Source organism: Falco cherrug, chromosome 2, assembly GCF_023634085.1.
Source record: "Falco cherrug isolate bFalChe1 chromosome 2, bFalChe1.pri, whole genome shotgun sequence".
Classification (NCBI taxonomy): domain Eukaryota; kingdom Metazoa; phylum Chordata; class Aves; order Falconiformes; family Falconidae; genus Falco; species Falco cherrug.
Genome location: NC_073698.1, coordinates 72,829,539 through 73,103,393, shown reverse-complemented (window position 1 = coordinate 73,103,393; position 273,855 = coordinate 72,829,539). Strand labels below are relative to the sequence as shown.

The 273,855-nt window shown below is 41.9% G+C and overlaps 5 protein-coding genes and 1 long non-coding RNA gene across 16 annotated transcripts; 3 read left to right on the top strand and 3 right to left on the bottom strand.

The window, feature by feature from the left end:
- Window positions 1–6,783: 6,783 nt before the first annotated feature.
- JADE3 (jade family PHD finger 3) lies at window positions 6,784–75,319 on the bottom strand. Of its 5 annotated transcripts, none has more exons than XM_055701964.1 (12): window positions 75,058–75,319; window positions 56,982–57,034; window positions 41,871–41,930; window positions 40,584–40,666; window positions 28,938–29,095; window positions 26,826–27,016; window positions 24,355–24,566; window positions 21,584–21,751; window positions 16,014–16,130; window positions 15,089–15,562; window positions 11,747–11,864; window positions 6,784–10,223 (listed from the first exon to the last, which is right to left on the bottom strand). In XM_055701964.1, the coding sequence occupies exons 3-12, from the start codon at window positions 41,917–41,919 to the stop codon at window positions 9,331–9,333; spliced, it is 2,463 nt and encodes an 820-aa protein (XP_055557939.1). In that variant the 5' UTR covers window positions 41,920–41,930; window positions 56,982–57,034; window positions 75,058–75,319; the 3' UTR covers window positions 6,784–9,330. The 5 variants fall into 5 exon arrangements, with proteins under 5 accessions (XP_055557939.1, XP_055557940.1, XP_027660172.1 ...); XM_055701965.1 differs by lacking the exon at window positions 75,058–75,319 and adding an exon at window positions 74,858–74,891; XM_027804371.2 differs by lacking the exon at window positions 75,058–75,319 and adding an exon at window positions 74,385–74,490.
- Window positions 75,320–82,290: 6,971 nt separating this feature from the next.
- RP2 (RP2 activator of ARL3 GTPase) lies at window positions 82,291–100,775 on the bottom strand. Its single transcript, XM_055702568.1, has 5 exons — window positions 100,557–100,775; window positions 91,546–92,211; window positions 89,824–89,938; window positions 88,555–88,640; window positions 82,291–85,321 (listed from the first exon to the last, which is right to left on the bottom strand). Exons 1-5 carry the CDS (start codon window positions 100,689–100,691, stop codon window positions 85,238–85,240), a joined length of 1,086 nt encoding a protein of 361 aa, XP_055558543.1. The 5' UTR covers window positions 100,692–100,775; the 3' UTR covers window positions 82,291–85,237.
- An 18,864-nt stretch (window positions 100,776–119,639) lies between these two features.
- Window positions 119,640–201,324, top strand: SLC9A7 (solute carrier family 9 member A7). 2 transcript variants are annotated; one of them, XM_055702866.1, is made up of 17 exons: window positions 119,640–120,567; window positions 153,691–153,890; window positions 155,210–155,287; window positions 155,987–156,063; window positions 157,061–157,173; window positions 158,533–158,638; window positions 158,928–159,069; window positions 162,927–163,032; window positions 163,389–163,477; window positions 163,589–163,702; window positions 166,333–166,444; window positions 167,775–167,928; window positions 174,888–174,947; window positions 179,837–179,900; window positions 182,434–182,516; window positions 185,911–186,016; window positions 191,062–201,324. In XM_055702866.1, exons 1-17 carry the CDS (start codon window positions 120,303–120,305, stop codon window positions 191,308–191,310), a joined length of 2,118 nt encoding a protein of 705 aa, XP_055558841.1. In that variant the 5' UTR covers window positions 119,640–120,302; the 3' UTR covers window positions 191,311–201,324. The 2 variants fall into 2 exon arrangements, with proteins under 2 accessions (XP_055558841.1, XP_055558842.1); XM_055702867.1 differs by lacking the exon at window positions 174,888–174,947.
- On the top strand, window positions 133,900–138,130 carry LOC129735418 (uncharacterized). The gene is made up of 2 exons (XR_008731033.1): window positions 133,900–136,562; window positions 136,969–138,130. It is a non-coding gene; the product is annotated as an uncharacterized LOC129735418 (long non-coding RNA).
- Window positions 201,325–201,814: 490 nt separating the features above from the next.
- On the bottom strand, window positions 201,815–215,177 carry CHST7 (carbohydrate sulfotransferase 7). The gene has a single exon (XM_055702865.1). The coding sequence runs from the start codon at window positions 215,005–215,007 to the stop codon at window positions 213,616–213,618; it is 1,392 nt and encodes a 463-aa protein (XP_055558840.1). The 5' UTR covers window positions 215,008–215,177; the 3' UTR covers window positions 201,815–213,615.
- Window positions 215,178–243,562: 28,385 nt separating this feature from the next.
- On the top strand, window positions 243,563–268,287 carry TUBGCP5 (tubulin gamma complex associated protein 5). Of its 6 annotated transcripts, XM_055702228.1 has the most exons (25): window positions 243,563–243,821; window positions 246,851–246,904; window positions 246,983–247,091; window positions 249,143–249,239; window positions 249,855–249,965; window positions 250,518–250,597; window positions 251,083–251,218; window positions 252,252–252,369; window positions 253,805–253,894; window positions 254,413–254,506; window positions 254,816–255,062; window positions 255,266–255,468; window positions 256,210–256,325; window positions 257,666–257,934; window positions 258,813–259,011; window positions 260,432–260,620; window positions 261,561–261,743; window positions 262,024–262,108; window positions 262,213–262,333; window positions 263,346–263,524; window positions 264,283–264,408; window positions 265,001–265,089; window positions 266,126–266,226; window positions 267,239–267,353; window positions 267,649–268,287. In XM_055702228.1, exons 1-24 carry the CDS (start codon window positions 243,658–243,660, stop codon window positions 267,283–267,285), a joined length of 3,207 nt encoding a protein of 1,068 aa, XP_055558203.1. In that variant the 5' UTR covers window positions 243,563–243,657; the 3' UTR covers window positions 267,286–267,353; window positions 267,649–268,287. The 6 variants fall into 6 exon arrangements, with proteins under 6 accessions (XP_055558203.1, XP_055558204.1, XP_055558206.1 ...); XM_055702229.1 differs by having other exon boundaries at window positions 250,518–250,585; window positions 267,239–268,287; XM_055702231.1 differs by lacking the exon at window positions 249,855–249,965 and having other exon boundaries at window positions 250,518–250,585; window positions 267,239–268,287.
- Window positions 268,288–273,855: the final 5,568 nt, after the last annotated feature.

The following is a 273,855-nucleotide window of genomic DNA, read 5'->3' as shown; positions in this document are numbered from 1 at the left end:
CTCACTGCTGTGTCCCTGCAAACCAGGATTCATTTGGCTGCTCCAACGCCCACCTTCCAGCCAGAGTCTCGTTTCCAGCTGGCACTTGTAGCAGCCCCTTTATTCGAGGGGCAGGTCCCAGTACTGCACACCAGCAACGCTACAGCACCCGCTGGGGTCTTTTACCAGGCAGCCCCCTCACAGCTCCCGTTACAGATTTTATCTGTTCCTTATCATACACCTTCCTATTGGCAACTGCCTCCCTCTCAAGCATTCTTACTGGGTTACCTTTATTCATACAGCAGGTGCTCACACCCCAGGCTTCATTTGGTGATTTTTTTTCTTTTAGCAGTGTATTTGAAAAGTTCATGGGCTACATGACCTTACCAACATGTATGTCATGCAGGCTTTCCTCAGTTAACTGCTCAGGTAAGGTGGCAATAGGTTAATAAATATCACATTGGTAGTCAAGCTTTCATTTTACAGGCTTGCATAGCTTTACTTCAGTGCTTGAATTTTCTCTTTCTGTCCCCACTGTGGTGTCATACAACAAACAGCAGGATTTAATCTCAGACCTGAGGCAAGCAAATTACTAGTGACTGCCAACACAGAAAACAAACATCCAGAAAAGTGCCACAGCTCGCTCTTTTTTCCCATACAGTTTACAGCAAGGAAAGAAGATCCGAAGGTTTAAAAAAAAAACAACAAACGTATGTGAAGAATTCATTAAGTAAGTACAGTAAAGTACAAGTATTGCTTTTTACAAAGCTCAGCCACATTTGCTGCTCTCCCATTGCCCTGGCACACTACGAGGCCATTTGGGATACATGGCCAGCGCAAGGGCTTACTGAATTCAGCAGCAGGAGATAACTCACACCCTCAACCCACCCGGCCAGTCTCTCTGCTCCTTGCTGACTTAGCATGGTTTGGAGGCATCAAAACAAGCTGTGCGTTGGCACACACCTTGGGAGAAAATTGACAGCTTCTGCGAGTGCCAGGTTACAACACAAAAAATCCGGCCATCTTCTGAAGTGCCAAATATTTTGAACTTGGATCTCCAGTTACACAGGACAATAACAGCTAACCCAGACTTGCTGAGTAGAACAGCGTGGAATTTGTGGAGGGGTAGCTTCACAGAGAGCATCAGCTGAGGTCTTCTGCCAGTATGAGTTCACCATGGGAAAGAAGAGCACAGAAGAGATGGCTGCTGAAGGTGGTGCTGCCACATGGCTTCCCCATAGGGAACTTCCTGCTGTTGCATCGCAGCTGCATCATCTACTTTGTGGCCTCCAAATCTGAGCAATAGGGAGCACACACAGCACCTCCGTGGCTTCCAAAGGGGGCAGTTGGTGGTTCAGCATTTACGCCACATGGTAGGGCATGTTGCACACTTACCTCTCCTGCTTTGCAGGGAGCAGGGGACAAGGAATCTTACTGTCACAACCATGAAGAGCAGAAAGAATAAATATGTGATGCAGGAGGTCCCGTAAGGTGAAGTCACAGCCCTCCCCCAGCCTGTAGGTTCCCTGAGCCTGCCAAAAGCCATTACTCTTCTCGCCAGTCAAGGAATATTCAGCAGTTCTGGAGAACGGCTCAGTGTGCCACAGAGCTGGAAAAATCTCCCACTGCTAAGGGCTGCAGGCAAGAAAGAGTGCCGGATGATTTCAGGAGTTAAGAAAAGAAACCAGGTTTTGCTTATGCCGGTTCCAGGAAGGTCACAGTTGTTCTCTCCTTTTATGAGCCCGATCCTGTCTCTTCTTCATCTTTAGAGCCATCTTCTTTTTTCCTTTCACCTTTAGTCCTCACGTTTTACTTCTCTGTTAGTCCTCCTCCCTGTTTGTAGGTGGGAGGGCTGCAGACCTTATCCATGCCTGGTACAAAGTGCGAATGACATATTGGATGCCCATATCTTATAGCTGCCTCCAAGCACCACACCGCATAAAGGGAGTCTGTCGGGCCTCCTCCACAGCAGGGCAAGGTGCGGCTGAGAGCAGGGACTATGCCAAGGGCGCTGGAGCCCAAAGAGCCACTACCTCGGCGTAACCCTGCCCTGCTGTTACATCCATTAGGGCAACCATAGTGTGCATGTGGGAATTTACCACTAGCAGGTAGTACTGCATTTTAGCAAGGTGGGAGGGGGAACAACAAACCAAAACAAAAAAAACCCTGACACCAAGCAAAGGCAGAGGTAGAAACATGAGATCAATCACTGCCATCAGTTGGCTGGAAAGCAAGAGTTGGTACTGCCATGCACTTGTTTTCATCCAAGTATAGTTCTTGGAATTGACCTGTGTGTCTGCATCATGCTTTTATGTGTTAGTAAGCAAGAAGTAGGTCCAGGAGAGATCAAACTGCTGAGAAGTCTCAGCTGTTTTCTAGTCTGGATGATCACAGTCACGTATTTAAATACTCATACAGTTTGAACGTTGGCCAAAGTACACCATTTCCCTACTTTGCAAATGCCTCCTTGGGAAAAAGTGGCACGAGGGTGCTAAACAGCAGACTCATGCCCATCGACTGATTTACGTGTTACATCAAGTCTAACACCCACTGCTGTCACACTGTCACAGAAGTTAATGCAGAATGAACTAAGAATCTCAAACAAGGAATATTTTCTAAAAAGGATTGCACCAAATTACCATGAAGTCATATTGAAGCATTTAGCCTTAAAAGTCCAGTTTTTCTCACAGAACCAGCAATGGTACTCTCCACTTATCACGGTTTATTATGCAGACTTTTTTCAGTACCATTTCTTATATACTGGCCACAGTCTCATGAAAAAGCATCTCACACCTAAGAATGCAGTGCTACAAGCAAACGTGTGACCCTTCCTAATGCAGCCAGCTTCTCAAGTGTTTCACAAACACCCCTCAAATGGTCACACTTGCACCTCCAACTTCTTTGTCAGGAAGCACCTGCAAGTCCTAGTTCCTGCCTCCTTAAGCCTCACAAAGCTCGAGTGCCCAGCCTGTGCCTTTCCAGCCCTTTGCTCTGCGCTTGGAGCAGCAGGGCAACAGGGCACTTCAGAAAGTGTTCTTCAGTGGAGCCTGGCCAGGACATTTTTCATTAATGCCTTACTTTTCTGCTCTTTGTACCCCACGTGACCCGGATTTGCACTTTGCTTGCCTCAGGATTTAAAAAAAAAAACAAAACAAAAAACCCCAAAAAAGCATTGATATGTGCTACGGCAGCTGCAAAATCATAGCCACAACGGAGGCTGTGCAAGGGAGCCAGGACTTCACGGAAAGGCAGCATCTTTCATTCAAGGAGTTGATTTAGCAACAGTGCTTTCAGTGTTTGGAGTTTTCAGGCACACAAGCCCTCCTTCAGGCCCAAATCAGAAGAAAACTTCAAATTAACTGCAGATTTGGGGTGACTGCTCTGAGCTTAATTTAGCACTCTCAACCAGACAATTTGAGAGAAGTCTGTTTTCTGTATAAGCCATTCATAACGAGTGCAAACTACAACTTGCTTATGGATATTTGCACCACCTGACTCATCCTGCTTTTGGCCTCTGTGCTTCCTCAAGCCAGTACAGACAGTTGGCTTCTTGTAGGAGTGATGAGAAGGAAGAGGGTAAGACAATGCTTTTACTCCATTTTAAAGGAGATAACAGAACAATGACTGAGCCATCGTTTGTAAGGAGCGGAAGTACTTTGGTCAGGCTCCATTCAACCAGATGCAAATGGAGCCAAACATACCAGTGATGCCAGGCCAGGGGCTCCCAAACTACTCAGCACCACCCTTCAGAGATAAGAGAGATGGAACTACAAAGGAATGCAACCAGATACTGTGGTTTCAGGTGAAGTGAGTGGGCTAGTTTAACGATTTCCACCCCATACACCTCCCCCCTCCCGCGCAGATGTCTCATTCCCTCACTAGGGCCTGCACTTCCAAAGGTATAACCAGAGCCATTTTCCCAAGTGTCATGTAACACTTTATATATATATATATATATATATATATATAGTTACTACTCCAGCAGACTCCCTGTGGTTGCTGAGACCACAGAAAATAAGAGCGCCATATCCTGATGTTAGTCAGAAAGGCTTCCACATGACCAGGAAATTTCTTGAAGGCATCTCCCTTTATACATCGCTGTTGCGCTAGGTTTAAAATTCTTCCTCAGGACACTGGCATACCAATTTGGTCAGCGGAGCATCTCTAGAGCTGTTACGGAACTCTCAAAATATACCTTGTGTCCCTGCCTTGCCCAGTGCTCTTCCCCACGGTGAGGGTGGGTGGGGCAGCAACTGGGGAAAAATTGTCTTGAGGAGAGTTAAGCCAAAAGAAACCATAAAGGTGTCATTACAGAGACTACTCAAGATTTAAAACAATGTCTCAGATAAGGCAGCCTAGGCAAGGCAGGTGCCCAGCTTCAGGGCTGCTGAGAAAGCAATGGGAAGGCAGGGAGGGTCTGCCCAGCCTGAAACAAAAGAAGAGTCCCAGAGAAAGGGCAGGGCAAGGTGGATCCAGGAGATCTTCCCAGCCAGAAGCAGCCTATTTGAGAAAGATTATCTGGAAGCTGTACACAAGAGGCAGGAAAACTAATGGGCAAATACTCGGGGCTGCTTCTCCTTACACAAGGTAGTCACGCAAACTTATCCAAACTATCTGCAGAGGGCCTAACCTGAGGAACAGAAATAGGCATGCACATCTGCTGTCTTCAAACAGCTTATCCAACTGCCGTGTAACATTTTGTTTCAGAAGGCTGTGCTTGCAGCCACTTCCATCCACTTCTGCCACATCCCTCCGGAAGAGTCCAGTGGTTGCTAGATGCACCAGCTGGGTTAGGAGTGGAGCCCAGGAGCAGTTATCCCAGGATGGTCTCTGCAGGAGGGGTATGTTGCAGAATTGCACCCCAGGAGGGGCAAAAGCCTGTTCAGCTGTGAAGCTGGCAGAAAGGAAGATTCAGAAGCAGCAGCAGCAGGGCATCTCTCATGAAACCAGAAGTCCATGAGTCTTCATTTCTTCCTAAAGCGGCTGCATTGAGGCACTCTATTGTTTTCCATCTCTGCCCTTCCCCAGTATTTTTCCCTTGCATGCCAAGCTTCCAGGTTGTGCAAGCAGCTTAATTTTGCTCATTAATTCACATCAAAAGCATATTTTCCTAATAGATGTGTCAATTCCCTGCAGTGCTAAACCTTCGCAAGTACTGGGATCATCAAAATTCACAACGATCAAAACGACTGGTTTCGCTGGATTATCTTTGCAGCTCACAGAGGCAGGCTTTGAACACTTGGTAACGCTCAGTCCCTCCCTGGTAGCAGGTACACACGGGGTGGCTGCAGTACAGCCTGTATGCCTCGGCCTAGTCACCCACGAGGTATCGCATCAAAACCAAGTGAATGTTTCAGGCTTCTATTTAATAGTTTAACAGTTGTAATTTCTCATTCTGTGGCTTGGGATTCACGGTGATGAGAAAATACTCTACAAATGGCACACACAAGTTACAGCTGAGAAACGTTTCTTTGGACAGGGACGTAAATGTGGAAATGATGGTCCTGGGAACCACCATGCAAGGCCCTACTAGTGCTTGTGAGAGCTTGGCCCAAGTTACCACCAACAAGTAACAACACGTACTTATTTTTAAAGGCTCTACAAACCAATAGCAGCTGTTTCCAAAATGGACATACCAATTTCCTCGGCCCTGTCTTTCCCATATCCCAGCCACCAGCAGACTGTACTTACAAAGGGAATAGGAGGCCACCAGTTAGAAAGTCACAGAAAGGAAGTCTGTTGCTGAAATCTGTTGCAAGAATGCCTTTAGGGAAAGAGAAATCCTGGTCCTGAAAAACAGCTGACAATCCAACACTTACTGCTTCTTCCTAATGCTGGTTTTCACTCTCTTCTGTATACACCTTATCTTTACAGCTTTTTTACTTCCTCCCCCCCCCCCCTCCAGTTTCCTTTTCAGCTGAGGGACTGGCTGCTCCATTTCACGCAGCCCACCTCCAGCTCCATTCCTGCCCTGCCGGGGCCAACTGCCTGTAAGCCAGGCTGCAAAGCACGTTAGCTGCTCAGCTCACACCTCACCCTGCCCACCGCAGGCAGGAGTATCACAGCTGCCTCCAACACACAGACTGCAAATCCCCCATCTCTCTTGAACGCTGCCAGCTACCCAAGCCGGTCGGAGCAGGAAGGATGCTATCAGATTGGTTGTGCAGCTACACCTGCTCCTTTCTTTTCATCTTCCTCCTCAAGTTTTGCCTTCTTCCCTGCTCTGGCAGAGGGAGCAGCTCCTCTCTGGCAGCAAGGTGTATCACAGCACCGGCCTGTGGGAGTCGGGGGAACTACAGCAAAAGGTCACGCAAAACCGACACCGAACATCCACCCCGGCACTTGCTTGCACCGATTTTGCACACACACGGCAATAGCTGGCTGTTAAGTATTTACTCGTGCGTGTGTGTGAGTGTACAAGAGGGACGAGACAGAAGGCCCGGCTACGGCTCCTCCTTTATAACTTAATTTGTCCAACCAGGGAAAAACAGTCATACTACGGCATAAGCGAATACATTAAAAAGTGAGGCCAGGGTAGCAAATGGTCTGTTGCATTTGCTCAGCCAGGCAGAAACAAAAGCCAAGCTTGGACTATTTGCTATACACAGCAAATTAGTGTTCAGCAACTGCTTTTTGGGAGGCTGAAGGGGAAAGGTTTTTCTTGATACTTAACTTGTTGAAGTATTGCCAACTCTGCAGAAATAATTTACTCCTGATGGACATAGTACTGCTGTTAGACTGATGAGTTTAACAGCCCACCAGACACAGAGGATAAAGCCCTGAATAAATCACAACAAATGAAAATTCTGTTAGCAGTTTCATAATTTAATGAAAAAGTACTTGTAAAAAGGGGACATCTGAAAAAGACCGAGTCCATCTTGGAAAATTGAATATATATATATATTTATATATATAAAACAAAATGCAAAAACACAAAAAAATTTGACAAATAAGGTTAAGAGGTAATACTTCAAACAGTTAGCCACCGAACACACAATAAAAACTAGCAAATGCACTTTGGGAACAATACTTGAGAACTACATAACCAAGGGCTCCTTCATATTATATATTAAAATCATGTAAAAATTAGCAAAACCATTGCCCAGACTGGAAACAACTGAATTTATAACCCCAGAAGAGCAGAAACACTGAGTTTTGCTGAAGCACCATTTTCCCTCCCTTCTGTCATACACTTCTGGCCACAAAATAATACGAACACTTTGCTGACCTCCCAGATAAGTGTTCCCAATACAAGCTTCATAAGATTTCATGACCAGTGAGAGAGGATTACTAATAAATATTGAAGGAGAACTAAGAGAATCAGAACTGGAATACAAATGAACAGACATTTGTTTACTTATTCTGAATGACCCATGGCTTAGAACACAAAGCATTTCCCGTTAAAATAAAATATGTGGAAACCTAAAATGCTACTGCATATTTACACCAGAAGAAATAATTTTGAAGATACAGCTCTAGAAAGATCAATTACACAAATATACATAAAATCAAGAAGTGAAAAAAAATATTAAAATTAAGATGCATGAAGCAAACAGAGCAGAATTGCCAAGTATACTTTTTTTTTTATTATTATTTTTTCACTACTGAAAAGTCCTCCAGACCCTGCTGACCTGCTAGTCCTGTTGCAACTAGGAAGATTTTGAAGTTTAAAACAAATCTGAAAATGTCATTGCCATTTCCCAAGCTAAAAGCAATAAATTAAAGGTTATGAAGAAACAGGTGATTGTTTGGATTCTGCATAGTCATCTTCACGCTGGGTGGGGAACACTACATAGAAACGACATGTCGTATGACATGCCCTATACAACCTACAGCCCATTTCAGCCAGTGACGTGGGGACAGAGGATGTTGCGTATTTACGAAATGTACAGCATTTCAGAGAAAAACAGTGCAGTTATTTTGCTGATCAACAGAAAACCACCTGGAAAACAAGAACTTTGTTTGCATTCAAACAAAAATCCTGTCATTGAAACAAACCGACAAGGATTCCCTTTCCTTTTTGCTTCTTCAGTACTGGCTGAAATGTAATCACTACTTAACAACTGCTAATTTTAAAGGACATACAAAAAAGTGTTAGTTTGGGAAACAGCAACTGATCCAGAGGTTGACAAGCAGCTTAATAAAATAATAGACTTTCAGCAATTAAAAAAAACCAAACAAAACATACTCCAAATGATGACCAGCTAAAATTTTACAGACCTAGATGCCAGAAGTAAGGGTCCTACACCTGTATTCAGGCAACTAGGGTTGAAAATTTGTGCCTGCATAAAAAGTTCAGACAAAATTATTTCTAATTCAGCTTATTTTAAAAATACCAGGTACAAACACCTCTGGACATGATATCTCAGTTTCAAGAGGAACCTGGCATCACCGGTGATTGCCTAAATGTAAGTGTCAAATAGCATTTTTCTTTGAAGTAGTACATCTACTTTTGTAAACACTATCCACAAAATTAGCCATCTGTACTTGTTAGCTGGGTAAAATATTTACAAGTGCATCCCACAACAAGCAACTATGTACAGAGATTAAAAAAACTGAAGTACTAGAAGTTGTATATTTACAAAATAAGCAAATTATTGTGAAGAGAAACAACCTTCAGCACGAGCAGGGAACGGGGGGCACGTCTAGAGGTCAGCGAGTTTGGCAGCGCCAGTGATGCCTGCTTCCACCCTCCGCAAGGAGCCTGCAAACGCCACTGCAGTTCAAAGCCTCCTGTAGGAGAGGATCGTCACTTAGTAGTCACTTTGGGCCTGATCCAGCAGAACACACTGGCATGTGCCGGGAGATCTGAGCACAAATGTTCCCGGGGGAAACCAGCAGGACTTTTTACATGCTTAACTTCCTAACACATCTACGAGTGCGTTGCTGGATCAAAGCCATACGGCAGGTGCCCTAAGAATGCAGTTTCAGTGTCTCCGCTTGCAGTCTCTTGCAACGCCATAGAGCAATGCAAGAATTTCTTTAATACCTGTCCACCACCACAAGATTGACGTAACATGAACACATTGCCGCGCATGTAAGCTGGCAAGGGGGAAGCAGTTTCCTGAATTTATGCAAAGATTAACCGCTTCGTGCTCTCCCAGATGTTACCCTCTAATAAAACACATCAATTTACACATGACTTTGCAGTAACTGAGTTAACCTTGCGAAGACAGCAAGCCAATTCACAGTTGAACAAAACTACTCCGCTTTCTCTCCCCTCCCCCCATCCCCTACTGCAACTCTTCCTAACACAGGTCCTGGACTGTTTTTCTGGAACCTTTTGATGCTGAGCTTTGCACTGGTACACTGGAATACATAAAGGCTGAATTACCCCGTGGGGGCTTCTAATCACCTTTGTACCGAACTGTGAGAAATCATGTTCTTTTTGTTTCTATTGTGGCAATCTCTTCCAAAGTCCTTACTTGGGCTTTCTCTCTCTGAGCTACTGCGTCTTAACCTCACTTGCTCTTTGTTTTCATCGCTTTCTGCTTCAGAGTCACTCAGCTCTAAGTCAGGACAGTACCCATCGTTGTCCTGGTACGGAGCACCTTCAAGTGTCTGCTTGCTCCACAAGCGATCTTTTGTCGCAAGTCTTCTCGTTGGCTTTTCACAGCATCGGAGATCTTCCGTGGTCCTCACCAGACTGTTGGTAGCCTCTTTAAAGGACCGGCTAAAATGTTCTATGGTGGATTTTCTGAAACCGCTCTGGCTGGCCAAGTGAGCCGTGAGCACGGACTCTTGTTCGTAGGACGTCTGGCTGGAGCTGTCTCTCTGGCTCACATCTCCAGCCCTGCCCATGAGACCGTTGGATTTGGCCGCTAGCCTCGAGTTCTCCTGCTGCACCCGCCCATTCCCAATGGAAGACTGTCCATGCAAAGCAGCCTGGAGTGCTAAGGGCTTCCCGGATGGCTGGCCCCGGTGAAACTCCAGCATCTGTGTGGGGACAGAATCCTTCACCTCACTTCGAGGCTTGCCGATCCCTGCCAGCGACCCGTTACTTCTGCTATCATGCTGATACCTGGCGTAAGATTTTGCTTTAATTTCAAACGATTCCTTTGACATTGGCATGCTCCGTTTGCTGTAAACAGTGCTGTTGTTGTCAGGAGAAAGCGGTCTGTTTCCAGGCTTCAGTGAGTTATTTTTGCAATCTCCTAGTGCCGATTTGGGCATTTTTAACTTCAGGGTGATCCTGGGAGGTGGGTAGAACAGTGTGTTCTCTAGTGCACTTGTCAGGGTATGGCCTACAGGAGGAAGAGATGAGAGGGTAGGAGGAAAAAAAAAAGAAGCTTTTTTAAAAGAGGGTAATAGTTTTGTTATCTGTAACAAGTTTTATAGTCCATTAGAAGGTCATTCAACAGTAAGAAGCATTTACAAACAATTAGCATGAAATTATTTTAGGACATTAGAGAAGTTGGGATAATGAAAACTGTTCCAAATGATCCACCGTTTCAGAATTTAGGTAAGCATTTTAACATTTCCATTAAAAACAACAATGTGCCCTTTTTACAGGGCTTTAAGCCAGTGAATTGAACGAGTTTTGAGATATGACTGAAGTAGTTCCAACAAAGCTAAAAAAAGTTCATATTCAGTATTGGATAAAGAAAAAACAATGCTTCAAACTGAGTTTCAATTTGGACTTAGTTCAACCCTCTGCTTTGTATTATAAAATCCTCTACACTTTAAAAGTCTTTTCAGCCCAATATATTAGTCTTTATGGTATTATACGCATACAGCACCCATTGCAAAGTAGCTATCAAGCTTGTCTAATAAGCATTTAAAAAGCACTTTTATGTGTAAAGATATAAAATGAGTTTAGTAGACATTTCTAATAAAATGCACTTACACAAAACCAAAGTGCTTTATTAGAGTCCTGCTGCTTCCACGAAGTACTAGTATGATCTATAGCAGTTTATAACCCCCACCCTGTCAGTACTAATGAAACCTACCCTTGTTTCAGGGGTAGAGCAAAAAAAGCACAAAGACTTCACTCTAAATTGGTCATTAAAAACATAGCATGTATCTTGAAGGAACAGAGAGATCTTAATTTCACACTAAAGAAACAGCTGACTTCCCGATTAAAAAGCCCCACAACACGTAATTGCACTGTAATGTATACCCTTCCTCTTTCCAAATGTTGTATTCCTTATTACAAAATGGTCGCTATAAAAATTAAGGGCAGAGTGGGTTTTGGTATATCAACATTCCTACCTAGTTACTGTTCATTATTAAAACCCAGAGTACTTAAACTCTTTTTGAAGGAAGAAGAGTAACTGTGGATGGTGAGCTAAGAAATGCCTCTTTGCACTACTCATCAATCATGCAAGGCAACATAAGGACAGCAGCAATTCCTATCAAGTCCCTCTTCCCTTTTGCCTGAAGGAACAAACTACTGACAGCAAGTGAAAAACCTTCTCGGCTCGAGTGCCACAGAGCTTGCTGTGAGGAAACAGCACCATGAACTAGCAGCCTAAGAAAGCAAAATCCTAGAGATCACCACTAGCTCATTTCTGCTATCTGGATGCCGTAGCGATTGATAAGTAATAGGCACATGCCAGAAACAGCCATAAAATAAAGAAATATCCAAGTAAATATTTTAAGGGATTAAAAGAGGTTTGTGCGTGTTGCTACTTTCGTTGACCGTGTACTTGAAGAAAGTTTTTAAAGATTTACAGTGTTAGAAACACTAAGCAGGAACATAAAGAGAACACATTTTTTATTTTAAATACAGACAGAATTTGTAAATATTGTACATTTATATTGTTACCTGCAGCAATTTCCTGATTAATGAGCTGGACTTGCAAATTGAAGACCTGTTCATGTACTTTACTGTGAGATAACTTCAGTTTCTCTCTCCTGCTTACCATGTAGCAGAGATTTCTTACCTATGGAGGAACAGCAGGAGACTTAATAAGCAATAAGAAAGTAAATCCTGAAATAGTTTAAAAAGTGCATCAAAACCAGAATTAAACAACATTATGTGCAAAATCCCTTGGCAATGTTCTTGTGAATATTACTAAACACATGTAACTATGAATTTAAAAAAATCCTGGATTTTTTTTTTAATTGCCAATCTTGTGAATGCCTTGACTATACTCTGCTGTATATTTTCGTCTAAGAAGAGTGAATAACCAAAAAATTCCAGTCAAAAGTAATTTCTAAGACTTGCTCGTCTGTAAGCCTGCTTCCACTGTGTACAATGCCAAGGATGCTACTACTGCAGGCAATACGGGATTCTCCCAGAACTTCCCTGCAAAGTGTTTCATAGAATAATTTTTAACAGCTAAACTATGTTTCCCCTAAAATTATTGCAACATTTTGAAATAAAACTTTTTACAAAGCTACCCAAGAGAGGCAGCCTGTTTAGACTAAAACTAACATGCATATCACCTCTAAAAGAACACTATGGCTTCCTGTGCAATGTACACATTTTGGCTGACTCCATGGCATTGACTCTCATGAGGTTCAACAAGGTGAAATACAAGGTCCTACCATGGGTCGGGGCAGTCCCCAGTATCAGTACTGGCTGGGGGATGAAGGGATTGAGAGCAGCCCTGTGGAGAAGGACTTGGGGGTACTGGTGGGTGAGAAACTGGACATGAGCAGGCAACGTGTGCTCACAGCCCAGAAAGCCAACCACATCCAGGGGTGCATCAAAAGCAGTGTGGCCAACAGACAGAGGGAGGCAATTCTGGGCCCCTACTATGCTCTGGTTAGACCCTCCCTGGAGTACTGCATCCAGCTCTGGGGGCCTCAGCACCAGACAGACACGGACACGTTCGAATGGGTCCAGAGCAGGGACTCAAACATGGTCAGAGTGCTGGAAACCCTCTCCTCTGAAGAAAGGCTGAGAGTTAGGATTGTTAAGCCTGGAGAAGAGAAGGTTCTGGGGAGACCTCATTGTGGTGTTTCATTATATGAAAGGGGATTATAAGAAAGACAGAGACAGACCAGGGCCTGTAGTGACAGGACAAGGGGCAATGGTTTTAAACTTAAGGAGGGTAGGTTTAGATTGGACCCGAGGAAAACATTTTTTACAGTGAGGGTGGTGAGAGACTGGAACAGGCTGCCCAGAGAAGCTGTAGATGCCCATCCCTGGAAGAGTTCAAGGTGAGGTTGGACAGAGCTTCGAGCAACCTGATCTAGTAGTGAAAGACGTCCCTGTCCATGTCTTTAAAGGTCCCTTCCAGCCCAAACCATCCCGTGATTCAGTTCCATATAATTCACTATTAGAGTTGATAGCAAAATTTCTACCTCATGTAATGAGAACAGGAAGAGGAACTGAAAGTTCTTGATAAACACTTCAAAGAGCTTTCAGAACACAAAACCAGCATAGGGGCTGGTTGAAAGATATTTGCTGAACATAATTCACTCCACACTCTACCATGTCTGTTCAGAACTGGAACCTCTCTCCCCAGAAAAGAAATTCAAAGATTCCCAAATCTATATTCATCCCAAGATATAACAGTAGAAAGTCTTCGGGCACAAGAAGTTCAGAAACTTTGAGAGAAAATGTTTTAAACTATGAATTACCTCCTCTCAGAATAAGTACATAAATTTCAACAAAATTTCATGCAAACCAACCACCTTGTCAAAAATCTCAAAATAGTTTCCTGAAAGAAAAAAAACATCCCAAAATTCAAACCCTACATTTGAAGCATGTTATGAGTGATTTTGTTTTTCATTTTTAATACGGATCTATATCCAAAGTAGTCCTGAAAAGGGGATCCAAGATGGATTATGACTAGATTCAAGACAACAGTTACACTGACAAGTGATCTTGGCTCCAACACTTATCTCCCTGTATTTCCATGTCCTTCTCCCTCCGCTACCGTTTTCCCTTTTCATACAACACTACTTTCTCTCTTCTGCTTTTCCTTCCCCATTCCTCTGCAATGTCTCTGAAACACATTTAGCACATCCACTTTACTTTTTTTTACATTCGCTATCTATCTCTAAACACTTGAAAACTGCAGGCAATCACTAGCCAACAGGCCAATTTAACGGGCAAAGCCTGGCTTCCTCCCTCATCAGCTGCCAAAAGGCAGCACCCTGTATGCCTTCCTAATAAATTCCTGCTCTGAATTTTGCTGATGGATTCCGTATTTTCAAAATAGCAGCTAGCTGGCAATCTGATAAGAGCTGATAAAATGGTAATTTCCTTTTCCTCCTTCTCAGTAAAGCCACACAAGTAGTGGTAGACTCAGTGAGTTCTTTTCAGACCGCTAACCAACCGTAGCACCTAAGGCAGCTACGTGCAGTGAAAGCATCTAGGTCAAGACAGTGATGAGTGATTCAGCCTGCCCACTACCTGGGACTAGCTGACACCAGCAAAGAAGAGAGGTGAGTAATACTCCTGAATCAGATGCCATGGGAAGTGGTAGGAGTACAGGCCAGCATTAGGGTTCTCTGTGTGTGGAGCCAAAGCGTCACTGTGGAAGTTAACCATCTGGGTCTCCACCTACTTGTCTTCAAACCATGAGGGTAAGAAGCTCTGCTTTAATGCATTTTTAAGATTCTCCAAAAGCTTAATGCATACCCAACCAAAGAATACTTACTGCTTTACCCAAATCCAGAATTGGCTATTTACCATTCTATTATAAACATTACAAAATGCCTTTTTAATTACAAATCAAGAGTCCCTCCATACCAAGACAGAAGGTGGAAGGATAAGAATTTGTTAAGCCTGTCCCATTCCTTTGCTGTTTGCACTTTTGTTTAATAAAAGTCATATTTTTTGGTATTGAATCTGTATCACTAGCAAGTACTACAGCTGGGTCAAAGTAATTTACTCAATTTTTTTTAAACATTTACTCAGTTGAAGTTGAAATCAAAGAGTCAATTAGGAAATGTGTCCACTGTGTATAGAAACATGCATCTTAAAATACGTAAGGAATAACCTGTAAGCAAGTCAGGAAGCACTTCTTTCACACTGGATCTCTCACTGGACTGAGAAGGGAACAGGCAGTGCAGCATATCAAAAGCCTGGAGTTGAAGGCCTTACTTTTTTTTTTTTTTAAATATTATTTTAAAAATCACTTCCCTGTGCTTCCCACATTCCCACTTCTGTTCGTCAACAAAGAAAAACTTTTACCAGTTAAATTCTTACCCTCTCTAGGTCCTGCCTCAAATGCATGAACATCCTCATGCGAGTATGAATACTATCTTCTTTTGGCTGCACCAAGCCATTTTCTTCATCCTCCTTGGGAGGAAACAACGGTTTGTTAAAGTTACTTTTTCGCTTTAATTTCCAGTAATTGTAGATGAAGTCTACAGCAAGTTTAGGAAGGCCAAGTTCTGCTGCAACATCCTCCACTTTAACTAGTGAGTAAAACTCCTCTTCCAGCTCTCGGAGTTTTTGGGCTCGCAAACTGGTTTTCTCGCTCTCCGTTTGCTTCTGGTCTGATACACTCTTGGGGTGCTCATCAACATCAGGCAGAGCATTCTGTTTGTTCTTGCTGTGCTTTAGACAATACGACTTGAACTTAACCTCATCCCCATCATCCAGGATAGTCTTCATCTCTAAACTATGCTCAAAGGCACAGGTGACATGAAAGGCAGTGATGCAGCTTTTCACGGAGCACTACAGACGAAATAAAACAAAAAACCTCAATCACTAACAGCAGCAACAAAGCAGAAAAAAAGGACTGAATCATTTTAATTATATGAAAGTCTATCCCTACAAAAATCTGTTTCCTAAGCACTCTTAAAAATAGCCGTTGATCTCTTGAAGCCGGTGGTACCTGATTTAGTACTTTGTTTGTGAACAGTGTTCAACAGAAGGACATTTCTATCCATCTCTGGCCCACACAGTAGCAGTCCTTATACATCTCAGCCTTATTCAAAAGAAGGCAACTCAGACTAACTCCTAAATCTCTGTGCTAGTGAACTAATTTGATAGTAAACAGGTGTAAAGAAGTAGGCATCTACCCAATGGTCACCTGCATTGTGAAGCATCTCTGAACACAGGAAGAGCAAAATTCAGAACTGAAACTGCCCTTCTCACATAGGCTCACCACAGGACAAGTACATACCTGAATGCAAGCACCAGTTTTCAGTTTGCATAAACTACATACTAGAGCCCATCGACTTGGTGGAATGTGAGACACCTTTGTGATCGGCTCCATCCTTTCTGGGCAAGCAATACTGACCTGTAAACAAAAAAACAGCATTGAAAGCAGTTATCAAGGCAATAAAAACAAGCTCTCCATTAATATCAGAAGAGGAAATACGACCACACGTTCATCTCACTGTGAGAGTTCCATGTGCTTATACTTCTCAGCAAGGGACCCTAAAAGATCCCACATGAAAACAATGGTGTGGAATACTACTAGTTTAACCTGGTGGCTAAAAAGTTGCAATTCTTCAAAACATCTGAGGCATTTACAACATGCCTTGTTACGAACAAGTTGAGAGACTACAGTAAGTGATGCTTATTTCAGTTCCATTCTGGGGTTTGTGTTTTTTTCTGATTGCTGTTTTTCCCTCTGCTGCTTTCACAGGTCTAACTTAAAAAGTACCAATTTACAAGCTACTTGGACCAAACCAGGAACACATACTTACCCAGAAAGTTACTTCTTTAAGATCCACAGATCTGCTACAACAGCTACTTCTGCCAGCTCACCATTCGGGACAGAACCAGATCTATCAGTCAGCAGCCAGGGAAAGCCTCACTTCCAAGCTCTGCCTCTCCACCGAGTGCTCCCAATGCAAGATGTGATTCTAATACACTTTCCTAACTACAGATTGTATCGAGTATAATTTGAGAAAGAATACAACAAACTTCTCTTACTGCAAAGCATGGTATATTCTCTTGTGCCAGTTTTCACATACTTAGTCTGGATGATCCATTTGTCTCTGGTAGACCAGATTATGGATATTAATACTAAAAGAAAGAAAAAAATTCACATAAGCGCAGGATACCTTTTCCTATTCTTTGTTATACTAACATCCACATATCCATTGTGATAGAAATTTCTCAGCTGCCTGTTGTCCATACTCAGAAACAAGGACTGTCCTCCAAAATTTGGACACCAAAACAGACATAAATTAACTCCATAGGCTTCCCTGAGATACTCCTGACAGACAAATTTTATCCAAGGGCAGAAACAAAAAGCTGGCCAGCTCTGAATGACCAACATGCAGAACTGGGCCAGTATGAGAATGGCACATAGCAGAAGATTTCAGTGAGATAAGTGCTCTGTCCCAAGAACGCCAGTCTCCAAAAGCTTGGATTTTGATGCTTACAGAGCACTTTTGGAATTTAGCAGTTGTGTGCTTTGGAGGTCTACCTGCCTGAAGCAGAAATACAATGCTGATTCTCACTAGGAAGAACTCCACACTTTCTATGAACAATCCACCTGTACAGAGCAGACCTGTATTTCCAATGCTGGGATAGAGGCCTACTTCTCAGAAGGGTCAGATCTAAGAATTCAAAGAAAGGAGGTTCCTAGGTCATGCTCTGTGGCACTGTGAGGCCAGAATAAAGCTGATTGCTTAAGAAAGCATTAAGGCTGAGATTTGAACAGCAATTTTTTTTTCCTAGAAAACTTTAAGAGCATTATGCTACAGTAATTTTCATAGATTAACTCCATAATAAGACTCTCCTAGGGAAATCCAGGTTATATGAATTAGTTTAACATGTAATAATTAAACCACTGACTTTACAAGAGCCAGTAGTCCAAGCTGAATTTCCTAGCTTCCCTTTGGGAGTACATCAACAATCACTTGGTGCAAGTGTTCATTTTAAAATCTTCTTAATCTCCGAGGAGGGAAGGCTTTGCTTCAGCAGACCTCCTCTGTAAAGCAGACTTATCCAAAGATACCAGTGCTAAGTTAATCAAGTCTGAGAGTCATAGTTGCTATGCTCAGGCTGACTAATTTTGCTACTCTCTCCTTATCATTGCTCTAAGGATCATTTTAAGTAGGTGGAAAAGATAGCTTTGCAAAAGTTGATCAACAGTTCATGAATGACATAAATTGACTGAATTAAGAGTTGTATTTGTTACAGTACTTCACCCTCTGATCCCCCAAACTGCAGTCCACATCTTGCGGAATATACTGAGGTCAACCTGCTGCATGCCATTTCCAGAAGTCCTCATTAGGAAGATCATGTGATGCTTCAGAGAGGGTCCAGGTTTTACCAGACAAGAAGGAGAATAGGCAGACAATATGCGATGCCCTCATCAGGTAGAGATGACCAATAATTTAATCCATTGTGGCCTTCCTATAAATTGATGGGAAAGCGACAAAGCTGTCCTTGAAATTCTTGAATGGTTCCACAAAATCACGTCCAGCACTCTTAAACATCATCAAATATAGCTTTTTTCCTTCCAAAACGAAAGAGCCTTTCATCAACCTAACTTGACCTTGCTCATAACACAGCTGGTTACAAATCACACAGGTATTTCTGAAACAATATTGTACAAAGATTGACCACAATTCTCATCCCATTTACCACTACACTAAGAGGCAAGACTTCCTCTGGGAATTAAGGGATTGTAGCAACTTGTCAGGTTGTCTATATTCCTCTCAAAAAGATGCAAGAATCTTTGGTGAATTTTTTTGGAGACTGAGTAACACCAGCTTTCCACTGTGCCTCCCAGCAGGAGCTGGGAATTGACATAGATCTTCTCCTTGTCCCTCTCTGTCCCTTTTAATGCTCTCCCTGCTCCTTCCCCAGAGGGAACTCATAAAGGTCAGGAAACATTTATGTTGGAAACACTGTCTATTCAGCTTGTAATGCTGCCTGTTTATATTACGCCACTTGTAAAAGCACAAAGAGGAGCTTACAGAGTCAGGTGTGATTTATTTATACTGGCCTCACGCCACCTGCATGTTTCTGATATTCAAAGAGAGGAGTCAAGGCAAAGTCTGTTTGAACTTCACTGCTCACAAGGGATCCAGAGAGTGGAGAGGCCAACCTTTTCATTCCCAAAACCTCCCACCCCACGGCAGAAATGATCCATCTGCTATAACATGTGGCTGTTTTCTCTGTTATTTCTTCACCTTGTATCAGGTTACATTTTGACTGCTGTACTCTGAAGAACCAGTTTTAAGAGTGGGATAGAGTGAAGAATAGGCTGTTGAAGCATCTTCTCTGTGACTGTTACACACATGAGCTGCCATCTTGATTGTCACCCTGCTGTCCTCTGCGCCCCTGCTAACCAGACAGCCGCAGCTGCAGGAGTGCACAATGATCTGCATCAGTGGCTGGGAAGGGCAGCCCAGTGGCTGGAGCACAGCCACTCACAACGGCAGCTAAGGGTAGTCAGTTTGATACCCTTCCAGCTGTAGCAATGAAAAATAACTTTCTGCTTCAGCTAACACCACATTGATTGAGGGAAGACATAACTGTAATGGGTTATCTAAGGCAGAGAGGGACCTTGAATTTCAAAACACCTGGTCCAAGTTTTCTGGTCTCAATGTTTTCTTTATTTAATTATTTTTTTAACAGAACTCCTTCTAAGAAAACATGAAATAGACTATGCATTTACACTAAAAGACAATAAAGGCAGAAGATATAAACCAATGAGTACACTGTGGAAAGTAAAACCTGTCAAACGTCCCAATCAGTCAAGAGAGGGTCAAGAAAGCCTTGACAGCATAAGATCACAAGGGAGGGAAGAAAAAACATTTTAAGACGGTGCTGAATGAGTTAATGAAGGAAAACACCTGGTGCAATTGCCTGCAACAATGCTAGCCTAGAAGTGGTGACCGAACAAGTCCCTCTGAACCTTTTATCACAAGGCACAGACATGTTTATGGCCCATTCCTCTCTTCATTCTGCCTTGCTCCATTTTGTTGGTTCCACAAGAGGAAACGGCAGTACACTTTGTAATTAATCTGTTTCTTTTTGGGGACTTCCAGCACTACTATCTTGGGGAGAAGAATAATAGGTATATAAGAATACGCTTTCCCCCCTAAAATTTCCATCCTCAGGTCTTGAGACTCTGCGTCTTTCTTGTCCCAATAGCACATAAGGCCATAGTGACCCTCCAGCCAGGAGCTGACCTGCCATTTTAGCACAGATTCCCAAAGGTTTCTTTGGCCTCTCTGGCAACTAGGCTGTTTTACAATGCAGGAGGCAGAGAGAAAATGGATCCAAGAGGCATTTCCCACCCCTACTGGCAGGTGCGACCTCCTCAGTATGCCTGACACACTTGGCATTGGGTGTGGAGGAGACACGGTGCCCAAGGCCTGGAGAGACTTTCAGCCATCAAATGGGCTGTAGGAGCAGACAGATCCAAGGTCTCCCACCTGGGTGCTCCCCTGGCAGCTTCTCCCCCTCAGCTGGAGGGAGGTGGGCAGGCAGGAAGGCAACGTGTGTGTGCTCCATGCCCTGCTGCTGCCCACTTCCCAAACTTGCCACTTCCTTTTTTGCTAGAAAGAGAATCAAGGCAACCACATGCAGAAAGGACCTCTTAGGAAAACCAATCTGCTCAGAGCCAGGAGAGCTTCCAGTCAAGACACTCTGTAAGTACAGGAGAAATCGGGAGTTTTGGGTGTTTGTTTGTTTTTTAATTTTAAAATAAATATTTTGGTTTTCTCTCAACTCCTCTCTCCTTAAAGGTAGAAGAAACTGGGAAGTACAGGCAGCCCTTGAAAGGAAAAGTGCAACTGCAAAGATAAAAGACATCTCCTTGAAAAGCAGATATATGCCTGAGACAGAGCTAGGAATTACACACTGCATCTAGCTGCTACGTTAAAAAATTACTCAATCTTAACATCTCCCTCAAAGTTTTGCAAATGTGAGGCCTGGCTGCACTTAGGAGCAGAAGGTTCAAAAAATAAGGCATCCACCTCCCTTGATGTCACAGTGCTGACAGGTCAGGCTACTGCCTTGCCTTAAACTACCCACTGTAATGGATTTGTGTATCTTAACAGAAAGCAAACAGAAATATTCCAAGTATAAAATGAAACACAAACCCTACCTATACATGAGTTAACATTCCAGTTTACAGAATTATACTGTGATGCTAAACTTGATTCAAATGGAGAAAAAGAGTAAAGCTTCATTATGAAACTCTCCATATACACACGCAGGTGTACCAAAAAAGCCTCTACTTATAAGGCATAACAAAGAAGATAAAAAGCCTCATCTCCCCACTGCTCAGAAAAAGTTTAGTTAATAAAAACCCTAACTACGAGTCTTAGAATCCATCCTATACAAATATGCCATGTTTTGTCTTTTTTTTTTTTTAAAAAAAAAAAGGAAAGAAAAAGACAGTGAATGTATTCATATAAATTATAGACCTAACTGAGCACACAGATTCTTCAGAAAGTAAGAGAGACTATGAAGCTGCATAACTGGTGTAAGCTAGTGTTCACTGTACCCTTTCTAGCAGGTCACTCAGATACCATAATGGCACCAAGAAGTGACTGCTGAGTAAATGGAGAGGACAAAGTGATTAATTAATGGAACATAAGCTGGACTCTCTCCCAGCCTTCACAGACTGTGCAGACTCATCAGAATAAAGCCCGGTATTAAGCCAGACAGACACCTTAAATCATGAGAACATAAAAAGGCAGAGGAGGGAATAAGGAAGGGGAGCACAGAGAGGAGTTTATGATACAAAAGAAAGAGGCAGAAATTAGGTTTTACCTCTGGAATCCAGAGAGCACAGCTCACATGTGCCCACTTGGTCCCTGTCCTGGTAGCTTTCATGGCACCTCCTCTTTTGGGACACAGGAGGCACTGAGGATGTATTCCCAGGACACAGGTGCGACACAGCCAGCTCCCTTCGGGTACTTTTAAGATTCCATAGCACGCCTTGGAAGAAAGAGGTATTGAAATCATTGTGCTGAAACATTTCACACATAAGCATTAATATTCATCCAGAGCAAAGCTTTCAAATAGTAAAGGCACAGTTTGGCCTTCATTTAATACTTCTCTGATTTCTTAAACTTAAAATGAGTCAAGTGATTAAAGAGATAAACAGCTTCTAAAGCAGTCTTTTTATGTTGGTTCCTTTTTAAAATATGTGCTGATATTATTTGTTTGTAGTGTAAAACACACCCACTGTGACTGCACAACACCACTGGTGTTAACCTCTGACTTTGCTTTTAGTGACTTTTAAATTTTTGAAATAAACCCAGAGATGTTTCTTTAAATTTGCTTCTGTATCTAATACTTTTTAAAATCACAATTACATACTGCTAATAACTTTACAGTCTAACATAATTCTATTTAGATGTGAAGGGATGTTAGCTGTTTGACTGAAGACCGCTTCCTGCAACATTAAACCACCTTTGTGGTTACAATTCTGTGAATTGTTTGTTACGTAAAAAAAAATATTTATATAACATTGCAACAAAAACTACAGTATATACTGAAATCATCAGGTGCTGGGGTTTATGCCTATTTCCTGAGTACTGCATTTAACCCCTTCAAAAATGAGAAATTTCTTAAGTTTTGCTAGGTCTGAGAATTAAAAGCAAAAGGAAAAAAGAAAAAAATAATCTGCTTTCTGATTCAAATTTCTAGCAGTTTTTAATGGTTAACTACACATGTATCTAGATACATCCTGCTGTATGGGCATACACACATATTAAGCTAAGTGTATCTGAAAACATGGGCTGCCACCAAGGTGTAATTCCACTCAGCTGCTCCAAATAAAAGGTTTATCAGAAGGGTGGCTTTCAGAGGAAATCCCACCATTCCTAACACTGTCTCTGGGATCAATAACATTGAAAGACTCAACAGAACACGATCATTAGATGTAACCACTCTTCCAGATTCAAATCTAGTATAAAATCCACACACTTGCCTTCCCAGCCTTCTGTTTGTAAGATCTCAGTATTTAATATGAAGTGGTAACATAAAACATTGCACATTTATGTCAGGCTTGTAGAGTAGGGGACTTTCCTGAATTAAACTCTGCAAGGCTGACTAACCTAAATGCAATTTTGATATGACAACTGTTGTAAAACCCAACAGGGGGAGCTGTAATCTAAATTTTACAAGTGATTTTTTTCCTCCTATGTGGCACATAGCCACAAGCATTCTGTCTATTACTAAAGCAGAAGTGACATTACACCTAAAATCACACTTAGGGGCTTGGAAATGGACTGAAACTATTTTCTAATTTAATCCAACTAGTAAGTGGAGGAGGCCTAGACTACTAAACCCAATAATTTCACATGTTTGAGCTTGCACAAGAGGACACGGTGAAGGAGGAAATTTCTCACACTCATTTTTCCCCCAATCTCCAAACCGTGTGATGACAAACAGACTTGAAGCTACTTGGTGAACCAGAGCCGAGCCAGATTAAAAATCAAATTGATTGGTTGTTGTTGTTAGGATTAGCTCTAGCCCAGATACGGTCCCCAGTTCATTTTGGGCAGATCCGGCACGGGGAAGGTCAGGAGCAAGGAGGCAGCAGGCCACCAGCTCAGCCTCAGCTGTCAGGAGGCAACCACAAGCCTCCAACTGCAAATGTATCATTACCTTTGAAGAGGCACAAGCAGGGGCTGAAGCAGACAGCCCAGCTGCCAGCCGTATTCCTGTCACTGGCTGCGTTACTGTGGCACTCCAGCTCACGCGGCTGCTTCACATGGTGAATCAGATCAGGAAAACGGCCGGGCTAGAAGCCAGCCCACCGTGAGCAGGGAGATGACAGGTCCTTTTTCAGCCAGATGTTTTCCAAGTATTACTTGCAGTCGTTACAAAAATACATTTAAAAAAAACCACCTTCTTAGTCTCTTCTCAATTTATAGCAAAAACTCCTTCCAGAACAGAACGCACAGAAACCACAGGATTCATATCCCTTTTTTGATTATAAGGATACCTCTGCCTGACTATGTTGAGCTCAGTCAGTGTAAAGTCTTGGCTACATGTGAAACTCATAAACATGAGCAACATTCAGACTGAGAACACCATTACTGCAGGTGCTTATGCCTGCTAAAAAAGATCAGTCTGTTAAAGTGCCTACATGTTGTTTCAGACGGCTAAATTTGGACAGCTCGTGTCTGGCCAATTAACTAGTAAGTCACAGAGGAAAAACCCCAGCTCTGAAACAAATGATCTTTAAATTCTTCACAAATAGGCAAGCCATCATTTCCTGCCCTGTTCATCTACAAAAGCAGGTTTAATAATAGGGGGAAAATTGTTTACAGTCACAGAGGAAGTACTTGCAAGTCCCAAGAACACATTTTGTGTTCCTATTAGACTGCAGATGTCCACATATTTACCATGCTACGCCACTTACTCTACTGTAGCTGTCAGGGTACAGAAATTCAATTTAGTATTACATCACCCTTCCTACCCAGAAAATCACAAAGCCCTCCTATTAACATTTAATACCAGTTCAAAGCCACACTTGCCAAGGTAAACTAAGACCACAGGACAGTGTCAACATTTGTGCAGGCACTAACCTGATGGACACAAATATTACATTTGTCACAAAACACCATGTCATTCCCATCTTCACTGTCAGGGGACCGGCACACATCGCAGATGACGTCTTCATCATATTCAATACCCAATCCTTCTTCAGTCTCAATAGCGTGATTCATGTTCTCATGACAGTGCCGTTCCAGCACTTCAATTGTTTTTTCCATTGTGTTTTCATCCAGGGGCCCGCATCCTGTGACACAGAATAGGGAAGGGGAATTAGAGGACAGTCAGGTGTCTCTGACAGAGTCTGAGATGCAAGAAGAGAAGACAACTTCTAGCAACTAAAGCAGCAGACACAGCGTCTTCTCTCCCATCACACATGGAAAAAATAATAATAATAATAAAAAAAAAAAAACCAAAAAAAGAAAACCTTTTTCACTCACTGGCTAGTTGTAGCATTATTCTATAAATACAACTAGAACTAGAATAGAAGTTTAAGTTGTACGTAGAACACTAGACTGCCTGTTCAAGAGAACACTACAGCCTAAAACAGACAGCAGTTGCTGTAACTACTAGCAGCTCTCATATAATCATTCCTCCATCTCCCTGACTTTAAGAAACAATAATGACATCCAAAATCACATACAATGTTCTTCTGAAGACTAACTCCCCAGGAAATAAAACTTACCAAAACACTTTAGATCTTATAAAGATAACAGAAGTTACCACCACCCAGTACTACCCAGTACACTACTTGACTGATCAGCATGACAGTTATGAAAAATGCTTCTTTTGTTTTGTTGTGGGCCTTTAAAAATAAATTAGTAAATAAATATACTGTTGACAATCCATACTATCTGTTCACTTGAACACTACACATGCCATGTATATACACTTACAACTAATCAAACTTAGTGGAAGCAGAACCACTTAAAAAGGATTTGCTGTGACACTGGTCCTCAGCTTGCAGCCTCAAGACATATGCTACAAAAGAAACCCTACAATGTTCACAGCTACAAGAAACCTCCAAACTGCATCCTTTTCAAAATCCTCAGTCAAAAACCATGCTGCTGCCCATAGTTTACTATTTACTCAGACCTTCAAAGGCCTCCAAAGGATATTCATGTAACATTAATGTCAGAGATTAACATTTTAACTGCTTGACTATGCACAAGAACATGGCTATCAATTTTGATTCCTTGTTGCAAACCATAAACAGGGAGATGGAAAAGATAAATGACTGCTGATACAAAGTGCCTTCTGCTATTAAACTGTTCTCTCCCATGCCCAGATATTTTCTCACTCCCTGAATGAACTAAGTTACAGGATCATCCAGGTGTGAAGAGGACCTTCAGAGGGGCTCCAGCCCAGTCCCTGGCTCCAAGCAAAGCCAACAGTGAATCTCCAAGGCAAGACTGTTGCTCAAGTATGTCTAGTCAGATCTTGAAAATCTCCATGAATGGAAATCTGCCCCACAGAAAAGCTAACAGCATCTCTGCATGCCTGGGAAGCTTGTCCTTGCTTCTGCCTCTTACATACATCCTTTAGCACTGGAGCTCAGTTGTGAGCTCTCCTTCACCAAACCAGTTTCCTGACGCATCTACTTGGTCTCCTGGATGTCTGCATGGATCTTTCTTGTGCTTGGAGGAGACTGTTCTTGAAATCCTGCTAGCTCTCTTAATAGCAGTTCCATTCTTTGAAGCTGCCTGCCAGATCCCACCTACCAATTACCCAAATAAGTAGAAACCTGCTCTCCCAAAGCCCACGACCAGAAGGCTACTTCCTTTCCTCGCTACCCTCAGGATCTCAGTCACCACTACTTCCTATTATCACAGCCCTACAGATTTTTCCTTGTTTGTCAACAGCAAATCCAGGTGATGCCAGATATCTCCCTCTCTTGCCCACCTGTCCTTCCTAAAGGACCTGCAATCATCCATGGAAGAATGCCAGCCACCCAGGCTATTCCACCACAACTCAGTTATTCCAGTGATAATTCCAAGATTATTTTCCATAGCTCACTCCCCCTTATGGCCCTCTGTATCCACAACTTGCATGGAAAAAAGAAAGTTTATTTAGCTACAAGCTAACATGTGTGAAACTTAATTACTTTGTTAAGAACCCAGCATGCAAGCTCCTCAGAACTCCAAATTTGTAGCAACAGTATGTTCGAGTTTAAGAAATGGAAACATCTGCTTTTCCTACATAAAATTTTTAACTTTGGAAGTCCTAAAATTAATTCCACCTGGTGTGGGCTTTTTCTCTCCTGCCTCACTCTGCAAAAGTTGCACATGGTTTTGGATGTGCAGAACTTCTTAGGCACAACAGGTAAAACACAAAACATTAACAGATTGAGCAAGTAATTATTTTAAGCATTTTTACCTCCTGTTTTTCTTAGCATTTCCATTCAATTCTCATTCAGCAATTTTTAAGATATCTCACAGACCAGACTATAACTCAAACAGCAGAAATTAACTGCTGCTTTTAAAATTAGAACATGTTGTGAAATTACCCATTTCTGTAAGCTCTTCATTTAGCTCTTGAAGCCAAAAGATGTCCATGTCATCCAAGTCATAGCGACACACAGATTCTGCCAGTTCCAAAATGTTGATGTAACCCGGTTCTGTAGGCTCTTGGCTGGAACAGTGGATGTATTTCCTGGGTCGCGTATACAGTACTTCTTTCACCTTTTCTGCTACAACCCTAAAGTAAAAAAAGAAATAGAGAGTTACAGCTTTTTAAGACTCATCCTCGCAAGACATGAAATATTTGCTGTAAGTGTGAAGAAATCAGCGTTTCACAGATCTTAAACTCGCCAGCAAGTGTAGCCAGGCTAGGGAGACAGGATTCTGTAAATGTCATTTCTTCACACAAAATGTGCTAAGGTTTGCTACGTATACAGAATCCTTTTTAAAATGTAAGCCTGTGCATATGATTTTCAATTTCACAAATGCTACTAGTGTGATGATGCAAATGTTTTTGAAACTCACAGAAAGTACTATGCACAAAAGCCCCTACAATCTTTGTTCTATATTCTTCTTAAATGATAGAAGGAAATCTTGCCAACTGATTTCTTGAAAATACCAGCTTTTTCATGAAAGCTTAGTTTATTCTACTGCAGCATGTCCATGTGTGTGAAGAAATGCTTGCTCCTCATTTGGGATAAACAAGCTACCCATATTTTGTAAATGACGCTTTATCCATGCTAAAAATGAATATTTTTGTTATGTAAGAACTATTCTGATGCCAAGCAAAAATGTAAAGGGGAAAAAACAGCTAAAAATCAACCAGAAAGCAAGGGAGAAAAATACTGGTGTTCTCAATCTTCCAATTATTTTAAGAGATAAAACTCAGTGTTTGAGTAGTAAACTAGACTATGGGAAAGGAAAGACTGGCCTTAGCTAGATAAAGTCAATCTTTTTCTGAATTCAATACATGAGGCCCTGCATGTGAAAGGAAGACGGGGAGATACTGAATGGAATGGTGCCATGTGTGAGCAGCTCTGCATGCTTTCTGGAGCTAAACCCTCCACAGGACAAGGATAAAAGAAAAGCTGAGGGAAACAAGGCAAGAGAAGTAAGGAATGAGCAGGCAGCAGTCAAGCAGTATCCCACGTAATTCTTATTGGACAATGTGGGTTATCAGTATTAGCACAAACAATGTTCTTCTGCCGTTCTTCTTTCCCCTTCACCTTGCTCATTTTCCCCTCTTGTTCCCTTGTGAGCTTTTCTTTTCTCCAGTCCAGCCAAATCTATAGCAATTTTTTCCTCTAATGTAATACTGCTGGTATGAGATGCAATATATTTATTTTTAATAACTTGGTACTGACAATAGCCCCAGTGGAAATTAAATTATGCTGGCATCAGCACTTTCACTGGACAATTCATTTGTCTTTGTCTCAAAGACCATGTTGGCAATAACATTTCTACATTGAAACATACTCTGTTTCCACCAGGAAGAGCTGCAGGACTACAGTGTTGCGTTTTCCTAGTCTAAGCACAGTGTGAGAGAACAAAAGATTATTTATCTATTTCCTGAAACAGAGATCACTGAACTTCTATAAAGTTAAGCAGCTGTGGTGAGAGAAGGCAGAAAGGGTTAAAGCTTTAGCAACAATAACCAAAATTAAACTATATGAACAAGTGAGTAACTTCATCAGGTATCATTAAATACTGCATGCCTACTGCTCTGTATCATCATGCTTCACAGGGAAGCCTTTCAAGTAACATGTGTAAGATTTGTGTTTATTTTTAATTTATTAAACTCACCATATTCAAATGAGAAAAGTTTTTAACTCATAGCACCATGTGACTCAGGAAGAGATCTCCTTTTCAAAACTTGCAATGTAGATACACTAACAGTGTACAGATAGAACCAGATCTGGACTGAAGTGTGTCCTGGTTTCAGCTGGCATAGAGTTGATTTTCTTCACATAAAAAATATTCACAGAAATGTTTTAAAAATTGGTACTTGTTTGGTTTAAGAACATGCCTGAAGGCTGCTGCATTGGAGATTTATCCGTAATAACACAGGAAAGGTGACTGCATTCAGACAACCTACTTTGAGAGACCACCTTCTCCAAATTGATGTTTCTTGCATGTGACCTGTTTCTGATCGCCATTACCTGAGAGAAGGCTGTGGAATAGTTTCTGGGCTGGCTGGAACCTGAACCCCTTTCTCCCATTCTTGTTTCCACGTGTCCGCAAAGATATAATATTCATCAGGGTTGACATGGTGAGAATCTGGTAGTTTCATGGCACTAATGAGATCCTTGCGGAACACCTGCAAGAAACACCAGGGAAAAGAGTGGCTTGAGAAAGAGTGTTGTGTCAAAGGAAGCAGTAGGTGTTTTTCTTAATTCACACTGAAACAATGCATATACCTTGATAATTTTTTAAAAAGAGTATCATCATATAAACTAGTAAACTTGAGATTACCTACATTATTAACTCTCAGTGTTATCAGGTGCGGTATGACAAGTTTGTGCTAATTCAAAAGCACACTGTTGCCCGAACGCTAATCAGAAGGAAGAAGGCCGTTACAGGTGACCAGGGAGAGAGGAAAGGAGGCCTGGGTCTGATTTAAGACTCCTCACCCTATCACTTTCAAATGACTTATTTTACTTGTCACTCTGTAGGCTTTTACCCCAACTTAGACACAAGGTAGCATATCCTTTTCTTTCGCTCAATTTAGCTACTTTAAACTGTCATATTCATCATGGGCTACGAACAGTTGCCATGGCGAAATTGATGTATAGGCACTTCTTCGTTTATTAAAACCACTTGAAGTTTTACTGGTCAGGATCTCTGGGATCAAAGATGAACAGCTGCCTTTGCTGAAACACAAGACCTGTGTGGCTCTGTGCCTGAACCCCAGCGATGCAGGCACAATCCAGCCTCAGCATCCTTTAGCAAACCTACGCAATGAAACGCGCCATCATGAAACAAAGCAAACTCACGACTGACAGTCCTCCAGCCATAACATTCAACTCTTGGCTCAAGAGGATTTTGTTTTTACAAGCATACAAACACAATTATCAGTCATGTCAAAGCTTACTTAATGTCAATGTCTGTCAAATACAGATGCAAGCAATTTAAATAAAAGGCATCTGCATCTTTTGTAATTTTTTTTTCCTCTGCTGCTACAATGCACCAGTTTAACATTCATAAAAGCAAAAGAGTGACTATGGCTTAGTGTTAGGGAGACATCACAACTAATTAACTGTATTATCATAACGAGAAATCAAATCCTCAAAGGGCAATAAAATGAAACGGAAAATATCCCTGTAATAAAGCTGTGGCAGGTTGAACTCTCTTCTTACTATTTCAGTTTTATAGCCAGAAGAGTGATAAAATATCTCAGAGCCAAATATCTTCATGTACCCTTTTCAATTTGACAGCACCAGACCGGTTATGCTTACTGCAAAAATTCTCAGCTGTTCTTGGAAAACATCAAGTAAACATTATTAAAAAAGGCTCTATGCTAAAAACAGGTATTGAAATAGGCTGCGGGTGACCTGGAACATCGGTGTTACTTCATTATGTCCTACAACCACATCTCACATGGGCTGCCAGGAGAGCAAGCTGACTGAGGGAACTCAACACCCAGACTCAAGGCTCTCTTGCTGCTGCTGTGTTATCTGCTCTGGGTCAGACCAGACTGTTCACTGTTGTCTTCTGTGTAAAACTCCGCAGGTACCTAACCAGCCTGATTAACATCTGAATGACAACAGTGAAAGCATTAAGACTGCAAGCATCCACTTTTTCCCAAGCAGTATGTGAACACACAAAAAAAGTAAAATTATTTGTGCCACTTAAAAGGTATTTTCATTTTCTGTGTTACAGATACAGAACCAGGATTATGAGAAACACTAACATGGGACAATTCCAAAAGGACTCCAGAAGGAAAAAACAATCCAATAAATAAGTAGTGCAATGACTGGTTTAATTATCAGAAAAGATATTCCTTAAAATTTATCTAAGTGTTTTACAAACTACCTTTTAAGCCACTGACGGAATATAGAAGTAGAGTGCCTCATATCAAACCCACTATTTTTTAAGCATTAGATCAAAAATGCTATTAAAGGCATCAGTATTATAACTACATTGCTTAGCAGCAAAGTCATCTTCTGATCATCCATTATGTATGTGAACTGTATCATTGCTATTTTTAGAGCACAAATCCCCTGGATTTTTGTTGTTTTTCTGACTGCTGTACAGTACTGACCACATCATCACCATGCCACAATATTAAGTTTTCTAAAATTTACAGTAGAGCTACCACCGAAGGTCAGAGATTTAACCAATATAAAGGTAACTGCTGAAATCTGAAGGAACCCCAAAACTTGACCAAGAGACCAGTTCCTAAGAACTGCCTATTCATACCTGTGATAATAGTGCAAGTGAGTATTTATTTCCTGCAGATGCTTGGAATCATTGGAATAATCTCTAGTCCTCATCATTCTTTATTTCTTCATGTCTGGCCAAGCAGGGTCTTCCAACAGTAAAATACTCTCAGAGGACAGTGTATGAGAACACTCACTCTGTATTTCCTTTGTTGTGGAAGTAAACCAAAACACCCAGGGGTCCCAAAGAGAGTTTTCTGACAAATCAAGTCAATTTTACCTCAGCAGTCAGCCTCAAGGCTATGAACTAAGCCAACTCAATGAAGAGCAGACACACACCTTCAGGATTTAGATACCCAGCTTTTCCTCATGGTTGTTTCTTTTTGAACACTTGTTTCAAAACCAGTGCAGCTCCTTTACTAACTATCCAACTGGCAACAGCTAGTCCGCTCCACAGCACATACTCTCCTCTTGGCAAGGACCAACTTCACTTCCAGTTACCCCACAAAGTGCAGTGGTCATCCTTCGGTTACCCAAAAGCAGTTCTATTTCTTACCATACATAAAACATAACCCTTCAATTTTATTTTAATATAATCTGTAGTATCACACATCTTGAGAAGACCCATGCCATGTCTAGGCTAATAAAGCATTCTCATTTGGACACATCATTCCTCAAGAGCAGACTCAGCTAGCTCTGCATGTCTTTACCATGATAGAGAAGGGCCTTGCACAGCTGAGCTACAATTGACCACAGCTAGCGGAGCCAGGTCACACACACAAAAATGGGAAATTCCCCAGCACTGTAAGTACTTGCTAAAGTTACTTTGTGACAGTGGGATTTAAAAAAAAAAAAAAGAAAAAAGAAAAAAGAAAAAGCAGCAATTGAAAGCATGAAAGAAGAGATGAGTTTTAGCCCTGCTTACCATGCAAGACTGCTTGGTCTGAACTTGTCATTTGATTTTGCTACCAGGAATTTTTAGTTTCAGCTGAAAACGGTGCAGTACTTTCAGCTAATGACGTCAATGAAAAATGTGTTTGCTTATGTAGTAATAATAGTCATCATCACTTTGTTGAGAGACTAATAATTATTTTACGCTTTAGAGCTGGGGCTTAAATCTAGAAGAGACCTTGTTCTTTGGTCAAGATTAGCTTTTTGCTCTGCAGTAGAAGTCTGCCTTGTTTTGCTAAGGCAATAAGAACGTCCTAGTCACCTCCTACAGAGATGCACCACAACTCTAAAGCCTTCAAAAGCTAAATTCTACAAAAATTCTCCAGAAATAAGGATGCTCTGCTCCCCCATGGCACTAATGCACCAAGCAACAACAATATCACAGAGCTGTGGAAGGAGAGATATGGTTCATACATTTTATTTGTTTTTCAGACTTACGAGTCTTATTTGGAAATTATGTTAGAAGAGTATGTAAAAAAAAATTAACTTCTTAGAACCTGTTTGTAAATGCTTCATCAAAAGCTGTCTGTGACTTCAACCCAAATTCCTTCTGGAAGCACTCTATGAAAATCCATTACATAATCTTTCTCAAAGGACTCTCCTGTGCTTACTCTGTGAATAAATCAAGCCTGTGAAACAAAGAACACGATTTTGTGTGGAATATTTTTATACACTAAAGATACCAGGGATGATACAAGTAATGCTACAGAGAATTACACTGAAGTATTAACACTGAAGACAGAGAATGGGTCTTGACTATACAACAGCCTTCTACAAACCCTATCTTCATTGAACAAGTCAAACATCAGATCTGCACAGACTGCAGCCACCTTTTGTTCAAGACCACTGCAAACCTACCACATTTAGAAGAGTCAAATACCTTTTCCAATACCCCTCTGCAAGATACTACTGAAGCTGACCGATGCTATTGCTCATTCACCCTATCTTGCCCAAATGCATGTGTGAGGGAAAACAAATAGATTGTGCTACCTCTTAAAATGGAAAGAAAACCAGTATTTCTTCCTGTGACACACTCTGAGCTTTCCAGTACTTTGACCATTTGCTTACAAACCCCCAAAACAAAGGTAAGCCACTTGTCACAGGCACCTAGGCCACCACTGGGAACCACACCTCAAAGGTTGAAGTAAATTATGGGTTAACTGCTGTGTTGTTAAAATCAAAGCAGGATTTCTGCTGGATTGTATGTAATCGCTTCAGTCCTAAGGCTTCCCCTGCTCCCAGCAGAGCCCCAAGTGAGTCAGCAACACACACTGCTCATGCTAGGTGCCCACTGCTTAGGGCCCCCCCAGAAGACCCACTGTGTTAGAAACAGAGCACCATGATTTTTAAAAACACAGGAAGAAATTACTACGTCCTGTCCTGTACTCCCACAAGAGTATACTCTCAGAAATCTTTTACAGAAAACCATGTGGAATGAGGGCCAATACCCTCTCCAACCAGAGAAAGCTAAAACAGCTAGTATTTTCCTGGATTTTTGGTCTCCTTCGCAACCCACCTTGAAGGCCAGCTTTGAAATTCCAGGTGCCAAATGTTCAAACCACAGTGGGCACTTTCTGTAAAGTGTAAAGTAAATTACACCAGGGTTTTTCATCGTGTTTGGGGTCCAGTAGTCTCTTTTTTATTCACCTTTGAAAGGATCTAGTAACTTTTATTCCCACAAGCACCCATAAAGCTTAAAGCTTACTCTGCTATTGTAGCTCTCACGAAGAACACCCTCACCAAAATCTAATACTTCAGAAGCAGCAGTTTACACCTAAAATCACCTTGTAAATAATCAAACAAAAGTCAAATTATAATATGACCAACTACAAGTATAATATAGCCACATAGTATCTAAGCATAGATTAATTATATCTATACAAATACCTTTATATAGATGTTCTACAGTATGTGCAAAAGACTGCCCATTTATGGAGGATGAAGCTCCAAGGACAAAATATGGTGGGCTCATCACAGAAAGGTTGAATTTTTCTCGTTAATACGTTGCAATATGGGCATGCGGTTTCTGAATCAAGGTACTTTATTTTAGAGCACTCTGGAGACTCAAAACAGGGCAGTTTTCTGTTTGGCTGGGGTTTTTGTGCTAGGAAAGTAAATAAAAAGCAACATAATTTTAAAACAGAAATGAAGCTACAGTTCCAGGCATGTATACTGACTGGATTGAAAAACTTAAGATGTTAAAAAAGCTGGGACAGACAGTAATCAAGTGTAGCATTAAATCTGTAGTTCTCAAGCATCCACACAATTTGGACATGCACTGCAGTGAATACTAATGTTTGAACCTCTACTCCCTAAAACTGCTTTTATGAATTATCCAGGACGCAAGTGAATGAAATACTGTACTTTTCTTTTAAATAACCGTGAATTTTCTTAGCCTCCTTTACAAGGATGTATAGGAACAGCCAGGAAATCAGATACTAAATCAACCCCACCTAACATCACATCTCAGACAGCATCTCATGAGCCAGAAGAATGTGCAAGAACACATCAAGTTTCCTTCTGGTTGCTAATCAGATATAAGCTTCGGATTTGGGGATTAATCCTAACAATCAATTTTTAAAATGGTATTAATTTATACAGATATTTAGAAAAATCTGTACTCGTTATCATCTGTCCAATTCCTTTTTTAATCTTGTTTAATACTCAGTCTCAACAACTTCCTGTAGCAGATGAGCTCCTCAGTCTAATTACATGATGCACGGAAAGGATATCCTTTTAATTGCTACAGATTTCCTAACTTTTGGCCTCACTCACCAGCCCCTGCTTCTACCTTTTCTGCCCATTTCTTCCATCACAAAGACAGGCTGGACTGAAGTTCTAGCTCTGCCGTTTCCAGACCACTCATACTTTACTGTTACACCTGCTCATTTACTTCCAAATGGAAAATAGCTCAGCCTTTTCACCCCAGCCTTTTCACAAGCAAGCTCTTCCTTCCAGACCACTCATACTTTACTGTTACACCTGCTCATTTACTTCCAAATGGAAAATAGCTCAGCCTTTTCACCCCAGCCTTTTCACAAGCAAGCTCTTCCATGCCCTTACGCATTTGGGTCACCGCTTGCTAAAGAGTTCAAATAGCCTGAGATGGTATCTCAAAGCAAAAAAAGATCATAAAAATAACCAGCAAGGTTGTACCTCTAACTTACATAAAAGTATTGTAAAATTTTGTTCTTTTAATCAACTAACTGAAGCAGGCTAAAAAGCAGCTCATTGAAATGCATAAGGCACATTTGCCATAGGTCTTGAGAAGCCTGTACAGATGTCCAAGTTAATTCAGAATTTTTTTTAAGGTAAGCATGTGCATAAAGGTAATGGTCTCCTATTCTATTACACACGGTACATGCGAAGCAGTATGATTTAACCACATTGCCCATTCCTTCACAGAATAAACCCAACTACTTTCAAACTGCACAAGAATCCATTTTCTGCCAGGAATCTAGCCTTGCAGGGTGCTCCTCAGGATCAAGACCTATGATTTATGTGGCAGTTAAATGCCTAAAAAAAGTTTCACATACTCAAGTAATGAAAGCAGACCATTTACTTGTAGAAGACAAGCTACACTTCACATGATAACACAGCTGTCGCTATCAGCAATGAGGGATTAAAAACTACTATTGCTACGAGATTCAAACACCTACTTGCAAAGAGAAGTAGAATACTGCCATCTTATATGGGAAGCGTTATAAAAAAGGAAAATGCTAACTTAATTCCTTTACAGTTTCAAGAGGGACAGAAGATTAAAAAAACCCCACAAAACATGTACATGCTTGAGCATCACAAAAGATCTCTCAGGCTTTTTTGTGACTCCACTAGCCTAAAAGAAAAGAAATGGTCAGTCATTCAGGATGGTCCAAGCTAATAAGTTTTCCCTGCGAAAACAATTCCAACTCTCTGCCATCATTTTCTGCTGCAGCTTCCATGGAGACAGGAAACTGCGAAGTACAGGCTTCATGCTAAGCCAGACATCCAAATGCCTCCCACCCTGCTACTCCCACACAGCCTACTGCTTAGGCCTGCGAGCCCCTCCTGTCTACGTTTAAATCCGTAAGGGGCAACACCACAAATGGCATGTGGCCAACAAAATCATACAGGTCTGAAAAACTCATGATTTATACTACTGGTGTGCCTGAAACCTTAACACAATTGACTTATTTGAAGTCAATGCTAAAGCTAACCTAATAGCAGAATTTTTTAAGTCACCGTTTCAGTAGTTTGTGATAAGATCGTAATCCAGAAAGGGAGCACCAAGAGCCACAGTCTTGCTTTTGAAATTATGTAGAGAAACATCACACTCTGCAAATGTACTGTTACAGGCTTGCCTTCTCACCTTCTTCCCCGAGAAGGATAATGGGATAATGTCCTGGTTTCAGCTGGGATGGAGTTTATTATCTTCTTAGGAGCTAGCACAGAGATGTGTTTTGGCTTTGATGTGAGACTTTTCAGTTCCTCAGGCTTGTTAGTGAAGGCTGGAGGGGCACAGGGAACTGGGAGGGGACACAGCCAGGGCAGCTGACCCGAACTAGCCAAAGAGGTGTTCCATACCATGGGATGCCATGCCTGGTATGTATACCTGGGGGGTTGGCCAGGGCGGGCAGATCATTGCTCAGGGACTGGCTGGGCACCAGTCGGCAGGTGGTGAGCAGTTGCACTGTGCACCACGTGTTTCTTTCCTCCTTTCCCTCTGGATTTTATTCTTTCCCTTCCTCTTTTCATTATAACTGTTATTGTCATCATTGTTATTGCTGTTCTTTCATTTTTATTCTATTTCAATTATTAAACTGTTCCTATTTCAACCCTCGAGTTTTACCTTCCTTTCCAGCTCTCCTCCCCATTCATCTGGGGTGAGGGGGGAGTCAGCAAGCGACTGCGTGGTACTCGATTACTAGCTAGGGTTAAAGCACAACAGATAAGCAGAGCCCAGATCCAACCCAGTAATACCCCTTCTGCATTGATGTAAACCCCAGGGGTAAATAAATCAGGCTCTGAGAACAGGCTTTGACATTTGCCCTCTAACACTGCACCCCTTTGCCCTGCAGTAACACCAGATGACCTTACTCCACTGAGGCCATCCCCACACCCACCTCAATTCTGAAGCACCTGGGAAACAATTCAAGGCAGAGCAGTCCAACTGTAGCCACTCGTCATTTTTTATGGGTGGCCACAGAGGACCAAGACCCATACAGACAAGTCCTGTGAAGCAACTGACAGATACGCTAACTTGCTCGTTGGTCACAGTACCAAGACCCAGCTTTTATTTGGAAAGAGAACCCAGGTACTTGGGTTGGCTGGAGATGATTGAGGAAGTGGAAAAAAGCCTATGTATTCATGTGCAATTTAATTGAGAAAGCTGGGCTTACTGGCATAAAAGAAAAATTAATGTATAAAGACCACGAGCAAAAATATTCTCAAACAGCTATTTATAGCTTTGACCTTTTAGATTTTCTGCATCACTAACTCAAGAAACAGCCTGCTGCCTGGCAAGCAGAGGTGAATGAAAGGAGAGCAATGCCGACTTGTTAAAGAGTCCTTGCTAAAGGGATGCTGTCAGCCTGAAATTTTAAATTTCTATCTAACAGATATTAGACAACTATTACTACAAAAACCTTGTGGAATTACAACACGATTTTTGGAAGCGTGTGCAGTGGGGTCTCTTTTCAGTCTTCGCTTTACACTCTTGTCACCACTTGGTGCATAAATAATCAATTTCAATGCTCTGCTGACAACAGCATTTCATGTAATACACTCTCTGGCATATGCTTTCCAAGGGTGAGAAGGAGTGCTTGCTTCTAGCAGAAGGAAAGGAAAAACCGGAGGGACAGCCAAGAGCCTTACATACAAGCAGTAGTAAGCATTACTGCCACCTTTCCTTCCATTCCCCTTCTGTCCTGGTTTCAGCTGGGATGGAGTTAACTTTCTTCTTAGTAGCTAGCACAGTGCTGGGTTTTGGCTTTGATGCAAGAACAATGTTGATAACACACTGATGGTTTTAGTTGTTGCTGGGTAATGTTTATACTAAATCAAGGACTTTTCGGTTTCTCAGACTCTGCCAGCCAGAGGGCTGGAGGGGCACAAGAGACTGGGAGGGGACACAGCCAGGACAGCTGACCTGAACCAGCCAAAGAGATACCCACACCATGGGACGTCATGCTTGGTGTATAAACCTGGCAGGTTAGCTGGGGCAGGGGGGTTGTTGCTCTGGGACTGGCTGGGCATCGGTCAGCGGGTGGTGAGCAGTTGTGCTGTGCACCACTTGTTTTCCTTTCTCCCTTTTCCTTTGGATTTTATCCTTTTCCCCACCTTTCCATTATAATTGTTATAATTATTATTATTGTTGTTGTTCTTACCTTTTTATTCTGTTTAAATTATTAAATTGTTCTTATCTCAACCATTAAGTTTTACATTCCTTTCCGATTCTCTTCCCCACCCCTCTGGGTGGGAGGGAGTGAGCAAGTGGCTGCGTGGTGCTTGGTTGCCAGCTGGGGTTAAACCACAACACTTTTTCCCAGGGGACTTTATTTTTTTGTCAGTTGTTTTAAATATTATACTTGGTACACTCCTGCAGAAGAGGACGTATTCTAAGGTCTGAGATTTCTTTCTTTCTTCCCTACCCCTTCCTTTTTCTTTCTTTCTAGGAGGGTGATCTTAAAGGAAGGATGACAAAAAGATGCCAGTATTACTGTAAGGATGATGCTATGAAACACAGTGTTAATTCCAAGTGTATATTCCGGATTTTGTTCCTCAAAGTTTTATATTTCCAAGTATTAAAGGGCTCAAGATTTTGTCTTGGAACAGGTAGAAAGCAGCAAAGAAGATCTCAAGAAGAAGAACCGAAAATACTGCTCATTTTAATTCCTAGAAATTACCAAACAGAACACTTGCATGCTATATACATGGACCACATCTTCATAATTATTGTTAATAATGTAAACATGCACATAAAGACAGCAAATGCAAAGCAAAGAGTAATATGACAATCCATAAGAGGAAGAGATACAAGAAAGCTGGATGGTGGGCAGAAAGAAAAAGAATGGATTGGTAAGACACTAGCACTGAAGTGTATTTAAAACAGCAACAAGACTGACAGCATATGTGTTTCAGTTCCCATTTTCCCAGATAGGCTAGTAACAAAGCTAATGCATAGGCAAACTTGAGCAACAATTACAAGACCTTAGTAGCTGCAAGCTGTTTTAAGATTGAAATTCTTATAGAACCGTAATCCTCAGACGAACATTTTAAAGGTAAAAAGCATAGTAGGCTTTTCTTAACCTTTTTGGTGGCTGTAAATAAAACACTGTGTAGCTAGTTCTGGCCAATTTTGCTTTTATTGAAACACTCATGGCAAAATTCTCTTTTAGAAATGCATCAGTGAGTTTTCTTCAATTAACTTGTGATAAAAATTAAGCTTCCAAAGAAAGAACACGTTCTGTAACATTTACCTTGTTCTTACCAAACCAAACTCATCTAGTTAGCAGCATTTAGAAAAGAAGCATGAAGTATGTTTGCCAAACAGCTTTTGCTATATGAGCACAATCTATATAGTTTATGCAATCTCTCACAGTAGTATCTAAGCAGGTAAAAAACTGCTGGTATAGTACACAAAATTGCTTCTGGGACATTACTCACAGCTTTAAATTCTAGAAATGCAAAGTCAGTTTTGTCAGCCTTTCAGTAACCTCGGGCATCAACAGCCATACTACACGCTAAAGGACTCATTCAGAGGGAATGTGATAGCAAGCAAGCGGAATTAGCCACAAGATACATTTCTCCCATTTGCAGTTATTATTTAACTTCAGCCCTTAAGAAAGAAAACATCAGATCTGGAGAAGGCAGCCAACAAATCCTCCCCAAATAGGGCTACCAGTGGAATAGCTGATAGGATGGATTTGATCACTAGATTGTGCATAAATGCCATTATCTCAATTGGTGAAATACAGAACCAGTGACAGTGGCGATAGGTGGAGAGGTCCTAACATCCTAGGGGATGGCAAAGTAAAAAAGCTTTACTGAAGGTAAGAAGCCAAGAGTGACAAACCGGCAGAAGATGAGTAAGCACTATTTATACATACTCTGCCCACTTAAGTGTCCCACTGGTTTATCCTAATGCAGAAAGGAAGTATCTTTCCCAGACACATACACACGAACCACTTCTTTCTGTGGCACACGCTCATATGGTAAGGCCATCCCAGCTTTTCAATTTCAAAATGAGACTAAATTTCAGGGGAAGAAAGATCTACATGTTACTGTCTGCAAATGCCAGAAGTCATTTTGGGACATCAAACACCAGAGCTCCTGTAATACTTGCACACTGGGGAAAACACAGTTTCACAGAGAATTTGACAGGTGACAAAAGGACTCACTGGCACTAGTTCAAAGCTCATGATTTCAAGGCTTAAAAACATAAAAACTATGTAACAAAAAACCTACCAATGACCAATCTTTAACCCTGATTCTTACCTCAGCAGGTTTCTTTTGTTCATTTGCTGGTGTTTTTGACTTGCTCCTGTATTTAGAACAAGAAGAAAAGGAAGTGGAAGGACCTGTTTAAAAAAAAAAAAAAAAAAGGAAAGAAAAAAAAAAGAGAGAGAGAGATAAAAAGGACCATTCTAGCCCATTTCAGTTATTTTAATATTTCAGTAAAACACAAGGCACTCCAGTCTCCTGAATTATCGTAATTTTTGACAAGATGTGGGCAGAAAACTCCTAGGCAGCCTGTAGGCTTGAGTACAGCTCCTCCTGTTCCACTCATTCTTTGTAAAACCACAGCACACTGAGTTTATGGGTACATTCTACTCTGCCCAGTACAAGCATGAGCAAACAGAAACAAGCAGGCAGACCACTTTCCTTCATTTCCTTTCTAACAAAGTGGAAAGAGGAGCAAACTCAAGGACAGAGTTTGCAAGTGCTAAAAAATACCAAACAAAAAAGCAATGATACTAAGGCATGCTGATGAGAGATGCAAAAAAACCCTGTCGTGTGATGTCTAGACATTTCTGGGCAAAATGTTATTTCAGTACAGGGTACGTTGATGACTTACAACGAATATGAGAATTAATCATCATTATGTACAGAATTACTAGATAGCTACAGGTTTACAAGAAACAAAACAAGACCCTGCCATACAGGGTGTGGTTTTTTTGCAGATAAAAAGGGAAGATGCAACCTCAGGCAGATTGTGTGCCAAGGAACATTTACAATGTAACTATTAAATTGTATAACAGACTAAAGTGGAATAGATCACGAACCAGTATAAGATAACATAACAATCAATATACCGGTTATAACTTTACCTTATCTATAACTCTAACATATCAATGCTCAAATAAGCTTGCCACCACCAATAATTTCAAAGTTGAAGCTCTGCACAACAAGAGACAACACAACTCCTTTTAAAAAAAAAATAATTACAAAATAGGACCCTGGACAGCAAAACTTATATGTAATTACAGATTTCTTTTTCCCAACTCTGAAACGGAAAGGCATACGAGTTTCTCTTTGAATTCTACGTAGACTCAAAACTCCTCCCAGGTTTACAGGATCCTTCACCTCCTTTTCCTCCTGTAACAGGATTCAGAATACCAAAGACCACAGAGCGGGGGAAAAAAAAAAAAAAAAGGAAAAGAAAAATCAAGCAAGAAACATTTTTTTTTGTAATGATAAGAGGTGAAACAGTTTGCCCTCAAACCACAGAAGGAAACCACAAGGGGGTGATAGACCGAAATAAAACTAGTAGGTATTACTTACTCTCATTGTCTGAACTGTCACTGGTGCTTAGATGCCTGTGGCGTTTCATCCTGACGCATCCTAAAGAGAAAAAAAAAGTTGATGGCAACCATTCTACCAGAAAATCACCTGCTGCTGGCTGACGCCAAGCTCTTTGCACTAGAGGCGAAGCTCCTCTGAAGAGCTTTCAGGCACAGAAATAAACCCAGTTCAGCCACTATGTTTTATTTCTACAAGTAACTATTAGACCACAGTATTATTTATGAAACCGAGCACCCTCAAAACCAGCATGCCTCTGCCGGGCAGAGCTTGCTTTACATTTTGCAGAGAGGAGTGCAACCTGCTAGCTGATTCCCAGCAGGGCGCTCTGCTCTCAGAGGAGACTCAATGTCCCATCTGTTCAGCCAGAGAAAGAGTTGCCATGGTGGCAGTCGCTAGCTGAGAGACGGGTGGAGGCCAGGAAATAAGGTGGATACACAGCAAGGCAAGGATTTAGAAACCCAACTTACCTTAAAAAAGCGGGGTGGGGGTGGGGGGTGCCAAAAAAGCCAAAGGCATCCATTGAAAACAAAAACCAGATTTTAGATAGGGACAATCACAGAAAACGGTGACTGATGCCATTTAATTTAAATCATCTGATCATTCCTTAGTTTCACAAGAAGTGTGGTTTTCAGAAGTTTGAGAAGTGATCATGGGTATTGCTGAGAAATTCTTCCATGGTGTGGCACCAGTTCCATTAAAAATAAAGGTATAGAGCTTTCTGAAATCAATTTTTGAACATGTAACACACACAGAGAACAGGGAAGAAGAAAATTCTGCACCTCAATGTAAGATCAAAATAGTGATCAGCTATATACGCTATGTGCCAACAGGAATACATAAACATTCTCCTAAGTCCTGTCATTCTATAATACTCAATGTTACATTTGTTAAATAAGAACCAATACATTTACAATTAATAATAGTAAATGAAAATCACTCTGATCTTTTTAATGGATTGAATGAGCAAATCGTTAGAGAAAAGAAGTGAAAAACAATTCTGCAAGAATAGACAACTTTTTGGGGGGAGTGGTAGTGGTGTGTGTTTTGTTTTGTTAAAGCAGTAGATAGGATGAAGTAGGTTACAGAAAGCTGAACCTGAAATGCCTGCAGTATTAGAAATGCCAGCTTGGCCACACCTGAAACATAAGCAGCTTCATTTCTTAAGCAAACCCACATACCATTGGGAAAAAAAAAAAAAAAAAAAGGCAACAGAGCTGAACAGTCCATCTGATAAACCCTCCACATTAGTTACTGTACAACGGGTCTTGAGATTATCCAAAGACCATAGGATAAACAAGATTTCCAGATAAGACAAGTCTGCCTGAAGGCTTGAAGAGATTGCAATTGAGTTGTTTGCAGCACAAATGTTTAATTTACTGGAAATTTTAAGCAGCCTTTATATTTAAGAGAGTGAGTTTACTGAATCAAAATGCAATGATCACTCAAAGTTTAAAACAATCCTTCTGACCTATCTGTTACAAGAAGACATTGCCCATGCTCACGGAAGTTGAAACAGGAAGCAATGCCTGCAGTTTTTGATACGCAGATACAGAATTTACAAGCCAGGTATTTAACCTGGGGGGAGGACAGACAGACACAGTGGTCAACAGGATGGGACATCAAAAGGTATCATTCGTTATCACTTAAGCAAGCTATAAACTCCAGTTATGTAACAATTACTTTCATATTAATTCACCTTCTTACAGCTCAAGCAACCTTGGGGGAGGCAAGGCAGCCACGCTATATACAAAGACCAGTGTCCAACAGAAGAGCAACATCAAAACCAAAACAGCCAAAACACCACGAGACTTCTCTTCCACCTAGCAACATAAGGTAGCTTGTTCAGGCACTGTTCTGATGAAGAAACTTCCATGAATCTCTTAGGCAAAAGCTGTTCGACAAGCAGAAGGCACTTGGGCCTGAAGGGCTTGTCTTTGTGCATGTTTGGGGGGCACCAGACTTGAAGTTAACTGCTGTGTAGTGAGGGGAGGACTAAAAGACTTTCATCTTGCAAACTCATGAAATTTAAAAGGCATTAACTTTAATCAAGAGCAAATAAAATGGTACTGCCTATTCGAGAGCTTGCACTCCAGCAGCCAAACCCAGCCCCCCAGAGCATACAACCCTCCCTAAAAAGGAGCAGGTTCTGCCCCTGGCAACAGCTTCTCTGCTGGCAGTCTTCAGTTCCAAACAACCCAGGCTTATGGACCACTGGGCATGTTACAGGAGTTTGGGAGATGATGAAAAGATGCATCTAGGTATGCCGAGTAGTATTCCTTGCTTTCATGTCTTAGCAAGAAATGCAAGTGCTTGCTGCTTGCTTTGTTTTTATGTTCAGATGAATTTTTGAGCAGTTGTTAAAAGGTGCTGAAAGCTTATGGCAGGCAATTCTCATCGCTTACAGTCTATATAAACATGCAGCAATAAAACCTTTCCACTCTGTACTAAAGACAGAAGAGCACAACATGAGCATTCAATTAAAGCAGGGTCAAACACGAGGTTGAGAGACACAACTGCAGGAGAGAACACCCAGGAAGCCTGGACTTCTGCCTGGGCGACTAGGAAAGCAGAGAGGAGATGGCTACTTCAAAGTCAGCTTACACAGGAAGGGCAAGCGTAACAAGAACTTCGGAACCAAAGGCACATCTCTGCCAACAACTACTTAGGCAGAAAAAACCCCAAACAAACCAAAACTAAACAAAATTAAAAAGTTGTATTTGAGAACTGGATTTGCAGCAGCTCAGGCAAGAGATTTACACCTCCATCACAGCAGACAGAAACAGAAAAAGCAGTCACTCAGAGTAAAAGCCCCAAACAGTAATAACAGTGGATTCCTGCCTGATTTTTTGCAGTAGTATTAACCACAACAGTGAGTTAGAGCCCACAGAGCTACAACAAATCACAGGTGTGCTGCGTTCAGTAAGACAGGTTATTAAAGTTACCAACATGCTATGAGTTCAATGTATGCCCCCACGTGATGCAGGAGTAACAGCCTCAGCATCATTCGCCAGGACCACCTCTCAAGGGGGTTTCACTTTTGTTTTTAATAGGAGACTCCTTTGCTATGTCCTTGTGTACACTGGGACTGCCACAAAACTTCCAGATCACTTCTACCCCAAAGCAGAAGGCTCATCAGAAAGGCTCACTAAAGGATGTTTCCACTCCCTAGCTATTACAGAGGGAGCCCAAAATAACACCCGTTTTGTGGTAAAGCTCCCATCTCACTCCTTCACCTGCCTTTGCAGGATGTGGAAGAATCAGCAGCTGTTCAGCTCAGAAAAGACAGGAGTTGCAAAGCCAGACCCCACAGTACAGAAACAGATATCAACCTTTCTGAACTTCCGTCCAATTCTCCCAAAGCAGCCCACCAAGCCTTCAGTTTGTCCCTCAGCTTCACACGACAATAACTGGGTGATACGCTCCAGAGCAAGGCTGCAAACAACCCTGTGCCTCAATTCCTGCTTCTTCCATCATTTTAACGTTTTAGCACTTGCAAAGCACTGTGAAGGAGTTAAAAAAATAAATATATGAACACACACACATATATCCCTAAGAGGGCTAAACGTAGAAAGGACAATCTATACATATCAAAAACCCAAATTAAACAAGCATAATCAAAAATCCCACAAAAATGTGTACAGTCTCTCATATATCCTAGCTTTTCCCCTTTTTGAACTTCACCTCTGAGAACTATGATGACAATAAAGCCTAGAATGAAGGACCACAATTAATTTTTTTCAATGTGTGCAAGACAGTCAAAAAGCAAGAAATAAAGTAATGAGATTGACAGTGCCCATTTCCTACTTCAGAGTATCAGTGATAATGAACGGTATGTGACAACACTAGAAGAGAATCAAGTAAACAGTATTATTTTTACACACAAAATGACATATCTAGTAAATTTTTGTAACAGTTAAGAAATACTTTTTTCCACAGAACAGTTCAAAAAGAGATTTAAAATACAGCCTCATATAGACGGTACTTATAAAGAAAAAAAGAGCCATCAGGAACATAATGGAAATGGGACAGTGAGCAGCTAGAACCATCAGCCTCCTTTCACCTCTGTTATCCTCACCCAGGCATTTTGCAAATGTGCATGTTGAACTTTTTGTTTGAATTCTGAGAATTAAGAAAATGCTTAAGTTTTAGCATTTCAACTTTCTAGCAGTTCCAATGTACAAGCTAAGAAAAACAAGGAGTGTAAAGCAACTCAACACTAAAATGTTGCAGAGCAGAAGAGGTATGTAGCCTCATGCCCTCAAAAAGCCCCAAGAAAATCCTTACTTCCCAGTCACTGAGTAATGATTCTCACTACCTTAAAAAGTAAGTAAGTAGGCATGCTTTCTTTGTGGGTTCAAAATGTGCTCAAGCCTTATGGTCAAGCACGGATGACCTTAAAAATTATCATTAAAAATAAGAACATAACATGTCTTGATCTGAAGCTTTTTTTGCCCTCTTTTTTAAAAAAAAAAAATCCACAGAAGGACTAACAGCTGATCAATCACTTGTATGACAACATATACTAATTCCAAAGATGCTCACCTTCAGGGATCTTATAAATGAAAATTAAAATACAGAAACGACACTAAGAAATCACCATGTTGCAAGCAAAAAGATACTCAACTCTCCAGGCAATTATTGCAATGGAACATATCCTGGCATCATTTTTAATATCAATTACCAGAGCAGCTCCTAAAGTTGAACTGTATTCCACACCTGTTGCATTTCTGACTTGACACAACCATAGTTGTGTGCACATCCCTGACCTGCTCACAACAGCTTAAGACAAGAACCACAACGTAAAAAAGGAGGGGGGGGGTGTGTGGAAATTGGCTTCATTCCCTGCTGTCACCTAACTACACAAACGCAGGCCAAGATGCCCTGAACCCTCCAGGTGTTCAACCAAAAATAACCCCAGGAAACACAGTCTCCTCGAAACAGTCTCCTCAGCCACAGGCAGCAGCGTCATGCTGCCAGCACTTCCCTGGCTTCCAACAGGCTGCTGTCTATATTGGGAATTTTGCCCTAGAGCCAAAACCAATGCTGGATCCAACAGATCACTGCACTTTCAAGGAAAGCCAGAAAAAGCCACCCTGCGTTCACCTGGCTGAAATTAAACATAGATCCCAAGGTAAGAGTAATCAAGATACCAGCCAGCATGTGCAAGAATCTGAATAAAAAAGTAACACTGATATTTCCAAAAATCTAGCGGAGATGTTCAGTAATTAATGATTTCTAAATTATGGTTGTTCCCTTTTGCTTATTCACAAATACCTGCACTGCTGAAGTGAAGAAGAAACAGCCACTTGCCTCTACCACCATTCTTTCATCTCTCTGAGGAAAAAAAATCAATGTTGCGCTGACTTAAGAGACTTCCTATTTCTGAAAAGCTAGTTAACATGCATTACTCAAAAAAATCAGTCAAGCAGCATATGTAAACAGCACACAGTTAACAAAATTTCAGAGCTTTATTCAAAGCAAAACTCCATTTCAAATACCTGCAGAAACAGCAGCAACAAACATTTTTCCCGTTTCAGTTTGTGTCCAACTAAACAACTAAATTTACCAAATTAACTATTAAGTCTACCCTATTGTTCTGACACATTTCTCAGCATAGTTCATCAGTAATAAGAGTTAGCAGAAAGAAGGATGAGGTATCTCATGGAGTCTGAATTCACACAGCATATTAGGCAAGACATCAGTGACAAGCGTACAAAATGAATCCTTAGATCCAGCCAAGATTTCTGAACAAAACAGCATCTCTAAGGAGTAGCAGTCCTTCCTTCCTGGCTTCAGTTTGTTGCAGAGAAAGGTTAAACATACCCATACGCTACTCAGTACCTGTTAAGACCTATATACAGAAGAAAAATGCAATCAAGAAATTCAAGGAACTGTAATGCAAATATATCCTAGACCTGTGAGATTTTATTTCTTCATGTTTTAAAATAGACTGACAAAAATGGAATTGGCCACAGCACTAAGGAAACTTTCAAGTGGGACAAAAAATAACCTACTTTCTTAATCTTATTAAAAACTGCTTCTATGTATGAAAACCAAACAACAAGCTACATGCAATCTCAGATTAAAATTCTGTATTTACATTTTTACAATATGGCTTGTCTGGGTGGGGGGGGGGGGGGGGGAAGGCAAAAAAAAAAGGCAGAGGCAGTAAGTAGAAATTTCCAAGTCTCCAAAATGTGGTTTATGTAACTGTTAAATTTAGATTAGGAAGCAAATTATCTTGAAAGGTCTCCAGGAAATGTAGTACAGTGAAACCATTTAAATAGGTCAAATTTCATAGTCAACTGCCAGGGAAATTACGAAATATGAGTAGAGTTAATACAACCTTTCAAATAACTAGAGAAAGAGAGATCACTTGTGTTTGGGTTTATTATTATTATTTTTTAATATCATATCCAATCTCACAAAAAGGCTATATAAACTGGAAAAAACACCCACTTGGAACTTGCACTGAAAAGGTTTGAAAGGTTAAACAATTCACAGAAAAGGAAGTTCAGCAAAAAAACCTTAAGGTTGTTTCTTTATTTCACTGTAACCAGATGTTTTTTTTTTTAATTAGTAATATACCCCTACTCTACTTAAGAACCCTGTAACAGTGACCACATCTAGCCTATCCTCCCCTCACCCCAAAATAAAACCTTGAATTATTTTCTGTACTGGGCCTACCACAAAATAAAACTTTTCTTGCCACTACTTCATTCTAAGTCTTGGTTAACAAAATAATCTGTAATTCAATAAAGGAGGAATGTGCCAGTTTTTAGAAGCAGCACTACCAGCAACAGCAGATTCCTCTGTCATTAGGTATATAATTTCAGCAGGTAAGGAACAGCATGTTACAGAAATCTGGCTAAGAACATGGGTCTGTATGAAGTGCAAAAGCAACTAGACATAGTCTGGAGCCCTGTTTTCCTTATACATTACCTTTTTATATAAGGCAAGTTGGCAGCTGCCACAAGGATACCGTGAGTTTAAAAATAAGGGCGGGGCGGAGGGGGGGGGGGGAAGTCCAAAATATAATCTTCCACAGCATGACTTATCCCCTGAAATAGTTAAATTCTGGACTGAAGATAGCTGATAGATCATAAAACTAGGATGAAGAACCCCCAAATATAATTGCTCCCCTGCATACATTTGTGGATTATAGGCCAAAAGGGAACCCTGACATCCTTTCATGTGCCCTTCTACGATGATGATTCATCATTTGGTCTAGTGCAAAGCACTTAAATGCCCATCATTTTGCTTTGCAAGTACAGAAAGAGGGTAAGTGATACTACTTCACATTTATAACATGCTTTGATGACACAGTAAAACACTGCACACCCCCAAGTACAACTGCCTTTCCTACCTTGAAAACAGAAGTACAACTTTTAATTTCCAGTGCTGCATCCGTGTGTTGACCCACCGCGAGTGCAGGAGGATGGCATGACAGATTTCTACTACTGGCCTTCAGCTAAATCGCTTCATATCAAGCAGCTTGTTAAAAATCAGAAATCCTTCTCAGAAAAGCAAGTCACCAGCAACATGCACAGCGTCACCATTACCTCAACAGAAACTTTCCAAGAGGCTAGAACGAAATTAAATCGCGCTCTCTTCCCTGTGCTTCCTCAACACCCAGCAGTGACTGAGCAGCCCGATTTTTCTCTCTGAAGCAAGCTGCACACGTTGGGCCTGTACACAGAGCAGCCAGGTGGCCAGGCTGACATGGAAATATTTCTGCCCATTAAACGCTGCAGCTTTAGCATTAGCATCCTAAAGACGATAACGATCTGGGCAGAATCAATTTAAAAAAATAAACAACGTCAGACTGTCATTAATTCAAGCAAATACACCAATACGTACATGTTTCTGCTCCTCTCTTGTTTCTGTCCTTGTAATTACTTTCTGCTCCTGAGCACAACACTGTTTTTACACCAGTTGTTTACTAACAGAACTACTGTTTTCTTAAAACAGCAGCAGAGATTTGGACACACACAAAAAAATATTTCCTTCAAAATACCATACTGAGTTTGAACAAAATTGTGCTTTTAAAATAGAATTAAAAAAGCACTTTCCTGAAACCACAACCAGCCCAGTGCTGCTCGGCACTGCTGTGCCCAACCACCTGAGGTACGTCTGCCCAGTGCAGCCTGGTGAACACTCCTCACCCACCTCCCGCCATCACTCCCAGTCAGGGGAAATGCCAAAATGAGCCACGGCCCTCACGAGAGGGAACCATGGCCCTCAGCAGCGTACCATGCTTGGTATTGCTGCCGGCAGGTGGCTGAGGGGGTACAACACCCCACCAGTGCTCCTGTTCTGCCTGCCCCAGCCAGGCCTGCCTCATGGCTGGGGTGCCCTCCCTGAGGGAGCGACAAAGCCCCCAGTGGGATGAAACAAGGAAGAAGTTCCCAGCAGGAAAGCGACAGCGGTGGTAAACACACAGGCAACCTGAGAGGAAGAAGTTCCCAGCAGGAAAGCAACAGCGGTATTAAACACACAGGCAACCTGCAGAGTACCATCATCCCGGCGCCCCCCCCGCGCCCCCCCAAACCGCAGGTCAGTGCTGGAGGCTGAGGTGGCTGCCAGGGCAGGCAGGCCCTCAGGGCACAGAGGAGCACCATGTTGCCAGAGGGAAGCCATCACAGCTCTCGCTTCCTCAGGCCACAGTCACACAAACAAACTACCTCTTGCGTTAGGCTGTGGGAAACTCTACGGTAGCTAATTGATCCCTGAAGGAAACTCCCAGCAGGCAGGGGTTAGCTCACATACAGACCTCTAACCAGGCAAGTGCACCAAGCGTCATGGAGAAGTGCCTGGGGAGTTTGTCTGCACCAAAGAGGCCTCAGCAGGGGCAGTGCAGTTACTGGCTGTTATGTCGTCTGTTTCACAAGACTCTCTCAGAAGAAAACTCATACCTGACATTAACACCGAGACATCTAGTAACCAGGGAGCAAAAGAAGAAAGAAAACCCCACAAGCCCACGTGTACTTACTCAACAAAGATGAAGCTAAGGACAACGTCTGCTTTGATGAAAGACTGCCGTGGAGGTACTGCTACTAAAAATGGACCAGTATCCGGTCATCACACCCAGTGCTAAGATGGGTAAACAAAGAGCTGGCTGCCCAGGAGCTCCCTGTGCCCAGGGGGTTTGACACCCGAAGAGGGCCACATGCACTGCATCTGCAAGGAGACTGCAGTCACAAGCGCGCCAAGAAACAGGAGCAGCATGCACATGCTTCACCAATATGACTGAGCAGAAAAACCTCAGAGAGCATTTAGCTGGGCTTTCTATTTTAAGAACTGGTATGATTCACGTTACCTTGGCTGTAAGTGTTTTGCAGTCTTTACTGTATCTACCCTCACGATAAGCTCATGTTAAGCAAGCACTGAAAGCCCTGACATTTCAGAGCAGTGGCGCAGAGCAGCCATACATCACACAGGGAGCCCCCGGCAAAGCAGGCAGCTGCATCCAGGTCTCCCAAGCACATATCCCACGACCTTGCCACTCGCTGCCCTTCCTGCAGATGCACACATGGAGTCAAACAGAAGAAAAAATCCCTGTGATGCACTATGTCACTAAGTATTGTCCTGCTGTCATACAGTGATGAAATTGCACTGCACCAAGCGGGGGGTGGTATAAAACAAACAACCCCCCCCCCCCCAAAATCCCCCAACACAGAAGCATCACTACTTAATTGAAAATTAGACAATAATCAGTATTACAGTAGTTCAAGTGAAGCTGCCACTTTGCCCTATCTCGCCTGGTGCTGCCAGCAGTTGCCTGCTTTTATCTTCTCTGCTCTCCAGCTGTACCAACGCATACAATCATGACAAAACACAGGTAAGGACCTCGTATCACAGCTAGGAATGCAGGCAGGAAATACTATCAAAGAACGAAGGATCTAGAAACGCATGTACTACTTGGATTACGAAAAACAACTTTTCTTGATAAGATAGGCAAAATTTCTCATATCCTGCAAGACACTTGCTTAAAATAATCAGTTAATTTGTTGGTACTTGCTAATAAACAAAGTAGGTTTCCCTGTTCTTGTTTTGTGTTTCCTAAATCGTAAATAATAAAAGACTTAACAGCAGCAGCCTGCATTAAATATTTTACCTGTTTTGACTCATTTATTTCTTGCTTGTAATGCTTCGAAGAGGCTAACTGCTTTGCTGCAACATTCTGCATCACTAACAAAACCTGAAGGACTGCAAAAAGCAGAAAACATCAAGTTATGTCTTTATATTCTACTCAAAGGATAAGAAAAAAGCAGAACACAAATATTTTCCTATAGGAAATATTAAACTGATAATTTCTTTCCTCATGTGACAAGAAATGTTTTTCATTTACAAGGTGAAAATAAACCACCTGGATGCTAAAGTTTTCCTCAAGTAAAAAAAGGGTACTGAGGGGACCATTGGATAGGAACAATTAAAGGGAATGTACTGTCACAGCCAGAACTCAAAATAATATTTGGAATATTCCAAATCATTGGTTGCATACTGACATCCCACTATATTTTCTAGCATTTCACACATGACACATTTATATGAGGTTGCACTATTATTTTAGTTCTCCATGTCAAAAATTCAAAACATGAAAATTTTCTAGTCAAGTTGTTAAAGCACTTTTTTAGTTTAAAAAACTTTTTAAAAAGACAAATTTGTCTTAACTAATGAATTTTAATTAATTTTAATGGCTAGTCAATTAATTTAATGTTATGTGCTACAATCTGTAATATACAATACACCAAAGATACTGAGGGGTCTTTTAGTCAGACAGATATAGAGTAGATTTATAAAAACAAATACCACTCCAGATTTCTCTAAATCACCTCCATCCAGGTGCAAGAAGACACTGTGAAAAAGATAGTGTGACCCACTGATGTTTGTCCATGTTTATGTACAGACCAGAGGCAGAAAGAAAAAAATACTATCTTTTCCTGTTACAACACAAGGTGCAGCAATGACAAAATAAATAGCAAACTTGCCCACTGTGGCTGACACCGCCCTAGAAAGGAGAACCAAAGACTGACTGTACTTGGCCAAGGTTTCTAAAATACCACATCTTGTTTGAGGAAGCAATCAAGAAATGCATCCTAAAGACCACATAAGGTTCAATTTCTCATCAAACAGCCAACATCCAACTTGAAGTCAAAGTACTTCTATATTTTTTGAATAAGGGGACACACTGATAAGGACTGACCACTAACGCTCCTCTAAACTCCTCTTTCCTCTTCCTTCCCATTGACTAAACAAACAAGATTAAAATGAGTAAGAGTAGACTACCACCCTTTCATTGTTCCTAATGGAAAGCACAGCCTACTCGAGCTAAAGCTAAGTGGATGGAGGTCAGTTTTCTCGGCACAGGAAAAGAGGTGCCAGCTCACAGGGTGGATCACAATCAGCACTGGCACTAAAATAGGTGGGGTCAGAAAATACAGGAAAATATCCTTCCCACCCTATGAGGATAAGGAACTATCACAGCTGACCTTCCAAAGCTGCAAGGGGATGAGATAATGAATCTAACTCCAAAGCAAGTCCCTCTGTCCACTCTCCTCTCCTGTACTGGGAGGAATGGAAATGCCTAGAAACAACGGCAGTAGGAGGTATTTCACCCGGTCTATTCATAGCTAAGAGCCCCCAACATGCTGCAGCTGCTGCATCTGAATCCCATGCTATCAAAACCAGTAATAAAATTTCTGCTGAGAAATAGGGAGAGAAAACAAGGTTACAACTAAAAGTGCAACTATAGAATTGAACGAATCAAACAAAACCACCTTTACAGCACAGTTGCTCCGTGACACAACACGAAACCTGCGCAGTCAGTATGTTTTGTACATGGAATTCCAGTTGGTCAGTGAGGTTTTCAGAAACCTGTAAAGAAGTCTCCTTCTCAACAGTCTCTTACCCTGTGCAGCTGCTATCAGGGGCTCTGCAACTGAAAGAAGGCACAAGCGCTTGGGCCGCAACAGAATAAAGCCACGCAAGTGACTTCTTCCACCATCCACCTCCCCAGCTCCACAACAGCAAAAGTGACCCATTGTTTACACTGAAGCTGTAACCCAGGAGCAGCTCAGGCACGGTCCATCTGCTCCCTCGGACACCCTTGCCAGGGAGGCTGAGCGCTGCTGCCTACCCCAACACCAACTATGGGTACCAGTTAATACAAGCACAGCCATGCCACAGCACCTGCGGGAGGCTTCTGAAAGGTCTGAAGATGAAAACACACACATCAACTGAATGCCTTTAGAGATGGGGTCCTTGGACATTCCCAAATCAGCCTGTAGCAGAAGATATTACAGGAGAACAGCACGGAGAGCAGCACATTGAAGGGCAAAAGGCATTCTTCTGACAAGGCCCAAGCACAACGGTGACAAGTACCAAATCAAGCCTGTCTGGTTTAATTTGCTACACCTGCCGAGCCACATGGAGAAAGCTTTATGAATGAGCAACGCTAGTAGATCACTCATTTGGGCTAAGAGCAAAGGAGTATTTCCTAGCTCCCCTGCACCGCTGAAGAAAAAGCATTTGCAGGACATGAAACTCCAACTACAGCTGTAAGGGAAGCATGCCATGACGTTAGGGTAAGAGTTTAAACAGACTGAGACTACCCAGCTGAGAAAGGAGGATGCAGAATAGGAGAGATCTGCCCTAAGTGGTATAATGAAGCAAACAGGATGAAGAGACTACTCACCAGTTATCATGGCCCAGAAGACATGGGACACAAAGTTACAGAACAAACTTCAAAGAAAAGTCATTAGAAGGAGAAAAAAAGAAGTAATTTTGTGCAAAATTACTTAGAATTTTAATGCTATGGGATGTTGAAGAGGTTGAAAAGTAAACAGATAGGAGAGAATTAAGCGATTGGAGGACAAGGGCTATTAAACACAGTATGTCATATTCAATCTGCTGGAAATCCCAAAGTCAAAATTGTACAAGAAGGAGTCTAGATGAGCTTTATAATGCTTTCTTTCCCTAGGTGTCCACTGTTGACCATTACCAGAGAGAGTACGTGGCCTGAGTAAGGGAGCTCGTTTGGAACCAGATTTACTCATAACAATTCAACATTGTGATGGATTTTATCAGTTCCCAACATGAACTCTGTGGACTACAGATCAGACAGGTTGTCTACAGGGCCATGGTAAATACTGAAATGAATATGTTTACCAGCCAAGATTCTGATTATGATAAACACAACCACCAGAGATTTTGACAGCCAACATATTGTTGCCCTGAAGAGTTTGTTAGTCACTGTTCAATGTAAACAGCTATTTTGGTCAAAATTATGTAAAAGATTAGATCATTCCCAGTGTGTTAGAACTGTTGCTTTTTTTTTTTTTTTTTTTAAAGAGAAATTAAATAAGCACGCTACGCAAATATAGACTACATACACTTTAGGGCACTACCCATTCAGGATTTTCTTTTGGATTCTCTCCTACTCAGCAGAGATTCAATCCCTTTAATAACTAGATTGTCAGCTTCATGGCTGAAGTTTAAGAATCCACTGTACTTCCATTTCCCTCCATTTTTCCAAATCTGGATAACTAGACCAGTGTTCTCATTTGAATTCTTACAGGTTTATTATCTCAAATCTTTCCAAGATACACATCTGAAGTTATTCTGTCTCCTCCCTCACAGGGAAATAACCCAAAGCCTGCAGCCAGCATTGTGCTGCCGCATGCTTGAATTTTGTAAACTAAACTCTTAAAAACATACTTAAACGACTTAGAAAAAAAAAGTAACTGTGCTTAAACTTTCGCCTGTGAAGCCCAAACATGATACCGATCCATTAATTTTATTAGTCAAACCTGTCCGAGGTCGTATTTTCCAAATGCAACAGCAAAGCACATTGCATTATAGCGCTGCTAACAGTACAGAATCAGGTGGGAGGAGAGGCTGATGCTGGTTTTGTGTAGGAAAAAATTGCTAAGCCCTGACCCCATGAAAACAAAGTGATGGTGCAGGAGTAATCAAGGCCAAAGCTCTATCTGAAGAAAATCAATGGGTTATGCACAATAGCAACTACATTCAGATGTTCAGAGCTCAGCTGGATTCTGTAGATCTGCTCTCTAAATTCAGAGTATCTGACACTGAAAGCTAGAAAACACCACCACCTCCTCCTTTTTTTTTTTTATTTAAACAGTCAAAGCAGAAGCAAGCTTTGAACTAGAAGTCTTGAAATTGAGATGACTGCATCCCTTCTCTTTGCCACTCCTTATGATCTTTGGTAGCCAACCAAATGGCTCAGCTTAGCTTCACTTTCCAAATCAGTCCAAAAGTTAAGTAAGTAATAAAACTAGCATCAGGAGAGGGCTTTATAATCACATTAGAGACATGCAACACAGACCAGCTACCTCGGTTCACTGGACAGCTTCAACAAGGCCTCATAATGAGGTACAGGTGTTGGCACTAATTAGGAATACCCAGCTCACTGCTGACATCACCTCTCAAAGCAATGACTGCACTTTAATCCTTTAAGCCACATAAAAGCAGAGAGAGGGCGGACAAAAAAAAAAAAATTTCTCTGAAAACGCCTCTGCAGAGGAGTGAAATATTTTTGCTTACTTAAGGGAAAAAAATAGAACTGTCACAAAACTGCAGGAAGTTTACTGTGAAATATCTGGGTACATAAAAGAATCTAAACCTTGCACATAACTAGAGTTTTTAATTTTAGGAAGGGTATCACCATGTACAGCATGTATTCATCACAACTATAAAATTGATATCCAGCAAAGAAGCACAGAATAAAGAGGAGTAAAAGCAGCACATGTAAATATTGTGGTAAGTTAAAATTATTCCTGTCTATGCCTACCAGCCTTCCAAGCATTATGGAATACATCAAGATAGATTTTAACCAAAATTATTACAAGGGACTTCTGCAGGCTGGAAGTTCATTGTTAACAGCTTCTTTTATAACTTCCTCTCATTTAAAAGACTTTATATTCCTTTAAAATGCACAAAGCTTTCATTTAAAAGGTGATACCTGAATGTTGAAGGTATATAGGTTCAATTTACACACTGTAAACACCAACACACACATTTTTTTTATTTAATTTTTTTTTTCGCATCAGTTCCTCCTTCACTTACATGCCAGGTCATGAGGTAGATGTTTTCGCTTCAGCTGATGACATCACAAGCTCCTAAAAAAATGAAAGGAGTGCTATTTAGGTAGTAGGAGTGACATCAGGCATTTCATGTTTGAGCTACAATTTAATTTTTGGCAAGTAAGTGAAGGGTATATTACATTTTCATTGCTATTTTCCCAAGCAAATGATATATCCATAATATAAAGCCTTAAATTCCACAATTCTCACTTAATATATGGAAAAATGAAATGCATCAGCTATATGTACACATACTACGACATAAATACATTAAGATTAAAAGTAAATTCATCAGAATAATCTCCAAGTCAATTTCACCATCCTCTTAACATGAATGGGAAACAACTTCAACAATACCAACAAAACAAAACTTTAATTAGTATTTTCTCTACCCTGTTTCAGGATTAAAAAAAAAAAAGTTCTGGTAGCTGCACATTCATTCAGCTGACTTAAGGGGTTAGTTTCTCCAAATACACTGATGCTTTCTTCCTTCTAGAGGGCCTTACATGAACTGAGCATGCTTATAAATTCATATGAGGGCAAATAAAAAAAAAAAAAAAGTATAGAGGAAAAGCTTCATGTGGCTCCTGCCTTAATTCCTCAAGACATTCCTTTAGACCTCCTCCTGACAATCCTGGATAGCTCAGCTGCCCTGGCAGGGATTCTGCTTACTCGCCCTTTTTAATCTAGTCCTGAGCCTTGAGCAATATTAAGTATGGGAATAGAAGGAATTTTTCCCTCCACCAACTGCCTGCATTCCCCTCCTGCAGGATCATGAACATGTATGTTTTGTGTCCTATTGTAATGGACATGGCAAAAGCATTAAAGTCATTACACCCAACAGATTAGTTGCAGCACTCCTTGGAGACGTCAGCAGTTAGACCAGGGTTTCTCCTGGCAGGCAGTCCACCCCATGCCTTTTGAGTATAAAGCTAACAAAAACGGGACCGCTACGAGCTTGGAAACACAGTATTAGAGAGCAGAAATTCAAGTAAAAACCAAGGAACTGATAACTGCATACCCTGCCAGAAGAAGAAAAATAAAAAGGGGGAGAGGGGAACGCAGTGCCTTTCTAACTGAAATAAGGCAGTTTCTGGCCGAAGTGTCAGCACCGTACTGTAACATTTCTGCTCCTCCACCCATCTGCAGTACAAGAAAAGGATACCACCACCCATCCACTGAGGAGTGGCACAGATCCTATTACTTAAGAACTATTGTTGCTCAACTTAGGCTGTGCCATCAAAGGAAAATATTTCCCTACAGCTGGGGGTGGGGGGAGAGAAGGGGAATGCACAATATATTGTAGTTCCTATATGCTGACCTTAAAAAATTGTAAAGTTTTGTCTATGTTGATTTTCTTTGGTTTAAGGTTTTGTCTTTGGGGGTTTTGTGTTTGTGTGTTTTGCAGTATTTTTAGGGGTTGGTGTTTTGTTTTGGGGTTTTTTTTTAATTGTCCCAGTTTCCTCTTCCTCCTTGACAGTGTCTGGCTATACCCCACATTAAGCAATTAATTTTTGAGCAATGCGAAGAGATCTGTAGATCAAAGCAGTACCAGAGCCAAGGTTGCCAAAATATAAAACACGCTACGTGGGTTGGGTTTTTAACTTCAGATAAGCAGATACACTCTGCAGCCACCACCACACACATGGCTTGAAGCAATCCACAGAGTCCATGAGCAGGAGACTAAGTGCACTTGGCATCAGCATCAGTGGGAGCCTCCAGTCTCCACCCAGAGGGACGCAGCTCGTGCACAGCAGAAACACAGTGTGCCAAGCCAACACACAGCAAGTGGGGGTTACCAGAGAGACTTGCTTTAAAGCCAACTGCTGCTCTGCTGCAAAACCCTGGTACTAATGCCGCCTCTGCCCTCCAGCTAAGAAATGCTGAGAGCCTCACCCACAAAATGCACTGGAGGAGTGAGGGCAAGGGAAGAGATAAAGTAAAAAATTAATAAAACGGTTGGATCAATTTTTCAAACAAAACTGTCTTATGAGATGTTTCATTATGGAATAATGCTTTAGTGTCCTGACTGAACCCCTTTAATGTAAGTTTTCCATAGGAACACAAGCAAAGCTCTGGTTGTAGCAGCTCAAATGGCATCTTTAAAATGCAACACAGCCTACAACTTTTAAGTGTGAACAGAACCACAGCTTTTGCCTCCCAGCTGAACCACAAAACCAATATATTTTTGAACTCTTCATTAAAAACACATTTGTTTGCTCAGTTAAATGCCAAGATGAACTCTGAAATACCAAAAGATTCAACTAAAAACCTTTTCTTTCTCTAACCCTTACACTACAGTCATAATCTTCAGTCCCAGCTTTACTTATTTCACAACAATATAAAATATACAAAATAGCATGAAACATGTAGCTGACCCCAAAAATACCACTCCTCTGTTGGTTATTTCTGGGGGGAAATCCAGCCTTAACATATTGATTTGATGTGAATTAATTTAATGTTTCTGAATCAATGAGCAGGGGGCTCTTCACCAGCAGGTAAAAAAACAGAAGAGTGCTCCCCAGCCTGGAAAGGTGCTAACTCCCCAGCCTCCCCATAAGCAACAAGTTCAGGAGCAGAGTAATGAACACACAGAAGATCCTCACCCTCCTCTCCAGACACACTGTACCAACAGACTCTGCATTTCTATCCCTGGGAGCATTTGAAAAAGCAACAGGGCAGCAACAGAAACTGGCACAGAGAAACAGAAAAGCAAAAAACCAAATAAAAATAATGTTGTAGGAACTAAAGGACAACATAGACACAGAAAACAAAACTTAGAAATGCACAGTAGCTTTTCATAAATACTGCCTGGAAACTAAGCGTCGCCAGGGGGAAAAAGCATCAGGAAGATTTATTTCTTAAAATACAACTTTTAACAACAGAAAGCCATTTGGAACAAAGACCTACTTTTGCAGTTATCGCTACTGTTATACAATCATTCCTTCTGTAATTTACCATAGTACCTACCAACAGCCAAGCCTCAAAAAACAAGAATTGTGATGGTTGAAAACACTGTGTCATGCTTCTCTCTCTCCTTAACCATCCTACATGCTGCACTGCCATTTAAAATGAAAAAAGTAGAGAGACAGATGCAGAAAATAAGGATTTGCCAGGGTCCAGGAAAAGAGCACCAAGATAGGACCAAAAGCACAGACTGTGCATTACAGAGGCTCCACAGCCTCTCCAGGTGAGCCCCTTCTACTCTGCACAGCCCTTACTGCCAGAAAGCTTGCCCTGGTGCTTAAACCACACATCTCTGCTGACGTGGCTCAAGTGGTCTCTCCTAGGTCCAGTATTAATTAATATTTGCCTCTTAATGATGTGGGTGGACCTGGCCCTTTACCAGGTCTCTCTCTGCACTGGACCCTGAAAAGGTCATCCCTTTCTTCTTCACACGGTTAACTTCATGTCTGAACACTATGCTTAACTCTTCAGTTTGTATGTTCTAGTCTTTTCTCCAGACTAAATAAAACCCATTTTTTTTCACCCTCTGCTCACAGGCTGCATTTTCTACTTTTCTGATCCTTCTAGTGGCTGCTCTCCATTATCCTTTTAGGGCTGGTGCACAAAACCACTACAAGGTTGTGTTGCCCAAATCTGGGCAAAGCCTTCCAGCTGAACCCTTCCCTACATGGAAAATACTCTTTTCTTGTTACAGAAAAACATCCTTTACTGTCATGTGAGTCACAGGTAATAATTCTATATACAAACTCCAGTGTGTTTGCTTTTGCAACAGCATGACTCCACTGCCTCACGTCCTGGCTGTGAGCAGTTATTGCTGCTGGGTCCACTGCTCCCAGCCTGCAGGTGTGCAGCAAAACCCCCTGCCCCAGAGCTGCTCCTCAGCCCCAGAGCTGCTCCTCAGCCCCAGAGCTGCTCCTCAGCCCCAGAGCTGCTCCTCAGCCCCAGAGCTGCTCCTCAGCCCCAGAGCTGCTCCTCAGCCCCAGAGCTGCTCCTCAGCCCCCTGCGCAGCCTCATCCATCCCCTCCTTTCAGACTTCTTCAATCTGTCAAAATAACTTTAAGTTCAAAGCATCTTCTCAAACAGACACACAGCTCCACCCAGCTTTATCTGGTATTTGACGAGCACAGTCCTCATTCCTTCACCCACATTATTAAAAGGCAAATATTAATTAACACTGGACCTAGAAGAGACCACTTAAATCACACCAAATTCACCTGTCTTGTTTGAAACTAACTACTAACTATCCTCCAGTTTTCTAAGCAGCTGCAAACATTCTCGTGACCATTTCACCTAGTCCATGTTTCCTCAGCTTGCTTCTGATAACGTGTTGTCTGATAACTTGCATCATACACTGTGCAATCCCCACCTCACAAATGACTTTCAAGACTGAATTAGAAAACTGGTCTTGTGACACTTTGCATCTCCTTCACAATAAGTAATGCCATAGGTATAACAACTGATTACGTGGGAGAAGTCTTAGAAAATCATTTTATTATTTCCAGTTTTTTAGAGATTGTTTCAGATATCTAACAATTGTAGCCAGTTCCCCAAGGACTCCCAGTAACCTGACACAGATTTCTTATGTAAGGCAGATAAAGACTTCAATATTACCAAGACAGCACGGTAAATAAAGCCAGTAGTTTTTGAGATTATAAATAAATTACAGTATGAAGCAGGAAGGTAATGGCACTCTTCCCCTTACAGTTCTGGAAAAATCATAATAGGAACAAGTATCGAAATACCAGAAGAGTATCCATTGTATTTAACTGAAGAGATACTTCAGGCAATACTTAGCCTATGGGGACTAGAAGTAGAAAAGAAAAAGTTACTAAGCTTTAAGAAAATTCTTCTAAAATCCTTATTAAGTATTTGTGAACAGGGATGGATTTTTGCTTGTAATAAACTGATCTGGTGCTTCTTCTTCACAAGGTTCCAACAGTGCTAACTACAGTGAGTATTCAGCAGCTTCTTGACTTTTATTCTCTCTTCCACATTGGCTTAAGCCAAAAAGGTAATTCAGTATAAATTCACAATCTCATTGTAAAAGTCAAAAAATAGTCCATCTCACCTTAAGGTAGGTCACAGACACAGAAAACTTCTAGCAAAGGCTGCAACTCTCTAGCGCCTTCACTTTCTTTCACCGTCCCAAAAATATTTCATTACACCTTTATGTAGCAACAAGCCTATTCTTAATAATAGTCAGTGACTTAGTAATTCCCAGCAACCAATTAAGATTTGCTGGGAAAATAATTTCCCACAGTGGCTTATCCCATTTTCAGACAAACAATGCAGGAGGATGTCTAGAAGGATAGGTTTCATAAGGCAACTATTAACAAGTAACATCAAGCCATTTTATGAAACGCTCTGAAGTCCTGGGTCCCTAGGCACTTGCATGGTGACCCAACACAGCAGTTATTTAGCGTGTGTGTAGTGCCAGCCATTCTGCAAAACACTCAAAACTTCTTATTTGTTGCTTGCAATTACTTGTTACACAATATGATTAACATACACATGCAAAAAAGCGAGTCGGGGCCTGAAACAGCTGCCCTTACAGAGACTAACATGCACGCAGGATTCAACTTCAACACCTAACCTAAGGTGCACACAAAGTTGTTTATATGCTTCATATACCAGTAGCATATTAACATTAGTGAAACAAAGGCATGAGTCTGTAAGAGATCAGATGCATTGGGATAAATACAAGGGGAAAAAAAAAAGTTTAGGCTTGGCATTAAGGAAACGGTCCTGACAGTCAGAACTGCTGGTCCATGTCCCCAGGGGAAGGATCGGAGGCTGCAGCTCTTAACGTTTAAACAAAGATTGGACAAGAGTCCTGGTAGCTGCGCTGCCAAGACAGCATGCTCCAGCTCAGCGTTTCTCAAATCAGCCTGAGGGCAAGGCAACAACAAATGGGACCCAAGTATAAAGAGGACTGCACAAAGTGGTGTGTTTGGCCTGCCTGCACTGAGGACCGTATCTAGCCACACAGACACACTGCTGGAAGCATCAGATACGCCACAGCACATGCACATATTGCTGTGTGCTGGTAAGAGCAAAGCAATCCCATTATTCCTATTCCACCCTTAACTTCTCTCCTCCCTACATCTGAGACCGAGGGATATATATATATATGCGCCAAGGGATGCTACAGTGTACAGCTGCATGCAAGGACAGTTACCGCACACCAGCTCAGGTATGTACATGCTCCTCTCTTTCAGGACTAAATGTTAAGGAGATGCATTACTTCAGCCTGGTGCAGAATGCATCTCTCTCCAAAGAGCAGGCATTCCCTGCAGCAGGTCACACTGCAATATAGAGAAGCGTATCAGAAAGAGACCACAAATGCACATGGCAGAAGGCTGCAGTAGAAGACCTAAATTGGGATAAAAGTACCAGGAATGTGCAGAATTCTTCCTGAATCCACAGAGCCTGGAATGGGGTACAGGCAGAAGTAACATTTTGGTGCTACCTACTATCAGGAGCTGGAGAACAGGGCTGTGAGCCACAGACCAGCAAAACCAGGCCATTTATGAGGATATGGAGCCACAAAAATGCCTCTTGATCTTGAGTAATGGGAACACTGCATGTCTTGCCATTAGCCACTGCCACATGTCAGCCAGTTGGATTTTAAATGACAACCCACCTCATTCAACTTACACATCTATGCTAAACAGATGTGCTTGCATGTATTTCCTAAAGCTGAGTGATGGCAGAACTATTTCATGCTATGTTCTGAAGGGAGGTTCAAGTGAATATTTCAGAAGCAATAACCTAGATGACCTAGAAGCATCTTTTCCCATAGCTAATTTCCATTATTTAATGCAACTATATTTGTGCACGGTTATGGGTAGCTTTAGTGGAGATCTTAAAATAAAATTATTCACTAAGTGTGAGAACTTTTAAAGTATGGTAACAGATGTTATGTTTCTGCTGGCAAGAGCCATGCCATTCTCATATGCTCTGCAGCAAGTCCCATGACCCCACCACACACACAAGAGAGTCACAAATGCTATAAGCAGCATCACTGTTTCTTGCTGGATGCTCCACACCCCGACAATATAAAAGATTAAGGGCCAGATTTAGACTTCAGACTGAAGTAATACCAAACTGTGCACTTCAATGCCTTCAAGTTAGATCTCTAACAAGAAGAAACAACAAACCCCGTAAGGCTTTAAGTCCCCATGTTGCAAACAAAAAGGTCTTTACAGTAGGACTCACAGAGCCCAGCACGTTCAGGCCACTCTACACACCAAAGAGGGCATGTCACCAGAAATCTCTCCACTCGCAGATTCAGCTGCTGATTTGCAGCCCTGTAAACGGATACCTTTAGGAATCTGATCACTGCTTGGCCCCTTCTTCCTCCTTCTCCTCACCTCACATGCACTCTTCAGGCATCCAATTCAGCATCATATAAGGCCTTAGCAGCTGTCACACCTGCAAAGGCTACCCCTTGTTCTGTGCCTCACCTTCCCTGCTCTCCTCTCCATCCACCAAGATTCAGGCCCAATACCTCCTTCACCCCAACCCCAGCTACCAGACGCTGGCTCCTTTCCCTTGCAGGACTCTGGCTGCTGCCAGAGCACATGCTGGAGCACACGAGCACCCATGGTCATCCCCACTGAACTGCTGGAAGACCAGGCTGTGCAAGCTCTTCTGTTAGTTTAAAGAAAAGATGAAGAATAATTTAGGTCTGAATTACAGGAGGAAAGCTATCTCACAGTTGGATGACAGTAGTCAAGAAAAGGCCATGTCTCCTCTTCTGGATACATTAAGTAATAATGCTCTCCAGTGTACAACACAGGGTTCATACAGGACACGGAACACACGCTTTCGAGTTTCTTCATCTGCTCTGGCTACAAGGAATTTGAGCACTTAAAAGTAGCATGGACATACTGCGTATTCCTGGCCTTGAAGGTGGTCTCAGTGGCCGCAGAAAAATCACCTTCACAAACAGCTCATCTCATATCAAAATATTTAGTCAGTATTTAACTGAATGACAGTCAATTCCCAGAGAAAAAAAAAGAAGGGCAAGTGAAAAGTAACAGACTGTTAACTTCACTTGCTCATCACAGTGATTTAAAGTACTTCTGACATCCTTCATCAAACTCCGGACGCTAGTATTTGTGAGATTTCATAAGGAAAGACCCTCTGTTCTCTCTTTGTCAGACATCTGATCATCACACCAGCACTCAAACTGTCACCTCCCCCTGCAAAGAAACTCCATAAATAAATAAAGCACCCAAGCTTTGCTCTTAGACCACAAAACACAAGACTTGGAGCACAATCAAATGACAATTAATGAAGCAGCAGACATGAAAACACAGTAAATAGGACTTCATCAACTTCATCCTTTGTGGCAGCAAATTCCACAGCAGCATCCAAAAATTACTTCTTCCTTGAATGTGATCTTAAATGGTCAGAAAGGGTTGGGGTTTTTTTTACTGCTATGAAAGAGAAACCTGTATAAACGAAGTAATCCTTTTCCAAAGCCACTCCTGCTCAGTCAGACAAAACACATGACAAGCTCTGAGAAACAAGCAGGGAAATTTTGGCCTCTGTGGAGTCAATAGTAATTAAAGTCAGTGCCAAAACAAAGCCAGAAATTCACAAAGCACTGATCTGATTAATTTGTGTGCGAGCACAACTCATACGCAACAAAACTGAATTTATTTCTTCTCAAAATTTCCTGATGCAAATATGTTGGGGAAGGGTGGGGGATTGCAAGATCAAGTTGTAACACAAGAGAACTATTCCTTTAAAGCACTCACTGCCAGAACAGCTTACTGTCAAAAGGAAAAATGTGACCTTTAATAAAATTGTCTATAAATATACAGACCTTTATGATTTCTTGTAATTTATTAAAGTACAAGTTCCACTATATAAAACTGTTGCATTTACAGAGGCAAAGCCTTTGACATTGTTTAGCAAGGGGTTAAACTAGACCTACAGAGACTGACACTCGCATAGGTATGGAGGAGCTTCCACCAGTTCCGAGGAGGAAAGCAGGTGACACTGCCCCTCACTATATGCTGGTATTTCTGTGCTTCAGGCACACAAACAGCACCAAGGTCCCCTGTGCTACATTTGCCAAACCCCATCAATGACCCAAAGTGGGGTGGGGGTGGGGTGGGAAGAAACTGAAAAAAACACCCCAACTTGTTTTAATAGGTTTGGTCCCTCAGAGTTTTACCTCACTTCTGCTTACCTGAAGCACAAAACCTTTCTTAATGGTCTCAGTCCTGGAAAGCTCAACAGAGAAAGTAAACACAGGAGCTGAGCTGCTTCTCCTTTGCAAATTGCCATCATGCAGTTAAACCCACAATTCTGACTGATTAAATCTCTAGGAGCCTGTTAAGAGCCCATGAACAGGGAGAGGTGCTACAGAGTAGCCTAATGTGGCACTAAAACCTCTAGAAGATAGACCTAAAGATGTGTTATTATGGCCAAAGAAGTCTGGTACAGGAGCAAAGCAGGCTCAGCTTCTATAGTCCTCATACAAGGGCTGACACTAACATCACTGCTTCAGAATTAAGCATATATGGCCACTCTGATCATTATAATGTAGCTACACTAGTGCAACACCTTCAAAGTGTTAGAAAAGCCGGCTTCGTTGACAGAATGAGCTTAATACAGATCCCCTAAAATTACTACAAGGAGGAAAGAAAAAAAAAGCATTTTTGATAAAAAAAATTATCATAGGGTAGGAAACCATTAGAAAACTATTTGGGAACAAGTGCAACCTGGTTACTTTTAAGTGTTTTGAAAGATACTCCACTAAACCAATACTTTGCCACTGCCTTGTTTTTTCAGCAGTTCCTCTTGGTACATAAAAGTAAGTTTATTCTTGAAACATACTCAATCTGTACAAAACACATAAAAGCAATTGTATTTACTTTAAGTCAAACACAGATTCAACTTCATTAACCAAGCACAACTTACATAGGTACAGGCATTAAGAGCACAGAAGCTTTTGTTAAATACAAGCAAAATACTCATCACACCAATACAAGTGTTCACTGGAAAAAAAAGCGCATTATATCACAAATGCTTTCTTTTCTATGAATATTGGAAAACACAACTTGATTTTTCAGTGGATGGTGCTTTTATATAAACATATGTAAACCCACACAAATGTAGCAGCCACAAAAAAAAGTAGCACCTCACATAAAGACGAGGCTTTTCCCTCACCAGTGTTTTTATTAGACCTAGCAAACCTACACAAATCTTCTAAAAAAAAGAAACCCAAAAGGTCTGCCAAAATATTTTTAGGCCAATTACAAATAATTTGGAAGTCCGCAATGTCTGAAGTCTGGTAGAGAAGGCAAATTTAATTTTGACCGAGATGATTTATAGGGTCCTAAGAAGACTGTAAGACACTCACTAGAAATGCTGTTTTCTCCAATAACAAGGAAAAAGTTGGGAAGTCAAGGCAAAAAGAAGAGGGGACAGCCAATGGGAGACAACAAAGGCATGAAACACATGGCTGGGAGAGATAAGTAGGAACTATAAATCACATTCAAGTTGTCATGGGCACTTGAGGCTTTTTTTTTTTGTTCCCCTTTTGATTTAATTTAGACTTTTAGACTTTTTTTCCAATTCTTAACCCACTCATACCTCAAAAGTGAACTGGCTGAAATGCAAAAGTCAAACATGCAGCAGCAAACACACAGAAAACAAATTTATTTCAATGATCTTAAAAAGAGAATGAAATGGCACCTGCAAAAGCTATTAGACTTCAGCAACCTAAATTAATGCATATCCCTGTTTGCTCTTACATATAGAGACTTCTGAAAATCCAGAACAAGTACACAGAAGATGCCAAACACGGGATCTAAGACAGCACTTAAGCCAGATCAATCCACATAATGGGAGTCACGGGGCTCTGACTGATACTAAGGTGACTGTCAGGAGCACAAGCTTCCTAATAACTTACATCCCACCTTCTGAAGTTTTGTGACATATATAGAGGAAGAAGAATGAAAACACCACATGTCAGACCTAGCAAAGAACCATATATTCAGTTTTAAGCAATAGAGGAAAGACAGAATACACTAAGTACTGAAACAAAGTAATTTTTAACCTGCTCCTCTTTTCACTTAGCTCAGGCCAGAGTCTTTGTATTTGACAACAGTTCCACCACAGCTATTTCACCTCTGTATAGGCATATAGATTCAACCAGAGCAAGTCAAATCTCTGTCAAAATTGCAGTAGCATACATGGATGTAACTTGCTAGATTAGGCAAAATCACATTCAATTGCCACAGTAAGTAAACTCTTTGTACACCAGTTGTATAAAAATTATTTTGATAAACTTCAACATGCCTAAATATCTGAAAAATACCTGAATAAAGAAAAACTTTTAAAATGTTCACAAAATGGCACTGGGAAACTACAGTATGAGATCTTAAAAAAATGCAAAACCAACGGAAACAAAACCAAACCACCTAAATTGATGGGTACCTGTTGCAAAGAGCACACAAAACCACCTTTCTTTATTTTCAGGTTTTTCCACCTTTTTCTTTTCTTTTTTGGCCCAAAATAGTGAAGAAGCACTAACCAAAGAAAGCATGGAAAATTAATCTCTCTGTAACATGGACAAAATATTTTGCAAAAAATAATTTCCGCAGAAGAATCAATACCATTAAGCAGGAGTGAACTTTACCTGCTATGTATGCCAACAGCCATCACAATATTGTTGCTCGTAAACAAGCACCTTGTATTAAGATCAACCTTTTAGTTCCTCCCTCAGTCTTACACATTCTGTTGCAGAGCTGCAAGTTCAAATTTGTCAGGCAAAATGCTTCACTTACTTCTTAAGATTGCTCATTTCATGCTACGCTGGAAATGATTATGTTGTTAACATAAGGAAGACTGCAACTTCATTATCAGGTTTAAGTATCTGCCTTTCAGTTGCTTAAATGACAGCCAATTTGATTTTTATAAAAGAACACAACTGCTCTCAAATTAGGCTGAAGTTGAAGAGTTGATAGAACTCCCCCAAACAAGGTTAATGCTACCGAAGTGTATCGAAGTGTAGCAACACTGACAACCAGTAACTTTTCCCTTGTCAGACCATTGGTCAGCAGTTCTTGAAAAAGCACAAAAACCTATTTTCTGTGCTTGAAATGAGCATTTCTCCTCCTTCCTATCAAACAACATTTAACAAGGTTTACATTGCACTGCAGAGTAATCACCTGTCATGACTATTTCAGTCAGTTACCTGCTGGGAAAAGAGCCTATTTGCATGAAAGCAGGAGCAGGCGTACAAGTTTGTTACTCTTCTTCCCTTGCAAGTACTAATAAAAGTGGGAGGTATTATACTCCTACCTCTTCTTCTGCTGAGGCTCCTCGTCACCAGGTAATTGCTGAGCCTACCATTTTCTTGTGCTTCTCCATAACTTGCTCACATACTGAGTACTTTAGCTCCACAAGGGTTTTGTTTGTTTGGGGTTTTTTTCCCCTCTTTAAACCAAAAACCTGGGTAGGACACAGCACTATTTCAAACGGTGAAAAAGTCCTCTCTCTACAGCCACTTTGCTATCAAAGCCTGCAAATTAACACTGGAAAAATATTAAAGAAATACAAGCATTTAACAGCAGAACTATAAAGATAATTAAAAACTGAAAGTAATCCCATAAGGGAAATATTTTTCCTCCTCTGACAGAATACGCATTTCCCCTATACATTTTTATATCCTTCAAGATGTAAGATTTTTTTATGCAGCATCAGAAAGAAAATACTGCCATTTTAGTCTGCTATACTTACTATGTAGCGAAGTTTTAAGTATTTGTGCATTAAAAATAATAATGTTCTCAGTATCTTCATGCTCTTTAAAGCAAGCATTATTTAAAACTTGTCTGGTTTGTTAAACCAATACTCACAATTTTGAAGTAGCATGAATAAAATCTCCAAGTTTAGCTATGATTTTCAAGTGCTCGTGAACATTCACATTTCTGCCTAAACATAGCAGTGTAAACTAATAACCAAAATATCTTTAGCAAAAAACTTCTAGCATTTGTAGCAGATATGTCATTTATTTGCACATTTAAAGAATTTCAGTAATCCAGTATTACACGATAAACTATATATCACAATGAAAAGCTATTTAGCACACAGGCATGTCCTATGGAGGCATTTTTCTCCCGCTACCTGGTCACCTACCCAAAAGCATATTCCAAGACAAGAACCTGGGAATTTAAAACACTGCTTAGAAAACACTTCATAACACAGTTGCACAGAATTAACTACTTGCAATAAATGCTCCTGGTCAGTTTTCATTTGCACAGCCGGATAAGCAGGGTACCACCTCTCCCTTTGGAGGATCCCAGGCATCCCAGCATCTACTCACCCACTCCACAGCCCTAATCCTTGGAAGCTGTTGGACTTGCTGTGCATCAAACCACTTGTGCAGGCGTGAAATTGCTCTCTAGGACACGAACAAGAGCCTGAGACTTTCACCAGCAAAGGCTACCACATAGTCAAGAGCTTTTAGCAGGTATGACAGACCCCTAGAAAACGTTCAAGTAAGAATTTTTCAGAGCAAGCTGGGGAAAAGGGAAAAAGAAAAAGGGGCAGAGAGGAAGCCCTGGACAGTAGATTAGTGAAATAATACATAATTCCCTCAAGACCAGGTGACAAGCAGATTCATTTTAGCAACCAGCAAGGCAAGTGTATAAACCTGTTTTTTAACATCTCCCCACAGCCCTAATTAAAACACAAGGAGGCATTAACGACACGATACGTTATGTTCAGCATTCAGTTCAATAAGCAAGAAACACAGCTCCGTAATCTAATGCTGTAACAGGTGTACTTTAATGAAGGAAAGCACTCCAAAGTTTTCAAAGTTTAACAAGCTAAGGCAAGCATCCCAGTATTTAATCCAGGAGAAAGTTACAACAAATAGCATCAGCAGTCACGAGCTTATACTCCCACCTTCTCCTGCTCCTCTGAACAGAGCGACTTAACAAGTGCCAGCGGAGCCTCCACAGCCATGCTTGCAGCTCAGGGTCCCATCCATTTCTTTAAAGCCAAGTAAAGCTTGTATTATAGCTCTACAAATGCAGGAGCTTTCATTAGGCCCAAGATCACACGTCTCAGACTGCTCTAATCCCCAAATTCTTGGTCTCCTACACACTGAAATAAGATCTTAAATGCTGGAAAAGTTCAAATGCCACCTAGGGAAGTGACTTGGAAGTAAATAAATATGAAGGAGCCAACAGCCCAGGGAAACATGGAGGTGGTTGGATATTGCACAGACACCTCTCCACAGAAGTCAATAGCTGGGCTCGCACGTCACACTTAGAAAACTTCTTTGCCAGATACCATCTTACAGGTGAAGTAAGTCAAAGTATCACTACAAATAGTACCTATAGATACACTTTTTAGGAGTTCTGAACATCAGATGTGCAGCTGTAGAAGATTGTACAAAGAAAACTAATTTTAAAGTGACAGTGTAATTGATTGTTTAACATGGATAAATATAAATCACCTCTCCTGCTCTTTTTATTTTAAATAGCAGCATTAAGTTAAAATCAGCTGTGTGCTAAGATACAAAATTTCATATCATTATCCCACTTTTCAGAGGTGCCATGAAGTCCTACAGATCTCCCACTCCTACCTGACCCAGCCTCTGCCAGCAAAAAACCTTCTAAGGCCCTGACATAACATTTTATTCATCAGCACTTCAAGATGCAAATAGCATCTGTTGGCTTCCATTACATAAATATCCCCAATAAGAGCTATTAACAACTTGTAAGTTTCCATTTTAAGTAAAGTATGTCAAAATTGCATTTATGTCTCCAATTACATGAAGCCTCAAGTGTTACAAGCACTTCAAATCTTCAGAAAAGAGAAATGCCACATAACTTCAGTGGAAGGGTTCCCCTCTCCAGAAATTCCAAAGCCTCTGAGTCCCCTCAGCTGTAGCTCCTGCAAAAACTGTGGTAGTGGGGAGAGATTAAGCTGGCACGATCAAATGGCAAACTTTCCCTAAGTCCATTTCTGTCTATAATGCCAGAAGTAATGCCAACCAAAAAGCAACACCACCACTGACCTAGACAAAACAGCAAGTTTTTGGTTATAAAATGCATCTAGACAGTAATACCCATGCTTAACAAAATACGAAGTTATAAATTTCAGTTGAATACAATGTTCTTTGTTATTAAATTGTCCTGTATTTTCTGAAGAGTGGGCATGTGCTACACTGTCAAACCCATTCAGTCAAGAGCCTACAAAACCACACGCCAATGTCTAAGGGAGACTTCTAGGAACTAAAGGAGAAAGACATATCACAGAAAGAGCAGTTTATATAACATTTTCATCCATGGATCATAGAAGACTCACTACAAAAACATGTACACATTCCTACTCTGGATATATCACAGGTCTCGCAGAACTAACCAAAAATGTACAGACACCACAGCATACTCCTTACCCTCTATGGCACAATAGTCAGAAACTGATTTCGAAAATTGAAATAAGCTACCTAAAGAGATCATAGGGAAAGATCATAAGGTTATCAACTTCAAACTCAAGGCAGATTATACAGGGTTTAACTTTACTTCTCACCCGCAGGTCTAACACATCCAGCTGTTTTCACCACAGCCTTGGACACCTGCTGTCACACCAGCCAAGAGTTCAGGTCAAGACACCTCACAGGCCAGCTGCAGCAAGCTCTTCAGGATAAACACTCTACAGCACTCAGCACGTGGTAGCTACTACAGTGACCATATGCATGTGTGCCTGCCTATGTGTACATATATAAAACTGTACAGGTAAAATTAATACTCAATTGTAGCCAAACAGTCTTTGTAAACTCTCCTCCATAAGCAAACCAGCCAGCTCTATGAAAACTACCTGTATTTTAAAAACAAAACCAAAAAGCCTACAACAATCTCAGGTATCCCAATAAATCCCTGATGCAAATTTCCTTATTCTTCTCCCATGGGGAAGAAGTCCACAAAACCACAGAGGAGGAAAAAGCTGAGTTTATTCTAACACTACACTGAGATCCTCTAGCCCAGGCTTTTACATTCACAGCGTATTTTCATGATTTTAACGAGATCCCAAATGAACATGCATCGTTGCCAATAAATGCCACTGCTTACGTTCCTGCATCAGCTCTCTAGCAAACCTTTGTAGGTACCTGGTACACGTACATAACACAAATAAAATAAACAACAAAACCCCCACAGTTGTGCTGACTGACCCAGCTCAGGGGAATTTTTCCTGCTGACAGAGGGAGGGAGGCTAGTTCTGTAAAAGGAACCTAGAAAGAGGAAACAGCACGTGAAGGACAGGTAATAGAGACAGCTCTTGTTATTTTGATGACTTTTACTGCATCTAAAGACCAGCTTTTGCAGCAGAGAGCTTTCTCCTGCTCCAGTTTGGCACCAAAAAAAGGGCATGTCATGTCTAGTCTGGAAAGAGGTCAGAAGTTCTGTTTAAAAAAACACCAACAAAACTTCAGATCCTGAAAGCACTAACTTGCTTTTAATTTGAAAAGGCACTTTCTTCACTAAAGTGACTTCAAATTACATTTTGTCCCTTCAGTAATGCAGGTGAAAGATTTTCTGACATCCTGCTAAGAACTCTGGTGGCAGGCTTGAAAGTTACGCTAACGTGCCTTCAACCAGGTTGCCCTTTCCTCTCTGAACCCACCAGTCTCTTGCATTTTCAGGTTAGCTCTAACCACTGCTAAGACATGGTCTCACTTTGCAGAGATTAGCAGGTGTGCTCGAGATGCTCTATACAACAGCCCACAAGCACCAACATGACGTAAAAAGCTGGCTGCAGACAAAACATTTTGCATGCACCAAGACAACATAGTTCTCTTAAATCATTCAGTTGTACTGCAAAGGCTCTTTCACGTTATCAGAGAGGCAAAATAGCTTTCAAGTTTCTAGTGTATTAATCACAACTGGATGCAGACTCCTGCATCCCCCTCTCCTGAACATGGAAAAAAAATCGGCTTTAAAGTACAGCGCTAATTTAGTGATGTTTTAATTAAAGTATGTAGCCACTCGTTATAACAATTTGTGAACAATAGCTGAACTCTTCAACTATAAATGCTCTTTGTAAAAGAGTTGTATTTACAAACCAGGAGAAAAAGCAGAATTTATTCTTCTCATCAGGATGTATTTTAAGGTGTCCCATACCCAATCCTCCTGCGAATCGCCACAGAATTATTTGCAACTGCTACTTTTGCTACATCCCTGGCCGTTAATCGCAGCAGTCGCCGGCCGGCCGGCCGGCCGTGAAACGAAGCCATGCCATTGCAGAAGGATGAGCGGCATTCCAGCAAACCCCGTGCGAGGGAGGAAGGTTTGATTTGGAGAACCGAAGTCGGGAGCTTCCCACCCCTGCCGGCACCGGGGACTCCGGGGCACCATCCGCGCCCGCTGCCCAGCGTAAAACTTACCGTGGCGCCGCGGCGGCCCGGCTGCGCTAGCGCTTCATTGTCAAACTCAGTTCTAGCAAGTTCCTCGACATACTGGCGGAGCGGTGCTCGGCGGCGGACGAGCGCCCGGCTGGCTGCCTGTCTGCCCGCCCGCCGCCCGGCCGCCACGCCCAGCCGCGCTCCGCAGGGCCCCGCCGGCTCGGGCACCGGCGGGTCGCCGCCTCTCCGGGCTGCGGCGAACAAAAGGGCGCAGCGCCGGGGGCCGCCGCCGCCGCCCAGCCCCTGCCGCCCCCCGCGGGCACAGCCCGGCCAGCGCGGGGGTGGAGCGGCGGAACCGCCGCAACTTTTCCCTCCGGACGCGGCCGGAGCCGCAGCGCCCACGCCGGACGAGCGGCCCGCCGCGCCGCCCGGGGGACGCTGCCCGCCCGGCACAGCACGGCTCGGCCGCCACCCCCGACCCGGCTCCGCGACCCCCTCCCCGGCGCCCCACGTACCCGCAGGACCCGCCGCCTCCCCCCCGCTCGCCGCCGCTTCCTCCGCCCTCCTGCCCGGCCTTGGCGCCAAACACCGCCGCCGCCTCCCGCCCGCCGCAGGCCCGGCGCCTCCCCCGCGCACAGGCCCGAAGCGGCGGCCCCGGCGGCCCGGCGCCCGCCCCCCGCCCCGCCTCCATGCGGGCAGCCCGGGCCGCGCTCACCTCCCGCCGCCGGCGCCGCACGGCACGGCGCGCCGCCGCCTCCTCCCCTGCTCGCCGGCGTGGGCGGCTGCGGCCGTCAGGGCTGGCGCTGGTGCTCCCGCCGCGGCGGCGGCTGCTGGTGCTGCTGCTGCTGCGGCTGCTGCTGCCGTCCCGCGCCGGCGCGCATCGCCTCCGCCCGCCCGGGCCCGTGGCCGGCGGCGGCTCCCGCCCTGCGTGCCGGCTGCTCGGCGCGCCCGCAGCCAGGCCCCGGCCCCGCGCCCGCCCCGCTCCTCCTCCTCCTCCGGCGGCGGCGGCCGCACAAGAGCCCTATTGTATTATTGACACTGCTGGGCTCCAGGCCCCGCCTCTTCCCCTTCCCTTCCCTCCCTGCCCGCGCCGCGCCGGGCCTTCCTGCCAGCTGCGCCGGCGGAGCCCGCCCCCGCCCCGGCCGGCGGGCGGGAAAGGGCCTGGGGCGAAGGCCCCACTCCCAGCCCCTCAAGCGGGCGTCAGGGCTGAGGGGAGCGAACCGCGCCTGGAACCGGCTGGGAGCCGGCTCCCGCCGCACTCAAGCGTTACTTCTCCCTTCGAGGCGCCAAGCACAGACGCTGAGGCCGTGGCAGTGCCTGGCCCGCCTCCGCGGAGCCATCAGCTACCGAGACCCAGCTCTGGGCTGGGCAACGGGCAACAGGAGCAGAGGGGGCTGAGCACCTCGCCACATCCTACCTGCCTTCCAGCAGCTTCCAAGGGTGCCATGTGCCCATCCCCACCTGGTCCAGCCCTAAACCGAGAACATTTTGTGCAAGTGGCCCAACTTGTAAAATGATGATCATAAAGTCTACCATAGGGTGGCTTTAGCCAGCCATTTTTATAGCCACTCAGCCTGTAATGGAGTTCCTCATCCAAACATTTGACAGAAAGCACAGTAGACAGCAAAAATTTGGCAAACCTCCTTCATTATTAGGCCCCACACCCACACACGTTTCCCATACTGCTATTAGCAAGTATCACTTGCATCAAATGCACTGCAAACCCCTTTTGCCTTCCTTACCAGAAGAACTGCTGCAGAGATTTATCTGGAGAATGCCCTTCGGCCACTGCAGCCCTGTTCTCCGTGCACACAGTAAGTGACGCAAGGGACGCACAGAAACTCGGCAGGGAAGGAAAACAAACCTGGGGTCTCAAATCTGGGATACAGCCCTTGTCTCTAGGCCAGGCACAGAGGAGAAACAGCAAGAATGTAATAAGCAGGAGTGACAAGGAAAAGAGCAGCAGCAAACATGGCAGTGATAGTTCAGCATGCCTCAGCTGCACTTCTACAGGGCTTCCGGACAACAGCCAAAAAATGAGGTGAAATGGATGGTAAGAAAGGAGGTACTGTTTCAGGCCAAATGTTCCGTCTAGCTCAACAGCCTCCCACCTGCTCTACCAAATCACAGGCCCCCCGCATCAAACTTCCTCCTGGCCCAAGTGGCCATACACAGTAAGATACTTCCCCCATGTGCTCCGCAAGCCTCCAACTGCTTCTTACTCAGATTTCCCAAGCAGGATGTGGCACGTCTGTTTAGTAACCCTCAACAGATCACTCCTCCAAGTACTTGTCCAAGTCAGCTTTCACTGAATCCATGTAGGCTTCTGGCTGTAAATCACTGCTGGCAAGGACTTCCACAGATCTACTACCTGCTGAAAAAAAAACCCAAAAAACCAACACACCCAAACAATCTCTTTTCTTTTGAATACCTGGTTAATATTCCTGCATGTAAGAAGTGTAGCTTTCTACAAATGCAGTTAGATGGCAACCAAACTGTGACGCTGACAAGTATAACTTCCTTCATGCACCAATGATCACCTTATTTGCCTTCTGTTCATTAATGTATACTTGCCAGGAAAACACTCTGGGTAGCTTCAGAAAACCACAGTATCAAGTAAAATACCAAGAATGCTCCCACCACCACTTGTGGAATCCTCTGTATCAAACCGGGTGGAGTCCAGGCAGCAGGGCAGGCAATATCAATTTAAGACAAGAGACCTGAAGTCCAAAATTAAGAGAATTCGGAGTGATAAAGCCAAGTCCATGCGCTATAGAAAAAGATCTGCTTTCTAGTCATAAAAAGAATTTAAAGTCCAATTCAGTTAAACAGAAACTATTTTCAAGTATCAATGTCTTCATTCAGGTTTTAAAACAACTTCTGTCTTTTCTGTGTCCATGAAACCTGCTTAGTTCTAGAGTGTGTGTATAATATAGTGTTTAAGGTATCTGTCATTCTGAAGGACAACGAAGAACGTATATTCACATCAGTGAAGGAAACATTCCTATGAGAAGTTTTCTGCCAGATTATGTATGCATTACTTCATCAGGAGCAGATGCAGCCCAACCTGGGAAAGGTGTTGTGCAGCTATTTCCCATGCCAGGAACCACATGCCCTCCCCCCTCCCCCACACTGGCTGTCCCATGTCAGGAGCAGACGATATCCAAACCTCTAGTTCTACAGTAAATGCACAGCTATACATGGTGAGCTCAGGGCCAAAAGATGACATAGGAAAACTGGTGGCAGAAAGTCCATGGGGCTGCTAATTTCAATAAATGCTTTTATGTGCAAATACATTTTTTGTTATCTCATCCTGTGTAACTTTGAGCAAACTATTTACCGTTTGATAAAGAACTTACACAGCATTTACATTTGCTATGCATTTCTGAGCAAGATGAATAAATAGGAAGCAGATTGTACACTGTTTTCTTCTTGAAGACATATGCAACAGTTTTCACATTTTCTCCAGAATGGATGAACTACAGATGCTCTTATGCACCTAGAGAATATAAGGAATTTACAAAGCCAGATGTTAACATGCTGATAAAATAAGAGCACAAACATGAAGTTCTCCCAAGGGAGGAATGCTCCGGAAACTAGAAGTATAAGAGATATGGTCAAGGTAAGATAATGTATACATGTATACCATACCCAAGTTGAACAAAGTCATTATTCAGCCTTAAAAAGGCTGCCTATAGTATATTAGGGTATTAAGAAAGTTACACTGAAGTAAAGTTTAACATCTGAGAAGTGGGGTCACGCAGAGTTTACATGGATTGGAGCCACAAAAGAAGCATCTCTAGTTGAAATACCTAGAAGTATTTAAGTGAATTTCAATAGAAAAGCATTTTTTCGACAAAATCTGCTACCTCTGATTTTGCCAGAGAATCAGATGCCAGAGAAGTAAAAAACAACAAACGCCGGAGTATCATGGAGGAGTAGTGGAGGGAAATAAGAAGTGGAAAGGCCTAAGAGGTTAATTCGTACTCCTTGCCTCCAAGCCTTTGCAGTGTTCCCAGCATGCATGTAGAAGCCTCCATGGGCAGCAATTCTAGTTGACTGATAGAAGCAATACACAGATACCCGAAGCCTTTCTTTGAAACTTGTAGATGCTGCATAAAACATACTTCATCAGCAGATCAGATACCATTGATGAAACCTTGATACAACATCCTTGAAGCCAGAGCAAGCATTGGCAGCTACTAGCAAGACAGAGAGAAAAGCTTAACTCCATTATTTTCCTTTCACAATGAACAAAATCTTTGAAGTGTTACCATAAAGCACAAACACCCACCTGCAAAGAGAACACTAATTATCACGGTGGAGTAACTTTCATTCTTCTGTGGGGAACAAAAATGCAAAGCGGAATCTCATCTAAGGATGGCTAGCTGTCTTTAAACCCTCTTGTGACTGAAATGTTTCTGATACTATTAGATATAGCAGCAAAGAGCACTCAGAGCTTCAAAAGATTTGTCTTTAACACTGAATCCAACTCTTCAGCACCTGTTGGGGCAGCTATCAAAAGATGCCCTCAGGTCATAGTACAGCCCTTCCATTTCTTCTCCAGAACCCTTAAAAAAAAAAAGCCCCTGAAGTGTTTTTTTGGTGGGACTTCAGAAATGGGGGGGGAAGGTCTCGCCTCATAAAAAGATCAGCACGTTCAGACAAAAAAAAAAAAAAGTAGTACTTCCACAATCATGAAGCATTTACTCTCTTTAGAGCAAAATGTGCCAACTTCACTTCCCAGGATCTGACAAGTTCAAAGTTTTGTGCTTAGGGAGATCTTTGATTCATCTTTCTCCTCCTAAGACAGTAACACAGAACGGAGAGGACTGCCAGCAGCTTTCAAAACCTATCAGTATTACGGCTCTGTGCCTTAAATGCATGCAAGTAAGTACCTAACAAAAAAGAATCAAAGAATACATCTTACACTTATATTAGTGAGGAAACAAATTGTGTATCTTGCCTAAGAGTTTGAAAGTTACCTGCCTCTATAGTGCTGTACATGCAGTTTGGGGGAAATCTCACCTACAGCAGTCGCCATCCATACAAGTAGGGGGAAGGCTGCTGCTCCCTTCAGTGCTCAGAAATCACACGGCAATGGTCACACCACCCTTCCCCACACCTCCAAAACTTTGTTTCGGTTTTTTTGGACACACAAATTTAATGGATCAAACCGCAAAAAAAACTTTTCAATTTTTCTTCACTATGACAAGGACAAAAGGTAACTAAAAATGAAACTGGAGATTCTCACATGACTATGAACTAGGACTTCATCACCATGATACTTGTGATAAAATGAAGTTGGACAAGCAAAGAGATACATACCACTATCATCGAGACACAGAGTCCTTTGAGCTCCCAGTACTGGCAGAGGTGCCTACCCTTCAATGTATCCTCATCATTTGGGTAGAATCTATAATAGCACATTGCTTTTAGCCTTTGCAGTTTGGAAACCTAAGACAAACACTCATTTAAACATTGTTCAAGAGCCTCTTAACCTCACCATAATTTCATCTCTATCAACTTTACCTGATGCTTTTAAGGACAAACTTTCCATAGCAGTTTTAACAGAAGGATATAAGGGAAATCCACATGTATTTGGAAGGTCTCTTAGACCCTTGACAACACTGGCAATTTTAAAGCCTTGTGCAACTATGAAGAGGATGACTTGTACTTGACAGAAGCTAGTCACATTGCTTAATACATTCTGGGAAGGTATTCAGATACTCCAGCCATGAAATTGTACATAGCTAAGGATTATCACTAGATACATGAAAAAGTAAAGGGTTGAGCAGTTGCACATTTTCCTCTGTGTACTCAGAGATCTTTAGAGCTTTTTTAAAAGCTTCTCTCACTTCCCCCTCCTTTTCTTCTCTCTTATTCAGAACCACTGATAACTACATATGCATCAGGAAGACTGCATGACCACAAACATTACCAACAAGAATTCTACGGCAACGAGACATTCCAAAGAGATGAATGCAGTAAAAAGGCATTCTTCTATCAAACTGGACAAGACGTCTGGCCTGTTAATACACTGTGACTCCTAACCATCCAGTGAAACCTTCCGTACATCCTGCTTTTACCAGGTTTGAAGCTCACAAAGTTTTCCTGTAAGTAGCTGGTTGTGTGAGAGACAGAGCTCAGACAGACAGCTTTAAGAGAAACTTCCAGGCTGGCAATACAGCAAGTTATTATTTTTCAGAAATTGTTATCCTCAGCAAATGGATATAGCTTGTACTGTGAGCTCTGCAATGTTCAGGGAATGGGGTGGACCACCACAGAGCTGCCTTCCAGCATGTACTGCAGCAAGAATGCAGTACTACAGCACACAATAAAGTGCTGCAGCCCACTTGCACCATCCCACTCAAATCCATGCGTGCTAGAGACAATACTTGTGAACCGCACTTATTCATAGGTTTTTAATGCTATTGGACTTGAATTTATATGTTTTAGATTGGGTTTAAACATGCCTTGGGAGAGCTGTTTCTGTAGACCTCTAAAGACTTGTGTCACCCTTACGGATTAAGGCAGCTTACTTATTAATTCAAAAAAGAAATGGCACAAAGGTCCAAAGGAGTCAACAAGGAACTTGATAGCAAAAATCCTACAGTTTAGGAACTACTCAGACAGGCACCTGGGCTGCTGTGAGGTCTTAAAAGATTCATGTCATAGTGGCTTTTACTAAATCTTTAAGAAAAAAGCCTGGGGAATCAACACCTAGAAGATATTATCAGCAATACTAATTTAAATATGCACCAAATGCTGAATGCTTTATAAATAAAGCCTAAATTTTTAAAAGCCAGCATTTAAGAGAAGATATACAGCTACGGAGTTCTCGCTCACACTTGAGTCATTAAAACTCATTTTTGCCCCTATTAGAATGACTGAAGCACATATTCTCTAATAAAAAGCTTCAGGTTGCTTTTCAGAATTAAAAAAAATAACAAAATCTGTCCCGGTTATGTAAATGCAGCCTGGTATGTGGATTACTTTTAAATCCATGCATTTTATGCATGACTATTAGATACAAAAAAAGAAAGTGGGTAAGTTCCTAGCAATTGGGGCACAGATACAAAGCTTCTGCATGTTAGTATTTGAGGATGCGACTGGTGAAAATTGTGGAAATACTTAAGGGCAGCTTTGCTGTGACTTAGATACTACAAAAAAAAAAAAAGATTACTAGGCTACTCAGATCCAACTAGGGTACAAGATTTCTTTTTTAAACAGTAAAATTGTACAATAATAGCTAACTGTAAACCAAAAGCTTTAGTTCTTTAAGGCTTCAAAGTTAACTCAAAAGAAAATTATATGGATACAGTACGTCATGTCCTTAGCAAACATTTACACTTCATGAAAGTTACCCCCTACACCATGTTTAGTTGGAAGATTTTCATTTCTGGCCAGTTTAAAGCTGAGTTTGGAAATTTATTAAATATATACCTGTTTTCAGGAGGTTTTGCCTGTTTTCAGATGTTTAACGGGATATACAAATAAATTGCTTTCTAAATGAACAATTTATTAGTATAACCACCACAATCTTGTTTTTGCTGTAAGCACATCACTAGCATGCATCTAGTACCTAAAGAGGTAAGCACAGTTAAAAGGCACAAAACTTTTCCAAGATAAAATACAAAACAAAAAAACAACCACAGGCACCCATACATCAGGGAGAAGTACTTTGTCTCCATCCTGGAACCTCTGTACAACTTGATACATGAATAACTTCTTCCATATTTTACTAGGAAAACTGCAGTACAGAGTTAATCATATTCTCAGTGACTCTGGGGAAAAATCCCTGCTGTCAAAAATTCACCTTTCTTCAGTTAGATGTAAGTATCTAAAGTCCCCGTTTAAACACTGAGTTCAGTTTTTATACTTAATATAACATAATCATGTTTTGCAATATTTGATAATTTTAAAAAGTCTTCCAGAATCCAGAGTGTAGATTTTCAATGTTTATTATGAATCACATTCACAGTGCAATACAAATTACATAAAAAGCTATACAACAAACATACAAAGACTACATGAAGCACGTACCATTCTGTAATGCATACAGTACCTGATGCTTAGGCTGGAAGTGTTCTTAACACCTGTTAGCAACAAATGGAAGTCAAAAGATAAATAACCAGACTGAGAAACTCCTTCATTATTTAGGGTTTTTTTTAAGTAAAAAACTCTTCATTGATAGCCTGCTTACTAACATTTAAAAAAAAAGCAACACACTGCTCTTTCCCCTAGCATGTAGAAAAGTTCTTCCACTGTTTCAAGACTACATTAATTTTCAATTAATCATCCTGTCCTCCAGTAAAACTAGTCACAAAAAAATCAATTTAGCACTTTGTTTCCAGAGCAGGTTGGTCATGCGAAAAATAAACTATTAAACATACATATAATCATATGTCAGCACATAAGTTTGGAAATATATAGAAGTTTAGAGACCAAGATGGTCCAATATATGCACTGCTTAGATAAATTACACAATGACAGTTCTGAAGTACATTACAAAATTTTAATGTATTTTTGTGGTATGGACAGTACATTTACTGTATGTGTTTGGAATAATTTCATTGACGAGTTGCACTAGTACTTTGGAGACTGATCTAAGGTTTCATAGCCTCTCCTCACACATATATAAAAAAAAAAAATGCTGGCTGGCTAAGTGCAGATAAGTGGCAATTTCCACTACCAGTCAGATTCTGGTGGCAGTTTGATTTCATTTCACTTTGTCAAATAAAAACATTTCACAGAAGTGACATTTTTCTTACTTTCTATACACCAGTGGCTGAGTAACTTCAGGAGATATTTTTCTTATTTTAACTATGCATAACCTTAACAAGAGGTCCTAAGGATGTATTCTTGATACATAGTTTAAACTAAGGGCAAGCATTTGCCTAGTAGCAACAAAATGACAGCTCAGAATATCTTTTGGGCATGACAGAATTCTGAATTTCAGGAGAACGGATTCTTTCATGTGCTAATTCTAAAAAATTAGGAAAAGATGTGTTTTTAGCCACCCACTTTGGGAGCTCCAGAGCTATGAAACTGATGACTCATTTTCAGTTAAGGTGCACAAAATCTTCCCTTTTGACAGATGACCATAATGGGGAAATTACTGCTTTAGCCCCTCAACACAGCCCCAGTACATTCAATGGATTGTAAATGCTAAACTGGCATGCCACAATTTTAATTAAGAAATTTGGTTTTCTGTGTCTGCATGCACAGCCTGTTCAAGTATTACAGAGGGCTTGTAAACCTGGACATAAGTTTAAGTTCACGTAGAAAAATCATTAAGTATGCAATATGCAAAAATAAATCAATAATGTATTTAATATCCATCCATATATATTCGCATTTTACCATGCACTATATAGCAATAAGCATCCTTACTGATCACTATTCAAATGCATCTCCCAAAATGCTAGTAGCACTTCTTCAGTCTGTTTTTAGAATTAATCCAAAATAAACCCTATAGCAGTATAGTACTTTACAGATTAATTTTCACTACTACTACTGAGTGTAAAACCCTTCTCCTGGGGTCTAGTAAAGAACAGGGTTTTTCCATGCCATCAGAGACCTTCTCTGACTCCTGCCTGGTTGCTGTACAGCCCTTCTAGCAAACAACAAAGGTGCCAGAGACCTATTGCTCCAAATCCAAGGGAACTTAATGTATATCCCATCCATGACTTGGGAATACCAGAGACAGCTGCATCACCGCAGACCCTGAAAGAACCTTAAAGCATCTTCAGCAGAGCACTCATGCTCAGAATTCACCTCAAAGCAGAAGAGCCTGGCGAGTACTCACTTACCAGAATGGTGTTACAATTAGCATAACAGCAGTTATGCTTGCTGCTGCAAACAACTCTGTTCAAAAAGATGCTGAAGCAGAATAAGCCAGATGTGCATTTTAGAAGTCATGCATTATTGCTGAAAGCATGCTATAAGAATTCATTTCAGACTAGGCTTTTGAAACAGAACAAGGTCTTAAAAGAAAAAGATTAGTTAGGATGAGTTTGGTACAGTTCTCTGGATGATGCTCTGTTTGTGTTGAGAATGTACTCTGAATAATTAGAAAAGATAAGGTGGGCACCTGAAGGAGATAAGGAGACCATCGAGTCAGGAAATTGTTGAACAAAGAAAATTGAAAGGTCTACTCCACTTAGATCCCACCTATTGTGAATGGAATGATTAGGTGTCAAAATCAAATGAGTACATATGTAAAGACATTGTGTAACCTCTCATGAAAACTGTATAAAATACCTAACACTTCACTGAAAACTTGGGAGCTAGTTGTCCCATGCAAATCGGCTAGCTCCCCAGCGTTGCACAAAAATGCCTTTGCTGCTTAAAGACAAAATTAGTCTCTGAGCAGTTACTCTGTGCTGTTTTGGCATCACTTTCAGAAAAAGTCAACGACTACAGCTTCCTCTCTGGCCCCCAATGAAGACATATTTGCATGTGGGAAAGTTTTGAACAGCAAGTTTCGCATAAATGCACTTTCTAAACAATGTGTCTGAGTTAAAGATAACAATTGCTACTGCAGCAAATTTGAATCAGCATTGCACTTTTCAAATATGTATTACCATGAGATGTCGACAAGAAACATTCAAGTATCAACAGAAGTATAGAAATCACTGGAAAAAGTTAGTAGAAAACCTCCATTGTTTCTGGAATTGAAATACAAGTTTTAAACACAACATATGTGGGGATCTATGCCATTTACCCCAGTTCAGGTAATATGGTATTAAAACCACCAATAGCTTTACAAAAGGGATATATGAGGAATACAAAACCAAATGACAAAACTTCTCACATACTACAGCCATATTCAAGCCAAGTGTCATCCAAGCGCCAAGATAAACTGTGTGTGAACACCTTCATATTAAACTTCACATTCCCATCTGCATGTCAGCGAAGTTGTAGAAATTGTCTACATCTTGAGATGCTGATGCCTTGCTCTCCGATACAAAAACCTGTTTTATTAAACAAGGAAATAGTTATGCATCACTAGTAAAGAAATTCAAGTAGTCTTTGTTCATTTGGAGCCAGTAATGGTTATTTTTATTTTTGGATTTCATGAGAGGCACATCTCTGTTAGTTTCCACTGTGTGACAGATTAGTCCTAGAATTCTCTCGGCTCTGATGCACCCTTTGTTACCATCATCTGTCCTTATCAGACCTGCTTGCTTCAGTAACCCTTCCAGAAATGGGAAATAAAAGTCCTGGGCTCAATTATACAGGGGTCACACCTTAAGCTAGTGTCCATTTAGATGTGTTTTGCTTGGTATCATAAAGCCCTGTCCAGGGGAGGGGAGGAAAACAAACATGCAAAAACCTTAGACTACCATTTAAGTTTTCCTTTAGCAGAAAGGCAGAATTTGTAAAAATTACTCCCTTGCACTATATTGCCCTCAAAAAAATTAGTTGCTTCTTCAGCAGATGATTTTTTTAAAAAAAACCCTTCAATTACATTTGCATTTTGCAAAATGGATCAACACATGTGAAAGTCCAAGCTCTAGGACAGTCAACTTTGAAAGCTTTCACAAGTCAACTATTAATGCCCTAGGCAATGCCCCAATAATTCAGTAACAGACGGTGTTGTGGCTGTTCATCAGTCTCAACATGCAAGTGATAGTCTCAAAAGCTTAGAGTTCTTACTATCTTACATTTTCTATACCTCAAGAGGATACCATCATTATCTCAGCACATGTGTTGGCACAGCCAACTGAGCTATTCTAGGACTGTAGGAATGGGTTATTCCAGATGACTGTGCTCTTACAGTCACCACTTTTCTGCTTCAGCTCAGAATACCACATGGATGTAAACTATCACAGTTCCTTGAATTGGTTTACTTAAGCTATGTATTAAGATTAGTACCCTGTTATCCAGTAAATTTCCAATTAAAAAAAATAATTATATCATCACTTTGTAGTTTCCTAGACTGCTGTTTGGATGCATGGTAGACTTCTGTTTGAAGGGACTTAAGACCATCTACTAATTATTTGGCAGTTGTTTGGTGCAACAGCAATAGGTACCACAGCCACAACAGCTGAATCTTCTTTCAGCATCCTTCCCTACCAAGATATTACCATTTAAATTTTGCACAGTATTTTATGAATAAGTGATGATACAGAAGAACAACACTAGAAAGCATCCAAAAAAAAAAAGTGCAGAAGGTCACACCAGAAAGAATGTCAGAGGTAAAGAGTGCAGATGTACCTAGTCCACACAAATAGGGAGTCTAACTTAAGTGCACAGCATAGAGCTCTCCTTGTAACATGCTGTTTCTACCAAACAGCTCAAAAAACTCTGGTGGTACTGTTGCTGAAGAGCTTTTCTACCCTTACTATAGTATCCAGAGTTGTTTATCAGATTTATATCAGAAACAAAAACTTGGTGAAATTATGGCTGTTAACAGACAAATTTCATAATTTTTAACTCTGGTTTTCAAACACAAATGTAGCTAGCTGCTTAAAAGCAGATTAATCTTCTGCAAAGTCTTACAGGATACATGTTTTCCTAAGAGCTTTGCTTACTGTTTCTTGATCAGGGATACCTATAATTCTTTCTGAGCACTATAACAACTCTCAAACATGATAAGGGTAGCCAACAACGAAGCAAAAACATTTTACAGAGCATTCCTGAACCTTCTGGAGTAATAAGTATGAAGTTTGTTACTCCCTAAATTGCTTCTAAACTATGACCAAAGAAACACATTTTCTAAAAAAAGAATATGCATGATATTCAATCATCTAGGGATCTATGCACAAAGCCAGTGTTTATCAGAATTCTGGAGTTACATTTTATCTGAATAAAGATATATACTTCTCAGGAAGCCCAAAGTTCTGCTTCCTACTTCAGAGCAGCAAGTATTTAGTAAGCGATGTAGATTTTACTATGGAACCAGGCTGTAAACAGAAGTTTAAAATCCAGATGCAGTAAGTAATTCCGTATTCGGAACTGAACCCAAACCCTACAGATTCTCTCCAAGAGCAATGCTTACTTCACAGCATGGAGTGCACAGTCTGAAGTTTCTGGATACATCTCAGATCAGGGCATTCATAGAATTATAGTAACAGACATCAGTCATTTTAGTGAGGAAAACAAAATTTTATTTGTTCTTATATTTAATATCACTTCAGTCTTTGAATAGAGAAAAAGATCTAGAAGAACCAGTGAATTACTACCCAGTATCAGCTTTGTTCTGTGTGGAAAAAAAAGTAATATGCTAACCACACTAAAAAAAGCCACTGTAAGCTCCTGGTTTTTTACATTTTTCTGGTGAAACTGGTGGTGATGACTATTGGGTCACAAGAAGAATCAGTAATATCACAACACTGCCCAGACTGTAGTTGTAGTATTCTTCAGAATGAGAGCCAAATTAAAGCCTGCTACATATCAGGTTTTCGCTGGTGCAATAAGCAAACATTAGCTGCATTTGAGATGACTTATTACAAGATAACTGTTTCTCAGAAACTGGGCAGTCTGGTTCTGAGTCAGTCTTTTGAAAGGAACTGAAAGACAGCAAGCAACTGTATGGACACTATGTCTCAAAGCCATTCTAGTCTTCATTGAGGAGCTGCTTGAAAGCAAAGGGTTTGTCATTTCCTTGTTATCAGGAGTGCTCTAATTGTTTCCAGAAAGTTTCTCAAAACCAATGTCATTCAGAGAAATGGGGACAGCAAGCAAAGAGGAAATGTGGTGTAAAGAAGCTACAGTAAAACAAACTGACAGAAGAAGGAGGAAAAAAATGCCTTTCAGGAAGACACCTGTAGTATCTTACACAGCAAAAGTAAACCTTGAAAAAAGTTGAAATCCGATCATATTACATTTATCAAGGTTTAATAGACTAGAACATGACACAGCAGAGTTTAGTATAAGACTTGAGCAGAGCTTTTCCCTACTACATTTATGGAATTTGTTTTTACTATTATATGAAATAAGAGTTTTAAGTGGAAATCTTCTACTCTTCAATGGATATGGGGATTTAGTACTCTTTCCTAGGGCAATTTTTCTTGTCTCTGACAGGCATCTTGAGTTTTTGGGTACAAAAGAAACTAAAACAACAGCAAGAAAATAGCATATCCAGATTTTACTATTCAGAAACTTTAAAAGGTTGTCTAGTACATCAATGCCACAGCTTGAGCATCAAGTATCACAGACATCCTGTATGATTTTCTGCCAATAAAGCAATACACCAGCTTACCTTGGTCCCGCTAAAAACATCATTTACAGTGCTTTGACATCCTTCCACAGCACCATCTCCACTGAACTCCAAAGCAACCACTGGACCTAGAAGAGAGTTTCATCTAGAATCAACACCACTTTCAAACTTGAAACAGTAGATTTCTCAACCCATAGAGAACTGTGAAGCTTGCAAGAAGTGTTTCATGGTTTTTGCTTGAGCAGCCATAACACTGGATAAAGAATTAAAAACACCTAACCATAGCTTCAAAGTACAGTGTTATCTGAGAAGAAAATATCTGCAATTCCATGCTCATTTTTGCAGAGATTCTGGCAGGATTCCAGTTTTACTTCTTGAAAGGCAGCAATGGCACAAAACCACTACGGAGCGCAGGGCATCATGGAAGTGAGTCAGACTACTGCTCAAATAGTGAGCCATTTCACAGACATCTGGAGCAGGACTGAGTCATTCAGGCATTTTTGCCTCAGTCCCAAGATAGAAAACGGCCTGATTTCTAGACTCGTTCTCACCCACTGTTTGCAGATCCCCTTTCTCTGGTTTCATTCTGAACACATTATTTCTTCCCACATGGGTGCAAGATAGCCCTTAAACTAGATTGTCATCTAATAGCTATAATAACTTTTGTCCTATTCTTGCAATGAGTATCACAGACCTCTTACATTACTATCAAACAAACTGCATGTTGCTACTAAGTTTGGGAGCGTGTATTGAGCTTTAGCATGTAACAGATGGCAAGACGTCAGTACTTCTGCAGGAAGAGGCAAAACCCAATTACAGTCAGATCAATAAAAAGGCTTTTGAAATACTCTGACAGTACACCAGTTATAAACAGGAATTTAACACTTGCCTGCTTTATACACATCTATACTGGATTTGCTTAAATATGTATACAGGAACACTGAACATCCAGGTGGCTGAGCAGCAATGGTGCTAAGTTAGAAACAGCCTAAAAGCTTCTTCTGACCATGCCAGACAGATCTGCATCTGCCATTGCTCCTGAGCTTTGCAGCTGGACCACTAGAGGGGGGGCAGAGCCACAAAATACGCATGGAATGGCTCATTTATGATGCCTTCAGGAGTTTCAGCTGGTTTAGGGCCTGGTTTAGGCTTTGGAAGCCTTTGGATGAGGCTTCCAAAACTCATCTCAACTGGCTTTACATTATGCCCTTCAAACACAGTCTTCTCCTTCAGTCCTCTTTGTTCTCCAGGGCTCTCAAGTGATAGCTAGGTTTCTATAGCAAGAAGAGAAAGAAAACAACACAAACTCACCTTTTTCAAGCAGTGGAATGAATTCTGATGCACGCTGCTGGAAAACTCTGTGAGCATCCTCTGCCTTCATTAAGACTTCTTTAGTCTGTACCAGCTGAAAGCCTTTACCAGTCATCTTTTAACAGAGAAAGAATTCATGTTAAAAATGCTTCCCAGGCAGAAAGTTCAACTCAAGTATCCATTTTCCCCACACACATTAAGTCACAGAGCAAAGGGACCCTTTCTGCTTTTTTCAAAGACCGTTTGCTTTTTCTACATTTCTGTTTATTTTCATTCCATTCATCCAGATTTTCTTCTCTGCCCTAGTGCACCTAGACGAGTAAACGTGAATATTTTTGTTTTATATTATGGCCCTGGGTTGTGATTTTTTTCCCCACAATCCCTCACAAGCTGAAACTAATGGGAGTTAAAAGCATTCAGCATCTGGAGTCAAGCAGTTAGTTCTCATTAGTCTGCAATAGCTCAGTCAAGGGTTAGCTCAAACTTCATCTATCCGCTGCTGAAGTTTTCCATTTTGGAAAAATAGTTACAAACTTTCAAACACACACAACTTTTTACTTCAAATCTAATGCAAAACAAAAAGCATATGAAGAAGGAGCAACAATGTATTTCCAAAGCATCGATTAATCCACAGAGCCTTAAGATTTCTACAGAATCTCACTAACTAGTCTTTTAGCATCTTCTTAACTGTAATTTCTAAGGAACTACTAACACAGGAGAACAATCCATTATCCTTTTGACTGTAGCTATTCCTTCTTCATAAAAGAACCACCCATAAGTATCATCTCCCTTCATTCCAGTAGCTGTTCCTAACTCAGTTCCACAAAAACCCAACTGGGCAGTGGGGAAGCATGGAAACACCCTATAACTTTCTTTCCTTGCAGTTAAAAACCCAAGGGAAAAAGCTCCATTAGTTCTTTTCTTGATCCTACAGCACTGGGATCAGCAGCTTTTGCAGATACCTCTCTCAGAAGCCACAGCTCATGCTTACTGGCTCTGTCATCCCTGGCACTCCAGGGTGCTAAAAGCAGCCAGCGACTCCCAGATTTTAGCTCCAGGAAAGCCCAAACTCAGCCAAGCTTAGGAGCTGCTGCCTCACCAGGGGTAGGTGGGGGTTGGGGGAGGAAAAAAACCCCACACACCACAAAACAGCTCCAGCTATTTAAGTAATCCAAGACAGCTGACCAGCCATGACCATGACAAACAAACACTGCCCCTTCCAGAAAAAGTTCCAGTACTGGGTGGCAGGGAGGATATAACGTAACAAGGTATTTTTTAAAAGTCTTTCTTAGTACTGGATAATCTTTCAGGACTGACAGTTTTGTTAGACATCACTTTTAGGGCAGTAAGCTAACAAGTTAATTGGCTATACCCCTTTCACAAGCAATTGCTTTTGCTAATCACTTACTCCACATTTGGCCAAGTTCATCCAATCAACTATGCATTTTCTTCGGAATGTAGCTTTGGTGTGCCATGATGGAAAAGCACACTGGAACCTATTAGAGGATAGACATGCCAGTCACAGGATGTCAGCTATAAACCAACTGTCTGATCAGATGATCTCCAGTCTCTCACTTTGCTTTAAGGTTTTAAACAGTGCAGTTGATCAGTATGGTTAGTAGACAAGCAGAGCCTCTGCATTTTCCTTTCAGGGAGCACCAGAGGCTGTCCAGGGGAAATTTCAATTAGAAAATCAAAAAGCTGAACACGAAGGCCACTTACCTCATCAATTAACTTCCTGGCATTTGCAGTTGTGTAGTCACCAGCAAAAAACACAGCCAAACACGATTCATCACTGCTTTTCTGTCTCCGCCCTCGAGTTACTGGTACTATGCTCCTCATAGCATCAGTAGAAATTCTGACAGCTTTCAGCTCCTCAGAAGCGGGCAAAGGAACATGATCTTGGACTACAGCATTCTCAGGCAAAAGGGCCCAATTATTTTCTCCTGACACAGGGGTAAAGTCATGGATGTTGCTCCATGTGTTATTGAAGATACTCAGTCCAGCATCTTTAAATTGTAAAGCAAGCTCAGGATAATAGTACTGGAAACATCCGAATTTCATACTTGTGGAGGACTCTATAATAGGCTGGGTGGCACAGCACAAGAATACCTCCAGCTTTCTGCAGTCCCGAGTGCGAAACTGTTGGCAGGCCACTATGCATTTACAGTCTTTGCAGTCACGGAAAAACACACTGCCTTTTACTGGTCCTAAAAAGATTCGGCAGTTTACACAGTCATCAATAGTGATTGTAGCAGAATGGTCAAATATGTAGATACTACAATTCTCACAGTCCTGAATGACAAATTGTTGCCCTGCTACTTTTCCAGGCAGTCGACCCACAGTTTCATCTTTAAGTCCGGAAAAAGTGTAATCTTTGGGGTCAATCTGAAAAAAGAAGGACGAAAAAAATAAAAAAGTTAACATCTTCACATACAGAGAATATTACAATGCTAAATGTCAACTTACATGCATTAATTGAGGTAGCACTGAACTGTACAGGATAATTTGCCAGAAAACTCTTCAGAGTGCTAAGAAATCAGAAGCAACTCTTCTAGCTAAACAACTAAACAACTCAATGCACAGTGTTGAGGTACAACAAAGAATTGAATCTACACTTCTGAGATGCTCCAGTGGAAAAAAAAGCTAACTCAGTTAGTCCTCTAATAAAGAAAGGGGGCATGAGGAGCTAGTTTTCTCTGTGGACTGTAAACAGTTCCAGCAAGGATGATGGTCCTGACTATTATCATAATAACCATAATAAATGGATTGGCCAACATACTTACAGATCCATAAAGCTACAGATACACAGTATTTCCTTTTCAAGTAGCTTCCTTGGTCATATTTTACCACAGCTCAACATGTTGTAAGGAAACCCTGCTGCTTTCAGGCAGTATCTCCTTTATTGTGTTTACAAACTACAAAGATTACTGTGATACTTATCTGCATCACAGCATTATCTTGTGCTAACAGCAGCTATGGGATTGTTTTAGCTACAACGGCAGCAGTGGTGCAGGGGGCTCTTCTCCAGCATCCCATCGCTTCTACCCCCCACCGGGGAGGGACACTTCAGAGAGACTGTGGCTTTCCCTGGGACTCTCCACTGGGGAGCAGCGACACCCAGGACAGTATGAGATACAGCTGTACAGCATGAATAATACAGCCCATGCTGTCATAACACCAAAGGAATCCGAGCTGGCTCATTTCTAGATATGTGTAAGTCTCAAAATAACTGCAATTCCCCAAGCAAATTCTACTCTGCCCTCTTGTGAAAGCTTATTAAAACAGCACTTAGAAATATACAAGTACCTGAACTAGCCTAACACAAGACCACTTCACAAACCTGGTATTTGATTATCAGCCTGAGGTCCGTAAAGTTTGCTGCACCATAATCAGTGTTAATGCATTACAACAATTTCTGTATAGTCCAGTTTGTAATAAACTCCTCCTGCCCAGCACTGCATGTTTGCATGAGATTTAGAGACCCGAGAAAGGCACAACCCAGGATGGGTTAGTGCCAGACACTCACTAAACCAGCTCAGCCTAGGTAGCTTTTGTCCAGAGCAGCTAATGAAAACCGAAAGTCTCTACCAACCAATAAAAGGTACTCCTTTATATACAACATAGCTGACCTCCGGACAGGAGAGGAGGTTTGCAGCTGATGAATTTCCCACAAAATTCAAGTTGCAACAATGAAGATTGGCTTCCTAGAAATCTCCCCTCAGTCATACTTAACAGCACTAGTACACATCCAGGAAAGTTAGCTGGAAGAATTACAAATAAAACTGGGAGGCTCGAATAATAATGAACATGGAGACACAGCCACACGGTACGATTAGGATTCAAACTTCTAAGGTCTTAAGTCTCATGTAACCTTACATATTTGATCCACATATATTTATACTTATATTCTCTCAAGTTTAAGAACAGAAGTATCAAAATTGTTTTTGGACATGTTCTTCCCAGGCATCTCCTAGAATGCTTATGTGTAATATATATATAACATTTGTTTGCTTGCTTTTTAAATAACCTTGGGAGACAAGCTTACTGCCTTCACAACAGGGTATAGAAGAACAGTTACTTCTCTTCGGGAGGAGGAATTCCTAGCTTCTGGAACTTACAGCTTTTTTGAAAATAGGCACCTAAGCATGTCCTTCTAAATTGCCCTGCTCTAAAAAAGCCTCTCCAACAGCACTAGCTCATCCTACACAACAGCCTTTACAGAAAGATATGTGAAACTTCAACTTCATCTTGCAATTTCATTTAGGCCTAGGTAAAAAACATTGGTTAATCAGCTAACCCACAGCTTACAGACAATTTTAAATGAGTACACTTGAAAAAAATAGTAGTTGAATTTAAATGATTAAAAAAAATGTCAACTTATTACTAGATTCAGGAGCTCAATTTTATTTCCCTGATGTGAATCAAGAGTTCTGCCCTGACACAACTCTTACTTCTTAGTTTGTTCACCACACTAGGGAGTTGGCCAATTTCCTCTAATTTTGCTTTGCAGTTTTCCTTTTAAAGACCAAGAATATTTATTGACTAACACTTCTGTCCACACTGGAGGGACTCAACAAAATAGATTTAACACTCTCTCCTCCCACTGGGTTATTGCTCCTGTGAGGAGGGGGTAATCTAAGAGACTGTGGTAGATCTGAATGTTCTACTTCCCCTGGGTAAAAGAAGCATGCCAGAAAAAGGAGTGTGAAAGCAGAACTACAGTTTTGAGGATGCATCCAACAACTGTTAATATGCTTATCACAGAGTTCCATGCTCACCATCTCTGAAGTCTGCAGTTATCATCAACAGGTTAGTATTAAATCACTGCATCCACCTTCCTTCCCCTGACAGTCAACACTAAGTGCTGCTTAAGCTTTGTCTCAGCAAGGTAGCAAAAAATCAGGCTAGGAAAACAAAAAACAACAGAAGAAGATAACCGTACAGCCACATACAACCATTACCAGGGCTATGTAGATTTTGCTGCCTGTTCATCTGGTGCAACTTTTGCTGTAAAATCCTAAACATGTGATAGGTCAACAAAAATCAGCTGTTCAAAAGCTCATGTATTTGCATTTGGATAAAGCTTGAAAGAACTTTGTCCAAAGCCACCTATCTCACCCGGACAGATGCTCTACTCTCCATCTCTTAATACATTTTGAAATGTCTTTTTTTTCCCCCCAGACTGGTGTAAGTCCAAATGATGACAGTACAGAGACAACTTCTAATGTTTTCAGCTGAATTTGGAGTTTTTGGACCAGGTATGAGTTCTACATTAATAGATATGCATGCAGTTCAAGAGTTGAAACCTTCTAACAGAAGTGCTATGTGCAGGTTCAGGAATTACTCCATAGACAGACTGAAAATAACCAGATAGGATGAAGAAGTAATCCCTGCTTACACAATATTGTTCCTCCTCAGAGGTACAGAAGTCTCAACTTTGGTTATCAGCGATGACCAAGTCTCTTAAAAAGGACCGGAGGACAAATTGTAAGGAGCAGAGATTTTAAAGAACAAAGAAAAGAGAGAAGTGAAGGCAAACAAAAGCCTGTCATGGTTGCTTTGAACTCTAGGAAGTTCTGCTGCAACAAGTGCAAGGTGTATTAAGCAGCTTTCCTTCCTGCAAACACTTGTCTTGCAAGAAGGTCAGAGAGCAGACGTGAAGGCTGCAGATGACGTACATCTCTTCAACTACCATTATCCAGTTTACTGGCACCAAGACAAGGCAGCTCCCATCTGGAAGACGACTTAGAAGTATTAAGCCCTCACAGCTTTTAGCGGTGACCATGCCTCAAATCACCAAGGATCCCAACAGCTTCTTGAACTCTTTCTGCTATGAGTTCATATCTTAACAAGACTTTTCCCTGGGTCCATCCGGAAAAGAGTTTTTGTCAGCCACAATATCCCACCACAAATACAAGACGACACTGCTGTTCTTCATGGATCACAATTCTTCCCACGTTACCTGGGTCTAGCCTGCTGAGAAAAAAAGTAATTTATAAAGTCTTTCTAAACCACTTACACCAAGGTCTTCTCTTCTAATATAATTCTCAAAACAATCATTCCCTCTCTCTCTAAATCATAACTGATGGCAGTTCAGCTATGGGCTTAAATACAGTTGATGACATACAAGAGTCAGCTTCTGACCCAGTGACATTAAAAGCTGCAGCTATAGGGTAGGCACACAAACTTAAGAAGCTTTATGTGCTATTTCTGTCGGTAGGGAATTAACAGAAAGGAAATAAGTAAGAAAATTGCACTCCCAGGCCTAGACACTTCTGCATATTCACACTTGCATGGGTTCAGTACCCTTAAATACTGAGCTGCAACAACCACTGGAGACTTTTGAAGCTACCTCTGGCAGATGTCTAGATTCTCGGGCAACAAGAAAGTGTTGAAAGAGGGACAGTATATGCCAGTTCCAGTCACTAGCATACAGTTTTTCCCATCTTGGAGTATCTCCTGCATACCTTTACTTCAGATGTGGCCAATAAAACAGTCTGAATGCACATTTTATTCTATTCTTCGTAATCTTCCCTCTCTCCCACATACCCCCAATAGCATAAAATGGTCATTCTCACACTTTTCTGAGCAGCAAACTATTGCCAAATACTGCAGATGGAAGAGGAAGAAGAAAGGAAATTACTACATGCCTACATCTGACTTAATTGGAAATATTGTTTAGTAAGTACCTGCTGACTATCAACTATCGGTTGATAGACTACTTTTTGAGACATACAGCAGTAGTTCTGGTGTACTGGGAAGCGTAAGAGAGATGCATTGGATTTAAGGGCAAAATATTTCATTGTTTAGTTAGAGGGAAAAGTGATTTTATTTATATTCCAAACCAAAATATAAAATGACTACCTAAATGAGATCTAGATAGTTAAAGATGCCCACATCAGCTCAGACCATTCTAGCAGAATCCTCAAATCTAAGGTAACTAACGAAAGACTACGTATGATTTATGTAGAAAGCTAAACTTCGGAGGTTTTTTTTTTTTTAACTGTTTGAATACAGCCATCACTGTCTGATATATTGACGATAGGATAGCTGCATGCTGGCTATCAACTAAAACAATTAAGCTGCAAGTCTACTGACGTAAAACAAAACCCTACTTGTTCCTTTTAAAAGGAAAAAATCATCAGGGGGGGAAGGGAAGTCCCTCTTAACTTTAAATGCCATTGCGATCACAATTAATCCAATCCTACTTCTATGAAGATTAGACAATGGCAAAAAAGATAATGCAGCTTTTTATGCTTCTTTTCCTGCAGAGGTCACAGCACGTGGGTATGTCTGCTGTCACAAGACACAAAACCCCAGTTCCTGTCTATAGGGACCCATACTCAAGTTACTGCTGTGGTTATGGCTCTGGTCATGCATGTAAACAACATTAGTCACAGAAGACAGTAAGGTAAGAAAGGAAAAGGGAAACTGGGAGCAGTAATACAATCTTAAATTCCAGGTGGAAACCTGCTGAAGAAGGCCAAGGAGGACTAAGCACCACCAAGTTCCTCTCCCACACTTGGTCAGAAGGGGACTCTTATGACAGCCCAATGACATCAACACATAACAAGTCCTTAGGAGGCAGTGCAGAAATAACAGACTCAATCTGCTTACTCTCTTCGACTAAGAATCCCAAAGCAGCAAGAAACTGAATACTCATCCTTCTCCCTGTTGTTTTCAAGATAAGCTGATCCTTTGGTTCTTTTGCTGCACCGTGAGTAATCTTCACACAGTTCTCGGAAACCAAGGGTCAGCAAGCATTACAGAGATCTCAGCAGACTTACAACGCAATCTGAATTTGATTAATTTTTGCATACCTTAAAAACGCAAACTTCTGTCGTCACCTAAGTGAGGTCATGTAGGAAGTTGACAAGATCCCCAAAATTCATATACTTCCCTTATTTTTAATTCAACTATCAGTACCTTATAGTATTTTGCATTTAAAGTTTTCTACAACATGGTGCATTTTCAGGGCTATTATACAAGAGTTAGATGGCCACTAGGATACTGTCCTGTTACTCTGGCTAGGTCTACACTGGCAGACAGTACCAATACTCATCATCTGTTGCCACCAGAACATAATTAAAATAGACTACACTACTGATGCTTTCCTTCAGAAGCAGAAGAAAGTTTCACTGGAGGAACTCTTCAGGTTCAGAGCTTCTTCCAGCATGGCTGTCAGCTAGCAGTCACTTCACATCCCTAATCAGACAAGCACACACACATTTGTGTGCCCACACTTCTCTGCCTACAATGAGAGTATCAGCATGGTATTAGTTTACAGGAAGACAGCTGGAGTGTCTGAGCAGCAAGACTTACCCACCCATAACAACATACAAGGGATAGCTTACAAGAACTGCAGGCAATTGCCAAACCTGCTTGCAGAACCACACTATAACCAGAACTGCATCACCGAGTAGGAGAGCCTAACGTTAGAAACAATCCCCCAACAGAAATGGTGCATCAACACATTATTAGAAGTAACAGGAAATGAACATCAAAAGACCACCAGCCTATCTGTTGACAGAGTTGAGGTTTTCTGGGTTCAGAATACAATTCAATGCACCTGATGCACAAAAGGGAGTATTGATTTTGCAAGTTTTCCCACTGACTTCAGTCTGTGTGTGAACAAAAACTGTGAAATGGGCAAGTGTAATATACGTGATGCATCAGAAATGAGAAAGCAATAGGCAACTGGATAATATATCAGGGACAACACTTAAGGCTGCTACATTAACACTGATCTAGTACTGCTTATACAAACTGAGTTCAACCAGTTTAGCACACTAAGTGCTCAGTATTCCTTTACCTATGGCCAGGTGCCTCAATACTGCTTTCCTGGATATAATGTACTAAGCATACACCCAAAAGCCCCACGAAAGGTAAGGCTGCAAAGAGCAAGAGAAATGAGCTTAAACATTAAGTAGCTGTTCTTGAGCTGGACAGTACAAAATTATGCAGCTAAGTTGACGGCTTCTGTGGCTCAGTAGCACAGCACAAACTCACTGATTCTTCTAGTTTCTAAGAGGCTTTTATAGAAAAGGAGGAAGTTGTTGTACGTGCAATACATTACACGCTTTTTTTTCCTCCAGAGATAGATTGTTGGTGCTGCAATAGCCTCATCTGTTAGCTTGAATATACTTCCAGCACGTCAACAACAGTCATCTCCTTAGCAACAAGGCTGGCTGTTCTCTGAATCAAGTATTTCTATGTCCTGACCTTCCTCCTTTTAGTTTTAGAAGTTAGTGCCACATAAGCACTATGTAAAAAGTGCTCGTATCTGTTGAGCTTTAGCTGACGAATTTGCTCTAAAACTAAATAACATGGTTTCAAATGCTCATTTAGTAATTTACTTTTGCACAGAGCTAAGACTTGTTCTGCTACTCTAAAATGTGGTTTCAGTACAGCCCCTCTCCCTGCGAGAACAGTCTCCAAACCAGTAACAGGCTGCCACCCTCCCCTTCTCTCTCCAACGTGGCACTACAAATATCCACTAGCAAGTCAAAGCAACAAGCCCAACACAGATCAACCATCTTTATCCTCAAGGAACAGATTCCTCCAGGCCATGCACACACTCTCTCCATTTCAGCTTGTTTTAATCTACTTGGAAGACTTAAGGGACACCCTAGAGCACACAGCCAAGTTTAAAAAACAAGCAAGTTAAGCATTTAAATAAGTTCACACATTTTCTTTTCTATACTTGTAAAACATGGCCTAAAGGTTTGGGAATGTTGTTTGTTAAAACCACATCAATTGTTTACTGCCTGTCCTGTTTTCTCCTTCCCCACCCAAAGGCAGCTGGAGCGGAGGGGAGGCCTGGCAGGGCTTCAGTGTCACGACATTTTGGAAGTGAAACTTGAAATTAAGGTGGGAATAAATACATTTAATCCAACACTTCAGTGCTTTCCTGCTTGAGGCTTCATGATTGCCTTCAGCAGGTCAGGAAACAGCACTGGGAAGGATTTGTCTTCATCTGTCACTTCAGGGACTGGCAAGCTAGTTCTAGTTCCATTAGCTTTAGGAAAAAAAAAAAAGAAAAAGAAAATCCCCAAACCAAACATCTAAAAAACCGCGACTCAAAAACCCAGCAGCCAAGCGGGAAGAGCAGATACTCCTGACAGCCCGGACAGCAGCCCCAAGCGTTACCCTCCCCGCACGGCGGGTGCGGAGACCCGGGCTCAGCCCGGCACACGCCGCCAGCGGCCGCCATCCCCGGGCCGGGCCCCGGCGCGCACCCGCGGGGCTCTCAGCCGCCCCGCAAGCCCCGACGGCGGGCGGGCACACACCGCCCGCGGTGGCGGCCACGGCCAAGCCGAGGGCCACCACCTGCCTGGGCAGCGGGGGGGCGGCCCGAGGGCGCTGCCCCACCGTGAGCAGCCGCCGCCGCGGGCAGGGCACAGCCCGACCGGGCGCTGGTGCTGGCACAGGCGGCAGCCACAGGACGCGGCGTGCCGGCCCCTCCGCTGGCAGCTGCGGGCGCCTGGTAACCCCCTCGGGCCAAATACTTTTTGTTTTTTGTTAAACAAAGGCACTTCCCCGCGCGGGCCGAGCCGTCACCGCGGCACCGGAGGAAGCGGGCTCCCTGCCGGGGCGCTGCCCCCGCCCCCGCGCCGAGCCCCGCCACGGCGGCAGCCCCGCGACCGCCGGGCGGCGAAGCTGGGCAAGGCGCTGCCCCCCGCCAAGGCAGCCGAACCCCCGCCCGAGCCCCGCGGCCGCCGGGACGGTACCTTGGGTCGCTGGTCCCAGCTGTACTGCGGCGCCTTCTCCTCGCCGGCCGCCGAGTCCTGCCCGGCCGCCGCCGCCTGCTGCTGCTGCTGGCCGCCCTGGGCCGGCTTCCTACGGCGGGAGAAGAAGCAGCCCATGGCGCCGCCGCCGCCCGCCCGGCCCGCGGGGAGAGGCTGGGAGCACGGGAGCGCGCGCCAGCGCAGCGCCTCGCCGCCCCGCCCCGCCCGCTTCCGGTTTCCCCCGTCTCCCGTAACGACGGCGACACTTCCCCCCGCCCCGTCCCGCTCCAGCCCTCGCAGAGCGGCCGCCCGGCAGGGGAAGAGGCCCAGGCGGCGGCGGGAAGGGCAGGCGGCGCACCCCCGGGGCCGCGGGGAAGCGCAGAAATGCGTCTGTCGGCGACCGCCATCGCCCCCCGCCCCGAGGGTGCCCCCACGGCCGGCCCGCGGGAGCGGCCCCGGCCCCGGCCCGACTTCTCCGCCGCGGGTCGGGGGGCGGTAACTGCCCGTGAGCCGGCACCCGAGAGCGGCCCGCGGCCCCTGAACCGTGCGCGGGTTCGGCTGTGGAAGGCGCCGTCAAAATGCCAAGTGCGGCGTGCAACTGCGGACCGGCTGCACCGAGCCGGTCCCCGTAGGTGCAGCCCGCGGTGCCCTGGGCGTGCGGCACCCCCGGCACTGTCGCCTCGCTCGGCTCCGGAGGGGACCGCACCGGCAGGCGCGGCCGCCCTGGCTTCTCGCACGTGTTTCAGGGCACCGGCAGCGAGTGGCGGCACAAGAACCCACCGCGTCCTGCTGCTTTGTGCCGCCCTTCGCAAAGAGTCGGGCTTTCCGTGGGGGTTGTGTCTGGGGGTTTTGGGGGGTTTTCTTTTGGGATTTTTTTCGCCCCAGAGTTCAGGGGTTTTTGGGTATTTCCGCCCCGCGCCAGAGGAAAAAAAGAAAACACAATTTTTAGTAGACTGTCCAACCATTCAAAGCCATTTCCCCCAAGGTTTTACAGATTCTGTTCCCGGGGGTGCGGGGGAAAGGCTTCAGAATTGTCTCCGAGGTTTTGTTACCCAGTGGTGGGCTGGCCTTGGCCAGCTGCCAGCTGCTCCTCACTGCCCCTCCTGAACAGGACAGCGGGGGAAAACATGGAAAAGCTCGTGGGTCAAGATAAAGACAGGGAGATCACTTACCGGTTACTGTCACAGGCAAAACACTTGACTTGGTAAAACTAACTTTTTTTCCCCAATTAAAAAAAAGGTTGGATGATGAGAAACAGACTAAATGAAAACAACACCTTTCCACACCCTGCCACTTTCCCTGGACCAACTTCACCCCTCCATTTCCAGCGCTCCCACTACTCCCACCGCTACTCCCAAGCAGTGCAGAGGAGCTGGGGAATGGGAGCTGCAGTCAGCCCATAACAGTTCTTCTTCGCTGCTCCTTCCTCTTCACTTTGATCCAGTGTGGGTCCTTCCGTGTGCTGCAGCCCTTCAAGAACTACTCCAGCATGGGCTCTCCAGGGACCGCAGTTCCTTCGGAAAATATCCGCCTGCTCCATTGCGGGGTCCTCCATGGGCTGCAGTGTGGGTATCTGCTCCACTGTGGTCCTCTCCATGAGCCGCAGGGAAACCCCTGCTCCAGCACCTGCAGCACTTCTACCCCCTCCTTCTTCTCTGACCTTGGTGGTCACACTGCTGTTTCTCACTTCTTCCCCTTACTCCTCTCTGTCACCCTGCTACAGAGTGGTTTTGCCCTTCCTTAAATGTGTTTTCCCAGAGGTGCCGCCGATCTGGCTGAGGGGCTCAGCCATGCCCGGTGGTGGGCCTGCTGCAGCTGTCTGGAAGTGGCTGTGTGTGGCCCTGGGCAGCCCCCGGCCTCTCCTCACAGAGGCCACCCTGGCAGCCCCCCGCTGCCAGCACCTGGCCACGTACACCCAGTATATACTCACTTACTTCAGAGCCATTTTGTGTAGAATAAAGGACAGTATTCCTGCTGTAGGAGCTGAAGAGGAAGAAAAGAGGAGAAGCCCTGGAGAAGTAGCAGGGAACTGCTCTGCCAGCTGAGCAGGCTGAAAGGCTTGCCCGGATCAGGGCCCCAGGGACAGCAGAAAGGAGGAAGCAAGACCAGTTGGCCAGAAATGGTCGCTAGGGAAGGGGGTGACACCTTTTCTGGCACCAGCTGTACTGTGAAACCTTATGCCTGGGCAGGTGTGAAGCTTGCTCTGTGGTTTTGATGCTACAGTCCAAGTGAACAGCTCAGCCAGCGCTACACACAACAACACGGAGTACAGTTTTACATCTCAGCTACAATTTATGAGTCACTCATCTGGGTTTCGTGGGCACCAGCTGGCTGGATCCTGGTCTTTCACCAAGTCTTCTCTGCACCAGCTCTTTCCATGGTGTGTCCAGCTAGGCCGGTTGGAGACAGTTTGCAACCGCAGGCAGTCTAATACACCCTCACCTCCGCTAGCTCACTCTCTTGAATTCTTAACAGTCCTGCAAGACTCCTGTGTAATTTATACAGACTAGCAAAATTCTGAGTTCTTTTGCTAACCAGGCTCCTCTTTCTGTACATCCATTAAAAAAACCTAAAACTTTTTGATAGAAAGAATAAAAATAACGTTTGACACATTTTTGTTAAAGGCTAAAATACCATTTAATTAATCTATGCAAAACTTAAAACTACATTGCCAAAACACTGTTACCTCACGTTAATGGATTATCTGTCGTAACAGAGGACTTCACAGTCCATGTGTGTACAGAGGACTTCTCGCCTCTGCTCGGATGCAGCTGGCTCTACAATGGAAATACCTCATCACTGATGTTAGTAAAGCTTCACAAAGGTATTTAAATGCAAGAAAAGAAAGCAACTTTTACATTTCTAATGAGCAGATGCAAGGCAAGTGCAAGTTTCTGAGTTGGGATTTTTCCACGCTGCCATGATCAACAGACTTGTCTTGCAAAATTATCAGTCCCACAAAAATACAGAATTTTTATATGGCTGCAGCTGATCAGGACGGGCTGTAGGTTTTATCTCTCTGTCACAACAGAACCTCTCAAGCTCCAGGGTGTTTCCCTACACCAAAGCACCAGAATATTTATTCCAGACCAAATTAATATGACTTGTGATTTATGAGCACATGACTTAAGAAATTGCAAATGCCTAGTTCAGTTCTTCATTCCCTATTCATATGCCAGCCATACCCAACCCTCTTGGCTTCTAAGATTTGATACAATCATGGCCTGAAGTGTAGTAATACAAGACTGCAATAATATTATAGTCACTACCAACCATTATTATACTTGCTTTAATTTCAACAAACTGCTGTAATTAGTGATTTCCCTCGTGGGGCTGTTGTGAAATATATCTAATTACAGTCTAACACAAAGCTTTGTGATCCCCAGACAGTAGTTTCTAGGTAACTGAAAAATAAAACATTCTCATTGTAAAGGTTATATTCTACACTTGCCATATCCACACCTTCTGGGCTCGCAAGGAGCCTTTCAGACCTCAGCTGTCCTTCTCAGGAGGGCAGTGAGTCTGTTTCAGCAAGACAGAAGTCCCTCTCAGGCAGATGGGCCAAGTGTGTGCACGGGCTGTGTCTCAGTATGGGCTGGCTGTTATCCCTGCACAGCCTTGTAGCGCCTGCTTACCTGCAGGTAAGAAGATCCTAACTCCCTTTCCTCCTTCTCTCCTTTGACACTCTTGTGCATCACCCCAAAGGCATTGGGAGGGAGCTGCTCTCGGTAAACATGGGGACCTGGAAGTCTGCCCAGGTCTTGAACAGGGAGCACAAGGAAGTGAGAACTCACTGTATGCACATCTGCACTTCTCCTAACAGCAGGCAGAATCAGGCTCACTCTGTGCTGTTGGAAGCTTGCCAAAATGCACAAAGCCAAATTTTCACAATCTTCTTCTTAATTAGATTCATTGTATTCTCTGTGCGTGTCTCTTAGAGCTCTTGAAATCATATCTTTCTGACAAAATCTGAAGGGTGTCCTGTTTAAAGTGGATTTTTAATCCTGTTGGTTATGGAGAAGGCCTTGAAAATATCACCTCTAAGACATGAAAATCAAGAAGACAAAACAAAAGAACTTAACTCCTACTACTTTCTAAAAGCTCATTTCATGTTTTCTATCAGGAAAGGTTCTAAATCCTGTACTTCAGACCATGGCAAGTTATCTAGAATTGGTATAAAGCTTTGAAAGGGATTCCTAGGTTAATATTAGATTCATCTCTGCTCATATGAAATTGGGAATTACAGATGAGACAAATTACATCTGACAGTGGCAATTCCTTACATAGCATTCAACAGAAAGGAAGAGAAGGATACTTTACTGCTGGGTTCACTCTCTGAGGCTATGTTCTGGTGCATGTTTAAGACAGAAGTGTTACAGAAAGCATGCCTTGCCTCCAGCTGCTTATTTAAATCCCCAGCCACCTATGCAGTGGGACAGCACAGATGTTTGTACAGACATGTGGCAAACTGTGTTGGGGAACCAATGAATGTGAAAAACAACCATTTCAATTAGACGTCTGTGCATTTGAGTCTCATACAGACACTCTTTTTTTTTTTGCAGAAACAGATGACAAATATACTGAATAGTATTTTCACACAGCAGTCATCACATACTCTGAGATCATGCTGGCCTTTTTTTTTTTTTTGGTCTCTAGCAGATTCTCTACTGCTGGAGACTCTTGCCAGACTCACCACCAACAGGAGCTAGTCTGGAAATTGAGACCAGGCAGAACAAATAATATGGCTAATTTTGCAATATAATGTACTAGAATCTATTTTCAATTGATATTGGTGATTTTGGACTAGTGCCCTCCTGTTTTTCAAGCAATATATGGCTTTCCAGCACCTCCTTGCATATAGAACTTAGCCCTGGCCACCAGTAACTTTGCTGAACCACACTACTACCAGTCAACAAGAGAATTCATTTTTTTGTAGCTGTCTCCAGCATGAAGTCTGTTAACTGTGATATACAGCTTTAATGCTGGGGTTAGTTAAGTGGGAACAATGGACAGGTGTGCCTGTGTCCCAGGTTACTGTGAACTTATATGCTAGGACAAGGAAAAGCACAATCAGCAAAACTGAATAGTTCACAGTTGCTAACTTGTTTGTTCAGAGCTGACCTTCCACGTGTTCCCAATGTAAATTACCTTCCCTATAAGAAATTACATCGTGTCCACACATCTTTTTCTGGCACTGGTGTTTGTCACAAAGATGAGAAGGGTTCTATGTGGTGCATGAGACACAGAGAGCATGCTATTTAAAATGGTTCTTAAAAGGCACTACACGGAACTACAAGTCATTTCAGAAATGTTTTACTAGAGATCTAAATAGCCAATAATTTTAAAAAGGCAAATTAAATATTATTGGCCAAATGAAAGAAAGAATCATTTGAAAGTAGATCATAATATATTTTATCCTATATAGTTGAAGTATGTATCCTAGTATTAGCATAATGGACAGCACAATGTATGATACAAAACCCCACATTAACTCTGAACTTTGCCACAAGCCATCTCTGTGCCAGAAATTCTGTAGCTGAGAGGGTCACAATCTGATTAAGGGCTGCTAATGTAGTGAGCGCACTTACTCAAACAGAGCACAATTAAGTTTTTGGCTACAAAGCATATTCTTGTTTAGCAATTACAGGTTCATAGAATTTACACAAGAGTCTAGATCCCAGATGCTTTTTCGTGATATGAAGAGAGCTGCCATAACCAGAATGTTGCCCCACATTCAGTTTGCCCAAAAAGCTTGTGTTCTACCTGAGCCTCTAGCTGAGGCAGACAGACTCTTCAGTTTAATGTTAAATGAAAATGTAATGACAATAAAGTTTATGGAGTGCACCTTTTCTGGTTTATGTTTAATAGGGCAGCAGTTCAGATAACAAGCTACAGTGCTGATTCAGCAAGGCATGTATGCACGTGCTAAAACCTACATGTTTCAGTGGGATTTAAGCAGGAGCAAAGAGTTAGGCACACAGCTGAAATTAAGATGAGCTTTAGGCTTGCTGCATCGTAGCCAGCAGCCCTTACTTTCTTCCCTAAGCTTACAGGGCTTTTTTAGTTCTAAAGAGTGTCTCCAGTTCCCTTTGTATCCTAGGTAAAATTGACATCATCTGCCAGTATCTGCCTCCAGTTACTTCTCTTCGTCCTCTATCCAGGTCTCTAGCAACCTAGTGTTGGGGTCCTCAGTGAAGCACTGTTCCAAAGGTGGCCTCTTAGAAAGTTGTGCTCAGTCACAGCCCTAATGTGGAAAAGGAAAGCCAAGGACACACTGAGTAAAGGTTGCTTGATCTCGTCACTTAATACCTTGCCATTTTTAGAGACTAGGTAACTTTTTTACTGTAGAAGAATACAGATTGTTTGGGGTTTTTTCTTGCTTAGTGTCTGCCATAGTATCAACCCTCTCACTTCTCTCACTGTTGATTTGAGCTGCTGCTGTGGCATGGGGGAGGGATAACGGAGGCCTGAGGCAGACACTGTCCTTGTAATTCTGGTACAGCAAACCATCACAGATGGGTAGTTGGAGGTAGCAACATGTTAATTTGCTTTTGCACAATTCATCAGAACTTTTCTATCTGAATCTATTGCTGCACAGTCTATTGATGCTCTTCCAATGTCAAACCCTTAACATTAATTTTGTGGGGTGGCTTTATCTATGGTGCCAACCTGCCATGCACATTGTCCTTGTGTGTGAGAACAGTGGCTGCCTGATGCTTCCAAGGAGACTGGCAAAAAGTGAGAAAAGTGGGATCTCCAACAAAAATGTAGGAGACATCACTTACCTGGACTTCGGTGGAATCCTGGCAAAATATACTGAAAGGCTGCAGCAGTGCTGGACTCTGCCTGCATTAACTTTAGGAAATTACACAGGAATCTGTAGCCCTGGATAATCCCCACACAGGTCAAGATTTTTATCAGACTTCATCAGCATCATAATGAACTGGTGAATCAGATCTAAACTACACTTTTAAATATTCAGTGTAACTGTAAATAAGTCCTGCTGTAAAAGTAAGAAAACACGGGATTCCATTTATTTTGCCTTTTCTTCCCTTTCTGTCTTTCAGCAGAACATGCAATAAACATTCTAGACACTGGTTTTGGAAATATTGCTACATCACTGTAAGACTCTGAGGAATAAATTAGTTAAACTGTTGATAACACAAAATAGCAAGGAATTCTGCAGAGACAGCAGATGGAAAGAAAATACAGAAGTAATTATTTGGAAGAGTGTGGTGGTTTGACCCTGGCTAAATGCCAGACACCCACCAAAACTGCTCTATCGCTCCCCTCCTCAACCATACAGGGGAGGAAAAATATAATGAAAGACTCGGGTGTTGAGATAAGGACAGGGAGATCCCTCAGCAATTATCATCACAGGCAAAACAGACTTGGCTTGGGGAAATTAGTTTAATTCATTACCATTCAAATCAGAAAGAAAACCCCACACCTTCCTCCACCCCTCCCTTCTTCCCAGGCTTAACTTCATTCCCGATTTCTCCATCTCCTCCCCCAAGTGCACAGGGGAACAGGGGATGGGGGTTGTGGTCAGTTCATCACAGGCTGCTTCTGCTGCTTCTTGCTCCTCACACTCTTTTCCTGCTCCAGCCTGGGGTCTCTCCTACAGGAGGCAGTTCTCCATGAACTTTTCCAACAGGAGTACTTCCCATGGGCTGCAATTCTTCACACATTGCTCCAGCATGGATCCCCCATGGGGTCACAAGTTCTGCCCACAAATCTGCTCCTGCGTGGACTCCTCTCTCCACAGGTCCTGCCAGGAAATTTACTTCAGCACAGGCTTCCCACAGGGTCACAGCCCCCTTTGGGCATCCACCTACTCTGGCATGGTGTCCCTCATGGGCTGCATGTGCATATTTGCTCCACTGTTAACCTCCATGGGGTGCAGGGGGACAGCCAGCCTCACCACGGGCTTCACCATGAGCTGCAAGGGCATCTCTGCTCTGGCACGTGGAGCACCTCCTCCCCTCCTTCATTGGCCTTAGTGTCTGCAGAGTTGTTGCTCTCACACAGTCTCACTGCTCTCTTCTGCTAGTGCAGATTTCCTCCCCCCCGCCCCTGCTTTCTTAACACACTATCCCAGTGGTGCTACCACTGTCACTGATGGGCTTGGCCTTGGCCAATGGCGGGTCCATCTCGGGCCCAGCTGGCATTGTCTCCATTGAACATGGGGGAAGCTTCTGGCATCTTCTCACAGAAGCCACCCCTGTAGCCCCCCTACTACCAAAACCTTGCCATGTGAACTGACTACAAAGAGTTTGAACTCTAAAGCTTGCTTGCATGTTAGGAAGACTTATTGCACTAAGACTGGCTTTCAAATAATATAATTTGCCCTGAAGGAGCCAAAATGTCCAGTACAGAAACTAGTAAACCAAATGGTCAGACAGAGGAACTGGGGTGGAATGAAAGATATGTTCTCTTGCAAAATAGACCCATTCACCACAGGGAGGTATGAATTAGACAACTCTGACATGTGGAAAGACCTTCCTCTAAGTCCAGACATATAGAAATACAGATTTGAATATGGTAAGGTGAAATCCCAAGGAAAGTCTGTGATCATATGTAGAAGTACGTATACTCCATGTAACCTGCATATAGTTTAGGCAAATTGATCTTGACTTAATGTCCTGGTTTCAGCTGGGATAGAGTTAATTTTCTTCTTAGTAGCTGGTGCAGTGCCATGGTTTGGATTTGGTGTGAGAACAATGTTGATAGCACATGGATGGTTTTGGTTGTTGCTGGGTGATGTTTATACTAAATCAAGGACTTTTCGGTTCCTTGGGCCCTGCCGGTGAGAAGGCTGGAGGGGCACGGGAAACTGGGAGGGGACACAGCCAGGACAGCTGACCTGAACCAGGCAAAGGGATGTTCCATACCATACGGCATCATGCTGAGTATATAAACTGGGGGAAGAAGAAGGAAGGGGGGGACGTTTGGCATTATGGTGTCTGTCTTTCTGGGTAATTGTTACGTGTGATGGAGCCCGGCTTTCCTGGGGATGGCCAAACAGCTGCCTGCCCCTGGGAAGTGGGGAATTAATTCCTTGTTTTGCTTTGCCTGTGTGTGTGTGGCTTTTGCTTTACCTATTCAATTGCTCTTATCTCAACCCTTGAATTTTACACTCCTTTCTGATCTTCCTCCCCATCCCTCTGGGTGAGGGGGAGTGAGTGAGCGGCTGCATGGTTCTGGGTTGCCGGCCGGGATTAAACCATACACTTAAAAATCTAAAGAAGGGAAGCACAGCCATATCATGTGAACCTGGTACACAGCTGGCCAATTAGCAATGGGAAAACAGGAAATGTCTTAGAGTTAAGGCAAACATTCAATCCTGTGCTGTTTTGATGCATTTCAGTCCTTCTCTTTCCAGGAACTCAGGAGTTATTCAAACTGCAGTAACCTCTCAAAAAAATTTTCAGCAAGGGAGGCATCAGGACAAGGCCAAATCCAAAACCAGAAGAACCAAAGTCTAATATCAATGGCTCACTTTGGGACTCAGACTTTGCTCTGTTTCAGACCTATTCAGCAGGATCTATGTCCCCAGAAAAACAGTCTATTAGTTGTCTCTGGTTTTAATCAGTTATGAAAAAAATTGTCTCTCCTCTACTTCTATAAGTGACTGCACATCTTCAGTACAAACTATCAAAAAGTGCCGGTTTTGTGTGTGTTCGCAGTACTCACTGGACTCCACTGCTGCCAAACAAATGAGATTTTTGGGTACGTTTCCTTAACCCTACTATAGGAGGTCTACTTAGATAGGTAACTCTGAGTTTGTCACCCAAAGCAATCTCTTTGTAGGCAGTGGAAAAAACCTTTGGGGTGGCAATTCATCTTAGATAAGCACTTTTGGATGGTAGCTAACCCAATCTACCTCAACTGTCCCTTTGTTTTTTGTTAACTATAAAGTCAATGAATGGTGATGAACACAGACTTACACATCAAAACTTCAGCTGTCTAAAGCTGTTTTAGGTAAATCACACTTTTTATGTAGAACTGTTTATTCTGGATTATTTCCAGCAGTTCTCTTTCAGTTATAGGTGCTATACATAAATGAACACACAGTCCATGCCAGAAAGGGCTTACATCTGGAAAACAGCTAAGCCGAATCAGCTCTCATGCACATTAAAGAGGTGTCTGCCAGAACAACTCAGCTTCAAACTGCTGGTTAAATCATAGTCACTTGTTAATTATGAAGGTGATGTATCTATTTAGATAAATATACTGAGTAAGTAGCTCTGGATCATACCCTGAAACAAATCCATTAAAAATCTTATACAGGCACATGAAAAGAGGTTCCAATATAAAGTTTTGTAAAATAAGGCAAACACAATGTTAATTTTCTGGATTAAATTGGTTTGTGGTCATTTTTTTCTATCACCCATTTAAAATCATTTCCTTTTAAAATAATTTCCTTTGTAGTTCCTCTATTTCACAGCTATTTACACACCAAAGGATTAAAGAGCAAATAACAGAAGCCCAAAAGCAAATAATTAGAAAACATCAAAAGTACAGCCAGGTGCCATGAATGTAAAAGAACTGCACTGGAGAAAGGCCTCAAACCCCAGGATGTGAGCGAAACTGAACTTAAGTGCAAACAAAACAAAATATGTCTTCCATAATGAGCAGTTGCAGTTTGTCAAAATGTCTGTGCCTCTCTCCCAGTTGCGGCAGAGCACTGGAATACTCTCCACAGATGAGCTGCTGGGAACTGACTCATTGCACACTCAGCATGCCTCAGAGGCCACAGAATAGGATGGATGAGAAGGAAACCATGGGAACAGGCCCCATAACTCTAAAGAACCTAACTCATCTGTCTCGGTGTCCTGCAACCTGCTGGCTGTCCTGCCGAGAGGCTGCACCAGCACCTCCCCTGTGAGAACGCTGGTCTCCTCCTAGCTAAACCCTGTGGGAAAGCCTCGTTTCCAAATCACATAGTCACATTCAGTGTTTTCTGTTGCTACGTTCGTTGCCATTTCCACCTCATCTGTGTGCCAGTAGCTTCTTTCTGACAGCCCTGGTCCTACCTCTCCCTGCTACCAAAGTCAGTGTCCCAGGCAGTGGGGTCATTCCTAGCCTCCTTCTCTTGTTGTGGAGACCCTGGACCTTCTAAGGGGATATAGGCAATGACAGCGTCACCTCTTCAAGGGACTAGGACCCACAAAAGCAGGGAAACAGAACATTATTCTTCTTCTGATGTTAAAAGAAAGTGTTACTCCTCCTTGACTTTCTGAGTTGCTGCAGGGAAGACATTGCCAAATTTACCTGCTGGTTCTCATTGCCATTCTGGCTTGCACTTGGTTCCTTATTATGTGTTGGTTTTGGCTGGGATAGAGTTAATTTTCTTCATAGTAGCTAGTATGAGGCTGTGTTTTGGATTTGTGCCAAAAACCAGTGATGATAACACCGGGATGATTTTGTTGTTGCTGAGTAGCACTTACACAGAGTCAATGTCTTTTCTGCTTCTCATCCCACCCCAGCAGCCAGGAGGCTGGGGGTGCACAAGGAGATGGGAGGGGGCACAGCTGGGACAGCTGACCCCAGCTGACCACAAGGATATTCCATACCATATGGGGCCATGCTCAGCAATAAAAGCTGGGGGAAAGAAAAGGGTGTGTGTGTGTCTGTGTGTACGTTTGGACTGATGGCTTTTGTCTTCCCACGTAACTGTTATGTGTGATGGAGCCCGGCTTCCCTGGGGACGGCTGAACACCTGCCTGCCCATGGGAAGCAGTGAATGAATTCCTTGTTTTGCTTTGCTTGGATGCATGGCTTTTGCTTTACCTGTTAAGCTGTCTTTATCTCAATCCATGAGTTTTCTTACTCTTCTGCAACAATTCTCTCCCCCGTCCTACTGTGTGGGGAGTGAGTGAGAGGCTGGGTGGGGCTTAGTTGCTGGCTGGGGTTAAAGCACGACAGCAGGAAAGATTAATGACCATGTGTGATTAGTTGATGATGAAAGCATTGCTGCAAGACATTAGCTCTGCTCGGTGTTCGCAATTTCTGCTGAACTAAAAACTTTTCTCAATCTTATCTTGGCAGTGAGACAAAATTTGGGCCAGCATAAAGCCGGCAATAAGGGGGGGTAACAGTAGCATAAGACTAGCATGTATGTGATAGTTCCTCTGTAACCTCAGCTCTTCCCCAACCGCATCAGACCACGGGTGTCTTTGACGGTGCCTTGGGCTTAATACCACTAGAGGTCATGCAATGTACTTATTATCTAAGCTGCTTTTGAAAAAATGCTTTAGTACTTCACACCTAATAGAGGTATTTGTATTGACTGCATTTGCAGACACTGCTTTGGTGTCTACATGTCCCTGCTTTGTACACCTGTAATAACCATGCCACAATAAATACCCCGTTTATTCTGTTACCCAACTTGAAACTTACCTCAAATAGCACATAACTGGAGAAGGATGAGGAACTGGGAATATGCAAATAGTATTATCATGAAAAGCCTTCTCTATAGAATGAAATATCCTATCCACTAAAATAAGGAATAAGCAGGGAAGACATTGCAGTGTAACATCAAATCCTTTATTACAATAGCGCAAGAGGTGGCTTGTGTCTGACCCAACTACTGTGACGCTGATTCTGCTAACGCATCTGCCTTGGACTTTTCCTATCTTGCGGGTACAGCTTCAGATAATATTGATTGCATCTTGAAGCAGCTGACAACTGCTCTCTGTCTTTTGATTTCAAACCTTTTGCTGTCTTTCTCCTCTTTGCCTTTGGCCAGCAGCCTAGCAGTCAACCAAGTAACAAACACCCCTATCTGTATCATCCATATCCAGCTCCACCTCAAATAGGCACGCTTTTAGGGAGCTGCCAGACTTCACATTCTGTCACAACTTGGCCCAGCCCTACTATCACAATTTTTCCAGTAGATGCAGATCTGTTGTGAGAGGGCTCAGCTGTTGCAGCCAGCATGTTTTCCCTTAGAGATTGCCATCGATATTAGCCAGGGTCCATCAGAAGCTAAAACTTGCCCTGTGGCACTGCCCTTACCAGTCCAAGTTTGCTTATTCTTGGAAAAGAACAACCAGCTCTCAGGCATCATCTGTTCCTGTTCTGCACTTATGTTTGATCCTCATCCTTCAGCTACGCAGCCCCTTCTCCCTCCTGACTCAGGGTTCTCCCAGGTTGTAGAGAACTGGCTGCTTGCATAACCTTTTGAGAAACATGTCTCCAAATTTCCTACATGATTTAGCAGACCCTATAAAAAGAGAGCAGTAATAGCCTATCAGTTGTTTCGTTTCTACAGTAATAAAAATTCACAATTAAATTGTTCTCATCCTTTCACAGCACCATTTTCTTCCGCCAGTCTGGAAAACTCTGGAGGTAAGTATTGTTACTAAACTAGGTATTACATTCATAATCTCATCATTGATGATCTAATCTCATTTTATCATACATTGATAATCTCATCAATGTGTATAAATACCGAAAGGGAGGATCTAAAGAGGATGGAGCCAGACTCTTTTCAGTGGTGCCCAGTGGCAGGCAATGGGCATAAACTGAAACACAAGACGTTCCCTCTGAACATCAGGAAACACTTTTTCACTGTGAGGGTGACTGAGCACTGACACTGGTTGCCCAGAGAGTTTATGGAGTCTCCATCCATGAAGATGTTTAAAAGCCATGCAGGCATGGTCCTGGGCAACTGGCTTTAGGTGGCCCTGCTTGAGCAGGGGGGTTGGACCAGATGACCTGCAGAGGTGACTTCCAACCTCAGCCATCCTGTGATTACTGGCCAGTTATCTGACATTGTCACTCTCTTAGTACGTTTTTTATTATCTGTGTAGGAGGTTGCTTAGATTATACAAACTGACTGTATTAGTATGTTTTTAATAATTCAGCCCTTTCAACGAAGACCCTATGAAAAGATGGCAGGCAAAGTTAGACCTTCTTACCAAACCACTATGATTCTTCCAAAATGCACAGCACAGTATCCAACATGATGGGAGCCATGTATCACTCAAGCCCGCTTCTCTGCGGATGTTTTAGGATCTAATATTTATAAGAGTTTGTTCTCCTATAGAAGAAACTAGAAGTTTCCTGATTTTTTCCAGAATAAAAGCAAAAATAAGTACCTTCAGACATAACTTCCCAAGATAGATCTAATCTTTTTCTTTCATATGTCTAGCCATGCCTCTGGGCTGCCTAATTCAGATGAAGCCAAGAGACTCAACATAACTTTACTTGCAAAGATTTACTTTCTAGCCTACGCAGTGCCTACGGGCACAGCATATTGAGCACAATCAAGATCTAATCAAATGTAATTTTGACTTTCTGTTTCTCTATCAAGAACAGAACAGTGGGCTTTTCCAGGAGATCTTTGTCAAAAGGTTTGGTATAATTGTACAAGTATAGAATAGAAATATTTTATAACCAATTCGAATGCCACAACACTGTACCTGTATTTTTTTCTCCTTTGCACTTTATAACTACATTTGAGGAAACCTTCCACAGGCCACTGTTTCTCGTAGTGGCCAACTGACAGCTGACAGTAACAGGGCATCCATGTGCATGCCTGCAGTTTCAAATGATGTCCACATAACTCCTCATGGGGCTAGACAAGATTAATTTTGTGCAGGTCAAATTGTAATTCACATGCCTCAATCAAGGCTCACTTGCTCTTCTCCAGAACTTTTTCAGACTCTTCTGGCACAAGTTGAGCTGTGGCACCAGGATATTCACTTGTTTAAATATTTATGGACAATGTGGTGGGGAGTGATGAGTGATGTGTATCACTTAGCTACTTTTTTGAGCAATTATAACATTGAAAGCCATAACTATGATTTGCACCTGCAAAGGGTAATGAACTGCTGCCTTCTGAGGAGTAAGAGAAAACCTCCTTTGTCCCTAGTAGAATGACACTTCCTAGTATCACATACAGCTAGAAGGGCAAAGCAATCCATTTGGGTATGAGGGAGATGGCAGAGCACCCTTCCATAGATAAAATTTCAAGTCATATCCCTCTCTGACACTCTGAAAGTTTACCATGGCACAAAAGCTGCAAGGTGTGGCTGCACAGTGAGTGACTCTTGTACCTTCCAAATAGCACAGAACAACTTTTACACTAGCTAGACTTCTGTCTACTGGAAAGGCTAATGTTGATTTCTGCATTTGCACTGATGGAAAATGGCAGTTCTGACATGTTCTTGGATATATGACTCCTCTGCAGAACTGGTACCAACAGAGACACGTGTCACAATTGTTAGCGCTTCAAACAAACTGGGGATTCAAACAAATTTGTTTTTCAGTAAAACCTTGACATGTTCTTCAGAATTTAATTGCAGAACACTTGGTTTTCTTTAATTCATGTCTGCAGTAGGGCATGCTTTATGGGGTCCTGGGGTGTGGGGATACCTTACACACACAGGAAGGTAGCTCACAAGGTGATCCCACTATTGCCAGAAGTTGGCTGTAGGTTCAAAATGGGTTGCCATTTTAAAGCACTGTGATGGGAGGTTTTGGCTTAAAGAGGAAGAAGGGGAGGTGGTGAGGAGAGTGGGTGATGTGCTAGCTGCTCTGCAAGACTGACCTGCTTGCTAATCACTTAATACTGCATCCTGGATTAATGTGCTAGAAAATTTGAGCGTGCAAGGGAAGTTGCATAAACATGCCACATATTAGGACAAAGATTTGTTTGGTTTTCCAGTTTGTTAAAAGCAGAAGCAACCGTGAGGCCTTTTTCTATCAGAGGCAGTCCAACATCATGTTACATCAGTGAAAATCTCAAAACTGCTGCTTTTGTCAGCAAAAAGGGTCAGCCTCAACAGACTTGCATAATACAGAAAAGGTCTCAATAGAGTGCAAGCTCTTCAGTGCTGCTGACAGAGAGTGGACAATGTTACTGCCAACAGCTTACAGAGAGAGCAGGGCTTGAAAATAGGGCTTTGCATTTGCCTCACACAACTTTCAAACTCTGGGAATAAGAATAAACCTGAAGTGCGTATCAGTTCATGTGATAACAATGACTTTCCTAACAAAGGAATTTATAAAAATGCTGAATGGCTATTTGATGGTGATTCTGGCATGGTGAACTTTTTAGTAAGAGAAGACTGTAGGCCAAAGGTAATGGGGTGAGCTGATCCATATCTATCTCAACAGTGTTTTGGTCAGACTCATGTGAATCAATCCTACAAGTCAATCAACAGCTACGTGCAAATGCACACATTTATTAGCATTTAATATCAAAATCCTTCTGCATCCCTCCAGGTATGACTGAACTCTGTTGAATGGCTAGATTTTGTCCTTTGCTCTATTTCAGTGTGAACTCATAGCTTTAGTTTTAAGTCTTTGATACCTCTGTTGTGATCCCACTTGGCTATTGCCTTCCATCTCCCGAAGCACACATCACTGTTTCTGCCTGAAGCGTGGCCTCTCAAACAGCAAGCAGATCAAAGACCTCTACCTGGGACCAGAGAGAAAATAACAAATGGAAAGAAAGTGGGTACAGAACAAAATGATAGTTTTGCTAAGCAGGCAGGCTGACTTCTGCAACATACACGGTGGCCTGGTGGCAGAGGTAACATTCAGGTCCCACCTGTAGAGAACATGAAGGAGGTTTAGAGCAGAACAGCTTGGGAAGGCAAGTGGAGGCCTGCCAGAAAAAGTTTGGTACACAAACCATACCCGCAGCATTATTACAGTGATGGAGCTACACCTTGACATGAGATTACTGATGTTCCTAATGGACTGAAAACACCACAGCAATCTGCTAGCTACACCATTGTAAGGAATTGATGTGTGTGAATACAGCTCTCTTAGAAGGATGCAGCCTGGTTTATAGTGCTGTATAGACAAGCTTGACTTGATACCTTTTTTCATATTTGATGTTATATGCTCCAGATGATCCTGTTTAAATCAGTCAACCTATTCATGCACCATGATACCGATCCACGAGTGTAAAGAGACAGCAAACTTTGGCCTCTGTGAACCAAATATACTGTACATATCAAATTCTCTGGCAACCACATCTTGGACAGACACTGAGTTGAGGAGAACTTATTACATCACTATTAAACTTTCACACCCTAAACAGACAGAAACAATCATACTCCCATCTCCAGTTTGTGTATGGGATTTAGTAACATCCATATAGTCCAGAGTAAGGATGAGATGTGTCTGATTGTGGTGAACACACTTTTTTAAACTCAGTAAAAGTATTTTGGGACAGTACCTACCGATGTATTGATTTCAGTGGAGGTGTTCCTAGGATAAGGTGGCACCTGTGCAGAGGCTATAGGGCAAAGCAGCAGTGAAAACACTCGTAAATGTGAATGTGGTGGTTTAAAGCTTGTGCTGATGGTAGCACTGACATGTCAAACTATGGATGAATGCTTTCCTCCACAAACAACATAGTTCAGCTGGGGGGGTGGGGGTCGGGGGGAAAGGTAACACTGAGCTATTATGCTTAACTATTAAAAGAACTGCCTGGATATTTCTCATTGTTGCCTGGAGAGCAAGAGGCGTAGTGCATAGTGACCTGTGTGAATGTTGAAGGGTAAACCCCAGGTTATTGGTGGAACACTTTGCAGAAAGTAACTTAAGACCCTGACTGCAGCTCAGCTGAGAGGTAGATGAAATTACAATATACATGGAAATTGTCTTCTTCAAAAGAGCCACCATACACTTAGTGACAGACTTTACTCAGCACTATGCAGCACACAATAAAAAATCAGAAACAGTAGAGAGCCTGTTACCGCCATTCAGCCTTTTATTTTACAACTTTATCAGCATTACACATACTTAGCACTGCTTCGCATACCTGTAGTCTGCTCTGAGGCCTTTAGGTTGTTATATCCTAAAGATACATATTATGTTCCATGTAGATTGTATATCCTAAAGATACACAATAAACATTTAGCAGCATAATGCTTTCATTACACCAGAAATGTTAATTTTGAATGTGAGATTTAATGTAAGGCAGTCTTGAGGCAATAATTTTTAATGGTTCATGTAGGTTTAAGAGCTAGGTCTTCAGGGCAAATTAATGCTTTTCATCTCTAAGAGGTTTACAAATGATGGCACTATCAATGCAAACTTTCAACCCTGCACAGTCAAATATTTAAAAGTAATTGCACATAATTATACCGGATTCTGAGGGCTGTTGAGAAGTCTGCATAAATACTATACTTAATATTGAGAAGTCTGCATAAATACTATATTTAAAAGGACAACATATAAACAAAAATGTGGATTTACATAGCTGTCATGTTGAAGTGTTTCTAAAAAGGAGTGTCCTAAACAAAAGCGTATGTGACAAGAGACAATTCCTGATCCACTGGCCAGAGGCTAGAAAGTTTGGAAGAGAGACTCTTGTAACTAGAGCACACCAATAAATACCATCTGAAACGGCCAGGCAGCAACGTTAAGAAAGAGGACAGCACTAAAAAAGATAGGATCTGCCGTATAACTAATTAAACATGTGGCCAAAGGTATTCTGCTTTCTTTTTATGCAAAACAATGTCTAAAATACCTGTTAGAAGTTGTATTTGAAAATAATTCTGGGAGAAATGTTACAGGAGTAGAAATGTCAGCGCTGCTCACAGCACCACTGGGAACTGGGAGGGAATTCCTCTGGTAGACAAAGCACACTCCTGCTGAAACTGATAAAAACAAACAAAAAAACCCTCACGAAGACGAGTTTTACAGTGTTCCATATTTCTTTAAACCCAAACATTTTCACTACTCAGAATTCCTTGGTTTTTCTTTATTTCTCTCTTTTTTGAAAGGTCTGCAATTCATTAAAGAAAAAAGCTAAAGGAGAAAGTTCTGATGTTGCTTTGTTTGCAAAAAGCAGAAGTGACTTTTCTTTCCCTCCCCCGATTCGAGATGATTTTAAAACAGTAAGCATATGCTTTGGTTTTTGGTTGTTTTTTTCAATTTCAAATGAAAAATACTAACTAGCTGTATTAATTTCCTACAATTGTCTTGCTTCCTAGAAGCAAATCTTCAGTAGGATGTATTTGGATGGAAACCCCCAAGTTAGCAATTTGTGTTCAGTAAGTTTTCCTGTATCTGAGGAAGGAAAAAAATAATAAATAAAATAATACAAAAATAATAAAGAAAAAGACAAGAAGAAACCCCGCGTGGGAAAACACTAGAGTGAGTATATTCTCACTCTTTTGGGAGGACTTTTGCAAGTTCAGGGACCCCGAGCGACCAGTGCCTGCGTTTGTTCCTTACTAGGTCCAAGGGAGACCACCAGCCGCTGGCCCGGCTCGGTCCCGGACAGGGTCAGAGCGGGCTCCAGGACCGTGATTTTCAACACAGCACTGTGTAACAGCTGCTCACCGGCTCACGGTGCAACGGTCCGGCACCGGGACCGGCACCGACCCCACAGCGCTGCCGGCGCTGCTGGCGCCGCCGGGGCGTCACCCGGGGCTCCCGCAGCAAAACCGGCCCCGCGGCGGGATGGGGCGGGCCGGCTCCCACCCCCTCGTCGCTTCACCCCCGCCGGGCAGGGACGGCCGGGCCGGGCCCGGGGCAGGGAGGACATTGAGCCCTCAGGGCGGGCGAGCCCACGCTGCCCAGCCGAGGCCGCCGCCGGCGAGGCTGCGCCTTTAAGGGGCCGGGGGAGGCGACGGCGGGCGGGTTCCTGTGCACCGGGGCCGCTCCCTCCCGCCGTCCCTCCTCCCTCCCCCGCCGGCCGGGCGGTGGGCAGTGCCCGCGGGCCGTCGCCGCGGGTGTGGGACGGGGAGCCGCGGCAGCCCGCCCGCCGCCATGGCTCTGTCCCTGCGCCGCCGGCTGCCGCTGCTCGCCCTTCTGCTGGCAGCCGGCGGGCTGCGGGCGGCGGAGCGGAGCAGCGGCAGCAGCAGCGCCATGGAGGAGCTCGCCACCGAGAAGGAGGCGGAGGAGAGCCACCGGCAGGACAGCGTGAGCCTGCTCACCTTCATCCTGCTCCTCACCCTCACCATCCTCACCATCTGGCTTTTCAAGCATCGTCGCGTCCGCTTCCTCCACGAGACCGGCCTGGCCATGATCTACGGTGAGTCCCGCCGGGGCCCCGGCACCGCGCCTCGGCCAGCGCCGCCCGCCCGCGCCTCAGCCCCGCTACACCCCTCCTCCCCGGGCGGGCGGCCCTTTCTGAGGGCCGCTGAAGAGGCCGCTGTCACCGCGGCAGGTGCCCGGAGGAGCCGGCGGCGGCGGCCCGGAGGCGGCGGCGGGCCCGGGTGCTCGGCCGCGCCCCGCCGTGTCGCCGCGCCCCCGCTGCCTGAGGCGAGGCGAGGTGCGGTGGCGCTGCGGCCTCGCGGCCCCCTCACGGCTGGCGGGCGGCAGCGCAGGGGTAGGCCGCGCCCCGCGGGGAGGGGGAGCCCCGCCGCGCCACAGCCCGCCCGTGCCGGCGCCCCTGCAGCCCCCGCCCTCGCCGGCGCCTTTCCTCGGGCCGGGGGCGTGGAGGGGGGGTGGGTACGGCCCGCTGCCTCCCGTGCGGCGGCGGAGTGGTGTCCTGCGCCAAGGTGCGCCCTGCCGCCGTGCGCCGGGGCTGGAGCGGCCGCGCTGGCAGGGCACGGCGGCTGGGCAGCCCCCCGCCGCGGAAAGCCGCCGTGCTGGGGCGCTGCCAGCGAGCGGCGTACCGGGCCGCGCGGGTGTCGCAGCGGTGCCTTTGGGAAGCGCTATCTGGACGCCCTCGCCGTGCTGTGACACACCGTGTGAAACGTAGCGTGTTTAAACTTTCATGCTCTGGGGCTGGCTGCTGGCGTGCGGCTGTCACCGGTGCCCTGAGCCTGCTGGTTACCGGCTGGCCGCAGTGACACCCGGCGCCCTGGGCAGCGCCTACCGCTCAGCCTATGCTCACCTGGCGGAGCAAGGGCTGTACCGAGCTGGGTTTGTCCTCTGCGGCCCCTCTCCCCCCGGTGGATGCGGGTGAAGGGACAGCGAACCGCGCGGCAGAAGCCGTGCTGTCCCCGCGTTGGCGGGGCGGGTGGCGCGGAGGAGCCGGGCTGTGTCGGTGCCGCTCACGGAGCCGGGGCCGGGCTCCGCTGCCAAGTCGCGCAGTTGCATTTCGTGCGCGCTTTGCCAGGCAGACGATAAGCACTTGCGGTGAGGAGCGGCCATCCATTTTAAAAAACGATTTGTCTGCCGGCGATTGGCTGCTGCTGCGGCGCCGGGGGCGCTTTGTCTCCTCCGTGAGTTGAATCGGTTCCTGCTGAAACACCTACCCCGTGTCGGTCAGCATCAGCACATTGAGGGTAACCACGGATAAGAAACTCGGCCCTGAAGGGGAGGGGGGGAAAAGCGAACAGTTTCCTCCCTGATGAGTACTACAGCGCTTGAGAGCTATGTGATTGCTTGCAGAACACTGGAATTTTCCTCTGCTGATGCTTCTGCTAAACCATCCCGATTTGCTCTTAGTCACCGATCTCTTTGCTGCATTGCTGTGTGTTTCACATATGCTTGTTGCTGAAAACGGACAGATTAACAGTTGGGCATGTATGTTAGTTATGCACTAGTGTGGTGATGCTTAGCAGCTGAATAGTGCTCAGGAGGTCGTAGATTAACTGTATATGTGCTGGTTGGAAGAGACAGGGTAAGGTGGTATTGAAAGTGTTGTTTAGGTATTACCCTGGTGTTGTCACCTTCAGAAAGTTCATTTGTGTGGTGACCATTTCAGTGATTTAGGTGGCTTAGTTTATGGTGGAAATCTTGTGTATGTGGGAGTGCTACTGTATGCAATACAAGTACCAGAGCATCAAGGGCATTTGGGTATGCATTTTGATAAGCTGTGTGGGAAACAAGAATTTGTTCAACGGCACAACTTCTGCCGCCTCTCATTAAACTCAAGTTAGTTGACTCTAATATCCAGTTCCTGATCCATGAAATGGATGCTATGTTCTCAATTTGACATAAAAGTGCTAAAATTGTGTATTAGGAAAAGCACTATACCATATCCCTTTCCACCCCACAGGCAGCACTGCCAAAAGAATGATTGGCTCAAGCCATTGCATGTTCTTGGTGTGCTCTTGCTTAAATAATTTTGTTTTCATAAATCATTCCTCAATACACTCACCTTCTAAATTAACCCCTTTAGTATACCAAAAATGTGCTCTTCTCCCTCCCGAACAAACTGACTCTTGCTGTGTCATGTTGAACATCTGAGGAAACATGTTTAGTGAGTTCAGTTTCTTTCTAGCCTGGTTAGCCTTCATGCTAGTAAAGCTCTGCTGAGACCTGGCTTCACTTAGGCATTTTGCAGACTTTCTTTAGAGCAAAGAAAACAACATAGCAAGTGTCATGGTAACTGTCTGCTATACTTCTGATAGCCAGGCTTTATTCTTCAAATAGGGAGTTTCTCCTCTTCCTTCTTTGTCACTTAAAGGATAACAGTTAAATGGAGAGATGGCTTTCTATTTTGCTGATAACTTGGTATCTAGGAAATGCACTTTTTTCAAACTAGGTATGTGTTTGATCAGTCTGACTTAAACACAAAATCATAGCGCAATATTTCAACCAAAGAGTTTGTGGTCTTAAAAACATAAGTGTCTAGCATGAAACAGTTCTGAGTATCTAGGTGCTGTCTTAAAGATTTAATAACATGCTCTTGGTGTAGGCTCCAAACTCTGCATGCTAGGTAAATTTCACATGGTTTTATGGTCAAGTCTACAGCACTTCCACTATTTACACTCGGTTTTTCTAATGGAAGAATCAAAGTGTTTCTATCACAGCAGTTTTCAATGCTACCTGAGGAGGTGGCTTTTATTTACAGGAGAAATAAGCTAGCACTTCAGTGATGATTATTTTTTATCATGGAGACAGTGACCTGGGAAAAACTGGTTTGTTGCACCTAAAACCCCTCCAAAACCATTGGTTTCAAAGTGATGAATCTTTAGATGATTGCATTTGATCAAATACATATTTGACCTGAGCTGGTTAGAACTGTGGGTCTTGATGTCTGCTTGCTGCTTTTGCTCTTTAAGAAGAGGTAGTGGAGCTGGGTTTCTCTCTGGTTTGGTTTGGTGGTTGTTGTTTTTTTTTTTTTTAATCTAGCCATGCTAATTTACAGTAATGTATGATGGGACCTCTTTCCTTGGGTTGTGGTGGGCATTGGGTGGCATGACAGTGGCTTGAAATGGTGAGCAGAGAAGCTGCCTCCAGGCAGAGCTTTAACCAGCATCCAGGTTTACTGTGTTTTATATAACCATCATGCTAGCTGCTTTGATTGAAGTTAAAAAGTAATTGAAATCATTGTGGAGTCTTCCTGTGTTTATTATTTCCTGTGTTGTCACTGTCTCTTCAACAGAGTCACTGCTCGTCTGTCTGTATTATTCTGGTGTGTTAAATGTCTTTCTCTGGAAACATCTGTTAACATGTGAAATAATGTGGAGTTTACATGAGTGTTTAATGACTTTCAGTGCTGCTTTTTTTTGTTTTTTGTGGTGTGCAACTTAAAATCATGCTTTTAATGAATCAGTATGAAAGTCACAGACTTCAGCAGTACATACTACTGGCAGCTGCGTACATGAAAGTGGAAGCAACCTAACTTCTTTGAGTGTCTTAAAGTACCTTGTGCCTAAAGCCTCAGGTTCAGGCGCAATGCTGATTTGAATTGATGATTCACTGTGCCATAGCACTGTGATTATCCACCCGCCATTCCACAAAGTGCATTTGGCTTGCCAAGTGCTAAACACAATTGAATTTTGGTGTTGAAACTTAAACAAGGGTGTTGCTCCGTGAAAGATGAATACCTGCAGAGGTTCTGCAGCTCCTCTGAGGGGAAAAGAAAAATCTAAAAAAAAATCTAAAAAAAAGAAAAATCTAAAAACAACAAAACCGACAACCAAACTTTGGTGGCACACATATTCCAACTTGTGATAGCGATCATGATGCTCTCTTTTCTTTGTGCTGGTCTGAATCCCAAATGTTACATGTTGAGATGTTTTTTCCTGAGGAGGTTTAACTGTGTTTGGCAGGTTTCTCCACTCTCTGTTGGGGAGCATCCCCATGCGTTAGGGAGCCACAGGACATGGACCGTTCACCTTGAGAGTTTAAGGATGGCAAATGACAGTGGCTCCCTAGCACTCTGCTTTTTAGGAAGCAGCTATTTGGATGTGTGGATATGTCCCAGCAGCTCCAGTGGTATCACTCCCGTTAGGCAGTTAGTCCCCATGAGTGATAATTTGGGTAACTGGCAACCCACACATCAGCACAGGTGTCTGTCCTACCAGGTACCTTCTTAACTGTAGAGTTGTTCCAGAGCTGTCTGGAGGGCACACATGGTAGCACGGCAGGTAAAAGTAAGAGCAGAACTGGACTTGGGTAGAGAGAAAGAATAACAATGTATGAAAAGGCATATAAAACCTCTTTTACTTTTTGTGGATCAGAAATCCAAGGTGAGAGGTAAATGTTCAGGATAAAACAATCAAATTTGTTCTGAAGTACTCTGTATCAGACTAAGTTTCTGAATCCGTGGAGCAGATACAGAAAAGGCTTATTTTTAGCTTATCTGGCTGCAGTACTCTCTTACGGTTCTAGTCTCCACATATGCTAGAGATGATATAAATAATGGCAGTGTTGGTATTTAGTAAGCCACTTTCACATAAGCATTCTAATACTAGATTTTGGAGTATAACTCTAAGTATCCAGTTTTGAGAACATTATTCTTTCTCTGGCAACCTGCTTGTTCTTCCTGGATATTTTTTTTAAGTAGCTTGGTTACAGGCTTTCAAAGTGAATCTTTCTCAGTTTGTTGGCATTCAGGACATTTTAATTATATTGAAAATCTTGTCTGTAAACTTGCTTTGTGGCCTGCAACTGGATGGAACTTATAATTTTATCTTGTGAGAGATTTTGGAAGACATGCTACATCTTTGTAATTAACCTACCCGTATTTCAGATTTGCTCTTCGGGGTGGGGGGGTGTAGCTGGATGGTTTATAAATTGTTAATGGTTCTGAAGTGTCTTTGGAGTACAATTTGGCTGTAGTTCTCAGAGCAGTGATTTTGTGTAGGGCTTCTTTTGGTGGTTGGGTTTTTGATGTGGTGGTTTTTTGTTTGGTTTTTTTTTTTTTTTTTGAGGGAGGGCAGTGGTTTTAGTAGCAATAAAGATAAATTAGTTCATTTTTATTTAACTTCAGCTTCATGAGATATTCTATCAAATGGGCACCAGAATACCCTTCTGATCACCAGAATGAGCCAAAGAAGAGAGAAATGTCAGTCCCGGACTTCCTCTATGTGAGGAAGCCTTTGGTGACATAACTGGCTGTTAAAGCTGGTACTGCTCTACAACACTACGTGGTTGTAGGAACCGGGCAGAGGCTGAAGGGGAAGGTGTTCCTTTGCATGTACTATAATTCTCATCTGAATTAGAAAGTTATCACAAACAGATGCCAGTTCTGTAATAACGAACAGTTTGCACACGCGCTTGCCTTCTGCTCCTGTGTGCGTGCTCGGTGACTGTTTGTGTTGATAGGAGAATGCTGAACTGAGGGTAGGTAACCTATCTGGTGTGCAAGCTGGTGGTCAGACAGTGAGGTGGTCCTGCAGTGTATGACAGATTAGCGTTGCTCTTGTCTGGGCCCTGTAGGAGCTTGAGATTTTCCTTTTCATTTCAGAAGGTTTGTTTTGCAACCATTTCCAATTTTTCTTTGCTACCTTACAATAGAAATATGACTTTAAACAGGTCCTTCAATGAATCTTCCTAAAACAACACAAGGACTGAGCTCCTCTGTAGATGCAGAGTGTCTGCAGCTACTCCAGTAGCTTCTGCTTTTGATGCAGGTAAGAAAACAGAAGGGGATGCTGAGGGAGTGTATAAAAGCTTTCAAGTCCTATAGGATGCCAGAGCTGCTTCCCAGGTACTGATGGTGTTCCCATCTCAGTGCTGCTCTACTTAGTCATTGGAGCTCTGTGTAGTTTTGGGAGGAGGTAGATGGGACAAATCAGGTCTGGGTTTTCAGCTGTCTCCTTTCCGTTTGGTAAGTTAGGCCTTTGTTTTATGGATGATCATGGAAGGGTAATAGGGAGCACTTCCTTGGCTATGGTGACAACTGGCATGTGATCTTATCTCTTGAGTTTCACAATACTGCATTGGCTTATACCTTATGCAAAACAGAATGAACAATTCAGATAGTGTTCTTTCCAATACTTAATTAAAAAAAGTTATGCTGGACTGAAATGATTCTAGCTGTGCCTTCTATTGCAGTATGTCTTTTATAGACCTTTATCACTTTCTGTGCTAATAGAAAGATTAGAGCATCTTAACACTGAAATCACCTTCACCCAAAGCAATTACCCACACAGCAGTAAGTGCCTCTGGTTCATCTAGACAACTGGTCCTGAGCAGCATTTAGGTGCAGGAGTGCAACCTGTGAAATGTATTTCTAAACTACTGCATGTCCTGGGCTCACTAACAGACGTGAAACTCTAAACTTCTGCTGCGTAGGCTCCCAGCACAACTGGAAAAAAGTATAAGCATTACCTCTGATGTGGTGGGGCCCAAACTCTCCCTTGTCAGGGCACTGGCCTTGCCTCCAAACTGGGATGGTGTTCTGTAGCACACACAAATAGCTCTGGAAGCAGGGATGGGAAAGCACGATTCCCTGTGTCAGAAGTGTCACAGTTCAGCTAGTTGTGCTCCTCTTGTGTCCTCTGTCCCCACAAACCTCAATTTGTGGGTGCATAACAGCCCTTTTCCCCCATCCTTCCTTCTGGAAGTCCCTTTACTGACCTATTCTGTAGAGCAGCTCAAGATGACATCTTGAGGAGCTGGTTGAAAACTTTCCCTTGCGTCTGGTAGGGAGATGTTTTCAACACCATGCCCTGCTATCTGAACCACCATTCTCTCCATTAGGTAGAGGTGGCAATATCTACCCCCCACTGATCTAGAAACCAGAAATCTGAAGCAGGGGCCACAGGTCAACCATGAGTAGGGAAAAAAAAAAAAAAAAAAAGAAAAAAAGATAATCCTCAGAACTATGGTGTGCTATAGGACACTTGCTGCAGTCCAGAACTATGTATCTTGGCCTGTTAGGGGCTAGAAGCAAAAAATAGATTGCAGTTCCTGTCTAGCCCTTTAACAGGTGTTGGGTACCATGGATGCTCTTTCCTTACTCATTTGCTGACTGCTGTGAGTCCAGCATCCGGCACTGCGCTGTTGAACTGTCCCTGTGTGTTCAGGAGACAGCCTCAGTATTTAATTCAAGCCTATTGTTTCTACTCTGACAAGCCAGAAATACCACCTTGTAGGCTTAGTTTTTTCATTATTTTTTTTCAACAGTCCTTATTTGTGACTCAGGATTACTGCTTTATTCCCATTTGATACTGAATATAGCCTTTCTCCCCCTGCTTTAGACTAAATGATGCCTATACTGAAAGAATGCGATACAATTTTTTTTTCAGGATATTTCTCTTGAAGAGGTTTTCATGTTGTAAAAAATACACAGTTGTTCTCAGCAGATCAAATCTTTTCTGTGTCTACAGAGATGGGTAGTTTATCTCAAATCCACTGTAGTACCTGCCATTAAAAAGCACTTCAGCCTGCAATTAACCGAATGGAAAGGGAGAAAAGAGAAATGGTATGAAATGGCCTTCGAAAGCTGTGGTGGAAGAAGCTGGTTTGCGTTGGGTTGGTTTTTTTTTTTGGTGTTTTTGGTTTTTTTTTTTTAATCAAGGAGAAATAGTTGAAGTCTCCCTCTCAATTAGAGTAGAGGAGATGGACTGTTCTTAGCCAATGGAGGTGTGTGGTTTCTGTGCTTGCTTCCTGGCTTCAGTATTTTATGTTCATTTTCAAAGGCTGGCTTTAAGCTCTGCATTTCTCTTGATACAGCTGTGTGTGTGAGCAATGCATGGAAAAAGATTGTACCTGGTAGGTCTATCCTGGCAAAGCTCTTGTAGGTGCAGCACTGCTGCCAGGAGGTGTCTGTGGGCTTGCCTACACCACTATGCAGGATGGTCCAGCAATGGGGTAGCTGTCCTGCCCCTAATGCCATGCTTGCAGTTCTGCTGTAGTCTGGGCTACTTCTCCATAGCTGTCATTTTCTCTGCTTGTAGGTTGTTGTGGCTTTTTTCTAAGAAGAAAATTAATTCTACGCCAGCTGAAATCAGGATGTAAGTGTGGGGTTGGTTTGGTTTTTGTGTTGTTTTTTTTTTTTTTATTTTATTCTAAAATGCCCCTGTCCTGTTGAAATAGGTCTGTAGCAAATGGTTTTAAAGGCAGCTGGATGTCACTGAAATACCTGGTGCAAGCTCTAAGTGCACATAATGAATGTATTATTAGTTCCTCCTCTGTTACCTTGTAAGCCCCTTGGAAGGGGCACTTTGAACAGCAGAGCTGTGAGTCTGATGGACACCTGGGTTTGCTGGCTTTGTGAAAATGTTTAAGTAAATTATGCTTATTCTGAATGCCATGCTTCTCCATAGTTGTTTTCACTTCTCACTTATGCTTAAAAAATATAATTAGTACTGAGGAGGTTTGTGGGTTTTTTTAAAAGTAGCTGCTCTCTGACTTGTTCTGCTTTTTTGTTATGAAGTTGGGGGACTATTCTTAACAAAAAAACCACAAGGGTGGAAACAAAGGAGCATGTATAAATGTATTCTAAAATGCAATTAACATGTCTGTATAAGATGACAGTCTTCAATGTGCTGTGTGTGGATGTGCAGTGTATGCACCTGCAACTCTTACCGTCGGTAGCTAGCTGAAGAGAAAGCTGGCTTGGTGTCCCCTGTGTGTGATACTTGTTCCTGTGTCAGCTCTGCAGCAGGGCAGGCTGCGGCCATGATTAGTGCCAACGCAATGGGAGGGTAGTCATTGCTTCTGAGGCTTGGATGCTATGCCATTAGTTCAAGAATTGGAATAAGTATGAAAACTGATGTTAACCTTTTGCCATTGCTTTGAATATGAGATACTAATAGAAAGATGTTGTAACTGATGATAGTTTAAAAATATCAAGTATCCCACACGGATATGACTAGCTTCTGATTTGTTGTCTTTGAGTCCATTAGAATGGATACTCTGTTTCCACACTAATTTTGAGAAATTATTTTTTCCCCACTTAATGCTTGATATCAAGTCCTTCAGTAGTGAAAGCGGACCTGCATTTAAAGTGTCATATACCTCTCTGCTATTGTTTTTACTGCTGCACAATCCTTCCTATTTGCTCTTTCCTTCATGTCAGATTTCATTGTGCTGACTGATTGTGTAATAAGCTTTCTCCTGGGAATAGTTTCCTTATCCATGAGACAGCTTGACTGTTCTTCCTGAAATTGCTGCCTTAGTGAGTGAATCGTTAGTGTTTAGCTGCAGAATTTGCCCTTTCTTGCACCTGAGGAGCTTGCTTTATAGCCTTTGCTGAACATGCAAGTCACCTGCTATGGAGTTGGACACTTGCCCCATCCAAAAATCTGCTGAGGCTGGAGATCACATTTACATTCCCTGTATATCCAGTACTGTTATTTGCAGTCTTAGGATCTGGCTGTTTTTGTAGTTGAGTTACAAATTGTACTTCTATATACTGTGAAGTACTAAAAAAAAATAAAAAAAATTACATTTGGAGAAGTAGAGGCTTCTTCTGGGCATGTTTGAAAGTGATCGGGTTGGCTTTTTCATATAAAGACAATCATGAAAGACCTAGCTAGATTCTACCTAATTGGTACTGTATTTGCTTGTTTGTGTATAAGCAGTGAAGTTGATAACCTAAAGTATTTGAGAGAGAATACAATTCATGCTTTGTGTTTATTGGGAGATACCATATTTAAACTTGTTATTCTTGGCCTAAAATACCAACTTATTTCAGCTGGCTTTTAGCTTTGCTGTGTAATTGACTCTTTCTAAGCAGCCTTTAGAAGCTGGACTCAATAGAGGAGTTTGAACTGGCAAACAGAGAGCTCCTTGGCTAGTTGGGAGGGATGTACCACCTGCGGTGGAAGAGGGGCATTCATGGGAGATGTGAGGCAGCGCATGGAGTTGGCATCACCTGCTACACTGCAGTTCTGTAGCTGCTGGAAAATACAGGAATAAGCACGGAGGAAGAAAACTAGTGTAAAGGCTTATTCCTGTTGTGCAAGTGCCACCTGATTGATTCCTCCTGGGTTATCTTTTGATATTCTAGTTGAATATTATGTAATGTTATATATTAAGAGCAGAGGAGGGTGACTGTATGTGACCTTCTACAGACATGTCTGACAAGGTTGTCTGTAGCATCCTTTCCTGGCTCACAGAATTGAAGTGGGCACTTCTGCTTGTTTAGCTTGTCTTGAAGCTTTATACTTTAGGAGTTGTGGCTGCTGCGCAGCATAAGAGGTATGGTTTTGTCATACCTATCTGCAATACTGGTGTCTTGCAGGGAGCATATTCCCACCAGACACTGTTTACAGTGTCATTCTTGGGAAGAGGTGAGTATTTTGAAGGTGTGATGATGTGAGTGAAGTAGCCTTAATGCTGGAATAGACTTTCATATGGGCAACTGAGTGTCACTACGGTGTTTCAGCCTAACCGCTATTGCTTTCCATCTCTCTGTGGCAGTATATCTAATTTGGCAAATTTTGTTTATGAAGCTTTTTATCTCTAGAAAATATTAACCTTTTTTCAACCTTGTTCACAATGTGTTTACCTGCTCAGCCCCAGACGCGTTCTTCAGACTTCAGGAGCTTGAATGGAAACGTCGTGTTTCTCTACCAGATTTAATATTTCTCTGAAGTTCTGACTTACCAAGTTCTCAGGGAGTTTGCTACTCCCAAGTCTGTCCTTTTGGGAAGAAGGAGCCTCCTTAGAACACAGACTTCTTTGGCTTCCAAAAAATCAAGTGGGTGATCATCCTCCTAATGAACTCTTACAGAGATTCATGGACATAAAATCTTCTCCTCAGCTCTCCATGGCTGAAGAGTTAGTGAGTGATTTTCTAATGGCGACCTGCTTGTTAAGCTGCAGTGACTAAATATAATTGCAGCATACTCAGTTTTTACGTTTGCCTGTATGAAACAGAAATGTCAACATAGATACCTTGGTGACACCTAGTACTTGATTATGTCCCCCTTCCCCTCAGGGAACCATAAAAAGAGTTTGTTGTTCTTGTTTGAAAGTGCTTGAGTGCATTTATTTCAACATTTTCAGTTTTGGACCCTCATGGTTTTGGGATCTCTTCCAAAATGTAAAACATGGGACAGTTACACTTCTCATTCTTTGTACTTCAGACATAAACACTTAATCTCTTTGCATCAGGTGCTTATGATGTCGGAAGTGTTTTGTCAACAATTATCAGGGATAGGGGAAACTTTGCATTACATTTTGTGTGTACATATGACAGAGCCCCTCTCCCCTCTCCTAGAGACTGGAAGGTAGGGGCAGGAGGTGTGAGCACAATCTACTTTGTTTTTATGAACATTTTTTTTTAGCCTGTTGAAGCTAAGGTCCCGTCTGCCCATCAGGACCTCAATCTTTTAGGTACTGCTTAAACTTACAGTTATGTCCTTAAAAGCAAAACCAGACAAACAAATTAAAAAACTGCCTCTGAAGCATTTGGGTTGCTACCCTCACTGGGCAAAGTCATAAGTTGTCTCTTCTTCTCTGTTACCAGACCACATGCTGTTTTTCTGTTAGATGCTACCTGTTCCACAGCTCCGAGAGAAACTAGACTTCCCCAGAAATTTGGAGGATGGAAAGGAGGTTACCAGAATTCATATAGATACCCTCTTACATGGGGGTGAGGGAGGGGTCCCCCTTACTTCATATGTGAGGTGTTGATACAGATAAATCTTGCGCTCCAGTGGTTCCTGTGGCTTTGAGTATTCTTTTCTGGTTTTGTCTTTTAGCTCTCCTGAAAGAAGTACTTTACTTTTTCTGTGAGAATCACCTAAAATTCCTTCCTTGTTTTTTCTCTGCTTCTCTCCAAGGTGCATCCAATAGCTTATCTTAGCACTGACAACCTGGATTCCTTTCTATGTATCAGACCTACCGTTCTTTTTCTTTCCCCAGTCTAAACTAAAAATCTTTGCTTGCTTCTCTACCTCTTGGGAACATGTCGGAATGGGCTTAAGCTCAGAATGGTTGAAATAACTTGTCGTATTTGTCTTCCTGCTACTGCAGTCTTCTCCATTATTTAGGCAGGTTCCCTGAGCACTGTTGAAATTACCTGTACCTTGTCTTCACCTGTGAGCTATTTAAGCTGTGCAGGTTCTTTCTAGGTAACATATATGGAAGATATGAATTCCTATCTCTTTTTACACACCCACAGTCCAGGCTTTCATTGCAACATTGATTCCTTTGACATTCTGCTTCTCAAGGCATGTGAGAAGTATTGCATTCAGATTAAACTTTTGCTGTTTGTTATAAGTAACTCTTCCCTCAACCCTCTCCTGCTTTGTTGCTGTGTTCTCAGCTGTCCTCCTCATTCTGTGGGTATTGGTTTAGATTTTTTTTTTTAATTAATGCTATATGAATTGGTGGTTTTGTGAAGTGAAAGGTAAAGATGCCACTGTCTCTAGGAATACTTAATTATAAAAAGAATTAAAGTAACATTGTTTAAATTGCTAATAGGCTCTGTCAAAAGCAAGATTTACTTTTCAGTCCCTGGGCTTCCAAAGAAGGCTTAAAGTTTTACTCATGGGCAAAGTACAGATTGCTCGGCTATAAGAAGAAAGTTTGGACCACTGATGACTATTTACTACCAGGACTATGTTACAGCATTTTCTTGAAATGGTAACTGAGGAAATTTGAGTTAATCTGTAACACTGATATAATGAGTTTGTAAAAAATAGTCTTTTAGTGAATCTAATCTTCTGAGATTTTCAGAACCCTTAATTACAGAAAATGGCAATACTTAAGAACAAAAGTTGGCAGCTTTTGTAATGATGGCAAAGTGCCAGAACCCAAATGATGCAATATCTGCATGGTGTTTTCTGAATGCTGGGATCCTTGAACTGGTCACATTTCTGTGCACGTGTGTGCACCCACATACAACATGCACGCCTCAGAGCTGAAATACTGGCTTTCCAGAATAGCCTGTTCTTGTGTAATACTCTGTATCTGAGCATGGGAACAGTTTTCTGATGCTTCACTTGATTTGAAACAGTATTTCCTTGCATTCCATTTAGTATAGAAAATGCACCATTTCACATATGGAAATGGTAATTTTTTTCTAATGACATCACAGAAACTTGTGAACTAAAGACATTTAGGTGCCCTCTTTCTATTGTCCTGAAATATGACCTGACATGAAATATGTTTTATGGAGAACATAAAAGGTCTGTGGATCATATGTCGAAATAAATACATGGTCAATGGCAATCTGATGCATCTTAAGTAATTATTAAGTGTACTTTTAAATTTGACAATTCTCACTATAGGTGTTTACCGTTACATTGTATTTGCCTTACTGGCTGAGAAACTCAAAACAGCTGCTCATTGACAAATACAGATTTGTGAGACGTTTCTTAGCAGGAAGGGGTTTTGCGTGGTTCAGAGGCACTGGGCTAGTGTGAGCAGGGGGTGTTCTGGGGCTGTTAAAAGGGGTTGGGAAGTCCTTACTGATTCCTGTTAATAGCTGTTTGCCAGAGGTCCATTCCATAACGCTGGGCTTCAAAGTTAAGGAGAATTCAATTGAAATCAATATCCTATTTATAAAATATCTTGGAAAAAAGCTCACTATCATGCTGTAATGTGAACTGACCAAGTTCAATGGGCTTGTGGTTACAGCTGGGATGTCACATTTGCAGGACACATTCTGCTACAAGTGGCTGTATTGACCAGGAAAATCTACCTATGACTTGGGGTTTGATGTGCTTGACTATCAAGTGATTTTGTTGTAAGCTTCAGTGAAGAAATCAGCCAGTACTGAAGAAGTTGCAGAACAAATGGCTGGGGTAACAGGTATCCCAAGGAGAAATGCTTGGCTGAATTGTGTCTGTGGAGAGAGATTTAGCCAAGGAGAAAGACAGCGGATTCAGTCAAGCTTATTGAAATGGGCTGAGAGGCTGACTGTGGATGTAATAATGACTAAAATACTATGACAGAAGTATTCTGGAGGGATAATTTTTTTTTTTTTTTCGGGGGTGACAACAATATCTGAAAACAGAAGCTTTCCTGCAAGGAATAAAAAGATTCTGATTACTGGTCTGAGCTTTTCATTGCTATTTGGCAGACCTTTCTACATAGTCTGTGGGTCACAGTCCAGTAACCTCAAGTCTCTGAGGTGATAAATAGGAAATCCTGAAAAAGAACACTTTCCCTCAGGAACTTAACTGGGGAGGGTGTTTCTTGCTGCAGCTGGGGTTAGTCTGTTGTTGTGGCATACATTCTCAGAAGTCGATGTCAGCTGCACCATCTCTGAACTGCTAAAACTATATTGCTGAGCCCATAAAAGTGTTTTTAGTTATGCATTTACACTGCTGCTTTTTTCTTTGTACTCCTACTTGTTCAGCACTTGTGAAGGGATGGTATGATAGCAGGGAGCAGGGGAGCGTTTGGGCCAGTGCTCCTTGTCAGACTATCATCAGTTAGGATGCAGTTTCTCTCAATACCTGTGTATATGGATGGATAAAGAAAGTGTATGTATATACAGCTCCATGAAATACCATGTTAGCATCCAAGCATTGTAAAGCCATATTTTTTGCCACTTGAAGATGGAAAATTAGTACTGCATCTGAAGCACCCAACAGAAAAGGCTTGCTCAAGGCTGCTCAGGAAACTCACTGTGGAACTTGGATTGTAAGCTGTGATTCTGTCCTTAGTGATTTCCACCAGTGTCATCTCCTCTCTCTGTGGGAGGAAAGCAGAACCCTCTGCTCTGAAGCAGTTGGTGCTGTGCATGCTCTTTGCTCCTGTAATGATTGTATAGGGCCCAAACTAAACATGATCTGACTTTGCATATCTCAGCTGTGCCTGTAACATGTCCGCTATTTTTGCTTATAGTAGCTGTGCAAAGCAGGCAGTCTGCTGTGTGCCTGACCGAGCTGTGAGTGCTAGAGAGCGTGTGGGTGCTGGAGTGCCCCTTCCCCATTGTTGAGTTCTAACCTGGTACAAAGGCGTGTGAGTGGCTTCTTGTGCCTTTTTTCTAGGTAACAGTTATAAGGAGACCTGATTTTTTCTTTTTTTTTTTTGGATGGATGTCTGAGTATTGACAAAATGGTTAACTGGGGGTGGGTGTGTCTTGGGCTTTTTGTGGTGTTTTTGATGTTTGTCATGATTGTCTTAGTATTGGGTATTGTGTGCATTACTCATCCCATAGGATCCGCTTAGTCCTTTACTTCAGCTTGATTCAATGCAAGATTTTTAGTTACTGTTGTGATCAGAGAATTGTGGGACTTAGACTTCTGGAAAAGATGATCTTCTGCTTAGAGAGTAACCAAAGCTGAAACCAGTGCTCAAAGCAAATATTTTAGTAGTGCCCAGTCATTATGCTGGTTTCTGAATGTAGAGATTTTATACATTTCATGATGTTACTTGCCAGATTTTTTTTAATTGTTATATTTGTGGTCTAAAACTTGGCTGACTGCAGTCTGAGGAGCGTGTTCTCAATGATCTGGCAGTTCAGTCTGTCTGCATTTAGCATGAGTAATAGGGCACACACCTTTTGCCTGTGTTTTGTTGTTAAAACCATCCAGAAGATGACACTTTCTCCTGCACCTATCTGGATCTCAACTTGAAATGTTATGGTGACAATGATAATGCTGTACTTGTCCTCAAAGTTGTTCTCTTCCAGAAGGAAATGATAGGCTAAATAGTCTGCTTGCTTCCTTATGATGATTAACTCTGATCTTGTATACCTGTGGGCCTAATAGCTAGGTAATGCTTTACTGTAAGAAGCAATTATCCAATTTGCTTTTCCATTTATTGTTGCTTAACCTGCTCATGTTTCATAACAAGTGTTTTTGCTTAAATTGATACAGCTTGTTAAAAGCCTTAAAAAAGGCAATGGATGTGTATTTACTGGGTTGTATTATCTATTGTGTAATTTATTTTTAGAATTTGGAAGACAGTTTTTCACTCACACTGGGTTGTAGCAAAAGCACCTTGCAGCTGGTTTGCCTGCTGCTGAGGGAAAGGCTTGCTGAAGAGGTAAGTCTTTCGAGGTCCTTAGCATGAATAGGCATTGCAGCAGTAATTTTTCTTTTCTCAAGATCTACTTTAATTGCTACAGCTTCAGAACATATCATTGTCAGGAGCTGACATGAACATACTTTCTGTACAGAAGCAGCAGAATGCCTCACAGTGCCTGCCACAGCATTTCAGCCTATCCATAACCTCATTTTATTTTTGTCATTCCTTCTTTCTGTGAGCTTTTGATCCCTAGACACAAAGGAGTGGGGAAAGGTAGTCTTTCTGTGTATTTGGGAGGGAGGGTGCTGTGAAACAACTTTGTACAAAACCACTGCAGGTTGTGAAATAACTGCATTTGAATGATGTAGTGCTTCGTAAACCCTTTTTGACTCAGTTTCCACCATTTTCCTGTTTTGTTTTGAAGAGTGTATGTTTTCTAGCTGGCCATTGTACAGATCAGCAAATCTTCAGTGCATGCTCAGAAAGCTTGGATTTTCTTTGGATGGATTTTCATTATGGCCCTGTTACTGTTATTTACAATCTAAAAGAAAGCTTCCATTCATAAGGATTACTGCATCTGCGAAGGATGAAGAATAAGCGGGGATGATGAACTCCAGCGGTCGTGAATGGATAGATTGTCCCTGGCATTTGTTCAGTTGTCAGTATATTGTGAAGTATTTGGGCTGGAAAAAAATGTTAGCTTTGGGTAACATACTTGTTTTATTAAAAGCACAGTAAAGTACTCGAAGAGAGTGTATTCTGAGACAGCATGTGATGTACTAGCATATCTTCTGAAGTGTGATTGATTGATTAATTTCTCACTAAAAGCTTGTAACTTTAGACTTTAATTCTATTTTCCATTGCTAACTGCGCTTGTCTTGTCAGACAAGCCTTATCGAAAAGACTTTCTCAATTCTGAGTGGAATGCTGCTTTGTATTGTGCCGGGAGCACTGAAGAAGGAAGACCTTGCTGTACTGGCTGAAGACCAGAGTTGATTTCAGAGTCTGAAATGTTCCCTTGTGTTTGCAAATATAAATAGTACTGTGACCAAGAGTTGTGTGCCTTCAGGTTCCACTTTGTCCCTGTCATGGTATGTGGTAGAAAATGCAGGTTTTTTCCCAGGGTGTTCTGATAAAGCTCATTAGTGGTTCTATCCTCAGTGGTACTAGTCCCTTCTAAATACAGCGTTAATGAGGAGTAAATGGTCCCTGGGCAGTTGCTGTACTCTTTACCTAGCATGCAGCACTTAGCAATGCTCCAATATCACAGCAACTAAATAACATCTCACCTTACCGGTTTGCCCTTGCTAGAACAATCTGATTCAACTATTACTAACACTTTAGATAGATAAAATATTAGAAAGCTAGTACAATGTAATTTGAAATAACAAATTGGAACAGGATTGTTTGGTAAAGCATTTCGCAGGGTATGCATACCTAGTGTGGCAGGCACCGACTGCAAATCAGAACAGACATGTCTCTTGTGACTGACTGGGGCTTCTGATTCCATTGCTACTAGCTGGTCTAGCAACTGCACAAACCAAACATAACTGCTGTTAATATTGTATTAAAAAATATAACACTTGTGTGGGTGTTATTTATTGCACACAGTATTAATATTCTCGTCTGAAGATGGTTTTTGTGCCTTTTGGTTTTCACTATGGAATCTGTTTTGGTTGAGTCAACAAGCAAACCCAGGGACTTCCATACAGCTGCCAAAGCGGCAAATGTTAGTAGTGCTTTTTTGAAGACATCTACAGTTAGAGAGAACCTTTCCTGAGTGGTATTTTGCTAGTGACAGTTTGTTACAAGTGACAGGTCTTGCATAAAGAGCTTTTGAATAGCAAACTGAGCTTGAAAATAGCAGCTATTTGAGATACATTATTTAGAGGGAGGGAAGCAAGGGGGAGAAGATTTTCCCTTGATGAAGACATGGTGCTATATAAGCCATCTAGGTGCAGATTTTGAATACTGTTTTCTTCAGACTTCCAGTGAAATTATTTTGCTTGTAGTTGCCATCTTCAGGATCCTTGGTAGTAGTAGATTTGAGCACACAGTGATGTGCTTTCTTGCAGACCTGTGCTAATGTATGTGTGTTCCCTGGTTTGATGGGAATTGGTGTGACTGTTTCCTGACATGAGAACACCACTCATCAGCAAAAATCATGGATGTCAATTGACTATTTGCACTTCTGTAGGCATCAGTTGTCCAGTTATCTGTCAGGCTGAATTTGCATCGCTATAGTTATGTCACAGATTTTTTTAGTATTTTTTTTTATGTTCCTATTTTATGATTTTGGTAGGTTACATTGAAGGAACTGGCCTGTGTAGAACATTTGTACGAACCTACTTTCATGCTGCCTCTGGCACAGAAAATCGAATAACAATTTCCAATATTATTATATCCCATGGCCATGTGGACTCTTGGGGTATTTAACCAGGTGTCTTGGAAACTGCAAAAGCAATGACTATCACACTCCGAATTTGTACTGGACCAACCTGTGGTCTGCTTGTGTCCACTCTAAGAAAATGCATCATCATTTTCTTGTGTCAGTGTACCTTACCCTGCCTCAGCTTTAGCTGCGCTAGCCCACCTTGTTCTTTACCTTGGGCTTGAGGATACTGTGTTTCTAGTGGCAATTAAGGTCAATTCCTAGATACTGTTGGTAGATGGAGGGTGCCCAAAACAGAAAATGACCTCATGCAGTTGATTTGAAAGGTCTACACTAATCACAGTGTTGTCTCTACTTAGCGTCTGGAAGAGAGCTTGTATGTGTATATGCAGCTGTTACCATGTAACACATCTCTATAAAAGTTTTCTTCCTTCTTTCTATTCTTTGGGAGTATAATTGCTACTCTTGGGGGTTCACACAACTGTTAAATTCTGTGATGTGTTTGCAGGGAAGTGCTGTAACTCCATTTTGCAGGTAAGGAGTTGTGGCAAGGAACAAGATCAAAAGCATTCATTCAGTCTCTTTTAGTTGTCCCTTTTTGATGCCTGTTGTTGGGATTTTCTTCTCTTTATGCTCCCAGATATGCTTTTCCGTATCAGTGAAGCTTGGAAAGCCCACTAAAAAGCAAAAAGTCACTTGTGGTTGTTTGCATCACCCGGAAGCTCTTATAAACTCAAGCCTGGAATCTGACTCTGCAGACAGAATGGCTTTCCTTTAAGGCTTTGTCACTCTTGGAAGAGACCCACCTTGCTAATATCTCTTCCAAATTTTAATAAACTGGACATAGTCCTAGTGCTCAGCAGCTTCCTCTGAGTTGTAGCAGGTCCAATCTTAGAGTAAATCTAAGATATGTGTTGGAATGAGGCTGGATCTCATGTTTGAGCTGTCTAACCCAGTGCAATGTTCTCGTGTTCTGCCTGCTGACTTCTGGGAGCGGTGAACAATTTTCTGAAGCAAACTGAAATAAAGTTTATTGTGCTGCGTGTGCAAAGTGGAACACTTCAGTTTGCCTTAGAAAACTGTGTTCTGTGCAAATACGTATGGTTGGAGTGAAAATAAAGTAATGGTAGCAGTAATGGAGAGAAAAGACAAGTCGGGGGATGCAGCTCAGTGCAGCTTTTGTTACAGCTTCTTTGCACTTTGCTTCTTGGTGAGCATTTTTGTCTTTGCTTCTACCAGCCTGTCATCACTCAGCCTTCTTCCTCTCTTTCTGAGCTTGTCATCACCCAGCCTTCCTCTCACTCTGAGCTGTGTCATGGTGCCCTCCTTGCTCCAGCATCTGTGGGCTTTCTGGTGTCCCATGAGTTTGTTTTGTAGTTTTGATCAAGGTAAATATAGAAGCCTAGGTAAATACCGAGAACTTTTTCTAATCTTTCATAACCAATGGCAGAACTGTGGTGGAAGCCTCTTTGGAGAGACTTGTAAGCTAATTCAGCTTTTTCTTTCTAGTGTAGTAAGTGATTGTTTTAACAGCTACAATACAGAGTCTTTTCTCAGTATTGTCACTTGTTTCAGAAGTCTTGACTTTGAGTTCCCTTTTAAAAAAAACTTTTATGGAGGTCTTTAGCTAGTCTTTCACAGCAAATTTATTTTAAAGTACAAGCATTAATAGGGATAGGATTTAAGCCTAGAAAAATAACTTGTCCAAATTTTATTTGACAGAACTTGCCTTGCTTTATGAGACATTTCCTCAGAAACTGGAACTGTGAAATGTGGTAGTTCTGATGGAACTATTTTCTACTCCTTGTCTGCAAAAAATGAAGTTACTTTCATGCAAACATGCTTTCTGCAAAATCTGCAGCAACATTAGATGAGGATACCACAGAGACCACTCAGTCTGTCAGTGTTGGATTGCAAAGTCTTGAGTCTGTTGACAGCTCTGCAATTTGTCTTGCCTTAATATTTAATAAGCCTGATAGTCTGCATTCTCTGGAGCAAGAGCAGTTCTTTTAAAAACCACCTTGTGCTTTGCTGGAGTTCTAGCCAGGCTCTTAAAATTTAGAGATGTGCTTGCAACACCATGTCTGGAGGGTAAAGCAATAATCATCAACTTTACAGCTCCATACTTTTGTTGTATTAAACTTTTAAGCAGTTTGCAGAAATAATATCTTATATAACAGAGCAGGACATTGGTTTTGCTCCTGATCAGTGGGAAATACTGCAAGTCTCGGGCTGCCTTTTCAGGAGGGTGAGTATTAAGAGGTAAGTGGCTTGGCAGAGGCTGCCTGTCCAGGCAGCTCTACGGTCTGTGTAGTCTGGTTGTCTGCTTGATGCAGAGTGGCTCACTGGGATCTAGATTTTTCCAGAGGGAGCTGGTTGTTGAATGCATAGGAGATGCATGAGAGGTGCAGCCCACAACAGCTGAAGCTACAGATAAAGGTCTGATGATGTGCTAGAAAAGAACATCTGGGACTGCTCCATGAAGAGAAACTTTTTTTTTTTGGGGGGGGTCTCCTGACAGAAGCTATGGGGAATCTTGGGGAAATACAGCCTGAGTAAACTGGTTTAGGCAGCATTTGTGAACATAAGGGCTCTTTCATTTCCAAACTTCTGATCTGAGCTCTGGTTTCGTTTTCAGATATGCAGGAGTCAATTTTCAGTATTGCTAACTGTCTGCAGGTTCCCACCAGCTCGACTAACTTGTGGTAGCAGAAAGTGTTCGTTCTCTGCACCTTGCATTCCAAATTTTCTAGCTTGAGTTGGAGGCTGCTGTTGAAACAGCTGCCTTTTTGGTTTTCAGGCAGTCTAAGCAAAGAAGCTGACTTCCTTCTTTCTGCAAATCCTTAGCCAGCAGAAAGTCATGTAGAACTTAATAAAATTATTTGTCATTGCATTGGCATATTTCACTGAGGAAATCCATGCTAAACATGATAAAACTTCAGATTATTTTTATGTAAGAAGCTGTATAGCTGAAATTGGAAAGCATTGCTCTAAGTTACGTGGCTTGGGAGTTTTCTAGAACCCTTCTAAAAAACCCACGGAAGTGGCTTTTTTTAGGTCTTAAAGCAGTTTTAGCATGTAACTTTCAGCTGACATCTAAAGGAAAAAATGTGATTTTTAAATTGTTTTCTCTTTCCCCTGGAGGTTTAAGTCAAATTTTGGTAATTTCTTTTTCTCCTTAGTTACATATGCAAATATCTTTAGCATATATACAAATGCTATGTAAGAACATCTCATTTCTGTCTTAAGATGTCTTTAGATTTGGAACTTGAGCTTGAACTTTAGTATTAGATTTGTTTGTCAGACTTAAGTTGGTGCTTATACTTCAACACTGTAACTTGTTTTGCTCGTGGTTGATTACTGTTCTTTTTTCCTACCCATATTGATGAACAACCTGAAAGATAAATGTGTGGGAGCTCTTGCAAACTATTAGTGGCCTTTTAAAAGGCAAGTCATTAAATCGGAACTCTATTCAAGTGCGCCAGGGACTTGTAGTGTCCGTAAAAAATGAACTTAATTTATAGCACTTCTGTGGCTTTTTTAACATGAATTGCACAAAGGAGATCCAGTGTCTACCTATGGGGTGTAAATGAACTCTAATTCTTTGAGACGTACTAAAACAGCTTCTGCGACGTAGGAAGTATCCTGTTGGGCTGGAAGCCTTGAGCCGTGCGATGAAAGGGTAAGTTAGTTATCTTCTGATGTGGAGCATGGAGCAGTAATAGGAGGACAGGTAAGCCTAGGTAGGCTCAGATTTCTCGTCTTAGCTTGTAAGCTTGGTTGCTTGAAAGCCAGTGAGATAACAGCTGTGTTTCCTGCTGGCTCTGGGTAAAAGCCATTCACTTATCCCAGTGGCTTCCCTAAGTGTCAAGGTGTACAGAGTGGTGGTACAAAACCTGAGCTTGGTGGAGGCAAAACAGAAGCTTGCAATGAGTTGCCCTAGATACTTTACCTCCACCGAAGTAAATCTGCAGTCTTGATGTATTAGCTTTTGTGCTGTGAGGTATTAATAAGTGCACGTGCACTGCCATTTAACTTGCAAATTCATATGGTGACAAATCTTGAAATAAGTACTACTTAAAGTTTCAAGAGGTGTTTTTCTGTTTAGATAATCATCCATTTCTATACCACATTGTCCAAAAGCAATAGTACTAGTGTGTAATTTTTAAAAAGAAAGAGCTGCTTGTGAAGACTTGCATGCTCTGAGGGTAGCTCTCCTGATGAGCAATGTTGACAGATGTAGATTGTCTCAGCACTTAAGTGCAGGGTGGTATAACCTGCTACCTGCACAAACCAATGTCTTGGGGTTTTTTTGTGTTACTTTAAACTATTTATCTGATACCAGAGCTATAACAGCCACATTGCTATTAAATGAGGTACTCTTTAGTGGTTTGGGATGGCAGTTGTAAGCTAGACAAAATGCATTATATTGTATTGCATGTTGTTGTCATTGGCACTTGTGTTATCCTGTCAAGCATTTTCTAAGTCTAAGAAAAAAGTATCTTTGGTGAAGTGAAAGTGAAGCCAGAATTAGCTGATGCTGTATTTCACTTGAAAAATCTAAATGGAAAAGTAAAAAGAAAAAGCCATGAAGGCTACATCTGAGCAGTAATATAGCTGATTACTTAAACTCAAAAATGTATGCAAAAATGGTAAAGGATGTGAACGGTAAGCTGCAGTCCTGGGTTTCACGGCCTGATTACTTTCTGTGCTACCTCAGGTGTGTGGGTGTGAGTCCATCCCCTGTCCTCTAATTTTGTGGGAAGTGGGAGTTGTTCATGCTTCTGATGGCAAACGTTTTAAGTTTGCAGGTTTTTATGCATACCACGTGCAGTTAATTCTCTTAAAAGCAAGTTGACTTAAACAATTTTCTAACTGAACTAGTTAGACATAGTTAACTCCTTGCATTCATGAAAATCACATCCTGAGAAACAACCTAAGGAAGTTTTGAGGACATTTTGGTGACGCTTATCGGAAGCAGCCCGGAAAGCATGGGGTGAAATAGAAAGTTCCTCCTTTTGGCTTGGTATCTTCCTGAAAGGGTACGCATCCACCTTCAGATGCAAGAACTGCTTTATAGTGATTATGTACATGTCCAAACCCAAGATTTTTAGTGTGGGGCTGGGTGGTGTTGTGTTCAGACAGCTTGTGTGGGAAAACCTACTGGTTCAATCCGAGAATCTCTTATGTTCTTGAGGTTGTATTTGTTTGAGAGAATATGCAGGGGAAGAGAATGAATGGCCCAAAGACAGCATAAATAGCTTTATGCAGTTAAAATGGCTAGGATAAGAGCAAGATCATGTGCACAGTGGTTCTGCTCATGTGAGATCAGGCTTTGGAAGGATGTTGTACTCTTTACAATTTTCTGTCCTGCCAAGGGGTCTTCCACCAAGACCCTGTGATTTCAGTAGCTGCCCTGGATGTCAGTGGGTCAGATTATTCCATGTAGCATGAATTGGCTGCTCTTTACCTCTAATACATCTGATATTACTAGCGCTCAGCTGGCACCTTTGGACTAGGAAAGGACATGAAATCATAGGTTCCTAACCCTGTCTGTGCCAATAGTGAGACATGCTGGGATTAGAATTGAGGAGGGATGCAGAGGAGAGCCGAAGCAGATATGATTGCTGGGGGCCCATGCTGGCACCGCTGATGCTAAAAAGGCTGGAAGGGATGGCAAAAATGTCAGGCCAGAACAGTGCCTGAGATCTGTCAGGAACAGGCAAGGAGGCATCAGTCTATAGTGGGAGCAGGGCAAGAAGTTAAGAGACTAAGAATTGTAGAGTGAGTTTGACTGGAGTAAGATGAAGTTTGTACCATTTCAGGAGGGAAGAAGGAGAGGGGTAACAGACTGCATAGGAGGCTGGGAATTGTAGCTGCAGGACCTCTGGACAATGTGCTGCTTGTGAACAGGCTGAGCTTTTGGCTGTTTTTTTCTTGTTGCAGCTCAAAGTGCAATCTTTCTTCTCTCTAGCTCATGGGAATCAGTCAGGATGACAGAAGTGTCATAAAACTGCTCGTGTATCACAAGCTGTGGCAACAGTCATTCGCCTGGCACCTGCAGTTAGTACTAAACCAACTGCTTAAATTTTACACTGTATGTGAAAGCAAGTAAAGTTGATTTCTTTGATCTTCTGTATAACTGTTCATAAGGTCTTAGAGTATTTCTTGGCTTTCTTGGTTCCTAGTGTGTAAAAGGGGGTGGATGTCAGTAGCTGGGTCAGCAGGTTAAACAGCTGTAGACTGGGACTGGAAGTTGTGGTGGCTTTGTAGGAAGGCTGTGGCCACTGAAGTCCCCATGCTCAGAGCAGTCGCCCAGAAAGGTGAAACAGAGGAAACATGTGGCTTCAGCTCTGCTTTGGGAGACACCTGTAAGCAGCAGGTTGTCCCTATGAGATGGGATAGGCCTGCTGTTGAGGCTCTGTGTGTGTGTTTGGCTGTTGCAGTAACAAGACTTACATGGTCAGGCGTAATGATCACAGAAAGCCAGAGTTGTTATCTTGCCACTATTTCTGTCTTTAGGGTTGGTGCATTTCCCTACAAGCCACAAACCGTCTTGTTTACGAGTGCCAGCGGTCTTCTGCCCACAGCTACAGAGCATGGGGCTTGCCTCAGCAAAAGAGATTTCCTTGAAAATTCAGTCAACTCGAAACCTTTGTCTGTTCTACAGGTAGGAGGTTGTGTTGTTAGAAAATAGATGGGGCTTGGCACAAAAAAGACCTTTGGGAAGAGAGAAGTACTAGAAAGTTATCATTGAGACAATTGACAACTTTTCTCATGCAGATTTTAGTTCATTCACCTTGTTTAAAGTTCTTTTCTTCCTAAGACTTTGCTTGCTCCTGTGCCCTAATCAGAAGCTCCCAGAAACTTGTTGTGTGGTTTGGTGTGTGTTGGTTTTTTTGGGTGGGTGGGTGGGTTGGTTGGTTGGTTTGTTTGGTTTTGGGGGTGGCTGGGTGATTTTGTTTTGGTTTTAGGATGGAGGTCTCCACACAAATCCATCACTCTAAATATCCTTCAAAGGAGCAAAGGCCTGAGGCTGGGATGCAGAATGTAGCAAGAAAACAGGCTTATCTGTAGTTAACAGCTCTTCTTGTAGCTGTTGTGGGGTTTTTGAACCCAAAGCCATACCAAGATGGATGTATTTCCTGCCCCTTCCCTCTTCATCTTTTCCTTAAGTCAAACCTTCAAAATGATATGACAGTGTCAGCAAAGAGATTGCTGCTGCTTAACGAGTTTCATTTGGGTTGCAGATTGAAGCCTGACTCCTTGCAATAACAGATTAATAGCTCCTGCTGAAGCTTTACAGCACATTTTAGGGGAGAAATAATTATTGTTTGCACTTTCTCTTTAAAACTGGGAAGCTTTATTTCTTGCTAGTACCTGAGCCAGGGGATATTACTATAGAGCTTCTTGTAACAGGCAGCTTGATGTTATTCTTTTTCAGACTCTGAGGAACTTGTGGCCACATGTTTGAGAGATGCTGAACCTTTCTAGCATGCATATGCAAATGGGGAGAAAAGCAGTAACAAAACACAATGATTAAATAGGAAGTTTTCAGCTATGTAGCCTAGAGCTGCTGCTGCTCCTGCTGCTTGTTCTTCTCAGATGCCTGCCAGTATGGTCACCAGTGTGCCTGGGGGAAAACATCTCAGTGTTTAGGGGGTTTCCTCACCTGCTTTAGAAGTTTTATGTTGAAATAAATGCTTCAGCTCAGTTCCTGCTGCAAGGGACTGGGACCAGTTGCAGTTGCTGCCCTATTAGAGAGTTGATTCTGCATGGGGCAAGGAAAGGAGCCATGCAGGGGTGGAGGCTAGTGTCTTTGTGGTTGCCCATTACTCTTCACGCCTCTAGGAACATGTGTGGTGTCAGTGTGTGTATGGCTTTCACTGCTTTGGGTTTTATAGCTAAGGAGGGATACTTATATTTTTGAAAGTATAAAGAATCTTTTAAAACGTTATGTATAAAATATTTAACAGCGAAAGTTTTGTTAAATCTGTGTTGCATGGAACAATGGTTATGTGGTAAATGAACTTGAAAACACGTGAGTGTAGTTGCAGACTCTGACCTTCTCTGTAATCTCTGGCAAATACCTGCGCCTTTTATAACTGTGCTATCTTATTTCTGTTGAGAGTGTCTCTTTACATTGTCTTCTGTGGCTTGTCTGAGCTTTTCCACTGAGTCACTGCTGAAGTTGGGAATTGGGTCAGAAGCCTTGACTCACAGTCCTGTGCTTGGACCAGATGCCACGTGTTCTTACCACAGGAGAACAATTTCTTCCAGGGCTGAGCCTTCAGTTTAGGCTGTTCAATATATGGTGTGGGGTTGTGGTTTGTGGGTGTGTGGTGGTTTTTTGTGTTTGTTTGGGCTTTTTTTAAGTCTGTTTTCCAGATTTTAGATTCTAGGGGAGAATACAGGGAACAATTTTTCTTACTGGTTATTATTTTTCCATTTGTTTATGTTCGTGCTTCTGTGGGTGTCACCTTGCTAATAGTGTCTATTCATCCCTCTGCATTACTTGGAACAAACTGTATTGATCTGGAGTTATAATAGTCCTGTGTAAATGTGAAGCTATATGTGAAACTTTAATAATTCTTCAGAAACTTAACTTGAAATTCTAAAGTAGTCTTCTGTTGAAGTCTCTTAATAGTTGAATTTTTAAATTACTTTTTTTCTACCTTAAACTCATTCTTTAAGCCCATCATCAGTAAGAATGTGCATTACAGAATAAAGCATATCTGCTTGCTTCTGTAGTTCATGATTTTTTTTTTTTGACCATTTCACTGTACATATGAGTATGTGGATCACAATAATGTGATACAATCTGAAAAAGAATTAGTTTCCCTAGGAAAAAACAGAGCAGCAGTTAGAAGGCTTTTTTAACCATCACAGACAGTCTTGTGGGTTTTTTGGAACCCAGTGCTTGTGAGAAGGCAAGGGTGTGCGTGGTGCATGTGTCTGACAGCAGAGAGCCAGCAAGTTAATTTGACATTTTGTTCTGTGCAGTGTCCCAATAACTGCCCCCCCCCCCCCCCGAATAATCTGTTTACTTAAGTTCAAAAATATGCTTAGTTTGGCTTAGTTAAAAAGTGAATGAAATGCTTATTACAAAGATGCCCTTTATAGCAGTATGCTGAGTTTGCCTACAAAGAAGAATTCCCAGCTTGTTTACTCTTTTAATTTCCTTATCTAAAGTAGCCCTAAGGCAATGACAAGACGTGACCTTGAATCTGTTGTTCAGCATTTTGGGTTTTGTATATCCCTAGAATTTCCTTCAGACTTCAATTATCAGCAACACCTGCCTCCATTCCCAGTTGAAAAATGCTCCCCCCACCCCCCGAAATGCAGTGATGACTTGTGTTTACACCGATGAACATTAATCCTAGTCTTTGGCCGTTTATTTCAGACCAGGATTCCCATGTTTCAAGTCTTGCATCTTCTGCAGCAGTGTGACAGGCTGATGAATACCATGCTGGCAGCATTGCACCATTAAGAAAGGAGCTAGCAGATTAATGATGCCAAGTGTGAGACCCTAACGGAGGTCTGGAGCTCTGCAGTCACTTGCTTAACTCTTCTTCAAGGGGTCATATAGCAGAGTTCCTCTGCAATCCTGTACAGGCTGGTACAGCGAATGGCAAGCAAATCGTATAAAGAGTGGGTTGCTAGCAGTTTTGGAGGTGGTGCGTAATATTTGGTCTGACTTTTCTTTTTAATGTGCAGCATTACTGGCTCAGTCCTGGATCAGAAAAAGTGCTTGAATTATTTCATAAGAAGTACTGAAATCAGTACTTTGTCATAAATCACTGTCAAATTTGAAGGTGTGGAGTGTGAGGTTCAAGGATTGACCCTGTATTAGGAAAAATACATTGTTGGTGTTTCAGGCTATTTAAAGTAAAACTTTACAACTGTGGTATCTTGATGTACAGAAATATCCCATAGTAAAACAAGTGATAAATACTGTGTATTATAAGTCTTTTGCCCTGAAAATACTTACAGGTCTTTCTTGACAAGTTGTTGTTCATCTTTGTATCTTTGCCTTCAAGCTGGTAAAAAGTTCAGTTTGGGAGCGGGGAGGAAAAATCTAGACTTTCAAATGCAAGAAATCCTTTATACATATTCTTTATGTGATTTTTTTTTTTCAAAAGCAAATGGGTATTTTAGTCACCATTGCCTTGCATCACAAGGAAGCTGGTGTCCAAGTACCGAAAATGTGCTACTGTGCCTATGTGTGGGCTGTGCTAAGGGGAGACAGGCTGTGTGCCAAGATGAGACTGGATGTCAGTTGACCGTGCTGCCCAACTTGACAAACCAGTCCATGGTTTGCTGGAATGTTGCTTTCAAATTTTGTTTTTACATTAAAAAAAAAAAGACTACTAACAATGCTTTCTCTGCTGTATCATGATATCTGCTTTTCTGTATTTCTGTGGCATTCGGAGTAGCTGAACATCTCCTGGTCATCACCTCTGCCTGCTTTCCATAGGTTGAGTTGTGGCCCAGGGCAGGGGCAAGTCAGGATGGACTGAGGAAGTAAGACCCTTCCTGGTCTGCTGGATCACTTTGGCTTTATATTACCGTTTCTTCCCCTCTGACTTAATTTTAGAGTCGGCAGTGCAGTCTGTGATTTAAACAACAACAACAAAACCAACTCTGAAGCAACAGAAAACCTCAAGACTGACCCAGGAAGCAACAAAGTGCTTTTAGAGAAATATTTGCAGCATAAAGTACCTGTCTTAGGAGTCCAAATGTTCATGGGAAAGAGTATGAATTGCAGTATAATCTAGGCTGGTAAGGACCTCTGGAGGTAGTCTTGTCCAGCCCTTTGCTCACAGCAGGCCCTCACAGCTTGGGTTGCTCAGGGTCATACATGGGTTTTGGCTATATACAAGGATGGAGATCATGCAGCCTCTGTGGACAACCTGTTCTGGTGCTTAGCCACTTCACTGTTTAAAAAACAAACCTTATATATTATTCTTCCACTACATTGCATAAAGTTTGTTGCCTTTAGTCTTAATCACCATGCACTTTTTGGAAGAATCCATCCCTCTATGTTCCCAGCAGATAGCTGGAAACTGCAATAAGGTCTTTGCTGAGTCTCCTTCAGGCTGAAGTGTGGTTAATACAAACTGCACTGCCTAGGGAAGGACCCTTGGTATTTGGTGCCTGGCTTTTTACCAGGAGCACATCAAAGAAACTGTATCTAAACTGGTTTGAGTTCACAGATTGATCCAGTTCAGTGGTTCACAGTTTGAAATCACTGATTGAACTGCCTGTCATGGAGCACAAATACTTCTAGTTCCTGTAGGCTGCTGCCTGCTGAAGCTCCCTGAAACCTCAGGGCTACATCAGCAGGGAATTGGGCTGGAAACCGTGCAGAGCATGGCTCTGCCCAGGGACAGACACCTGCGGTTGTGCATGCCTATCTGAATTCATATTCTTACTTCGGTGACTTCTGTACTCAAACAAAACCAAAAGTAAATATGCCACTTTAAATGGTGTGTTGTTAGATTGACTATGTCTGAACTCTAATTTTTTTTTTTATCAGTAGTGATTTGTTTTACAAGGGAAACAACATTCCCAGCTCTTTAATACTTAATTTCCAGTAAGATGTTCTTTGTGTACCAGCTGCACAATCAGCGTCGTACAGGCAAGACACATTGAGCAGTTCCAGGTTTCTTTTCTGGTTTTGTTCTGCAGTTGCAACCTGATGTTCTGGAAATGGTTGAAATCAGGTATTCAGAGAGAATTTATAGAAGCTGCCCTAGCCTTCTGTATAACACCTGATGGCAGGCGACTTAGAAGGGCATCCTTTTTGAAGTTGTAAATTAGGCTTTTGGTCTGCCTGAAAAGTGCTTGGGTTTTTTAGTTTTTTTGGGACCTTGGGGACTGACTAAATATATAAGCTTTGTTAATGTTGCTTTATCAGGTAAGCTGGGATGTAGAAATCATTTAACAAGTCCAGTAACTTTTTAGTGGGTGAAAGACTTGATATTAATTGAAAAACTGAAAATACTTCCATACAATTTTCTATAAAGATTTTTTTTTTTTTGAAAAGCATTAATGACTTAAAGATTTCTGCAGCTCACGTCTATGAAATGTGTCCAGCTGACACATTTTACTTTACTATTCAAAACCTGTTATTTTGGGACTATATGATACAGTGGTATGCCTGTACCTTTGTAAGGTCAGGGAACTTTCCCTTCTTCTAATCCATCTTTTGAACTACTAGGTGCCTAGTATTGTTTGCTAATGACACTGGCCATGGAATTTTTGTGGCCTTCTTGGGCCCCTTATGTTTTCATACCTCTTTCCTTTAGCAGCTGAGCCATGGATAGCTTTAGCCACTTGACTGCATCTGCTGGCCTCTCGCCTCAACACTGGCCACCCTGGTCCCAGCTGCATCCTGCTGCGAGACAGCAGCCTGGCAGCACGGATCAGGTATTCCTAAACTGTGTGGTGCTTGGTGCAAAAGTCATCCAGTTTGGTATTTTATCGATAGAAGGTGTATGAAAACAGAAAATTTCCTCCCCATAGCTGTGTTAGCTGGGCTGTGGGACACTAAGGGCTGAAAAATGTTTCACTTCAAATGCTGTGTATCAGTTATGGATGTAATTGGTGTATCTTTAAAACTTGTTTTAAAATAACTGTTATATCTTGTTATGGGGGCAAAATGCATAAGTGGATTATATCCAGTTGTGTAATGCAATCACGATCTGCTCTCCAGTGCCTCTTACTAATGCAATAGCAACGGGAGTTTCCCATCTGCTTTTGGAATTAATTCACTAAAGATAGTCTCTGAGCCTATGAAGCTAGTTACATCAGTGTCTCCTTCTCTATTCTCAGTATAGTATCAATATAGATTTGGCTTTGTGCCGCTGCTGTGCATAAGCTCATCTGTACAGTTTTCATTCTGGCTTCTGATTTACTACAGGATTTCTGGCTGATGGTGATTAGGTGGGTTTTTAACATAGTCAGTCTCCCAGATACACTCTGTGAGCCTAGCCCTTCCTAGGTGGGATGGGGTGAGAGCAGCAGGAAGCTTTGGCTGCTCGCCTGGCTGGGCTGGTGAAGATGTCTCTAGCCATAGCTGGTAGTGCAAGTGGCTTGGAGGTGACTGGCTGTAACCTGTCATGTCATGCAGAACTGTGTTTCTGCCGCATCCATCACGTGTAACTGTAAAATTCTCCAGGGTTCTTAAGAGCATGCTTCTATAAACCTCTGTATTTAAATTGTCAGCATCTGAAATTCCAGTAAGTAGATTTATCTTGCTGAGGGGATTTCTTCCCCTGTGTTATCTTTGAGTATGTATTTCTCTCTTTTCTAAATAAAATAAATCTTAATCTTTCAGTTACTTTTTAATGATCTTGTTGCTGCTATGTTATCTTGATCATAGAGAAAGAGGGCCGGAGGCGAGCCACCACTAGTGTCACAGCTACTACCTGCTGTACCTTGTCTTGCATTAAAACTTTTTCCACTCTGGACTTGGAACAGAATGAGGTGTGTTCTTTTGGTTGGCTTTCTTGGGGTACAGTGTAGTTACTCTTTACACTATGCCATAAAGAGAAATCTGTCTTTTTTTTTTTTTTTTTTTGTGGTGTGTGGTAGGATATTTTTTGTTTGTTCTCTGATTTATTCTCTGGTTATTATCTGTCAATTTCATTTACCACCTGGGGAAACAGACTTGTGGATGCAGAGACACAGGGAGCAAAACCAGCATTGACTTGTCAACAAAAGGATCAAACATCCATCTTCATCTGGCAGTTGTCTGGAACAAGGATAAAAAAAAATATTGCAGCTTATCCTAAGATGACAGGGGAGCCTTTAGTTAAGTGTGTATCAGTTTGTTTACTTACCAGACCAAAACCACTTTGACTGTTCTTACACGTTCTCTGTGCAGGACTGGAGTCATCTTGTTCTCTTACTACATTGTAAAAGGAATGGTGCTCAGCTAAAACCTTGTGCTTCGGCCTCCTGGCATGGTCTTTACATTAGGTTACAAATTACTACTTGTCATTGTGTTCAATGTATCCTGTATTGATAGTGTTTTCTGGTTGGATTTTATGTAGGCTGGCTGAGTAATTCTTGTATTTCTGAATCTCGTGCCACTTATGATTGCTCATTTTTACCTTACTCTATCTTTGGTTTTGTGAAATGTGGAAAATGCTTGCAAAAGATATGTGGCTGGCTTCTTTATGTATGTAATCTGAATTTTAGTTGCGATGTTTGCAAAGTATGCAGGGGATCAAGCAGGCAAACAATGCTTGTTGCACAGAATTACTAGACCTGCATCCTTGCTGCAGCTGTAAAATATTATGGCAAACATCACTCTTTCAGCTCAGTTATGGTCACATGTTTTCAGCAGTCATTATTTGCTGAATGGTGTATCTATGATATGTATACTATGCAGTTCTGTCCTTAGGCAGGTGAAAAGTATTTGATGTGTTCTAGTGTTTACCCACTTGTGCAACTCGGGGTTTATGCGTTAGAGGTGAGAGTGAGGGTAAGGAAGACAAAAAGCCAAATGGAGTCTTGTTTGTCACTTCAAACAGATACCAGATCTTATAAATTCATCGGTAGTTCTGAACATGATCAGGGCATCTCTTCCTCTACAGGAAACGGATAGTAACGATTCACTGCAAAATGTTTATGATGCATGTACACTTGTAAGGCTCATGCATTATACCTTGGATGTTATTTGAAACTAGAAAGTTTAGTACAGGAGTAGCAAATCAGCCTCATGGATTTTTAACTCTCTTCCAGGACTCATAGTTGGGGTGATCTTGAGATACGGCACTCCCTCTACCAGTGGCCATGACAAGCCGTTCAGCTGCTCGCAGGAGGACAGGCCGTTTACAACCTTACTGGTCAACGTCAGCGGGAAGTTCTTTGAGTACACGCTCAAAGGGGAAATAAGCCCTGGGAAGATCCACAACGTGGAGCAGAATGACATGTTGCGAAAGGTGGGGGTAGACTGTTTCTTGTGCTTGGTTGAGTATTTCTCATTTACCTGTGCTTCCCTCCCTCCTCTCACCTCCATCCCGTTAGAACCTGGGGTAGTATCAAGTGTCTGTATTCCTGATAGTGACAGTACTTCAATGCTTAATTCAAAAGCACCTTCTGTATTATATCACTGCCGGTGAGACTGTGCTCTGTTGCATGTATGTAGTGCTTTCCCAAAGCCCTGAATTGCTGTTTGAGCACTCAGTGCACATTTCTAATGTCTGTGGAATTCACGAAGACCAGCTGAACAAAAAAACTGTGATGCTGCCTTGTATAATAAATATAAGGAAAATGATTGCTTCTTAGTTAAAAGTGATTGTTTCTTAGCATTTTTTTGTCTAGGATTTTTAAAATCTGTTTATTGTCAGGAAATAGTTACTGCTTACATCCTTATAATCCACAAAGTGAGACAGTCTGGTATTGGAAGTGAAATTTGGCTGTCTCCTGTTACTCAGATCTGCTAATTGGCTTCTTACTCTATTCAGTGTCAGGGGTTAACCACCTTTTATGCGTATCAAAGCTAGACTTTGAAGTACAGGATTGAGACATAAAGATTTGTAACCTAAAAAGACTTCTTTCTGTGACTATAAAGATAGCTTAGTTGTCTGTCTATATGTACGTGTCTACTATAGATTTTTAAAGTTTGCTGAAATTAATCCTGTTCTGGAATGCACACCTGGGTTTGTATTCTAACCTGTGCTTAGACAGGAGGTGAGGACAGCCTAGTTATTCACACGTATGCAGGTCTTCTGTTTTGGATTTTACATGTTGTTTTTCATTCCTTACTGTAGTGTAGTCTTTCATGGGATATCTGGAGCTTCTACTGAAATAGATGGAGGTGATGTATGAACCAAATTCCTGAAAACCAGTTTCACATCTGACTTGCTTGGCTAACAGTAACTGTGCAGTGGCTAGACTCGCAAAAAAACATAAGCTAAAATAGCATTTCATCTTCAGGATACATGACTATCACTTACCACAATAAGAGAGATCTTCTCCAGTGTAATTTCTGTTAGGATTCTTTAATTTAAAAAAGGAAACTGGGACTATTGCAATATTTATCATTGGTGATGGATATAGTGCCTGTTTTTTCCAGATGCTGTTTACCAAGAAGAGCAGCAGCTTTTTGCTGCTGCTTATGTATAAGGCTGGCTAGTATTCTGGAGTATCAACTTAGCTATTTCAACGACCAAAAGTAGTAGTTGTCAGAAAATAAAAAAAGACCTTACAATTTGTGTATATCTATTTCTAATTAAAGTTTCATATTTTTTTTTTTTAGGTAACATTTGACCCAGAAGTTTTTTTCAACATTCTGTTGCCTCCCATTATTTTTCATGCTGGTTATAGCCTGAAGAAAGTAAGTGTAATAATTTCTGAGGAGAATGGCTGCTTTTTTTTTTTTTTAACACGAGACTACTGATTTGTTCAGGAATGCAGTCTCCATTTCAAGCATTTTTATTTTTTTTTAATGGCAGTAAGAAAAATCTCATTTCCTTCATAGATGGTGGATAGGTCATATTGGTTTAACAGAAAATGTACTTTTTACAATGAACACATTAAACTATTTAATCTTGCTGATTTGTTTTTCTTTGAACTTTGCCAGATGTTAATGTCAATTTCATTTAAAATAAAAGATGTCCTGCTAGGAATTGGTTTGGTTCTTCACTTAATCATGCTGAGAAGTGGACCCAAACCTGAATCCCAGTGGGGATGTGCCAGAGTCTGAATGGCAGAAGTACTCAGATTCTGCTCTTGCCTGAAGATACCATGAACTGGTGCTGATCTTCAGTTCTGCAGCTATCTCTTACATCTCTTATGAAAACATCTGTGTGGAAAGCTTCCCATCAATTAGCCACTCGTAGGATGTAATACGTTTCAGATTTGGTGTATTCAATTCATTGAAGCTGGACAGAATTTACATTGCAGTAATTGAAGTGTTTCTCTGAAGTGGAGTAGTGGTTCTGTGTATTAATGCAAGTGTAGTAGTGCACTGTGTGTTTTTGAACAGGTGATATAACTTGTTTTAAATAATTATATAAACCTTTTTCCTCTACAGAGACACTTTTTCAGGAATTTGGGGTCCATTTTGGCTTACGCCTTTTTAGGAACAGCAGTCTCTTGTTTTATTATTGGGTAAGTGAACTCTGTGATACCGGTTCCTTTCTGTACTGAAGTTTATGTTGAGCCTTCCAGACTGAGGCAATTTTGTAATTTGTTTGTTTGAGGATTTTATTTGTGTATCTTCCAGACAAAATTCAAATGCAACTTTTGCTGAGATTTATCCCTTTCCAAACAATACTGCCCCTTGAAATGATGTTGTCAAGTCTGAATCACTTGACAAGTCCACAGTACTGAAGAGCAGCAGTGAGTTTTTTGATGTAGTGGTCCAGTCCAAAACAAAACCTGGTTAGACTCTTGCTGGAATTGACTTTTTAAACTTGAATCATGAACACTGCTTGTAATAGAACTTTAGCTATCAAACTTTTAGAGATGTCCCTTCCAATGCCCACACATGTGCATGTGTGCTCTCTTTCCTCTCTCTGCATGTGTGTGTATATATATGTAATTTCATGTGTATATGTACACACACATTTAGTTTAAGATAGCTCGTCACATTAGTTTACTTGCATACAGTCTCTTATGCTGCTGATTATTACTTTCTGGTGTGTGGATGTTCTGAAACACAGAAATCCTGAATTGCATAGGTGACCTGGGTTTGCCTGGAAGAATTTCACTAGAGAAACACTTTGAAGGCTATTCTTAGCTCAGAGCTTTTGGCCTATGTGTTGTGTTAAGAGAAGCAATACTGAAGGGAATTTTAAGCAGGGAAATATTACCTTTGGTGGAAAAAGAAAACAGCCTGTAGATTCTGTGTACTAGTTGTGTGAACAGATTTCATGCTTTGCTTACTAGTTTTAAATGGTATCTTCTGGATCATTTATCACTTGACTTCGTTCATAGGGAAAAGAGGAAAATTAATTTTGAGTACTTGGTGTTAAACTATGGCAGTGTCCCGCAGAGCTGTAGCATTACCAAGCCTGCCTGAAATCCTGTTCCTTCTGCTTTTCTTTTGCCTGCCTGAAATGCACCAACTTTTTTTGACTTGGATTTTTATCCTCTTTCTCTTCAGGAATCTCATGTATGGGGTTGTGAAACTAATGAAGTTGGTGGGTCAGCTCTCTGATAAGTTCTATTATACAGACTGCCTCCTCTTTGGAGCGATAATATCTGCCACTGATCCAGGTAGCTTGCTGAGTGTTTTTTAATAACCTTCCAAAATAATCCTATTGCTAGGATTTTTTGCTGCATAGCACAAAGATATTAACAGCACTTCATGTTTGGTTACGTTATACTAGTATCTGTGATCCTTTTCTCTAAAATGCATGCTATCTGTCGGTTTCTTGCTGGACTGATATGAATTGATGGTTTGTTTGAGGAAAAATGGAACTTTCCTGCTGATATACTTTAAATATACATATTTCCCCCCACCCCCCACAGTAGGTTCTTTGTTTAGTATGCTTCAAGTTTAAGACTGCAAATGGATGAAAATGTTACATTGTCTGGATAGCAGGGTTTCCTTTTAAATACACTGCTTAGGACATTGGATAATTTAAGAGCAATATTTGAGGCTTTTAGGCTCTTCAGGGGTGGGGAACTTTTTTTTTCTTCTTCAAATGAACTTAATGTTTTACACGTTTGAGCAGAAGAATGCTCTTCTGGCAGTAATTTAAGTCTTTGTCAAAATAATCTAGTCATCCTTCAGAGTCCAGTAGGCTGACATGGGTGTCTTTGCTTGACAGGTCAGTCTGGAGTGCTGGTGTGTCAGGGGCCAGAGCAGGGAGTGGTGAAGTATGAAGCTTGGCGTTTAAAACAGCTTATTTGAGGTGCTCAGCGGTGATCTGTGTGAAAATAGGAAGTAGCTCCTGTGACTGAGCTGAGCTCTGAACAGCTGGTGCTTGCACATGATTTATACAAAAAATTACCATGTGATTTTTGAAGCTTATATATGGGAACATCTTTAAGATCATGGTCTTTCATTTCAGACTGCAGTTTCTCGAAAGGACATTTATAAATATTTAGCAGTCTTGCCCTTTTCAAATTCTGCACAAATACGCACTCCTATGGCATAGTGTATGCTTTGGGGAACACTTAGGATTATCAGCACGGTTTTACAATGCCTGAAATAATAAAGCTATGTCAACAATCCATGCAGCCTTTAAAAGTAGCAAGAGCTGCACAACGTTTTGTTGATTATCTTATATGGAGCATGTTCTAAAAAAAAACCCCAAAAGCCAACACAAAACCAGGGCTTTGGTAGATGTGCTTCGTCTGCCCCATGCCCCTTGATCATGGGGGCTTTCTTGTAAACACTGTGCAGGTGGGAGGACAACAGAGCCACCTCCTAATGGGGCTGCCCTAAAACTGATGGTGGAATTGCTTTCCTACAGATAAATACAACCAGTCTGTTTCCCAGTTTAACGTTGATCCTGTACTTTGGTTCCTGGTTTTTGTTGCTTTAAGCAAACTGGCAAGTCTGCTCCGTCAGCTCATGCAGTCATTCCTGAAGTCAGCCAGCATGGTTTTTCTCTTTTCTTTCTGTAGTTACCGTGCTAGCAATATTTAATGAGCTGCATGCTGATGTCGATCTCTATGCCCTTCTGTTTGGGGAAAGCGTGTTGAATGATGCTGTTGCCATCGTATTATCTTCGTAAGTAACTACCTGAATTTCTACTCTGGAATTACTGAATTGTTTTTGGTATTTGTCTAAAATTAAATGCTTTTTCTGCCAAATGTAATTTTAAAATCAAATGGATTGTCTTGAACTGAATTAATAAACACAGCAAGCATTTGCCAAGATCCCTCATGCTTATATATACCGGAATGGCATACTTGCCTTCAGTATGGGATTGTCTCTTCTGTTGCTCAGGTGTTGCTGTTATGGAATAAAACTTTTCTGATGCCCCTTCTAACTTCTCATTCTGTCACTCTCTTTCTAGATCTATTGTTGCTTACCAGCCAACAGGTGAAAATACCCATGCTTTTGATGCAGCAGCATTTTTCAAGTCTGTTGGTGTTTTCCTGGGAATATTCAGTGGGTCTTTCATGATGGGAGCAGTGACGGGGGTTGTGACAGCTCTGATATCCTTTTTCATGTTTAGCTCTTCCAGACTAGATGCCACATTCAGGTATTAACAAGACTCTCCTACTTCCATTTGTAGCAAAATTGACTCTTAACTTGTTTCAATCTGAGTGTGAAGATGTGATCGTTATTCCTGTGACCTTTGCCTATAGAAAGGCATTATAGATACACACAGAAATATGCTTTTTCCTATATAAATGTGGCGACACTAGAAGTTTTAGTAATGTTGCTGTACACTGGGAGCCAAGGGGAAGCCCTAAATGGGCATGTCCTAATGTCCAGGGTTTTTTTATGAAATGTTTATTATTAGGCTTGAAAGATATCTTGTATGATAACCAGTGTTTGATTCTGTCTTCAGCAAAATCATTAATAGCTATTTCTGACCCCACAGAGTTCTTTGTCCTGTATTTAAACTTTATGCTGGAAATCTGATGCTGTATGTCTTGAATAAGATTGTATCTCTACCAGAGTTAACATCATAACGTGATCATTCTCTTGAAGCTTGCTGCTGCTATTTGACTAGAGTTCTGAGGTACTCAGCAAGCAATCTACGTAAGTTTTGTCTTAGGCTCAGACAGTAGACCTTAACCCTGACCTGCTCCAGAAATCATGATGCTTCTTCAGGAACCATTTAAACTTCTTTGCTTGCAGACTAGCTAGTATAACCATATTTGTACATGTCTCAAGTTGCTTTGATCTGCCTAGACTTCTGAACATTGACCTAAAGGGGTAAAATATGATAAGTTATACAATAATTGTGAACCTGTGAGTCTTCATCTCTAAGCAATAATGTATCAACTGTATCTTGTTTTATATATATACACACACTGTGCAGATTTGTCTGGTATGTCTGCATAATGGAAACCCTTCAGGTATAAGAGGGAAGATGTGCTGTTGATGCTTTAATATTTGGTCTTCTTGTTCCACTGTTCTGCAATAGATGTGACCCAGAACTCTGATTCTCCATCTGGCTTTTAGGCTACTGGCCATCCATAGCTCTAGATACTCAAATGCTGTTGCTGTGATTTTTGGCTTGCTGGCTGGTTACCAATTACAGGTGAAATGCATTCAGATCCATTTTGTAAAATCACGCTTCTGAAGCAACAGTTGGTTCTTGCTGTTTCTAATGTTTGTGCTTAGGAGGGTGATATGAGACTGGGAGGGAGGAGGCTGCCCAAAAGACAGCCTCTGTGGTGGTTTTCGTGTGTGGTGGTGGTGTTTTGGTTTTTGGTGGGGTCGCCAAATTATACAATTTTTAACTATTTTCTTTTGGAAAAATACTTAATGTCATGCAGTACTGTAGAAGGAAACTGTAAATTTGGATTTTACTCTTCATAGCTGATTAGAATCCATAACTTAAGTAATGAGTGAAGTTAATAGACTGTTAATCCGATAGCTTTGAGGAACTTATAACTGTGCCTGTGAGTCAGGGGTTTCATGCAGTCATGCGTTGTCCTTTGAAAACAGACAGAATACTTAGTTTCCAAATCTATGCAGGTAAAACACAAGGATTTGTTCTGGCTTTCAGCAAGCTGTCTTGACCTCAATATCTGTGGTTATTTTTGTAACAGTTAAGGTATTGGACCACTTTGTATTTTCTTTCTGAATTGCAGAATCTGCCTGGTTGAAATGAAGTGAAGCAGAAGACCATGTCTAAGGATTAAAGAAAGAAAGTTAAGAGAACAGAAATAATTTAATTTGAATTACACTTCAATTTGGGTCAGTTATATGAAATAATAAAACCTGTTTTCTTAGCTTTCTCTCACATTCATCTTCCTCCAAAATGATGGGCATTTCATTTCAGATTTAATGAAATGTTTTGCTATGTCTACCTATGACAGCAATGGGAATAAAGGATTTGATTCGTAAAGCTGCTGGAAACAACTGAAAATGAGGAACTGGTTCTGATGAGGGCCTTTGCCTAACTTCAAGGGAACAAGGTTCAACCTCTTTCTTGTGCAGTGATTGTGGCTATCCAGTTTCTTAAGCACCCATGAATGCCTTTTGAGCCAGGCACTGGGATAAGCTCGTGGTGGGGTTATCTGAGTGCCCAGTGGGAAGATGGGTTCTAATTGTTGCTGTGGTGGATGTTGCCACTTTAGAAGCAGGATCTTAGAATATAAGTAGTCTGGGGGTGTGGTGGGATTCGGCTGAGTGTAGCAGTACATCCTTAAAAGTTTTAAGAGAGATGTTTTATGTGGAAAAGTGACTGTGTGGAAAATTAACAGCTGTTCTAAATGCTGTACTGACAACTGTCATGGAGAATAATATTTTTTTTAATGACTGTTTGGGCTTTTGTTTTGAGGGCAGCCTTCTGAAAAAGTAAGGTCACAGCCGAAGGTGTGGCTGGAGTATGTGTTTTGGAGCCCTTGCCTTCCTGCAAGTTAGCAGAGAATGCCAACAAACGTAGGTGTAGGTGTGGAGTGGGTGGCTGACCTCAGGATTGCTTTGTCCTAACCAGGCTTCCACTGGAATGCTGCCAGCTGTTTGCCTCAAGTGTTTAACACTTGTGGGCTACCTGACTGCTGCTTGCTGGAGACCGTCAAGAGTGCTGTGAGGCCCAGACCTCCCAGGACTGTGAACTATCTGTAAAAAGCAGTGCTGCTCATTGCTTTTAGCATCCCTATCCCATATTGAGCTATGATGCCCCAAGCAGCAGTCCTGGCATTAGCTTTAGATTGTGTAGTGCTGCAGAGAGCTCAGGATGCAGCTGTGTTACGCATGGAGAGCAATGGTGGATGATGGCGCAGCCTTCATGCGTCCATTGAAGTACCAATTGCCTTCATGTGACCAGGGGAGTGTGCTATCACCTTACTGTTTCAAGTGTCCTTGCTGTCTTCCCACTTGAATTTCAGAGAAGACTCTGCTAGTTGTTAGCTTTCAGAAAGACCAGGGATCTCTCTTCCACCACTGTTAGCACATGGTTTCTTTTTGTGTCTTCTAGAAGAGCTGCACCTCTGGTACAGTGAGCTGTTCAGTGTTTGCCTGCTGCCAGAGTAGTGATAAGGGGAAAAAAAAAACCCCACCAACCCCAAAATTCTATAAGTATGTTAACAACTTTTTTGTAGTATGTGAAGTACTATATTTAATATTACTGAAATCTGTTCTACTTCTTCAGTAGCTGTATGAACTATTAATTTGGTGTGTGTTTGTTCCTCAAGTTTTGCTCCTCTCTGCATGATGAACCTGTTTTTCTTCCCATTGAAAGACTGAGCTGCTTTGAGTTGGCTTTTACTCTTACATCAATACAAGTAGAGGAGATATATTTTGTTGTAGACAGAATTCTTCTTTTGCCTCAAAAGTGGAGAAGCAGACACGCTTGCTGAAAAAGACAGAGCAACAAATCTGAGCAAAAAAAATCTGTCAGCTTAGGGTTGCTGTAATCAAGAACAGTCCTGTGTATTAAATGCTTCTGAATGTATCTGATACTTATTCAAAGATGAGGGGGGTATCTCTATTTGGGAGGGGGCAGGATGGGGGGGGGGGGCAACCCCCCCCCCCACACACACACACCTGAAAAAACCAAGACACACAATCTAAAATGAACACTAAGTATATATCCCTTCCCTGCTGGCACTTGCAGGAAAACATGGCATAGAGTAAGGTATTACTTCAAAGAGGTGGAGCCACAGTTATGCCATGGATATGCAGCAAAAACAGACAAAATTGACTGTTGAGAGAGGAGACCTTGATTCTTAAGTTTGTCTTGATGTGATGGAATTGATGTTTTTCAGCACTAGAAGTGTTCTGTTTTCCATCTAGCATTGGTTGTTAGCGCATAAAAGTGTTCTTCATAAATACTGGGTATAGAGAAGCCAAAGGGTTTGTTTTTTGATCCCTTAACAAATGACTTAACGTGACGAAGTTTACCAAGTTGCACTGCTTCCCCCTGCTGGAAACGGCTCTCTTCTTCTTGATGTCCTGGAGCACTTTCTTGCTTGCAGAAGCTTGTGGATTTACTGGTGAGTTATTGGGATTCAAGCACACGGAGACAGAAGTCCTGTCCATCTTAGCAGCCATTTTTCCACTTTCTCATAGAAACTTTACTATGAGAAACATGATGTTGGTACTTAAAGCTTTTTTTACATTCCGTACAATGTCACTGAAGGTGCAGCTCACTGTGTAACAAAGGCTTTTAAGACCAGTGGTTTTGATTCAAACACCACCTCCCCAACCTGGAATCTAACGCACTTGAAAATAAGGTTCATAGAATCTCAAAGTTAAGGATAATGTGTAAATATAATAGATCTTGGGAAGGGAAAATATGTTGAGCTCACACAGTAAACGGGCTGATTTTTACATGTGGTTTTGTTCACAGGTGTGGTTGCTGTCCTCTTCTGTGGAATTACCCAGGCGCATTATACCTACAATAACTTGTCAGTTGAATCGAGAAGTCGCACTAAGCAGGCAAGACTCTTTCACCTTTTACACAGTGTACTGCTGTAGTACTTCATATAGTATTGTTTTTGAAAAGCATCTTTTTGCTTGGCCTTTAACATGTGATTGTTTTCTCCCTAGCTCTTTGAGGTATTGCACTTCCTGGCTGAGAACTTCATATTTTCTTATATGGGTTTGGCATTGTTTACTTTCCAGAAACACATATTCAGCCCAGTTTTCATCATTGGAGCTTTCGTATCCTTTTTTGCTTTGTGTGAGGTTTCTTTATTAACTAATGTGCCTGAAAACTTGTGGCTTCTGTTGGCTTTACCAAATAGAGGACGGTGGCTGATCTGAGTTACCCTGATGCCTTGCAGGTGCAATTATTTTGAGAACAATCTTTGCTTTTCCCTTACATCAAAGCCCTAAAGCAGGGGTCCTCAAACTATGGCCTGCGGGCTGGATACGGCCCCCCAGGGTCCTCAATCTGGCCCCCGGTATTTACAGACCCCCCAACCCCCCAGCAGGGGGGCGGGAAACCAAGCAGCTGCAGATGGCTGCCTGCCACTGCATCCGTGCGCTGGCCCCCTGGTTAAAAAGTTTGAGGACCCCTGCCCTAAAGCCTCTGTGCTGCACAGTTGTTCCCTCTGTACCTGAGCAAGTGCTAGAAATCTTATAATTTCAATAGATAAATAAATTAATGTGCTTTACTGTATGTCTTGGCTATTGACAGCCAGCAGCACTTGTGTTGCTCTTCTATTCTTTGGAGGCTTAGAAAAGGATCAGTTTTTCTCTTTGCTTCTAACGATCCCCCTTGAAGTAAGCAAACAAACTTCAAGTAAATAAAGAGGATTGTGGGTGAAGAGATGGTCTTTGAGCAATGCCCCAAAGGTGTAGAGGTCAGGATCACAGGTGATGGGAGAACTGAGCTGTAGTGCTAGACCGTGACATGAAGGGTACACGCTACTGCAAGGTGCTGCTGTTGGAGATGGGCATCCAGTTCCCTTGTTCCTGGCTGACTTGGTACCTGGCTCTCTAATGCCCCAGAACTTGAACACTTTTGTAGTAGTCGCACTCATGTAAGCTAGGAATCACTTGACTCTTCTCTGCACACTGCCTCTGTTGAAATGGCTTATGTAACTATTTATTCACTATATTCCTGGCTGCTTGAAACTTCAGAGCAATTAAGGGTGCATGAAGCAATGGGAACTCATCTTCCAGTCTTGATTTCTCTCTGCCTGCTGCAGGAGAGGAGTAGGGCTATTGGCAGTGGAGATAAAACAACCCAGTGAAAGGACGTACAAAGATGGCCTAATCTGGAATGTACTTCTTTTCTCTCCTTCTTTCTACTGTTTTCTCTCATCTCTGTACTACTTCTAGAGATTTATCACATTTGTCTTGATTTTTCATTTGGTCATTTAGTTTTTTCTGAAATAGTAATGAATTTTGTACTGTGTCTCTATGTCCGTTCTTCTGACCTAAAAAATGCTCTAGAGCCCTGCAGCTACTGGATAAAGACAGGAACAGAATAGTTCATCTTGTATGCTAAGCATAGTAATTTTTCATCTTTACTGTGGCCTTCCATCTTGTCACAGGTTATGCTATTTGTCTTAGGTTTGTTTTTCAGTATTTACTTTGTTCCTTTCTCTTCCTACCCACCTATCTTTTATTACACTTTCCACACCTTTTTCTACCACTGCACTTAACCTCTGTTGCCTCTTGAGTGTCTTTCTGCCTTTGTGAGGTGGGCAGCTAGTACTGGCATCCACGTTTTGCCTCGACAGCTACTGTCCCCATTAACACCTTGTGGTGGTGAAATTTAGAGGCACCATTAGCTGTTGAAAGAGGAAGGTTGGACTGCAATGGCAGAGCTAAAGCCTCAGCATCATTGACAAAATCTTGCATATGTTGGTCGTGTATCATCACACATGATATGGCTTCTGATGTCTGAGTTCTGCAGTCCTCAAAAGGACTGCTATAAAAGTTGTTTGGAGTAATTACACAAAGCTTTTTGTTCATAGTAATAAAAGAAATCTTAATCTCCTAGAGACATAATTTCCTGCAGACAGTATTGCTTTAGTTATGGCAACAACCCAGTGGTGTCTAGAGCTCTTAAGTGGTTTTATTCCTTTTCCATAAGAGAGCTATTTCATTCTTCTGATGATGTTATCCCAGCAGCAAACGTTCAGTGTTTGGTGGGCTTCTGGTTGTGTTGGTGTTCTATAGGATTTCAGCACATCACTCTGGTTTGTCCCCAAGTGTTCCTTAGGTGATGGAGGGTGTATTCAGCTTGCTTGTTCTTCACTGGAACCACGGAATGTTTTACACTACAGTAAGGGAGGGAAGGAGCTCAGCACCTACTGTAATGAGTTTCTGCAGTACTCTTTTACTGCTTTTTTGAACTTCATTCTAGCGTTCACAAGTGTTTTTTGGATTTATCATCTTAGTAACTCTGTACTCTGTAGTGCTTGCCAGCCAGTAGGAGAGTTTGCCTCTGCAGCAGCTATAATGGAGAGGCTACTTGCTGGTCTTATGTTTGTTTTCCTTCTGTACGTAGGACTGCATTTCTGTTGGTTTGAAACACGTAATCAAATGGGGGTGGTGATAGTTGTTTAAAGTGAATTTTTGAAGTAAAGTCATCTTCATTTTTGCAATTGATATGTGCATTATAAAAACTTGGTTACATTAGTTAAAATCTGCATTCTGTGCAATGAACTTTGTAGGCACATAACTGGTGAAAGTCTGTTTTATGTAGACAGGGATAACAAGAACACTTGGTATCATGATGTAAACCTCTCACTAAAACAGAAGCTTGGTGTCAGAGCCAGGTACTCAAGGGTGCATACCTCAGGAATGTGTAATCCTTAACCCTCAGCTGTGAACAGATTGCAATCTTTTTGGGCAGAGCTGCACACATCTATCCTCTCTCATTCTTGTTGAATCTAGGCAGAAGGCATAAGATCAGCTGGAACTTTCAGCACATGATGATGTTTTCAGGTAAAAGCAAAAATGTTTGGAAAAGCAAATATTATTTTTAACTTATAAGCAATTTATAGTACTGCCTTCTGCTTTTATAACCCACGACCATGCATCCTGAATAGAAGACTTAATGGTCATTGCAGCATACCATCACGGATCTTTCAACCTTCATGGAAAGTGTGTCATGTCATGGAAGAGTAATATCTTGAAATGCCAGCTGCTGGCAGCAAGCAGTCACCTCATGTTGGGAATAGAGTATTTTCATTTGATGTGCATCTGAAGGGGATGGGGGAATTGGGATGTATCTCCTCCAGAAGGTTATTTCTGGCTGAGATGGCATACATGTCATGCAGAAAAGATAACTGCTGAGAAAACAGATATGTATTTATGGATGCCCTCTCCCACTTAGTTGAGAAAGTGAGGTATTTGACTTAAACTTCCTTATGATTTCTGTCACACAGATAATTTAAGTTTGTCATTTAAAGCAAATAATAGAGTGTGCATCCTCAAGAAGTGCCAGGGATGCCTCTATACACAAGAGGGTGTAAAGAAGAGGGAGCCAGGCTCTTTCCAGTGGTGCTCAGTGACAGGGGCAGTGGGCACAAACTGAAACACAGGAGGTTCCTTCTGAACATCAGAAAATACTTTTTACTGTGTCAAAGCACTGGCACAGGTTGCCCAGACAGGCTGTGGCATCTCCATCCTTGGAGATACTCAAAAGCCATCTGGACATGGTCCTGGGCAACCTACTCCAGGTGAACCTGCTTGAGCAGGGGAGTTGGACCAGATGACCTCTACAGGTCCCTTCCAACCTTAACCATCCTGTGATTTCCCCTGCTTAAGAAGTCTGCAGATGGCCAAATGTCATGGCTTGTCCTTGCTGGTGGATTTTCATAATCAAGAGCAGGGGAGGGGGGAAATACAGTCTGCATGTGAACATGTTATTAACTAGAATATTTTCCCAGCTGATAAAACTTCAAGAACTTGGAACCAACTGGAAAAGTGTGTGTTTTCATTTGGATTCAGAGAGCTGCTTGATCTCCATATGTTTTGCTGTTGTCTATAACTTGTTTGTTTCTACATTTATTTCCTGTTAGTTTCTGGAAGTACTTATGCTTTTTCTTAGCAGGTGTGGATTCCGTAAGTTACAGAAAACTCCCAGGGCAAATTACATTCTAAATCATCCCAGGGCATAATTTATCAGGGAAAGTGAGGGAACTTAAATTTGCCAGAGCTCAGTGCTTTCTGTCTGTCACTTTCTGTGTGTGTGGCAGGGAGGGAGCAAGGAAAGATGCTGTGTTATTGCGGTTGCACTTCTGAAGCTCTGCTATTTCATTATTTTGCATAGGTCTCAGGGGAGCCATGGCATTTGCTCTGGCTATACGAGATACTGCTACCTACTCACATCAAATGATGTTCTCAACAACCCTTCTCATTGTCTTTTTCACTGTGTGGATTGTTGGTGGAGGTACAACTCCCATGCTGTCATGGCTGAACATCAGGTCAGTATGCAACTGTGTTCTGGGGAAACGTCACTTTTCAAATGGCAACTGTGCTGTTCAGGCATAGTCCTACAGAACTTGTTTGATGCTTGCTAGAGGTGTTCTAGGTATTTAGAACAGTATGTTTTATAGAGAAAGGTGCTAGTGCAGGCTGGTGAAGAAAAGGTACTGATGCTGCTGGGATTCAGCCTAAAGTTCTCTGACATGCTGCAAGGAGGTATCTAGGTCCTTGTCAGCCCAGTAGGATATGGAAGAGTGTGGCCTATTTTGAAAGAAAATAATTCATTTATCTAGTTACATATAAACTTTTCTTCCTATGCTAAGACATTCCTCTGTCTTTTGGCTCTTGATAATGGCCCTGTTATGTTTAAGTTAAATGAAGTCCTTGGTGGTGCTAAACGGAATGCACTTTAAACATCAGGTTTGGAGAGATGTTGTCTAAACAACCGGGATGAATGGGATCCTGCTAGTCTTCTGGGTGTGTTTTCTCCTGTTTTGAGGAGACCTGTGAAAACAAGTTTGCCTCTAAATTCTGGCCAATACTTGGTTCTTTTGGTCTGCAATGCATTCATTCATATTTGAGGATGCTTATCAACAGAAGTGCTAGAGAATCATGAATCATTGTTAAAGACCACATAGGTTATCATTCCGTGAAAGTTCTGGCAGCTGGGGGAGGAAATGTAAAGAGAATGGAATTAAAACAATACATGCTGTACAAATTTTTCAGTGTGGATTTCATATGTAAATTATTTATGCTTTTTGACATTTGAAAGCTTACTATATCTTGCTTTCTAAATGAGCTAACCAGAATTTGTACCCCGTTGTCTTGTGGTAGGATAGGAGAAAACAATCTTGGGAAAAACCAGTTTCGGTCTTTGGAAGAACTAATCATTCTTAGGGACTGGGGCTGCTTTTGGAAAACCTGAGTGAATTGCATGTGGCAACTGGTAGCAGGTGCTTTCTAGGTTAGCAAAAAAAAACCAACAAACCCCCAAACACAAGACTCACAGAAGTGCTTGTGAACCTTTCTCATTGAAGGTAGCATGCTTCCAGCTGGAGACAGGTATTTCAGCAGTGATTTACAGTATCTCAGGTCTGACTAACAGCAAATATTGGGAAATCACAGTTTCTTTTTCTGGTGCCAAATGAATCCATTCCTGTCCTTTAAAACTGTCTTTAAATGCAAGTTCCAGGTGTTTGGCTAGCACACCAGAAAGAAGCATCACTTCCATGTAGTCGGGCTTTCTGAGGGTTCATGTTGCTAACAAAAGGTAATGCAATACCTAGTGTAAAGTCAACAACAAAACCAATTCTAGTGCAGTTGTCATTAATGATTGTGGGATGCCACATGCTAATGATATTCCTAAGCTCAGCCTGACCGTTTCTTTTCCCATGTGACAGCTGTGTAGCAATTTTAAAAACATACTTGGAATCAGTGCCATGTGCAGCTTTTCATTTGGCACCTCTGACAAAAGAAGATTTCTGTCTGATGGTGGTATACAAGGAGCAACTGTACTAATACACCTCTGCAAGCAGGGCAGGCACAGTGTCTGCATAACTGGCAGTATGCACAGACTGTCTAAGGTGTGGGGTGCCAGGGAGTGGGAGATGAGTTCAGGCCAGCAGTGAAAATGCTGCTTGCAGACTGCTTGCAATGGCTGAATGAAGTATGCCAAGATCTGCCTGCAGCCTCTCTGATGGCTGATGTGAGGATACCCCTTGTCTGATCTCCCCTTGAGTGGTTTCCAAAGCATCTTCCAAAGCGTGGCTGCAACCAGGTATTCACAACTGACTCCGACAGGTCTCAGCATAGGTGCTGGCATCCTGAGCCTGCTGCCTGCACCTCTGCTGTTGAGGGAGTATAGCTGGGTGTTTCTTTCAAATCTTGTCGTTCAGCCATGGACAGGATGTGCTGCTAAGTGAAGAGGAGCTGTGTTCAGTCTGCCTGTATCAGAAGGCAGCTTCTGAGTGTGATCAACCATTACCTCTGCCACAGGGCTCTTTAAATCGTCAGCAGTAGGACAGGACTGAACTTCAGCATGTGGTCCAGCTCCTGACCAACTGGAAAATAGCTCTGAGGTAACAGCTTTCCCCCCTGCGTTGAGCCTAGGAAGCAGTTTATGGAAGCATCCAAGAATATGCACTTACTCCTTTAGCAGGACTATATGTGGTTCAGTAATGAGATTCCAGGAGCCTGGCTCAGTTTCTCCTGAACAGCTAACACCATATCCATTCCAGGCCTGCCCTTCGGGTGCGCTATACTTGCAAAAATCATTAGTAACCAACAAGACCCAACAGCTGGAAAGCCTATGATACCATTCTTAGAGCAGTAGCTGCCAAAAGGCAGTTGGCCAAACCATAGTTTTGAGTGTTCAGCTGTAGTTTTTGGGGAGACTTACCCACCCTTGCTGGTAAGCAGTAATTCTAACTGTCATTTGTTTGGGATGGTTGGCAGAAAATAAATGGTTAACTTCCCTATTAAGTGAACAAGGGAACTCTACATAGGAAGCATTTTAGAGAACTGCATGGGTCTGCCTGCAGCTGCCTAGATAAGCACTGCTCTGTTAATGATGGAGACGGCGCTTTTGAGACCACATGGAATCAGATTTGTGCCAGGAGGTGGCAGCTGTGTGCAGCTGATGGAGAACTAGAAACGGCGCTGGAAGGACCCTCGGTGATTGAGCCCTTTCAGCTGGAAAGCGAGAAGTCCTGTCTGACCTTGCAGATTTAAGAAAGGAACAAATTAGTTTCCAGCTGAATTTTAGAAATATGCTGCTTTATCTTTTCCATCGCTTGATACCTCGTGGAAGAGGTAGGCAGGAGGAGATGAGGATGAGATGCTGCCTCAGTGCCTTGTTCAGCAGCACTGTGTAGTGCTAATGCAGTACTGAGGCTGTGCAGTAGGTAGCTTGTGCCTGGGGTGGCCTGGCATGCTTTCTGAGCCTTGGCACCTGCCCATTAAGTTAAATTGCAAGAGGCTGGAAATAAGTAATGGTCCTATACAGGATTGTTTAGCAGAAAAGATTAAAAGATAAAAGGTGGTTTGCTTCCTGTGTAAAGTGAAGGGACATAGGAAACTAATGCCATTTAGGTGTGGGCTTAAATGTCAGGATTTGTGTGGGCTCCTAAAAGTCCAGTTCTGGTGTGAAGTTAACACCAGTTGTATCCTGGTTGACTTTGGCCTTTGTGGAAGGAAAGATGGAAAGCCTGTCAGCCATTGCAAAGTCCTCATGAAGTAGGTGGCCTTGCTGCAGTGTGAAGGTGAGGAGAAAACAAGGGCCTATTTTAACAAGGAGTTGACCAGGCTGACTGACCCTTTAGGGTGGTTTAGCTTGCCTGGTCATTGTGTGGCGGTGTAGGGTTACTGTAATCCTGTGGGTGCTGGTCTGCCCATCAGTGGGGTTCTGGGTGGCCCCTTCAATATTTCCTGTGGGCTGTGGTGGGCTGAGCTTCTTCCCCAGGAACTGCAGGTGCATGTCTGTTGTACTGGGCAAGTCAGAGGAGCTAAGACAGATGTCAACACCAAGGTGTTTTATTTAAGGTAGTGCCTGCACAACTGAAATAGAACAGTACCAGAGAGCTGACTTTCAAACTTTCAGCTGGCTTGATACCGCTATGTTGATGGGGAGGCAGTTGTGTGCATGCAGGGGGCAATGCCTATGGAAACCCAGAGTTGCTTTGCATGTGCCTTTGCCTCTGGCTGCACCATTAATTACATAGCAATGGGATGCGTGCTTTGTTCTTTACTTCTGGGAAGTAAAGAACTTCTCTCATGATGTGAAATGTGTTGTAAGTAGGTAAGGAATGGAGAGGCTAACATGAAAATTAAGTTCTGGTAAAGCAGAAAGCAATATAAGGAGGAAAATAGGCAAAAATGCAAGCTGCCCCTCCTTGCTCTATTTTGAACATCTTTGGTAATCAGAAGAGCAGATATCTTTCCAGATAAGTTATGTTACCAGTGTACCAGGGTCCACTGATCAGGCTTAAATGTACAGCTAAGCAGAGGATCTATGGTTTGTAGCAGAATCTTAACTTCAGTTTACTGCTCAACTGGTTGGGAAAGTACAGTCATGACAGCAAAATCCAATGAAAAAATAATGAGGTCTTTAGATGCTTTTTGGTTTCTGCCACTTGATGTTGAGCAAATTAAAAATCAACACCAGAAACTGGAGCTAAAACCACAACATCATGTGTTTGAATTTCTTTGCTGTCTATCAGTGAGACATACCCAAGCATGTGAGTGGTAAACAGTTACACTTTTCTAGCAATAGGGTTTTGTTTTTTTCCTTAAAAACTAGGGCATGACTTGCATATTAAAAATATAGTCTCATCCTTTGAGACTAAAATAAAGAAACAATTTCCTGTCTCAAGTTTTAACAATTTCAGCAAACTCGGGAGCCCTGTAAATCAAAACCGCTGGCAAAGTTCCTCTTTTCAGAAAAGTAACTGACTTACTATTTCATTTATCTTTCTCAGGAAAAAAGGGAACTCCTGGCATTTGTATTGCAAAATAATGTTTTTTTCCTTTTTTCATTAGAGGTTATTGACCTGGTTCTTTTCACATTGAGTGAAGCAACACGTAGATTAATGGCTTCCTTTCCTTCATAGTCTGTTTCAAATGAGGAAGTTCATGTTTATTTTAATGAAGTAATTTCAGTTATACCTAGCAACCTTTTTCTAAATCTTAAAGCATTAGATCTTTCAATTTAAAATATTTTAGGTATTTTTCTACCATTTGCACAGGCAATGTCAACTTAAATATTTACTGCCTTATGTCTGACTCTGCAAATACAATCTTTTTAATAGTTTTCTATTTAGTGATTGGGTTTTTTCTTTAAACGAGCAAACTGAAAAATCTGCAAACACTAACTTTCACATAGCTCCTATGTGACCTACTGAAGTATCTGGGATGGTTGTAAAACTGACGGCTTGGTGGCAGTCTCAGGTTATACTCTACTATCTTACCCAGGGTGGTCCAACAATAAAATGTGTATTTCATAAATACCATGCCTCAGTGTGCTGTGGCGGCAGGAGGCAAGCGTTGATGCTGGGATCCAGCCTTGTGTGATGTTATGGACTGGAGTGGGGGATGTCTGATAGGAGGTTACATCCTTCTGTTTTGCAGCCAGTTTCCATTATTCCACAGGTTGGATCCTTCACTGCATTCTAGCTGCTCCCTGCTGCCCTTGAAAGCCAAGGCACTGTCCCTTACCCTCTATTGTGGGGTTTTTCCTTTCACCAGATCTTTTTCTGCACTGTTTTCTCAAGTTGTCTTCCCCAATCTAGTTTCTCCTGTCTTCTTCCTTCTTTCTCAGTCTCTAGTTTCTAATCATCAATCTTTAATCTCCCAATGGAGGTGCAGTGCAGCCTCCAAACCTCCAGTCTCACCCCTCTGGGCCTTTCCCTTGGTAGGAAAGTGATTGCTTCTTCTTGTGGATGTCTGGAAGTAAGCATGGGAGACGTTTCTTTGTCTCTGTTCTTGTGCTCTGAAACACAGCAATTCACACCAGAGGGAAAGTGTGGGCAAGGCCCAGACCCCATAGGAATTGTGTTGAAATGTATCTAGAGCACACGGGTGATAGGGGTTTAACTGCCATGCTCTGGCAAGCCTCAGCAGGCAGTTTCAAGATTCATTATCTAGTTAGGTCAAGTAAAGAAATACCCAAAGACATCCTAAACCCAACCTGAAACAACTTTTCCTAATTCCAGGGGTTTGGTTGTTTGTTTTTTTTTAGTGATTTGGGTTTGTATGCTTTTTTTTAAACATGGTGATGGTAATGCTTTTCTTCTTTAGCCATCTTCTAAGAAACAGTTGAACTTTTCCAAAATAGCTAAAATTTTCCAAAAATGCTGTACTTATTAGACATCTGGGAAAACTTCAGTATACTGACTTGGCAAAGATACAACAAAGAGAAAGAAATCATAGAAAGGAAGTTATTGGGCGGTTTTTAATTTTAGTTTTTGCTGCATATGCAGTGTTGGAGCAAAGCGCTCTGACCTGGAGTGTATGTTGGTATGGGAGAAGAGCTGTTGAACCAGGAATCCAAAACAAATCTATCCAAAGTCTGGTATTTACCTCTGCCTTCAAGGATTAGATGAGTGCATACTCCTCATAGCGCAACCTTAAATATTTGGTATGTCAAGATGTCAGCCTGCAATCAGGGTGTGTACACCTGCTCTTTGTGAAGCGAGACCTCTATGAATTTCTGAGCATCTGGGCTTTTATTTCACTTAAGGAATATATAGTTCATGTAGCATGCCTTTGTGGAAAAACAGCAGGGGGAAAAAACCCACAAGCTGCAAAGGGATTTACATGGAAAATATTAGAAACCAAACATGCTTTCACTTGTGTTTTGTTGTTGGTTTTTTTTAAGTACAACTGAAAAAGACAAAGTAAGGAGTAAAAATGCTTTGCTATGACTCAAGATCAATTATGTTAAAGATAGCTAATAAACAGTTAGTTAAACCAATGGAGTGATTTAGTATGTATTACCAGTTGTTTTGGACTGCTCTGAAACTAGCCATTTATTGATGGTCTTTTTCATCTATGCATAGCTTCTTGTGATTACTTTCTCTAATGACTTTGTCTCTTTTGGATGATGTACAGGTCCAAAGTGGTAGGAATTGTCTTAAATCATCTCTGTCTGTGTGTAGCAGCTCTCTTGAGAGCTCTTGAATCTAATTTTCTGGGGGAGGTAGCCTGTCATGAATGCAGGTGTTTTGCCAGCCTGAATCTGAACAGATGAAGACTATCACTGGATCTCTTGATCATAAAGTTCTGCTGTTAATTTTTGTGAATTTTGTCACTTTATTGTTGTTTTGCAATTCTTATTCTTGTATGCTTTGTCTTTTTTGATTGGGTAGGGTGTTTTTTGTTGGTTTGTTTTGCTAGGGAGCTCTGTAAAGCTACCATCTCATGAGCATTTTGTTACTCACATTGCATTCTTGTACTGTACCAGAGTTGGTGACCATGTTCCATCGGTGGAAGAGATGAGTGAAAGCCGCTGGCTGTATTTCAGGTGACACTGTGCTTTCCTTGATAGCAAATTAACCTGGTGCTTGGCTTTCTTCATCTTTGTAACACTGTGTACTCTTTTTCTAAAATATGGCATGCTGCTGCTGCTTCTCCTTTTCTACAGAGTGCCGTTGATGTTCATTCCTCAATTCTGAGTCTGTTCTCTTCTTCTGAACTGGGAGAGCGTGGATCACACATCATGTCTTTACCTTAAAAAAAACCCACAAAACACCACATCCTTTAACTCTGTGTAGGGGTAATTAATGAAGCAAAACTAGCATCTCTGGCCTGGGAAGACTTGAAAGCTGAGAAATCATGGATATGATCTTATGATCCTTAATCACACAGGTATTCTTAAGCATTCCTTGAGGTTATTTCATACAACTGTTCAGGTTGGAAGGGACTTCATAAATTATTTAGCCCAGCTTCTTCGGGGATGTATTTTAAAGACTAAGGGTTATCACGTTGCATTGTCGGAGGATGCTAATAAGAGCACGGATAAACCAGAATCCTAATCTTCTCTGGTTGGTGGTCTCTAGGACTGATACATGGATAAAGAAAGAAGAAAATATGAGAGAAATCTCTTAACTGGCATCTATAGAGGAATGTAAGTGTGTATACATATATATGTACCTATAAAGTGTACAGAACATTTATGTAAAGAAAACTCTTTGGGGTGGGGCAATGATAAGTTTTTCATGTATCCTGTCACACTAGAAGGTTCCCAGCAAACTACTAAATTTGCCAGAGATGCAGTGTATTAGCTTGTATGGAGAATCTGAGATCTATTATCTGTTACAGTCATTCTTGGCTGTTGCCACAGTAATTACATATGCTGGAATGTATTAAAGCCTGGTATTCTGGTAACTTGTCATTTATGTGCTGCAGGGCCTTGGAAGGCGTTTTGAAATATTGGAAGAAATGGTTCCACCCATTTTTAAAATAACATAGTGGAAAACTTGAAGTAGTTCTATCTGGTGTTTTTTTACCATTCCTTTCTGTACATTTAGTTTCCACTTTGCATTCCACATTTTGTCAACCGTTTTCTACAACATTGTTTATATTAATGATTTATACATAGGCTTAGCATTTGAGGGATCAAAACTGAGTAACTGGTCTCCTATGTGTGGTGCTGGAGTTGTAGCTGTAGAATAAGGACCGAGAGGGTCAGGAATCAGTTAAGAGCAGAAACATAGTGCTTTGATATTGGGTGTTAGTAGCTCAGTGGTAGTCCCTTTGCTATTACAAAGCTCTTAGAGCATGAAAAGCCTTTTATGCCTTAAAAAGAGGAAAAAAAATAATTAGAAAGGAGTGAAGAAATATACTTAAATTGGATTAATTTTTGCTGTAGCATATTCTGGTCTACAGATTCCAGTAACCTTCCTAAAGCTGAAATAGATGGCTGAACTTAATGTATTACTGAAGTCTGAGTATTGTACTGTAGTGAAGTATTAAAATATCTATCAAATACCGAATTGATGCCAATGGAGTAAATAGATGGGTTTTTCACAAGTTTTGGGATATGTATGTATTGTTACAGCTGAAAGACTGCTCATTCCTCATCTGACATCTGCTTTTTGAGAGTTACTTATTTGAATTGCTACTGTACCCCCTCAGGAAATCCACATGCAGCTGCTGCAATGGACTTTCAGAAAGGATGGAGCGGAAAACAAAGATGCTTGCTGGCATCTGGACTGCCCTGGCCTTGGCTGTTCCGCAGCTGATGTACCCCTCAGTCCCCATCCCATAGGCTGTGCCTCCTCAACAAACACTCTTTTCAACCAGAGCTCACTCACCTGCCTTGCTGCTGGGGGGTTTGAGCAAAACACCAGAGTCGTTAGCAAGGCTGCCCTCTCTGTGCCTCTGATCTCTGAGAGGGGATCTGTGTCAATCAATCCAGTAATAATTTTTCTTAATTTAAAAACTGGTTAAGTAAATGACAACTGATACTGGCATTCACAGCACATATAAATTACGGGAAGCTTTTTAAATGTACTTAAGGTGTGAGATTTTTTTTTTCTCTTAACTACCAGAAAAAAATTATGCTTAAAACATACATGCATCAATTTACTTGTACTTTTAATTATGGAAGCAAGTAAGGGTGAAGTAACTAAATGTTTTCTGTGCTTCACTATAAAGGAAGGTTGGAAGAGACTTGACTGGGTTTTGGTATTGTTTTGTTTCAAGTGACGAAAGATGAAACTTTCTTATAAATTTGGGGGTGGGGCCTGCAAAAACATGGCACTTGTCATGAGACCAGGGTGTACATACCTTGAAACTTAAACAGGCAGAGTTGCTATGAAAAAATAAAGCTTCTTATACAGTTAATGCTGGAGTGAGGATAAGATACACAGTATGCTGGTTGAAAGACACAGAAAGTACTTGTGGGAATTCAAAAAGCAGTATATTTTGTGTTAATCTGTGAACTGGGGAACACACTTTGAAACATGAACTTAATAAAAAGATTTATAGAAAAGAATTAACTAGAAATACTCATAAATTTATTTGAATAATAACTTTTAAAAAATGGTAAGTCTGTGTCAATGGACTATTTAAATATTGAAAGAAATGTCTGTAGTAAGAATTTTTTTCCAAATGTTGAATCATGTTAATATAGAAAAGCTCCCTTTTTCTCTTCAGCACAACAATGAACCCAAATACCTGGCCTATGATATACTATGACTTTTCACTGAACTGTATAGTCATCCTGCTTTGGTCCTCCACTAAGCCCCCTTCCCCTGCTTAAGGGCAGTTAAAACTCCCAAAGCAAATGCACAACCTTGGAAGTCAAGTAAAAGCTGAGACATTCTGAATTGTGTGGTTTTCTTACGTACTGTAAAGTGAATGGGTAGCCCAGTGAGTTAAAACTATTTGAGGAATGTAAGCTATGTTCATCTTCTGGAATGAGCTGCTTGAACTCCCTGTTCATACTGCCAGCTGCACAGCTAACGTGAGTGTATTTGCTCTGCACAGTGCATTGAACCTCCCCAACATGCAGCTGGAGTTTGGAAAGCCACAAATCTTTCTCTTTTATTTTTGTGTATTTATAAAGGAATGCACAATCTAATTTATATTGCCATACTGAGTGGGTTTCCTGAGTGGGTTTCTTGTCAGCTTTCTGTATGAGGCTTCATTAGATAACTAGTTTGTCTGCAGAAAACCCTTCTTACCATGTCTTCACTGTTTAGTGATAGCCTAACCAGGAACATCTAAGCCCGTGTAACCTTTCAGAACTTGTTTGTGGCATTTATTTTAGCATGTGTTACAATCCAGTACCCAGCCTGTCTCTCCAGTGTCCCTTAAACTGGTGAAGCCTTTTAGACTCGAGGCTGGTCAGTGCCAATGAATTCCCAGGCCAAATGTGCCTAAGGGTTGGGGTGACTATGTGGAAAGAAGAAGTGATGAGGAAAGAAGAGAGACTCAGGAAAAAATCCAAGCTGATTTTTTTTTTTTTTTGCGTCAGCACTAGCTCTTTATAAGGCTACTATGGGCTGTCTTGGAATGGCCTTCTGGATTTTCCCTGAACTACATTCAGTCACGTGAGGCCTTGGATTGGCTGTGAGTCCACAAGGATGACTGAAAACTTCAGTTCAATGCCAACTTTTCTTCTTCTGTTATTCAATTAAAAATAGAAAATGCTGCCCTGGAAGTCATTTGAAGGTGTTCCCTTTTAGTTTAATCATGTCTAGATCACCGCTTGCCTTATACAAGCATGTGTTCCTGGGGTACACAAATGGTGTGGTCTTACCAGCAAGGTTCTGTTGGTTTCTTGTAATCCTCAGGGATGTTGCATAAGCACTGTGGCTAGAAATAGCTGACACGAAGTCTAAGTGACAAAGAAATTGCATTTAACCAGCTTGGTCCCCTCCAAGACAGGGGAAATTAAGAAGTTAGCTACTTCAGACAGTATGTTTTTGTTAGTGCTTGCGTTTTCCTACACTCATTATGCAACATGGTAGGATGGAAACATAACATGTTTGAGACTCACAATCTTACCTAACATTTGAGGCTGGAGGCCTGAGTTCTACGAGGGAGCACAGATTAAGGCATGAGTAAGATTAAAACTAGACAGGTGCAACCTTAACAAATAGACCAGAAAAACCTGAACATAATTACAAAGATTAAATACCCATCTTGGACAGGAGCACTATGTGAAAGGCTGATTCAGTAATAAGATGCTTGCTAATTATGCAAAAGCCAGTAGACAGTTTCTCATTAACATATTATTCTGTACACATCAACAGTCTCATTATACAGACCCTCCCTCAGGTGGGAGGCTGGACTAGACAGACCTTGAGTTAATCCACTGTGGCTGTGTTGTCTTAGGTGAATGAAACTTGCAGCAAACTAATATTATGAGTCTTTATAAAGTATTTTTGTTGCTTCACACAGTGCATTAAAACTTGGGGGGGTGTGTGTGGCTTTCTAAAATCATGTATTTGAGCTATTCTCAGGCCTGTCTGGCAGCTAAGTTATTTGCTGTGTCAAATATTTAGGCTGGGCTTATCCTTAGTATGTGGTTTCTTGCTGCTGGACATGAGGGATGTTCTCCATTGAAGAGGATGTCACCCACAGTTCACCTTCTAAGCCAAAAATAGTATTTGCCAGTGTCCTAAAAGAATTGGCAATAAAGGTAAGCAGCTAAAGTTGATGCTGAGATGGAGTTAAAGCTGTTATCTACAGGTAGTTGCTGCTTGAGTGAAAAAGTATCTGGCTTATAACTATGTAACTGCAGGGGAATAATGGACAGCTCTTCCTCAAACTATTCTTATAATCTTTCTGAATGCAGCTTTGCTGGGTGCTTAAAGTGCTTTCAAAATGCATTCTGCTGAACTTACAGTATTTGCCACCCTCAGTAACACCACTTGCTTTGTTTTCCTAATGTTTCTGTAGGGTTGGAGTTGACCCAGATCAGGATCCTCCACCTACTAATGACAGCTTTCAAGTCTTACAAGGAGTAAGTAATGACGTAACTTCTCTATTAGGCTGATCTTATAACCGAGACAGTAAAGAACCACAGAAGCTACATGCACGGGTAAAACCTTTCTCTCCTAGCTGGCAAGTCAGTAATACATTTTACTTTGTTTTTCGGTAGGCGCTACTTGAATATTCTGTGGTGTTGGGTGTAATGCTGCAGCATTCAAATTTTTCTATGTATGTATATAAGGCATCAAAAACCTTCCCAAATTTACTAATACACTCTGTTTAACAATGAGCTTTCCTCTTCCCTCACCCACCCAATATGCTTGCTTTTAACATACTACAGCATAAGCAGTCTTCCCCAAGACTGACCTATAGATAATCTTCTTAGCTTCTGTTCAATAATTGATACCAAATTTTGGCCCTTGGACTTGCTTAGAATCAAATATTAAGTTTGCTAATCTGATTTCAGCTGCTGTGTACCATACCACAACCCAGCTGGGTCTTGCCTGTACTTCCTACTACCTGTATGAGGCAAAGGAGCACTGGAAATTTGTCATTTATTTTCAGCAAACTGTGCTGTGAATCTTTAGTGCAGCATTCTATGCATCAGTAACAACCCAAGAGTTGACTTTTTCCTCTGCAATATGCTATTGGCAAACAATGCTATTGAAAGAATCTGGTTGCTAGCAGAAGTTTCAGGTTTCCTCATCTATAAATTTGAGTGAATTTACAGGAGGAGCGAAAGGTCTGGGGAGAAAAACCAACATGCCCTGGGGTTTAACTGGGAGCTTCTTCTGCCCAGGCCTTCGTTTTCAGTCTCCCAGGGTACCGCTTGGCACTAATTGTTCAGTAGCACAACTGGTTGCTTATGTAGGAACCTGCTAGAGAAAGTTGAATGACAGGAAAGATGGATGACTTTGGACCCAGAGGATGCTTACGGGTGCAGAAGTGTGTGAACTCTGCTTTGTACACCTCAGGTTGTATGATGCTGGTGTTCAGTCTGGTCACAGATATGAGCATGCGATGCTTGCTGTATTTGGAATGAGATTTCTTATTAGTGGTTTCTCCTACCTTGTCTTTTGTTTCAGTCACAGGTTGTACAGGTAAGAGTTGCTTGCTCAGGAAGGACCTCTTTCATTGCAGAAACTTCATTAGGCTTCTCTGTGTTCTTTGTAGAAGCCTGTGTCTAGCATGCAAAACAGATTCTGAAATGGTGGGTCTGGGTACCAAAAAAGGTGAACCTGGTTTAGTAGCTATCTGGAAGCAAGAAGCCAGGCCTCAAAACACGTTTTACAATGAAGGCCACAGTTACTGCATAAAACCAAGGTTAAGAAGCGGTATCGCAGTAATATGGCTTTGGCCAGTTCAGGCTGAACTTGTCAGGATTTGAGGAATTGCTCTAATGAGAAACAGAGCATGGGTATTCTGTTCTCATTCAGTGTCTGGGTGGAAATATCTTGTTTGGTTTTTTCCCATGTAAACATAAAGCACTTACCCATTTGTTTCTCTCTTTAGCTGTGCGTTGCATTCCTTATGGAGTCCATTACTCTGTTCCCTTTGGATTCCTCTTTCTTTCAGCAAGCCAAGATTAGCAGCAAGTCACAGTTAAAGAAAATATATCATTTGGGATGGGGAGGGAGCTGAAAATGTACTAGGCTTTAACTCTTGGTGGATCCTGGATTTCGTGCAAATCAGAAGTACACAGGGCAATCCTGTCTTGTTCTTTTCCAGTAGTTTGGAAGATGATTCATATGAGGCATTCTCACTTCATCTGTTTTCCTGTGTTTAGCTGTTGGTCTGTGGCCAAAAAAAAAAAAAAAAAAATCAAACCCAAAACAGTAACAAAAGTAAAAACAAATGCAGCTGCAGACCAGCTGGTGCCATGGCTTGCAGCACAGCTAGTAAAGGGATTATATTTAATGCTGTTAGCACTTCTGAGGTTGATCTAGCACTTATGAAGTTTGCATGACCTTCCTCAGTTGTGATTTTTATATGGATTTGCTGTTAAGCATGTTTCTTTTAAATGTGATAGATTTCATCAGATTTGTGCAAGTTGATCAGGCATGGTAAATTCCCTTGTTCGTCCAAGGAAGTGATAGGCTTAAGGAAAGAACATCAAATAGACCTAGAGTTAAAGGAGCCAACCAAGCAATGACTAGGAATCAAATCTGGACTATTCCAGCTCATTTATTTGGGGAGGGGGATGGGGATGAGACATCAATGAGGCTTATTTGTCAGTTTTGGACTTATTTATATATCTGTTACTGCATTAACCGTGCAATAAGCTTTCAGACTCAAGGCAACGTAGTGGTAGAGGGCTTGTTAAGGTAACTTGAGGACAATGAAGAGAGCCTAAAATTCTCTGCAGTCATTTCTGGTCTTTCTAGGGAAAGTAACTTTCTCAGTATAAGCATGTCTCTAAATAGCTTTCTTCTGCAGTCTAAGTGCAGTATTGAAGTAATTTGGCTTGTTTGGACAGGAGATTATAACATGAATGGTTGGAATGTATGATCTAGGGGGTTTTTTTCTGCATGAAACAATTTAATATGTTTTTATTTTATTTTTAGGATGGCCCGGATTCTGAAAGAAGGAACAGAACAAAGCAGGAAAGTGCTTGGCTCTTCAGGCTATGGTATAGCTTTGACCATAAGTATCCTTTTGAAAACACAGCCTAGCTTCAAGGAATGAAATGTTCACTTTTTTTCCTTTCCATGTACCCATATGCCTTAAGCATTTGAGAGAGTCAGACAGGAGACAGATCAAGTATTTAACATGTTCAAGGCACAGAACTGAAGCTTCAACTTGCTGACTCACAAGACAGACATTTCTTTTCTCTAATGCACGGTATGTCACACTTGCTGGAGGAAAGAAGGCAGTCAGTTCTAGGAGCTGAAGTTCCTTCCTAAACAGTAAGACAGCCAATTAATTATTTCAGATCCTTTGATTTGTTGCATTAATCTGTTCTCATCTTCGCTGATGCTTATAGCACAAACTGGTTTTCCAGTTCATTGTACATGTCTAAGCCCCAGCTCGTTGCCCTGAAGAGCCATCTGCTTTTGTGATGAAGTCCTGTTTGGAAATCCATTGCTGACACAGGAAGTTCTGGAACTAAAAATCTACATGTCGTCCAGCTTATTCCCTTCAGTACACCCAGAACTTCCTATGGGCGTTAAAGCAGAGAGTGTCCTTGTGTGTGTGTATATGTATATATAGTCCTGTACAACCTTGCTGAAGCTGCTATTATACTATGTATATAGCTTTGCTTGAGATTCTAGGCAATTTTTATGTAGCTGTCCTGTCTTTCATGCTTGTTTTTTAAATCTAATTAGCATATTCTTAATCAGTATATCATACAGTTGCCCCTCCTTAACAGTTTACACTCACTTAGTGGAAAAAGCCATAGGTGATCCTGTGGCTATGGCAAGCTACTTATACCCCCAAATTCAAAGAAGTTTCAGTTCTCGTTTCCGAGTAGTTTCTGAGGCAGTTAAACATACTTCAATACCTGCGACAGGGCCTTAATCTTTTGCAGCTTGTATCTGAGCAGTGAGCCTTTTCACTGGGGTCTTGGCTGTTGGTTGGTGAGAGATCTCTGGCCTGACTGGAGCACAGTAGTTTCCTTCCATGCCTCGTGCATCGAGATTTCCCACCCAGGGAAGCCCAGGTATAGTGTTGAAAGCATCGGGATCCTACTAGCACTTGCCCGTTCAGGACAAGATCTTTAGTGACTGATTCTTTCAGAAGCAGTAGTGTTGGGCCAAAGCCCAGAAGGGAGTGTATGTGCTAGTTTAAATATTCATAAATGGTAGTAATTTCAGGTTAACCCTTTGAGTTGTAGTAGCTGGTGTCAAAGTGTATTGAGGCCAACTTTTTTTTATTTAAAAAACCCCCCATACTTCTGTGGTAAGAGCACGGAAGGATCTGGCCGTCGCTGATGGCTTCTTCTCTGTCTTTTTCAAGAAAGAAGCAGAGCTATCCTCTTCCCCTGCCTTTAAAAAAGGGATGTGCCAATTAGAAAAGGAGCAGTTGGCAATGCTGACTTCCCCTTGGCTGACGCTAGCGTGACTGCAGTCCCCAGCAGCTGCAGCCAGGGCAGGGGGAGTGCTAGCTGAAAATTGCAGCTTAATTGGCTGTTTCACGGAAACGTAAAAGGGTGCGACAGTGCATTTGCTTTCTCAATGGTAACTAGCAATCTTTGGGGAAGGTTTCTGTGAAGTTTGTGCTAAGGAAACTGACATCCAGAGGCAGAGCTGTCTTACTCTATCTTAGAAGTAAAAGTCTGCTCCTGTTGCAAGAAGGTATTCAGATAAGCATCTGCTGGGTGGCCTTAAATTGCATGGAAGGGATCATCTTTACAATTGCCACCTCTATACCCATGGCTAAAAGTCACAATAGTTTTTGCTGATGCATTCACTTGGTTTGTGGGTAGAAAGGCAGATTGTCTCAAAATTCACTCTTTGCAAGGGAACTTGAAAAAGATGCAAGTATGATGCACTCGGCAGTGTGCTCCAACGCTGGCTATTGCCTGCAGAGCTCTGTGTGGTTGGATAACTGGGAACTTCATTCCTGTGGAACGCAGAGTTCATTTAATGTCATGGGCTGTTCCCTGGGTTCCCCCACAATTGTTAAACACAAAGAAAACTGCAACTTTGATGAAGCACCAGATGCCTTTTACTGGGTTTGTTTTATTATGACCGAGTTACTGCATGCCTGTCTGCCACAGGGCAATGTGGAGGCTGGTAGGTTAACATGAGGACGAAGTTTATTTCTCTCCAGAACTGGGTGTAGCTGCACTGTTACTGGAGGAGGGAAGGAGGAAACATAACTCTGCAGTGGCATAATCATACCATTATATATTCAAGTAAACACTCTGCTCCAGGCCCTGCTAAAGGGGAGGGATACATCTCTGCTAAAACAGCCCCTTTTTTAACCCCCTCTTCACCCTAAGCACCTTGACCTGTTGAGATGATCAGGGAAACTGATACATGCACAAATGGACTTGATTCTCTCTATGCTTAGAGGACTAAAAAAATAACTAGAATACCTGCAATATGTATTTACATTTAAAATAATTAGACTGACTTTAAAAAAAAAATAATAAAACAAATAGAACCCAACCAAAAGCCTGTGGTGGTGATTTCAGACAATATTTGGAAGTCTTAGCACTCTCCTCCTGAGCTCTGTTCTTGTGCCAGTCAAGATCAGCACCTTGCTCTATAGCGGGGACACCTTTTTTGACTCCTGAGTATTTATTTCCTCAGGCATACCATCGGTCTAGAGTACTAGTACGAACAAATACGGATTTAACTGGGGGCAGACCTATGAAAAGAAGTGTAAAGGCACCTTCCTTTCCCACCCTGTGCCGCCCCAGTGCAATGTAGGCAGTATTGCTTTCCTTCCACACTGTGTTATGTGGTTCTTGCCATGCAGTTTTCCCTTTGCCTTTCTGAGGCTCTGCATGGTATGTGTGTGTGCACTGCGCAGAGGTGTCCGAGCCTTACCAGAGTAAGATCTGTGGTCGCATCTCTGGCTCAGTGACCAGCTAGGAGTTCAAGTGGCTGCATTGCTTTGAAGACGTTGGATGGACGGTGTTTCTTTATTTCCTTGTGTTGAGCCACGTAGGTATTTCACCCAGTTATCTCTACTTTGCAACCTTGACACCGTGCTCCCGTCTGCAGAGCAGAAATCCCCTTGGACCTATTAACACTAAAGCACTTGTTACCTCTGCTTGCTCCTTTCCACTCCAGAGAGCCCAAAAGCTGGAAACATTGCAACTGGTTGAAACTGTTAAGAAGAGAGTTAGCTAGTTGCCCTTGCAGAAAATGTGTGAGTAAAGAAACTGCCCTTGAAAGGATGAAGGGGGAAAAAGTTTGGGGAGGATTTTTTCATTTATATGTTTATAAATGCACATTTTTTCTAATGGATGTTTTATACACAATTATTGAGTAGCACACAGATCAAAGGCAGAACCACGTTTATGTACAATTGTCTTTATTTTCAGTAGTGGTTTTCAAGCACTGACATGTTTTCCTTAACAACTAAAGTTATTTAAAGCCAATTCTCACTCACAGTGGCCCCCCGTTAACCACGACTCTACCCAGCTGGTGTGGTCTGATAGCCCGCTGTCTGACAAGTCCCCAGGTTTATGACGTAAGTAGAATGACTTAATACTGCCGTGTTTTGATTTTTATTTATTCAACTTCAGCAAAGCAAGGGTTTTTCTTTTTAGGCAGAAGTTGGTACGTTATACACACAAGAAAGGGCTAGTTTGTCCTAGGCAGAAAAGATCAAAGATATTCTCCCTTGGTGCAACAGCTTCTATTGGTAGAAATTGGAGATGATCTTATTGTTCAATTACTACATTAACATTTAAGGACATTGGAAAATTACAGACCTAGTCAACAAACCAGTTCAGTGAATCACTTCAAAATATTCAGTCCCTTCTCAACACTTTTAGACAAGATTCTTTCCCTGTTACTTCTAAGGTTGCACTTCTTCAGAAAGCACAGGCACATTTACCCATGTCAGAAAGAAATCTGGTAGAGCTTCCTTTCATTGTTTCCACTGTGAAATTTGAGATTGTATTTCAGAAACCGTTAATGAGTTACTTATCTCAGTCTGGCAGGTTACTATACTGTCCTTACAGCCATGTCTTGCAATAATTGATGCTTCATTCTCTTATTACTCTTGCAGGATCCTGATACATGTCATTCCTATCTGTACAATGCTTCTGAAGTCTACCAACTTTTTGCGTCGATAGTAAACAAAATCATAGTACTGTGTGGGATCACTCAAACTTGCAGGTTCTCTGGAATGGTCACATCTCTGCTATGTTCAAGTAGTCTTGGACTAGATGGCTCTTAATCTTTCCCTAGAGAGTTATGAATTACACTTACAACTTGGAAATACTTCTCTGCTTATCTTTCTGGAATCATTAGCATCTTTCTTTTACCTGATAGTAAAATGTCAAAGAAATTTGAAATGCCTGCTGCCTGTTTAGAGCTATTAGCAATGCAAGAAGTTGGCCTTGTTCCCGTCTTCGCAATGCCACTGGAGATCTTAACAGATCTAGGCTGGAAGGCAGCATCCATCAGACCAGTTAGCCTACTTGCGTGTTTCCCATGTGTCTGTCTATATATGATCTTATAAGATTAGTTATTCAGTAACTGAGGATCTAACCAGAATGAAGAGGCAAGCTTTGCCTTTCATTTTCTCTTAACGGTTGGTGTCTTTTTTTCCCCCTCTTTATTTCTCATTCTTAGCTACTACTACAAGTGGAAACTTTAATTGGATTGGTTCTGTGGTGCACACACCCACCCACCCCACACTTGGGGTGTTAATTTCATAGTTAAAAATGCTTATAAGGCTGTGTACTTTGTTAAGGTGTATAACATGTAACTTTCACATTGTATTCTCTTTTACTGTTCCTATTTTGGTGCATTGATGCATTAGTCTTAGGAAATAATATAATTTTGAGACATTATTTTTGTTTCTTTTCAAGATTTCTGAACTCTGCAATTGCGTTAATACTTGTTCATTCTTTGCATGGCTGGCTTTGCTACAGCACTTTGCTATACCATCTTGTAACTGGCTAAAAAGCTGTGGAATCTTTTTACCTTCTTTTAAAGTGCAGGTGAAGCAAGTGAGTGTGCCATGTCTTTGTGGGGACAGAAACTGCTGGGAATAGTTGTGCTTTTGTTAGGTATTTCCAGGAAAATTGAATGGTGCAACTGAGAGAATTAAAGACTGAAGGCTTTGAATTAAGCAACCAAAAAAAGCCTGTAAATACTCAACAGAATGTAACATAGCTGGAAAACGTGTTTCAAAAAAGTAGTAAATCCTAGATCTCATGCAGGTGCATGTCTGAGCAATTACAATATCTACACAGAAAAGAAAGAAAAAAAAGCATACAAGTATGTGGCTATACTGACTGTCTATTTGTGTATTGGTTTCAGCTTTTGTTGTTTTTTTGGGGGTGTCTTGGGTTTTTTTGTTGTTTTTTCCCCCCTCTGGCTTTATTACAACCTTATTGAGAATTCATTTTCACTTCTCTGAGTGGCAGCACATATTTTTCATCAGATGCCACGGGGTGGGTTTTAAAGTCGGAAACTCAAACAACCTAATTCGTAGTCTACCTACCCCCTATTCCTAAGTATGAGCTCATGTCCTCTAAGCCTGAATTTGCATGGCGTACATGTGAGGTTCTGAGTCACCATGCAGGAGCGAGGCACAGTTGATTTTTTTTTTTTCCCAGAGCTGTCGTCATTATTCCTTGCTGATGTTCTCCCGCTGCTTTAAGATTGTGCCACTAGGCTCACCATTAAGTGTTTCCCACCCAAACGGAATCCAGCTTGGAGCTTAAAAGCATGAAATGTTGCTGTAGTTAGCGTTTAAAATGCTGTTTTAACGTCTCCAGCATGCATCCTTAGGAGCATGAGCAGATTTTATCACAAATGAGACAGAATGCTGTGAGGTCCCTCAGGGTTATGGTCAGCATGTCAAAGCAAAGTTCAGTCTCTTGTAGGATTTTGGATTTAGGTACTTAGCCATTCTAATTTGTCACTTTAAGTAGTGAAGTTCAGACCTATGGTTTTTGAGTGAATTGAAGCTATTCCTACAGAACTGTAGGGGATTGCAGAGGCCAGTTTAGGGTTATTCTTGGAAGAATTTCAAGTCTCTAGGGATCTACTTGGATACATTTCCTGTCTTGTCTTAAAAGAATTGTTCATGCTGCATGAAGCACAGTAGGTTTATTCACCCATCCTCTTTCCTTGCAAACACAGCAAATCTGTATACTACATGGGATTGTTCATGGATGTTCTCTGGGGAAATGTATGAAATTGCCTGCTGCTTGCGGTGCTGTTCAGAAGTGAAATAAATGAGTGGAACTTGGCTTGTACAAAGCAATGTTTGTTCACTACGTTGAGAGAAAGCTCAGTGTTTTCTCTGGAACTGATCATGTTTACATACATGTAAGTATAGCCTGGGACAAACCAGCAAAGACTGAGTTAGGATTTGCCATATAGTATGAAGTCTGTGGCCCTCTCCTTTCAGTATCGTGCTCCCAAGAGCTTTTCAGCCTTCTAGGGAAGCTCAAGTGTAGTGTGTGTTCTCACCAGTTTCTTATCTGATAGGTGGCTGCAAGGATTTGCTGTTGAATAGTATTGTGGAGACAGGAGACGCTTTGGGAGCTTTGGCCTTGGTATCGCAGTACCCTCCTGGTGTGTTGTTAAGCCCTGCCTTCCCCCCCCTTGGTGCTTCTTCAAGGGCAAACACCCTGAAAGGAACCTGTGCTAGCGCTTCTCAGCTTCTCTGACTTCTTAAAACATAACCAGTCAGCAGTCACAAACTGCCGCCTCCTTGCTAATTTTTCTGGTTTTCATCTTTATTCAGATGTCTCTTCTTCAAAACCAATATATAGAGATATCAGATTGTCTTAAGCATCCCATTATTTTGTGTACCTTTTCTAATCATCTTGGTCTTGTCCCTCAGACTTTTACTTTTTTTGCAATGGAAACCTTGTAAAGGCTGTTTCTGCCTACTATAGATGAACCCTTTAATCTCTGCCTTTTTTTCTAAGATGGTGACAGTACTTCAGTGTTTTCTCTGCAATCAAAGAAAGCAAGTGTCCTAAACGGTATTTGCTCTTTGAGAACAGTGCTCCTATCACAGTAACCCTGTCTCTAATAAGCAGTGCCAAATTTGGATGTCATGGAGGTTCTGAGATTAGCATTCATTCTAAGTAGGGCTTGTCTTGCACCCAACACTGAACTGCACCGTTTCTTCCATTGGTTTTGGTAAACTCCTGACACCTTTTCCAGTCCTCGTTAGTTACATATTCTGTATCCTGTAGAGGCTTTTGCTGCTTTATTTTGGCCAGTTATCATTCTGAAATAATGACAGGAAGCTTTCCCAAGAAGTTTTATTTAGCCAGGCACTGCATTTTTCATCATGGACAGGTTAATTGGCATGTTCGATCTGAAGTGCCCTGAATTCCTGTTCTGCAACACAAGTAGGGCTTTCTAGTCGGGCTGGTCACAGGCATCCTCTCTCACATAGCCTGCACCCTCCTTCCTTTTGCTGAATTTTTTGAAAAAAAAATTGCTGAAGAAAATTATGTATTTTGAGAATGTAACCTGATTGGTGTCCAGCCTACTGCGGAGGACAGCAATACGCAAGCTTACATTTCAGCTCTTGCCGAGCAGAATGGAGCTATTTACATGGGGAGATAATTGCTTTCAGTTGCAAGAAATCAAGCTTGTAGTACTGATAGGATTTTCCTCAGATATGAGGAGGCCGCATTTTCTGACCAATTCAGCTGTTTTGTTTTTTACCAAGATCATGTTAAACAGGAATGAAACCTGGTACAGTTGCTTGCTGTTGTACTGTGCTGTTCGGGGAAATTGTTTTGTTACACTTCAGTAATTTCTAGTCTCTGACCATATATTTCATCCCATCTCTGCCAAAATAAATTCACAGGATTTCATAGGCCATTTTCTTAAAAGACTTTGAAAAGAAAACATACCAGAATTAGTTACAAAACTATGAAGCAAGTGCTTTCTTGTGTCAGTCTTTTGTACTTTTATGGCTCAGGAGTTTTCCGAAGAGTGAGGTCAAGTAATTCTCCATTTAATACCACGTAAGAGTAAGCAGATAGTTTAAAAAAATGTGATTAGTTTTTGATCTGTAACCAAAATTTGTTGAGAAAACCTTTATAAAGAACCTGGGCCTAATGAGTTCTTACCAGTTTGCATGTCTTTTACTAATGAACTTGACTAATTAGTGACAGATGCAAGTCTGACTTTGTATCTGGAGTGACTTCACTGTGCTTGGTCTCCAGTCTCTTGCCGGTACTGCCTTCTAAATTGTTACATAAAAACCAGTGTATACTGCTCATCTCTCCTATATTTCTGGTAAACTTCCAGTGCTATTAAATCCCTAGTTACTGGTTTCATAATCTAGTTCTTGGATTCAGCTCCCCCTCATCTCTCCACAGTAGCAGTAGTTATACAGGGAGCGCTAAGCTGATTTGCAAACACCAGCTTCGAGGTTATTTTTAACATTCCTTAAGGTGGAATTCTACCGCTTACTGCTGCTGTATTGACATCTAGGTAAACTCTTCTGTTCGGTTACCTTCTTGGCAAAGACCAGATGTTGTGCACTGTACAAAGATTTTTATTCTTTTTTCTTTCCAGAATCAAGAACAGCTTAGAGAAGAGGATTCTGATTTTATTCTGAATGATGGTGACCTTACTGTGACATACGGTGATACAACAATAACTGCAAATGGTTCTTCTGGCCCCCATACAGCTACCACTAGCCTTGACGGCAGGAGAACAAAAAGTAATTCAGAGGAAGCACTGGAACGTGATTTGGGAGCAGCAGATCATGAAGTTACAAGCAGGGGTACCCGGCTAGTATTTCCTCTGGAAGACAACGCGTGATTACTGACTCAGTAAAAATAACTCTTCCTCTGTGGATGGATCAAGGAAGACTGCAGGCCACTGTGTCACTTGAGGTGGGGATGTTTATTTAAACAAGTTAACATGCGTAAGTGGTTTACTAGGGTCTGAAGATGTCACCTGTTTTTCTTACTCAAGATGCTGACGGTGGGGTTTTCTAAATGTCTGAAAGCAGACAAATGAGAAAACTGGTCGTTCTCCTCTTCTCAACCGCATATTGAATCCAAGTATAACTAGCATGCTGCAATTGTCTTGTTCAGCTGCAGCAGCTCTCTCTGAAGAGAGGTACATGAAAACATTGTCCATAGAACTGAGCTTGTCTTGGCTTAGCTTGGGAATGCGGAAGAAGAAATATAAACGTGATTAATAATTATGAGATAAAAAAGGATGCGTGTGTATCTGAATGTGGAGAGATCCATTGTTAACTTCTCTCTGAGGCTGAGAAACTAAAGTAAAACGGGACAGTATACATTAGGACTACAGATTCATGAATGCAAGACTATGGGGAATCTGTTACTGCAAGCTGTACTTAATGTATTTCAGGGGGAAAGGGAAAAGATTTCTTCGCTGGCCTTGTGTTTAAATAGGAAGGCAATGAGAGCTACTTGTCCCTTTAGCTTTGGGCAACTTGACTATTACTTTTAGCCTAACTTCTGGTGCCTCAAAAGGAAAACATCCAGCTTCCTGTGGTCTAAGGTGTACCTGACCCAACACAAGTCTGGAGCCAGGCTCCCTTGGGTAGAAATCACGAGGTAAATCTTTCTGGCCCTTAAGGTTCTTGAAATTGGATGAAGATAGTTGGAAACTTACCTTGGGCTGGGGAAAACGGCAGACAGGAGTGGTGGGGGCAGAGAGAGAGACAGTATTGAACTTGCGTGGAACCATGAGGTTTCATATTGCTCAGAAGAATCCATGGACTCTGCTTACAGTTCTTGTGTGTGATAAACAGCAAACATCTAATTAAACAGACAAACGAATACTACTGGCTTTACCATTTGTGACTATCCTAAAAGAAAAGTGTCCACTCTTGTTCTCTTTCACAGAGTAGATATGAAACTTCAGTGGGGCATTGCACAACAACATATAAGCTACAGAAATGATGAACTGTAGTATTATCTTAAATGTGAAGAGGGAAAAATCTTTGCCTAGTATTTAGCCCACTTAACGTAGGCTAGCTTTAACTTATTGCTAAATGCTTTTTAATTTCCAAATGAGGAGATAATCAGTGTCTTTGCCAATAGCTGAAAAACTATGCTTTGAAGAGCACTTCAGCTATTTAAAGCATGCTAAAATGTGACTTCATTCTCATGTCTCAAAAAGTTTATTTTTTTAAAGAGTTCTGTGGCCCACTAATGTGATGTAATATCAGTTTGTCTAAAAAGTGTGGTTTTCTTGCTGCCATTTCAGTTGTTCCTCTCATAAAATTGTGCGTGAGTAAATACCCACTTTGTTTTTCCTTGATATTAAATTCACCAGGCTAACTTTGGTACAAGAAGTCACTGCTGCAGAGAAACATTGCAGTCATGTTGTCGAGTGTGTTTTCTTTCAAATGTGTTTTTTCATGAGTTATCTACCTCCTTGTCTGGCCCTCCAAGGTAAATTTGTAAAGGGCGTTGATCTGTAATGAGTGTCTGCCGTTATTAAGAAAAGAGACGCGAGGAAACCAGAAGCCTTTTTGTGGAAAAACTGGAAGACCAATACAGTCTGAGCTCTGTTGTTAAATGGTGAAGAGTAACAAACCCTGATGAAGATACTTGAGCAGAACTCCTTTTCAGTTCTCTTCTGCTTTCAAGGAAGACCAAGCAGATAGCAGTGATTCATGCTATATTTTTTTAGATGCTCTGGCAGTAGAAGAAGTAGTTTCCTCCTAAATTACCAAAACAATTGCATTCATTTTGGAGAAGTCTTTGGGACCTATACTGTCAATGCTGAGCGAGACTTGAGACTTCTACAACGCTTAGAGTTATTATCTCAGTTATATGAACCAAATTTGGGCTTGAGCCAGTGAAATGTACCCCAAATAAATGGACTTAATACAGTGAGGCAAGTCTCTACAGGCAGCTTGAAGCTGAAGCTTACCAAATAGCTTTGGCTGAAAAAGAGAGCCTGATGCAGGGAGAGATTTGTTGGAAGAAAGATCAGGTACAGATTCTGGAAGTGGAAATTCTGTTTAATTAGCTTCCTCATGAAGACTGAAGTTCTTGAAAGCATCAATAAACCGTCCCAGTGCGCGTGCTTCTCTGTCTGTGTTTTTAATTCCCATGGCAAAAATATACAATTGAATAAAGTTCACCAGTAAGCCTAAAATGTGATTCTGAAAGAGCAGCCAAAATAGGCGGATCATTGGTGCAAGGTGAGGAATATAATAGCCTAACTTCACATTCAAAAATTACTTAAAATGCTTATCCAATATGGTGAGGATAAGCCCATATACACAAGCTTATTTTTTATCCATGTATTACAACAACAAATCTTATTCCATGATTTTTATCCATTTTCCATTTTAAGTCTCCTTCCAAAATTGGACTTCACTGCCAACAAAAGGTAAGCTAAAACATCTAGAAAACTGGCATTTTTGTGCTTTCCTTGCTAGTTAATTCAGTGTATGTGAGAAATGGTCATATTTTGAGTCACCTGTACAACACTGCACATTTTGTGCGAAAGAACAAATTCTGTTAACTTGCATAGGACTACAGGCACTTTATCAGTTAAAGATGAGTACCTATGAGTAGAACCTGTGACTAAGAGCAGTACCATAGCAGCCTCACTACAAACACAGGCATAACACCAGATTTTTCAGGATGCTTTTTGTGAGAGGTATTCAAAGTGCTGCTTACACTGACCTCAGCAATAGCTCTGATACTCTGATCTCAAGTGATCAGAAAGGTGGAATGCTATGACAAGTGTTTATGCTGTACGTTACATGTCTGCTATGCAGAGGAAGGGTACAGTGTTAAGCTACTTTTTCTGATAAAGACTGAACAAGGGTAAAGTCAAGGATGCAAGGTTTTGGCGCCTTTTTTTTTTTTTTTTTAATTACACTGAAGGATGAAGGAATTGCCTTTGGAAGGGACTGCAGAAATTTTAACGGGGGGTGGGGTGGGGAATCTATACTTTTTTTGGCTGAACTTCCAAAGAACCTGATCTAAATCAAGTGCATAGCAAAGGTTAAAATAATGTCTACTACTAAATGATAGCTATTATGCTTTACTCCTGGGGGAAGGAAAGACCTCGTAGTAAGAAGTCTAGCAGCCTAGCAACCTTAATAACATGAGTAGCTTACAATAACTAGGAGGCCAGGTCTTGTGATTTTAATCTTTATAATCAGACAATTTGTAGATTCGTATGGAAAGCATGGTCCTTCTTGTATAATTTCGGTTTAACTTGAATCGCAGTCTCTATTCAGAGAGCATTGGTCAGAGGAGCTGCTTTGAGTCCATTTCTGAGCAGTAAAACCCTAGAAACTAATACACTTCACATGCCTTTCAAAGAAAGGTTCAGTGTTTCTTTTAACTCTGTTTGAAGTAGCTCACAGGAATAACATGCTTGACCTCAGCCTTGGCAGACATGGTCTCTGCTTCTGCACGAGTGTGGGAATGGAATTTGAGTACTCGGAAGCCTCAGCTTCATGTGCTTTTCTTTAAGATGCAGGGGGAGGACCTTTTTTCGGGGAGAAACCAGAGAACTTACAGATGTATCAGCAGGGAGTATTCCCCTCCAAAATACTGAACTCACAACCTGCTGAAACTTAGAGGCAAGGGGAGATAAACTGCGACCGGGAGGCACAGAGCATCCAGCAGGAAAGCAGGCGGGAAATACCCCAGACTGGCCACGTATCATCTCAGTCGTAATCAGAGCCACAGAAAGTAGGACAGGGCTGCTGAGTAGCTTGAACACATTTCTAAGAGAAAAAACAAGTAGAATAACAATTTCTAATGTCCCTATATTGAAAAAAGCTCTTCGTAAGAAGCCGCTCATGCAAATGTTATTTGCAGTGCAGGAGGAGGGCCTCGCTTCCCAAGTTTGGGGAGGAGAGTAATACTGCCCAGTGATAAACCACAGATACTTCTTGGACTGGGATTTTTGGGAGTGCCCTTATGAAAAATAAATTCCAGTAGAAATAAGCATGCAAAGTGAAAGAGAAGGAAAGTGTGGAGGAAATAGTGAATTACAAAGCCAGGAAATGGCTTAAACAGGCAGCTTCACTGTGGGAACAGCGTTGTAAACAATTGCTACCCCCTTAATCTTGCAGTCTTAAATGCTGAGAAGTTTTGTAGGCATCTGCATATCTGAACCTAAAATAAGGGCAATGGGATAATGCAAAAGTAAGTAAACTACCCCATCCTAAAGTCATCACAAAATCAAAGGCTTTCACAGGGAAGCACTGACTTACTTCTACTCCAGGGCAAGGAAAGTAACTTTGAAGGCTTTTTAAAAGTTACCTTGTATCACTACTATGTTTTCTTGAACCTAAAAAGCCTTTAGTAATTTTGAAAGCAGTTCTAGGGTAACATTAGTCTGATAAATGTGGAGGTGCCTTACAATGTGTGCACACCTACAAACGTGTAATGTGTAATTACGGGGTGTAAATGCTTGGCCAGGCATATTTGAATCTGTGTTGCAGACTCAAATGAAATTTCATATTTTCATTTGATACTTGCAATGTATACAAGATCTTGCAATAGAAATCAAATAGTTCTCACAAAGCCATTAAATACTCAAATCAGGCAATAAAATAATCTGTCTGGTTTGGATGGTTTGTCCTCTATACCTTTATCCTATGCTACTTTCTTGATCATAATCTATTTTGCACCACCCTGCATGAACTTGCAGACCTCCAAAATGCCGTTGGGTTTGAAGCTGCATCTAGGGACTTGAAACCACTGGGAGAGACAGCTCGTAATAATTTATGCTGGAGTGAAGGGCTTCATTGGTTGCCTGCACTGTCTACATCAGGGAACTTGGTGTAGAAAGGTGCAGGGAGGGAGAGAAGCCCTGGCTTTTTGAATACCTGGTTGTGCCGGTGTGGATAAAGCCAGTGCCCCTCCCGGGTTCACGTACAGTAGTACAGAGCAAGGAAGGATTTATACTGGTGCATGCAAAGGAGCAGCAGCAATCTTTTTCCAAGGGAAATTAAAGACGTATGGCTAGGTCTAACTTTTGGTAACATAATGCTTTTTCACTTAGTTTTCTGATGCTCCTAATTTCCTGCATTTTTTTAATCTTTTGGAGCCTTAAAGCATCACATACAAACACATTGGTTACACATTTAAAAAAAAGGGGGGAAGGAACAGTCAGACTTCACTTTTGTGCCTGAGCACAACGTCAAAGCTATGCTAAATTGCTAGCTTATACAAATTCGGTTAATTAGATGGCAATAATTTGAAATACTGCAATTAAAAGTAACTTTCCCACTTTCATTCGGAAAAACACCAGATTTGCATTCCCTCAGAGAAAGTGAATGCTCAACTTAAAAGGGTTTTGCTACAATGTTAAAATACTTAACTTCGGGCTATGAGAAATAGATTGCATTTATTTCTTTAACTAGTAAAGTCTCTGGAGTTGTTATTACAGAGGCAGAGAAGTAGGTCATGCAGTTCCATATTATAACATATTTATGGATTTTGTTTCCAGATTTTTGTTTAATCAAGGAGGTTATCATCCACTGTCTGATTCTGAATTTCACTTCTAAATTGCCTAGCAGAATGTCTTGATGCTGACACAGATTAATACCAGAAAGCAGAATACCAGAAGATATTCTTCTGGATCATATCAGCTGGTTAGTAATAGTCATTGTGAAATAACAGCTTCCAGCCCGTGGGGTCACTTGAGGTAAGTTTGTCTGATTTTTAGTTTGGGATGGTTTCGTTGGTGCAGGGAAATCATAAGCCAGGATGTCCCAGATTTGTTCCCTTCCTTTAAGGGGACAGGCTGCCGTGCTTTTCCTGTGCAGTTAAAGGATGCGTGCTACAGGTTTTCTGTTTGTTTTTCCGATCTGTTCACAAAGCACAAACAAAGCATAAACAAAGCAGTGTTTAAACTGACTTCCATCAGTCTACCACTCTCATAACTCTTACCCTCTGGTCACTTAAGATACTTAAGATATGAGCACATCAATAATGTTGCAGGAGGTGTCTTAAGGTTGCTTCAAAAATAAAAACGCACCAGGTATCCAAAGCGTATCATGCTGTCTGGCTTAAGACTGCTATGGTAGATGGTCTTTTTGAAATTCTGGTAATTTCTGTTTGTCTGTTACTGAAGCACCTAAAACCTGCGTGGTATGATAGGTTTGAGCTGGGGGTGGGCCAAGCACTGTGTTGGGGCAGGCCATAAGGTATATTGAATCCTGTCCCTCCTAGGGACGGTTTTTGTCTCTTGTCTGCAAGAAATTGGGTGCTACTGCACCAAATGTCTTTCACAATGCTGAAGTAATTACTGTAAGCAGAGGTTTGTAGAACTGGAGGAATATTATCCCGTATCCCCTGATACATCCTCTTCATAGTGTTAGCTGCAGCAGCAGCTGCCTTTCCAATATTTGCAGTTTAAGCTGTGATGAGGATTTAAGGAGGACAGCAGCTCGTTGTGGTGTCGGGATTTGGCTTTTTTGGTCTTCAGCACTGTGGGCAACAATGGTGTGCAGGTGCTGTGAGCCCTCCCTTGGGAGCTCAGTACCCTAATGAGGTTAAATGGCAAGAGATGATTGTTTAACTGCAACAGTGGGTGGGGAAGAGAGAAAAGGCAAAATATTTTGTGAGCTGTCCGTGTTGTGGGGATGGTAGTAGCGGAGGAGGGGGAATAAACACCTGCTGGGCTTTCTGCCACTGGCTGGCTTGTGTACATACTTAACTAAGCACTAAATCATGTGGACAAGATACTGCAGTAATTTTATCTTTGAGCGTGCTGATTTAAGGCTTCATCCATCCATACCCTTCTCAAGAGAAGAAATGCTAGTGCTGCTTGGAGCTCCTGCTCTGTCAACGAGTTTCAGGTTAGGTATGAAGATGGTGTTACCATTCTAGGTCAGCAAAGTACTTTGTCTTTCCATTTCTTCTTGGTATTCCCTTACTTCACATAGACATTGGAGTCACGGGGAAGTAGCAGGTGCAAGGTATTGTTAGCTTTTGTGGAGTTGGTTGCTTTACACTGACTTATATAGTTAGCTGCACTAGAACAAATAATCATATTTGTCATCTGTGGTCGTCAGAAATGTCTCATCTCTTCTTATTTGATAATTAGTCGTGCAATATTTGCTGTGGCTTGATATACATATAAACTCTGTAATTCAGCTCAGAAGTGAAAAGGGCTGATACTGGCAGGTCTTCCCTCAAGGCAAAACTAGGAACTCAGCAGCCGCCTTCTTACAGTACAGAACTGATCTGGAGTTCCCTTCCTTAAAATGTAATTAATGATTCCCACGGGGGAGCATCCAACAGTTGCTGTGATATACTTTTATTTTAGGAAGGGCTGCAAGCAGCAACTAAAAGTATACATTATTACATAGAGAAATAAAATACAGATTTACATCAATATGGCTCTGATTAGAGAGGAGTTACAACTTCTAAATCTGTTCTTAGAGTGATTTTAGAATGATCACGCAGACAAAGGAGGTCTGGGTTATATACTTAATTTTACAAGATGATACGTGGAAAGTCCTTTTGCAAGAGGTCTTAGCTAATGCTGTCTTAGTCACTGTAGGAAGAGGAATATATTAGGATTAATAACTGACCATTGATTCTTAGTTCTGTTTCTTATCTTTTCACCAGTTCTCATCATGGAGAGAAGTTGCTAGCAGTGTCATGCAGAGGTTTGTGCTGCTGGATTTAGAGGAGGGAGTGAGTAGGAAAGTGAAAAATATGTGGAATATTCAGTTACTCAGGATTATGGAACTCAAGGTTGACTGTAGAATGTGAGGTAGTGTTTAGTGAGAAGCACCTCCAGCTGTGCAAGTGCAACAGCCCATAAAATAGCTGTTTTCTTGTAAGAAAGTGCTTGGAATCATTCTCATTAGTGTTCACAAGATGGCAGGAATGATTAAAAAGATTGTGTTGGGAACTGAGGAACTGAAGTCAAAATCACAAAGCTTCTGTTGCTGTAGACACCCCTGTGTCCCTGCCATCAGCATCCCATGTGGCTTTGGTCATCTTTGAAAGGACATAAAAAACCTGAAAAGGCACAGAGCAGGGCAAAAAGGTAACCAGAATTATGGTACAATTTTCATGTGATGAGTAAACACCTGGGTTGTTTCAGTTGGGTAAAAGAGACGACAAAAGAAGATCTGATAGTTCTGTAAAATTAAAAATGGTATGGCAAAGGAGAACAGGGAATGGTGATTCACTCATTACTAAAAAAAAAAAAAAAAAAAAAAAAAGAGGGTACCAGCTGATGTGAAGCAGCAAAACAAAACCAAAGGCAACGTTGTTACTCTAAACAAATAGTGAAACTTGCTGTTCAAAAGTGTATCAACAGGTTCAAAAGTCAGCGTTTCTGACGAGACCAGTTGCACCGACAGCTGTTCAACACAGTCCGAACCTGGCCTCTGCCTTAGGCACTCCCTGAAACAGCTGAGGATTTGGGGGAGGACCAAGGACTTTTTCTGTTGCATGGCTTCCCCTCAGCGTGCCCTGCTAGCCTGTGTCAGGTACCATTGCTGTGAGGCTTTTCCCCTCGTACACACACAGCGAGCTAGTCTGGGTTTTGCAATAAAAGAGATGAATGCTGGAAGGAGGTGCCTTGTGTTAACCCTCTGCCATACCTGCACAGAGCCCAGGCTGGGGAGCTGGGGGTCTGGTCCAGAAGCTGCTCACTGGTACTGGCCAAAGCAGCAGCGTGCAGGTGGCTTTGCCTGTCCTCTGAGGGGGCGTGAGGCGGAGCTTGGGCAGAATGCTAATGCCAGGGTGAGATACCAGTGGGCAGTCTTATTTATCTTACATTATCTTATCATGCGTTTTACACCAAAACCACACTAGCTGCATACAAATTGAGAAATCTATTACTGTAGTGACCAGTTAGCACTGGGATTATTTTTCAGTTTAATGAAAACAGGAATTTACACCTCAGGATAAATATTTCCCTCACACCTTGTACTTCTTCCATAAGAACACTGAAGAAATGGGCACTTTTTGGTGGCTTATGAAATGGCTGGCAAGGCTTCCGCTCACAGCGTGACCATCTTTGAGCAGGGACAGTCTTTCTCTTCCCAGTGATGCAATCTGAGGGCTTTGCTGGGCTTTGCATGCGGTGAGTCACTTCTTTATTTTCTGATGGCAGTATGATCCAGAGAATCAGCAAATCTCAGCACAAAATATTAAGGTTCCGGTCAAAGGAGGTGAAACCCATCTTACACTATTTTTGTTGTTTCATTTCCTTACTAATAGCTGGAAGCAGAGCCTCTGGTTAAGAGTTGCTGCATTTTGACTGTACTTTTCCATTCTGGTCAATGATGAGGTTTTTAAAGAGATTGGAACTTGTTTTAGGAAGAAGTTCTTGATCCCTTCCAGATGGAAAATTTGAAGTGCACAGGTGCTCCCCATTTGGGAGTGTGACTTTACCAGTTCACTATCAGACCATGTATGCAAAGTGTGTGCTTGCTGACAAGGCAGTGCAAGTACTCAGCTGGCACTCAGCAAGAGCAGCCTGCCCCTGCACCGGTTTGTCCTGCAGTCAGGAAGGGAAGCTCTGCAGTGAGCCTGCAAGTGAGAAGCGTGTTGGGTTTTACGGTCATAAGTAGGTTATAGCATCTGTGGGAGGACATGAAAGCTTGTAATCAGGTAAGTTATGAAGGTCACAATTGTTATTTAATGAGAAAGGGACTCTTCTTCAACATTACCAGCTGTTATCGTGGAGAACTGAGATCTAAGAAAATTACAGTTATTTCCTGCCTACAATGACAGAGCCCCTTTGTTTGGGAGGCCCAAGAATCGGTGCTTTTAATGCTCCTTGTTTTCCACTTTTTTTTGTTTGTTTTTGTTCAGTCCAAATAAACCATTCTTCTTTTGCTTTTGTAGTCTGTTTTCCTCAAATAGGTGGGAGCTTCCTTCTGAAAATAAGCTTTTTAAGGGTATTCGGTAAACCATCAGTACGCTAACTGCTGAATATTTGAACTGTGTCAAACAAGGGAGGAGTCAAAATACGGATAGGAGATGGTGATCAGAATTAAACTGTGCTTGAAGAGCTACAGACACTCTGCATATTTTCTTTCCCCCAGCCATTCTATGTATTCTTAAATATAACCAATAAAGGATATTGAGGTGTTTATCAATCTGACATAGCTTCTCTTCTAGCGTTAACACAGCAATGATAGGACCGAGCTCAATATTCTCAAAGCAACTGAACTTTGTTAATCCATTTACCTTCTGTTTTCCCTAACCAAGAATGGGTTCACGAAGTAAAAGCTATTCCTGCTAAACTAATCCATGCTCCAAGACAAAGTGGTTTCTGTAAGCACTTAAGCAACATAAGTCATGTATGGTTTTGAAGTTAGGACCCATTTTCTATTTCCTTTTTTTTTTTAAGAAAAAAAAAGTGACAGCTTACATTCAGTGTTGTGTAGCATAATGCTTAAAGAATGTGACTTTTTCTAAATACACTATGTGTTCTGAGCCATCTGATTAATGAAATAAAACTATCGAATCCATCTCTATTAAAAATCTTAAACAAAACCAAGTCTGTTCTCTTGTTATAGGACAAGAAATAGTATTTAAATATTAAATAATTACATACATTCTGAAACAAGTAATCATAACCTAAGGTAAGACTACAGCTATCTTGAAAACAGGCTTTATTCTAGAAATTATGAGTAATTAAACACATGCCCCACCTACAGCCAGAAACTTGGTTTATGGTGTGAAATTTCAGTACCAACCCCAGTACTGAAATGTACTTGTCTTTCTCTAGAAACTCCAACCTCATTTTTCCAGCAGTGCTTTTAGTTGTTTTGTTACAATGAGGAGAGAGCTCTTCTCCATGCTTAACCATGCCCCACCCCTCACTGTCTGCTAGCCATCCTGTACAGGAAATTGTTTCTGTCCTATTATACTGGCGTGTTTGTCTTGTGTGGCGAGTGGGTTTTAAAAGAGCAAACAAGAGTTGTGCTTGGCAGGAGGCTGAGCTTGCCTGGTGTGCTCTGCTGTGCCAGAGGCAGCCTCCTCCTGGAGGCTCCACAGCCACCGCGGGGCTGGATGTGGCTGTGGAGCTCCAGCTGCCTGCTCCCACCCGTGTCCTCATTTACCTTGACCGTCAGAAACCAAGTGCTGGCTGGGTTATCCAAAGAGTGGGATTTCAACTGTATGGACCTGTGGGGCGGTGTTGTGGTTTAACCCCAGCCGGCAACTAAGCACCACCCAGCCACTCACTCGCTTCCCCCCACAGTGGCACTGGGAAGAGAATCAGAAGGGGAAAAGTGAGAAAACTCACTTTTGGGTTGAAACAAAGTTTAATAGATAAAGCAAAAGCTGCGCGCACAAGCCAAGCAAACCACGGAATTCATTCACCACCTCCCATCGGCAGGCTGGTGTTCAGCCATCCCCAGGAAGGCTGAGCTCCATCACACGTAACAGTGACTTGGGAAGACAAACGCCATTGCTCTGAGCGTTCCCCCTTGTTCTTTTTCTTCCCCCAGCTTCATATGCTGAGCGGGATGTCTTAAGGTATGGGATATCCCTTGGTTCAGCTGGGGTCACCTGTCCCAGCTGTGCCCCCTCCCACCTCCTTGTGCACCCCCAGCCTCCTCGCTGGTGTGGCGAGGAGCAGAAAAGGCACTGACCCTGTGTGAGCACTGCTTGGCCATAGCTGAAACATCCCTGTGTTATCAACAGTGTTTCTGGCACAGATCCAAAACGTAGCCCCATACCAGCTACTATGAACAAAATGAAGCAGCCAAACCCAGCACAGCTGGGCTTTTCAGGCAGCAGCAGGAGTTTGGGGTTAGACCCCAGAGAAGCAGCAGTGCTGAGCAGTTTAAGGCAGCAAAAGGGAGGGGAGCCAGGGGTGCGTAAGTGCAGTTTAGTCTAATGAACCATGGAAGGAAGTCTCCTCAGGTGCAAGACGTGTTGGTAAAACCCCACTGGAAAAATAAACAGGACAAGACATGATTTACCCTGGTTATTGGTATTTAGAAAGGGAGGAGAAGGGAATACCATCAAACTTCTGTAGTTCTCTCCTCACTGGGAAGGAATTAACTGTTGCAATGTTATGGGCAAATGTAAAGAAAACTACCCTCAGGTTACTAAAAGCTATCAATAGTTGCATACTTCAATAAAGATGGTATATCTGCATGGGGCAGAAGCAGCAATAAGGAAAAAAAAAAAAGCTGAAAGACCACCAGGAAGGTGGTCTGTCCTGGGCCTTTATCCAAGAAAATTCACAAAGGTGGATGTGCATTCTTTTCTTGTAGAAGTTCACACTTTATTTGGAGAACAATACTGTGCACATATAAAAACACTTGATCACAATGATCAGCCTTATTTTACGTTTTGGCAGTTATTCCAAAACCTGACTGTCCAAAGGATGTAAACTTTGCTCTGTATTAGTTGCACTTAGGGTATTACAGGTATTCAGATTACTGCTCACAGTTAGATGCTTCTAGTACTACAGCTGGTTTAGTTTACGGAGTAACCACCACCTTCTCTAGATAGTTCTTACCTTTACTGGTTTAAAACCACTCAATATTGAAATAAATGTTTCATGAGTAGAGCAGTGATGAAACCCTGCAGACATTCAGAAATAAGTCTCAGGAATTATTTTGTAGGGTCCTATACTGCTTCTGCATTCTTCAGATCAAAGCATCGTTAGAAGATGAAGAAGTTTTATTAATTAAACATCTAGCTCAAAATTATTCCAGCTGTTCTGTAACAGATCACGAGAGACTTCTCTCCCACTTATCCCTGGACCTTTTTCTCCCTTGCAACAGTAAAGATTTTTGAAATAGACTTCATTGAAGGCACAGCCTAACTCTTCAGAACGGTGGGATCTGCGCCATGAGGCATGGGGCATCACCCACCTGCTCTGCAGCCAGTAAAGGGGTTTCACTCTGCTTCCACCCACTGAGGGGTGCTCCAGGGGCAGCCCTGGGGACCTCAGTGTCTCAGAACTGGAATTAGTCCTGGAAGAATCTGTGGAGCTGTAGGTACAGGCATGACCGGACATGCTTCGACAGCTCCAAGCAACTTGAAACTCAGTTTAGAAATAAGCCAAGTTTATTCAGCCTTAAAACTGCTGACTAGCTGTTTCCTTCAAGGTTAGCGTTACCAGTTCACAAGCAACACACTAACCTACAGCAGAGAGCTAAAAGCAGCAGGATGGCCACTTCCCAGTGCAGAAGTATCAAGGCAGCTACATATAACCTGTATTGCTCCTTTCCCATTTCTAAGAAATATCGGCTAGTTACCTCCAGTCTGAATGTAGCTGCTTTAATTGGAAGTTCTTAGAAGAGCCAACTAACAGAACTATTTTACTAAGAATTTATGGAGAATCAATAGGAAGATATGGTTTCCAATTTACAGTTTAAGATGCAAGATGAAATTTATGCTAAAGTGACTCCTCATTTGCTGCAGAGTATAACCAGCTGTCACTCACTTGATCAGAAAGAAGCAACTTGAGGCTGGGTCCTGCTGTCTATTGGTTTCCACATCTTAGACATAAACCCCTTTGTGAACTGCCAAGACCAATTTTCAGGTAAGCAAAATCACCTCTTTTCATGCAAGAAACTGAGGTTATATAAATGACTTACGACTAAATGGTTATCTGCTCTAGTGGCGTTAAGGCAGAACTGGGGCTTGAGTCAGGTGGAGTATGAAAGGATGAACGAACCAAAGCACTTTATCAAAACAAGAATTGTAAAACCAAGACCTGAATTAGAAACTAACAGGCTTGAAAGCTGAGTAGTTGGGGTTTGTTGTTGTTGTTACGTAAAAAAGAATCCTATAGTCACATGCTTGTGATAAGGCCGAGGTAGCACAGAGAAATGGTAGCAGGCTGTTTGCTGCATCAAGCAAGAGAAGCAACAGGCTTAAACTGGATCAAGAATGATTCAACTGGATGATTGAGAGCACTTTTTAACAGTGAATGTATTGACTTAATGGAGTAAATGACCACTGGAGGATATAAAGTCTCCGTCCTTAATGATCTTAAGAACAGCTTGGGACAGGGGACCAATGTCCCATCCTCTCATCTTTAACTCCATTTGAGATAAAGCTAAGTATCACTAACTGTACTTAAACTGGTTTTAAGGGGAAAAAAAGAGAAAAAAAGAAGGGGATGGGGATGGGGAACACAATTCACCCAAGTGATCCCTGCTCAAGCAACAGCTGAAATGATCGTGAAAAGCCAAGGAAAGATTTCCACAACTTCCATCAGAAAGGCTTTTGCTGTACTTAGGCTGGTCTCCTACAGCCCTTTCCTATTATTTTAACAAGTGCACTTGCATCTTCGCTGCACTTTAAATGCTATCCAGGGCACACCTGAAACTAGTACTCTTTAGTGTATGTGCATAAATAAACAAGAAGTTAGTAATTTCACAGATCTATGGCAATACATTAAAGACTGCTTTACCGCAGCTAGGGTAGTGCTAGGGCTGTGTGGCCCCACGCCCTACACTTGCTTACACAGCCGGGATTTCTATCCATCGCAAGTGAACAACCACACAGCTTCTGCTTACACAAACACACACCGCCTTGCCTTTCCCCTCAGCTCCCGTCTTCTCAAACAAACACGGGGCAGAAATTACAGAATTAATGGTGTGGGGGTTGTTTTCCTCTTGATTTATTGTACAGCTCTAATACATTTTATTCAAATACTGGCAAAGACAAAATTACCAGATTTCCCCCTAGGAAAGAGTACTCCATAACAAACTATTTTACAACATTTCCGTGAAGGTCAGCATTGCCTCCTTTTCACAGAGCAGAACCAAAATGTACAAAGCATCTTTAAACTGGAGCTCCGGTCTTTTTGTACATCAAAGCTGATTTTTCAGGAGACTTCAGCACTCTGTACAGAACTTTCCATGGATCACGGGGCTCCTGGACTACATAGCTTTGTACCGTGCTGTAACAGGGTTGTCTACCCTATCAGTTCCTTTCTATTTCTGAATTAGTGGAGTCGTCTTTTAAAATGAGTGTCTTTTTTCCCTCCCTTCCTGCCATGCTGTTCTCATGGTTAAAAAAAACACCGCCACCTTCCAGGCTGAAGTGATTCATTGCTCATATACAAAAATCTGTTCTTATGCCAGTATTGTTCGTAGCTTGATTACCTCTCTCCCACAGTGCTGCTCACGCCACCGTGCACCGCTGTCCTCTTTCAGCCTTGACTTTGAGGCTAAATAAGCCACACGGCTTGCTCTTCTCCAAGACAGAGGGCTGTTACTTCACTCGACATTTCTCTTTATCTGTTAAAAATCTGAATTCATCCTCGTGGGACTTGGGTGGCTAGGACAGAGAACATGTCATTTTCCCAGAGAACTGTACATTTGCCCTTTTCACAACTAGCTCGCTCAAGGGTTCGGTCACCCCCTGAGCCACCGGTGCTTCCTGACCAGGCACACCTGCTCGCTGCCTGCTGCTCTACGGCGGTCCTGCAAAGCCAGCTCCGGCAGACCAAATGCATCACTCAGCTCCAGTGAGCCTGATACGGCCTTGGCCTGTTCAGAAAAGCTAGCTTATTTGCCTAACATCTCACAGATAGTCTGGCGCCAGGGGCTGAGTCCAGTTCCTCTGAGAGCTTTTGAATACCTCAGCCATGAGACGCTGCCCCCATACTTTCTCCTCCTTCAGTCTCCTACTGGATTGCTATGTTTTCCAACTCCTGACACAGACCAGGCAATGCTCCTGGTGCCAGACACGTTGCACAACCCATTCCTGCCCCAGCTGGGTCTAACCTTGTGTGCTGACCAAGTGCTGCAGAGGAGAAAAACTAACCACCTGGGAGATGAGATAGATATAGATATATATATATATATATGACTGTCAAGGAGCACGGAAGGGGAAGCAGCAGATTTCCTTCAGTGCTTGACTTTGCAGCACACACATCGAATGTCTCTGTAACAGTGTGCACATACAAGAGGTTTCCCGGAATTTTTAATAACGCTCATACTGAAAACAATAGATGTCAGTGATACACACAAGTCACTGCTAGAACCAGGACTTTTAAACCCAATGTGCAAACATCTGTCACTTGAACCAAGGACATGGACAAAGGCCTCCTCCAGACCCCTTTTTCTGGCAGCTGGTGGCAATGCCCGCTGCAGAAGGGACCACAAAGGCACCTCAGGCAAAGGCAGCTGGATGAGACAGCTCTCACACCATCTTTTGTACTCACAAGCTGGGCCTGACAGTATTGGGAGGCAGGGGATGACCATTTTTACAAGCTTAAGCTTTACGAGCACTTCCTCCCACGCCTCCCACCTCGATGCTGCTAGGAGAGCTGTGGGGCCGTTAATAAAGTCCTTATGCAGAGGGAAGGGAGGAGCCTGGTTTGCAGAAGTGTGTTTGTACGGGCTGGGAAAGGGACAGCAGAAGGCAAGTCACTGTTGCCCCGTGGACCAGCACAGTGGTCTGCACAGCCACTGGAGCAGGGAAGAAGCAAGACCTGACTTGGAGAGCTACCAGTTTTTCCACTACAATTCAGATTCGGCCTCACCCTGCTCTCCATTCCCCTGAACTCTCCTCCGCTATCTCCTGGGAACGACGCTCTTGGGGCAATTCCCAGTGCCCCACTGCAGCCCCGCTCTTAGTCCCTACATCTCCCAGCTTGCTCTTCCAATGTCCCTTCCTTCCCTCCCACGTGCTCCTGGATGCCTTTTCCAATTAAAGCAGTTAAAGCTTCCAGCTGCCCTCCTCATGAAAGCCCAGTCCCTCAGCCTTCTCACACTCAAGCCCTTTGCCCATCTACTTCTCATGACTCAAAGGCATTCCTTTCTCCTGTCCCCTCGTGTTTACCTCATCCATCATCAGTGTCCTCTCCCTCTCACCTACAGTCCTTTCCATTATTAAGCACTGGAAAGCTGAACACTGGATTCAGGAGTCTTCCTTAGGCCTAGCAGCAAAGGGCAAGAGGGACTAGAGAAGGCATTGGTGGGAGCGCAGGGACAGCAGACTCCTCTCTGCTCAGCACCAGCGCTGCAGCCCCAGCCGTAGTTACATGGCTTTGATTCCCACTGCCGTTATGTCTTGTACCACAGTGAGCTTTCCTATGGGAAAGAAAGAGGTGTGAGCATGCTCACTGCAGATAAAACCAATGCAGATTTTATTTGCTATAAAGATAAACACACATACCAAAACCACTTGAGCACATGCTATATTTTTTTTTACAAACATAAACTTATTTGGCCAAATCAGAATAGAAGGCAAAGGTAAAAACAAAACACGGGGGCATCCTCTACACAGAGGCCGTTTCCCCTACCCAAATCTGAGTTCCTGTCCCAAGGTACTGAAGCAACAAATGATTTCAAAGAAACATCTCTGAGAGTATTTGAACATAGGCAAAAAAGCACCGCATCCTACGCCTGCGTTCCAAAGAACATGCATTGTTTTGACTGCCGTTCCCCAAAGAGACTCAAACCTTAAGCCCAAGAAGTTTCTGTGTACGTATGGCTGAAGTTTGGCAAAGCTGGACAACTAGAAACAGGGCAACAAATTTGGAAATGCTGGGGAAAGACCCGATTCCCATTTACCAACAGCAAGCAATAGCGCTGCAGGCGCTGCAGGTCAGCAGCAGAGCTTAACGCCTCAGTGCTGGAAGCAAGAATTCCCCAGTACTCAATACCCAGACAGACTGTAAGTACTAAAACGTTAATCAGCTTCCAGCCTGTTGTCCAGAGCCAAGACTGCCAAAGGTACGTCTCAGCGACAAGTGACAGGTCCCTTAGTCATTGAAACCCACCACCTCAACAAGTTTGGATTTAATATTAATTTCTTTAAACCACAGTCAAGAGAAGGACAACCTGGACCCCAGCCCCTCACTCACACACAGATTGCCCATGAGGTGTTGAAAACTTCTACTAGTGCAAGATTTGCTTTGACAATCGTATTTTTCTCATCTCCTCCTCCGCAGTGCCAGGTGTCGTGTCAAGTTAGATAGGAATGGCAAAATAACAGCTAAGGTAGTCCCAGTGCTGCATGGATTGCAAGGTGATTCTGAGAAATAACATGCACCATTCTTACTGTCCCCATACTTCAGCTACCATCAGAGTCTCAGCAGCAACTCTTCGTGTTCAAGAAAGGAACAGAATGCGCTGTCAGGCTTGTTTTAAGTGTTTCACGAACTCGTTCTTCACCAAAGTGTTGCTTAATTGTATTACCATAATAAATCCAGACATTTTGCACTGGTTTTTTATCATCGGGCTTACAGAAAGTGGCGATACTGAGAACTTAATGGAGAAACTCAGAACTTCTCTTGATGTGCGGTCTGATGGAGGTGGGGGGTGGGGGGAGGGCTAAAATGACCCATGCAATAGTGAAACTGTTAAGTAACTCCACGACCATTCTAACGCTTCTGTTAGATACTGCAGCTGAGGGAGCTACTAAACCATTTATGTTGTATCTGAAATATGTATGTATGTACCACAGGTATCTACAAGAACTCCACCAGTAATATTCTAGGGAGAAAAGGAAGGCGGTGCTAAGTATTTCTTTGCTCTGGACTTCTGGACTTCCAGTGTTTCTCCCAAGTATGTCACTACAAGTGTCAAAAAGTTGTTTCCCCAAAAGCAACAATTTAAATACAGACAATCTTGTAAGAGAGCAATCCCAGCGTGGAAATATTACAGCGTTTTACGTACAATTCCAATACTCAAGTTTCTACCTTCCTTAAGGCAGATACATGATGACCAAAAGTAAAAACAGACAATGGAAATAAGTCCTGTGAGCATTTGTCGGGTTTGTTCCCATTTCCTACTATGTCTTCTTAATACATGAAAGTTGTTAATTCATTATATGTAATGTAGCACAACTAGGCATTTTTCCCAAATCTCAGCCTGAACTACTAAAACTCCGTGGCTTGGTCCTGCTCTCCGATTCTAAGCCTGCCAAGTCCAGCTTGGCTGTAAGATGTGTTTATTGTTCCCTTGCTTATCATGCCATCCTCTGTTCTAAAGGATGCATTATGGTTCGGTTTTCTACATCGTTTAGCAGAACTGGGACTTCACTTCAAAGTCTCACTTGAGCCCAATTAAAGTAAAAAAGCTGGTGACCGAGCCATAAACATCCAGCTGCTCTCAAAATGCAGTTTAACCACAGACATCCCGCTTTCAGCAAATTCTGCTTACTTCCAGAGACCTCTGCCAGTGAAACTCCACGCTGGGTGTCCTAATCAGACTTGTTCTGTCTTTTCAGGTAAGTACCACACTGACATTTGACAGTACATTTTTTTTCTTCAGGGTATGAGTTTCAAGGCCAACAAGTATATGCTGTAAACGACGCTCTCCAACACCACCAAAACACCTTGGAGAGAAAAATGGGATGCATTTATTGGTGAGCCTTAGTTGTCCTCCTGAGGCAGGGGAATTCTAGAAAGCCTTCTAGTGACTGTCACATGTCACAATTTCAATCATTAAGCAACTGTCATCCAGTCTTAGATGCTCTTGCACATCCTGCTCTAAGATCCCACTCTGGGCTACTTACTCCTTTTTCAGCTTTGGAAATTCCCTCTGAATTGTTTTTGCAGAGTCTTCTACTGAACTCAGGTGCCCTGAATGCAGCCCACGAATTGCACTTGCTGTATTTTGTACACATTGCCCAACAGAGCCCTTTTCACAGTATATAAAAAAACCCTACAAGAGCAGCTTGGGATGAGAAAAAAAATTGAATCACTAATAAAGAGCAATTGTGTTAGTGAGCAACTTCTGTTGAGAGAAGCCTTGATACAGAAAACGCATCTACATCAAACACAGAAACTGCTTCAGAGAATACTAAATAATTTGCAATTAGTGGATTTCCTCCCAGCTGTTAAGCATCAAGTTACACTAGATGGTAACACTTCTTTCTTCATCATGATGAACCAGCGTAAGTGAAACTAAGCGTGGATTTCTAAAAATTTCTTATGAGGCATTTACCACCTGAAACAGCAAGATGAGACGCCCTGTCAAGGTGAACTGAATGCTTAACAGTTGCACTGTACAAATCCGTGACTGCAACTTGCTAAAAAGATCATCAGGGTACACTGGATTTCAATCTCCATCTGACACAAGAATGTAAGTACCGTATCATCTTTTGGCATGCAAGAAAGTCTTATTTTCTTCCCAAACCTGTCAGTGCAAGCCAGGCTGGGTGTATTCCCAGAAAAGCTTTCCAAAATAGGTTAGCCAATGCAGGTCATCAAGGCATTAAGACAGGTATTGTCCATCTATACAAATACAATTATTAAATACCACTAGAACACCCAGCGACAAATTTTGGTCTCACAGCGCCTGTGAAAGAATACAGAAACGTCCCTTAGATAATAAGAAAGGTTGCTCCAGCACAGAACAAGCCCCTGTAATTTTTACTTCAAGCACAAGCCAAAGGACGCAGAATTGTATGAAGCATGCTGCCGTTAAATGGACAGATTTACTCAAAAACATTTTTATGACTACATTTTCCTGTCAGATAACAAAAGAAACGTGTGCCAACGCATTGTCCTGTGGGAGGGTCAAGGAAGAAAAAGAGCTTAAATAAATGAAGGTTCATCCTAACTCACTGACATGTTTTACAGCACAATATGCAGAGCACAAAAACCTACAACGCAGTTCAAACATTTCCTCTACGAGAACAGAATGTCTTTGAACTGCCTTTATTTCCAGCACTTTTATACCTAAATATTGCTTTCTTCCTGATCCTGGAATATCCTCCATTTGAAGTTCATGTTCTCAGTTTGCATTTGAGGACTGCACATAAACATCCCTATAACCCTATATACTCTTGCAGGGACGTTTAAACACAGCCAGACTGTAATGGACTCAAAAGCAGTCTCTAAGTACAGTTACAGTACCGCATCCCTAAATTACAATTGAACCTTCTATCCCCAAATTAAGAAATAAAGAAAAGGTATTTGTACATGCACCCACACATGCACACCCTTCTCATACAAGTTGCAGGGTATCCACAGGAAAACGGCATTTAAAATCTAAAATAAAACTTAAGGTTTTCTTTTCTTTTTTTTTTTTTTTTTTAAATACAAGTTTTTATTTTGGAACGTCACCATTAATTTGTCTTAGCCTCTTAGGAAACGCTTGCTTTTGTCCAGGAGTTACCAGCTGAGAGGATGTTATTGTTCGGAAGGGATGTGACCAGGAGGACCCTGTGCACAGCACAATGTGTCAGCCCGGAAGCAAGGGAAGAAAAGTGATTCTCTCATCTGGCTGAGAAAACAAAATGGAAATACTGAGCGTTCGCCTTCCAGTTACAGTCACTGCTACGCGTGTCCCCAAGAAAGATGTTAGTCACTTGTATCTCACAGGAGCATCACTGCCTAACGCTATCAATATATTAAAAAAAAAAATATCCTACTTTAAAAAGAATTACAGATTTCTTCTGAACAGCATTTCTGCTGCAAACACCTTTGACAGATGTAAGCCGGCCAACGCTTACTGCCTCTGCGTAACCACTCACCCTGCGGCTCTGGACGATGGATGCAGCCAGTCGGACACGGTTCCCCCTCCTGCAGCTGGCACCCCCTTCCCCAGGGCGCCAGCGGCCCGGAGGGCACCTCCTGCCCACCCAGGCCTCCACTGACCTCTGCAGCCACCTTCACAGAAGCCCCCCGCAGGTGTTCCAGCAGGGACAGGGCAGAGCCCAGCCTGTCACAGCGCTCGGCGGCAGCGATGCTCTCACAGCAACACCTTTCCAGCGCCCGGTGCCTTGCTGGGAGCCTGCCTCGGTGGGATTTTTAAGCTTCGGCGCAGTTTTCACGAAGAACCCCCCAGGCGCTGCACGTGCTGTCCCGCTAGAAGGGCTCCGAGCTCGACGCCGTGCCCACAGGCACCCCCGAGCGACCCTCGCCCCGCCGCGGGGTGCCCGCGGCCCCCAGGGAGGCCTCGGGGGGACACGGGGGGCCGCGCCCCGCAGCGCTGCCCGTGCCTGAGGCGAGGTGGGTCCGCTCCCGCCAGGGCCGCCCTCCGCGGCAGCGCCCGGCCCGTGAGGCCGACGCCACGCCGGCTGCGAACCGCCGCGCTCGGCTCTGCCCCACAGCGCCCGTCCTCCCGCCGGGGCAGGGCCGAGCCCCGGCGCCCACCCGCCCGCCCGCGGCGCAGCTCCGCGCCCGGCCCGCGCCCTCACCCTCACCCGGCGGCGGGCTCTCCCCGCCGGCCGCGGGTCGGCGGCGCTACCGGGCGTCGCCGCCGCTGAGGGGGTAGGCGAGGAGGCTCATGGCCTCGCCGCAGGCGGCCTCCACCTGCCGCACCTGCTGGCGGCTGAGGCGCTCCCGCCAGGCGTGGATGGCCTCCCGCGCGTCGCGGGCGGAGATGAGGAAGGGCCGGTCGGAGGAGTAGGCGGCGCCGCGGGTCATGTTGAGCACGAAGGCCTCCAGGGCGGGCGGCACCGGCAGCCCGGCGAAGCGTAGCAGGCGGCGCAGCTGGGCGCGGGGCTCCCGCACCAGGTCCTCGTAGCGCAGCTGCGTGTAGCGGCGGCGGAGCCAGGCCGGGGCGCGGCGGGCCAGCAGCAGGTCGCGCAGCCAGGCCTGGCAGATCACCTCCAGCGCGCCGCCGAGGAAGAACTCGGCACGGTGCTGCGGCGCCCGCCCGCCCAGCAGCCCGGGCGGCAGCAGTAGCTGCTGCTGCTGCTGGCGGGGCGGCCCCCGCGGCTCGGCGCGGTGGCGGCTGCGCAGCACCTGGATGCTCTCCCGCAGCAGCGCCTGCCTGGCCTTCAGGCGGGAGTTGTGGACGGCGCGGGGGTCGCGGAAGAGCTGCACCACCCGCAGGTTGAGGCCGGGCTCCCGCAGCAGCGGCAGCAGGGCGCCCAGCTCCAGCAGCCGCACGTCCTTGATGACCACCACCGGGTACTTGCGGCACTCGGCCTCCAGCTCCCGCAGCGCCCGCGGCGGGCACGTCTCCTCGCAGGCGGCGCCGTCGACGAGGCCGACCTCCCGACGGGGCCGCGGGGCGGCGGGGCAGAGCGGCGGCGAGCAGATCACCTTGTTGGTCCGCCAGCCGAAGATGCCGGCCGTGGTGAGGTTGGCGGCGGCGGGCGGGGCAGGGGCCAGCGGGTCGCGGGGGCCGGGCGGGGCGGCGTAGAGGCGCAGGACGGAGAAGTCGCATCGGAAGAGGGCGCGCAGCATGTCGCGCAGGGCGCCCTGCAGGCTCAGCGCGTCCCCCGGGTAGAGGGCCTGCCACAGGTGCCACATGGGCTCGTAGAGGTAGAAGACGTCGGGGTGCTGGTTGAAGAGCTCCCCCAGGAAGGAGGAGCCCGTGCGCCAGGTGGCGTGCAGGTAGATGTGCCGCTTCCCCGCCGCCGCCGCCGCGCTGCCGTTACCCGCCGTGCCGCCGCCGCCCTCCTCGTCCTCCTCCTCTTCGTCCAGCGGCGGCTGCCGTTGCTCCCAGCCCCACTCGCTCAGCGCCTCCTCCAGGCTGGGGCAGCGCCGCAGCAGCGGCTCCTCGTCCGCCCGCCCCCGCCTGGCCCCGTAGTCCAGCGCGTAGGGCACCAGCAGGAGCAGCAGCAGCGTGTACAGCACCAGCACGGCGGCGAAGCCCCGCCACCGCCACCGCCGGCGGCCCTTCATCGCGGGGCTCGGCTCCGGACCGCCGGGGCTCCGCCGACCCTCTGGCTGCCGGATGGCGGCTCTTCGCGAAGAGGCAAAGTTAGCGGCGGCGGCGGGGGGTGTGGGCTGCGGGCGGCCCTCCCCGCCGGGAGCACGCCCACGGGCACGCCGGCCAGGCTCGGGGCCGCCAGCCCCGCCGCCCGCCCAGCCCTCGCCGTCGTCGCTGTCGTCTCCTCCTCCGCCTCCTCCTCCGCCGCCGCCGCCTCCTCCTCCTCGCGGCGCGGCGCGGCAGCCCCCGCACCTGCCCCCGCCGCCGCCCCCAGAGCCGCCGCCGGCGGGGCCCGGGCTGCCGCCGCTCTGCTGCGCGGGGCTCCGGGCCGCCCCTCGCCCGCCCCCTCCTCCTGCCCGCCCGGCCCCCTCCTCCCCTCGGGCAGGGCCGGGGGGCGCTCGGCACCGCGGGACTCACCCCGCCCGGCAAAGGGCGCACCGCAAGGGAGGTGCGTTAGCCGGGGCAGGTACCGGCAGGCTGAGCGTGTGCCGAGGAGGAGCGTTCGGCCCGGTTGCCTGCCGGGTCCCCAGAGAAAGAACAGGCTGGGGTAGCGGAGCGAGTCGCGAATGCGATTTTGGGACGGATGGCAGCTGTTAAAATCTGCAGGGAGTTTCAGGGATACTGCAGGTTGGCGCTGTAGAGAGCGGCGGGATTGCTCAGCCGCGCTTTTGTCTGTGTGTGTGTGTGCTGATGGGATACGGACATCTCGATCGCGACTCGTTGCTCCAGTTTATTAACCTGAAAGTTTTGTGTCCGTCTGAGCTGGTCACCCTTTGCAGTTGGTAGGAAGAAATGGGCGCCCACGGAGAAACATTCAACCTGTCTTGGATGTCCGATAGCCTTCTGATAACCCTTCTCGTTATTAATTGCAGCGGCAGCATAACATTACCGGCTCAGACTTAAGACTTCTAGTTTTTTTAGATGTCTGAGATTTGCCTGAATAAATCTCTCGTGGGATGAAGAGCCAACAAGAGGTTGGCTTCAGGTGTTTAAATTAGAATATATAGTCTCAAAATGCCCAGCCCCTGGCTGACCTTGGAAGTTCCTCACAGAAAGTGATGGACCACGATCCCAGGCATCTGTTTGGCAGGAAAGCAATGTCCCCGACCTGCTGACTGTGTAGTGAGGGCTGCTGACTGTCCTAACCTCTAGGAAGTGGATGGAATCCTCTGTAAAACGCTACTAATATTTGAGTATGGTGTAGAGTGAAATACAGCGAGGGTAACAGAGTTTTCACCACCAGTGTGTGATGCTTTGACTCTCAGAACAGACCGTGCGGTATGCATGCACCTGTGGTAAGGCACGTGACACAACCTTGGTCAACGATACCACATACAACAGGATGCAGAAATGACCCGCTAGTTACACAGGTTCTAAAACTGCTCCTTCTATAGTATAGATATATAGATACGAAGTCTGCAGCTGCTGCACACAGTCTGAATGTCTAGCTAAAGAATAATCTCATTTCAAATTTATTGGGCAGAATACAGGGAGTACAAAGCAATGTGAAAGAAAAAGCATGCTTCTCTTCTGTCCAGGTGGCGAGCCAGCAGTCTGCCTGCTAACACTTTACTTGACCTCTGTTAAATAAGTGTTAAAGACTGGGCTTCCTGCCGTTTATGGTGTGCTGAGTGAGTAGATGGTGCCAAACAAGACTTGAAGGCTCCTGAGCAGAAGAATTTAGAAATGATGGCATTGGAAGGGAAATTCTGCCCCAACATACATGTCACTGCTTATATTTGTTATGGCTTTGGGCTTTTTAAGTAGCAAGATACACCAGTGTGGGTTTCAGCTCTGGCTCTGTAAAGGCCAGCATTTCATCCAGACCCTCAAGCAACTAAAGGCGGACAACAGAATAAAACCACACTTGCCTAAACCAGGCCACAGACTTGACAACAAATCTTCCCCTATCCAAAGAACATGCATAGCTAGTATTTTGAGAGGTATCTCTCCAGCGTCTGTGGCGTCATGCAAAATAGTAATTTTGGAAAAATTACCCAGATAGGATCCTGAGAAGTGCGGATTAGAATGGATAACTGAGCTGCTGGGCTTTCCCCTTTGTAAGATAAAATATTGGGTTGGCAGTAGCATCAGCACCATCACTGACGAAGGAGCCACAGTACAAAATACATGACCTTAAACTAGTTTTGTATTCGTTTCTGTGACACGTTTGTCTAAAAATGAAAATTAAGGTCTTAAAACTGCCTAACTAAAGCAAAGCTCTCTTGAAAAGAATGAAACATCTCACAGAGTAAGACAGCCGGTCAGACAAATGAGAAACCATAGAAATAAAACTACATTTACTACTTTTTATGCCGATTTTTTTGTCAGACAATGAAGCTACAAATTTCTGTGGCAACTGTTCTGGAACAAGTGAAAGACACAAATCTCTTTACCACAGGCTACATCTTTACTAAGACAAAAAACATAGTCAGTTGTTAGAAGATTATCAAACCAAAAAAGAATCACAGTAAATGTTTTGTTATGCACCCTCACATCAGTTCCTCTACTGAAAGAGGATTAGGCTCTAAGTGTTTACTTCAGTTGTTTTGGGTTAGGGCTTTTTTGGCATAGGGACATTCCAGTAAAGCTGGTATTCATTCTGCCACCCAGCAGGCGCCTGAGCTAAGCTAGGCTTGAAATCGCCAAGCTTCAGCCTTCCTGAGGGGTCATGAGAACTACCCCGTATGAGCGTTGGGGAGTAGATTGCTGGTCCAAATGGAGCTGGGAAGAGATCAGCTTTCACTTTTCTTGCTTTTCAGTTCTGTGTTGATTTGTTCTCTCCAGCACAAGCGAAGGGGATGATTTTCCCCCATTTAGGCTTTTTCCATGAACCATAAAGCACCATTTATATATACAGATGATCTTCTGGATCGCCTTCCAAGAACAGGACAGCTCAGGACCCAAGAGAGGCAGGCAGGTTCTTTGCTGGTCTGCAAAGCAGCCTGGCCGTTTTGGCATCTAGCTCCTGCCATTTCCTGGTGATAATTCTGTGTTTTATGTTGTTTTATAAAGGGAGTGGGGGTGGGGAAGAATATAGGCATAACGTGTTCTGCATAGTTTAGTATAGCAGTATTTCCTTTCTAGTTTCCAAGCTTGTCACTGAAAGTACTGGCTGCTTTTAATCTAACATAACATTGGCTTCCTGTGTATTATCTCTCTAACTTACGTTTTGCTCTTCTGTCTCCCATGGTACTTCTACTGACAAGAGAGACAGTAAAAGCTGGAACACCGCATTTCAGCCTCAGAATCATTTTTATCTTCTCAGCAGAGGTTTCAAAATAGAAATAGTTGCCTCTATATCTAGCCATCTTTCAGCTCTCGCATGCTCTTGTCGTTTTCAAAGAGCTCTTTGTGATTAAAAATAGCTTGATTAGCTGATAAATATTAGCAGAGGGGAGCACTGCCCTCAAACATCCTGGCTGTTAATGAGCTCTCTGTTTGCAGATATTGTCACTCACAGACTTCAGCCAAAAGGAAGTCCGTGGTTAATGGCAGCTAAAAAAGCTTCAAGATGCCAACAAACTAGGACAGTATTTTTATTTTGAAGTTGTGTTGTCATCCGATGTTTGAACATGTGCAATACCACGTTTCCCATATGAGACCAGTCTTGGTAGCTCACATCTCAGAAGGAACATTTTGAGAATAGCAGGATGGAGAAGCTGTTGACTCCAGCTGAGGTGGCCAGCACAGAAGGGGTTTTTCACAGTGGAGTTTCCCCCAAAGCAGAACAGAGATTGAGGGCCTGCAAAACATCAAAAATATCACAGAAGTTTTGAACGACTCGGCAGAAATTTAGAGGATCTGAAGAAAGTGGAAAGTCAGACAAAAAGGGAGGAGGCTTCTGACCCAGGGGCTGGCAAGCTGCCGGGTGGAAGGGGCTTCAGATGCAAAGCCACATGAAGAAGGTGGTAATTTAGCTCTCTGCACGTACATTCAGTGTCACTCCTCAGTACCTGCAAGAAAGACGAAATGAGGCAGGAGAACTGTGACATTCACAGCTGTCTTGGTCTGTGTAGTCCTTCTGCTAGTCAAACTGGCACAAGTCCAGACCTCTGAGTTTCTCTGTGGGTTGATTTGAGAGAAGCCAGGTGTACAGATTCAGGTTGTGGTTAATATAATCAAGTAGACACCATGCAAATCATACCATCCAACAGCCCCCTCCAAAAAAGCCGGGGCAGTAGGAAGGCGCGAGCCCCCTCAGTGCCCCTGCAGGCTGAGGGGAGCTGGCAGTTGAGTTTGGGGACAAGTAGCATGTGTGGAGTTGGAAGGGAGGGGGTGTGTTGCTCCCTTCTCTCTGCTGAATTTCTCCAGTCATTCTTAACTAAGAACTGGTAAAGTTGTAGTTAGGCACGCTGCTGCTCTCCGCTGCCTGACGTGAGAGCTGGGCACAGAGCGTGGGCTGGGGAAGTGGTTGGATGAAGCCAGATCCAGCACTGGCAGCCTGCTTTTGGGCTGAGGGATTCTTGATGGCACAGTCTGGCATGGCTGAACCGACTGCAGCAGCCTGATGGGGTACCCATCCAGGAAAGTTCTTCTGTACCCAAGGGAAACATACACATTTCATTTCCACTTCTGATTTTTTTTTAAATGAATCTATTACTAATATATGACATAGTGTCAGAGTAGGGATTGTCTGTGGTTTTCCAAGATGTGGCTTTTCCAAGAATGTGAGATCTGGGTATTGAAATGGGAAAAAAAATAAAAATTGAAAGCAGGTGTTTGTTTTGTTTGGGTTTTTTTATTTTTTAAATTTAAAACATGGTCTTTTTTATGACATCAGTGATCTTGTGAGCTCCTCTAACTTCCTCTACGAAAGGAAGATAATGCCGTTACTGAAGGTGATAGAAAACGCTACTAGGAAATGCAGCAAGAAAACGCAGGAGGTGAAAGGCAGAGCAAAGCGAGTTTATGTATTTGTTGAGGTACAAGAGAAAGTGTAACAGTGGAAATTCAGGTGAATCGGTAGCAATGAAAGAAGAAAACATCTATTCCACGATCCAACTCAATGCTAATGTAACTTGAGTCTTTCTAAGTTATCCCAAGGATGACTCTAACCTGAAGTCTTTTAGCCTTTCCCCTGCGTAGTGTGCTCTGTTATCCCATTAGCAGTGAGACAGCCATCTCACAACCCAGAAACGGGCTTACGCGACACTAACAGCCAGCACCTCCATCGAGCCTCCTGCTGCCCGGCAATTTACAGTAGCTGCCAAAGAAAAATTACTCCAATGGTAATGTGTTTGGGGTCTCACAGCTTCGAGTACAAGTGCCTCAACACTAAAATGCCTGGGAAATAATTGTTTTTAATGGCAGAAACTATGAATCTTTTTCTGTTTTCTGTCATTGTCACAGATTTACTCTTGCTGCGCTAGAGATGCTGATTAAGAACAACAGCAAGCGTTTGCAACTCAACAAGTTAAGCCATTGTGTCAGTATAATTAGGGAACTAAATCTTTCATAGCTCAGTCAGGCGAAGAAATGAACTAGAAAATTTGAGACCTATTTTTAACTGGGGATTATTTTTTTCCCCAGAAATACCCTCTGACAGCAATTGTAGCAAAATACTTACAGCTCTGCTGTGCCTTCATAAGGCGGCAACACTTTCATGCACAGAATATAGTTTTGGGACTGAGAATCTGTATGCCTTTTTATTCATTTCAGTCTTATGTGCAAATCTGTACTGGCATGTGCAAATGAAAATGCTGAGGGCTCAAGCACTGCACCTACTTTATAAATTCGTCCCATCACTTTTTCTAAAGATAATTTTGTAAATTGGGAGTTTCTGATGCAAATGATTTCCAGGACACATTACTGTGCCTGTATGGGAGAAAGACAAATGCCAGAACGTATAACTCATTTGAAATTTATTCTTGTGTATGGTTGTGCCTGATGATCTGACTTTGAAGAGGAAATTGTTAGCCGGCAAGAAGGTAGCAATTCTGGGAAACTTCTGGGTTCCTGGAACCTCTGGGAACCAGTTTAGCTCCCTGGCTGTCATTACTGGTTATTAACGAGAACGTCTTCCCTCAGTATGCTACACTGTTAATTGGGGTTTCCCAACTTGACTGGTAGTCAGCAGTCTGTAAATGCCTTTTTCAGTTGTCTAATTAGAGTCCAACAGATTTAAAAATTGGTGGTAGCCTCTTGCTTTGGGCCTTCACTACAAGCTTTACAAAAACGGGCCAAAGGGATCATAGTTTGTAGGGAAATCCGAGTTACTCTTTTTCACAGTAGTTTGGTTTTACTGACTTCAGGGGTTTGGATGATGCCTAGGGATTGCTCGGTGCTGTCCCTCTTCCCCTGGGGAACCCTGACGGTTATTCTGCAAGGAAGTCAAACAGATCAGTTTGCTTAAATATTTTGTCCAGGATCTAGGATGCCCTGTGTCTGTTTATTTGGTTAATTTATCTTTATCCTGTTGGGAGTCCTAAAAAAAAATAATTTCTCTTTAAAAGGCTCCTGTGAAAGCAGTTAAAGTAATTCAAATTACTTGTATTTGTGTTAGGTGACCTGTTTTCCTTCTCCATATGGCCCAAATAAGAGCTCCCTGTGATCCGAGTTCCAGCCCTACATGTTCCAGGATGGAGTTTTACTGCTTCAACCACAATTTCTTCTGCCCCATAGCATGTTCAAATAGAAAGCATTTAACGTCTTTTTTGATTTAATTAGCGATGCCTCCAGCTGACCTGTGATGAAGGTAAAACTGGCATCAACACCAAGCTGTGTGGCTTTGCTGAGTGCTGTCTGTCTCAATTTATGCTGCCACTGAATGAGAACATAGGGAAGAAAATTAAAAGAGTTTGATATGTTTAATAGATGATAGTGACATATCTCAAGTTTTCAAATTATGGATGTTCTTAAGTCATCAGTACTCTCATCAGCAATCAGTCGCTAAGTTTTCAGCTTCTCAGCTGAAAAAATACACAGGTTTCCACTGTAATCCAGAACATCTGAAACAGTATTTACAGGAAATTAAAAGTGTGAAAAGATTTTAAAATTCAGTATAGGTTTATTTATTTCAGTTTGGGAAAAACCCAGACCAAATAAAACAGCACACGGCTAATATTTCAGTTCCAATTAATTTGCCTATCGAACTAGACTGCTGCTTTCTATTACCATTTTAAAACGCATGATTTTGCAGTTCAGGAATGAAAAAGAATTAATTTTCTCAGTCTCCCTTTGAATAACATAGCTTTTATAACAGACTAAAGGGTATTTTCTGTCTGTGCCTTGTAGTTTTCCTACTCATACTAACTCTGCTCTTCACAATATCGCTTTCTGCGTCAGCCTGCATCAGTACAGAAGCAACATCCTTGGAAAGAGACTCTGGATGTGGCTGCAAGAATCATAAGCTTGTCAACACAAAACATTTATAGTTTCAGTTTGGTAGAGTGGTGTACTCATGTTACCTGTGTTACCTATTGATAGAAATGTGATTTATTATGGTTTTCGACGTAGAAATCTGTATGTAGAGGTTGAAATGCAATAAAATTAAGTCAAGAAAGGATGACACCAAAACTACACTACATAATATAATACTAAGTTGCAATAAACCCAGGTAAAGCATAAATGAAATTAAAGTCAGGTCTTGATTTTATTTTATTTTTTTTAACTATGCTATTCTCAGTACAGTGAGTTCAATATCAGAATGATTCTGTTAATACCAAGATTACCTTTTCTTATATAAACTCTTAAAAAATGACTTTGTGTTTGATCCAGAAGTCTAAACTAGGACTGGAGAATTTTACTGAATAAATATAAAATGTAGCTGAACAGAAAAACAGAACTATTCTTTTTTGAATCACAAACTCAAGCAGTTACAGAGCTCCCTTTAATTTTTGTTATGATGATGGGATTATTCCTATTATTCTCACATTACTCTCACAGAACCTTTATAATACAAACATTAGCAAAATAGTTTCAGTAGGACTCCTAACAACCCTTAATTAATCAAGAGCACACAACAGTCTCAAATCTCTATGTTATTTTAGGTGCACAGAATAGTTCAGAGACTATTGAAATACTTAGGATCGTGTTAAATCTGGGGAAAATTTTCTCACATACACTCACCTATCATTGGCCTTACTGACAGCTTTTTTTCTCTCCCCCGAGCCCTACAGCCTTCAGCTCTAAAAATCACTCTGTGCAGTTCAGGACCTCCCTGCAGCTCTGACTGGAGCGCTGCTGGTGGCCTCTTGCGCTTCTGTACTCTGAACCTCTGGTGGCCCACACCATTGCCTGTCCAGGCATCCTGGACAAACTTACAATGGTTAGTTGGACTAATGCTTGCTGGATTTACGCAGGGTGACTGTGGGAGCCCAGCGGATCTGCATATTTGCAGCAAATTTGACATGTCTAAAAGACGCTGAGACACGGTGGCCTTACTGCTAGTCTCTTTGGCTGTGTCTTTGTGGCTGCTAAGGTTGACTGGGCTGCATATAGCTGTGTGCCTCTTACACGTGGCACGCACAAAGCTGTCACTTCCCTTGCCACAACATTAAAAAAAAAAGAGAAAGAACATAGGGATGGATGTCCCTTTGGCAATAATAGTAAGAGAGTGAAAATAAAAGGTGGGAAACGCCAGGGGCTCACCTACTCTGGTTCCCCAGAGCTCAGGACTCTGGAAGGGCAGAGCCTGGCACTGCAGGCAAGGAGCTCATCACATAAAATGATGTTTTCTCACTGCTTCAACGGGAACTGAGGAACATCTGGGAGACAGCTGTTGATATTGGGCTGTTTTCTTTTCACATGCTTTTGTGTTTTGGAGAGTCTGGAAAGTCAGTCTTTCCTCAAATATCAGACATCTCCGATTCACTTGATTCTTTTTTTAGGCATTTGGCACACTCCAACCAAGATTTACAAATCAGTTAGGTATGGGACTCATGGCCACTTGAATTTGAAGTAGGTCACTAAAAATGCAGGTATTTCTAAACAAGCTACTGAAAAAGTGCTCACCATTTTCCACATTGCAGACCCTGCTGTTCTGATGTTTTTCTCCAGAAAAAGAGTATGACATGTACAAAGCCAGGTTTTTATATTCTCCAATATAATGGTCTTAAAAACATGATGCCACTGTTTTAGTGGAAGACACTACAAAAATTGCTATTAGGAAAAAAACCTCTAACACAACAAAGCCAGCTGCTCAAACATCAATTAAGTGGAAAATTACAATAAAGAACTAATGATTAATTTAACCATCTCTGCTATTCCTTAGTATTACCTAAAACCATTTGACTATCCTTGCTCTTGCTAACATAGCAGGTGGGATAACTTTCCTGTTTAGAACTGGCTCAACAATCACCTGACTCATTTCTGAAATCTCGGTAGAGGAAAATTGCATGAAATCTTACCAAACGGAAACCATTTGACATATAAACATATTTCTAGGCCAGCTTTTCTCTTCTCATGTAAGCCTGTGCCTCAGCAGCTGCAGGTGATGTAACATCACCCTGCTGTGGGACTCAGTAGCTCACACTGCTTTTGTAGCTGGTGCAGGCTGTCACTGGGATTTTGTACCTGACGTGGTACAAGTCTGACTTGGCTGCGTAGCTTGTAAGCCCACAGAGGGGTTTGAGGGAGTTACGCTGGTCATTTAAAAGAATTACTAAATTAAAATCCCACTGCTCAGGTTGAAAACTCCCCTGTGCCAGTAGCTTTCTAATTTGTTCAGGCACTTTGGCAGAAAACACCTGGTGGAAGTAGCTGGCATAAATGAGGGAAGGTATCACAGCAGACTGCAAAACATCACCTGGTACAGCAGGGTGATATTTTTTGCATGTTTCAAAATACATGAATATGCCAGTGTGTCTCATTGTTATTCTGATATGCCCCTATGTGTAAGTCAGTTTCAGTTATTAAATGCAAATGATGCTACTGATGTTCTGGTTATTTAGGTGCTGAAGACTGTGTGGTGACATTCCAGGCACCTGAGCATGGTCTCAGTTTGTGCCTAATATTCTTTGTCTCCAGTGCTATACACAGTGTATGTAACGTTGCAAGTATATAGTAGCTTCATCCTGCAAAATGCTGAACGCTGTCATTTCTCTGTTTCTGCTGAAAGTGAAACGTGTTCCTGCTGCACTGGAAAAACTCAGTTTATATCCTGTTGGATTGAGCCTTATATTAATCTGCTACAGTTACTTTTAAGTGCAGTAGTGTAGTCATACAGCTATGCAGCCTGACAAAAAAATAAAAACACGTTCCATTTAAGAAAATAAAGGTTGGGAACACCAGCTTTGTTAATTAATTTAAGTACATTGTGAGGAACATTTAGGATTTAAATGTCCTAATATAAAGTGCTAATTCAAAGGATGACAGCCACATAGAAGACAGTGTGTTGTTACAGATAAGGCATTGTAGCAGGATTCAGGCTATCTGGATGCCGTTGCTTTTTCTTTTATACTGAATTACTGCACGGCCTCGGACCAGCCATTTCCCATGTCTGAGCCTCTCAGCATTTGCTTGTCTGTGTTGATCTTGACTGGGAATACTACTGTAATAAATAAAATAAGGACAAATATGTAGCTCTTTGCAAGAATCGAAAACAGTATTATCATTAAAAGGACACAACGTATATATCCATGTTTCAGGATAAATTGAAAATTCAGTGCTCCTCTAGCCACACCATCTGTTGAGACCTACAGGCAGAGCTTGACTGGTGTATCTAGAGATAAAACAATCCGCAGCACAAGGGAATAAAAGTATCTCTGCAGCAGACAGATTAAGCTGCTTTTTTTCGCATTCTAATCTGTTAATCATGCACAGGGCTTAAGTATAGCTCAAGGCAGACCAGACAACGAATGATTTAATTTTGCGCTATTTATTGAACTGGATTTAATTTGAAGATACACTGTTATCCGCTGCTCAGCAGTTCTTCAAAAAATTAATGTTCATAATGAGATTTCTGCCATGAATCAGTGATTGTGTGTTCAAAATGGGTCACAGCCCACAAAGGTGGGCTTTTCCAGGCTCCTGCGATGGCAGCTGCGTTTACGACAGTCACGCAGGCTAACCTTTGCAGAATTCACTTGAGGGTCAAATTTGGGGGCACTCCATTTAAAGTACTCACCATCAGGGTTTTTGTTTGTTTAAAAAATAAGTGATGGGGGTCAGTAGCTTAAAGCAACTTCAGCCAGCACAGAAAGAGGAGAATACAAATTAAAAGAGGGAGTCATGTTTGGAGGTGAGGGGATGGAGCAGTAAATTTGAGCTCAGCCAAGAGGATGGAAGCTGGTGGCCCTGCTGGCCCAGGAGAGAGTCCACAGCAGTTCCTGGGGAGCAGGGGGCAGGCCCCACCTTCAGGAGCTGGGATGCTGAGAATGCATAAATGTGGTCTGGCACCCACGATGCACGTAATTGCTGGCAGCATCATAGCAAGTCCCAACAGGAGAGGAACAACCAAACATGGAAATATGCTTTGGGACAAGATGGAAAACCAGCTAAATAATGGTCACTACAAAAGCATGCTGGAAAGAGGTTTCTTTTGACTTCATTTTTTTTGCTTTTATAGTTTCTGGAAGGCTGTGGGCTCCTTCTGCAATGCTTTTACCGACAAAGCCTTTCTTGATTCCCCCCGCCGTGTGTGTGTGTATGAGTGATTTTAGACTGCACCAAACACCGCAAGATTCCCTGCCCTGGCCTGGAGATGCTGTGGTTTTTCAGGGTACAGTCAGATATTCCAGAGGCATTGCAAGGTATGGGACGGTGTATTTTGAAGTGATTGGTGTCTGCACCACGTCCTTGCTGATGCTGTGTACAGGAATGCATGCTTCTGAGACTTACTGCTGGTTCCCATCGGCCATGCTGTGACATCTGCTGCTGTTCCTTAACTCACCTCATGCATGGGACCTGGAAGTGCTGACCGGCAGCAAAGCCTGTGTGCTCCTTGCGGGCAGTAGTTGTTGGCTGCTGTGAACATTTATGTTGGCTAGGAGCATGAGGAAATACTTTTGTAAGGAACTAAGAAATTAAATGAGACTAACTGAGAATATTCAAGTAAATAGGTCTGTTAGAACACCTACTCCCTTGCCACATAAGCTGACTTGTTTAATTTAGCACAAAGATACAGATATTACCTTCCATGATTACCTTCTTTAAAACTGCTTAGTGGAGAATCAGATGCCTCACAAACTCAATATATCAGGAAAGCAATAAAAAGATTGAATATAAAATTGCCAATGCCAACCTAATGCATCCATATTTCTCTCTCTGCCTGTTTTGGAGTGAGACATAGTACTTTCAATAGTCACCAAGGATTTTGACATTTTGTTTTTCCTTCTTCTTTCCTCAGTTGTCTCTTAGCCACATTCCTGGCTTGGTTAACAAAATGTATTTGCATAAGAAATGTACATTTTTGGGATGTGAATTGGAAAGGAATGTCAACCACCAGAGGGAAAACTGTTGTGGAGATGAATGCATACCTCACCTTGCAGCCCAGAGAGGGCTGCAGCTCTTGAGTACAGTAGGTGGGTTTGGTGGGGTGGGGGAACAAGGCAAAAATTTCTTTATTCATTGTCACTGTATCCTAAATATTTTCCTTGCATTTACTGATAAAATTCTCAGGGATGAAGGTGCTGGAAAGGGAAAGCAGTGTAGATTAGTTCCTTCTTCTGAGCAGCTGCTAGTCCAAGACAGCTGCCATGGATGTCCGTCTGTCCAAGCTGTTTGCTGGTACTTAGCAGTGTTTTGGACACATAAGAAAGGTTACTTCTGATTTTTTTTCAAGTTCATTAGAAGTATGGAGGGTATTTTAAGGTGGTTTATTTGGTGGGAACTATGGCCATCGTAGGTCAAGGTGCTCCTGGACAGCCTGGCCAACTGCACTGAAACACAAACTTAAAGATTACTGAGAAACAAATCCTACGATGATTACAAAGGGTATGACATTCCCTCTGTAAAGCAATTAACCTATGGGCAGTTAGATGCTGTATCTGACAGCAGTCACAGAGGAGCACTTTCTTTTCCTCACACCTCCATACTTCTTCACACCCTATCAGCCCACTTTAATCTCTGACTCATAAACAGCTCGGAGATGACTACACTTACTCCTCTGAGTTGATGTATTTCCAGAAATTAGTGGCAGAATGAGACTTTCAGGCAAATAAGGTGACCTTTTCCAAGTTAGTTGCTTCTTTGGCCATCACTGTCTCTTCAGAAACATGCCATTTTGGTGGCAGTCCTCCAACTTTCCCTTTTCCTATGGCAGCTGCACATCTATTCCCTCCAGCCCAAGGCACTTTATATTTCTCAGCAGCTTGGACATCAGTTCAGCCTCTGTTGGTCTGGTCACAAAGGGATAAAATATTGACTATTTAGTAATTGGCTAACTCTCATCATGTAAAAAATCATTTATTCAGTTCCCAAGAGCCACAGTTTCAGTCTCTCTCTTCTTGAAAATGACCAATGGCACACAGATCAATTTTAACAAAATTAAGGTTGTCTCTAATAGCACCGACCCTTCAGTAAGTCTCTTTGCTTTCTTGACAACCTCTTGATAAGCTTATGCATGTACTATCTTGTCGAAGCTTCCATTTCTTTACCCAGATGAGTAAATGGAGTGACAGTATCACTGACCCCTCATGGCTCTTGCTCATGACATGGCTGTGGAAGACTGGACTTGCAGCTAGTTTGGGTACATGCCTTGGGGGGCAGCTGCCTTTGGCTGCTCCAGTTTTACATGTCAGCACTTTGCCTAGGCTTTATATAATCCCAGGATGGTTGAAGCTGGAAGGGACCTCTGGAGGTCCTCTGGTCCAACATCCACTTCATCTTCTAACTTGGTTTTATACATCTGTGTTGTGTATCTATATATCTATGTTTATACATCTACATTTACAGCTGAGCCGATCACCCTGTCCACTCTCTACAGTCAATGGAGAGAAGCTGGCAATTTCAAGGTGCAGTTTGTTTCATCTAGTACGAACACCAGGTTTCAAGTGGGATGAGTCACGCCCAGAAACATCTGTTGCTCTCCACTGACTACCAAGAAAGCCCAATGCCAAAGCAGATGTCTGCACTGGGACTGTTGAATCTGAGCAGACTTAGCCTCCTCTCTCATCATTGTATTCAGCTTCTAAAGCCTTCTGACACAGCTTTGTGGTCTTCCAGCCGCTGTTGAACTTGAAAATTTCACCCATGAGGGCTGGGTTGAATCTGCATTGTCCTGTCTGAATTAGTTCACATTTTATAAGTGTTTTGAAATTCCAACTAAGTGATGAAGGCAGACTTTTCCAATGCATCTTCACATCCAGTGTTCGCTTACTAAGAGTCCTTGAAGAAATCAGAAGGGCCTCTGCATGTTGTCCATACAGGTCAAGCAGGACAAATACAGCACAGCCTGAGAAATCTCTTGGTGGGCAAAGTGGAAATGGGATACTACCACACTTCAGGCATGTCCGTTCCTACTCAGGCATACCTTCAGTAATTCACTTGCCTCTTCCAGCCAAGTCACTTTTTCCTGACTGATGAAGAACAGAGTGCAGTGCTTCTTCCTTTTTCACCACCCTTCAAATAAGAGCGATCTGTTTCTACTTGTATTTCCTTGAAAGAACTTAATTTGCTAAATATGCTGAGCAGTATCCCCATCCCAGACATAGATTGTACACTTAACTGAGCAAATTCTTTCTGGCAGCCTAAGATTCTAAGTTTCTGCTCTTTCTTTCCCAAATGTCTTTCTGTATATTTCCCCTGCATGTGAGGATGTTTCCAGTATTTTTTATTTTAACTGTCCCACTGGGTTGACACCCTTAGACTGGAAGATGCAAGATCCTCTTCCTGCCCCCCAGGCAGGCTCTCCCTGACTCCCGCCTACACAGACAGCAGATTCGATATGAGACAAGACATTTCAGTCTGTGCAGCACCCGGCTGGGCTACTGCTGGTTTACCCTGGAGACCCACTTTCAGTAAAGCAAAGCACTTCTCAGCCTCTCCCTGCCTTTCATTTTTAATTATATTATTGTAGTATTAACTTCATTCTGTTTTGGACACAAGAATACAATTTGAGCATTTGGTTAAAATCTAAGGTGATCAAGTTGAGTTTTTTTCATAAGAACTTATTCAAGTTTCTAGTAACCTGAAAAAAGTTATATCTGCCCTCAGATATCAGATCACCTTATTTCTCAGTTTGAGCTTTGTTATCTTAGTTCCGTGATCCTTGGAAGCTGCCCCAATTTATTGGCGTCTGCTTCTTGGTCAACAACTTCATTGCATTGCTGACTGATGTTCTTGCTTTTTGTTACAATTTTTCAATTTCCACCTCTTTTCCTCTGTTTTTTTGGGGGGGCTTTGGTTGTTGGTTTTTTGTTGTTTGTTTTTGTTTTTGTTTTTTTTTTAAGGTTTCATGTTTTATTTAGCCAGTATTAGGCTGGCTTCTCTCCTACTTTGACTTGCTTACAAGGCAACTCTTCCTCTTCTTTCACAGCTTCTCCTTGCGCTACTTTCTTCAAGAAGGTAGCAGGACAGACTCTAATTTAAGCATGTGTGGCTTAATACCATATGTGCAATTTAGTGGAAGTTTGTTGTATTGCTCTCCCCTTAAGTCAGGCCACCTGAGCTATTGCCAGCTCATGCTGAAAATGTTTTCCAAACTGGGTGACATTTGCCAAACGAAAAATAAAATAAATTAAGAAACTAGCAAGTAGATTCAGAAAACAAACAAAAAGAAGCAGAGCAACCACAAATTTTATTAGCTATCTGTGTTTGGAGCAATTCCCAAAGTCCTCTCCGTGTTTTGTTCAGCTAGGAGCTGCCAGGACATGTCTGCAGCTGGTTTGAGCTGGGAGCTGATTCCCTTGACAAGCTGTATGCCTTGGCACCATCCTCTGAGCTACAACCTGCTGTTTACAGCAAAGCTCTTCCGACGAACTTCTGGGCACACTGGCAATTCAGCTGAATATAAATGCACTTCTGGAGACATCCTGTATCCCATGGTCTCTACGCTTCAGTTTTAAACATGGTATTAATTTCTGACTCCCTGGTTTGTGAAACATTGTCTCAGATAGATCAATTAGTGATCTGCCACTGTGCTTTGGAGAGTCCAGGCTGGCCACCTCGCCTGCCCTCTATTAGTATCAATTTATGAATAAACCGTTCACTTACTTCATGCAAACATCTCCCTTTCAACAAAAAGGTTAATTAAGAGCTGAATTTTTGAGAATCCAAGCCTAAAATTTTCTGTATTGCAGGCCTCAACAGCTACTTATTTTATGACTGTTTCAGTGCTAACAAGAAATGCAGCTTATTACTAGCTTTAGACAAAGAGTAATTACGGTAACTTGGGGATTGCCCCGATTACAGCTTGCAGGATCCCATTTCTGCTGACAGAAAGATGACAAGTTTGAAGGGACTTGTAAGAATTTGGAGGTGATTAAATGAGGTGCTCTTCCTTAAAAGGATTCAAGTCTCATCTCAGTCTTACAAAGCAAAACTAAGTCCAATGAAAATAGGCAGGCGTTCCAGCCTCAGAAGGAAGTTCATTCATATGCGACCAGGCAGGGCAGGAATTACTTGTCTTCAGACAAGTTAGGTACTTGAATGGCTTGTGGGACCTACAGGAGTACAAGCTGCTAATGTATGCTTCATCATAACAACCTGCAATAGACACTGGAACCCACAACCCTTCTACAGCTTTCTGCTGTTCATGGCAGAGAAAAAGGCATTGCGGTATTATTAGGATCCATCATGACAAATGATGGCAAAGCCAGCCAGCTTAAATCCTTTCATGAAACCTCACAGAACTAAACATTTGCTCCCCTGAAGCACTTAATTCTCAAAACTTCTCCACCCATAAGTATGCTTAGACTTTCTATGAGCAGAGGATTTTTATTATATAAAAATAATCACAGTCGGGAACTTGCACAAAAAATACCAGGAAAAAATAGAGACCAACTTTGACAGAAGCTCATCCACATCCAACTCCTTTTCTGTGATTTCCAGATGGCATCCATATTATCACTTGCTATGGAAGTCATGTTGATGGTGCCCTAAATGTCTCTGCCAATCGTCTCGCTGTGCTTGATGCTGATGTGGGCTTGTCCTAGTTAGAATTCTGGATGTTATAAGAAGAGATTTCCTAGGAGCATTTACTTCAGAATAATTCAACCTTTTTATTAGTCACCCTAGTGGTTTTCCATGTCCTCTCACTAAAAAATATGAGGTCTGCACTGAAAGCATGTATTTCTGGGACATTCTTAATTTATGAAGTTTGTTTGTTGCTTAGACATCATTGCTTATTGCCTATGCGGATAAGTCAAACTGTTTTCTTCCTTCTTATATTTCTGTAATACTTCTCTATGCAGTCAGGTGTTTTGGAATGCACACAGCGATACATTTTGATTTCTTTTCTTGAAGAACAAATTCCTTTTGCACTAAGTAATATTTTTAACAGACTGGGGCATTCAGAGCAATTAAGTCAAAGAAATCCAGCTACTTGCTATAGTTATCCTCTTCATGGCTAGGAGTGCAGAAATAATACTGCAGTAAGGGTGATGTGCATCACACTTCTAATTCTGGAAATTTTATCAGTGGCAGCTGCCACAGTCTGCGAGTATGACTTGCATCCAAACTAGTAAGTCCTACCAGCACCTAAGCTGCCATGTAGAGCCCATATGGAGACAGTCCATAAGTGGAAGGCCATCACTGAACCATGCATGTCAGCTCTATGAAGAAGCACTACAGTGTTGTATTGCTGGGCTGCTTATAGCGCTGTGCTCTTTATTGCAGTTGGAGTGTGGCCTGGGCACATCTGTGTAAGGTAGGTGTAGAAAACCATTTGAATCTGACAGGTTCAGGTTATTCATTTGGGTTCAGAGTCATGAGAAGTGTTTACATTGTCTCTGGACTTTGATCCCAAAAGCAATGTAGCTACATTCATACTGTGTGGCACCCAAGCCAGTAAGATGTGCATGAAACCAGCCCGTGTGTCTCTGCAGCTGCAGCACTCTTCTGTGTAAGACCAGTAGAAAGTGGAAAGCAGACTCTATACCTTCCAGCCACTCCTGGTAGCCTGCTTAGCGGCTCTGTACAGAGCTCAGGATGTTCTTTGGGGACTGCTTGTCTCTTTACCTGTTTTGCATTCATGAAGCTTGCTTTGGTCTTCTTTCTGCTGCTGCTTCCTGTTAAGCTGTTTTGCTATTGCTGTTATTCTCTCTGCTTTCTAAGTAGTTCCCTCATGTTTTCACATGTCTTGCTTTTTGCTGCTGCTGTTATGAAACCGAAGCTTCTCTGCAGTTGTAGCTGAAACATTGTTTCTGTATTTTACTGGTGGACTACTGGAAAGGTGTCTGTTGGCCCTCCCTGTTTAAATGCACTTCCAGTTACATGCTAGTAGCATCATGACCAAGTTCAGCAGCCAATAGGGCATGTACATTTGCCTGTAACTGTTAAGATTTTCCAGAAATGTCTTCTTGCAGCATTTGTTGGAGATTTTCATGGCATTTTATGTATCTGTAATAGAGCTCCATGAAGCAAATTCACACAGCAAAATCTGACTTAATCATTCACCATTTTGATTAGACTCAGAACCGGTCCAAACATGCCCAAGATTTTAAAGAAACCATCATTGCTATTTTGCTTTAAAATTGCTACCTAGGTGCTAGATGTCATCCCTAAAGGCCACAAGGAACACATGCTGTGGGAAGTTATAACAAGAACCTTCACTCACCTTTTCCAGTTTTAAAATAGTTTTTTAATACTGTATGTTTGCCATTTTTTTCTGATCTGGAAATAAACTCTAGTCATTCTTTCACTGAGGGGTTCTACCTGAGTCAATGTTTGCTCTGCTTCCAACAGCACTGAGACAGTGCTGACAGATTTCTGTCACAGGAGTTCTGGAAGTGGACGACGGTGATTTTTGTTCTGATGTATAATTTGCTTGAACTGAGCCATCTGCTAATAGTAATTTTAAGGATATTAAAAGCTCTCTATTTTACCAGACATTTTACTAGTTTCACTCATTAATCTCACATTGTTCCATTCAGTTTTTATTACTGATGTCATCTACAGGACTTTTCAGGACCTGGCTTTCTTCTGTGTTTTGGCAAAAAGCCATTGCATTCTTCAGATTAAGCTGATCTCTTGTTGAGGCTTTTGTTGAGATTGGCTCCCAGTATTTCTGTCATCAGTGTGACTTGCTTTATGCAATGGGAAATCCTCTGAGCATAGAGAAGTTGGATGCAGATGAAAATATTATGTCCGCCCTAGCAACAGAGCTACCTGGGGTTTATCACTTGGGATTGATCTGCTAAACATTATTATCCATTCCCAAATCCTCCCTCCTTGCCTGTGTCTTTTTGGGAATGCTGTGAGAGGTTGTGGTGGGTAAATTCTGGTTAGTCTCATAAGTTTCAGGGAAAATCATATAAGTAACTTGGATAAACATCCTCCCCCCCACTGGCTGCTCCCCACATTTAAACACTGGTGGTATTTCAGTCATAAATCACCTGGATTGTGCTGGTTTGGGCTGGGATACAGTTAATTTTGTTCATAGTAGCTGGTATGGGGCTATGTTTTGGATCTGTGCCAGAAACACTGTTGATAACACAGGGATGTTTCAGCTATGGCCAAGCAGTGCTCACACAGGGTCAGTGCCTTTTCTGCTCCTCGCCACACCAGCGAGGAGGCTGGGGGTGCACAAGGAGGTGGGAGGGGGCACAGCTGGGACAGGTGACCCCAGCTGAACCAAGGGATATCCCATACCTTAAGACATCCCGCTCAGCATATGAAGCTGGGGGAAGAAAAAGAACAAGGGGGAACGCTCAGAGCAATGGCGTTTGTCTTCCCAAGTCACTGTTACGTGTGATGGAGCTCAGCCTTCCTGGGGATGGCTGAACACCAGCCTGCCGATGGGAGGTGGTGAATGAATTCCGTGGTTTGCTTGGCTTGTGCGCGCAGCTTTTGCTTTATCTATTAAACTTTGTTTCAACCCAAAAGTGAGTTTTCTCACTTTTCCCCTTCTGATTCTCTTCCCAGTGCCACTGTGGGGGGAAGCGAGTGAGTGGCTGGGTGGTGCTTAGTTGCCGGCTGGTCACTGGATGAAGATTCCTAGTTCCTGCATCACCTGAATAAAAGGGCTAGTAAAACCTTCACAATTTCTATAATTTATGCATCTACAATTTATACGTCTCCAAAAGGATGCATTTGGTAAGCTCAGCAAAATGTGTAAGCCAGCTATACTGTAAAGCATAAAGCAAATACTAATTTGTCTGTATAACTGCAGTCATGATATAATGGAAATACTCCTTTTTCTATAGTCATGTGCTACATGCACAAGTTGTGGGACTATATTGCATGCAGGCATCATCCCAGCTAATGGAAAATGTTTGTGCAGTATAGAAGTGTGGGATTTGGTGCGGCTTAGTTGGTTTTAAAAGGAAAAATCATGAAGGATCTTCATCTCCAGCACAGTCCTCCGTACTAAAAAGAATGTACAGAATTCTGCTTTTTTGAACACACAGAGAATCAGACAAATTGACACAGTTTTCATCACCAAGGCCCTTATCACCAAGCACCCTACAAATACCTGTTCTCAGGATCACGCTGCTATTTTTGTTTAGACTGCTCTGAGGTCTGCCTACCTCTTTCACCATCTGGACTATCTCTCATCCTTCCAGATGCCACTGGATCAAAACAGTTCTTAGAAAGCCCATGGTAGTTCCTGAGAAACTTCTGAGCAGCTGTCATTTTTCTCTCTTTTAGGCAAGGATATTACCAGTGTTTTGGGTAGGAAGGTTGCCTTAATCTCTGCTGCCAGCTCAGACAAAGGAACTCGTAGATTTCTTGCAATTCTCTGAAACAAAAAATGAAGGTTGCTTTCAATTATTTCAACTTGTAATCATATTAAATCACCAATTTTCCCACAATTTAGCCTATTATATAGCAATTATGTCATTTGCTATATGTTCATTAGAAATTTTCAGCTCAAGGAAAAGCCCAGATTAATTTATTGTACTTCATTAATTCTTGAATGTCATCCTTACACAGTGTTTTCTGTTCTATGCCTGGAAATCAGATTCAAATCCTGCCACCACCATTGCAGCCCCAACTACACATTGCAATTCTATTACTCAGCTGAATAAAAAGAAATGCCCTTAACGATACTAACACTGTCACAGCTTAGAATGGGAAACCTCCCCAGCCCAATAGACAAGACATTCTCATTCCAGCAAAGCACCTGAAATTATTTCAGATTTGCTGATTAGCTGTACATCCAGGAGCTACTAACAGATTCACCCAAGCATGTCTGGAAATAATTGAAAACTATGTAGGCTCTTCTGCAGAGGTTCCAAACAGCATCCCCTGGAAACTTCGGAGGGCAATTCAAGTCAGTGAGACCTGGTGGAATTTTGTTACCCTTTGCACAGCTGCAGATGACTGCGGAGGTAGAAGGCAGTAGAGGATTGGGACCGGGTGACTGAGGCGTGTTTGGGTACTAGGACCACTGCTGCTCACTTGTTTCAAATAGGACAGGGAGTGCTCAGGGAGCTGTAGAAGAATGGCTGCAGAAGCATGGCCTTAGAATCTCTGAAGATCTGCACAATCCAGGCCTGGTATTAGAATAGGCCTGTAATCAGAATTGTACTGAAGTTGCTGCGCTGAAGTTAACACGAAAGGTAGCCTTGAGCTATTCTTGCATCCTGAGACCAAGTAATTATGTTGTGCCAACAGGCCGTGGCTGTAACAAGCTACAGCTGCTGGGAAAGCAAGGTGCAGGGCCAAGAAAGATAGGGACCGGTATGGGAAAATAGGGAGTAACAAACTACAAGGCTGAAGCACAGCAACACAATTAGCTACATGGATAGAATGCTTATTTTAGTCATGATAATTAGGGGTGTGAGAACCGCGCGCGTTTAGAGACTACTAACCAATTATATTTCTGCTTTACGAATATGCATGTGTATCGGTTCTATATAACTAGTGTTAGAAACTAATAAAGTTGAGCAAGATGCATAACTCATATTGAGCGTCTTCTTGACTCCGGTGAACCCTTCTTCCAACAGGGAGTATCATAATATCAAATCCTAGCCCTCTTATTAATTGCCTTCACTTGTATTAGATTCTTCTTAAACACAGACAGGCACAAGAACAAACACAGGCTTTTCATTTCTGACTGGTCGGTCTGCCATATGTGAGAAACAGTGGTCAAGGACTTGGTATCAGTGTGTCAGCTAACGCAAACCATTACGATCATGAAGCTATACAATTTACACTAGTTGAGGATCTCTCTGGAGCTCTTTCCTTCCCAGGTGAATGACGGGGCATTTCCTGTTGTGATACATGCCCTGGCATGCTGTGCTGCGTTTCTAGCAGTGAAAGTAACACTTTTGGTGATATGGAAAAAGCCTAGTGTGCACAGAGTAATGCTAGAAGATGCGAAGGGGTCCACGGCCAGTGGTGGATAGAGGTTGCAATGGGTACAGAATCACAGAATGGCTCAGGTTGGAAGCTACCACTGGAGGTCACCTGGTCCAAGCCCCCTCCTCAAGCAGCACCACCTAGAGATGCTTGCCTAGGACCATGTCTGAATGGCTTTTGAGTATCTACAAGGATGGAGACTCCACTACCTCCCTGGGCAGCCTGTGCCAGTGCTCCGTCACCCTCACAGTAAAAAAAGTGTTTCCTGATATTCAGAAGCCTCCTGTATTTCAGTTTGTACCTGTTGCCACTGGTCCTGGGCACCACTGAGCAGAGCCTAGCTCCATCTTCTTTACTGCTTCCATCAGGTATTTACACACATTGGTAAGATCCCCCCCAAGTCTTCTCCAGGCTGAACAATCCCAGCTCCCTCAGCCTTTCCTCATAGGAGAGATGCTCCAGTCCCTTAACCATCTTTGTGGCCCTTCATTGGACTCTATCCAGTATGTCCATGTCTTGCTCATACTGGGGAGCCCAGCACTGGACCCAGTACTCCAGATGTGGCCTCATCAGTGCTGAGTAGAGGGGAAGGATCACCTCCCTCAACCTGCTGGTAAGACTTCTCCTAATGCAGCCCAGGACATCTATTAGCCTTCTCTGCAGCAAGGGCACATTGGTGGTTCATGTTCAACTTGGTGTCCACCAGGACTCCCAGGGCCTTTTCTACAAAGCTGCCTTCCAGCTGGGCAGCCAGCAGCATACATTAGTGCATGGGGTTGTTCATCCCCTGGTGCAGGACTCTGCACTTGTTGAATTTCATGAGGTTCCTGTTAGCCATTTCTCCAGCCTGTCAAGGTCTCCCTGGATGGCAGCATGACCCTCTGGTGTATCAGCCACTCCTCCCAGTTTCGTGGTATCAGCAAACTTGCTGAGTGTACGCCTCCCTGTCTTCCAGATCATTAATGAAGATGCTGAACAGGACTGGACCCAGTGTTGATCCCTGAGGTACACCGCTAGTTACTGGCCTCCAACTAGGCTTTGTGCCATGCTCACCATGCTCTGGGCCTGTCTAGCGAGTTTTCAGTCCACCTCACTGTCTGCTTATCCACCCCATACTCCAAAAGCTTTTTCTATGAGTATCTTATGGGAAGCAGTCTTGAAAATCCTACTAAAGTCCTGGTAGACAATATCTACTGCTTTCCTTTTGTCTACCATGACTAGTACATGCATTAAGAAACTCTTGATTAAGACATTTTGAAAGTTAGATGCTCCACTATTTCATAGATTGAAAAGTTTTACAAAGAAAGCTTATATGGCCAGATCCATTTCTGAACAAGATAAATTTGCATTTAAATCCGAGAAGATTTAGATGGTCCTAAAAGCCCAGATATAAGGGGTTTTTTTCTGTATGAGGGAAGAAGATAGCTCAATATTCTAACAATTTGCTGTTGACAGTGAGATAGTGACACTGGATACAACATGATTTCTATGTTCTGTGACTGAGTCTTCCATTCAACCAAACAGCACTAGGTATTACAGCGCTACCACTCTGCCCTGATGGGATGCATCACATAAGCCTAAGATGAACCTCACAGTCTGTTACCCTCTATGTTATTTAATTTGTACCAAACTATGTAAATATCACACATCTCTTGCTTGTTCTTTGTTTTTTAAAAAAGGTCATCTTCTTTTCACATTTCTCTATGTGCTGGCTGCATTCTTTAAGGTCTCCAGTAAGCCCAGTATCTGCTTTCTATCTCTTTCTTTACCAACCATGTTATATATGTTTGTGGGGTTTGTTTTCTGATTTATAAAGAAAACTTTACAAGTCTGTAAGGTTTCAGCAATACGCATACCTGAAGGGTGACTGCTGGCACACCCCATCCTCCAAGGTCTGCAAGAAAAAGTTACACAGACAAGAGTTTTATCTAATAGTCTGCTGTGTAGTCAAAATAATGCTTTAGGGGCATGAAAACTGTGCGATGATCTTTTGCTGAAGCTGCTGATAATGGTGTAATTAGAAGACTGGCAGTATGCATTCTGTTTCAATAGACAACACCCTTGAGTAGAAATTTAACTGCATATTAAATCTTTGATTCAATAGCAAATTCCTCAAATTACCCCTACTGTCCTACTATCTTCTTTTGAGTTAGTCAGCTTGGTACCCTTACAATTTCTTTATCTGCACTCCTCTATCCTCTTTTTCCTTTAGGACTGCATCAAATCTTTACTGGTCTCGCACAAAAATCTGTTGGATCTGCAATTGACGACACTCTTAACTAAGGCTCTGAAATGTCTATTTAAACATATATCTAACTATCAGGAAATGCAAACCATTATAAACTGCATACTTAAAGTGAGTTTCTCCACCAAATGAAGAATTGAGAGTAAGACGTTACAGCATACTTTAAAAACTGTTGTAGCAGAAAGTTATCAGATGACCTCCTTCCTGTTAAGGATAAAGATCAGGTACATCATCTTCCTGTTGCTTGTCAGAGGTACTTGAGTGTATCTTTTGGTGTAAATCATGAGCTTGTAGCCCTCTCTGGTATTTAGTCACCAAGATTGATTTTTGCATGACCATAAAGGCAGGTCTTACTCTTTACTGATAGATCAGCACTCACATTATTATCTCTATCCTAAAGTTAAAGAGAAGTATAGCCACAACATATTTATGATAAATAAGTTTCCTGTAACTCCCTCCAGCTAATTATCAAATAATTATTTGTATAGATACACTGAATATGAAAAAAACTTAAGTTCTTCAGTACTTCTTTAAACAGTATTTTTAATATACTGTCCGTCCCTCCTGTGGAATTTATCCTATGCTTTGCTGCTAACAGATGTGACTGATGAAAGCTATGGGAGACCAGACTAGTCTTGTGTATGAAGCGTGACCCTCACATGGCTAGCTTGCCTGGTGGTCCATGCAGCCTGCCATGTTTCACCTCATGCATTCCTTCTCCTGCCTTAGAATCCTGCTTAACATTGGCTCATCAGCTGGGGCTGAGAAGCAAGGGAGAGATTGCCTGCTCAGAGAATTTTCTCTAAAGGACACACAGTTCGACAAAAGGCTTGCATTATAATTCCTCCTCCAATATGTGACTGGACACAGGTGTCTATATGACATTACAGAGAGGGACACATCTCCCAGATATGACCTAATCCTATAAGCAAGGGAGATCTTAGTTGAAATACATCTAGTTCATAGCAGTGTGACCTGGAAGGACAGCTGGGTGGGAAGTGAGAGTTACCACATGAAAATCAAGGCATATAAAGTAAACTACTAAGCTTCCTAGCATTAAATCTTATTTTAAGAAATAATTTACATTTACTTTTTGAGAGAGTCTTTGTGCCTTCTCCCTGCTCAGGTGAAATCAAATACCAAGCTTTGCTACTGTAAATTAGACAAAAAACAGAAATGAGGCTTATGAGAAAAAATAATAAAAAAAAGAAAGTAGCATTAAAGACTTTTATGACTGAGGCAGCACAGATGTTATACATTTGTCCCAGCCCTTGTATCCTGTTTTGAAAACCAGCCACAGATTTCTGATTCACCAGCCATGGAGGGTGTACTTTCATTGCCTGGGGGCTTTAGGGTATGTGGTTCTTCCCTCAGTTCTTGACACCTCTAAAGGAATGGATCAATGAACTGATCCAAGTTAAAACTCTGGCAAAACAGAAACAAGACTGTTTTTAACCTGGATCAATTCCCTGATTTGGGTCACCATGCTGATCCACAGACAGCACAGTTGAGGGTGTCGTGTGAGGGAAATGTGAGCAACTGGGAAGCAGGAAACCTTTCAGAAAGCGCTGTCACTAAAGCCCACGTTTCATGGCACTCAGCTTGTCACAAGGCAGCTGTTAAGTCCCTTCCCTGGGACCCCCAACATAAGAAAAATATGGACCTGTGGAAGTGAGCCCAGAGGAGGGCCATGAAGATCCGAGGCCTGGAGCATGTCTCCTATGAGACAGGCTGAGGGAATTGGGGCTGTTTAGCCTGCAGAAAGCTTTGGGGAGACCTTACAGCAGCCTTCCAGTACCTAAAGGGGGACTGCAAGAAAGCTGGAGAGGGACTTTTTACATGGGCATATAGTGAGGGACAAGGGAGAATGGTCTTAAACTGAAAGAGGGTAGATTTACATTAGGTATTAGGAAGAAATGCTTCACTGTGAGGGTGGTGAAACACTGGAACAGGTTGCCCAGAGAGATTGTGGATGTCCCATCCCTGGAAGTGTTCAAGGCCAGGTTGGATGGGGCTTTGAGCAACCTGGTCTAGTGGAAAGTGTTCCTGCAAACAGCAATGGGGCTGGAACCAGATGATCTTTAAGGTCCTTTCCAACTCAAACCATTTTATGATTCTATTATTCTTGCTGTGAAAATACTTTTGAAAATCTTAGTTGGTTTTTTTTTCCTTCTGGTGGAGTGCTGAAATGGGTGGCTGCCACACTCACTCCTCATACCACAAAGGGCACAGGTGACACAACATGCTCCAGTCATGCTGCAAAGCCACAAACTTCCCCTCTGAACAGTAATCGAAGTGGTAGCATGAGTATGCTTATTAAATATATAGGACTTAAGTGACAACCACAGTAACATTATATACAGAATACTTGAAGCTTTTAATATCTAATTAATTTGTTTAAATGTCATTCACAGTATTCCAACTATTAATTACTACTGTACATACCATTGCAGTGGCTACTGACTGTGTAGACCTTTAGTTAACATCTAAGACAACAAAACATTGTTTGGCTATGTCAACTAAAGAGTAAAAAGACTCCTGCTAATCTAAAGTAGGAAACACATACAATGTCAGAGGAGATGTAGGAGCACCAGTAAAGTTTTATACACTTTTCCTTTGAATGTTTAGTAAGTTAAGGCTTTATAAGAAAGAGCCCCTCTAAGCTGACGTTCATGATGAGCATCCTGCCTGCAGGTGCATTGAGGCCATCATGTCCTTGCAGTTCTGCATCTGAACCCCAAGGTAAGATTTAGCCTACCTGGGTAAAAACATACCAGTGTTTCTTAAGATGCTATAACTTTTAATAATTTCAAGGTTATTTTATTATTGTTAGGACTGTAAAATTATACTAATGACTGTATTTTTACATAATTCTTCACATTAAGTTGGTACATTAAATATATTTTAACTTTAACAGGACATTTCTGAGACCTTCTTTCTACCGCTGCTCCTGATCCGTTGGCTCCTCCTTTCATTGTGCCAATATAAATGTTTTAACAGAAAAGAGGAACTTTTGGCGGGGCAGATTACAGTTCAGTATTTGTTGATGAGATCAAGCAAGACAAAGCCCAACAACAAAGGCCAGGACGACTGCAGCGAAGCAGGGGCTGTTACAGGAATTGGTCAATAAATATTTCCCACCAATTTGGTTAGTTTCTCTCTAGAAGGAATCTCACAGCCAGCCTGTTGTTCTTGAAGCCCTATAGAACCATACGGAAGAACAAAAACAAGCAGTTTAAGCTGCTCAGTGAACGCTTGACATGGAACTAGGACAAAACTGGTTTCTTACTCCACCCCCGATGTGCACACTTGTGTCCTGCACACCCACTAACAGCGGTTCACCCAGCTGTGCAGGTTCAGGCAGGCAGGCACACAGCCGGCTGCCTCACCCTGGTGCTACAGGGTGGTCTCAACAGGACGCTGAAATGCCGTCTCTTAAATAACGTCCCAAGTAAGCAGGGCTGAAAATGGCCACAGAGTAGCTGGTGTGACGTGGAGCGCAGAGCCCTCAGGAAAAAAACCAGAGTCCTGGTCTGTCCCACCCTCACTAACCGACTTCTGATCCTCCTGTCAAGACCAGCATTGCATTTATATTTGCTGAAACGAACCCTGGGACGCAGAGCCAGCCCCAGGCCCTTATTTGGCTGGTTACTAATGGCTAATTACTCGTCCTGGGTGATCACGGCTTTACGGGGGCGTTTCGGAAGACAAGTGACACTTCCGTAACAGGAAGATGCTACAGAAGTGAGGCTGGAGGGCCCAGCGCCACTCCAAGCGACGCTGGCTCCCAGCCTGGCCCCCAAAACCCCTTCCCGCCACCGACCAGTGACCGACCCACCGCGCCCCGCTTCCCGCCCCGCGCATGCGCCTCCTGCCCCCCGACATCCCTGGGGAATGCGGGAGGCTCTCGCGAGAAGACAGAGGGAAATCTCGCGAGAAGTGCTGGGAGCCCGCGCGGCGGCGGCGGAGGGAGGCTCCGTGGCGCCTCCCGGAGGTGTTGCCCCCTTCCCCTTGGCCGGGCGCTACGGCCATGGCGACGCCGCTGCTGGCCTCGCCGGGCCGCCGCAGCCGGTTCGAGCAGGAGCAGGACCGGGCCGTCCGCGCGCTGGTGCGCTGCGTGACCGGCCTGCCTGAGGAGGAGCTGGGCGGCTCCCGGTTCCAGACAGCGCTGAATTTCGCTTGGTCCAACTTCAGGTCAGCGCCCGCCGCCCGCGCCCCGGGCCGGGGGGGGGGGAGCTCCGCGGCTGCCGTGGCTGGGGCCGAGCGAGCCGGACTCGGCGGCGCTGCCGGGGGAAGGAGCCCCGGGCGGGGCGAGGGGCTGGCGCCGGGCCGGGCCCCCTGCGCTGCGCTGAGGGACCGCGGTGCGGCGGGGGCCCCTGGCAGCCGCTGGTGCCTGCTCGGCTGGAGGGGCGGGGGGTGCCCCGCGGGTGCGGGGTGAGCGCGGCCCCGCGTCGCCCTCCGTGCGCCCCGTGCGGGGCAGCGCTGCCGGCCGGGTGCGGGCAGCGGGCCGGGCGCTGTTACTCCATCGCGTTGTCACCTCGGTCTTTATGGGCTTTTCTCCTGATCCCTAAAAAGGTACTCTTCGACGTGCTTATTGGAGGGAGTCGTTATATGTAAAGAGCAAATAAAGAGAACTCCACCAAATCTAGATAAAGCTTCTGGCCAAGAATACTGTGCTGCTTATATGAAGGGCTATCAATATGCAGAAGATAATGTGTTTGATGTTATTTGAGCTTGTCATAAGCACGGTCTTTGTTAACCTGTAATACACATTATCTGCATCCCTTTAATTCTATTACACTGCCATCTAACATGGCCTTACTAAAGTTTTACACGCAGCTTTTTCAGTTACCACAGTTACCGTTTGTGTCAGCTGCCAATTTTTACAAGATCCATTTCCATTCCCATACTATCACTAACTGCTGTCTTTTCGTAGTTTTATGTACTTGCTTAACTTCATGCACCAAGTACCTAATCCGTATAAAATTGGAGGTTCTTACATTTTTTTAATGCTGTTTAAATCCATTTTTTGGGGTGAGCAGTAGCTTAACTCCATTACACCAAGTCAGGCTGTGAATTCTAACTACTAATAGGCTCAAATAAGACTATTTAATAACCAAACAGCCACTGGTCAACAGCAAAGAGGAGTCTGAGGTGTAGGAGAGCTGGGTATGACCTGTAGCCAGTGTTTTGACAAGTTCAGCTCTAAACTGAACTTTGAGGCGGCTAGTTGTATTCATTGGGAATGTAGGAATGTTATTTATAATGCTGTTTCCCCGTGTTCTTTGTATTTACCAGAAATATTTTGTGTAATGCATCATAGGATTGTGTTTATTGGTTTTGAAGCGCCACCAAAATAGGTGTTTGTAGCAGTGTCTGCAGATTGGTAATGGTAGCAGGGTTTCTTGAGCCAGGTAAATGTGCCCTGCCTTCCATATCCTTTTGTGACATCTTTCACTGTTTCAGTGACCTGTTTGCTTGTGTAGCTGTATGGTCTTTTAAGCTGGGGAATTGTTGGGTTGGTTGTTTGGGTTTTTTTTTGGTTTTTGTTTTTTTTTTTTTTAAAACCAACATGGCAGGAAAACAGGGAGAGTGATGCAGAGTTGACAACAAACTGTTTAGACAGGGAGGTTTGGGAAGAGGAAGGGGTTTGTGTCAGAATTGTTGTCTAAGAAATGTGTGTGTAATGTCAGCCTGAGATTTACTGATACCATTTTTCCAGACTGTGAGACCTTAGGTTGTGACAGAAACTCTTTAGTTCCAAATTTGTGAAACTTGTGGTTTGTATTGATAGATGTGATGATGTTTCTATGCTGAATCTGATGATTCAGATTCATGTTTCTATCTATGCAGCATGCTAGTCCTCCTCTATTCATGATGTTCCAAACTTGCCTAAAAAAATAGGTACTTTTGAGGTTAGGGTTATTAATTAAAGTTTTAAGTGATAGACTAAAGGTATTTCACTAATAACTTCCCTTAAGCTCATTTTTTTTTCTTTTCAGGCAGATTCTTGGTTTCGTTTTTTTAATTGTCTTACCAGTCTGTTTTTCTAAATCTTCAAGTTCTTCTGCTTACCACCATTTTCCATTTGAGCTAGTGATTTCCTATGTAAGCTAATGTGCTGTAATAAATGAGATAAGCTACATTTTCTTAACCTAAATGTCAGCTATGTAATTAATGTTACATTTTATTGTGCTTTTATTCTAAAGCCTTACACAGAGCTGAAATCAGACTAATGGGTCTATAGTTAACAAAGTAATTTTTTCTTTTCTTTAGTATGGGCATATCTTCATCCTCCAGCGATACTTAGTAAAAATGCTTTTTTACTTGCCTTAAAAAGCTTGCCTTATAGTTTCATTATCCAGTTCATTACTTGGACGTGGAGGTAATTTTAGATTGTCTTTCCAAATTCAGTCCATTTAGCTTAACTTTTGCTCCTGACTCAGATCCAGTACTTCTAATTTCTGTCTGTGGTCATGAGAGTTTTACCCCTGTGTTCTGTGCAGTTGCTGCAGCAAAATACTAGTTTGGCTTTGAGGAACTACATATAGAATATCTTGACCTTGTGCTCACTGCTGTCACATCATATTCCCTGGTTTTCTGTCCGTTTAACTGAAGAACTTTATTCATAAACTAACTTCTTCTGCAAAGTCCATCTTACCTTTCACAGGTTCTTACTTTGTCCCTATACATACCTTTGGTGGTATATCTTTATTTTGATTAAGCTCTTTTTTTTTTTTTTTTTTTTTTTTTTTTTTTTTTTTTTTAGGCACTCTACTATTTATAAAGGAACTTATTTTGGGTTTAGAGGCCTTCCCCTGTGGGTGTTTGTTTTGCCTGTGTTTGTGATGCAAGTCCCAGATAATTTTTGTGTGTTTGACACAGATGCCTTTGACACTTCTTGATCTCCTTGCTCAGCTTGACTTAACTGACGGCATACTTTAATTGCTCAGTTTGCTGATACAGTAGTAATTTTCCACTCAGGTTTAAGCACTGGTTAAATGTAATCTGCATTCCATTTTTCCACCTTTAAGGTCAATCGTAGCTAATCCTTCTTGAGTTAGGAGACACTGAGATTAAATTCTTTTGATGCTTATTGCTGTTGTATTGCTGAATGAAGTATGCTTTATTAAACTACTAATGTCCTCATACATGTAAATCAGCTTTATTTTCTTACTTAAGCTTCCTTTTTAAACGTAGTCTAATACAGATTTCTTACACAGATTTCACCGTTTTCTTGATGTGAACAGTCACAAAGTGGAGAGGACGATAGAAGGGTAAGTTTTGTGCTTATGGATTAATAATGCATTGGTTCACTTTTTTGGAAACATTTTTGATACTATTTTTGTTATTAGAATTCATGAAAAATTGATAGTTCATTCTGACCTTGGAAAAGCTGCAAGCTGGAAGAGACTAACAGAAAAATTTCTGAACTTGCCACTCCCAAGTGTTGAAGAAACAAAGGTAAGTATGTTGCAATTTCCTTGTTCTTTTTTTTCAGAACTCTTGTGCTTATACTGACGAAGAGGACTTAGTTGTAATGTTGTGTTGGAAAATTCAGATGACTTAGCAGTGGAGTTTGCAGTTGCTGTTCATTTCATGGGTTTTCAGTGTTGTATTTTTTAATTTCCCCATTTATTTTAGAAACGTGTTTATTGTCTTTTCAGGGTTTCAGCACTTACATGACATCTCATTGCAGAGCACGTTTTATGGTCAACGTTGTTCTAATGTTGTAGCTAGAATCTAGATAGATCTGGATTCCCATCTGTTCTAAAACAATGGAGAACTGAGCAGTTCTTTGCCCACTTTTTTACCTCAAGTAACGCATCTGAATGTGTTGATTTTAGTATTTCCAAGTGGAGGGCTCCTGCTCTGTAGCTTCCTTATTGACAGTATGTATATATTTCACCTTTGATACACTTTGTATCACATCAATTTAGGATATGGACTGGATGAATATGGTAGAAGTTTTCTCACTTGGTCGCTTTCCAGTTTGGTAGTTCAATAGTGAATTTGATCTTTGAAAACTGAAAGTCCCTGATACTGGGAAATTTAAGCTTGTGATTTGAGAGGTGCTACTCCATGTAATGATACTCTTGAACAAGGCTGTGTGTTCTGAATTGTCATCTGATTTTACTTCTCATTGAACTGACATTTACCTCTTTGCACTGTTTTAGGTTTCTTCTAATTTGTGGGGAAAACCTTGGAACCCTCAATAGCTTACACATATCATCAGTAGTTATACTGTACTCTGCAGATTTTTGAAAAAGTACCTTTAGTTGTGCTTGTTTTGAGTCAAAATGAAAACCAACCAAACCAAACCAAAAGCCCAAGCAAGCACTTAATACTCGAATGTTGCAAGTTGCTAAGATTTGAAAGAGCCCTTTTTTTGTCCTCTTTTTTTTTTTTCTTTCTTTTCTTTTGAAAATGGAACTGAGGGTAGATAATATCTCCTATTTGAGAAGTTAACCTGCATTTAGTTTTTAGCAGTGGCACATAACTGGGAAGACTGAGTATTTATCAGCTTTATGACTGGTAAGTGAAACACCAGCCTGCACATGTGATTCTGTCAATGACCTATTGGTGTTCTTTGATGAAGTCTTACAGAGTCAGTAATGTTCAGTGGGAACATACTATATTCCATATATACTAGATGAGTGTGATGCTGCTCTATCAAAATTTGAATTTATTTTTTTTAAATACAAGCAGCTGTCTTTCCAAAATAGCTTTGTAAGTGGGTGTATGTATGTGTCTAAGTGTATATAATGTAGATAACAGAATCTCCATGTGTCTGGATATGAAATGGTCTGCTGAAGAACTTTGGAAAGTTAGACTCAGGCTAAAGAAAAATCTTTCCTTAATAAGGAATGGTTATGCTGTAAGCAGTTATTAGGGAGTAAACCATAACACAAATCTCTGCAACATACCAGTGTTGGCACAGTATTCTAACCAGACTGAAAGCCAACCGCATTAGTGCAATACTGGATTTAAAGATGGATCCTTCATGCTTTGTGTAGATTTTCTGAGGGAAAATAGTGTGAACACGATACTAAAATGTAGCAATTTTAGCAAAGTGTTTTAGCCTCTGAAATAATCAGCTATACAACTAAGGGAACCTAAGACTTAGTTTCCTGCAGGCCAATTACCTGTGTCATCCTGCCCCATCCATGTTAATGTAGCTGTCCATTATTCCTTGTTCCCTGGTGACTTCTTAACTTTTATAGTACTTCAGGGTTCCTCTTAATTCTTTTCCTTATTCTCTGATTATCAGCTCACTAAGAGGTGGCTTATGCTGTGGCTACTTTTGGAGTATTTGTATATTGATTGGCAATTAGTAGGCAAAAGAGAATGGATAACATTCAATATCATCTTGCAGATGTTATTTTTGTAATTCAGGACTGCGGAATGGGAACTAATGGGGAGCATTCCTTCAGATAACAGGCTGAGTTTGTTCCTAACCAAAATATTGTAGACCACTTACTGACTTGCTTTTTCTTTTTTAATGTGTTTTGAAGACAGATACACACTATTCCATACTGTCTCTTCTGTTGTGTTTGTCTGATTCTCCATCCAACACCACCTATGTGGAAAAACCAAGAGTCAAAGAAGTGGGTAAGTTTACAAGATGTTTGCTAATATCTGTCATATTGCTAATGACAGATACAATCCATTAACACAATCTGATGAGAAGGACATTTTTCCTCTCCATTTTATTATCTCCTTCACTTCAAGGTGCTTTATTGATTGTCTTTTTGTGATTTATACATTTAAAGTAGCCTGCAAAGCTTTCCTGCCCCCATTTTATGTTACATCACCTAATGAAGTTTTCCAGCCACTAAAGTACATTGGGAGCTCTTTTTGGCTTGTAGTGCTATCACTTACCTACATTCTCCACCTGTTCAGCAGTGCTTACATGCTCAAAGCCACATAACAAGTTTCTATCCTGTCTCTTGTCTTGCACCTCAATAGGAGGTCTGTTGAAACAGCTTTGGTGATGTAAATTCCTATGTTCCCTATGTAGGCAAGGAAAGGGAAATACCTTTGAAGGTTTCCAGAGGGAGATCCCAGCTGCTTGCTTTCTAAAATAGGACTATTTCACTCACTGCCTAAAAATGAGGCTTGTGCTTAAGTTTGAGTGGATACCATCCCCCATTTGTTTACAGTGTTGTATCATAGACTGAAAGAAGAATATTTCAGACTAACCTAAAGAAAATCTTGCATCTTAAGATTCCTTTTTGAATGATCTCTGCACATTCCCTCGGCGGTGTTTTGAATGCACTTTCAGCCCATTCCAGGAATGTGAATATGAAGAGGTTATCTCAAACAACACTAATTACAGTTGAGTAAGCTTCATGTTTAAGATATAATATATTGTAAGTGTGATTGTTATTTTTAAAGTATTACATATCACATCACACGTATGTGGTGTCTTTTTCGAAGAGTAAGACAGTTCTTGCTTTATGTTGTTTACAGTCCAGGATCCTTGTGCATATGTAAATTATACATTTAGAATGTTTCCACCAAGCTGAATGCGACTAGTTGCAATAACTGATGTGTTGCATTCTTGCATGTTTTTCCAGGATTAAAGCATAGGGTAGTGTAACATAATGCAGATAAATGTGCTGATGGCACGCTATGTTGCATATTTTGAGTCTGTAAGCAACAAATCTGAGAACTAATAAATAAGGAATGTACGTGGTTGATATGTCACAATTTACACGTCATGTTGAAAGTATGTAATTTTGTTAAAGGAACAGTGGTGTAACTTTAAGTGGAAGGGAATGCCTTTTGATTTAGATTTAGAGTAACAAGGTAATTTTTACTTTGGAAATGTTTTTAGAGGAAAAGAGTTAATTGATACTTACTATTTATACATTTATTTTTTCTTAGAAAAGGAAGAAGAATTTGATTGGGGAAAGTATCTGATGGAAGGAGAAGAAATCTACTTTGGCCCAGGTGTAGATACACCAGTAAGTAATTTCTTAAGGTAAAAAACCCAAACTGTATAAACTGGTTTGAAGTATGTTAGAGATCTGGTTAAGTTGTATTTGTATGCTCTGCACATTCATTCTGGTAGGATTCCCCGGTATGTTGCTACTTACTTAATACCATGAAATATGCACAGACCCAAGCAGAATAACAGTAATACAAATGTTTTTGGTTTTCACCATGTTTTGACTTAGTCCTGCACCTAAACTGGCTCCTTCTGCTGACCCCTGCCTGCTCCTAATCAGAACTTGCTCTAGTTCTGTGATCTTTTCCAGTTCTCTCATTTGTCCATTTATTAATGTTATGTATAACTTAAATCAGTCTCTGGTAGACAGTTATGTTAGTCTTAGTGTCCTGGATTTACTTTATAGTGGAAGAAAGGAGAATAGTTTATGTTTGGCTTGAATAGGAGGTGAGTCTGTCTCCTGTGTTGTACTGAAGCGTATGGGGTTTTGTTGCACTTCAGGATTGGTCTGGAGAAAGTGAAGAGGAGGAAGACACTCAGCCTTTGAGCAGAGAGGACTCTGGTATTCAAGTAGACAGGACGCCTTTAGAAGACCAAGATCCAAATAAGAAAACAGTACCTAACGTTTCCTGGAAAGGTTAGAATAAGCAGTAATTCTGATATAGTCACACATACTCAAACTTAGCAAGCTAATGCAGCTTTATTGTTCTTTATTGAGGTATTGTGTTTTAGACAAGTATTTGTAGTTTTAAGGTGTACCTTGTTGTTCACTACATTTTTTTTTGTTTTGTTATTTCTAACAGTAAAGAAGCAATATGGAAGGTTTGATCTGATTTCTGTTGTTGCTAATGGAGAAGAATTCTGTTTTATTTCTGTGGAAATGTACATGGATATTCCAATATAGAAAGGAAAATTTATACAGTAAATGTAGCACATAGTTGTATGGATATAACTTAAATGTTTATTATTAAGTATCGGAATGCTGAAATAAAACTTGGTTGACAGTGGAAACAGTTGACTCAGTTTTGGGTATGAAGCATTTTTTTTAAAAAAGTAATTTTATGTGATTAAAACACTAGTGGCTTACTCTTGAATGGCTTCAGGGGAGTATTAACTGTAGCTATATACTTTGCATAGAATGTTGTAGGATACAGGATACTTTGTGTAAGAAGATTTCATTTATATATGTTGTATAAGCAGTAGCTGTCTAACTGGGATTAGGTTAAGTTTTCTTGATAATCACATTTAAGAAAAAAATCCCGCTTTTAGGAAATGTTCTAGATACGTAATAAAAAGGAACATAGTAACAAAATTGATATTTGGCAGTTTATTTTTAAAGTCAGCTTGGTTTTGTAGATATTTGGGGATTGCTTGAGACAGAAGCATATTTTCTGAAGAAGAATTGGAAACTACATGTATCTCCAAATTTATTTTGTAGGACTTTTGCACCTTCTAGGAGAGGAGGCATTTCTATGTAGATTTACTTGTCTGTGATGGTATCGTATATATGAGTGCAGTAAAGTGTAAATAGTTGTGAATTATACTCCTTTGCAAAGATCTGTGATTCCCGCAGCTGAGTGGATAGGCATATCAATAACTTTTTTCCTGTGTTTTATAAGCATTTCCTGAAAAAATAAGAGTATCTCACAGTTTGTCACCTGTTTTCACAGTTGGTGAACCCGATGCTCGCAGCTGGCTGGAGCAGCATGTAGTTCCTCAGTACTGGACGGGAAGAGCTCCTCGCTTTTCACATAGTTTGCACTTGCATTCCAACCTGGCTGCAGTCTGGTAAGAAAACAGTATCGCTTATTCCTCACGGGTGTACAATGCTATGTAATGACTTTATTAAGCTTCCTTACTGTGGAAGCATGAAGTTAGTATAGTTATTACTGATTTAGTTGAAAACAGAATTAAAAGGGTACAAATTAATAAGATGAACAAATTAGCTGTTTTTTCTATTAATAGATTCTTCTCCTGTTAATAAGTTTTTATTACATTTGTCATATCAGAAAGAGGGCTTTCTTTTTTCAAAGAAGCAAATCTTATTGTTGAATTTTTTTTGGTTTGACCCTTACAAAGGTTTCCGCGGAACTAATATAGGTGGATTGTAAGTGATCCTGAAAGTGAGGAGTTCCCTACAGTTTTAACTTTTTGTTTGTTTCTGGTGCCTGCCTTACAAAGTTAGGCTTAAACACAGATTGTGTGTGTGGAAGGAACATAAAGCAGTATATCATTGGGGTTTTGGAAAGAAAATGAGAAGGATGTTCAGTTTAAAAAAAATAAAAATATCCCGATTCTTCCCTCTGTCCCAAATTCTGATGTATCAGTACTGCAGTAATACAGATCATTAGATTTGTCTTTGGTTCCTTAATTTAATGAATTTCCTAATCAAGGAGTTAAATTTATTTTAGGTTTTGTTGGTTATCTAGCCATTTATGAACCAATAAGAAATCGGGAACATAAGTAAAGCAATGCTGTTTCTGTTGTAGTGTTGTTAGCAGATGTGTGTTACATATATTATGTACGATATATAACCACTGTTACTTATTTTGAATTTTTGAATTTTTAACATGATTACATGAATTTTACCACTGATGATACCAACAAGTCAAAATACTGCAAATGCAAATAATTTTTCTATGTTTTGCTAAAATATGAAAAATACTGTGAAAGGCTTACAAAGAATGGCATAACATGGGATCATAAGAGAAAGTTTTTAGGTGGCTGTCAGAGTTTCCATTTCTTAATTAAACTTTTGGGCTAAAGTGTGAATTTTCTTGTATGGGTTAGGGGAATTGGCATTTTACTTTTTAGCTTAATGTTTTTAACAGAAAGTAACTACAAATTTTCCCAGTATTGAATAAGAAATAATAAAAAATTATCAAGGATCAAGAATTTAAAAAAATAATAAAAAACCCAATAAAAACCAAACCCACAAACAACAAAACAACACAGATTCAGTACTTCAGGTGTTTCTTACTTAATTGCTTGCCTTGCTACGTACAACTAGGTGATATTTGAATATTTTCCATAGTATTTTTTTTAAGAATATGAAAGCAATCTCTGCTTTTGTTTATACACTTTAAACGCCCCCATGAGCACTGAATCTACTCAGGTATGATAAGAGCAAAACTGAGCCTTAAGATTATTGTTTCATTCTTATTTTCCAGTGAATCAGCTGTTATTTCAGCCATTAAATTGTTTTCATTTCCTTTTTTCTAAGGGACCACCACTTGTACACCAGTGATCCTTTATATGTGCCAGAGGAGAGAACACTAGTCACTGAAACTCAGGTTATACGGGAAACTCTCTGGTAAGAGCAACATCAGAAAGCTGGCATTTTAAGTTCTAGTATTTCTTTCAAGAAAATGAGAGATTTGAAGTTGTGTGAAGAAAGAATTATTACTGAGCTTGCACCATAGCTGGCATAAAGATGATGCTTGTGTGTGTTAACCATTCACTTTCACAAAGAAGAAAGTAACTTACTACTTCATGTATGCATTAGTTCTTCAAGTCTAATTGTTAAGAGGAACCAACCTGTTCTTATCCTGCCCCTATGGATTCTTAGTACAGTGTCCAATTTTAGAAGGCAGGTTGGAGTCATCCTATAGCTGGAAATTACAAATGTCAGGGAGCTTTAGGAGATGTTTACTGGATGCTAGTGTTTTGTTGTTCTTGTTCTAACACAGCTTACAGTGTTAATTGATCTGTAGTCCCCTTTTATTTGAAGAAAAGAAACCTTTAGGCAGGGAGAGCTAATTGTTTTATTAATGATACAATTATGAGTCCATGAAGGGAAAACAATTACTCCTCTTTTTGTTTCTTTTCAAGGCTACTTTCAGGAGTGAAAAAGCTTTTTATATTTCAGCTGAATGACGGAAAAGTGGCTGTGCGGAATGATATTATTGTAACTCATTTAACACATGTAAGTTGTTTCTGAATCTCAGCTGAATACGTCTGTCATTAGGCAGATGTATTTTTGAGGAATAGCAAATTAAACTGCTTGTGGAAAAATTACATTTCCACAGTTGTGTTTTGAGTAAACCAAGAACATGCGATTTAATAAAACTGAATGGACTGTTCCCATGTCTGAGAACGTGATGAAGTGATAGAAATGGCAGAATTTTGTTACATTTTAATACATCGAAAAATCTTACAATTTCATTTTTAGGCTTTATAAAATGTAGATTTTAATTAGATGAGTCTAAAAAGTTTGGGGTTTTTTTTCCCCTAGAATTGCCTGAGATCTGTATTGGAACAGATAGCGGCATATGGTCAAGTTGTGTTTAGGCTACAGAAGTTTATTGATGAAGTGATGGGACACAGCCCGGAAAGCATAATGCATGGAACAGCTTCTACTCCAAAGAAAACTACTGAAGCCCCATTCAGAACCTACCAAGCTTTTATGTGGGCCTTGTATAAATATTTCATTAGCTTTAAAGAAGAACTTACTGAAATTGAAAAATGCATAATCAACAAAGGTACAGTGCACGGGAAATTTTACAAGAGGGGGGCACACAAGGAAATTTTTACAAGAGGGAAACATGAAAAACATTATGTGGATACATTTTGAAACTGAAAGATGCCATGCAGCATTTCAAAATCTCATTAATAGCATTGAAAAAATCTGATTTTCTCTTGAATGTTACTTCTATACATCTTTGGGTTGGTTTTTTTTTTTCAGATAAAACAGTCACACTTTCAATAGTAATAGATAAGTTGTCTCCCCGGCTGGCACAGCTGAAGGTGCTTCACAAAGTTTTCAGCACAGGAGTAGCGGAAGTGCCACCTGACACCAGAAATGTTGTACGAGCATCTCATCTGCTTAATACTCTCTACAAAGCTATTCTTGAATATGACAGTGTTGGAGAAGCGTCTGAGCAAACGGTAGGGGAAATCATTCCTTCCTTAATAGAACAACACATTAGAAAATGCCCTAACTTAGAATTCTTTCTGGTGATGGAGCACACTAGCCTTCAGCTACACAGGATTGAGGACAGATTTGATATCCATAATACATTATTACTGTTTTCTGACATGAGTCCAGTCAACCTGGACAAAATCAGATTTATGAGGAGATCAGCAGCAGTGTTTTTTGGAGAGGGGATGAACTGCGGGGAATCACAGGTCAGGAAGCTGTTACGAAAGAGGGAGCTTTGGAATAGCTGTCCCTCCTATGTCTGCAGATGATTAATCCAGTTAATGCTGAAATGTTGGGTTTTGGGGTTTTGCAGTAATTTGTTGATTATGCTGCTGAAAATATAGTCAATGTTATCATGTCCTTTTATTTTCCTGTTTTCTATATTATAAAACCACAGAATGTTTTATGACTATCCCTTACTGTTTAAGAGATGTTAGAGTGGAAAAAAAATGAAAACTGCTGTTTGGGTCCAACTGTGATGACAAAAGTAACAAGGGGAAGCATGCACAATGCAGGCGTCCGTTAAAACTACAAAAGCTGTAATTTTAGTTTAACATTTTCTCTTTAAAAACACTTAAGTGTAGTGTATATTTTATAAACTCTGATTGCACAGTTGAGATGTTAGGCTTTGACATATTGATTCTAATGTTTAGTATAAAAAGTCACCCGCTTTTTCTTTCTCTCTTCCTCCCTCCCTCTAAATTCAGGTATCTCTTCTGTTCTCTCTCTGGGTTGAAACTGTGAGGCCATACTTACAGATAGTGGATGAGTGGATAGTCCATGGTAATCTGTTTGATCCTGCAAAGGAATTTATCATTCAGAGGTAGGGATGCTGATACTGGACACAGGTGACACTGGGCAAGTATGAATACAAACCCTGTTGTAGAACCTAGGAAATAGAAGGTGACAATAAAAGTAGTTTTTCATGTTTGTTATTTTGCTTAAGAAGAATTACTGTCTTGATGATACTTTTATAACTTGTCTTAAACTTCCCATTAGGGAAATTGCATTAGATACGGAGCTGTACCAGGTATTATTCCGACATAGAAATCAAATGTTTTGGTTTTCCATCTGGAATAAAGAATTAGCAGTCTGACTCTGAGTGTGTTGACTTCTAAAAAAACCAGTAAACTTTTTTTTTCAAAACCAAGACATTTGCAAAAATTACAAAATTTATTTTTTAATTCTTCTACTAATCTGTAGTTGTTATAAATCAAATGCTATTTAGACTTAAAATACTCGTTGCTTCCAACTTGTACTACAATATGGTGTCTTGAATTACATGCACATATCCTAAACATTATTTGAGCTGTTAATATTTCTTCTGCTTATATGCTACATTTTGCTGGTCCCTTTTTTGACAGCTTGAAGTAGAAAGTGAATATAGAAATTGGTTTTGGCTCATAATTACAAATCCGTTTTCCCCTATCTGCCAAACTTAATTGAACCTCTGTCTGTTAAGGCAGGTCAAGGTGAGCATGAAGTAAGTGAACAACTTAAGTACTATTGTAATAGATCGTCAGTAGCTGAGATCATTAATGTCCTTGTTACATCCTACTTGACTTTTCTTTCTGTGGTTCTGTAGTTGTTTTCAGTGCTACCAGCAGGGGTGATTTCAACTTCTATTTATATTTGTGCTTCATTTTAGTTCATTTAGGCAATTTTTCATCTGACTTCAAAGACCAAACTGAGTGTCTGATGTAAACAATACAAAAAAGCAAAGTGAACTATGAATTGAGTTTCACCTACTCTACAGTTTTTCAGTTTTCCCAGTTGTAGTTGCTTCATTGTGGGTTTTAAATAAATCTGCAAGTCAGTCACTAATCATTTTGTTATTAAGGATGCATGTCACTATGAATAGTTAACTTCCGGAACAAATCTAATTATAATTACTCTCTTTGCCATGTTTGGGGCGTTTATTTGGCTACACAACTGTTTTATCTCTTTCGAGCTGATTCTTTATCCTGCTAAAGCTGTCATCCTTTCTAGAGGTGTCTAGATAGTTTGTGATATGAATGAACTTACCTTACATGGTTTTGACAGTGCTTCTTGACTATTTTAAGAGAAAAGCAAAGTACAGAGCAAAGATAATGCACATGTGCTAGTAATGAAGTTTTGTCTTTTGGAAAGGGAAATACTCACCAGCTTTTTATTTCTTTCCAGAAACAAAAACGTTCCAGTTAATCACAGAGATTTTTGGTATGCTACCTACACGTTATATAGTGTGTCAGAGAAGACTGAGAATGAAGAGAAGATGAGCGATAATGCCAGCGCTAGTTCTGGCAGTGATCAGGCCCCTTCAAGCAGGCAACACACTATGGTCTCTTTTCTGAAACCTGTGCTGAAGCAAATCATCATGGCTGGAAAATCCATGCAGCTGTTGAAGAATCTTCAGTGCAAAGATGGCTCTCCACAGCAGGCTGCGTCAAGAGGTGAGATGTCAGTTTGTGGGCTGTCATGCCATAGGGTATGTAAACAGTATAGGTGTATTTTTTTTGTAGTAGTGTTTCCATCATTTTAGAATAATATAGCACTCCATGTTGAGTGTCAGTATCGTGGCTGGAAACTTCCACTCTGATTGAAAACACCTACTTTTCCAATACAAACAAGTGAAAAGAGCAAAGTAATAAAGATTTGAGTATTCCCTTTGCTTTATTTTTTAAATTGCTTCAGATTTTTCTGAAACTTGTTTTCATGTGCTTGTAGAACTGTTTCTTTTTGTTATGAGACAAAAGAAAACAGCTGTATGTTCTAATAGTAAAGCTGTTGTTTTCCATTATTAATGGTTGATAGCATATGGAACTTTTTATTTTTTTTAGTGCTTACTAATTACTATTAGATTAAATAATTGAATATTTAGGATATTTATCTTGAATCATTGTAAAACCTTGTACAACAGTGTAACAAATGTTGATTTTTTTAAAAATAATTTTTTTTTGTTTTGCTGTTTCTTGATGTTAGTGGTAGAACTATTTATTTTGGAGACTCTCTAGGTTTATTTCCCACATTGGTGTGAGAATATAGTGTATTCTGGTGGATACTGAAGGGTTGTTTCAGGTGCTAAGCATTAACTGCCTTTGCACCTGAAGAAGGAAGTTCTCTAACAGTTTCAGAAATTTTTCATATTACAGACACCTGTTCAGCAATCTGTTTGAACATATACCTGTATTGGACTAGACCTACTGTTTTAGCAATACTTACTTCAGTATGTATTTGAGCTTTTTCCTCAAGTAAATGTTGGACTATGGAGTTCTTTTAGTTTGGATGTTTCCTCTTAAAATCTTACCATGGAATGTGTTGTCCAATTTAGATGCTGAACGAAAGAGTTTGTATACGCTGTTCTTGGAATCGGTGCAGTCTCGCCTGCGGCATGGAGAAGAGTCTGTTCCAGATATTATTACAGAACAGCAGGCCACAAAGCAGAGCCTGATAAAGATGCAGTCTATAGCAGAAAGACACTTGGAACTGGACGATGTCCATGACCCACTGCTGGCTATTAATTTTGCCAGGTAAATGAATAATCTTCCTACTGTGTTGTTGAGAGCAATATTCTGCCATGACATTACCAGGTGACATTTAGTAAACCAAATTTTTATTGCTGCTGCTGAAAAGAAGCAAGCGCAGAATAAAGAGGAGCACCAACATCAGTGACAGAAGCTAACTAAAGACTACCCTTGTGCTTAGTTAAGGAAAAACAAAATCTGCGAAGAATCTGCTACTCCTGTCTGTTATCGTAGAAAATGGGAGTAACCTAACATAACGGGCTTTTAGCAAATAAGTGTTTTAATAGTGAATGCTGTTGTGAATTCTAAACTTTTAAATGTGTTTGCTTGGAATTTGTACAAAAGTCTTTGATTTGTACCAAGTCTGTTCTTTGAAGAATGCAGCTTCAGTTGTGCTGGGCTTAAGTAATTTAACTTTAAAAGCCTTCCAAAATTCCTGTTAATTGCATAAAAATTCTTTGTTCTTCAAGATACTTATAAGCTCTATATGACTTCCTTCATTATGGAAATTAGCAGGAAAGATGAAGTCTGAAAATCTTTCTTTCTTTGTGATTACAAATAAGAAAATAGCTGTTTATGTGTTTCCTAAATACTAGTTGGTGATTTACATGTTTTCATTTCAGTCCTAGGAGGAGTTTGTTGTAAAGAAATCATAATTAATAGTAGATGAGACTATTACTTCCCTTGTTCATTGGGACTGCTCTGTTTTTCAAAATTGATAGATTAATTCAGTATCTGACTCATCCAGTCATTCAAGGCAGTAACTGCTATGAGCTGGACTTCTTTTATGATGGATTCAGGTAGCGAGTATCTTCTCACAAATTATTATAATAATTTTATCATTTCTGTTACAAACTTACCAAGTGCAGACTGCAGATACTCTCTTTTCATAACATAATATTACAGATAATATGTAGGGACTGCATATTTAAGGTGCCTCAAACACACTCATCCATGTGCGTGGTGGGCTTTTTTGTTTGTTTTGTTGTTGGGTTTTGCTTTTTTTGTTGGTGGTGTTCAAATATTTACTTTGTTTCTTTAATTGTATTTTTCTTTCCTGGGAAGTTTATCTGACTGCTGTATATGCATCATACAGTTTTAAAAGTTCCTAAGATAATGGGTTTGTTTATTAAGTTGTGGAGTGTTTGAACTTGATGTTATTTTTCAGAATTATTCCTCGAACAATTATGTGATTATAGTATGCCATCCTTTTTGACATTCTCATGCCTGGTCATACAAAAACAGTGTGGAGGACCACTGAACAGGCTTAATGTGTACTGTAGTTAAGAAACAGGTTTTATTACTGCTGCACCATATATTTTAGAGCAGAGGATCCAATTTTGATTAAAACTCTTGGTAGTGTAACATTTTGCATACCATATGAACTACAAACCTTCTTCCCTAAGTAGTTTGTTTTATTTTGAAGATTGTATTTGGAACAGAGTGACTTCCACGAGAAGTTTACTGGTGGAGATGTTTGCGTGGATAGATCTTCAGAATCCGTGACCTGCCAGACTTTTGAACTGACATTGAGGTCTTGCCTTTATCCCCATATAGACAAGGAATACTTGGAATGCTGTGGTAATTTAATGCAAACTTTAAAGAAGGATTATAGGTAAGAAAATAGATTTGGTTTTCCCAGACTTTTTTTTTAAATTACCAGTGGTATGCCATACACTAAAAGGATCAATTTTATGTTCTGTTTCTTCTCCAATTTGATAACCAACAATAAAATCATTAAGGAGGAAAGGGGTATCTAACATGATAAAATCCTGGGTGAAAACTTGGTCTAGCTTAAATCAGCAGCAAAACTGTCATTTGTCTTCAGTGGATATTCAATGGGGAAAATGTTTCGAACAAATGTTGTCATTTGAAACTGGAAGACAAATTTTAGGAAGCTGGAATATATCTAATAAGAGATTCAGTTATGCTACTAAAACATGTATAGTAAGCATAAGAGTATTATGTGGTACCCTTTATATAACAGAGTAAAATGTCCTTTTGCCTTTTACCTTTCATATGGTCATAAGTCATCATACTTTTAATCTCTCTAAAATACTTGATGTATTTATAGTCATAGTTCTTGTGAGAGTTGTAGCAGTACTGTTCTTCCTACTTTATCAAAAAAGGAAAATCCATATCATAACATTCTGGGGCTCTATATTAAAGTATCTTCTTAGACAGCTCTCCCTGAAAATTGCATCTCTTTCCATAAGTTATGTATATATAGAGAGGGACAGATTTTCCAAACTTCAAGCTATTTCTGAGAATTGCCTGGCCTTGTAAGATAGCTGAATACCATGAGCACTTCGTTAAAGTTAGCAGGGCTGTTCAAGCTTACAGGAAAAAATTGTTTGGTTATATTGTTTTCTGTGAATGTAAGTGAAGAAATGTCTGTTGGTTAAGCAAAGCATTTATTGTGGACTTAAGTTTGTGTTCAACAGTGAGTTCTTGTAGTGAGGAAGCTTTAAGTTTTTTTGTTCCTGTAACAGTTGAGCTTGATTTCAGTTGCATGATTAAGACTGAGGGAATGTTATATATTTGTTCCTGTTTAGGCTTGTAGAATATTTGCAGGCAATGAGAAACTTCTTCTTACTTGAAGCTGGAGATACCATGTATGACTTCTATACGTCTATTTTTGACAAAATTAGAGAAAAGGAGACTTGGCAGAATGTTGCTTTCTTAAATGTTCAACTTCAGGAAGCGGTTGGGCAACGCTATCCAGAGGACAGTGCAAGGTAAAATGCAAAATCCTGCAAAATATAGTTTAGTGATGTTTCTTTCACACCTACCTGTACTAATGTGCTTAACTTCCATAATGCAATACTAATTATTGCATACTCATTAAAAAAATCTGTTCTAATGAAGTTTTGAGTTGTTGTCATCTTTTCTACCCAAGTCTTTCAGATTAAATCAGACAGTTGGTATTTAGCAATAGGAAATTAAAAAAAAATAATGAAACTAACCACTAATTAAAAACAGATTATCACCAATTAAATCACTTGTTTCCTTGAATAGGTTGTCTATATCATTTGAAAGTGTTGATACGGCAAAGAAGAAACTCCCTGTCCACACCTTAGATGGTTTGACATTAAGTTACAAGGTAGTAAGTTAAAATTGCTGTAGTTCTTATTCTAGAACATAATGTGAAATGTTGTATTAAAGAGACTTACATTTTCTGTCTTGATTGTTCTCTCCTTTTCTTAGGTTCCTTGGCCTGTGGATATAGTTATAAGCTTAGAGTGCCAAAAAATTTACAATCAAGTTTTTCTGCTCTTACTGCAAATAAAGTGGGCCAAGTATAGTCTAGATGTTTTACGATTTGATGGTAAGAAACATCTTCAGTGAAAGATACTCTAAAAACTTGTTCTGTTGTCTGAGAATAGAAATAGTCTTCTGGTTTCTGCAGTAAGTAGTATAAACCAGTTAGAATGTGATTAATTCTAGAAAATATTAATCTCTATTAGCTTTGCAAATTAGATGTATTAAGCAGGGCATATTTTTCACTTCAGCTTCAGGGACAACAGTATTCATGCATTCCCTTTGTCTCTGATTCAGGTCTAGTTAGTTGTATTGGAAACTTGTTTCTTCATTCCTCAGTCTTTGCTGTTGAAAGAAGGTCTGTCTACCACACCCAAATGTTTTGCTTTATGTATAGTCCAAGTTTTTATGACTAATGCCTTGCAAACAATTTAAGAAAACAAGATGAAAAATACTCTATTAGAGATTGAAACGGTAAGCTCGACAGCTGGGAATACATACTCTAAGCTGCAATTTAAGTACCTGGGGACTGTGGAAAGAGATCTTTTGGTGTCTCCTTCACCAGGTTAATTTTTATACTCTTACTGTCCTGTATAAAGTAGATGCACGCTTCATGTTGTAGAAGAATAAATTAGAAAGTTGATGGGTTCAACTGCGTTTTGTACACCAGTTAAGTCATTCTCTTCCTAAATACACTTTTTTGTGTATACTTACTTAGTTTTTTTATTGTTTATATTTTATGGGTATGGCTTTGTGCTTAAATTTTTTTCCCTTTGTATATACACATTTGATAGTATACACATTTTTAATGTAGATTTTTTTTTTACCCTTTCATATAATCTTTAGTTCCTAAATAGCATTTCCTATTCTAGTATTTATCAAATTACATTGTACATACACTGTCAAACTATTCATGGTATTGTTGCTATATGTTAATAACACACCTGAATTGCAAGAAAAATTTTACATCGGTATTGTGTGTAGAATAATAAATAACACATTTCACTTTTAAGTGATATTTTAGCTACAGTTTGTCTTCATAAGCACTTCAGTATACTAATCTTGCCTTTTCTTTTTAGAACTAGTCTGTGCTGCAGAAAACCCAGAGGCAAAGGAAGGAACTGTAGTAGAACAAAGAATGCTTCCTGTATTTGGAGTGCAAACAGAAAGTATAAAACAACAAATACATCGCATGTTCCTCTTAAGAGTGAAACTTATGCATTTTGTTAACAGCCTGCACAACTACATCATGACTAGGGTTTGTCTTAAATCACAATTTCGTTTATATTAAGAATGTGTAACTGGAGATGCAATATTAATTTTCCTTTAAAAAAGCAAAATCTTAGTCTAATGTCCTTTCTGCAAAATGATTTTGAGCTAACATGTTTCAGTTTTAACTTGGCAGTTTTAAAAGCAGTAATTCTAAAAATGCTTTAGAAGTTCTACATGCATATGATTGATCTTTGGATGTTACTAGTTCTTTTTGTTTGTTTCTCCCAATGCTAGAAGACTGAAGCACAGTCACGTAAAAAACAGGTTTCTGTAAGCTGTTACTCTCTTAAGAGCTATTATGCTTACAGAAGTGTTACTACACATTTTAGTTAAATGGATCCTTCTCAAAAACCTCTAGTATGGAGATCCAAAAGTGTATACATGACTTCTCAAATATGAAGATAATGCACGTAGACTCATACCTGCTCTGCTATTACTATTGCATTTTTTTTGCCTTCAGTAAAATTAATAGACTCCAAATCAGCTGCTCTGGGGATAGTCTGTCTGCCCTTGTGCAATGGCAGTATTCCCATTTGTATAAGGAATGTCATTGTGCAGTTATGAGAAGGCCTCAAGTTGTTTGCTATTGGTGGTAATTTGGAGGGTGAGCCTAAAATTTCAGATGGAAGAATGAATGAATTGGGCAATTTTAGGCTCTTAAAACAAACAAACAAAAGTATTGGAAGAGAGTCACAAGCAATTGTGTGCAACATAGAATTTAGTAATTGTGGTTGTCTTTTTAAGATTCTTCACAGTACAGGCTTGGAGTTTCAGCATCAGGTAGAAGAAGCCAAAGATTTAGATCAGTTGATAAAGATTCATTATAGATACCTGTCTACAATCCATGATCGCTGCCTACTGAGAGAAAAGGTGGGTGAAAAATAATGGCGATATTTGATATATTGAGTTTAGCAGGACAAGAAAATAGTTTAGTACTATTTGTCCGCCTATTTTGCAGGTCATACATACTAAGCAATATATAGGTACTCTTGAGGAGATGGTGGTAGCTTTTCCAAACTTAATATTGAGATCCAGTTTCCCTTGCGAGTCTTGGCTTAATTCTGTCAAGGAGAGAAGATATATATAAATTATTTATATTGGATTTTACACGACTCATTTGTTTCTAAGAGATGGGTGGATTTAAACTGAAATAGTTAATGTCATGAGGATTATACATACTGGTATGGCAGGAAAGGGAGGTACATGAATAGCATGGTAGCTTTTTATTCCACATACTATCTGTGCATAGTCCTTACTGAAATAGTCAGCCATGAAATGAATTAGAGAGCAATTGCCAAACACAAATTAAATTTGGAAAAATCACATTGTACTTAAGAGATTGTTTCTGCAGACCACATTAAATGGCATGGGATACCTTTATATTGCAGCTTAATAATGAAAATTTTTGTGCTTAACAGTGGATTTCTGACAGTTGTTCCTTTTGGTTTAATTGTTATCTTAGGTGAGCTTTGTGAAAGAAGCTATAATGAAAGTATTAAATTTAGTACTGATGTTTGCAGACCGCTGGCAGGCTGGTTTGGGGGCTTGGAAGTAAGTATATATACCTAAAATTCTACATGGTCATGATTTCACAGCTCAGAATGTGATTTTGAGGTATTTTTTATGTGAAATAACAGGACTTTGTTCGGTGTTTAACAGCAGAGCCTGCTGCCGACCAGCACCCCCAGATGCCTTTCTGCAGGGCTGCTCTCCAACCATTCTTCTCCCAGTTTATACGTTATACTTTAGCTAGTGTAACCTGCTGGTTGAAGGATGAGTCATAGTGGGCAAGTCTCCAAGGCTATGTCTAACACTCAAGGGTTGATCTGTGGCCCTGAGGCCCGCTGGTGTGGACAGGCTTAACGTCCATGTGTTTCAGGACTAATTCCATTTGGCACAGATGCTACCTAGAACTTAGATCCCGTTGTCCTGTGGCATCAGGAAGTTGCTGTTTTTGGAGTGCTTTTCTGATAGGAAGTGTCAGAAATAATTTGTGAAGGCTGATAGATTGAAACTCAGGATATGTGCTTGTGTGCTTTTGGATGTGGCAGGAAAAAGTCATAGCTGAAGTAGTGTCATCCCTGTGCTCTTAGGAGAGGGGAAAAAGGAGAGACTATTGTGAACTACATCATCTCCCTCCTCTGGTGAGCACTAGCTGGCACAGTCCAAAGTGGAATTTGGTAATTGGCTGATAGTGAAACAGTGTGGGTGTCCTTTTATTTGGCAGTGTTGGTTTATCCCAGGGAGCTCTGAAGCAATAGGGACCAGTAAAGGATGTCTTGAAATACAAAGCTATGTAGGAATAATAGTTGTCAGTTGGAACCACATGTTTCCTCCTAGTCGCTTCAGGGATTTCTAGGATGATGAGTAAATTACTGATGGCATTGTGATAATGTGCAGATGCTCCTGACAAAATTGCCTTTGTTTTCTAGAAGTAATATACACAGGCATGACTGAAAAATTGTAAGTTCAAGCCAGGATACTATGCAAAGAGTACTTTTGTCATTTACTGTAAAGTTTTGGTCGTATTTAGAAGCTAATGTAGTGGCTACTCTGTTAAGCATTCCTCTTTAAAACTGTTTTGTAGGATGGAATCCATAGAGAAGATGGAATCTGATTTTAAAAACTGTCACATGTTTCTTGTAACTGTTCTCAACAAAGCTGTCTGTCGAGGCTCTTTTCCACACTGTAAGTACATGAGACTTTTCACATACCTGCACTTACTGGGACACAAGCTTTATTAGGAGCATATTTACATTTTAATCTGGTTTTGTTTGTCAGTACATATTAAAGACTCTCATTTTGTGAGGTATTCAGAGGGACATGAAGCCTTACTTCTTAATAAATTAACTTCATTATTTTTTAGAGTAGTCGTGTCCTGCTTTTTTTATGACGTCTATCTTCAGTTTACCTGTTTCCTCGATGAGGGAATGTTCATGTAGCCAAGCAAGTGACAAGCAGTTTACTGAACAAATGAATGAAACTAAGTTCTGGAGAGCATAGAAGAGAATTCTTTTTATGTTGGGTGACAGCTGTGATGTATCTTGAACAGATAAAATTTTAATATTATGGTGCCTCAGCTGCAGCTGCACCGACCTCCTTGCTCTGCCCACTTGTTGGAAGCTACTTCCTTGGTAGCAGAAACAGCAGAAGATTACATATCTCTGCTTCTATTTGCAGACTGATATTAGCTTAATTGCTAATCAGTGCTAGTTTGAATTGGGGGGCAACTGCTAAATGGAGTTAGCTGGGATGTAGGTGCATGTTCTAAGAGATTTATATACCACGTGTAGGTGAAGTGCTTAGGCATGTGGTTTAGTGCTGGACTTGGCAGTGCTAGGTTAATGGTTAGACTGAATGATCTTAAAGGTCTTTTCCAGCCTACATGATTCTATGATTCTAAAAGAGTGCTGCTCAGTTGTTTATGTACAGCAGTTAGTATTTCAAACGAAGGAGCTGATTTCTTACCAGTTCTTACCACCTGAGATAACAAATTGATAACTGATGATGAAACTGGTGAAATATTGTCTAAACTGTCAGAGATGCGTAAAATGTCTGTCTGAAAAAAATCCTGAACTGTTAAAATTTGAAAAATAAATGTGTATCTTCCTTTTAAACTACAGAATTGAATATTGCAATAAATATTTACAGACTGCTGCAAATGCAAATATTAACTACTTTTTTATGGTTTGGTTTGCAGTGGAATCTTTAGCTTTGTCACTGATGGCTGGCATGGAACAAAGTTAACACCTGAGTATTGAATTGATAAAGAACTGAAAGCAGCATTTATGCTGAAATCCTCTTGTTAAAAAACTGTAAGCATTACACTCCAGTTTGAAATGTGTTTAACTAAATGATGCTGATGGTTTGGAGCTGTGTAAAATATTTTAAAATGTAAATAATGTACAGGTATTTAAGTGTATTCGTTGTGGCAGTATTTTTTTCTGTATGTATATGCTTCAACATCAAAATACATGTATAGTGTAAAATTCATCCTGTATAAACAATCTTACTTGAAAATACGTAAAATGTATTTTGTGCGGTAAAAATTATTTATTTTTTGTTTAATTATGAATAATTGCTGATTTTCTTTTTCCATTAATTTTGCAGCTTTCAATAGGCCACAGGGCAGTGTGGAGTGGTGTGACTCAATTCTTATTATTCAGAAGGTCGATTGAGTTAATTTTTGGCTGTTGAAAAAAAGGCTAAGAAGCGTTCATCTTATTTGCTTAGTGGTCCTTAAGAACTCTTTGGGAATAGTTGACTGTTACAATAAGCAGATGTAAAAAATACAAGATGAACTTATCAAAATGAATTATTGCAGGCTATAAAATACCAATATTTTTTATGTTAAGTGACCAAATGCTTACTAATTTTAGTGGTAGCTCTTGTCAGTTTAAGTAAGGTCAAGATCACAGTGTGTAATGTATTAATTTTAAGTATGGGGATTGTTGAGATGTTTCAGAGTTGGTCATATATGACTTGACAGTTCTCCTCCTAAGCCTTTTGCAAACAAACCTGACATCTAATAGCTAATCTCATGTAAAGCAGCAGATTGTAATACAGAAGGGTGCATTTCTAGAGAAGTAAACGTGGAATGTGTGTTCTGCAGAAGATGACTTGCCTGTCTCCTCTCTGTGAAAGTTTCTCTGTAATTCTGGCATCACTACACTTGCATTTTAAAAGTGAAAGTCATAGGCATTTAGTTATTTATTTGAATAAATAAAAGATTTAATAATTGGAATTTCACCCTTGTTTGTGTTTCTGCTGAAATCCAGTTGTTAGCTTAAAGTTTGAGGGCTCTTTCTGTGAGGTAAATTAAATATATTACTACCAACTGTAAGACTCTGTGGCTCACATTATAGAAATATTTTTTTTCAGCTGTGAACTAATAATTACATGAAAATAATATTGGGGTTCTTGTTTGAACAGCAGATCTCAAAAGGTTCTTCCAAGGTATAGTCATAAAATGTTTTCAGGAAAAAGAATATTATTTTTTTAAGTATAACAATGGGAAACTGTATGCTGCCCATAGCATGTTCTTTGAGCAGAAGTTTTGGTTTAGAGAACATTATGTTTGTAATATCCTCTGCTACCACATGACACGCTTTTCCAAGTGGATGTTTTTTGTGGTAGATGGACACCTATTAACATAAGTAATTCGTACTTCCAGTTTACCATGACTGGTTCTCATTTGAGATTCCATGTTACTTACTGCATGCAGAGACAGTGTAAGTTCTTTATTAACTGTTTCTTGCTCACTCGCAGTAAAACTGAATGGCATACTAATGATTTTAAAAGGCAAACTTATACTACAAAGTTCAGCACTTGTATGCACGGGTTCATTACTTTCTGAGTGTATGTACATCTTGTATTCAGTGCTTTTAAAAATTCTAACAAGTGATTGCTTTATTTCTTCTTTCTATGCAGTGGTTACCTTCAGTGAAATTACTGTTTTTCATAGACTTGCCTTGGGTAACGTTAGCTAGATGTGGGAGAAAAAAATCCTTCAGTCCTTCATGTTGTTGAAACAATAATTCCTAGTAAATCCCTTTGCAGATTTTACTTATTTTATTTGAAAGACCCCATACAAGTGAAGGATTTTGCTGTTTCACCTGATTTTCTGCTTAGGGATTAACCTTGCATTCTGCAGACTTTTGTGCACTTTGGAGGTGAGCGATGCCTGCATGCCATTTTTTCAGCCAACTTCCAATATTTGTTTGCTCTTTTGTTGTCACAAAACCACAGTAAAAATCTTAGCTTTGGCCATGTTGGCCAGTTCTAGCCACAGACATCCTCCATGCTTAGCTTTTTGTGTGTCAGTAATATTCAGCCAACAAATCCCCTTGAATGAGTCTGTCTTTTGACATTCCTTTCTCTTTCTTTAGAACCACAGAAAAATAAGTCCTTTCTTTTAATGTGCATGCCTGGTGATGCCACCAGGACCTTTTCATCAGTCCCCTGGCAGTAGTTAAAATGGCTGTTTAGCTGTTTGAGAAAAAAAAAAAGAGCTTTCAGTGAGATTTGGGGTATTTTAGCTATTTATCTGCTCGTATTTCCTTGTAACCTTTTTTTACAGAACAGTGTTGTTACTTGGATTCTATCCTGGTCCATTCCTTCTGGACATTTTTTGACTCTTTCCAAATTCCTGTTTTTATCTGTTATATCTGATTTGAATTTTAACTGTTGGATACAATTCCTCTTTGATGGAAGAGACCTTGCATTTCAGTATGCTTTGCTTGCACTTCTGGAATTTCAAGTAAGCAATTGCAGAAATGTTAGAAAAACAAGGCCTAATTTACTGCATGTGTGTATAGATTTAAGGGGGTTCTGTCATAGTCAACTGTTTTGTAAATTGTCAAGTCTAGCTAAAGGAAAGCACAAAAAGTATACCCAGCAAAGCATGTAGAAACTGAACTAAGCTTATAAGGGGGTCTAAAATTCTTTGGAAAAGAACACACTGCATTATTGGATGCTGTCACAGTTTCATTTATATTTTTTTCCATCTGTAATTGTTCTTGTTAACTTCTGGGTGCACTCATAAAAGTTACGGCATAGAAGCCCTTACCTGTCTGTCTCAGTACTTCCCCTGGGTTTTTTTTCATGTGGGCTTCCACAATCTCTAGGTCACATCTCAGCAGAGATTCAGTAAATTCTGTAGTGCTTGCTTTGCTGTTTAGTTTTAATAATCCCTATTTAACCACTTGCTTGTGTCAAGCTACTGATACCCAAAAAGTTAGCAATCAGTTGTTGATTGCATGGTTTCCATGGTAGCATGGATTAAAGATAGCATCTCTAAATTGCAGGCTGATTATAAGTACAACAAAAAAAATTCCTCTGACGTGCTTTTTAATCTTACTAACTGTAGAGATTACAAATTTTCCAGCTTTCCTTCTATACTCTTGTACAGAAAAACATTTCCTCACTGATACAATTAATATTTATTGGAGTGCTCAGTGACTTGTTGCTGCACTGTGCATTTATTGCTGGGAAGGCTGTAGGAGATCACAGGTCGTGGGGTCTAGCTAGCTAGTGAAGTTACCTGCATTAGAGGGGCAGGGCTGGGGTGAAGAGGAGGCGGGATGAATTGGCTAACACACACGCCCTAGTTTCTGTACTGATGTCCTGCATGGGCAAAATAAATCTAACTCATAATAGAACCAAGAAGGGATTTAGTGCTTGTTCATGTCTGTTAGGGAGTTGGTAGGTGGACTCTGGCGTGGTTGGCAGCACAGCATGCAGCGTTGTTGGGAGGCAGAGTTGGGGGGACATGGGCCTATTATACTGATAAAGAGTTAAATCCCTTTGAGTCAGCAACAGAACTTCTGTCTAGCATTTCAGGGAGCTGGAAAGCAGAACTAGGAAACCCTGCTTGCTCAGATCCATTTGAGATAGTGGCATTCAGTACTAGGAAGGAAATCGGAACCAGAGCGCTGCAGGTGTCATCACGTGCTAATGAGTATTTATGGATATGCAGCATGCTTGCTGTTGTCCGCTGTGCTCTTGGCAGCACGTGTGCTCTCAGGGGTTTTCCTGGACAGGAGAAAAAAGTCAAGGCTTTTCCTGGAGTCAGAGGTAGGTGTGGGTGACCAGATCACTCTGCATTTGCGTAAGGCCTTGTGAAGTGGAGAGCCCCTGGTAGGAGTGGTGGTAGGAGTTACGTCTTTACGTAGCTGGCCGGGCTTCCTCCTGTGGGCAGATTCTCACTTTCTGAGCTGGCTGCTGCTTTCTGCTTGTCTCTTCTGCTTAAACTTTCCCAAGTGCTGTGCCCTTTATGTAGGTTTCTATCTTATTCTGAGAGCTGAAAATGACAAGTGTGGAAGCATATAATCTTTTTGTAGTCTTGCTATGCTTTGAACTGTTTGCCACATCTGGCACAGAATGAAGTCTGCTGACTTCTTGTGTGAAAAATCTTGTCCGGTCCTTTAGAGTATGAAGAAGGTGGCTGATAAGTTGTCGGAGGTTGGATATAATTTTTTTAACTGATTTACAGACAATGACCCATTTTATTTCTTTCTAGTTTTGTGTGATGCCCTGTTCTTGGGGTCACTGCGGCCGTTGCCCGTTGTGGCTTCATAAATGCCTTTCTGTGTCGGGTCATGGCAGTTTCCTGTGTTGCTTTGCCTCCTTTCTGAGGATGAAAAGATCTCTGTGGACTCTGCAGGTTAAAAAATAGCTAGGTATGCTATTAAGCTTTTAAAATATCTGAGTGAAAAGGTGCAAAACCAGAGAGTGTATCAACATTTTAGACACAGCAGACACCTCATGGCAGGACCAGAAGATTCCTGTTGAAGCTGTCAGACTGCTGTAGAATGGAACTCTTCCATGGATTCCTGTGGCTCCTGTGGAAGATTTTCATTGACTTTGGGTAAATACTATAAAGCCTCCAAAAAGAAATTATAAAATAGCTGGAATTCAGGCAGTAGAGTTGTGGGTGTCTGTGGCTAGCATAGGACCTTGAGCAAAGGCTTTATTTAGTCTTCACATGATCACATTTGGCTTGTTCCTACCATATTATCGATGTTCATCTGGTTTAGTTGTAGGGTACACAAATTGCCAGGAGTGTGATACATTAAGTGTTAGAGAATTCACTAAAGGTCATTGACAGGCATGGGTTAAATATCAGGTTTAAATGCCACCCAGGAAAGGGCTGTTTGAGTTCAAAGTCTAGCCATTCGTCTTATAAAAACCACACCTAACTTCCAGTGGATAGGAGATGAGTTAACGGCTTGGTGAGGAATATGTAGATACATACGTCTTTAGCTATGCTCAGAAGTCCCATGCTCAGTGTGGCAAGAATAATTAAGAATGATGGATACGGTAGAGGAAGATGCAGGTCATGGAGACGCACGGGACACCTTTAATCAAGTGCTGTCATTGCAGTTCTTAAATTTCACCGAAGTGGAAAGAACAGGGGAGTCACAGGGGCATTACAGAATTAAATCAGGCAGATGGAATGGTGTGATGTAGACTCTTTTAAAATGGTTCTGATAGGCATGCCTCATGTTACATGAGAACATAGACATCCAGATGGTGAAATGTTGATTGTCCTCCATATTCCGATGTCAAGTAATAGAAAAGCAACACAAATCTTGACTAGTTGCGTATAATCATCAGTATTATTTTATCTGACCTTATGGGTAGCTGTGAACTTGAGTATGAGAATGCTGATAAAGAGCACGTTGCTTCAGCAGTGGGGAAGTAGCTCCTTCACTCGCTCAGATTCTTTAGAAGGAGGATGGCAAGACCAAGGGCATCAGCCAATCCTTAGGACAAGCTGTTATTGCCAGGACAGTATGGTGCTGGTTGGCAGCATCTTGCTATCGTGCAAAGCAGCTGTTCCTGGCATCGGGAAGCTTTCGGCAAGCATGGGAGCTGCAGTAGCAGTCTTGCACAGGAGCACCGTGAAGTGTCACCCATCTAGGGGCAAGCTTGTCTTGATCAGATCTCGCAGGGAGCTTTTGGCTTTGCTTGGAGCAAGTTCCCTTGTCCTTGCTGCTGCATGGTGGCTTGATAAGAGGTCTCACTGCTGATGTAGGCCAAGTGGCTGTATTAAGACAAGGCTGTTCTGAATTTTCACTCACTCAGGACAAGGAAACAAAGCCAGTCCTGCGTTATGAAAGTGAGTTATTCTTTAATTCCGCGAGCTCATTGCCCCAAGCAGGGTTTATGGAAAAGGGCATGGGATAGATTGCACCAGACAGTATCAGCTGTCATTTTAGGAACTGAAGCATCCAGCTCTGGTTGTGTTCTACAGTTTTGACCGAGCTGGGTTTAGAAGCTAGGCTGATAAGGAGCTGTGATGGGTGAAATTCATTCATTTGCTATGTATTCAAAATGCTTATGAATTTATACAAACAAAGTAAGCAGCCACATCCTAGAAAAGAAATTGTTTCATAGAAAAGACTATTGCAGCACTGAAAAAAATAGGACTGAAGATGTGTCAGTGTTACGATGAAATGGTAGCAATAGTATTTTGCAGCTATGCGTAAGTTCTCCACAGGCTGTGGGAATTCTCGATGATATGGAATGGGTGGAATAATCGGATTTAGAGTACTTGAAATAATGAGAACTAAGGGGTTTAGCAACTTACCCCTCTTCCAAAGGCTTTCTTGTAGATGCTATTACAGAAAGGCTATTTGAGGAAAGTTAATACATTAGAAACTTCTTTGAAAAAAAATTACACAAAATAAAGGACTATTTATTCAGTTCTCAGCACAAAAATCATTAATAGTGCCCCACTAACAGATATTGAAAACGGAGACCTAAAATTGCTTGCTACAGCAGTAGTTTTGTGGTTTGCTGATGATTAGAGGG

Coding starts and splice junctions, on each gene's coding strand:
- JADE3 (XM_055701964.1), bottom strand. CDS start 41,919: ATGAAACGCCACAGGCATCTAAGCACCAGTGACAGTTCAGACAATGAG. Junction 29,096..40,583: donor AACAAAAGAAACCTGCTGAG/GTAAGAATCAGG, acceptor TGTTTCTTGCAG/GTGTTCCGCAAGGATCTCAT. Junction 11,865..15,088: donor TGAGGCAGGACCTAGAGAGG/GTAAGAATTTAA, acceptor GTTCCTCCATAG/GTAAGAAATCTCTGCTACAT.
- RP2 (XM_055702568.1), bottom strand. CDS start 100,691: ATGGGCTGCTTCTTCTCCCGCCGTAGGAAGCCGGCCCAGGGCGGCCAG. Junction 89,939..91,545: donor CCAGGAAGTTAATTGATGAG/GTAAGTGGCCTT, acceptor CTCTGTTAAAAG/ATGACTGGTAAAGGCTTTCA. Junction 88,641..89,823: donor CATTCCACTGCTTGAAAAAG/GTGAGTTTGTGT, acceptor ACTCTCTTCTAG/GTCCAGTGGTTGCTTTGGAG.
- SLC9A7 (XM_055702866.1), top strand. CDS start 120,303: ATGGCTCTGTCCCTGCGCCGCCGGCTGCCGCTGCTCGCCCTTCTGCTG. Junction 157,174..158,532: donor AATATCTGCCACTGATCCAG/GTAGCTTGCTGA, acceptor TTCTTTCTGTAG/TTACCGTGCTAGCAATATTT. Junction 167,929..174,887: donor CTGTCATGGCTGAACATCAG/GTCAGTATGCAA, acceptor GTACTGTACCAG/AGTTGGTGACCATGTTCCAT.
- CHST7 (XM_055702865.1), bottom strand. CDS start 215,007: ATGAAGGGCCGCCGGCGGTGGCGGTGGCGGGGCTTCGCCGCCGTGCTG.
- TUBGCP5 (XM_055702228.1), top strand. CDS start 243,658: ATGGCGACGCCGCTGCTGGCCTCGCCGGGCCGCCGCAGCCGGTTCGAG. Junction 246,905..246,982: donor GTGGAGAGGACGATAGAAGG/GTAAGTTTTGTG, acceptor TTTTGTTATTAG/AATTCATGAAAAATTGATAG. Junction 261,744..262,023: donor TATCCAGAGGACAGTGCAAG/GTAAAATGCAAA, acceptor TTCCTTGAATAG/GTTGTCTATATCATTTGAAA.